At 44.1% G+C, this 288,358-nt stretch overlaps 3 protein-coding genes and 1 pseudogene across 21 annotated transcripts in view; 2 read left to right on the plus strand and 2 right to left on the minus strand.

The window, feature by feature from the left end:
- Positions 1 to 3,782: 3,782 nt before the first annotated feature.
- Positions 3,783 to 23,343, plus strand: SKP1 (S-phase kinase associated protein 1). 3 transcript variants are annotated; one of them, XM_077326835.1, is made up of 6 exons: positions 3,783 to 4,000; positions 7,172 to 7,268; positions 13,475 to 13,548; positions 18,521 to 18,664; positions 21,302 to 21,442; positions 22,924 to 23,343. In XM_077326835.1, the coding sequence occupies exons 2-6, from the start codon at positions 7,172 to 7,174 to the stop codon at positions 22,957 to 22,959; spliced, it is 492 nt and encodes a 163-aa protein (XP_077182950.1). In that variant the 5' UTR covers positions 3,783 to 4,000; the 3' UTR covers positions 22,960 to 23,343. The 3 variants fall into 3 exon arrangements, with proteins under 3 accessions (XP_077182950.1, XP_077182952.1, XP_077182949.1); XM_077326837.1 differs by lacking the exon at positions 3,783 to 4,000 and adding an exon at positions 4,151 to 4,418 and having other exon boundaries at positions 18,521 to 18,631; XM_077326834.1 differs by lacking the exon at positions 3,783 to 4,000 and adding an exon at positions 4,174 to 4,418.
- A 3,512-nt stretch (positions 23,344 to 26,855) lies between these two features.
- On the minus strand, positions 26,856 to 187,099 carry TCF7 (transcription factor 7). 14 transcript variants are annotated; one of them, XM_077326838.1, is made up of 14 exons: positions 186,849 to 187,093; positions 185,961 to 186,228; positions 185,764 to 185,830; positions 184,645 to 184,751; positions 72,193 to 72,325; positions 67,201 to 67,291; positions 60,040 to 60,126; positions 56,717 to 56,827; positions 56,124 to 56,286; positions 52,086 to 52,193; positions 41,161 to 41,250; positions 36,427 to 36,475; positions 33,424 to 33,496; positions 26,856 to 30,096 (listed from the first exon to the last, which is right to left on the minus strand). In XM_077326838.1, the coding sequence occupies exons 2-14, from the start codon at positions 186,183 to 186,185 to the stop codon at positions 29,781 to 29,783; spliced, it is 1,620 nt and encodes a 539-aa protein (XP_077182953.1). In that variant the 5' UTR covers positions 186,186 to 186,228; positions 186,849 to 187,093; the 3' UTR covers positions 26,856 to 29,780. The 14 variants fall into 14 exon arrangements, 13 of the variants coding, with proteins under 13 accessions (XP_077182953.1, XP_077182954.1, XP_077182955.1 ...); XR_013229261.1 differs by having other exon boundaries at positions 29,870 to 30,096; positions 33,424 to 33,608; positions 185,961 to 187,096; XM_077326845.1 differs by having other exon boundaries at positions 29,985 to 30,119; positions 185,961 to 187,094.
- On the plus strand, positions 86,598 to 88,951 carry LOC143833786 (iron-sulfur cluster assembly 1 homolog, mitochondrial pseudogene; annotated as a pseudogene).
- An 88,193-nt stretch (positions 187,100 to 275,292) lies between the features above and the next one.
- Positions 275,293 to 288,358, minus strand: part of LOC143831262 (phosphatidylcholine:ceramide cholinephosphotransferase 2-like) — a 17,628-nt gene continuing 4,562 nt past the window's right edge. For 2 of the 4 annotated variants that reach the window (XM_077324324.1, XM_077324322.1), the window contains exons 2-7: positions 287,468 to 287,596; positions 287,153 to 287,212; positions 282,489 to 282,606; positions 280,056 to 280,203; positions 278,219 to 278,385; positions 275,293 to 275,525 (exon numbers count right to left, since the gene is read on the minus strand). In XM_077324324.1, coding sequence (XP_077180439.1) covers positions 275,349 to 275,525; positions 278,219 to 278,385; positions 280,056 to 280,203; positions 282,489 to 282,606; positions 287,153 to 287,212; positions 287,468 to 287,553 — 756 coding nt within the window. In that variant the 5' untranslated portion in view covers positions 287,554 to 287,596 and the 3' untranslated portion in view covers positions 275,293 to 275,348. Of the gene's footprint in view, positions 275,526 to 278,218; positions 278,386 to 280,055; positions 280,204 to 282,488; positions 282,607 to 287,152; positions 287,597 to 288,358 lie in introns of all 4 variants that reach the window. The other 2 variants (XM_077324321.1, XM_077324320.1) reach the window with 1 other exon arrangement.

The following is a 288,358-nucleotide window of genomic DNA, read 5'->3' on the forward strand; positions in this document are numbered from 1 at the left end:
TGGAGGTTAGTAACCCCTGGGTTGGAAATATTCCTGGAGGTTTGGAGGTGGGACTTCAAAATTGTACAATGCCTCAGAGTCTAGCCTCTAGTAGCCATTTTTGCCTGCAGAGTTGATCATTATAATCTAGAGATGAGCAGCAATCTAGAGACAATGGTAGAGGCTCGTAGACTGCGGTTGGGGTGGAGTGGTGTGGGTGTGTCCCTTCTGGGCTATGGGCTTTAGCCAGTCCTTCCCAGCAACTGTTTGTATTTTGGGGTGCAGCCAAACAGACAGTCCAGTATCAGTCCTGCGTGTCTGGAAAGTGCAGGAAGATCTAAATAATGAATATTTACAGCCTGAAACTGTAAATAGTGAACAAGTAAATGGCTGGAGAGACATGGTAAGTGAAGTGACTTTTTTCAAACCTGGCCTGGTAAATAAACTATGAACTCAAAGGCATGAGTGGCCCAGAACTTCAAGTGGAGTTAGCTTTACAGGAAAGTAGACAGTGAGACTTTGGGGGAAATTAGGTGATCCACTTTTATTAGGCAATGACTTGGCCTTGCGGACATCAACAGGGACTGCAGTTGCCAGCAGTAGGCCTCAGGCTTCAGAAGGGCAGACATCACCAGCCAAGCAACCAAGTAGATTCTGGGGCTACGTGCATTCCTTTTGAAGGGGTGTATGTGAAGGGAAAGAGTTTTCCCTTCAGCCTAACTTCCTGGAAATGAGCTGTACTTCCAGGGGATTCTTAGACCTCACCTGGGGGCTGGCATTCCTAAACCTCAGTGGGATACAATGCTACACAGTTACTCCTCCAAAGCAGCCACTTTTGCCCGGGGAGCTGATCTTTATAGTCTGGAGATGAACAACAATACCAGGAGATCTCCAGGCCCCACCTGGACGTTGGCTGTCCCTGGTATGAACATATTCCTTGAAATCTGGAAGTGGAGCCTCAAAAGTGTGTAATGCCCCTACAGCCACCTAGGACCCCCTAACCTATTTCAGGTCAAGAAAACATTGCAGAGAAGAGGTAAGGTTGCAAGATAGGCTCACATTCTGGAATTCCACACTACCTAGGTGCGCATAAACCTGACTAAGGTCAAGACTGCTGTGCACAGAGAGACCTCCTCTTAGGGTTGCCAGCTTCCCTGTGAGGCTCTCAACCCCACCTTCCTCATGGGAGCCTGCTTATGGGAAGAGGAAGGGAAGGTGATTGGAAACTGCTTTGAGACACCTGAGGCCTGCTGGGTGACTGAGGACCATTCCCAGTTCTTTCAGGCCTCTCACAGCCCACATGCCTCACAGGTTGTCTATTGTGATGAGACAAAGGGAAAATGTGTTTGTAAATCGCTTTGAGACTCCTTTGGGTAGTAAACAGCAGGGTACAAAAATCCAGCTCTTCTTCTAAGGAGCCACCATGAAAGAAACATGTGGGCACATAACATTTTATAAACAGTAAAAAAAGAGACAGAAGGAGCAGGGAGGCCACCTGTGTACTGTACCCTATGGGGATTAGGGCAGGGGGACATTTCGGTGTCTGTGGCCTAATTCACAAAAGAAGGGAAATGACATTGAAAACAGAACTGGAAGGAATTGGTTGCCATGTAATCTCTCACTAAGAAGAGTCTCCTGTCTGATTTTTCCTTCACGTATCTGAAGACATAGCTCTGGAAACCACTATGCCACAATTCCCAAAGGTCAGTCTTCTCCCACACTCAACGAACATTCGAAACCACAGGTTCTCATGCACAAGTCTAATTGCAATAATTTTGGTGGGAAATGATTTAATGGGTTATCCCTATGAGGAGAAATGCGTTATTGTGCAATCTAGCCTAGTCCTTTATCAGTCCTGGACCAGGTAGAAAACATTATCCAGATGACTGGTCACAGGAATATGACTTCATCTTGTCCAGAGTGTGCAAGAATACATCTGTGAACTTTGGTGAGATCCATAAGTAGTGATGTGTGAAGCCACCTGGAAAAAGTTTTGTTTCAAATTTCATTTTCAGAACTTAAGCAGAGGAATTTCATGCAACCCTTTGCATTTCAATCAATTATTTTTGACTTGATCTACTTAAATCTGAGTTTTTCCTCACATTTTATTTATTTATTTTATTTATTTATATTTTAATATAATTAATATAATTTATTTATATTTTTGGCTTTGTATGCAAAAATGATTCCATTGTGACAATTTTATTACAGTTGCCGCTTATTAAATGTTATTGTGTACAATAACTGTAATTATAAATGCTTTATAGAGGCTTGTGATAATAGAATATATATGGGATTTATAAACACACACACTCATATAAAAATATGCTTAATAGGATACCTTAACAAGAACTCATTATACATTTAGGATCAGGACTAAGAAGATCTGAAGGGGGCCAACCATATCTAGCTAGCTACCAGCCATTAAATCCAATGACTTCACTGGTATGGCTACATTATGGCTCATTCACATCTCACCTTTCCCCCCTTCATTATTAAAGCAGACCTCCTAGAACCTTTGGATCACTAGAGTTTGTCTCCATCTCACTGCTGGCTACACAACACACAGTTAATAATTTTGCATAAGGTGATCTGTAGGATTTGAGAATATAAGGAATCATTCCATTATTTCATAGCATTTTAAAAATATTTTAATTTTTGTAACCTACTTTTCTCCTTGAGGGGACTCAAAGCAACTCACAACAGCACAAAGAAAAAATACAGTGTAAACAGACCAAATTCTATGTCTTGTTTTGGCCCAGGTTCAGTAGCTGGATCATCCAAGACCTTTCCAATGAGCCAAGATCCTACAGCCACACTTATAGTAGCTGAAACAGAAAAGGATATACTTGGTGGATAACATTACAGCTGGATGGGATGTTCTTTCCATGTTATATTTCTCCCCCAAAAAAACATTCTGTTGTGTATTTGCAGTCATAGGGCTGCCAACCTCTAGGTGAGGCCTGGAGATCTGTAACAATAACTGATCTCCAGTGACAGAGATCCTGTGGGGGAAAAAACTGCTTTGGAGAGTGGACTCCATACTATTATGCCTCACTGAGGTACTACCCATCCTCAAACCTGCTGAAATTTACCCATATGGAATTGGGAATAATACTTGCAACTGCCAGTGCTAATGAAGTATGTGTGTGTATAAAGCAAGGTCAAGTCATAGCTGACTTCTGGTGATCTCAGCAAAGGGCTTTCAAAACAAGTAAGCAAACATGGCTTGCCACTGCCTGCTAATGAAGTTTAATATAGGAAAAACAGTAAAGCCTTATAACTATTCCTAGGCTACATCCACAAGAGGGCATGAAAATTTATCATGATTGCAGTAGCCAGTGTGGGAATGGCCCACATAAAACCTGTTTGGCATCCCTAGTAGGTGCAGCTGCATGTGAGTGACTGCCGCTCCAAAGATGCTCAAGCAAGCTTTTATGGTTTCCCGGCAACGTACTGAATGCAATGGGATAGGGGGGGGGGTGACAAGCTGGAAATGCCACCCGGGGAGGGGGCTGCAGATGCATCGTTAAGGTCCAGCACGCGGGAAACTACCGGGGGGGGGGGTCGAAGCATCAACCGCAACGCCTCGCGACGCTTATTACGTACATCGCGGTCGCCGCCGTTGCCATGAGACCGTTCCTACTCAGGGCGTCTAAGTGCCTGCCTCAAGGACCTGCGAGCTCGGTGGCAGCCCAGGCCCAGTACCTCCATTTCCCAGAATACCAAGCCCCTTTTCTCTCTCTGGTCGAGCGGGCCGTAGAGGGGGGTGCGTGTCTGCCTTCCTTTGCTCCCCCTGTCCCCTCCCGCCCAGTTTTCGTTCGGGCGCGGCGCGGTCACAGGGTGCCTGCGAGAAGAGCCAGACGGAGGGCATTTCGGGGCCTTCGCGCCGCTTTGGCTCCGCCCCCCAATTCTATAAGAGGCGGCGGCCGTGGCTGGGCCTGAGGTTTTGCGCCGCGGCGTAGTCAGTCGGCGTCGGAGAAGGAGGGGCTAAGAGCCGCCAGCGCGTTGCTGCCTCACGGTGAGGGCGGCCGGGGCCTGCTCGGGGCCTGCTCGGGGCCTGCTCGGCGTTGGACGGGGGAGGAAGGGTCGAGGGCGGGGAGGCCCTTGCAGGTGGCTGCGAAGGGAGCGGCCTCTTCTCTTCCTCGGCTGGTGGGGGTGGGGAGGGAGAAGGTCTCGGGAACGGCTGGGCTTGTTGATGCGCTTTCTCTGTCCAGCAGCTGCGGCTTCCTGAGCCGCTGAGCCACGAAAACAGCCCCCCCTCCCCCTGGCGAGAGAGTTGGGAATTAAATGGCTAAAAAGAGGACGGGCCCCTGTGGAACAATATTTGCACTATAGGACGAGTTCCTGGGAGGGCACGGCCAGCTTGCACAAAAGGATGCAGAGTCGAAACGCCACAGCTGATTTCAATAGTTAACATTTATTGCTAATTTATTATGGTAATGTACAGGATTTTAATGTAAATGTTTTTTTGTACTTAATCTGAATTAATGTAAATTTATACAGGGATTGGGTGTGCTGTTAGATGTGAATTTAGTGTGAGTTCCGGAAAATAGGACAGACTATAAATCCCAGAATATATATAATAAAATAAACCTTATGAAAGCAGCTAGGAAGGGAGGCATTACATGGGGGCTTTGGTTCTCTGACATGATTTGACAGATGTAATTATATAATAGGAGATACTAGATCCTGAAATGAACTTTCTTGGTATCACCTTGGACAGTATGCTTATGATTTACCTTTTGGAATTTCTTTTGCTTATTTCTAAAGATCATTCAGTTCTGTGAGTCATGTATTTCAGTATAATAAAGTGTCATGCTGTTTTTTTGTGTACTATAACTTTTTAAAAGCATGTTACTATGGTGTTCACTATGATACTGGGAGTTGTACTAATGTACTTCTACTGAAAATGTTAATATGGTCGTGGAGGAAGTTGCAGATTGTAAAGGTTGTGCTTCTTTTTAAACTATGTTTATATTGCCCTTAGCTTGAACCTGTTACACTGACCAGATTTGTTATTTTTGAGTTGAGCAAAACTGGCAAGGTGCAATAAGAGCATTGGTAAACTGAGAGGTGGAGGGAGTGGATTGCATCTGTGGTGTGGTAACCACCCTCAAAAGACGTTTCAGCTTGATTCAGATGGAATGCCAAACTGTTTTGACACTGAAGAATAAATCCCCTTTCCTCCAGGCATTGAATGCTAGCCAGTTCTTGGTTATTGGTCATTCATAGCTTGCCATTGCTGAACTGGTGTGGCAAGCTGGTACTTATGTTTGGCCTTCAGATCAGGATTGTGATCTGAGAACAAAGCATGATTTGCATTCTTGATCTTTAGGGCCAATATGAGCTATACTCTGCTGATTCAAGTTTGATGGTAATGACTTACTGGAAATAAGAAAGTAAGTAATGTCATCAGACTGTATGAGGGGCATTGCCTTAGTGAGCCCAAGATTATCTCTTGTAGTCTTAACACTTGACTTAACATTGTACCTGAACTAAGCCCAACTAGTACATGGTGAAATAATTAGAACTGGCAAATTTTCTGTTTCCCTAAATAGAGTGTGATCCAATATATTTACTTTTTACCTTTGTTTTGTAAATGAGTTGAAGTATCTCAATCTTTATGTCCCAAGGAAAACAATCCAGATCAGATATGTATTTGTTTAATCTTTCTCCCCCTTCTCCACTTTTATGTTACAAATCAATTCTCAGTCAATTCCTTGGGATAAACATGTGATAAACATTAATTACAATGGTGACATTGGTATGGTATTGATAACAGCATTTATTTGTTCATACTTGTATGAAACAATAGATCTTCAGAAATTAAGAATTTCCCATGGGAACAGAAAGCACACAGAAATTTCTTCTACATCTCTGTAAGCAGACTGGTTTAAGTGTACAATTAGTAGCAGTTGTGACTCATTTTTACCTTTCCAGTACCAAAATTAAATGGTAACTACATCAATAATATGTATCACTTAGCTTTTGCAGCAATCTGTAATGCTTCTTAAAAGGGGAAAATGGTTGTACATAAGATTTCCTAGGAAAAAATTAAATCATTTTAATAGTAAGCAGGTACAGAGTCTTGCTATATTTTAGCTAAGATCACCATATGTTTTGAGAATTGATCTTGCTTCCAGATGGTTTCCCAAATGGGAATATGTATTTTAAAATTTGTTGAAAATTTATCGGGTGATATCACTATATATGGTCATGTCAACTCACACCACCCCAATGGCCAAAGATGGACCGTTGAAGGGGAGGGACCCCTGGTGAGCATATACAGAGTTATGCTTCACAGCAATATTCTGCACGATTGTACAATTTCTGGGGTTTCTTGAAGACTGAAGAATATTTCAGGGTTTTCTCAGTGGTAAAAAAAATTGAGAAAGGCTGAGTTAATTGTTTGCAAAATTCAGTTGAAGCTGCAATATCATTGAGCTTGTGTATTAAGAATAATGACTTGGGCCTCTTGCATCTTCTTATTTCATAAAGCTGCTTTGAATGGCCATAAGATTAGCTCACTTTGAACTTTAATACTATTGGTTTGTCATCTTTCTTTCAACTTAACAATTTGCTTTTGTAATGCATCAGTTATAAAGGCTAGTAGTCCTTCTGGTGCTAAAAAAATCCCCTGTCCTTGAGTACACTTGAAATTGCAATATCATAGGGTGGAAGCTTGCCTGCTGCCTAGCCTAGATGTCTGGAGTCAGAGCATTGGCTTTGCTGAGTCTCAAGCACTGGCTTTCTAATTCTGTAATGAGTATGTCTTCATTTGAAGGAAGGTAATACTGCAGGTAAGCAATGGGTTATTCAGACTGGTACTGAAATCAGTTTGTTCAGGTAAAGCAATTGCATATACAGTTTATTTTGCAAAGCAGCATCTAAATGAGATTCTGAAATAAGCTATTTGTGATACTTGAAAAACCTTGTCTAGTTTGAGCTTGCACACAGCTGGCAACTGGTGATAAGTAGTGTTACTCATGTAAAGCTAGGGAAGATACATTTGTAATCTGTGAGGTCCAGTATTCAAAGACATAAGTTTATTAGGTGAATTTAAGTAAGCAGTTACCTTTTAAGAGTTGCCCCCATCCTCACCTGCAGCACATAAAAATGGACCTGTGATCAATTATCACATTCTGTCATCAAAAGTACCTAAGGAAATAAACTTTTTTTCTGTTCTCAGATGCCTTCAATTAAACTGCAGAGTTCTGATGGGGAGATATTTGAAGTTGATGTTGAAATTGCAAAGCAGTCTGTAACAATCAAGACTATGTTGGAAGGTAAGAGTAGCATGTAGTTGATAACTTGCAGCCAGCCAGCTAGAGAAGGTGTGCATCATATGGAATATGTTTATTTCTGAGATAATACCATAGTACAGGAATATAGAAAGCTTGGGTTGATAGGTAATCCTATTATTACAATGATTTTGTGACTCCCTTTTAATTGGTTGGCTGTGAAATGTAATGTACTGTGGCATAGTCTTTTTCTGGGCCCTTAAGCTGGTACAGTAATTAAGAAGAAGAAGAGTTGGTTCTTATATGCCGCTTTCCTCTCCCCACAACAGACACCCTGTGAGGTGGGTGAGGCTGAGAGAGCCCTGATATCACTGCTCAGTCAGAAAAGTTTTATCAGTGCCGTGGCGAGCCCAAGGTCACCCAGCTGGTTGCATGTGGGGGAGCGCAGAATCGAACCTGGCATGCCAGATTAGAAGTCCGCACTCCTAACCACTACACCAAACTGGCTCTCCAACGTTATGTCCAAAATTATGATGGCCCCCAACGTTATGTCCAGGAGCGCCGTGGCACATGCAGACACCTTTTCTGGTTATCGCTAAGTATTTTTAGGAAATGAGTGGGGCCAGGTAGGACTTTTGCCCGGCAAGGCTTCTGGCTGACTTTTGGATATTTGCTTAATTGTGCAGATTTTGAAAAACGTTGCTTTGACCACAGTAGTCACCACAACACAAGAATCTACATTTTTACCAAAGCAATGGCAATAATTTTGTCTGTCTCCACCTCCTGCAGCAGTAATTTTGTGCCAGCCATGTTATTCCTAAGTCTACCAAGCCATGTCAGAATTTCAAATGTGCCCACAGGCTCAAAAAGGTTGGGGACTTCTGCGTTAGACTATAAATAAAGTGGGTGGCGATTTCAAGCTGCTGGTAAGAACTTATGGGTATTATTCAATTTCTGCACGAGTTTTAAGAGATTTGTGACACATTTAGTGGGTTTTTATTAGCATTAAAGGGAAATTAGCTGTTTGATTCTCCAGAAATAATGTACTTTGGACTTTCTGTTGCTGATGTCATGCTTCTATCTATGCCCACAAGATTTATCCCTAGGCAGCTCATTTTGTTTCTCCTTTGTTGTTTTAGAGCAGCTGATAGTTGGCTGAAATATAGATAAATCCATCCAATAACGGTGCAACTTACTGACATTTAATAAGTAGCAATTTAGCTAGATCTGTTACCTCAAAATCTTAATCCAGTAAATACATAGATTTTATTCAGTGATCATTCACATTTTCGAGGCCAATGTGAATTGAGATTATATTAAGAACACTTTGAAACTTCTGAAGAAAAAAATTGCTGAACTTAAGTCTGGTTTAATGGGTCTGATTAATTGGCCTTCAATGTGTTAACTAACATGCTCCATCTTGTTGGTGTTACTAATTGGGCCTCTCAGCCTGCTGACCTCTTATCAAGTTCAGCGGGTTAATTGGCTCTTCATGAGCCATATGAGGGGAGGGGGAGAATTAGGAATTTTCCAGAGAGTTCTTGCCAGGATGTATTCTGATTGGTTCATCATTGCCTGATCCAGGTGGTTCCAAAACTATAATTGGCTTAAAGGGGTTGTGCCGTGGAACCCCCCTGGGGTTGTGCTGTGGAAGGGTTTTCCCAAATGGGTGGAAATTAATTTTAATGATTTTTAAAAATCTGTTAAACATGTATCGGGTGATATGACCACTGCAAATGGGGACTGCAGCAAAGAAATTAAAAGACGCTTGCAGGTGGGGAGGAAAGCTATGGAAAATCTAGACAGCATCCTAAAAAGCAGAGCCGTCACCCTGCCAACAAAAGTGTGTCTAGTCAAGCCTGTCGTCTTCCCAGTTGCAATGTATGGCTGTGAAAGTTGGACCATAAGGTAGGCAGAGTATCAAAGAATTGGGGCTGGAGAAGACTCTTGCGAGTCCCTTGGACTGCAAGGCAAACAAACCAGTCAGTCCTAGAGGAGATCAGCCCGGACTGCTCCTTAGAAGGCCAGATCCTGAAGATGAAACTCAAATACTTTGGCCACCTCATGAGAAGGAAGGACTCCTTGGAGAAGAGCCTAATGCTGGGAGCGATTGAGGGCAAAAGAAGAAGGGGACCACAGAGAATGAGGTGGCTGGATGGAGTCACTGAAGCAGTTGGAGTGAGCTTAAATGGACTCCGGGGAATGGTAGAGGACAGGAAGGCCTGGAGGATCATTGTCCATGGGGTCGTAATGGGTCAGACACTACTTTGCACCCAACAACAACAACAATGACCATAAATAGGGTTGGGTGCATCAGCGTCTGAAGCAGCTGCTTGCACCCAAAGTAGCCAGCACTGCCTTGTGGAGGGAGAGGGGAGGTGCAGGTGCCGACTGGCACATCGACGCCCATGCCCCCCCCCCCCCCCGAAAAGCATTGCTGGCTGCTTTGGGCGCGAGTAGCTGCTTCAGATGCCGAAGCACCCAACCCTATTTATGGTCAACCCTGAAACGGTCAAAGATGGATCTGAAGGGGGTGGGAAGGGTAGCAGCAGCTCTAATTTTTTAGAGGGGCATGCTCAGCTCATTATGCAATTGTATGCCAATACAACAGTCATGCTAGTCCTGAACAGAGGTACCATTGCAAAATGCTTAAAAGAATGTTTAAAAATTAGTCAAGATATTTGGACCTATATAAATATGTGTTTGGTGTCGCACTAATTCTTGAGCATTACTGAGTAAAAGACCCCATCAAGGGGTCCAGACTTGACAGTTTTTAACAGGACCAGTGTTTGAGTTAAGAGGAGTCAAGGCCAAGTAGCTTTGGCCCATCCCCTCAGTCTTATTCCTGTACAAGCCTAGACAAGCTCTTCAGTGCCTTCCATTCCAAGTAAACGTCAGCAGAGACTTGTCCCTTTATAACATTGCCTGGTTTTTCACTGATGTACATAAGAGAATGTTTTAGTAACCTCTGTGCCTGTTTGCAGGAGGACATTCTAGTACTTGTCTTTCTGGCATGCAGGGGAGAAAGCTGTGGGTGAGATAGTAGTCTCCTGAGGTCCTGTTGGAGCAACCTTTCTCATCTTGTTTACTGTTCATAAACCCCTGAAACATTCTTTGGGCTTTGATAACCCCCCGAAATTGTGCGACTGTAGAACATGGTTGGGTAGGATAGCTGTGTACATACCCATCTGGGGCACCTCCCCACTCCCTCCATTCCTATTATTGGCCATTTGGGGGGAGGGAACAAGTCAGTGTGGACCTATCATCCGATAAATTTAAAAGATATATAAAAATTAACTCCCAGCCATTCACAAAAGCCTGAGTTAGAGTCTTGGGCAGCCAAGTGTCTACCCATGTTGTGTTACAGGGCCAACATGGTACCTTTTGAATCCCCCCCTCCCCCTCCCGATTTTTATAGGAAGCGGGTGAGGCCTAACTAGGACTTTTGCCCAGCAAGGCTTCTGAATGATGATTGGAGATTTGATTCAGCATTCAGATTTTTTAAAATGTTGCTTTGGTAACAGCTGCTATCACAGGATTTATACAGTGCTACTGAAGTTAGAGCCTCTTGTGGTGCAGAGTGGTAAGGCAGCAACATGCTGTCTGAAGCTGTCTGCCCATGAGGTTGGGAGTTTGATCCCAGCAGCCGGCTCAAGGTTGACTCAGCCTTCCATCCTTCCAAGGTCGGTAAAATGAGTGCCCAGCTTGCTGGGGGGTAAACGGTAATGACTGGGGAAGGCACTGGCAAACCACCCCGTACTGAGTCTGCCATGAAAACGCTAGAGGGCGTCACCCCAAGGGTCAGACATGACCCGGTGCTTGCACAGGGGATACCTTTACCTTTACTGAAGTTAAGCTGTTAAGCAATCATGCTGTGTCTGGCTCCACCTCCTGTGGCAGCCATTTTATTACGGTGCCTACCATTCAGAATTTGTACTTGCAGGTTCAAAAAGACTTCCGTCCTTCCGGTCTGAAACATTGTCTCATAAAGCGCATGTCAGCCAAGGATGGTAGAGAAACTGCTTTGTTACTGTCTGATTGTATTTGTGCTTTCTTGAATCCAGTGGTTTTCTTCCACATTAATGTGCATAGAACTTTGACCACCAGTTTCATATACACATTGGATGTAAAAAGGAATAGAAACTTCCACTGGCCCTTGGACAGTCCTGAACACTAGAACAGTGGTCCCCAACACTGGGCCGCGAAGGCCTTGGCGCCGGGCGCCGGCTCCTTCTTCCCTCCCCCCCGAAGCGAGAAGATCGTCAGGCCACGAGCAAATTGGCCGCCAAAACAGCCGATTAGCTCGCGGCCCGGCAAGCTTCTCGCTTCGGGAGGGGAGGGAAGAGAAGCTTGCCGAGCCGCAAGCTAATCGGCCGCTTTAGCGGCCGATTTGCTCGCGGCCCGGAGGGGCTGGGAGGGGAAGCCGTGGCCGCCGGCATGGCGGCGGCGCAAACGTGCCTGCGCGGACTGGGGCGCAAACGCGCCTGCACGGCATTCTGTGCAGGCGCGTTTGCGCTGGGGCTGTCGCGCTTGTGCGGGCCCCCGGGCCGCCCTCTCCCACCACTTCGCCGCAGTGGTCTGCGGCAATCAGAAGCTTGCGGACCGCTGCACTAGAATGTTCACAGAGAAACAGCTTGCTCTGTCAGAGTTTCTCTCATGGTGGCTACTGCCATAGCAAACAGCACGAAACTTGGCTGAATCCAGTACACTGCTTCTGTGAGGAAATAGGTCTTCCACCCATGGTACATACAGGAGAAGTTCAAGGGGCATTTCAAGTTGCAGCAGGAGAAAGGAGCTGCAAAAGCCATGTTCTGTGGGCCGAAGTTCTTGAAGCAACCAGTTTATTAAGATAGCTGCAAAGGAGGTACAGTGGTGGCTTTTCCTTCACCCTCCCCCATCTTATGCTCTGGGAGGTTGAAGATGGCTTAGAATATGTCCAACTGAAAAATGTTGTTTTGAGTGTATGTGCAAATGAACAAGGTTAAGTTGGGCAGTTAACCAGCGCAATCATATGTCTGCAAACCTCTAATAATAGTCAAGCAGTTTTGCTTTTCTTCACATTGCTAGGCAGACTAGAAATTTGGCTAGTGAATGCATTTTACCTTAGGATGGGTGCTAGGGTAGATTTCTATTTCTTTTAATTCATTTGGTTTTTAACAGATAAATGGAAATTGTGCTTTAGTATTTAATAAAATCTTCAGGAATCAGATTGCCTATAATTAATCAGCATCAAACTGATTCTGGATGACAGCCTTTGCTAGTGGCTGCCACACTAGGAGCTACCCTCACGGCTGCCTCCATCCTGGCATGAAGCCAGGGGAAGGAGATGGAGGTCCTCAATCTCACTCGGAGCCAGATGTGGAAGATGGGCAGTGGAGTCAGCAGGGCCCAGCACCGGGCCTGGCCAGCCACCACCACCTGTCTTTCATGGTGTTCCCTTTCTTGCTTCCTGTTGGGGGCGTGAGTGACAGGCATCATGTCCATATTTACTTCTGTTTCCCTGACCGCAACAGCAGATGTGCTACCACATCAATAATGTGAATCTTTAATGTCCACTTGTTTTGTGTTGGGAATGGATAGATGTCCTTAGATGTGTAATACTTAGTTGTTTCACTGTGAGTAAATTAATGAGTGTAAACTTTTTCCCTGGACTTTTGCTATAAACATAGGGTTGATTGAACAAGTGTTCATCCTTAACACTATTTCGCTCCCTTATATATTTGGGAAACAGTCTCCTGGGAGGATACTGTCCAGGTCCACCCTGATTGGCCCTCCCCCTTCAGCTCCCACCCCTCCTTGACTGCTAGAAGCCTTGTGACTGCGGCCTCCATTGTCGCCCATGAGGAGAGAGGCAGTTAACAGGGCTTTGCAGCCCGCAGGTACGCTCCTGCTGGGAGGGAGCGGAGGGGGGAGTTTGCAGCCTCCCTGCGGGCTGCAAAACCTCGTCACTGCCGGCGGGGAGGGGTCCCCACTCCCTTTAGCCCAGGAAGCGCTCTCGCCGCGGTGATGGCGCTTGCCGGCCCAAAGGGAGAGAAGCTTCCCACTCCCTTTAACCTGCTTTGCGGGCCACAGGGAGCCGCGGCCACCCTGCCGCTCCTTTCAAAGCCCATTTTTAAAATGGGCTTTGATACTAGTTTCTGAATGAATGTTGTAAACTAGCATCTAATTTTCTTTGAAATGAATATAAATTTCCACAAATATTGGATGTGAAAGATTTCTGCTATCTAATTGCTTGACTCTTCTGTTCTTAGATTTAGGAATGGATGATGAAGGTGATGATGATCCTGTTCCTCTTCCAAATGTTAATGCAGCAATATTAAAAAAGGTATGATAGTGAAAACCGTTATGTTTTTGTAATACATGAACAAATATGCTTTTAAATACTTTACCTGGTTGCATGAAGTCCAGCCTATTATGACATTGTAAAGGAAGGCAACTAGTGCTGGGAAAATGCGGTTGCACATCTTGTTTTGATCTAGAATAACCCAAAACATCTCCCAAATAGTGTCTGTTTTTGCTATTGCTGTATAAAATGTACTTTTGTGTTTATTATTTATTCAACTAGTAGAAAGCCTGCTCCAAGGAGAAAAGCAGTGGGCGCTAGCGGTACGGAATTCTTTTGTGGGGGGGAGGCAGTGGTGGCAAGGGGCGGAGAGGTCGCCTGTGGCCAGGCTGCAGCCACCTAGGGAGGGCTGTGTATGTAGGGGCCGGATTCGAGCTCAGACCATCTCAGTGGCCAGGACACACTCCACCCACTGGGACGTTTCACAAATGTATATAGGCACAGTTGGGTGCAGAACAGGTTTGGGCATGCCCAAGGAGACTTACGGATCCCAGTGGATTTCTGAATGCTCTGTGGGACCTAATTCCTCCTGGCGCTTCCCTAAATGAGCTAGTCAGTGGCTGACAGGACTGGATGCTGACTGCTGTTGATATCACCCCCTGACATTCTCTCTGCTTTTGTTCCGAGTGGGCCCCCTGCTATACAGATGAGCTCTGTGAGATGAAACAAGAACTGCGATAAAGCATTGAGAGCATCCTATGGATTGTTTATGAAAAACTGCGAGATGGCAGTGAAATCCGTAAAGTGGGGTTTCTACTACCACAGGGTAGGGTAGTTCAGCCACTCACCACCCAGAAAAAAGGGCACCCAAAGCAATAACGATTTGGAAATTAGCTGTGAGGCATTTTTGAGCTATTTCATGCATAAAGTCTCAACACTCATCCATGACCTTCCCCCAACCTTAGACACAGAAAGAGAACTAGAGGCCCTTTGGCTGGCTTCAAAGGAAATACTAGATGGCTTCAGATAGCTCTTGCTGACTGAAGTGGACAGGATGCTAACTCAAATGAGGCTGACCACATGCTCCCTGGACCCCTGCCCCTCTTGGCTAATCAGAAGGACAGCTAGGAGTATAAGGGCCCCGTCCGGGAGACAGTCAATTGCTGGCTCACAATGGGAGAATTCCTGGTGGTGCTGAAGGAGGCAGTGGTACAGCCATTACTGAAAAAAACATCTCTGGACCTGCGGGAACCTGCCAACTACTGCTCTGTCTCGCAACTCGTGTTTCTAGGAAAGGTAGTGGAAAAGGCGACTTATCAGCATTCCTGAATGAAGCTTTGATTCTGGACCCAGCCCAGTCAGGCTTTCATCTTGACCATGGGGTTGAAACAGTGCTAGTTAATTGTAAAATGTTACTGTGTTTAACATTTTGTTCAAAACTATTGATATTCCCTGTAAAAAGGTAAAGGTAAAGGTATCCCCTGTGCAAGCACCGAGTCATGTCTGACCCTTGGGGTGACGCCCTCTAGCGTTTTCATGGCAGACTCAATATGGGGTGGTTTGCCAGCGCCTTCCCCAATATTCCCTGTATTGATATGTTAAATTTAAAAATGTGTTCTGTGTAATTTACCAGCATCACAACAAACTGTGAGCTACAAACTTTATTGTAAATTGTTCTGAGCCGCAAGGAAGGGCGGTATAGAAATGTAACAAAATAAAAATATGCATATACAATAACCAAATTTGATATTTTAAAATTGAATTAAAATAATTAAACCAATATTGGCCTTTGGTTTAAGAATATGTGTCTATTCCTGGCTAAGAATCTTTGCCAGCTATATGTTCGACAAGAACGGCACATGGAACTTCCGCTACAGTTTTATTGGTTTAAAATCAACATTGCACCTAAGCAGAATTCCAGCTGAGTGACATATTCGTTGAGCACATTCCAAATAGACTGCTGTTGAAAGGTTTGTGACATTCTGTGAAAAAACAATGAATTCAAGTCCATCCGTTTCAAGAAGTAAACAAAGCTTAAGCCTTCACAAAACTGTATAAAGAAGTTCCCTGGTAATACAAACACATGACCTGGAAGTTATACAAACTTCAACCCTCTTAAAGGGCAAATACTGTTTACATTCTCCTTTACATCTCATGTATGCAGTTGCTACGTACAGACAATTTATGATTCTGCCAGGCACCACACAGTTAGCAGCCCAATTTCTTGAACCTCTTACCGTCTCACTTAAGTCAAATGTTGATCTAGATCTCCCACAATCAATGGTACATGGTAAACAAGTGGGTGGGTGGGGCCCAATAGAAGTTATATACTAGCATATCATTGGCCCCAACCAAAATCCTGGTGGAGGAACTCTGTCTTGCAGTGTGTTCAAATATGTTCTCAGAGTTCATTCTACCAGGCAAATGCCAGGATGGGAAATGTTTGGTCTTGGTTGAGGCTAGACATATTTCCTTGGTGCCAGGGACCACCATCTGGTTGGTGTTGGCAGACCATAATGCTCCTTCAGAGGGTATAGATAGAAAGGCGGTCTCTCAGATACACAGCACCTGGACCACAGATAGCCTTATGGGTACCTTATGCTGGATCCAGAATTCAGCTGGGAGCTAGTGCAGCTGTTGGAGCACTGGTAGAATGTTTGCCTTCTTGGATGTTCTCGTAAGAACCTTGACTGCTGTGTTCTGGATCAGTTGCACTTTTCCGGTGCAAGGATAAGGGTAGGCCTACATAGAGCGAATTACAGAAGTCCAGTCTAGAGTTGACTGTCCCATGGATGACTATGGCTGGGTGTTCTGGGGTCAAGTAGGGTGCTAGTAATTTGGTTTGGTTTGTTAAAGATGGAAAAATGCCAGCTGTGCTACTTTTGAGACCTAAACCTCCATAGATAGGGAGGCATCAAAGATCACACCCAGCTCCCTGGCTGAAGAAGCACTAGGCAATTGAATCCCGTCCAGGTAGGATGAGTGTGTTTCCTCGTTTGGTCCTTTCCTATCTAGCCACAGGACCTCCATCTTTGAAAAGCCTCTTTATTGTATGGCATTATTAGAAATGAGGGGAGTAGTTGTTATTCCCATTCTTATGCCATGATGCGTTTGCAGATTCTTTGTAATTTCTCACCTTGTGTAGTCCTAGTACTGGAGTCCAGTGTCTGTCACCAAGCTGTGAAACTGCCCATCTGTTTTCTTTCTGTTGTGCCGGCATACCACTTCTATCCTTGTTCTAATTACAAACCCAATTCTTTATAAACAAGATATGAGAAATGACATGTGCCTGTTTTTATGCAGGGATAAGATATTGTGTTATGATGGCAGAATTAGCATTGTTCTAATGTAAAATTAAGATGAGGGATACCTTTTAAAAGAGAAGTGGGACAGGCATTCCTAGCAGTGGAGCAGTATCAAGTGCAAGACTCTTTCAGCAGAAAGAATTGGTGAAAGCAGATGGTCAGAAAATTTCCTTGCTTGTTTAGATGCAGATACTAGCTATAGATTAAGCCAAAGTTATGAGGGTTAATCCATGTCTCATCAAAATGATTAAATCCATGCACAGTTTGCTTTATTTCCAGTCTTCCTCCTTTGACAGCATAGACATATGCAGTTACTTGAATTAATTAATATTTACCGTATTTGCCGGCGTATAAGACTACCCCCCAACATTTCCACTCAAAATATAGAGTTTGTTACATTACATTACAGTACTATGGGCCACTATGGGCAGCTATGTCTATCCCAACTGAAGTGCACCCAGCGTATAGGACGACCCCCTCCCCCACTTGGAGGCATGTTTTTCAGGGGGGAAAAGTAGTCTTATACGCCAGCAAATACTGTATTTTAGTCACTTAGATCAAAGCAGCACAATTTAATTTGCGCAATGTAGCATTCACATTGATTATTCCATTCTCATTTACTTCCAATCATGCGTGATCCTTTACATCAGTGGTTCTCAATCTTGGGGTTGGGACCCCATTTGGGGTTGCCTGGCCCCTTCCCCGGGTTCACCAGGTTGCCTGCTGCCATGGTGGCAGGTGGCAGCGTGTAGTGGTGGCGGTGGCCAGCGGGCATCGGCAGTGTGTGGAGGTGGGTGGCGGCGGCGGAGTCATGGCAATGGCTGCCTCCACGCCACCTTGATTGTTGTGCGCATTCATGCGCACACGTGTTTCCAGCTCCCCACTGGCTCCTTCTGCAGTTGTCCAGCCTGCCCGGATGGTCACGCCGGCACCTGCCGAGGAATGTGCCAAAACTAGCAAGAAATGGACCCCCCTCCCCCATAGGTCCAAAGTTGCCCGTCTTGACTAACTCTGTCCGGCAAGCCCCGCGTGCTCTGCAGCAGGGCCGCCACGGAATCCCCCCGTGGTTAAAAGAAGGGAGAAAGGAGAGAAGTGGCAAGCCAAGGTAGCAAGATGCACGCCCAAGCCCGGCCTGGAATGGGTCAACGAGAAATGTTGATGCAGTGGCGGTGGCAGCAGCAGCCCCCTCCAGTCACCTCCTGTAGGAGGGTTGTCCATGGCCACGGCTGGAGGAGGCTGGCGGATGCGCCTCCGCAGCACTAGCTGGGAGGTCCTCCAGCAGGGTCCCCGCTGGGCTTTGGCACCAAAATTGGGATCACAGAGAAGAAAAGGTTGAGAACCACTGCTTTACATTAGTGTCTGTCACTTAAAAAGTAATACATGGTTACATACATTGCAAAATTGGAATTCAGAAAGCAAGAACAATAAATATATGAAACATGGTTCACAGCATCTGCAGGCTGTGGGCTTTGAGTTTATGCTGCTGCCGTTTTCCTCCTGAGATGTTAGTAAGTTAATTCTGGCAGCAGCTTATAATTCTAAACAGTTTAATGGCAAGATTGAGAAATGATCAGCAATTGTGCACTTCTGTGGTAAAAAGGGCTTTGGATGCGGAAGTTTGAGCGCTGGTGAAAACTAAACAATTTCTTAGTTGTAAAGATGATACATTTTACTCTGAGGCTCAGAAGTTTACTTCTTTCCTATTTAAGGTGATCCAGTGGTGTACCCACCATAAAGATGACCCACCGCCTCCTGAGGATGATGAAAATAAAGAGAAACGAACAGATGACATCCCTGTTTGGGACCAAGAATTTCTTAAAGTAGATCAAGGAACTCTCTTTGAACTTATCCTGGTGGGTTGGCTTCTTGAATTCCATTTGGATGCCAGGTTTTACAGATACTGAATATAGTTAGATTTGCCTGAGGAGCTAGAGAAAAAAGACTTGCCCCTTTAATAGAGTTTTAATGGGTAGCTTAAGCTTTCATGGCATGGAAGAAAATAAGGCCCCCTGCTCAGCAGTTTCCTGTTAAGCTTCTATTAAAGGGACAGGACTTATTTTTTCCCAGGCAGCATGTAACCCTAAATATAGTAAAATAATAGGGTATTTGAAGGGAATTGCATGTTATGGAATTCATATTATTTAATATTTGCAGGAACATTAGCTTCTTAGTTCTACTAAGTAAAAGCCTATAATATTAGTACTCCAAGGACTAGCTTCATTACTACAGAAAAACATGTTTATAGTATAAGCAGCTTATTTAACCAGGCCAACATTAATGACTAAAACCTAGATTTTTGTAACTGGTAGACTTTGATTAAATGTGGCCTTTTGTATCTATAAATGAAATGAGAGAGCATGAAGTGAGTGGCTAGTGTGGCAGCTATATGTTTCAGTGATAGACCTTTGTATATTTACGTGACAAGTATGTTGTGGTCTCTGATGATGTCAGTGAAGAGTTTTACAGCTGAGGAAAACAAATCTCTGCTTCAATTCTTCACACAATGTGGCACTTCTCTTCTTTATCTTAGAAAGGGGCTTAGGAGTAATTTTTCTCCCCCTTACTGACCAGTAATGGGCCCAAAACAGATGGTCATGAGAGCAGTGTAAAAAATCAATCCTACCCAGTCGGTTCCATGTTTAATCCTCAGACTTTTGTACATGCATATACTCTAGACACATATCTATTTGAACAAGACCTACCTACCAGATTAGTGCAAAGGGACAAATTATAAGAAAGACACCACCTTTCTGCCACCTCTCTGAAGTAACAGGGAATTTAGGTTTTACTCTTGGCTTATGAGGGAACTTCCTGATTGGTGGGAGGTGTGGTCAAAGAAGAGTCTGTGTCTTGAGATCCTATCCAAATAAGGATAGAAAGGATTTTGTATTTTTTCTTTATTAGTGTATTGTTATAGGGCCAAAGCTCACACTGATCTGTAGAAAACGTTTAATGTTAAGCTCTCAACTTAAATCTGAAAATATACCTGTCAGGATGGCTCTTAGAATGGGTCAAGTATAAATTGTTTTGTAGATGTATCTGTACTAAGGATAAGGAGAAGCTATGAAATCCTCTTGTAATTTTTTTTTTTTTGTACATCTTTAAGGCAAAACCCTACTTTCTTTTCCCTACATTAGAGTATTGATACAGGGCCAAAACTCATACTGTTCTACAAGAAATGTTCAATGTTAAACATCTAACTTAAACCTAGAAATATCTGTCAGGATAGCTCTCAGATTGTATCAAGCAGTTAACATGAGGTCTACGATCTCTCAAGTAGGTTGATTATTAACAACTTCTCTTTTGTATATCTAAATAGGCCTTTTTAAAAAAATGTAGTGGAAATGTGGATGGCTCTTAGACTCAGTTTTGGGCAAAAGTTCATATCATTGTGTAGTTAATGTGGGGTCGTATATTTTCAAATGATGAATATATTTTATATTTTATAGTTCTTTGTATTAATAACTCGTATTGCATTTTATATTTCTATCTTTATGAAAATAAAAAAAAACTTGTATATAAAAAAAACAAATAAGGATAGAAAGGAAACTTTTTAGAAGGGAAGGAGAAAGGTATTGGGGGTGATCTTGATTAGGCAATGCAAAGTAGTGCCCAAGACGTATGTGTTGTTTAATGTTGTCATGCACCAATTCTCCTGGTTCTCATGCTTAGCTCTATAAAGCAGTGCACCTAGCTATGAGTAGTCATGGAGCTAAGATGAAGGAGAAATGAGAATGGCTTAGCGAATATAGGGATTTGATGGCAATACTGGTTGTCTTCCTCAGTACTTTTCAAAATGGTCCTTCAAGAAAACCACTTGGTAACCACCATGCTGGTTATATTATAGAACATGAATTTCAGAATTAATAATACCTGCTTGTTCTAAAAAAGGTACTTAATCCATACAGACACCCAAATGGAATGAGAAAGCTTTTTGATTTAAATGTAGATTTAGGCAAATATTAATTTTAAGTGAAGTACTTTTTCTGCTGACATCTAGGGTGTTATAAAGTAACATTGCAGTATAAAAAAGCCCTCACTGTTGTGTAGCTCGAAGCCTAAAAAGCCCTTGAAGCAATTTTTGGTATACAATTATTGAAACAGAATAAAAACCTATAAAATCTCGACTTCAGTAATGCAAACTGTCACTAATCAAGCAGCTCATAAAATCACAATTAAAATCTGCAGCCTAAAAATCAAGCTAAGTTTAAAAGATAAAAGCATCAGTAATTCCAGATGATATAAAATTTTTACACTTGATATTTCTTGCTGGCCCTTTATCTGGCACCTATAACTATGAACGGCATAGGTAGATATATAGAGCTAGTCTCCACCCATCTTTAGCCCACAGATTGGGTCTAAAGAGAGAAAGATCTAAAGATCTATAATGCTGATCATGTATATGAAAGAAATGGTGATCCTTTTAAGTATTTGTTTTTAGGAGTAGGAAAGAAATGAAGACTTTAAATCTGCCCACTTTTTCTTTACAGGCTGCCAATTACTTAGACATCAAAGGTTTGCTTGATGTGACATGCAAAACTGTTGCAAATATGATTAAGGGGAAAACACCAGAAGAAATCCGCAAGACTTTCAATATCAAGAATGACTTCACTGAAGAGGAAGAAGCTCAGGTATGCTGTAGTTTCACCTCTGCCTGTGAGAGGACATAATGCTTTGCTCATTTGCTGGGCTTAAGTAACATTTTTCTTTGGATAAATATCAAAGCAGCTCAGGGTCAGGTTCACATGGACTCAAACTATGTTTCAGAGACCTTAAAGCAATAAGATAGAGAAATAAACCTTTTCTGGATCATAAGGAATTGCTGGGAAGAGATGCTTATAGCTGCCGTTTGCTGGATCCAATCCATTGTAATGGTTCCCACAACACCCCCCCCCCAAGTTTTCCATTGTCTATGGCATTTAGAGCAACTGTTCCGGAATGAAATTAGGCAGCCTGGTCTTCAAGTAAGCTAATTTATGTTTACTTAGCTTCTGTTAACTCGTTATCCAGTTTTGATCAATGCTGCCTTGTTCCCACGCAGTACATCTTGATTAACTCAGAAAGCAGAGTGTAAACCCAGTACCTTGCCTCCATCATTGCTGAGTAGCAAGTATACTCACCAGTGCAGGAGCTTGAGCTTGTAACTGCTGCAGATAGCACAGCGAGGGCACCATGTGACTGGCTGCACCCTCTAGTCCATAATTACCTACAGTCAACAAGGATTATGGGGGGAATCTTAACCATTTCCAAGCAGCAGTTCCTGTGAGCTCTGAATCTTCCCAGCTGCCACCAGCAGAGCTCCTCTGTCTTTGCTTCCCCCACACAATATTGAGGAGCAGTGAAACATGCTGTTCTGAGGGACAAGGAGGCCAATGTGTTGGCAGCTAGAATATCAACCACAGCCCCCTGCTTGGTTACACTGGCAGTTCTGGATGTCTCAGCCAGCTCCAACAAGATCGTGCATTTGCAGGGATGCTTGCAATGCCTTGGGCTTACTGAGAGGCACTGATCTCTGTCTTGTGTTTACAACCAAGGAAGAATATCACTTCATGTTCTCCTAATGGAGAATTGAGGAGGAGAGAAAGAACTTCCCAGACCCATCCAATGAAGCCATCACTGGGCATAATGTCAAATTTCTAGGAATTTTGAAACCAGGAAGAAAAAAAAATTCCCTTTTTCTGTGGGAAAAATTGTTTTTTTGATTGACATATTTACATGCCAATCAAACCTAAACTATTTTACTACTTTAATAAAATGCATAATAGATTATTTAAAATGCATAACACTTTTTAAAAGTATTATCTCAAAATTCCTGGTTTTCCATTGGAAAAATTTGAAAGGAAGGCCGTGGGGAAAATACTTCCCCCAAATGTCACCACTTCCAGGGTTCCCTAAAGCCTGAAAAACAGGCTTCCTTCAGGATCAAAGGTTGAAAAAGGCTGCTCTAATTTGAGATCTGCAGTAGGACTCTCAAATATGTTTATGATTTCCATATTTGGACTGTCAGATGCAGTTATCCTGACCTCAGGTTATAGGAATGGCATTTAGTTTGGGTGACTCTTAAGCTTCAGACTCATCAAGTTCTGTAGATGTATTTTTTTTTTATTTCTAGGTACGCAAAGAGAATCAGTGGTGTGAAGAGAAGTGAAGTCTTGTGCCTGATACTTAACACTGTAAGGATCGGTCCAAATACCAAGTTGCACTGCTCTGTTTATAATTGTTAATATTAGACAAATGCAGCAGCAAATGAAGTTATGCTAGTAGAGTGGTGTTCTCTGCATGTGTAATGTTTGAATATAGATTTAAAATTCTACGGTTGAGTTTTTACCAGTGTAATCTGATGTCCTTACTTTTCCTCTACTCTGAATAAAACTGAACTAAGTGTGGACTTCTTACGGCAATTAGCACTGCAAGCTAGCCTTTCCATGCTCTTAATTGTATCATTGTAACATTAAAATATGTAGGATGTCAGAAATCCAGAATCCTCTGGCATTGTAAATAAAACCACTTGCAAAAGTTTTCTGAAACATAACTCACATGGCCTATTTTCATTCACAGAATATTTAGTAGCTTCTTAGGCTACAAGGTGTTGGGGAATCCAGTTGGAGAACTGGAGATTTATTTCAGACTTTTTCCGTCAGTGAGATCTGCCAGCAAACCCTGCTAACTTTGCCAGTTCTGGTGACATTATGTAGGCAATCATGACACAGGCAGCAGGAACTAGGCACCTGAACACCTCTTGTTGTAGGTCATGTAGAGATGGAGTTCCCACGTGGAAATAGGTACCTATTGCTCGAGTCAGTAAATTATATCCACTATGTGACCAAAAACAGACTTTACCAAAGGTAGCATTTCTCGGTGCAGGTTGGTACCTGCTGCTGGCAAAGCTATGGTATTTTGCTATAGCTCATTGAAGTTTTTTGTAAATCTGTTAAAGTTGAGTCACTGCATTTGACTTTGTTTACAGCAGCACATGTCTTGATTACATGCATGATGTCATGCTGATCGAATGGTCTCCTAAGGGAAAATGCCACTTGCAAATATCTGGGTATTTTCTCCCCCTCTTAGTTCTACGGTTCCTTTATAGGGATTGGGGGTGTGGTGGGGGGAGCTGTAAGATATTTACTTACCCTGTATTGCATTCTCTATCTGTATGGACAGTAGAGTAGAATAAAATCTTAATAAACATAATTCACTCCAGAGATCAGTGGTGATCAGTGTTTAATGAAGAATGAGATAATATGGGTTTTACTATAGTGCTTATAATATATAGAATTCATTTTTAAAGATAATTTCTGAAATGCTATTCATTTGTATAATGAGTGGGATATTTCTATCAGAAAGATGAGTTTCAGAAGGCAATACATGGACTTCTAAACAAATCCAATTTCTGACTTAACCTGGGTGTAGTCTGCACGGAGCATTTATTCCAATCCCAGGTTGATTCAGTCCTTGCCATCTCCACTGAATGCGATTTCCATTTTGATTTTGACTGATTTAAATTTTCCCTCTGCAACAAGCATGATTGATCTGGAGTGACCTTACCTTTATCCTGCAATATCCTAGAGTGGATATAACCCTCAATATTTGAAGAACTGGATTGAGAAAGCATGAGGAGCTCTGCCTGTTTTGAATTTGTTCCTGAACTCCGTGGTAGAGAAGCCCTGATTGGTCAGTTCCTGGTTTCCAGGCTTAAAGGGGAAGCCCTAACTTGCCTTAAAGGGGAAGCTCTAACTGTTCTCAGCAGAATCTCCAGAAGTCTAAACTTCCCCCAGGAGAGATTGCCTCTTGGTTTCTTCTCCCTCCTCTGCTGTCTCCAATCGTCTCCCCCCCCTTTCAAGAAAGAAAGAGGCTCCTGCTGCACTTGGCTCTCCCATCCCATCCTGAGCTTCCCTAACCACATGCAGAACACTTTTCTATTTCAATGGCGGGGAGGAAGGGAAGACCCGAGTTCAAATCGATCTAGATTCAGCAGGGCGCACAACGGAATAAACAAAGCAAATTCAGCCTTGATGGGATTTATCTAAGCTTTCCAATCTTCATCCAGTGACTTCAGTAGAAATGTCATAAATGGTTTCAACTGTACACATGTTGATTTTCATGCTGCGTTTTCCATCCATTCTTTTATCTCTCTAAAAATAGTTGCTTGCCCACTGAGCCAAGCACTGGATTGCATAAAAGAAAGCTCACTACCTTGCCCATTCTGAAAATGGAATCTCCCTTGGGGCATGAGTTGCCTTAAAAGTTATTAACTCTGTGAGTCTATGTAAAGAAAGGAAGGTGCTTGAGTATTTCTGTGGTTTACAGGTCCCTGGTGGTGCTCATGATCTCTGGGGGGGGGTAAGACTGACTAGCAGAGGGAGGCTTAAGGTTCATCTTCTATTACATAGTGAATGAGACTGACTAGATCTACTTGATCTAGGGTAACCTTTCTCAACTTTTTTAGAAGAGTTGATTTTTATACCCTTCCTCTCCCAACAGACAACCTGTGAGGTAGGTATGGCTGAGAGCTCTGACTGCTCTATGAGAACAGCACTATTAGAGCTGTGATGAGCCCAAGGTCACCCAACTGGCTGCATGTGGAGGAGCTGCCACTCTTAACCAGAACTACACCAAGCTGGCTGTTATTGAGAAACCCCTGAAGTAATGTCAGCAGGGCATGCCTCAAAGTCACATGTCACCAGAAGCGATATCACCCAGACACTCCCACCATGTTACATCACATTCAATCACCCCCCTCACTCCCCCAATGCTAGAAATGACCCATCAGCCTACACTGAGCTGGGAACAGGGATGAGGAAGGCATCTGCTGCTCCATTGCCTTCTCCCCCCCCCCCCAACACAATATAAGAGTAGTTACCTCTCTGGACTTTAATGTCTAACACAAGTGCTGAGCCTTGGCCATTAAGGATTTTTATGACCAGGGACCCTCCCTTTTCCACCTCCATGCCCATCATTTTCCATTTTGGGAGGTGGCGGGTGGGTTAACATAACCATATATGGTCATATCACCCAGTAAAAAAAATAAATTAACTCCCACCCAATGGGCAAAAATCTGGGGCTGTCGAGAAACCCCAAGTTTTCATGAAATCCCTGTTGAGAAAGCCTGGTATAGGTGTTACAGCAGTGGTTCTCAACCTGTTCGCTGTGGCCCCAACATAAGTGCTAAAGCCCAGCGGGGACCCAGCCGGAGGAGTTGCCAGCTAGCGCTTCAGAGGTGCTTCCGCTGGCCCCCCACAGGAGATGACTGGAGGGGGGCGAGGTCCCTGCCCGGGGGAGGGGGCTGCTGCCGCCGCTGCCACCACATCCACATTGCTCACTGTCCCGGGCCGGGCGTGGGCCACGCGTCTTGCTCCCTTGGCTCACTGCTTCTCTCTTTTCTCCCTTCTTTTAACTGCAGGGGGGTTTCCGTGGTGACCCTGCTGCAGAGCACGCAGGGCTTGCCGGACGGAGTCTAACGGAATGGGGCCTGCAGGGGGAGGGAGTCGTTTTCTTGCCAGCTCTGAACTAAGCAAAGTATTTTGGCGCATTCCTCGGCAGGCATGACCCTCGGGGCAGGAGCTGCAGAAGGAGCCAGTGGGGCGCTGGAAATGTGTGTATGCATGCGCACAACAATCGAGGTAGCGTGGAGGCAGCCATTGCCGTGGTTCCACCGCCTCTGCTGGCAACAGCCCGCCGACTCCGCCGCCACCACCTGCCTCCACATGCTGCCGCCTGCCACTGTGGTGGCGGGCAACCTGCCGGTATCCCTTGAGTCCTAGCGCCCATTGTATTCCTGGTTGCAATGGGCTTTCTTGCTACTATAGTATAGTATAGTATAGTATAGTATAGTATAGTATAGTATAGTATAGTATAGTATAGTATAGTATAGTATTAGTATAGTATTAGTATAGTATTAGTATAGTATAGTTAGATATTCTTGGATTAAACCACATTTTATGGTCCAGAAATATGCATTAGAGTATGTAACTAAGTGGATGATATATATAAAAGAAAAGATAATGAATTGTCAAAATACAAATAAAGCATATGCAGCAGTTCATCTTATAAGATTATAGTCTCCAGAAACCCATTTTTGAATGGACAATCTGGTAGATTATTTTATTTATAAAGCTGTAAACAACTTTAAAACAAAAAGCAACCCCCCAAAAAAACAAGCTTAAAGTAAAAAAAATTACAACAGATGATAGTTTGAACAAGTGAGAAAACTACTGCAGAACATATATCCCTGCTACATACAAACAGTGGTTATGTGATTTATTGATGATGTGGTACTTCTGTGAGTTTGACATTTAAACAGGATTTAACAAATCGAATATGTAACTAGAATTGAAATTGTCCTGAACAAATTAGAAACTGAGTAAAAAACATGGGCAAAGCTTCATTCAACAAAAAAACATAGATATAAAAGACCATATAGCATTTCTATACTTTTTTTTGGCATTTAAGTGTCAGATTTTCTGATCTGCATGGGATGTTCCTAAGAGCATCTCACTTACCAATCATTCTTTGTAATTGGGTGCTAACTTTTCTAAATATAAGGAAAAAATTGATCCTATTATTATCCTGTAAATCATGGGTGTCTTAGAAATCAGAGGTTCTGTTCCAATTCATTGTGGCCAACCTGTGGCCTTGGGTGGCGATATGCATCATCTGTATTTATATGAAAATCTTGTCCTGGCTGATCAGTTGGGCCTTGATGGGTACTGTGGCATTTATCTAAATACTAACTGGTATCTGCCCTGGCTGCTGTTATACTGAGTTGCATTAATCGTGTCAGTGTGCTTATGAATCATGGAATGAAAGAACCTAGAATGAGTTTTTTCCTGGAACATAGGTGCAGATTCAGTGGCGTTTAGTACTAGAAACTGAAGGTCACAATTATTAGTGCTTCTGAATCTGTAGCTGTACAAAACAGTCTGCTCAGGAAGACCAAAAGGATGTAACAGGTGGCAAACAATAGTTGTGAGCCATAGAAGGTGTAACTGTATTGCAGGAGCACTCTACTGCCATTGAATAAATTTACATAGCCAGTTCACAATTGTTTCATGTAGTAATCTCTGTCATCTTTCCTTTGCAACTACCCTCTTATGAACAGGCACCTGCCATATAATACAAAGGTTTGGGGCAGATGTTGCTTGGTAGTTACTATCAATACATCCAGATATTTTTAACAAAACAGGAAGACATTTCTTGTTTAGGTCAACAGAAATTTAAGCCTGCATCAGTGATACCCACTGTTGTTGAAGAACTGTTACATGTATAAGTTGCTGGCTAGGCTTTCGCATTTCCTATTCTGTCAGTTTTGAGAAAAGGAAAAGCTGGTTGCTGGCTTTTGTCTTCTCATGAGGGGCAAGGTGCACAGAGGCTGCGCCTGGAGCAGACACCACCTGAGAGACTAGGAATCCTCCTCTCTTGCTACAGCCAGCATAAAGAACCATGTTTATAATTTTCTTTCATCTGCATTCTTATGCTTAGACCTAAATGGAGGCGGCAGTCTAGTTTGCCAAAACTAATTTGAGGGGACTTGAGACCTTAATTCAGGATTACTGCAAGAGTACCCTACCCATATTCCAGCATCTCTATTCTTCCATCTTCTACACTGCATTTATCATCCCAATCTTGTAGGTTAGCAGAAAAAGCTGAAGAGTAAGTGGGATGTCAGGATTATATCATTTGTACTAGAAAAGCAACAAATACGGTCCTTGAGTAATGGGTACACAAGTAAAGTAGTTTTAGGTTGCATTTGGAGTTTGGGTAGTAGGAAACCTCCATATAGAAAATACACAGGCAGAGCACAAAAAAGCACAAAATGGGGATGAGGGGGTTTTCTGAGACAAAATTACATCTACTAGAAAGAAACTGAGTTCTGTCATAATCCAAACAATAGCCACTGGAACTGGGTTCAGATCTGTCTTTGCCAAAGGGAGTTGGTAGCCCTTTTTGCTGCCCGGGGAGGGTTAGAAGTGTGTGTAGGGGGGTAAGGCCTGGAGAAGTGTCAGAAGCCAGTCAGCATTTTCAATGTGATGGCCAGTTGTTGGGGATACTTATTACCATTCCCATCAGCAGAAGCAGCATCAATTATGCACAGCAGAAATACTGCAGGATTTAAGCAGAAACACTATATGGTGACATTCCATTTTATAACTGCCATTTCTGAGCAACTCAGCATGTGCTCTCACATCCCTCATCTTTGCAGGTGCAGAATGTTCAGAAAATGCAATATACCTCTGACAAAAGCATAAAATAAGCAACTGAAATTTAAAGCTTTGCAAGAAGGCCAATTTTTTTTTGCAGCATTAGAGAATGGTGAAACAGAAATTCACATCTGACATGTAATGATTGTTTTAGAAAGCAAAAATGCAGGATTCTTGCCAATTAAGGCTTGAGCAGGCAGGGCTTTATTACCCGATAAGCATTCCTGTTTTCCAGTTCCTGTTACAACTGCTGTAAAGGTAATGCACATGTGAAGAATTGGGGCAGAATATATTCCACAATTTCTTGTAAGCCATTCAGACCAGCTACTTCTTTGTTTTCCTTCTCAGAATGTGAACTGGTTATAAAAAACATCCTGCTCCTTTGACATCTTGTAGATATGACAAGAGGCCCTGCAACAATGAGAGCGGTGTGAATAAAAGAGCCAGAACCTGATGCTTAACACATAGAGCACCCAAACTGATGTTCCTATTTTGATTTGATCTGCTGATTAACACAATTGCTGACCAGAATTAAGTTGGAGTTTTCGTTCTCACATTTTCAGACAGACATTGACCTTGATAAAGATGTGCTTCCAGTGCTCCAGTCTTCTCCAGTGACTGAGGTACTGACACAGCTTTTACCTGACTCTGAGAATGCCACTTGATGGTCTGATGGGAAGCTCGGAGTTGCCTCTGGGCAGCTTCCACATGTAGCAAACCACTCGTGAGACCAAAGTGCCTGGTGATGGTTGTTGCTGCTGCTGCTGTTACATTAAGTTCCTATTGACACTACATTGTGTGCGGAAGGTTCACAGGGCACTAGGGATAGGCGAGGCATCGCTGAGCATTTAGAAGAGTATCCGGGTGTGCTCACTGCAGTTTTGAGATGTGTAGATAAAAAAGGGTTGGCTTGGTTTTGATGTGCAGAATCGGTAGGGGCAGCAAGCTTGTCTGAAGTCAAAGCAGAGGATATGCACTGGAGCACATCCAAAGGGGAGGGAGGGGAGTCTATAGCACTTCCATCGGAAGAAACTGGGCTGGCACAGCGTCCTTCTCCTTGTAGGTACCGAATGCACTTCTTTTTCCTCCTAAGAACAGTGAAGAGAGTTATCTGTAAATAAAGGGTGAATTTAAAGGGTCACATTCGTAAAAGGAAATCAATACAGCATTCATTACAGATGTCTTCGGAGCCCAGTGAACAGGGCCAAGCCCCCACAGGGATCTTCTTTTGCCCCCGGTTCTATGCTTGTTTCTCCTCCCTGCAGTATTGCTGGGCTAACTGAAGTGTTCTAGTCCTCAGATTCCTATTATGGAATAAAATTTTATTAGTCTTTAAGGTGCCCCAAGATGCCTCTTTATTCTCCCCCCCTCTCCCGCAACAAATACCTCTTCTCTGTTTAAAATCCCCTGCAATTTCTAGCTTGTTCCAATGGGTGGCAGTGTAAGGGCACAATATTTGAATCCAAGGAGTCAAGCTATTAATGTGGAGGGAGATCTGAAATGTTTAATAGTTTCACGCTTTGATTACTCAAGGCAGAAAGCCATTAGCTATATCCACATGTCAGGATAAGCATTCTACAGTTGTTCTGTAGAAAACAGTAACATGTGACATAGCACTTGGTGGCATGGAAAGTGAGGGCTGTGTGGAAGAAGTGAGTATCAAGAGGATATCAGTGCATTTAAGGTTGCTGAAATGTCAGTATTTTAATAACCTATTGCCAAAAAGTGGCCCACAGATCTTTTAAACCATTTCTCAAAATTGCCTGACTAGAGAGAGCTTTTTTCAAAGGGATATTTAGCATTCCCAAAGTTTCTTAGTCACTTAAACTGCAATCCTAAAAACACCTAGTTTGGAATACGCTCCATTGAATAAAGTTGGACTTACTTCAGAGCAGACATTTAAGATGGTTATCTTTGTGCCAAAAGCAATTGGGCCATGTTGCAGAGATAATGAATGGAAGTTTGAGCATTTCTGCTGCAGAAGATAATATGGTTGTACAATTTCTGGATTGTAAAGCTTTTGAAGATCTATCTTTCCTAATGCTGATGGAAGAATCTTGGGACAAATACCCAGTAAGCATTTTTGAATTTTAAACAGTCTGATATAATATATTTGGAAAGCACTGCCTAAAATTAACACTTAACGTGTCCAGCTAGTAGTTGAAGAGCCAAAGGACATCCCACTTGTGGCTTTTACCCAAGGAAGTCGTCCAGGGTGTTGTGTGTTTTCCCCATAGAACCGGGGTAACCCAACGGTTGCTCCAGATGTCCATGGACTACAATTACCATGATCCCCTGGCTCATAGAAGTAGCTACTGTACACAAGACTTTCCCAGCTGTATGGAATGTGCACAGATCTGAAGGCAGGAAATGGAAACGTGAGATGGCAAGAGCCTACAGGGTTGGGGGGGGGGGTGGTCTCACTGTGGCCTTTGTACTGAAGCCCCCAACACCTGGCACTTCTGTCATATCACGTAAAACTCCCTAACCTACCCTATGAACTTCAGGCATTCATTTCCATTCATGGCTAGCTATGCAGCCACAACTCTTAACAGAGATAGGCAGGGGAGTCAGTGGCCAACAGGATGATAAGGTTAAAACTTGTCATCCCAGCCCTACTGGTGTGAGTCCCACAGAGTTCATGAACATACATGAATTCTAACTACTTTCTGCACAGTATAGGGAAGGGAAGTGTTTGTACAAGAACCAAGTTTCCTAACAGGATTCAAACCAATGTGGCATTCATTTCCTCAGAGAGACCAAGAATGGCAGATTTCAGTGTTTCCATCTGTTCAAGCCTGTGGATTGGAGAGCATCGGGATGGATTTCTTGGCATAGGCTGGAGCCCAGAAAAGTCATGTGAATTTGAAACGGCTGCCTATTGCTACCAGAAATTGAAAATCATTTCCCAATAAGATAGTATTTGTGGAAAAGAAGGAAATAAGTAAGCAAGCAAGTTAAGTGCTAAGGAACATTCCAGCAATTTTGATCAGTCCAGTATGGATCAAAAGCAAAGTGTTAGTTTAAATCCTTATCAACCACTAGTAATGAGTACTAAAAATTGCAAAAGGCCTACTGGACAAGTGCCTCATTGCTGAGAGGAAGGCGGAAGCCTACTTGAGTTCCTTGACCTCATATACTACTTCAAAGAAATCTAGGTGAAATTGTTTAAGTGAACAGTAATGAAAATTAGACCACAGTTGCTGTTCATGGGAGAGACACGTTGGAAAGGCCTTTAAGAGCTTCACCCCGTCTAAGTGAGATTAACTCCTAGTCTGCCTCATCACAGTGAGGGGCAGTATATAAATTAAATTAATAATGTGCACCAGGCATGTCTGAAGGCCATGTGTTCCTTGTCTTCATGACTGCTTTTATTAAAAAGAAGGGTGAAAAGGAAAAAAAAATATTTCTATCCTCACCTTCAGTAAAACAGATGGGAAGAGTTTTGCAGATGCACATCATGGGGTGGGTGGGTGGAAGGCTACTCTGTGGTTTCTGAGGAGGCTTTGAATTTGCCCAGGGTCTCAAGGTCAACATCTCCCACCTGCTGCTCCTTGCCATGACTTTGGACAGCAAGTAGATGCACAACATTCAGAATCTCATGCCATTCAGAAATCCCAGTAAGTGGATCAATAAACTATTATTATATTGTGTGTAGACAATATGTATGCATGGGTGTGGGGAAATGACTGCATTTTCCATGGCAGAAGAATCCTTACACTAAAAGGTCAAGCTTGAGGAAAGCCATGTAGCCCATGTGCTACACAGGAGACGGACCTGCCTGTTTTTCCTTTCATTCAGGCACAACAATAAAAGTTTTATGGCTAGTGATTAGGTAATACCCTTAGCCCTTGCAAATTCCCTATGTCCCCGACCAGCAAGCAGACTTCCCAAAGGAACACTTCGCCAGTGAGTTCAGACTTTGGGAGTTCCTTCTTAAAGTCCTGTTCCAAAGAAGCCACAACTTCCCTCTTTTGCCTTTGGATTTGCAACCAGTAGACCCTGACTCTCCTATGAAATTGGCCTCTGGGCCTATCATTACTGACTCCCAAAGTGAAGACTGATTTTTCAGGCTGTTGTCCAACTGAATTTCAGTGAGTACATCCACAGTTTATCAGTGTCTTTTGGGTTTGGTAGAAAGTAATAAAGATTTAATCCTCATGGTCTATGTATTTGGGATAAGCTATGGATACCCCCTTTCAACCTTGGAAGCATTGAGGAAGTATTAATAACCTGGTGGCGCCAATACAAAAATGGAGGCAGGTCATAAAGAGCAAATCTGAGGGAATGCAGTTAGTAGTGTTAGAAAGAAGAGCAGCTGTAGAAAACGATGCGTGGAAAGTAACGGCACAGAGAGAGGACTGACCCCGTGTGTCAAGGAACAAGCCTGGAAAGCAAAGGTTTCTGATACACACCTGCACGGGCCGCACCAGTCCATTTGTTGGTTGAGGCCAAAGCGAGCTCTGCATTTCTTAGGAGAGGCAGGATCTGAACAAGGAGCATGCGTGGCGGAGAATGGGCAAGGCAGAGGCACAAACAGCAGCAAGAGCAGGAGGAAGAAGAAAAGAGGCAACATCAATGGAGCTGCAGGAGACAAAAACTAGACAGGCCAAATAAAAGCCAGTTCTTCTGCTTGGCTGCATCTCCCCTGGAACAAAGCATGTGTTAGGCAAACACCACAAGGACCTCTCAGGGCGTGGCCGGGAAGGCTGAGGCTGTGTTTAGATTGGTTGTACTTCCTCACTGGCGTTGATCTTTTACCTCAGCTACTTTCCTTTTTTCTGAAGTGTTGAGACCCCCCCCCCCAAATCCACCCATAAAGTCAATTTCACCTTAACGGAAGGGCTGTGTTGGGTTATGTCTGCAGTGTTGCTGAACTGGAGAGCCAGTCGTTGCTTCATGAGGCCTTTTGTGGCCACTGCCTATGCAGTGAAGGCTTAATGGCCACAATCTTATGAATGAGACTTAAAAATAATGAAGAATTGCATTTCAGGTGAACAATACTACTGACCCCAAGCTCCCAAAAGTATCCTGCAAGGCTGGATCCTACTCTTGGTGAGGGTTTGCAATACCTCCACCTCTCTCTCCCTTGTCTCTCCAGGCGTTCCACTCCTAGTGCTTTTCCAACCACTGCTTGATCATTATGTGACCATTGTGCAGGGGGTTGGACTAGATCACCCTGGAGGTCTCTTCCAACTGTATGATTCTGTGACACCCCCCCCCCCCCGTTTCTTAGGGACACATTTCAGATGCATGTGCAATTTTTAAAAACAGCTGCTACATCTATAGAAATGTGAGCTAACACTAAGCAGACTATTTGGGACTGGAGAAATTAGTGCCTAATGATAGCAGCAGGGCTACAGAGAGGGTCTCATTACCCCAAACAAGGAAATATGACATCTGCAATAAGTTTGCCTTTTTCCTTTCTGAGGAGGCTGTGTGAGGCTAGAGCATTTATTTGGGAACCTATCCCACTGAATCCCATGGGACTTACTTCTGAGAAAAGATGTGTGCGGTTTGAGGACTGCAGTATGCAACTGAAAGTTTCTGCCTATGAGCTCCACTTTATTTTCACTTTAGGCAAACAAGGATCCCAAATGTAATTAGTGATTAGGGCTTGCTTTTTTCATGAGAACTGAAGTGATACTATCTGTTCCCTCTTAATAAAACAGTAAAGGGTGTTGGGGTGGGCTGTGTCCTTGATCAAAATTCCCGGATTGGCCCCTTGGCACCAGACTGACAAGCGGAGGGGACAATCGGAAGGCACGAAGCACCTTCCAATTGGGCCCTCACCAGGACAGACCAGCGTTCCAGGGCAATCTGGAGACATGGCTGCCAGTCTGCTCCTGACCACCGCAGGGAGAGGAGGTCAGTAGGGCTGCCAAGAGGAATGAGAACAGAGGCTGCGCCAGCCCTTTTCGCCCCAAGGCTGTCCTAACTGTCATGTCCAACTGCAAATTGCCTCAGAACCCTGACAGAGCTGGCAGGAGGCTGGTGAATGAGACAACTCCTCCCCTTCCTCTTCCCACTGCCCAGCTCTAGCGCCCGTTGTATTCTTGGATACAACGGGCTTTGCCCCTAGTGCTTGTAATAAAAAAGGGGGGAATTCAGCTTCTGCTTCCTGTGTCTTTGAAGAGAAGCAGGCAAGTCAGGACACTAAGCCACATATACAATGTTGAAGGTAAGAGGAAAGGACGATTTCTTCAAAATGCAGTGGGGTGTAATCTGAACAGTAAGTTGCCTCTTAACTCATCTGTCAGTAACATAATAGAAGAGCAGACAGAAGAAACAGTTGCAAAGAGTGGCAAAGCTAGAAGAAATAGATGCTTTGTCTCATGTGACATGAAAGACAGATTAGAGTTTATAGTACCGAGAGTGCCCTGTCTGTAGATGAAACAGAGGCAGCATGAGCATGGATAGGGATTGTCCGAGTCCCATTAAGCCATGGATATAACTCCTAAAGGAAGATGACATCTATTGTTTGGCTGCCTCAATTAATTCGCTAGCAATATAAGCAAACTAACAGGCATAGGGGTGTGCATAAAAGTAAAATACAACCGGTTCTTTTCAGATCCAGATATACTGGACCCCCAGAGATTCAGGATTCCTGGAAAAATCTGAATTCCAATACAGGTATGGTATTCAGATTCAGGGCTTTTTTGGAAATCCCCTTTTTTGGATTTTTTCCCCTCTGGTTCCATTATACACTATGGAACCATTATAGTCAATGGGGAATCTATTTGGGGATATCTAGGTATCTGGTGATGATATTTTTTAAAAATTAAAGGCAGAAAAATTTCAGCATAACCTTACATGTCTCTCCTTAACAGACTCCCCAAGTTTTAAAAAAAGCGGATTAGGGGTCTGATTCTATGAGCTCCCAAAGAAGGTGCCCCCCATCCTCTGTTTCCCCTGGTCCAATCTTTTTGAAACCTGGGAGGGGTGTTTTGAGTAGAGGCACAAGAAGCTATGCTGAAAATATACTGCCTCTACCTTAAAAAAAACCCAGACTGCCCCAGACCCCTGGATCGATTTCCCATTATAGCCTATGGGTATCGTTGACTATAATTACTCCCATTGGCTATAATAATGGAGCCAAAGGCATTTAAAGGTGTTGTAGCCTCTTTAAATGCATTCCTGAAGTGATATCTTCATCCAGAATGCCCTTTAAAGGAGGTGCATTCTCTTTAAATGCCATTTAACTCTGTCCTGTTTTCCCTGGATAATCCTTAATTTTTTTATCCGGCATTAGCTATGCTTGATAGTTGAAAATACACCCCCCCAAATATCCAACTGAAAGAATAACTGATATATACTGGTAAGATATTTTCTGGCTACTTTTCAGCTTTGATAGAGCTAAATGCATACCCCTAGACAGGTATCTGCTAAAGTGCTGGGTATTGCAAGAGTAGATTTACCTGAACTGGAGTCCTGCTGCTTTTCTCTTGTTCTTCTTTTCTTTTTCCCCTAGGATTAGAAAGAGAGAGACACACAAATCATAAGATGAACACATTACTTGGTTTTGCCACTCTGTGGATAACTCTGAAAACAATACCAAAAACTGTTGTTTAGTTGCTGTGGAGGCTTATCTACTGTCCTTGTTTGTCTCTGCTGTGATGATACCCTTTCCCCACAGGGGTAAACCTGTCCCAGGGCTACCACTTGCGAATCCCAGCACAATGGCACACCAGCTAGGCCAGCAGTTCTCAGAATGTTTTGATCTAAGCAATAAGGCAGGTTCAGTTGCTTGTTTCAATTCATGGTCCAGAAGCAACCCTCTTTTAGCCTGTTCTGCAGTGTTTTGTCCAGCTTGCAGACTGCTGACCATCCCACAAGGTTTCCCAAATGACTGGTGATTCCAGACTGGCTACTGAAAGGAGATTCTGAAAATCAGACAATGTGAAAGAAGGAATAGGTAATCTCTGCAGAGGACTATACTGGTACCACCCACCTGCACTTTTCCCACATCAATACAAAGGAATCACCTAGGAATATTTTTATGGAGACATGAGAGGCCTGTTAGCTATTTGTTCATGGTCATCTCAAGCACCAGAAATTTATGTGTTTTAATGCTAAGGATGAAATTAATATTTCCCACATGCAGGCTCCACATGAGACAGAGAACACCTAAGCAGCATATAGAAAACATGCAAACTGTTAGAAATCTCACCTGCACCATGCAAACCTAGCCTATGACTACCCATGCTCCTCTTCACTCCCTGGTCCTTATAACTTCTCATTGCTGCATCATAGCAGGAGCTGAAAACAGCAACACATACGCAGCATCTCAGAGCCCACCACTCTCTTGGAAAGACCTCTGGTATCAGAAATACCTGTCCTAAATTGGTATCGCTGCTTGAATAACATACACATCATCTATTAGGATCACCCATGGATGTGCACCTTCTTGTATCTCAAAATGCCTTTTTTGTGTAGTGAGTGCCCTACAGTGGGCACATGGCCTGACATCACTATGGTGCAGAGGGCTCGACTGGAAGCCTGATTCCAGTTTGCATAATCAACTGTCTGCACATGTTGTGCAAGTATGGATACTTTTTTCTCAGCAAAAAAATGGGGCAACCCCCAGGGGGTTGCAGAATACCAATGCTGGACAGATAATTTATACAAGACTTCTTTGAATTAATTGTAGAATTCCAAGGCTGCTCTTCCTAACAAAGGCATATTTCTCCAATCTGGAACAAGCATCTTGCATGAGCATTTAGTATGACATGATTACGTTAACCTAATCATTTTCTTTGGTATTAAACTGGCAACTCTCTGATCTAGACAACTCAGCCCTTAGCAGTGTCTCCTAATAGCAGACCTCAACTTCCAAAGATGCAGTTGAGAATGCAGAGGTGAAAAAGGAGCTCTGGACTGTGACACAGTCTTGAGTATGGTGGTTTTGGGGCTGTCTGTAAAACTGAAATGTGTAATGCAGTCTGGGATTTTTTAAGTGCAACCAGGGAAGTGCAAGTTATCCCCTATGGCTGGGCTGCCTCTTTATCCAGCACTGCCAAGCCAGTTCCAAGCATTCAGAAGCAATAACTGGTGATCACCTTACTCTGGAGTGGTAGTGGGATCTGCATATCTGAATGCCTACCCCTCCCCAAATTTTGACACAAGGAAAGCCAACATGACATGGAGAAAGGCTTCTCTCACATGCCGATGCCTCTCAAAGAGCTTTTCCCACCCCAAGCTGCTTCTGTGCCCATTCCCTGGCTGCTGCTTTGCCTGTGCCAAGCAGGGGCAGGGGGGGGGGGGCAGAATTTGCAATGGAGAACCTTGGAGACAGGAAAACAAGGAATCCTTTCCCTGCTTGCTCTGTTGCTTCCACAGCTCGCTCTTCCCAGACAGCTTCCCCCAACCCTGGGACTTGGTTTGGGTGGAAAAACAGTGGGGGGCCTCTTCCTGTCCACATCACACCCATCTATGCCTAGCAGCAGCAGCAGCAGCAAGTCATAAAGACGTTCAGAACCTGCAGTTCCCACATGCACGCTTAAGAAGGAAAATATCAGTAGAGGCTAAAGAGTCAAGGGAAGTCCCATTTGCAGCACAACTGGATTCATAAGACAAAAACGGCTGCCAGTACGTCAGCTGAGGGAGAGTCCAAAGCTGGACTTCCATTTCTCATCCTCACTGTTTCCACAAGAGGTCAGCAGCCAACAACAGCCTCCATTTTCCTGTGGACTGTCAATAAAGAAAGAAAAAGTAACTCTTGGAAAACAAGGACCCTAACATAGCGATCCCCAACCTGTGGGCCACGGACCACATGTGGTCCGTCGACTAACTGGAGGTGGGCCACGAAGGACACCTTCTCCCCCCCTTACTTCATCCCCCCCCGGCCCTTTACAACACACTTCGGGTGTCGTTGTCTCCCATCACTCCCAGATGGGACTATCTCGTTGCAGAGAAACAAGCTCAGGGTTCCCATTGATTTGTCATTGTCATGAGTTAAAATTTCCATGAAAATAAAATGTTCCTTATGTTCATTGTTGTGGCGTGTCTGTATCTTATTTTGAAGGGATGTTTAAACTTTACCATAGCGATCAGAGAGCGTTAGGGCAGTGGTTGAGAGTAGAGGAGTACACTACCCCCCCCACCAGGCCTCAGTAAAATTGTCAAGCGTTGAGTGGTCCCCGGTGATGAAAAGGTTGGGGACCACTGCCCTAACACACTGAGTATCAAGAGCTTTGGAGGGCTTCTGGTGCTTTTCTAGTCAGGAGAGGAGAAAACCCTGGAAACTCATTTTTAATTACAGTCAACTCCGTAGCAAAGCCATGGCACCATTCTGTCCCACGTAATGATAGTGATGTTAGGAGATAAGGCATATATATCTTTTAGCACAGCCTCACCTGTAACCCATGATCCTCGCCCGATGCTGGGGGCAAGGAACAGGGGATCACCATTGCCTTCATCCCTTGCTTGTAGCTTTCGGGAATTGAATGTGGCTCTCCAAATATAAAGTATAATAAAGCATTGTTCAAAATAAATGTACTGTCTATTTCAATGATCATTGTGCATGACAAACAATGAAATAGACATTGAATTTATTTTGAACAATACCTTATTATACTTTATTTGGAGAGCCACATTCGATTCTACTTTAGGCTTGCGTTCTCTTTGGATTGTCAGCCTCCGGCTAACTGTAGCTTTCTGGAAGCATCTGAACCAGAATAACCCTGATCCAGCAGGGCTGCCCTTGGGTGATTAAAATTGCAACAGTGCAATCATCAACCAGATGAGTATACAGAGTTCTGTACATTTCTCCTCCTGGCAAACTATAATCCATCCTTTGTGAATGAAGATAAATAAAATGATGTGTGCAGCCTTTCAGTCCCTGTCTGCCAGCATATGTTGGTTCCTGGGAGAGCTGAATGCATTTAAGTCAGTCCTCCTTCATCCAACATTCATCAGCCCTGGCAGGGCTCATGGTAACTGTAGTCCATGGACATCGAAGAGACACCGTTTGGTTACCCTGCCATACGGAATGCCAACATGAGATGTCCTTCATTTATTCTTTTAATTAATTTATTTACCGCCCTACCCAGCAAGCCGGTTCACAGCAGTGCATATGGTATTATCCACAACCACAGTTAAAACACTTCATTAAAATACAATTAAAAATCTGGACAAAATCATTTAAAAGCTGAATGGTAGTTAATTTAACTTCTGGTGTCAAAAACGGAACAGCAGCATCAGCAATCTCTGCCTTCTATTCTTCCAGAACTAGAGCATGGTCTAGGCATCTTCTTTGGTAGGGAGGGCCCAGTAGGTGTTACTGTTTCACTGGCCCCAACCAAAAACCTGGAAGAAGATCTCCATCTTGCAGGTCCTGCAGGGCCTAGATATGTTCCAGGAACTCGTTCCACCAGGTAGGGACCAGGATGGAAAATGTCACAGACTTATCCTTCTCACCGTATATTTGGAAAACCACTCTGCCTTATATGGAGTCAGGTGGTTGGTCTATCCAGGTCAGCCCTCTCTACTCTGACTGACAGCAGTTCTTCAGAGTTCCAGACAGATGTCTTTCACATTCCCTCCTCCTCCTCCTCCTACTTGAGCTTTTAACTGGAGTTGCCGGGAACTTAACCAGGGGCCTTCTGCATGCAAAACCAGATTGAGTTTAAAATGTAACATTTTGATTGCTTTTGGTAAGCCACCTTGCTGCAGGAAGAAAAGCAGGGTATAAATGTTTAAATAAATATTTTGCAAACAATGTTTCCCAAGTCAATCAAAAGGCATTTACCATAGGCAGTTATATTCCTGCTCTGCCTGGGATTCAGAGCCAAAACATAAAAGGAAACAAAAGATGAAGTGGAACAAACTCACAATTTGTGATAGCCAATACAGGAATTATGTCCAGATTATTATTTAATGACCCAGGAATCTGAAAAGTGCTAGCATCTAATGTCCACTCATTTCCAGGGATGCACAGGTCATCCACCTGAAGAAATGATACATCACCCATTGATTGTCCCCACAAATTCAACAAATTCCATAGCCAATGAGCAATTCTATGGCCATGGAAAAGCTCAGGGCTCCTGGAATTCTGCAGCCAACGCTGGGTTAGGTGGACGCAAGAGTGGCAGATGGTTACAGACTCTCACTGCCGTGAATGCAGAACGACATTCGCTGCAGAATTCTCTTACCCTTGCTGCAGAAACTGGCCCCGAAGTGCTGCTGAATTCCAGGGGCCCTGAGTTAAACTTTGTTTGATCACGGGATGAAGAGCCTGAAGACTGAAGAGCAAGGAGTAAAGCGTTAAAGAGCAGCTGCAATAAGCATGGAAAATGCACCAAATCAGTACAATCAGGAAGTATGCCAAAAACCCTGGTGAGAAGTGAATCTATCGTAGCTCGCTGATTAACACAAGTTGCCTGCCACAGAACCAGCTGGAGGAGGAAGGCTGCGAATGGGGCATGGCTGGCAAGTGGTTTGGTTTTGTAGCATTTGGAGTAACATCTTTCCCTGTATTTTATTAAAAGGTACATCAGTCTCACAAAACGATCCTCATTCTTACTGGATCCCTAACTCCCATCTGCCAGTTGCTTCCAGTATTTAAGGAGAACCTCTCAAAGTCCTCCAGTCACTTCCAAGCAGTTATGGCATTCAGGGTGGAGGAAAGTGCTAACAAGTTACAGCCAATTTATGGTGATCGCATAGGGGTTTCCAAAGCAAGAGATATTCAGATGCGGTTCCCCCTTGCCTGCCTCTGTGCAGGAACCCTGGCCTTCCTTGCTGGTCTCCCATCCAAGTACTAACCAAAGCAGAGCCTGCTTAGCTCCCAAGAGATCAAGTGAGATCAGGCAAGCCTGGAAGGGTGTGCAAAAAGCTATGCAGAGCTCCATCTGGCCAAAGGATTCTTAGCCCAAGCATCAGGCTCTTCTGCACCTGTGCTAGGAAGCAGGCCACTTTAACACCTGAGTACTGCAGGACAAGGGTAAAGGGTCATTCAGGTGAGAAATATGAACTCTGCACATTTTAGAAGTCAGCAACAGGTTTTATTTATTAGGTGCACATATGTACTGGTGGAGAACCTGATGTTGAAGACCTCTCTCATTATGTTTTAGAGTGTCCTCTATATTTGGAACCAAGGACTAAATTCATAACTAGAAGAAGAAGAAGAGTTAGTTTTTATATGCCGCTTTTCTCTACCCGAAGGAGTCTCAAAGCAGCTTACAATCGCCTTCCCTTTCCTCTTCCCACAACAGACACCCTGTGAGGTAGGTGAGGCTGAGAGAGCCCTGATATTACTGCTTGGTCAGAAAATTCTATCAGGGCTGTGATGAGCCCAAGGTCACCTAGCTGGCTGCATGTGGAGGGATGGGGAATCAAACCCAGCTCGCCAGAAGCCACCGCTCTTAACCATTACACCAAGCTGGCTCTCATAGACTAGATTGGACAATTTTTTTACACTAATGCAAAGAAATCTGTGTTTCTGCTTTCAGATACTAATTCTTTGATTAATTATAATATGTCATTGTTTGCACTAGGGTTGCACGCTTCGGCGCACTTCGGCAATCATGGAAGCCAGAGGTGGCCAGTGTGGAGGGGCAGTGGTGGCGTGCCAGCTGGTGCCTGTACACAGGCACAGGGCACAGTACACAGTGCTAGCTGGCATGCCGGTGCCAGTCCTCCCCTCTGTGCCACTGCCCTGACTGCCTCAGGGTTCCGTGATTGCTGAAGCAGCCAAAGCGCACCGAAGCATGCCACCCCAGTTTGCACTGGCTGCAAAGAAATGTTGAGCCCAACTTACCCCATCAGAGAATGAATAGTTTTAACCTTTTAGTGCTTGGTATTTATTGGGATCTGATTTATTTCTATACCTTTTTAAATTATACTGTTTTATTGTTTTATCCGATATTGAGTTTTGCTCTCTCTAGAGTAATGGACTTTAGTTATAAACAATAAAATCAACATGACTATTAGCTACACATGACTTGTACACTGGTTTCCACTGAAATCTATAAAGCAGTCTTTCTGAACTTCTCTGCCACTGAGAAACCGCTGAAACATTCTTCAGGCTTCAAGAAACCTCAGAAGTGGCAGGATTGTGCAGAATAGGGTTGGGAAGGATAGCTGTGGACATGCCCACATGGGGCGCTTCTCCTTTCCTCCCCTTCCAGGCCCATTGTTGACCATTTTGGGATGGGGAAATATGGGTCAACGTGACTGTACAACCTTATAAATGTTTATATATTTTAAAAAAATATATAAAAAATTAATAAATTTCTATCCATTCAGGAAACACTTCCAGGGCCATCAAGAAACCCTAGGATTTCACGAAACCTGGTTGAGAAAGCCTGTTCTAAAGCATACGGGCTTCCAGGATTTTTGACATAATTTTAAAAATATAGGATTTTACCATAGACTTTTAATTTCACAAGCTAAGAAAAATAAAAGACATAAAAAAATAAAAGTAATTCAGAACTTCCAATACATTCAGAATTTAATTTCTGGCTAACCATCAAAGTCGTTCCTTCACAGGGCCATTGTACTTGCAGTCATTCATGTGGATTCAGAAACAAAGGTGCAAGGATGTCAAGCATTCGGTAGAGATGCCTACTGAAAGCACTGGAGTGATCAGTGAGCATTTTTTACTTTATTTTATTTTTAACATGGAAAACTTTGAAGATACACAGACTGTTGCACACACAGAGAGAATGGCATGGAAAATCGTGATGTTAGGGAGGTCTGTGATTGTTGACAGATATGTGAATGTTTCAGGATAAAGGGCAATTTTTTTCAAATTAATTCATTCAATGAAATGGGGCAACTTTGGCACCTGAATGGATGCGACAGAACAGGCAGTCTGACACCATGTTGGGAGAATGTAGAACATGATTCATAACCATCCCACATTTATTGGATTCACAGAGGAACTATATTATCTCTCAGTAATTTTGATTGCAATAAGATTATTTAGCAATGACAAATTCTAACGCAATGTCCCCTTACAACCTGGTGACTCCATCTGAAATAGCTCATTTCCATCCTGCCTTAATGAGAAACAAGTCCCAGTTACTCCGCAGGAGTTAGAGCTTTAGGGCCCATTCCTACAACCCAATGCTGTTGTTGGTGAAAAACGCTGTCGATTTACAGCTGACTTATGGTAACCCCATAAGAGTTTTCAAGGCAAGAGGATGCAGAGATGATTTGCCATTGCCTGCCTCAACATCACAACCCTGGTATTACTTGGCTATCTCCATCCAAATACTGGCCAGGATTGACCCCAAGCTTCTGGGATCTGATGGGATCAGGTTAGCCTGAGCTATTCAACTTATGGCTTCAGACCAACATTCTACCTGTTTATTGTGAAGTGTGTCCCACTGAGTTCAAATGTGGTTCACTCTTAGGTAAGTAAGTTGGATCCCTGCTCATGGTGGCTCCATCCCTCAGCAGCCATTTCTGACCCATTTTCCCTCTAATTATGTTTCCTTACAGAGCAGAGCAGTTCACATCCTGAGCAAAATTTAATTGCTGTAATCTTAAAATGGGCAATGGGCTGTGAAAGACCTGTGTGCCTCCAGTTTGCTGCTGAGTGGTTTCCCGGGTTAATGAGTGGATGCTCAGAAGCACGACTTAGAGGGAACATAGTTTCTGACCCCCCAAATTTTGTTTGTGGGGGTCACAGGAACTGCATAGAGAAACAGCCACACAGATTGAGAGGCTGAGGTGGGGAGAGGGAAGGAGGCACAATTGCTCCCTTCTCCTCTTCCAGGGCTGGAAATGGCTGCTAAGAGGAAGGGAGAACTGGGAAGACCTGGAGCTATCAGTGCTTTCTGCCGACAATTTGGGGAATCCAATCATGTGTCTTTAGTATGGCCTTGCACAGCTCCCGCCCATTTCAATGGAGCTTGTGCAGAAGAACTTTCTAGTGGATCTAGTTCAGTGAATCCTTGTTGGTTTCTCTGACAGGGATTAGCACCTATTCAGACAGGTAGCTTTATCTTCATAAAGTGATGAAATTCTTCAGAACATGGTCTATTGTCTACCACAGTAACACCCAGTCATAGATGTATAATGAGCACTGGGAAATGATGTTTTTAAAGCTGAAGAACCTTCACTTACTCCAGGATCTTATTTATTTCTTTAAAACAGACTGTCTTCATGGTCGTAATCAATTACCTCATAAGGTGAACAGAAAAGGTCTCCTAGGGTGCCTGTGGTATTAGCAACAGAGAACTACTGGAACACCATGTGAGAAATGTAGCCATGGCAACACAGGCAAAATAACCACACATTAATTAATGAGTTCTCTTTGCAAATTCTGCCAAGGCATCTAAGGCTTCATTTCAGCATATTCTCCCACTGCTTGCTGTTAGCAGAGAAACATTTTCCAGCCCTGTCATTGCTTCATTCACATGTGACCTAATTGCTCCCTTTATTCCGGAAGGAGTCCCATTAACAAGCTCCCAAGAGCTACTTGAAGAAGTCTGGCCTTACTCTCAGGACTGCTGTTGATGACTGGCAACTTTTTAACACCTTGTGAGCTGAACAACGGTAGAAAACTCCTGGCTGATCCTGAACCAGCCTGGCAAGTCATATGATGGCAAGTTGACCTAAATTCATTCCCCCCCTTTCAGTGACAGAATTTAGCATTCCCTGTGGATGGTGTGGTGGGAGAGTCCCAGGGCAGCTGCTTCCTGGATTTCAGTCTGTCTCCCTAAAGGCATGGCTCCTGATGTCGTCTGCTTTCAAACTTTTCCATAGCCTTCTCAGCAGGGCAGATTAATAGGCCAGGGCACTAAGTTAGACAGATATTACAGGAAACTCTTTAAAGGGCCCCTTTACATGTCACAAAGTCCTTGCATTTGTTGAATGGCGACACAATAATTTTGAAGGTGCTTGCTAAAAGTGCAAGACAGAGGCTTTGACAGTGCCACCCTAAGCAGAGTCACACCCTTTTAAACCTATTGACTTAAATGGGCTTAGAAGGGCGTAACTGCTCAGGATTGCTTTACAAGCTTTGAAAAAAAGGGCACAACCTCCCTAAAACACTGTCAAGAGGCTGCCCCCTGGAGAAAGGGAATGGCAAATGGGAAACTGCTCCTTTCCCCTTTCCCCACTGGCCATTTCCCCCCTCAAAATTGTCCTTCCCCAGCACCTTTTTCCCAAGGAAGAAAATAAGCAGGTGCCAATTTTGAATGGTGAAATGGCCAGCTCCTTCAAACTTGTAGCAATTCCTGCACAGCTGCTGACAAGAGACAGTTGCAAACACCTGCCACGTATCCATCCAGTCTGGTTTTCAAAATCCAAATAAAGTGTGTTTGCAAAACCAGGTGCCATTTGTATACACTCATCAGGGAGTCAGGAGAGCTCTGCATTAACTTTTGAACTAAGTCTCTGCTTGCACTTGACACATGTAGGAAAGTGCTGTTCAGGGCTCGAAGATTCCAAATGTTTTGGCTTACAGGGTCCCCCCAGTGGCAGAAAATGAAAATATAAGAGCAAGAAGCAAAGCAACATTTTGCTTACTTTGGACTGTAAACTTTGGGAAGGTTATTCCACCCAGATACTGCCTCTTCCTCTGAAGGAGGGTTGGTGGGCACATTTGGTGCAAAACATATGTTACAAGCAAGCCAAGGACTAATAAAAAAGCTCAAAGGACACATCCCAGACTGAATCTAGTGGCATGTCTTTTGGAGATGCTAGACATGATGGTGTTAAAAGATAAGCAGTAAGAATTAAGTGTAGCACCGATGAGCATGGATGCATATAGGGAGGCACACTGACAGAGTACACAGCAATGTATCCATGCCCCTAAACTGTGTGCCGTGAAATAATGGAGAAAATGTTGATAGAAGATGTGCTCTCTCTCTCTCTCTCTCTCTCTCTCTCTCTCTCTCTCTCTCTCTCGTAAGAACATGAGGGCACCCAGAGAAACTGTTGGGAAATAAATTCAAATGGGTAGCACAACAAAATCAGAGTCCAGTAGCACCTTTAAGGCCAACAAAGATTTATTCAAGGCATGGGCTTTAGAGTGCAAGCACTCTTCATCAGACTATGAACTCCTTACATCAGTGGTCCCCAACCTTTCTGAGGCTGGGGACCAGCAGGGCATGCGTGAATGCGGCACGCGCGGCCGAAATCGCGCAAAAGTGCTGCGCATGCACGATTCGGCAGTGCATGGCGCATTCACGCATGCGCGGCCCAGCCGCGCATGCGTGATGCGTGGCACGGCCCTGATTCCCTCTCCCCGCCCTCCCGCAGTAAGAAGCTTCCCAGGCCGCAAGCTTGCGGCCTGGGAATTTTTTTACTGCGGGGGGGGGGGGCGGGGAGAGGGAGCCGCGGCCCAGCGCTATGGCCTTCACAGCCCGGCACCGGGCCGCAGCCCGCAGGTTGGGGGCCACTGCCTTACATGACAGGGAATATATAGCAAAAATCAGTTCTGTTACATTAGCAGACTGTGTCACACAACCAAATACAGCCAATGATAATCCTTTGTCAAAACAGCCAATCAATTCCCTGTCATGTAAGGAGTTCATAGTCTGACGAAGAGTGCTTGCACTCGAAAGCTCACGCCCTGAATAAATATTTGTTGGTCTTAAAGGTGCTACTGGACTCTGATTTTGTTGGGAAATAAGTACAGGACAGACAAGAAAAAAATCATTCTTTACTCAACAAGTCATGAAACTGTGGAACTCACTGCCAATGGAAGTGGGGATGGCCATGAACTCAGCTAACTTTAAAGGGGGGTTAGACAGAGTCTTGGAGGAGAGGTCTATCAATGTTTCCTCTATATTGTGACTGAAGCCATGGTGACTCAGCTGTCTCCCTGCATCTAGTCAGACAACTCCGGTCACCAGTAGAGTGAAGAATCAGCATGGACCAAAAGGTACATATGAAACTATATAATTTGGAGCTGTAATCATACCGGATCTAATCATGTCTGTGATGTCCTTCAATTAAGGCAAGTATAAGAAATTAATGCATAAAGAATACTCCGAAACATGTTCATTTACATTAATAATGAAGAGGTTTAACACAGATACAGGTGTGGTAGCTGTGAAGGAGCCCATATTCAAAGCCTCTCCCCTCTCCCCATTTTATATTCCTCTTGAGGGCCTCACTTCTGAAGCCATAAATCTAGTTTAAGCCCATATAAATGAAAAAGAACCCAACCCTCTGCCTATTATCTGGCTGTTTTTCAGCCTATTTAACACTGGAAGCACCTGAAGGAAGAAATTATCCCTTGATGATAGGAAAGGGGTATTACCATGAAACTAATAAATAGGGAAGGTGTGGTTTAAAAAAATCTCCATACTGAAAAGAGATTAACACTAGTCAGAAAACTGGTTGTTGGCATGCTAAAAGTGAAACTTTTCGTATTTAGGGAGCCCTATAGCCGACTCTGCATTTTTATTCAGTTTGGGGAGTTAGGTCTGAAGTACCATAAGCTCTCCTCTGCTTGCAGGATGGATCCTTCCTCCGTCCCTCCTGAAACGCTGCTCTCTGGGATTGGGCGTTCCCTAGGAACAGCACTGGAACAGTACAGTACAGAGGTCAACACGAAGTGGAGAAAGTTGGCAAAAATTCCACACATTCATCTGCAGAAATTCTCTTGCAGTGGCAGAAAATGGGTTTTGGAACAAATTCATTATAACTGTGCTGTTCTTCTATTCTCAGCAACTAGGCATATACAATTATTCTGTTCCCAGAATGGTCCCAGGCTTTCAGAAAAGAGGACAAGATTGTGGTGAAAGAGACACACAAGAAGGTGAAAGAGAAGGACAGACAAAGCTTAAAGACTTGGTTTTCAGGGACTGTTTGGACACATGGAAAGAGGATGACATGGAGGTATCAGAGGCAACAAGGAAGAAACAGGTGAGGTCACGTCAAGGGGATAATATCAGCAGAGCAGACATGAGAAGAAGCCAAACACAGAGAGGAAGGAAGGTATAGATAACAGGGAACCCAAGAGCAAAGAGACTGCAAACAAAGCATAGTATAAATGTAATTAATAAAATAAATAAAATAAGTAACACAGAACTGGAATTTGACAAGGAGACAGTGAAAAATGAAGCAGAGGCAAATAGAAATACAGAGAAAATCAAACCAACAGCTCAAATAAGAACAGGTGAAAAAGAAAAAAGAGAGTAGACACTGGGGGTGGGGGGAGGGGATATATCAAGTTGGAAGAAAACAAAATCAGGAGGTACATTCTAGTGAGATCTGAAAACTGAAAACAACAATGCCTTGAATGACAGAATACAAAGAATGTCACACAGAAGGCAACAATGTTTGTATTTGGAAAGGTGGAAGGAAAGCAACATCACTCAAGTCAGGGGGGAGAAAATACAGACTCACAAGTATCAGGGCAGACTTTAAGCTTAAAATAATAAGACAACCAATCAGAAAAAGCAACAAGACAAAGCTGGAAAAAATACAGAAGAGGGTAACTAAGATGACTAAGATGCTGGAGGCTTTCCTATGTGGAAAGGCTAAAGATTATGCACCTGTTCTGTGGGGGGGGGGGGGGGAAGATCGCTGAAGCAGGGGGGAGAGAACATGGCAAAGGTTCATAAAATGATGCAGGGGGCAGAGAAAGTGAACAGAGGGAACTTCTCCCTCTCCATAATACTAGGACTAGAGGGCATGAAATGAAATTGATAAGCAATAGGCTCAGAACCATCCATAGGAAACACTTCTTTAGCAAGGAGCAATTAAACTGTGGACTTCACTGCCAGCGGATGTAGTGATAGCCATGAGCATGGCAACTTTAAAATGGGGGTTAGGCAGATTCATGGAGGAGAGGCCCATGAGTGGGTACTATCTATAGTAACTAGAAGCAGGAGACCATTGAAACCCAGTGCTAGGGGGCAGCAGCAGAGGACAGCCTTGGCTTCTATGCCCTGTTGGCTTTCTCTTTTCACTGGAACTGGCTGGCCACTGTGCAAAACAGGTTTCTGATCCAGCAGGGCTTTTACTTATGTTATGCTGAAATACCAAAAGAGTTAAGGGACAAAATTATTTAGAAGAGCTGCAGGTAAGCTGCACAGAAATAATGCTGAATATCTGAAGAGTCAGTACAAGAAGAAAGTCATAAAAAGGGCCCAAGATAGTTCCAAAGGGAGCTCTAGTTGAAAGAGGGAAACAATATTCAGGCATCAGAGCAGGTCTCCACCAAATATTAGATAAGGAAATAGTAGAATTTTTTCCACAATAAAATTAGTTACAAAAGGTTGCCCACATGATTTAGCAAGTAAAAAGGCATGCATGGGCTCAACAGAATGGCAAGAATTAAACTAAACCAGAAGAAACACTGACTTAGGACAAGACAATCTTTAAAAAAGAAAGGCAAACTAGAAGACAGTCAAGAGAAGATTTCTTTTAGGTGGAATTGCAGGCTGGCAAGAAAACGGGTAGAAAGCAGAAGGGAGTGAAACTATCAGAACTAGGAAAGGAAGAAAGAGCAAAATACTTGAAAGATCAAGCTCCTAAGTGGAGGGCCTGTTAGAAAAATACTGAGATTAGCAAAAGAAATCAGCAAGTGATGCAGAAGAAGAAAACTGGGAAGAATGTGATTAGAAGCAGGAAAACAAGAAGCAGAAGGAAGCATGGATAACAGACACATCACCCATAAAAATGTATCAAACATGTTTTACACAGTGTATCAGGACACTTTACTGAACCACCTTCTCTCTTTATTGTACCTTCTTCAATTTTTTCATCTGGTGGTTCATCAAAAATAGCTGTCACTAGACACAGATAGAGCCTCTTGTGGCACAGAGTGGTAAGGCAGCAGACATGCTGTCTGAAAGCTCTGCCCACGAGGCTGGGAGTTCAATCCCAGCAGCCGGCTCAAGGTTGACTCAGCCTTCCATCCTTCCGAGGTTGGTAAAATGAGTACCCAGCTTGCTGGGGGGTAAACGGTAATGACTGGGGAAGGCACTGGCAAACCACCCCGTATTAAGTCTGCCATGAAAATGCTGGAGGGCGTCACCCCAAGGGTCAGACATGACCCAGTGCTTGCACAGGGGATACCTTTACCTTTACCTTTTAGACACATATACCCATGGCCACAGCAAAAAAAAAAAAAAAAAAAAAAAAAAGAAAGGAAAAAAGATATAAACAGCAGGGATGCCTAAATTTCTTTAGATTGCACCTAATATAATTTGACAATTGCTGGAACCCCCTGCTGTATTGTTTCCAAAAATATGTATCCTAAAAGACACAGTGATCCAATGCTTAATGCAGTGCTAGGAAGACACAGACCAAGAGAGATAGGTAGTTTGTTATGCTGATGCTTCATAACCACGAGGCATCAGAAGCCTCCACAGCATAAGCTTCTAATCTAAGCAAACCTGAAAGAGCCCTCAGAAACACAGTTCTGGCAATGACATCCTCTCATCTCCATTTATGGTCCTGACTCTATGGCCAGTGACTGGCAACCTGGTAATACTGCTTGCAGAGGGTAGCTGAGAGCGTCCAGGTGGGTGGTCATGTTGGTCTGAAGCAGCAGAACAAAGTCTGAGCCCCGTGGCAACTTGAAGACCAACAAGATTTAATTCTGCATATAAGCTTTCATGTGCATGCACACTTTCAGTTCCGTATTGGACAAGGCACACATGTACATGGAAGTTTATACCTTGAATAATTCTCGGTTGGCCTTAAAGTCGCCACTGGACTCAGACTTTGCTCAGAAGGCAGCTGAGTTAGTTTGTTGCACCAACCACACTCTGTGGCTCTTTGTGGCATGAGCTTCAAGAGCAAAAGAAGAACCCTGCTGGATCAGATCCATGGTCCATTTAGTCCAGCACACAGTTATTCTGGAGCATTTGTGGACTAGAGTCTGCTTGCTTCTTTTTCAACAAGTTCTAAGTCTACCAGAACTTTTAAAAATAGTCCTGAAAGAGCCTTTTTGCTTTTCTTGCTATATTCTTGTTGACTGTTTAGCCCCATACGTGGGAACTTTTTCTTTGTCATCTCTCACTCAAGTATGCATTGACTACAGACACCCAGAATGGTTATCCACAAAAGCTAGACTCTTTGGCTACAGCCCATTTCATCAAAAGAAATATTTCTTAGAAGTGTGACCCAAATGTGATCGTTAGAGACTTTGCGTACTTACATAATTATCTCTTGCAGACCAGCCTGGATACAGTTGCATGTGAAGCTGCCTTTCCTTGCGGGCCAGTTCATAGTACTTGGCTTGTTCCTCCCGTGACAGTGCATGCCACTGCAAGAAACCACAGGACACTGTGAGGCACAATGGCATCCTTCAAGCTTGGGAGTCCAGTCCCAACAAATCACAGATAGTGCAGCCAAGAGAAAGGGGTTCTGTTGACTTACTTTTGTACAAAAATAAAAGCCCTTTTAGATATAAGTAGAGTATAAGAAGCTGCCTTGTAATGTTTGGAACCATTGGTCTGTCTTGTGCATTACTTTCTACTTTGCCCAGCCGCAGCTCTCTGAGACCTCAGGTAGAAGTCTGTCCTTGCGCTAAAGTAGAGATGCCACGGTTGCAATTCTAGATGGTCCGTGTACAAATCACGCATTCCATCCCTTGTACGAAGACAGAATCCCCTATCTGGAATCACTGCTGAAAAACTCCATCAATGGAGGGAAGTAAACTACTGATCAAAATAGTTCTGAAGCACAGTAAAGAATTTTTCCTCTGGCTTTTCTTTTCTTCCCTGAAGACTTTCTCTGAGAAAGCCATGTTGGTCTGAAGCAATAGGAAAGACTCGAGTCCAGTGGTACCTTTAAGACTAAGAAAGTTGAATTTTGGGTGTAAGCTTTGGGATGCATGCACGCTTCCTCACGTACAGCATGAGATCTGTGCGCCTGCAGATGGAAGCTTATACTCAGAATTAAACTTTGTTGGTCTTAAAGGTGCCACTGGACTCAAACTTTGTTCTAGTTTCTCCAGTCATGTGAAATTGCACATTATTGCTTCACTGTCATCTAGCTGTACACTTTTAACCAAGTTTTCTTCAGTATCCATGTGTTCGGAAGAAAGCGTTTCCTGTAAAAACAGAAGACAGTCCTCTCTTAGTTTTAGATTTAAACCCGGAAGCCTAGCCATTGCTGAAGTAAAGCTGTCCAGAGGGAAGGAAAAACCCAACACTAACCTGAACAACATTTCTTTGAGTTTCTAAAGCTCAAGTGAGAGACATTGCTCAGATTTCTTGGGATTAAATTTGGTTGTGTGGCTAAATGGCTTATCCACACAGAGAAAGGACATTTAGATGGCTGCATTATATGATTAATCAAGAGCATGAACCATTTTATATGGGCCAGAAGAATCCCAGCTCAGCCATGATCCTACTCAGTACTGACTCTGTACCAACCTACACATAACCAAATATCAGAGTCAGATCCCAGCTCAGCCATGAACCTATTTGGTGGCTTTGAAAACACCCGTCCAGGTGTATGCAACCCTTTAGGGCTAAGAACTGCTGTTTTTTTATACCTCACTTTTCACTACCCAAAAGAGTCCCAAAGCAGCTTACAAACACTTTTCCCTTTCCTCTCTCCACAACAGACACCCTGCGAGGTAGGTGGGGCTGAGAAAGCTCTAACAGAACTACTCTGTAAGAACAGCCCTAAGAGAACTGCGGATAGCCCAAAATCACCCAGCCGGTTGCATTGGTTCTCCAGATTCAAGTCTGCTGATCTTTAACCACTATACCATGCTGGCTCCCGAGTGTCGATCAAATCCTTCCCCTCACACTGTCTATCTCTGAGGAGTCTGGTGTGTTAGCAAACAAAAGATGGATGACATGAAGGCTATGCTCAGCCAGACATGCTGGGATGAAGCAGAGTCAACATCTGAAGGGCTTACTTTGTACCCAGGAGGCAGCTGCATAGGTCTAGGTAGTGGTGATGGGAATAAACTGTACCCTATTCCACCATCCCCGTTGGTTCAAGAGCTCACCTTGATTTCTTGGGGACAGAGCCAACCCTGTATGCTGCTCAGCAAAGTCATCTGGCAAGCTGCTGTTTGACTGCACCTCCTTTAGACCTTTACACATGCTCACTGCACAAGCAAAGCTTGTAGGCATGAATGTGCTGAGCCATTCTCACCACTGTATGTGCATTCATTCATCTGGACCCTGGATTTTTCAAGGTACTGGGCTCAGGGTACAAAAGTGAAATGGTCCTGCATTCAGACATCCATATAAACACTTGGGCAGGAATACAGCATGAACAGAAGCATGTGTGAAAATGTCTGAGCCTGCATTTCCTATCCATGTGAAGGAAATAACTAGGATCTACCTCAAAGAATCTGAGGACTGTAAGGCACTTTATATTTTAAAAATGATACAGAGATGTTTGTTGGAATTCAGATTTCTGAGCAATCCAGAACCACTTGAGAAACTTGGTGAGGCAGGGAATGTCAAACAATCAGTGTTAGTACAGAAAGTATTGGAACAAATTTAAGAGAAGGCTTACAAAATTTAGTATAGACCATGAAGACCTTTTGGCTATAGGTTGAATGGCTTACTGGCAGACCTGGGACAGGGCTTCACAACTTTTCTCTTTCTCCAAATCAAGTGCCCAGGGGGCTGATTGCAGTTCATTCCGCACAGCTGCCAATGTAGCTAAATCTGAGAGGTATCGAAAAGTGCTGCAATTAACGGCGGCAGGTCTCGGTAACACACACAGCTGTTTTTCTCAGAAAAAAGGCTCTCCCACTAGCACTGTTCTTGTAACACACAAGTTTCTGGTCTCACCAGAATCATAACAAAGGAGACAATATTTTTCCGTGCTTACTCCTGCCCCTGGCCGTCAATCAAACAGAACAGCCAATGAACTGTTGCGTTCATGCTTCCCTTTAAAAAATGTTTTTTAAAAACCCGAAAACACCTGTTCATTCGATGTATCAGAAAGACCTTTTTCGCTGGCGTGGGAGCTGGCGCTTAATCATTTACACATTCTGACAGTTAACCCCCCCCCCCCGGGTGCAGTTTCTGGCCGAAATTACGGGCAGTGTCAAACAAGGGGCTGTATTGTGCTCGGAAACTTTACAGACAATTGCTTGTGGAGGGATTTCAGCTGAAGAAGCATCGCTTATTCGTTGCTTTTGCCAGTTTAAGGGGGGGAAAATGGCGATCGCCATGCCGGAAGCTCGGATGCTTAGGGAGGGACATTCTTGCTACCACTATATTGTGGATTCCCCGAAAAGCACTACAAAGAAAATATTTTTGCGGGAGTGTTGCAGGAATGTTGCAGATCGTGTACGACGTTGTGCATAATGTTAAAAAAATAGTGTTACACAATGGCAAGACTTCAGCAACATTAACGCTATGCAGAATGGACCTGCAATTTGGAATGTGACACAATGCAGTGTGTGTATGGGTGGTCATTAAGCCTTCTTGCCTGCCATTATCCTGACAGGAAACAGTCCCAGGGAGTCACTGTTGGCTCCATGAAGCAAGGTATTGATCCTAACTAAAAAGTAGCAAAAAAACAGGTCTCAGTTTGTAGAGGGCACTGAAGAGGCTAATGATGCATTGGTATTATACTTGGAATCAAAGACTAATAGAGTTGGAAGAGGCCATACAGGCCATCTAACCCAATCCCCTGTTCAACGCAGGATCAGCCTAAAGCATCCAGGATAAGTATCTGTCCAGCTTAAGTTTAAAGATGACAGTGAGGGGGAGCTCACCACCACCTTCGGCAGCCAATTCCACTGCTGAACTACTTCTAGGACTGTAACTCATCACTCCAACATGACAAGGACAGTGGTTTCAAATCCATTCCTTTAGAGGGCCCATTAATGAAATAGTAATCCCTACATACAGCTCTCATTCCCAGCTTCACGGAGAATTCATCCCACGCTTTCTTAGTTGCATGTGTCCCCAACAGCAGCTTAGTAACCCACCCATCATGCTCCTAGGTACATGTCTGGTGAAGTCCCTCAAAGCATGGAATTCCAGTCATGCCCTACCATCTTCCCATCTAACCCAAAGAGCATGATTCTTTTTTCCCTTCAGTTCATTGGATGAAGCCATTTGATTTGGGAAATGATAACAGCGTGCATGTAATAACTCGTACGTGGCTGTCAGAACAGCAAGAGTTCAGTAGCACCTTAAAGACTAACAAACTTTGTGGCAGGGTATGAGCTTTTCTTTGTTCACCATATTCTTGCTTGCATTCTTACCCGTCTTCCTAAAATCTGATTGATGGCTGCGCTTTCTTTCAAGGTGCATTCAGCAATAACCTTTGCCCGCATTTCTTTCATATACAGCATAAAAGCATTCAGAGGCTTCTTAATGGTTGGCTTCTTGGCTTCCTTCTCTCTTTTTGGTTCGGATTGCGATTTCCTTGACCAAAAAAAAAGGGGGGGGAGATGAATTAGGATGAGTTACTTCTGCATGTCTGAAAAAATACTAAAATCCACGAGTGTACATTAAAAAAAATTAAATTAGTATAATATCATCTCCAGCAGCAGCCACCTCCAACTGTGAACCATGGCTGGATAAGATGGCCTGATCCAGCACAGATAGGTCTTACTTTTTAGTGATACTTCCTTAAATGTTGAGTAAAGGGTATCCAAATCCACTACTCTGATTTACAAAACTGTACATGGGAGACTGATTTTGGGAGGGTGGAAGTAGCTGACACGTAAAGGGTTAAGGGTCCTCTTCCCGCCCACCGCATCTTTCCTACTTTCCTGGCCCTGCTCTGCTAATGAGAAGCAACCGCTAGTCTTGGCAGACCCCCACACCTTTATCCCAAGTCTTCAACACTTACATGTTTCGCTCATAATGATCAGTTTCTTGTTTCCCAGAGTGGGACGTGATGCCTGTGTGCGGGATTCCTGTGGCATGCATTCCAGGGCTGAACACCAATGGATGTGTTAGCCTGCAAAATAAATAAAGGATGTGACTGCTCGGACTTTGAAGTCTTCAGCATGTACTGAAGGTGAACCTGGCTTTTAAGAGAACAAGCTCAGCGCCCAGGAAAGCAGCCCCTGGGGTTTAAACTAGCAAGGTATATAGTGGTAATGAGTGGCAGACTCTCATCTGGAGAACAGGGTTTGTTTCCCTGCTCCTCCACATGCAGCCAGCTGGGTGACCTTGCGCTAGTCAGAGTCCTGTTAGAGTTGTTTTGCAGAGCAGTTCTCTCAGCCTCACCAACCTCACAGAGTGTCTGTTGTGGGAAGAGGAAGGGAAAGGTGTTTGTAAGCCACTTTGAGACACCTTCAGGTAGTGAAAAGCAGGGTATAAAAACCTACTCTTCTTCTAAAGCGGAATTCCAAAGATACAAAAAGTGGGGCTGCAATGAATGGAGATCAAGAGATTTAGGAGGTGGGATATTTGGAAATAGGGAATGTTCTGTTGAATCACCACATTCTGGAACTGCATTATTCAATGAAATCAAGTGCCAGATTTGGCAATAGTGACACCATCTCGCTCAGTAATCTGCTCTCCAAACAATAGCTGTTTGAGCACTAGGTGGCACTCTGAGCTGTTGTTTTTCCATAGAGTTGCAACCAAGTGGGAATCATATTTCTCATCTATTCATATTATAGTGGCTTATCCTGACATTTAGTAAGCAAAGCAATTCTTTCTGAACTAAAATCACCCAGTAGCATTCTGATGAAGTTTACAGCAATGTTGAGCTCGTCAAAGCCAAGCATGACTCAGAATTTTCCTCCTCCCAATTCTTGTAGTTAAATAAGGGCTACAAGATTTAATTTGGTGTGTGATTAAGCTTAAGGAGCTGTACTTAACAATTCTCTGCAGGCACATCAGTTTTCAGCTCCAATGAAAACAGAAAGGCTGGCTGGCTGGATGTTTTGTGTTTGCTTTCTCACACAAAGCTCTTCAAAACTGCCTTTTGGCATTGCTGAGCAATTCATATCTTCCAATGAGCAACACTGTAGATTTGTAGCCAAATGTGTTTCAGATTATGACAAGATGTGGATATCGGAAAGTCTCCACTACCCTCCATCCTCAGCGTGATCTAGCCCCTTTATAAACTTTATGTCAGATGTTCAGATCTCTGCTGTTGACACTGTATTGTTAATGCTGCACAATAAACAGAGCTGCCTTCCCCAGCACTCCCTCTCCCTCCTAAGTAGTTTAGAGCACAATGGGATCTCTGAGGGCACATCCACCACTGCCAATGCAGTCACAGATCAAATCCTGATTAACAGGGTAGGCACTCTTCCACAGCTGGGAAAAGCATTTTCAACATGAACACGATGCTGTCCCAGCTTTACGACTGACGCTTGAGACAGCGCAATTGCCCCATGGGAGACAACCAACTCTTCATTAGCTCTGTTGGCACAAAAAGAAATGATGCCTTGATTCCCATCTACTGGCATGGCTTGAAGCTTGATCTCTATCTGTCAAGGTGTGCTTTCTTGTCTACAGAACCTGCCTTGTTCTCCTCAGTTAAGTGAGAATGACAGCGTAAGGAAGGATAGAGCTACTGAGGAGGCCTGCAAACTATGTTTATCTTAAGCCTGAAGACGCTCAGACGGGAGTAAATGCCTGCAGTAGGCAGAACATGAAGGCAATCACGGCAATGCTACATTAATAATGTGCTTTTTCCTTACTCCATCACCCAGGGCAAATCCCAGAACGTCTTCATCAACGGACTCTTCAAAAGCACTCTGCTCAGGAAGACACATAGCAGAAACCAAAGCTGGCAAGGCCAACAAACGGCCTCGTGCATATACTTCCTGTAGGTTGAAGTTCACCTCAGGTGGACCTTCTCAGGTGAACCAGGAAGTCAGCAGAAGTTCATTTTAATGACTGCTTTCACAATTTACAACCAGCCTGTGCACGGGTGGAATAAGTGCATGCTAAATATCTAGGAATCAGTTGTGTGGACCAGGAGGCCAAAGTGAACTTTGCCTTTTCCTTCAAAACCTGGCTAATGTTTTCTAATTTTGCATGAGGCATGGTAGTACACAGTATTCCAGGAGTGACCTGTAGAAATGAGTATTCTAGGCACAGGATTTATTTTGTGGTCCTAGGAATACACAACAACCTTCAGCTGCAAAGTGTCTTATACCTCGATGGGAATAAAGATGGCTGCTTGGAGCCAACTAGGGAATATTTCTTTGGTGCCATGAAGGAGTTAATTTTCAACAACACTGTAAGGCTTCCTCTTTGTATCGGAATGGCATGTGGCCCATTGAAAAAAATGACAACAACACAGTGAGTAAGGACAAGGATCTGGTTATCTGGGCACAAAACCGACTTATGCAGTGTCAAGATCTACCTGGCTCTATAGGGTCGATTCTGATTGGCAGCTCTCTGGAGTCTCAGGCAGACTAGAAGTCTGCCCTAACACCAGCCTCTTGAAATCTTTTGAATTGGAGGCACCAAGGATTAGGCCTGGGACTTACTGTACACATTTCCATTCCCTGAACTTAACAGTTCTCAGTCCTTGTTAAGACAGTGAGTAAGAGAGATGGAAACACTTCTACTAGTTGGACCACCATGACATTTGCTGTATTAAGGGTACTGTGATGCTATCCTGGGAGGGCATGTGGTGCTAGAGACAGACAATAGCATGACTGGATCGTTGCTAAAATATCAGCTGAAAAGGGATCAGTGCTTACAAAGCAAATAATACCTTTCCCCACTTTTAACTCCAGCAAAGAGGTTTCGAAAGCTTTTGTATTATTAAAAAAAAAAAAGGAAACCTGGGACAAATGCAATGTGCATCCATCACAGGAAAGGAAATTTCAGATAAACTCACAGCTATTGTCTGTCTGGAAGCATAAGGAAGAAGCTGAGATATCTGAACATTTGAGAATTCTGTTGGACTGCTCCTATGGAGACTGATTCTATGACATCTTCATAGGCCTTCCCTCTTCCCACCATTGTTAGTTGACCAAGGTGTGGATTGTAGAGCTCTTCCCTTTGGGAGATGGATGTCTGTGGCTTTTTTTCCCTTTAGAAGTTGTCAGTCTAAAATAGCAGAATGCCTTCCCTGCCGCTGTCATGTGAAAGTTTGAGTCTCTCTCTCCCTCTCTGGCTGCTGCAAGCTCGCATGGCGTGAATGGCAAAAGAAGCAGAGCAATTGGTCCTAGCTTAGAGACAGCTCATACTTACCTAGAGAAAGTAGCCCCAGCAGAGAGCGCCGATGTATAGGGCTGTCTAAATCCACATGACGGGAGAGGGTAAACAGGCTGGCTCTGCCTGGGATCAGGAAGAAAGAGTCCATAAAGCATCTACATCTAGGTGTCTTTCCCTGCAAATACCTTTTTTCCACTTGGACTCAAAACTAGCTCGATTTTTTGGCAAAGGAGATGCTCCCTGGTTTCTATCTCAGTATGGGATTATTTAATTGCACACGGGCCTACATTGGGCTGAAATGTTGCCTGTAGCTCCACTAACCCCAAAGACAGTGCCATCCTATCCAGTTTAAACTAACAAAATCAACAGGCTTCGACTGGAGCAGTTCTGCACGGAGCAGTGTTACCACAACTCAACTTGTGTTTATCCATTTTAAACTGTGCCTGGAGCTCCAGAACCAGTTTCAAGCACCACAAACAACTTCCAGATGATCTTGAGGGAGGGGATACATATCCCCATCTGCATATAACGACACATCCAAATAATTAGGATGGGCCACAATGAGCATCTCCCTTTGCTGAATACCCAAGTGCACAACTGTATCATCTGTGCATGAATCTCTCCAGCTCCAATAGGGTACAAGACTTATATGCTTGAAGGATGAACATGGCTTATTCCTAGCTGTATCGGAGCATGAGTCAGACGGTTGGGGAGATTTACGATGGCCAGATGTGGTGCTGTTCACATCACTTGCTCTCTCAGGTACTCCGAACTCTAGAAACTGGTGTAACTTAGCCACTTATCTAAAGTGACAACATCCACTGTCCTTTTTATAAAATTTCTCTAGATTATTGTTACAGGGTAAACGAAGTCTGGTCTTGTACATGCTGAATTTTAACACAAGCTATTTTCATTGTAATGCAAAAATATGATTCAAAAGGAATGTACGTTCTTTGAATACAAGTAGAAAAGACAGGCAACTTTGTTAAACTAATACAAGCATATTTGGTTAGTAGCACAGACTTGTGTGGGATAATAAAAATGCCAACATATGGAAACATGAAGAGGCAAGACCCAAGGATGAGACACGGAACAGCTGTCAAATTATAAATGGTCATAATGAAAGATAAATTTCACTTATTCAGGCTTCCACTGTATGGCTTTGGTTGATACCCTCTGTAATTTATGATTTTTTTAATTTGTTGAGAATTGTACAAATGAGATATATCTGTTATTTCCTCGAGCTACAGCCCTTTGTAATTTATGAATGGGGATTTGTTAGAATCTTTATGTGGTAGACATGTCACAGGTAAGTAAAGGTAAAGGTATCCCCTGTGCAAGCACCGAGTCATGTCTGACCCTTGGGGTGACGCCCTCCAGCGTTTTCATGGCAGACTCAATACGGGGTGGTTTGCCAGTGCCTTCCCCAGTCATTACCGTTTACCCCCCAGCAAGCTGGGTACTCATTTTACCGACCTCGGAAGGATGGAAGGCTAAGTCAACCTTGAACCGGCTGCTGGGATTGAACTCCCAGCCTCATGGGCAGAGCTTTCAGGCTACATTTCTGCTGCCTTACCCCTCTGCGCCACAAGAGGCTCTTATGTCACAGGTAGAGTGGAACAAAAGATGCCTCTAGCCAGTGAGAGAAAAATCAGGGAGGCAGCCATAAAGAACAACAAGTGTTAATGAGCAAATTTCTAATATCCTTACATTACTCAGGCAAATGTGAATGCCTATAGTGACAAAGACAAAATTCTAGAAATGAATGTGCCTTAACCGTTAACTATGGAGCAAGTAAGAAGGAATATGATCCATTTAATAGCAAGTGGTGCCCAAGCCTTACTGAAATGGTTAGGAATATTGATTAAAATGATGAAATTCAACTTGCCCTGAACATTCAATAGCAGCACATTTAATTTCAGAGCAAAGTTCTGAAAAATGAAGATGGTTAAAACAGTGGTCCCCAACCCGCGGGCCGCGGCCCAGTGCCGGGCCGCAAAGGCCTTGGTGCCAGGCCACGGCTCCCTCTCCCCGCCCCCCCCATGCAGCAAAAAACTTCCCAGGCCGCAAGCTTGCGGCCTGGGAAGCTTCTTACTGCGGGAGGGGGGGAGAGGGAATCAGGCCTGTGCCCGCGTACTGCACATGTGCAGCCGAGCCACGCATCCGTGCATGCGTGATGCGCGGGGGTGCAGGCGCGCATGCGCGGCATGCTTGGGCGGGCAGTTGCCCTGCCGGTCCCCAGCCTCAAAAAGGTTGGGGACCATTAAAATGAAGCTGAAGGAGAGGGTCAAGTAGTTCGCCCCTTTTCCAAATGCTGGGAAGTTATTAAAACTAATAATAGAGGTTCAGATAAAACATGTACCATAGCTTAGAATGGTTACAACTGTCCTCAAGAATGCTACTGAGTAGAGGTAAGAAGACTTCCACTGAAAAGGCGGAAGACTTTCTCATACAAGTTAACCTCCCCCCACAAACACTCTAGCAGAACAAACATAGGTTGATAAGGCAAAGGGGGGGGGAATGAAAAAGAAACTACAAAAACAAACCATAACACATTTATTTACATACTTTGGAAGTAGGAGGAGTAGGGAATCACTGCTTTTGAGGACAAAGGTGTGAAAGGAGCTCTTTTGGGTGTCGAACCTTCCAAACTTCCACAAGAGAGAATTGCTGGAAGTTCCTCAATGCAACTTTTGGGAAGTTTGAACTGGCTTTCTTCTCTGATTTATCTAAATTTGGATTCTGGGTCGCGTTAAAATCTCCGATTATAACCAAGTTATTACCTGTCACTTCTGAGTGTCTGTCAAAAATGTTTTTCGTAGAATGTATCTTTCTTATTATTTGGAGCATATATGTTTACAAGAATCAGCTTTTGTCTGTCTGGAAGAGAGATCTTTAAAGATAAAAAACGGCCTTCTAAATCCTGACAAAAAATTTCAGCTTTTATATTTGGATTTAACAGATATGTTGCAACACATCTTTTCTTTACATGTGCCGAGGCAATAAACTCTTGTCCTAATTTCTTTGATTTCAGTACATTTTGATGTTTGTTGTTCACATGCGTTTCTTGTAAGCATATTACATCCGGTCTCAGCTTTTGAAATTGACTAAAAATTTTCTGTCTTTTGTTTGGTATGTTCAAGCCATTAACATTTACTGATATGATTTTTAATGTTTCCATATCTTATATAAGATATAACCTTATTTCTTACCAACTGCACCTGGCAGATCATGTTGTGATTTTGGCTTTTGTATGACTGGTAACTGTTGTGTTTGCTGTGAATCTTTGTCTTGTCTAAGAGAATCTGCCAGTTCCTGTGCTTGTTGAAGCGTCTCTATAGTCTTTCTGCCCGAGGGTAGTAATACTTCCAACACAAACGGTATCCTCCAGAAATATTTTATATTTTTACTTATTAGAATTTGTCTTAAGAAGTGATATTGTGCTCTTTTGCGTAAAGTTTCAGCTGGTAAGTCCTGAAATATCTGTAATTCTTGCTTATCAGTTATAAATGGCTCAGTGTGATTTTTCAATTGAAAGGCATTTTTAGTTTTCTTGCAATCAAAACTGATCAGTATGTCCCTTGGTTGAAGCAAAAATGAATTCATTGCCTTATCTTTACTGCAGCTATCATAAAGAGATATGCACCATGGTAGAAAAAATATACTGTCTACTACAAACTCTTTTAGCCATCAATGTTTTAACTCTGCCATAGAAGTTAAAGACCCATTTTCTGCTTTCATAGATGGTATTATTTCACATTACACTGTGCTAGATGACTTAGTAACAGAATTACAAAATAATAAAGACCTAAGAGAGTGGGATTTCCTCCAGGATACAAAAATTGACAGATCTTTAACTGTGCAGTCCAGGTATGCTCCGTAGTTTAAGACCCTTAAAAAATATTCACAGCAGAGCCCTGTATCTGGGTAATGTAAATGTGAGCTAAGGGTAGCGTTTTCAGCCCTGAGATTTCTGTCAATGCCCTCTTCAGTTCTGACTGGGAGATATGCTCAAATTCCTCTTTTACAACATCTCTGTATCTGTGGGAACCCAGTATTTGAAGATCTGCCACACTATCTATTGGAATGTCTATTTTACACAAACCCAAGGAGGAAATTTCTAAATAAAATTATTCCTGGGGGCATTTTCTTCAGCCCATGATAAATTAAGGTATTTGGTGTCTGATATGGACCCATTTGGGACACAAAGGGTTCCCCCCTTTGCTTTGGCCGCAAGAAAGATTCAAACTGACCTTGTGCCAAATACTGTGGGCTAATGAGCAGAATGTATGGGTCAAGTGTAATTTTTATTCTGGTTAAGTGATAACCGTGACAGATCTGTGTTTGTTTTGAACAATTTTATTGTTATCTGATCTTATGATGGCCTATGGCCTAGTGCAATGAAGTTTGACAAAGTTTGACATACTAAAGGGATACCCAAATCAGAGCCATTTTTTTGTGTTAAAACATCTGAAGAGCTAGGTCGGATAATGGTGATTGGATCCTGCCTTCTGGTGTTTAGCTCCATCAGCAGATCGATTGCTAAATTGAGGGTGCTTCCTACTACTTTCTCCTTCTATTGCAGATGCCCATTTTGCCTCCCCTCCCCTCCCAAGATTTCCTTGGCCTCACAATAGCAGGAATTCAGGAGGCTCAGTAGACTGAAGCAGGATGGAAGAGATGAAGAAGTCCTGTTCTCCCACTTTCATTCCACTGGGGGTGCTTTAGATCCACTCCGGTGAGAAGGAATAAAATTACAGATTTCATAATGAGGAGAAGCAGCAAATTCTCCCAAGGGCCAGCATCAGGACCAGTATTGCACTGGTTATCAAGGGAACGGTGAGGCAGCCAAGTTTGTGGATAACAGAGAATTATTCAGAAGGGTTAAAAACACCGTGTGACACCAAATTGTCTTTTAAAATTAGAACAATGGGTACTGAAATAGCAGAACATATTTAAATAAGTGCAGAATCCTAAACCACACAAATGAATCTGTGGAAAGAGATCTTGTTGCTATAGTAGGTAGTATCATAAAAGTGTTACCTCAGCAAACTTCAGTTCTACTCACATTTAAAATACTACCGCAAGGAACAATGACTACAAGCACAGATAGCTTTAAAAAAAGGCACTAACAAATTAATGGAGGATTAATTAACCCAAAGGGGTCCTAACCCCCAGGTTGAGAACCAGTGCTTTAAGGCAATGGCAATTTGTACAGCTGGTATAGTGGTTAAGAGCAGTGGCTTCTAATGTGCTGAGCTGGATTTTATTCCCTGCTCCTCCATGTGCTGGGTGATCTTGAGCTAGTCACAGAACAGTTTCTCTCAGAGTTCTCTGAGGCTTACCTTCCTCACAGGGTGTCTGTTGTGGAGAGAGGAAGGGAAGGCTATTATAAGCCACTCTGAGACTCCTTTGGACTGTGAAAAGCAGTGTATAAAACACAACTCTTCTTCTACTGGGAAGGTGCTACTGGAAAATAGTGTCTCCCCTCTCCACATCTCCACATGTCCCCATGTCCCTATGTCCTCATGGTGCTTCTGTGCCTCCTCTACAGTTTCCCATCTTCCATGACATTGGTCTCAAATTTGTTTTATTATGATGGTCTTTGGAAGATTGTAGCAAGATCATATGACTTACTCCTGAGTAAACATTCCTAGGGCAGAAGCTTTTTCTGGCCGCCCTGAGCCTATAAGAATGGAGAGGATATCAAGCCATATGATATATGGCTGGAGAGCAGTATTTGGCTTAGTGGGGCCTAAGTTGCGCAGGCCAGTCTTAAGACCTGTAAACATTCACATACACAGCTACCCCTCAGGAGAAAAAAATAAACTCTAGTAAATCCTGATAGCTTTTTCACAGTTGACCAATCTGGAGCAACACTGACTTGAATAAATTCACTCCAGAGCCAAGTGGTAAGTTATTTCCTATCTTTTATTTCCTGGAGTGGAAAGCTGATTTGTGTGTTGTGTCAGCACTGCAACCTCTCCAGGTACTGGCTGAATAGGCACAGGAGCTGGAGAATTCATGGAGAATGCACAACACCTACACATGAAGGACATGTATGCATGTATATTCCCTCTTCAAGTTCTGGAATGTTTGAAAAGCAGTGTCCCGGGTCATAGGGAGGGAACATACATTTTAAGTGATGCTGTTCTTCTCCAGCCATCAAATGCCACATTGCAGGAGTGATGTGGGTTAATAAGAAATTAAGTGGGGCCTCAAAAGAGTCTGCTTTTAATTGAATACTACAAGTAAAGCCCGTTTGTAATAGGAAGAAGGCTGAGAAGAAGGGTGGGCGGGCCCCCTAAGCGACGGGCAGGGTCAGCGTGGGAAGCGCACGGGCGGCTGCTGCTGCACAGACTTCTAAATTCTAATTCTAATTCTAAATTCTAAACTTCTTTTTAAAGCTCAGAAAAAATGTATTTCCATCTCAAGATCAGCTCCTTTGTACATGTAACAAATTCACACTGAAGTAATCATTAACCTTTGATAAGATAGGAGATACAGAACTAGGTATTTTAGTCCCAAAATCTCATAATATACATGTCCTTGCGCTAGGTGAATAGAATCTACATTCTGTGACATATCATGTTCTTCCTCATTAGTATTTCAGAATGGCAGAGCAGAGCTGATATCGAATCAAAGTATATGAAAAGGACATCCCCAAATTTGCCTTGAAACAAGTTCCCACCACCAAATCCTTTTAACAGCACTTTAGGGGAAGAATTCATGGGGAGTGGGGGTGGGAAGGGCTTTCCTCTTCCTCATGTGGCTCTTTCCAATGCAAAATTGCACTGGAGACATTATTCACCGCCATCCCCCCAAGACATTTCAAGTTGAAAACTCTCTCTCTCTCTCTCTTTGTGTGTGTGTCTGTGTGTGTATAGGGGGGAGAGGAGGAACACTCCTGTTTGCCTGCCTTCTCAGGAACTCATTCTACAAAATGGGTGTCCCCAGAGTGAACTTGGGAATGCTGCCTCATCTACTTTGTCTGTAAAAGATTCTTTATCGAGTTCCAACACAACAATCTCTGTTCTAAACAGGAGACAGCAGCAACATCAATAACACTGTGGTATTTAGAAAAAATATACTGGAATGTGTACATGCACTTTCAGATTTTGTAGGGAAAATAGTGGTGCTCCGTTTATACATTTTGGTAATAAATAGTTTACTCAGTGACAGACCTAGGATACTTACCATCCCATTGAAGGAGTTATCTGTCCAACGCCACCAGGAGGGAGGGAATAAAAACCAGGGATATCTGATGTTTGAGCAGGACGGTGAACACCTGATAGAGAATCAAGATATTATTTTAAGTTTAAAACTTTCTAACTGACTTAAGAACATGCAACAGGTAAAAATGTGAGTTGGGAAGAAACCTGGAAACATTGTTGTAATAAAGATAATGTTATAATGCCAAAATGATATAGCTCTTATCATTTTGTTTTAAGCCTAAGAAGGCCCTCCAGTGTATCTGTGTGGACAATGAGCACCATAGGGATTGAAGTAAAGAAAGTGTCAGTGTGGACAGGACCTGAAAAACTCTGCGTCTTCCCATTCACATGGCATCCAGAGGCGGAGTGACTATGAGGTTTACAAACAAATCATATCAACCTAGGCTTGGGAAAGATCATAAAGAATGTGTGTGTGTGTGTGTGTGTATGTAACAAATGAACACTGGACAAATAGACAATCACATCATGTAGATTCTCCTCAAAAAAATGTTTCAGCAAGAGAGCCAAGGCAGGGCAAAGCATCTATGTGAAAACAACCCATCTTAAAGGAGGCGCTGTGCAGTTTCCAGTCTTTATCACAATGGTCCTGCCACTGCAAATGCAAAGCAGCAATTGTTGTGGAAACTCATTCTAATTTTGAGGGGCTTCTCCTCTGTGAGAGATTGCAGTTTTGTGCTACACACTGTATGGTTTTCAGCTAAGGAATATTCTCACCACTTTCTCATCGGAATGAAATGGTAACATGCAAAGGATTTAAATATTTTTTAAAACTAGGAATTCTAAGTACCTTCAGAATTATCACATAGTAATTTTACTCATCAGTTGGAAAGGGAAGGAAAAAACAATGGCTAGTCTTAATTCTTTACCAGCTAATGACCCTGAATTAAGAAGGCTTACTTCTCTTACCCAAGAACCCTTGTAATAATAATTTTTAAAAATCCACAAATATATTTGGGCACATATCCAGTCAGCAAAAATCCCACAGCTACAGATCCTCAGCAGAGAATCATATTGGGGTACTATCAATGGCATCGGCTTCAGTTTTAACGTCAGTGTTTCATTTAGCAGGAGAGTCATCAGACTTCAAGGCAGGTTTGTTTTACAGCCTTAAGTCCCTGAGGTGCACTCACAGAAACTATCCAAGCCCCTCAAAGAGTCATGAAACTCTTTTCCATGGGCAATTTCAAGGACAGTTGGATATAAGGTGCATTATGTTATATCCCCATCCCCAGAAGAAATAAGCAAGACTTGAAACACCCCCACGTCAGACTTGGATATCTGCCCTTAGCTGAATTTCTTGTAAATTATAACATGTTAATGCTTTTCTCTTTTTTGGACTGTAATTTACTTTGAAGATCTGGTGGGTAATTTAGAAACCAAGAGTCTACATGCTGAAAAAAAAGTTTTTAATTTGTAGAAAGTAGGAAAATGAACAATTTCCAAATGACCTGTCTTGGCAGTAGTATGTGCAAAAAGGATTTGGGGTCTTAGTAGACCAGACACTGAACTTGAGTCAGCAGTGGGACTCAGTGGCTAAAAAGGCAAATGGGATTTGGAGCTGCATCACCAGATTGTGTGAGGTGATGGTTCCACTTTTGTCTGCTCTGGTTAGACCTCACTTAGATTACTGTGTTCTGAACTGAGCGCCACAATTGAAGAAGGATGTAGAGAAATTGGAGCATGACCAGTGGAGGGCTATGAAAGTGGTGAGGAGTTTGGAGACCAAGTTGTATGAAGAAAGGTTGAGAGAGCTTGGTCTGTTTAGCCTGTAGAGAAGGCGACTAAGAGGTGATATAATAGCCATCTTAAAATACTTGAAGGGCTGTCATATAGAGGATAGAGCAGAGTGTTTTTCTGTTGCCCTTGAGGGTTGGAACATAAGTTCCTGATAGATGGAGTGGAACAGGCTTCCTTGGGAGATGGTAAGTTCTCCTTCCTTAGCCCCCCCCCTGACACCCCCTCTCATGACTGAATAATCGAACCTACCCAGGGATTTGGCAATGATATTTTTCTGTTAAAATACTGTTCTGGTTGTCATGTTATGTTATGACTAAGGGCAAAGCCCATTGTATCCAGGAATACAACGGGCACTAGAACTTGATAGTGGGAAGAGGAAGGGGAGGAGAAGTCCAACCTGTAAGGGTTGAATGTGTGTGTTGTGTGGGAGGTTGTGGTGGCATGGTGATAAATGAGGGCATGGGTGTGGAGAGATGGGTGTCAAGAACCTGTGGTGTGGAATGTGTGTTGAATGTGGGAGAGGACTGATTTTTGGGAATTGTGGCATAGTGGTTACAGATGAGCTTTCAAGAGCCATGTCTTCAGATACATGAAGGGAACATCAGACTGGGGGATTACTTGGCAACCAATTTTTCCTAGTTCTGCATTCAACATCAATTCCCTTCTTGTGTGAATTAGGCCACAGACACCAAAATGTTCCCTTTCCAGACTACAAGGAATATGTTCAGACCAGGGACATCCAACCTCCAGGTGGGGCCTGGAGATCTCCTGGAATTACTGCTCCAGACTATAAAGATCAACTCCCCAGACAAAAATGGCTGCTTTGGAGGAGTGACTGTATAGCATTGTATCACACTGAAGTTTAGGGATGCCAGCCCCCAGGTGAGGTCTAAGAATCCCCTGGAAGTAAAGCTCATCTCCAGGAAGTCACGCTGAGGGAAAGCTCTTTCCCTTCACATGCATCCCTTCAAAAGGAACGGACGTGGCCCCAGAATCCCCTTGGTTGCCTGGCTGGTGATGTCTGCCCTTCTGAAGCCTGAGTCCTACTGCTGGCAATTGCAGTCCACGTTGATGACCGCAAGGCCAAGTCGTTGCCTAATAAAAGTGGATCACCTAGTTTCCCCAAAGTCTCACTGACTACTTTCCTGTAAAGCTAACTCCACTTGAAATTCTGGACCACTTATGCCTTTGAGGGGTTTTTTTTGGGGGGGGGAGAATCATCTGAGCATGAAATTGGGGTCACCGTGTGTGAGCAGGTAATTGTTAGTTTCCTGCATTCTGCAGGGGATTGGACTAGATGATCCCTCCCAACTCTATGACTCTATTATTCAAAGCTGGAACAAAAATCCTCAGGATTTGCATTGGCATACATTATCCAGGATAAAACTTTGAGAGGGTAAAGATGTAAATGTTTATTGTTTAATCACATTAGCTACATACATTTTCCAACAGCCCCAGTGTTTGGCAGGACCCTTGGCCACACAAGATGTGCCACTTTGCTACTGCTCAGGAGCTTGGTTGGAGGGGGGAGAATTGATAACTGATAATTAGTGCCATGAAATTATCAAAAATATGATAATGATGATGATGTAATTTATTACCCACCACTCCCAGACAGACAGCTAGCAGTGGGTTACAATAAGAACTCCACAACAAAAAAATAAAATCCCCAGCCATTAAAATACAGAGCACACAAAACAATGGCAGCTATCCCATCCCCAAACCCTCCCTATCCCAGACCCCTAAATCCCCTTTAAACCTGTGCCTCAGGGGAAATAAACAGGAAGCTTATGATCATATATTTTAGTTATATAGAAGAGGGCCCAGATCTTAATCGCTCTGGCCTCAACCAAATGCCTGGTGAAAGAGCTCCATCATGCAGCAACTCCAGAATTGACAAAAGGGTCCTCAGCTTTTCTGAGAGCTCATTCCGCCAAGTTGGGGCCAAGATCAAGAAGGTCCTGGCCCTGGTCGAGGCCAGATGCACTCTCTGGGGCCAGGGACCGCCAAATGATTAGCACCTGCAGAGCAAAGAGCCCTGCAGGGGCATAAGGCAACAGGAAGTCCCTCAGATATGTGGGACCCAGACCATGGATGGCCTTAAAGGTCTGAAGCACTCCACTCCAAAAACATTAAGGAGAAACACTGTGAATGGATCACCATTTATACTTTTCAGAATATGCTTGCTCAGTAATGCAAGTTGAGAGTTTATGCAAAGGTCAAAAAAGTAAGGAATCAGAAATGCCCATGGCCCATGTCACATCAGGCTAGTAGGCAGCTCTAGTAGTTTGTTGACATCCTTATCTCATTGTTAGACCTGAAGTGATTGCTTGAGTCTCTTGAGCTAAGAAGTAGGTCTAATCAGTCCCAGTCGACCAAACAGTCTCATACCATATTCTTGATTTATTTCAGTGCCTCATAGACACTGCATGGAAATAAACAGCAGGTGCTCAGGATGACCTTAAGGTTAAGTTACAATTGCCAAAGATAAAATTCCTAATTGGTAAGGCGATAGTGCAACCAAAAGTACAACTAGCAGTGGATCTTGCATGAATCACACCACCATTCGCCTCATTTCTGGCAACTTGCTGGTAATGCAATAAATGTGGGTTTAGAGCCATTTTATAAACATTTTCTAATGCTCACAACTTAACCCAGATATGCTTGATTGACCACCACATCAATCTGTGTAAATTTGGCCTTGTACTTAAGAGGAAATGCATGTATTAGGGCATTTGATTTTTAAGGCAGGCAGATTTGGAAGGGAGTGATTTGAAGTAGAGAAGCATTTGGGCCTGTGATGCTTAACTATTTCCCTGTTCAGAGCTTCTCTACTGCAAATCAGCTCTGGCTCCAACTCACTTTTCTGTCAGGGGGCTCAAATCATATTGTTCCTCATAAATGTGCATTTTGAGCCCCATAAGGGGAAAAGCAACTGGGAAGCATTTGGAATGGAGAAATGTTCATCAGGGAAAGAACTAAGTTCCCCTTTCACCACTTCCCCACCCACAATGTTCCCCCTGAAAAATCTTTCCTAATAAAAAAATTAAACCTTCACAGGTATTGGGGCTCTAATACACATTTGTGTATAGAGAATCCTATTAAGTTATCAGGGATGCATGCTTGATGTATTATGCAAAATGGGCAGGGGGTCTACTCAACAGGTGAATGTCTGTAGTGGACATAATACAAAAGAGGTACAGAGAATTGTGCTTACCTTGTTTCTGGTTGATGTCGGCTGGTAAGTGGGGCGAATGGGAGCCATGGCTGAAATGTTCATTGCTGTATGGGATGAGTGGGGTAAGTGGATGGACACCATGGGAGGGCTGTACTACAGGAACCTTGTTGGACTGAAAAATACAAATTGAGGGGAGAGAAGTTTGAACAATGTTAGCATTTGAGTTTTAATAATCCAGATTAAAAAAAACAACAACAGACAAACATCCTAAAATGCTCCTAACATTAGGTTAGCAAGTTCAAGAGTGGCTAGCCAGGGCCGGATCTGCACTGGGCTTTTTATGCCCAGTCATCCCCAAAACCCTAATCGACACGGTTTTTAATTTCCATTCTGATATCTAGTGCTTTAAATTTTCCCACTGCAACATCTATGATTGATCCATGGTGGCACTACCTTTCCCCTGCAATATCCAAGAGTGGATATAACTTTCTACACTTGAGAAAACCACCCCGAAAGCCCCAGTATTAAGTGTAGATTTCTGCATTTTGCTGGATTAACTTTCTCCCCCTCCTCTGTACCTCCAACACTGATGTAGCGAGGTAGTCTGTCATTGATTGGTCAGGGCATCAGTTCACAGACTGTTCCCGGTTGCCGTTACCTCACAAGACTTATTTTTGCCCTCATTTCTAAAGTGACTGTGCTCCAAGCCCACACTTCTATGTGCCTCGTGCTCCATTCCCCCCCTTTCCCCTTGTTTTGGTTGTAGAGGAGATGGCAGGCAATAAACCCCTCTCCAGCCTTTTGCTCCTTCAGTGCCAGCTGGAGTTTCGTAACCACTGTCCCCTTCCTCCTTGTAGCTTCCCCAATCAAGCGGGAAGGAGACAGCAGCTAGACAATTAAGTGTAGAATGCAACATCTGTTTCAATTCAGGAAAAACAAAGGTGGAAGATCAGGGCTCAGATCGATCTGAATTCAGCAAGATCGACAACAGAAAATAAAAAGTGAGTGCAGAATCAGCCCAGATCAACAACATGTCCACAGACATCACACAAGGGAGAGTGATTCCAAGAGCATAAATACATGAAAGCAAACACTTCAGTACTGATATTGTCTGGCTCGGCTTTTGTTAACAAGATAGCTGGAACGATAATGAATTTCTATAGGCTTATGAAAGGAAGGATTCACAGGAATATGCACTCTGGTGCATCCATGGTCCCTGGTTTGTGTTTATGCAAGTAAATAAATATCGGCAACCACAGGAATTGGCTACAATATCAGTATAAGAGAAGGCATCATGGTGTAGCCAGCAAACATGACCACACAGCATTAAGACTGGATCCATTCTATGCAGGTTACTATACTGCTTAGGAACAACACTTTGTGTCTGTGATGATGTAATATGCTGTGGCAAAGCTGCGGTATTTAATACCGGAACTGTGTTGCATATTAATATAGAAAAACACATGCAACTTGAAGACAACTTTTATATGCACCTTTGACTTTTTTAGTTGCTGTATGGTTGTGCTTGCCAGCCATGCCACAGTGTTTCCTCTTATCCTAATGTTGTGTTTATGACATAATTCTTTCATGTGATCCTCATAATTCTCTCATTGAAATCCTCATTTCAATTGACCCATCAACTTTTCAGCAGCAAATTACTTGAAGACTGTTAACAGAAATAGGGTTGTGTGTGTGTGAAGTGCCATCAAGTTGCAGCCAACATGGCAACCCCATAGGATTTTTGAGGCTAGAGACTAACAGAGGTGGTTTGCCACTGCTTCCCTTTGCATAGCATCCCTGAATTTTCTTGGTGGTCTCCTGTCCAAATGCCGGCCATGCTTAGCTTCTGAGATGGGGTGACCCTGAAAGTCACATCTTCCCTGGAACTGTTGCATGCCTTCCTTTTGCTGTGCAAACTGCTTTCCCCTGAACTTATTACCTGACACTGCTATAATTTCTGAATGCCAACCACACTGCGGACAAACCCAGTCATGGAGGGCCTTCCGTGGAGTGCATTTCTTTCCCGTGTGGGGGTCAGCTCACAGTCCCACGTGATCCGTTTACCCATATGGCTGCAGGACTTCAATAGTGCTAGGAAAGTAAATCTATCTCTGTGTGCAAATGAAAAGCCGCCCAAACTCATGGCTTCAAGGTCTGCATCAGCACAACGTTATGGCCTAGCAGCAAAACAGGAGTCATTACTGTTTCTCACTGGTACTTAAGGCTGATGACAAATATGATAAGAACTATTCAATCAGCAAATGAATTACGAGGTAGGATAAGATCACTTGATTCCAACAGCAAAGTTTCCTGGTAAAACAGGAGTATTGGATAGGCTGCATACTGTGAAGGCTCAGAGATTGTGAAGGTGACAGGTCCAATTAAGGATGCCAGCCTCCAGGTGGGGTCTGGGGAGCCTCTAGAATTAAAGCTCACCTCCAGATTATTGAGATCCGTCCCCCCAAAGAAAATGAATACTTTGGATGGTGGACTCTTTGGCATCGTACCCCTCTGAGATCCTTGTCCTCCCCATGGTCTCACCTCAAACCTCCAGGAGTTTCATTACCTGCATCGGCCAACTGTACCCCAAATCCCCCACTGATGGCCAGGGAGGACCTGCCTTCCCTAGGTTCAGTCCAGAAGAGTGGTCTACAAGTGTAGAAGAAGGTCCATCAATGGATCATGAACCAATTTCACTTTATAAAATCATCCCACGTAGGGCAAATGGGATTAGGGAAATGTAGCTTCCATCTTAGCTAGGAAAATGCTAGAGATGCACAACCTGCTATTGCAGGGTCCCACCTACTCCTTGCTAAAGAATAAGAAGAAAGGACAGCTACCAGATCAGGATGATTTATGACTCTCTCTCTGATGTTACTTTGCCCCAAACAGAAACCGTTGAAAGACTAGCTAAGAGAATACTGGATGGCTTGCTCTCAGAACAAAACACAGAGGGACTTGTCTGTGAGAGAAAAAGAACGGTTGTCTTGTTGTTAGAGACACTCATGCACAAGCCTCCTTGACTGCCTCGAGCATTCCTACCTTTTTGAACTTGCCCGGTTTCGCCCACAGTTGCCTTTAAACTGACACTGACTTCTCCATAGCTGGAAAAATCATGTTTTGTCCCTCAAAATGCAGAAAGTGTTCTTACAGGATACAGATCTGGTGTAACAAGGGCTGTCTACACCAAAGCCTTTATTCAACGTTAAAACCAGAATCTAAAGGCTGTTTCATGCAGAATGCTAATCCTATTTACATGCACCATGTCATGTGTGGCAATCGCTCAGTGTGCATCCTGCTGAATGCACAAGATGGTCACTGCTTCTGAGAACCGAACTTCATGTTCTATGGGATGCTGTTGGGGTTGCCAGGCATAGCAGCTGGCAGGGAATGGGGGGAGGTGGATATTTATCATGCGGGAGCAAGTGTCATTGCCACCTGATGATAGGACTTCCAGGGTGACCCAGAAGCACTGGCATTGTGCCGAGCTGATGTTCTAGCCCTTGCCCAAGAATTCTATAGAAACCACGGAGTTTTGGGGAGAGTGCTAGAGCATCGCCAAGGCACTATGCCCGCACCTCCAAGTAGTGCTGGAAGTAACATCATTGCACAGGGACAGTGATTGCTGCTTGCCCTTTGGCTGGCCAGTTCCTGCCCACTGACTAGCTGAATATCAGTAGGTAGCAGCCAAACTTGCCAAGAGTTTGCCCACCATAATGGGCACCTGGCATTCCTGGACAGTGTTGACCCACATCCTTCTCTCCACCTAGAAACAGAAATCATTAGGTAAAAGAAATTTGTGATGTGAAAGTGATGCAGGAATTCCATGATGCAAAATAACAAAGGCAGGGTAGACCTGTGATCAATCGATAAACAAAGTTAAGCTTTTCCCTATCCCGTGTAGGTGATGGCCAATGAATTAGAGGAGGACAATGTGCATACATCCAGCAAAGTATACACCTGTGTAGGGATGCCAGTTCCCAGGTAGGACCTGAGGATCCCCTGGAATTATAGCTTATCTCCTCATGACAGAGATCAGTTCCCCTGGAGAAAATGGCTGCTTTGGAGGGTGGACACCATAGCATTATACAACACTACAGTCCCTCCCCACCCCAAATCCCTCCCACTCCCAGCTCTACACCCAGTTTCCATGTATTTCCCAAGCCAGAGCTTGAAACCCTACACCTATGCTGTTGTTACTAGGATTACTAGAAGGAGAAGAGTTGGTTTTTATGCCCTGCTTTTCACTGCCAAAAGGAGTCTCAAAACGGCTTACAATCACCTTCCCCTCCTCTCTCCACAACAGACCCTTTGAGGGAGCTGAAGCTGAGAGAACCCTCATGTTACCACTCTGTGAGAGCAGTACTATTAGGGCTGTGACTAGCCCATGGTCACTCAGCTGGCTGCATGTGGAGAAGTGGGGAATCAAACCCAGCTCACAGGATTAGAAGCTGCCTCTCTTAACCACTACACCACACTGGCTACTAGTTCTTGAAATGCAGTAATATGCTACCTGAGTGGAGAGTCTAGAGTCAGGACATGTAAAATGAATGGCTATTGTATCTAGTTCTTTTACCACTAAATAACTCATCCACACATGACACCAGGCAACCAAGACTGCACAATGTAATGCAATATACAACTACAGCACAATCAAAAGCAAGAACTAACTAGATGCAATACTTAAGAGCAGCAGCCTCTAATCTGGATTTGATTCCCCACTCCTCCACATGCAGCCAGCTGGGTGACTTTGGGGTAGTCACAGTCCTGTTAGAACTCTTCTCACAGAGCAGTTCCTCTCAGAACTCTCTTGGCCCCACCCACCTCACTGGGTGTCTATTGTGGGGAGAGGAAGGGAAGGAGATTGCAAACTGCCAGCTTTGGGACTCCTTCAGATAGCGAAAAGCATGGTATAAAAAACCCAACTCTTCTTTTTCTCCTCTTCAGAGGCAGTATTTGGGAAAGTGAGCCCAAGACATCCACTTCAGGTCAAGTAACACATATGCCTTGTAACCAAGGAATAGGCAAATAGGAAATGATTTACAGATGGGCAATAGGGAGGCAGATATTATTGGCCTATTCCCAGTCCCGAGATTACCCAGTAAATTAAGAATTTCTGTTGAACAAAATTAGAAGATGAGCTAGAAAACCACTATCAAAATAAATACAGAGCAAGGGGGAAAAAGAACTGTTGTCATGCTGCTGGAAAAGTATCTGTACACCGCCCGTGGCGCCGCGGGCGCCACGGACTAAATAAAAGAGTAAGCCCTTGGAAGGCGGGCTGTGTCTGGGATGAGGAAGGGTGCCGATTGGCCCCTTCCCCCGGACAGACTATTGGAGGGACCAATCGGCAGGCGCAAAGCGGGTGCTCCCTGCCCGGCGGCCTGACGCGGCCAGAGGCGCAAAGCGCCTCCCGCCGCGTCAGGCCGCCGGCTACTGAGTCCCCGGCAGCCGCACGCTGGCCGGCCGCTGGCCGCCGCCCAGGGAGCGCCCAGCGGCCGGCCAGCGTGCGGCTGCCGGGGACTCCCATCCGTTCTTCCCACGGACCTCCAAAAATGGCCGCCGCCGCTGCCAGCCAGCCGCCAACGACGAAAGCCATCCGCCAGCCAGCCGCTGCCGCCGCAAGCCAGCCTTCGCCGCCGCCAGCCACCCGCTGCCGCCGCCAGCCAGCCCTCGCCGCCGCCAGCCAGCCCCCGATGCTGCCGAAAATGGCCGCCGCCGCCAGCCACCCGCTGCCCCCGCCAGCCAGCCCTCGCCAGCGCCAGCCAGCCCCCAATGCCGCCGAAAATGGCCGCCGCCGCCAGCCAGCCGCTGCCCCCGCCAGCCAGCCGCAGCCGCAGCCAGCCAGCCAGCCACCGACGACGACAATGGCCGAAAATGGCCGGAAATATCCCCCGCCGCTGCCATCAGCCAGCCGCTGACGCCGAAAATGGCCGCCGCCGAACATCGCCGACCTCCGCAAATGGCCGCCGCCGCCTCCAGCTAGCCGCCACCGCCGCCGCCTCCACCCAGCCCAGGATGCCCCGCCGCCGCCGCCGCCCGCCAGCCCTCAACGACGCCTCCGGTAAGGTTCGCTCCTTTTCTTCTTGCTGCCCTTTCTGCTTGCTACCCTTCCCTTCCCATTCTAGCGCCCATTGTATTGGAATTACAATGGGCTCTTTTCCTAGTTTAAAACTAATTCTCTTATACCTAAGACTCCAGTTCCTGTACTGAATGCTGGCTTGTTTGACCCTGCTGTGGATTTTCCAGAATTAAGTTCCTACCAGAAAGCACTCAAGCCGCGTCTGCACCTGAACAGATGAAGCTACCGAATCAGCCCATTCGTTCACCAAGTTCGGCATTGCCTAATTAGCTAAAAGTCTTTGCATCACGTAGGACCAAATTCTAGATGTGCTAGGAATGGAACCTCAAAAGACACAATAAAAGAAAACCATTATTATTATTATTATCACTATTATTATTATTATTATTATTATTATTATTATTATTATTATTATTATCATCATCATAATTATTATTATTATTAGATTTATTTCCCGCCACTCCCTTACGGCTCGTGGTGGGTAACAATATCCCAAAATCCCCATTAAAACCCCATTAAAACAATAATAACGTTACCAATATTACCGGCATGTCAAGAACTGCAGCTCAACTTCCCCCCCCTCCCTCCCACTACTAGCAGGTGGAGAGGAGGTCCTGATGATGTTTTGCTTCGGGTCCAGAACCTGAGTCCCCGGGGGAGGCATAGATCTATTATCAGCCCTGGCCTCAACCATAAACCTGGCGGAAGAGCTCCGTCTTGCAGGCCCTGCAGAACGTTGAAAGATCCCGCAGGGCCCGCAGCTCTCCCGGGAACTCATTCCACCAGGTCGGGGCCAGGACTGAAAAGGCCCTGGCCCTGGTCGAGGCCAGGCGTGCTTCCCTAGGGCCGGGAACGACCAGCAAATTTTCACCCGCAGAGCGTAAGGCCCTGCGAGGGGCATAGGGCGATAGGCGGTCCCTCAGGTAAGTGGGTCCCAACTCGCGTAAAGCCTTGAAGGTTAGAACCAGAACCTTGAACTGGATCCGGGCAACAATTGGCAACCAGTGCAGCTGCCTCAGCACTGGCTGGATGTGGGCCCTCCAAGGTGTGCCAGTGAGGACCCTTGCAGCTGCATTTTGCACTAGCTGAAGTTTCCGGATCAAGGACAAGGGAAGGCCCGTGTAGAGCGAGTTACAGAAATCTATTCTGGAGGTGATAGTTGCATGGATCACTGTGGCTAAGTGTTCAGGGGACAGGTAGGGTGCTAGTAGTCAGACCTGGTGAAGGTGGAAAAACGCCTGGCCCGCTACTTTTTTGACCTGCGTCTCCAAAGTCAGGGAGGCGTCAATGGTCATACCCAAGTTCCTGGCCTGGGATGTGATGGTGAGTTACCTGCCAGGGTGGGTAAGCGCGCTTCCTGATCCCGCCCCCTACGTCCCAGCCACAGGACCTCTGTCTTGGAGGGGTTGAGTTTCAGGCGACTCTGCTCAAACCATTCTGTCACTGCTTCCAAACATCTGGCGAATGGTATCGGCGGGGAGTCTGGGCGGCCGTCCATGAGGAGGTAGAGCTGGGTGTCATCAGCGTACTGGTGGCAACCCAGTCCAAAACTCCATACCAGCTGGGCCAGAGGGCGCATAAAGATGTTGAATAATGTGGGGGAGAGGACTGCGCCCTGGGGGACCCCGCAAGGGAGTCCATGGGGTTACTAGGGTTGCCAACTCTGGTTGGAAAATACCTGGAGATTTTTTGGGGGGGGGAAGGTGCTGAGGGAGGGACCTCAGTGGAGTATAATGTTCTGGAGTCCAGCCTCCATTGTTGCCATTTTCTCCAGGGGAACTGATCTCTTCTGTCTGGAGATAAGCTATGATGATTCCAGGTCCCACTCTGGGATTGGCCTCCCATTCTGCCTTGAGAGCCCTAAGTGGCGTCAAGTTAGTCACAAGTGGGGTGACCCACCAGCCACAGGAGAAGCAATTTGCCCAGAACTGTTCTCAGATCATTTCTGGGGGGTTCTTCCTCCATAGTATTCATGGGCAGTCAGGGTCTGTGCAAGCAAAACAAAAATATGTGTACTGCAAATGGGGGGGGGGGGGGGAAGGGGGAGAAAAGCCTTCCCCCTATTCCACCCCCAGGCCAGAAGGCGGAGAGATGGGGCAGGGAGTGGGAAAATAGCCATTTCAACATCTCTATCTGCAAATGGTGCTGTCCTTTCAACTCTTGACAGCCCACAAATGCTGCAACGGTCTAGTCTCAGTGTAGAACAGAAGTCTCAGCATCACAACATTTCCCTTGTAAAATTAATTACTAGATTATGGATTGCTGTGATTTGGTGTTTATGAAGTCTACCCTACATTAATGCTTATTAATCCCTGGGAATACTTCCCCTAACTATTAGGGGAAATATGCAAGAGTCCTGGGGCACTTGAAAGTCCCTCACATTTCTATTCCAGCCTAAGCATTCACAGACCAGGTCTACTTTGTCAGAGGTGTGACAGGAATCTTCATAGTTAGGAAGTGGCTCTTTTCAAGTGCATATGTGTGTGTGTGTGTGGGGGGGGGCAAGATTTAAAGCCCCTCCCACCTGAAATGAATGAGAGAATGAGAGAGCTGTGAGCCAGCTTGGTGTAGTGGTTAAGAACAGCAGCCTCTAATTTGGAGAGCTGGATTTGATTCCCCACTCTTCCACATGCAGCCAGTTGGGTGACCTTAAGCCAGTCACAGTTCTCTCAGAGCTCTCTCCACCTCACATACCTCACATGATGTCTGACATGGGGAGAGTAAGGGTAGGCAATTGTAAGCTGCTTTGGGACTCCTTTGGGTAGTGAAAATTGGAGCATAAAATACACAAAGTGAGTACAGGCGCAGAACAATGCTACATAATTACCCTAAGACTCCTAAGGGTAGCTGGGAAGCTCTGCCCAAGGAATTCTCACCACTTGAGGAAGTGGGAAGGTTGTAACTGAATATATAAGCAGCCTTTGGGTTGGAAACATACTTTTAATTCCTAAGGAAACCAACTGTGAAACTACTCATTTATACCCTGCCTTTCTCCTCAATGGGGACCCAAGACGGCTTACATCTTTTCCCTCTCCTTTTTCTCCTCACAACAACCCTTTGAAGCAAGTTAGAGTGAGAGAGTGTGGATGGCCCAGTGAAATTCCATAGCATGAAGGAGGATTTGACCCTGGCTCTCCCAGGCACTTTTAATAACTACGCCATGCTGGCTCTATGCCACAGAGTTTGCAATGCCTGCACCCCATTTATTGCAAATCTTGCAATTGTAGAGATTTCATGTTTAAAAAAATGCTTACAGCTATAAGAATAACAATAAAAACAAAAAACCCGCATGTGATCCCTAGGCTACTATACCTGTCTGGCTCAGAGATCCAGAATATACAAGTCAAATAGAAAAGTGGACTCATTTGTCTCTTCACAAATTCTCACTCTTTACAAATCGGCCTCAAAGCGCCAGCTGTATCCCCTCCTGTTTCTTCTTGGTTGGCGGAGCTGACTGTGCCTTAATTTACTAAGGCTTTGATCCAAGGAAAATTTTCCTGTGGACTTCAGTGTGAATTAGCGTTGGCGCTTTCAGGCAGCATATAGAGGTTAAGTGCTTGGCACCTTTCCAAACAGCTTGTGGATACACACCTGCAATCTCATTTCTGTGTTTTTTTATATAACCAGACACATAATTTCTTTTTTTTTTTAAGGAGATAAGCAGGTACCACCACAGTCAATCAAAAAAAAAATGCACCCATTCTAACCACAGGGTTCAAATGACATAACAGACATTAGGTGTTCAAGTTTTGCGGTGAATTTCGGTCAAAGCAGGGTCTGTGTAGGGGGGTGTAAATGTCTCTGTGCTGGGAAAACAACTGTAAGTCTGAGAAATGTGCCAGTGTTTGTAAACTTTAGGTTTGGGTTCTCAAAAGATTTAGAGTTTTTTTTAAAGCTGGGGGCAAGGATTTCAGACACACAACCACCTCCTGTCAGGGGAAGGATAAGTATATGGGGAAACACACTTTCATTAGAAAAGGCTTAGTTCAGGGAGAAATGATTCCACCTCCTTGGTTCACATCACGTGTAATTATGCCTCATGTAGTTCTACACATTGGCTACCATTCTATGTGAACTTAAGCAACATGGACTTCAATTGGATTTACTTACATAAGACAGCATTATTGGAATGACTACAGAATCATGATTCCACATAATAATTCTCAGAACACATGTTCATAACATACTCGCTACCTGATTGACCCTCAGGGATGTCACTTGGCTCCAGGAGGACCATTCAGGCAGGGGATGCCCCGCTCCCGACCACCTTAGCCTCTCTAATTAGTTCTCAGGGATGTCACTTATCCCCAGAGGTAGGGGGTCCCCACCAATCAGGTAGGGGACACCCTGCCTCTGATTGCTTTTGCCTCCTCCTACCAACCGCAGAAAAAGCCAGCAGTCAGGTGAGCAGGTCTAACTGGGTGGCTGGATGGGAGGGAGAGGCTGGGCCTGCAGGCCAGCCCCAGGGAGGCCACTGCCTTGGCGGTGGCAACCTGGGTAAAGGTGGGGGAAGGAAGGCCTCTAAGCCTAAACAGCCTTGCCACCTGCCTGGCCAGGTTTTGCCAGCAGCTGCCTGGGTCTGGGGGGTGGGGGTGGGGGTGGGGGTGAGGGTGGGGGTGGGCCAGGAAGGGGTGGGGGTGAGGGTGGGGGTGGACAGGTGGCAGCAGGGCTGTTTGGGCCAGGAGGCCTTCCTGTTCTGTCCGCCCTCCCCCCACACTTGTATTTTTTTATACAATGGGCTTTTTTGCTAGGAGAAAATAATCACAAGTGAAAACAAGAGCTTGAACTGTAGAAATCAGTTACAATTGGGATTTGGTGTGCAAAATTTACATATACTAGACAAGGCCCTCCAGGATTTAATGAAGAAAACACACGTACACAGAGATGGAGAATATGAAGCTAAGGCCAGCTGAGACACACATGGTGTAGTGTTTAAGAGTATCGGACTCTAATATGGAGAGCCGGGTTTGATTCCCCACTCCCCCACGTGCAGGCAGTTGGGTGACCTTGGGCAAGTCACAGAGCTCTCTCAGCCTCACCTCAAAGGGTGTCTGTTGTGGGGAAAGGAAGGGAAGGGGATTGTAAGCTGCTTTGAGACTTCTTCAGGTAGTTAAAAAGTTGGGTACAAAAAGTCAGCTCTTCTTCTTGTATAAATGTGGCAAGGCAAAGCTGAAGCCTCAGGTGATAAGTTGAGGGGACAGCTGCTTCTGTCTGTTTTATTACCTAATCCCACCCATCACTCTTTGCCTCTGTCTGCATCTTGTTGCACCACTGCCCATGAGCAGGAACAACTAATGTTCCTCCCAGCATTGTTCAAACATCCGTATGTCAAGCCAGGCATGCCTACTAGGACTCCCTCAGCTCCACAGCCCCACTAGGTCTATGGCATTTCAACATGACTGGAATGAGGAGGCAAAAACATTTGCTGCTCCAGCTCCAGGTGGAGACAGAAAGGGCCAGACTAGATGTTACAGTGCCCATGTGTCCAGTCTGTGGGTGCCAATGCCCAGTCCTGATCACACCCACCTTTTGGCAGGACTAGGCAATCTTGTCCCTTGCCAAGCCCTGTGGAGTGCCAAAACACCCCCCCTCCCCATGGCTGTTGAAAAAGCACATGAGAGGGAAGCAAGATTGCCTGATCCAGATGTACTGTGGGCCTTGCATCCTTTAAAAAATGGCCAAGTTCAGCTCTCAAATGGCATCAGCATCCATGAATCTGTGGACATCACAGAAGTGGGCAGGAATAGGTTGGTGGGAGCCATCACCTTTGATAGCACCCACACAGATATCCTTAAGTGGATCATTTCACTAAATTATGTCCTTCAGGGTTTCCAATGTGGTGGAAACTTACAGCCTTTAATTTCCATTTTAAAATCCCCATTCAACAAACAGGTGATCAAAGACTTTTATAAATGTTAACTGTACAGAATGGCAGCCCTATCTCTAGGCGTTGCATCCAGGAAATGCTTGAGGACTGCAATATCAGAAGTTTGCCAAAAAACCCTGATTTCCTTCCTTGCCTGGAATGCTGTTTAAGCATCTAGCACAGCATGTTATGGAACTACTCGGATTTCAGGTCCTTATGCATAAATGTCTGCTGATATATTTTTAGTTAAACGCTATTATTTTCATACATATCCTGGAAATGCTGAGCCCCTCAGGGCTCCCACAGCTATTTCAACAATACAAAGCAATTTAAAACAATAGCTGAACACACAAACTTTCAGCATAATGGAACAAGCCAGCAAGCTGAAAGACAAAAATGCATCACTAATCCAACAAACCATACACCTTCTCGAAATGAAGCTTAATTTCCTGATGTTTGCATCTTTGACTTGTAGGATCCCACAAAGTTTCATCTTGTCCCCTATGCTCTTTAACTTCTACACAAACTTGCTGTGTGAGGTCATCTGGAGATCTACGTTGGGTTGGGTTGTGACCAGTATGTGGATGATACTGAGTTTTGCCTTGCACTTCTGGCTGATCCCAGGAAATCTGCAGAAGCCCTGAACCAGTGCCTGGAAGCACTTTTAGGCCCATTATGCACGGCCACCGAAACGGTGATTTCGGGTCACATGGAAAATGTGGAGGGGGAAGAAGCGAAGCAAACTGCTTATGCATGGGACGGGACGCAACGGCGGCAAAACCCAGAGTAACCGATTCTGCACGCGGTGACCCCGGCACAGCTTCTGGTTGCGCCCCGGTCACCCGGAAGCTGCGCTTTCTTCCGCTTTTCGCTAATGCGGCCTTTTCGGTGGCATGCACCGAATTTGTGGCCAGTTGCCGAATGTGTGTTATCCCCCCTGTGCATAATGGGCCTTACAGTGGCTGCAAGCTGATAAACCAATTTAATCTTGACAAGACAGAAATGCTACTGGTGAGCAGAAGGTCTAACCTGAGATTTAAGGTCACTTGTTTTGGATAGGGTTGAAGTCCCCTTGAAGGATCAGGGCTGTACTTTAGGGCTACTCTTGAACCCAAGCCTACTACTTGTTAAGCAGGTGGCAGATATGGCTTGGAGTGTCTTTTCCCCCACTTCTACTGGTTAGCCAGCTGTAGTCTTTCCTGAGCAGAAAACATCTGACCGCATGACCTGGTTATATCTAGGTTAGATTACTGCAATGCACTCTGTATGGAGTTGCCCTCAAAAGGTGCTTGGAAACTTCAATTGGTGTGGAATGCTACAGTCAGTGTGGCTGGACTGGGTTGTAGCTACTGTGTCATTCCAGTCTTGGTCCATCTAAACAGGCTCCTGATTTGCTTCACACCAACATACCTGAAGGACCACCTACTTTATTTAGAACCTATTGGACCACTGCGGTCTTCATCCAAGATCCTGCTTCAGCAACCCAGGAGAGGGCATTTTTGGTTAAGGCACAAAACCTCTATAACTTCTCAGGGAGACTTGTCTGTCCCATTTGGTTGCCACCAGAGATTCAGGGTTTTTAATTTGTTTTGTTTGGTGTTCCCTCAGTGATCTCTCCTTCCTGCCCACTTCCTTGATTGTATGGGGTTTTAATGTTTTTATTTGTGTATTTTAATTCTATATGTAATTGCTGTAATGATGTGGAGCTGATTTTAATATTTTATTATGTATATTTTTATTTATTTTTGTATTTATATACCACACTCCCCTGTGGCTCAGGGCGGTTTACATAAAAACGTAGAAAACAGTACATGGAACTTAGTTTTTCAGAACAATTAAAATATTAACATTAAAACTATAACAGAGGTAACGGACTATAACAATGCAAACAGGTCCAGAGCAGAATGTATGAGTGGATTTCTGGGAGGGAGGGAGCAGGGGCCCTGTAGATGTTGCTCGTTCGCTCAGTCTCAACCAAACACCTGGTGGAAGAGCTCCCTTTTGCAGGCCCTGCAGAGAAGGCTCTGGCCCTGGCTGAGGCCAGGCAGGCTTCTTTAGGGCCAGGGAGCATTAGCCGGTTGGTGGTGGTGGTGGAGCGTAAAGCGCTTTTAACTTGTTAGCTGCCTTGTTGGCCCGTTTGAGAACATAAGGGTAGGGTATACATTCTGTAAATAAATAATACCTCAGTTGACATAATATGCTGTTCTGAAAACAAATTTCATTATGTTCTAAGAACAGTAAATTAGCAAGTTTTTATTCACTGCAAAAACATCTGTACTAGGGCCACTGACTCTGCAATATGCAATGGCTGTTTTCTGAAACAGAATTCATTCTTTCCTTTTTAAAAATCCATTTTCTGTATATCTATAGACCTATTGAGAGAAAAGAAGCTGTAAGTACAAATTTGATCTCCACTGACTACCAACCTTTTAGTTCTAAAGAACAGAAAACCTCTGACAATGGAGTTTCTCCCCATAAATCTGTGTTTTAAATCTAATGAAGGTAACAGCAAGGCAGTCATTCTGATGGCCTCTATAAAGTTACTGTGTGTCAGCCCGATTTAGTATATAAATCATTTTCATCCACATGTATCAAAAGCAAATATTGGATAGCAAATGCATATGATCACTGTAGCTAACAGGGAAAACCTTTGCACTGATCCAAGGCTGCTCTTGGATTGCATATTGTTCCAGGTCTTGATAAAGACTGGACAAAGACATTATTAAAACTCTTCGCCTTAGATAAAGCAGGAAGCTAGATCTGTAGGTATGCTGCCAGTGGAATGATTGTTTTCATAGAGCAGAAAGGAAGACAATTTAGCACCTGCTGCAGTTACATCTTTGGAGTAAGCAAACTGATTCATTTTACAGCCCCATTTACCTATAGTGTACACAGCAAGGACAATTTCACTCCACTGACATACAAGGGAGGAAAATTTAATGTGCTCCACAACAATAATACTGTCTAAGTGACTATATCACTTTTGGTATATTTCCAGCCTCATCTCATGTTCTATAATACATGGAAGCTTAGCAGCCTCCTAGTGGCAATCTTTGGTCAGCAGCGAGGACGGTGTGGAAAACCCCACTGAGTTTTGATATGATTAGTTCTGCACTCTCACCAACCAAAGACTGTACACAAATTTGCTGCTGCTCAGTAAACCATCCTTGTGGTTCTTAGCACTCAGGCTAATAACCTAAAGCAGTGGTGAGTTAGATCAGTCACCACCTTCAAAAACTTTCCTACTTGGGTAGCCTTAAAACAGCTATGTCTGTCAGCCCCATTTCTCATGCAAGAACAGAATCATTTTCATAGTGGAGGCAGAAAAGAAACACTCGGAGGACCTGAATGCCTACTTAGAGTTGTGTTTGGGTTTGAAAACAGGATGGCAAGCAACAAAAACAAGAAGATGAGGGTTACATATCTGAGTCCTGAACCTGCAGAGATCAAGAAGGGTATGCAAAGAAAAAAAGCCATAACACAAGTCACCCCATATGCCCCTTAGGGGCAGAAAATGTCCTGGTTGCAGCTCCCACTGCCCACCAGCGCTTCAGTGACTGGTGGGAAGAATTTTTTAAAAAATCACTGTTGGGCACTTGTGTTATGTCACTTCCAGGGAAAACCCAGAAGTGACATCAATTCTGCCTAGGAAACACTAGATTCCTCCATGGAATCAGTAGATTCATCCATGGTATCCATGCCAATCTCAGAGGACAGGGCTGAGTAGAGGAAGCCGGAAAGAAGCGATTGGAGCCACCACTGCCTCACCACTGGTCAGAGCTACACACTAGGCCATGAGTAAGAGGGAGATGCAAACTACCACAGCGGCCATGATCCTGACCCCCCTCTACTGTGAATAAGATAAAACAGCTCTTTAAAGACAAACCTGACCATGTAGGAGTTAAAGTTGGTGTCTTAATGAACTCTCTTGTACCCTAGAACAGGGGTCGTCAACCCCCTGTCTGCGGCCTGGTACCGGGCCGCGAAGGCCTCGGTGCCAGGCCGCAGGCAACCGCACCTGCCTCTCCCCCCCCTGCTGCAAGAAGCTTGCCAGGCCCTGAGTAAAGCGGCTGCCAAAGCGGCGAAAATGTGCTGGCGAAAATGTGCATGCACGGTTATTCTGCGCATGCGCGTTAGTGCCACCTGCTGGCGAAAACGTGCATGTGCGCGGCCGGGCCAGCAGCTTTCCCTCAACCCTGGAGGCGGTCCTCAACCGGAAAAAGGCTGGGGGCCGCTACCCTAGAATAGCGATCCCCAATCTTTTTCCAGTTGAGGACCGCCTCTCTAGGGTCAAGGGAAAGCTGCTGGCCCGGCCGCGTGCATGTGCGTTTTCGCCAGCAGGTGGCGCTAACTCGCATGCGCGGCATCTCCGCGCGTGCGCGTTAGCATCTGCTGGCATGCCGGAGGCTGCGCCTGCCTCTTCCCCCCACTCTCACAGCAAGAAGCTAGCCGGGCCGCGAGTGAAGCGGCCACTTTGGCGGTCGCTTCACTAGGGGCCTGGCGAGCTTCTCGCAGCGGGGGGGGGGGGAAGAGGCAGGTACGGTTGCTGGCGGCCTGGCACCGAGGCCGCAGACCGGGGGTTGGCGACTCCTGCCCTAGAAAATACCACAATGAAGGGGAATTCTGACAAAGAAGTAGTAGAGGATGGTGTCAGGGTGTTTATTGAAAAGAAAGCACAGCTGACCCTGCTAGGAACGGAAATGAACTATATAGAAAACAAACTGTCCAGTGAGTTTGTCTTCAATAATCCAAACATCAAAGGAACGTGTGGTTGCGGAAAAAGTTTCAACATTGGAAACCTCAGGACTAATCCCATGATTTTAACACCACCAAACTGCTTTCTGAAGTAATCACTTGGGACAGTTTCATATCTTTAGGCTTTGTGTAATATGGCTGCCTTTCCAAGAATATAAAAACACTGCATTTTGAAAATTTAAAAACCCAGAAAGTCTATTGTTTCACCTACCTTTTCACACAGTTCTGTTCATGGCTTCACATAAGTAAGTCCCAGTATGTTCAGTGGTGTCTGCTCTAAATTTAGGGCTGCAATCTTAGACTCACTTTAGATGTCATGTCAAACCACAGTTTTACACCATGGATGAAACTTGAGCTAACTCGCACTAGTCCTTCTTGGAAGGAGTAGCACACAGACAGACAAGATCCTGCTTTCTTTTCCCTTGAAATCCATCTGATTGCTCCATGTATATTTCTTCAAATAAATCTCCATTAAGGAATGCTGTTTTGATATCCATATGCTCAACATGCATTTTCCTTGATGCCTCAATACTTAGAAGAGTCCTGATGGTGGTATACTTAACAGTAAGTGCAAAGGTTTCAGAAAAATCAGCTCCAAGCTGTGGGGAAAACCTTTTGCCACTAAACAGGCTTTGCATTTTTCCACATTCCCACCAGCATTTTGTTTTACCTTAAACAGCCATTTGCAACCAATGGCTTTCAGCCCAATGTTATTGACAAATTACTTATTGCAGGGTAATTGCAAAGCAAGATTTAATACTGAAAACAAACCACGGTTTGTAATCTTAGTTTTCAGGGCAAGATCCAACCCTTGCTTGCTAGATGGGATGCAATACCAAGCTTTGGTTTATCACAAACCAAGAAAATAACTAAATGTGTTTGGGTCACACAAGGGGAGAGAGGAGGCAAGATCATGCAAATGAACCTGAGGCACCATTCATTTCCCTATTACCATATCATGTTACTGTTTGCATCCAGATCAAACCTATGGCACTGATGGGATCGAATCTGTGTCACCGATGCCTTGAGCTCGGAATGTACACTACCATAAAAATGTACACTACAGTATAGCAAATAGGATTTAAAAATTAAAACCTTAAAATCTTAAGCAGTCACATCTCACAGTTGCATGAGTTTATAAAAACATTAAGGATAAATTCAAAGGGTAGCCGTGTTGGTCTGGAGTAGCACAACAAAATCAGAGTCCAGTGGCACCTTTAAGACCAACAAAGATTTATTCAAGGTGAGAGCTTTCGAGTGCAGGCACTCTTCCTCAGACTAAGAACTGACCATCATAACAGTAGGAATATAGAAGCAAAAGTTAATCCTATTACATTAGTAAACTGTGGTTAGATGCTGTGACACTCGAAAGCTCACACCTTGAATAAATCTTTGTTGGTCTTAAAGGTGCTACTGGACTCTGGTTTTGTAAAAACTTTAAGGTAAGCCATGCATAGTGCTTACCATTGGTAATCAGTTGCAATTGGCCAAACCAAATGGCCCATGTGGAACCAAGGTCAGGTAAACATTAAAGCCATTGCACTTAAATCAGTAGCCTATATCTACTTACCACAATTTAGTACAAAATTATATAGAGAGATGAAGGTCATATGTAAAAGAGATTTAACTTTTGGGTTGCTTATGTGCATTTCGCAGAATATGGCAAGTGCCACTTCATTCGCTCCCTTCAGCCCGCTATCGCTATCATGCTACAATCATCGGCTACTCATTTCAGTGCTTCTTGGTCTAGCTCACTTTTCTCACTTTTGCTGCAGTCAGATTGTTTCAGCCCACCAACATAACAACAAAGGAAATAAGGGAAAGTTAATGCCACCTACGCTTTGGGTTTTATTATTGCTGGCTCCTGCCCACACTGCCCTGCCTGAATTTGTGATGCTATTTGCATATGACCACATTAGCAACAGATATAAGCAATTACTCTGACAATGAGTACATGATTAGAATGATAAGCTCTATTATACACAACTGAGTCTTCGTATGATGTACAGATTGAGCCCATGCGTTGCTGTGTCAGCAAATATAGATCTGGTACACAACAACAGTTAGACCTACATTCAGTGCCACTGGCAAAACACATATGACAAGCCAGTTTCTCCCTCCATAATGCAGCATAGCTTGCATACCATTGTGCTATATCATACAAGGCTATTTCAAAGCAAAGAAAATGGCTTGGGGGGGAGAGCAGGAGAGAAGAGATAATTTGTTAATAATTATATATAATTATATAATTAATAATTATATAATTAAAAAAATAAATTGATACATTAGTGATACTCTCGTTCATACTTTCTCAACCAGGGTTTCTTGACAGTCCTGGAAGGGTCCCCAAAATGGTTGAGTGTTAGTTAATTTTTAATATATTTTAAAAATTTGTTAAACATTTATCAGGTGATGGGACAATATATGGACCCCCCTCCCAAAATGACCAAGGATGGGCCTGGAGGGGGTGGGAATGGGAGGGGCCTTGGGTGGACGTGTACATAGCTATGCTTCCCAACCACACTCTGCATGATCGTGCCACTTCTGCAGTTTCTTGATGCCTGAAGGATTTCTCATTGGTAAAAAACTTCAGAAAGGCTGCTCTAGTTATATGATACATTTTGGGCCTAACCACATATTTCAGAATCCTTGCTTCATGTTTGGGTCCATCACAATGACTTTCTGTCACATGTAAGCTGCTTCAAGTGGGTAGCTATGCTGGTTTGAAGCAGCAGAACAAAGTTAGACTCCAGTAACATCTTTAAGTCAAAATTTTATTGAAGGTAAAAAGCTTTCACGTGCATGCACACTTTGTCTGATGCAGTAAAACAAGAAGTCCTTAACCCTTACTTATTGATAGAATGGGGTTAGTTGCCAAGAAGGGCAGGTTAGAGTCAAGATGCATAAGTCACTGGGCAATTATAGGTGAGATTGGATTAAAGTGGTTGGTAAGATCTGTGAATAGCAGTAAATTATCATACAAATATAAGAATTAACCCACAGATGTGAAAACTGAATTTGAGTGACACTTCCAAGATGAATAAAGTTCAATTTTGGATATAAGTAAGAACTGAGGAACTCCACATGTGTAGATGCACACGTCTTCAATAAACTGGAACTTATTTCCTCAAATGTTACATATAAGTAGAGAGTAGAGGAGGTTAGAGAGCCTCTTGTGACGCAGGGTGGTAAGGCAGCAGAAATGCTGTCTGAAGCTGTCTGCCCATGAGGCTGGGAGTTCAATCCCAGCAGCCGGCTCAAGGTTGACTCAGCCTTCCATCCTTCCGAGGTCGGTAAAATGAGTACCCAGCTTGCTGGGGGGTAAACGGTAATGACTGGGGAAGGCACTGGCAAACCACCCCATATTGAGTCTCCCATGAAAACGCTAGAGGGCGTAACCCCAAGGGTCAGACATGACCCGGTGCTTGCACAGGGGATACCTTTACCTTTTTAGAGGAGGTTAATTGCCAGGAAGGGCTAATTAGAGTCAAGCCAATTGAGCAATAAATATATCCAAGATTGGAATAACACATTTGGTAAGACCTGTGCATAGCAGCAAATTTTCATACAGTTAATAAAAGAGTTAACAATATATGCGAGAACAAAGTTGAATTCTGGGTATATGAGAATTGAGTGACTTAGCTTGTGTAGTGAGATAAGAAACCGATATCTCTGTTAAGCCCAAGGGGTTCCATTGTCCTGAATACTGTAATAACTTGTAAATCAGCAATCCTACTTTTCAGTCTGTTTCTGAAATTCCTAGCTACTTTGAGGTTCCACATTGAGTGCCCTGAGGCTGAAATGTTCTCCAGGTTTTTCAGTTTTGTGATTCTTTATGTCAGATTTGTATCCATTTATCCTTTGGTTTGATCTGCTTGCCCTATGTAGAGAATGAAAGGGCATTGTTGGCATTTAATGGCGTATACAATGTTGGAAGATGGGGAAGTGAATAAGCCTGATATGGTGTAGTCCAGTGACTGTGTTGTTTAGGTGTATCTGGCTGAGAGCTTCAAACTTCCACCTGGGACTGCCAGGATGCCAACTATGGCAGGCATTCTTCATCCTCTGATCTCAACCGATGCGCTAAATAGCAGCAAGAACAGCCATATTTGATACTTTTGCAAAAAAAAAAATGGGTGTAAGCCAATGGAAAGTAGGGTTGCAACTGATCATCAGAATTACAAGTGACCACCAGACTACAGAGATCAGTTCCCCTGGAGAAAATGGTGCTTTCAAGGGTAAACTCTATGGCAATGTACCCAAATGAGGTTCTTCCCTAAACCCAACTCTCCCCAGACTCTAAATCTCCAGGAATTTCTCAGCTTGGTGTTAGGGTTCCTACTGGAAGAGCACACAGTTTGCACGCTGAAGGTCTCAGGTTCGAGTTCCTGGCATTTTCAGTGAAAGGATCACTGGCAGGAGGTATTAGGAAAGACCTACCTCACTTGAGTCACTGGCAATCAGAGTACAGTCTACTGTGCTAGATGAACCAGAGGTCTGGTTTAGACAATTTCACATTATATTCACATATAATACTACAATCACATGCTCCTCTTTGCAACCCTTCTGAAGTTGCTGTTAACATTCTCTTAATGCAAGTAGGGCCTGATAGCACAATCAAGCAAGCATCTACTGTAAAATTCACTTTTTAAGGATGATGATGTGTCATATTTTTAACTGTACAGAAAGGACTGAGCAGCCTGTTATTCTTTGTCTTCTTTTTCTGCTTTGCAGACATCTCTCTCCCTTGAGAGGAAGATGTAGGTGGTTCAGTAGGGACCGTTGGATGTGGAAACAAAGGTCAAGAGGTTCGTCAGAGGCTATTTGCATGCAAGGAGATAAGACCAGAATAGATTAAATCTGTTATGGGACAAAGAAACTGAGCCCAATAAACTTTTGACCCTACTGAAAAATATAACTTTACAGTTACTCTTAGATGAAAAAATCACCTCCCTAGTTATTGTCTTAACCACATAGAAAGCCCCACCACTCTCTGACCAGTATTTGTTGGATCAGTAATTCCACAGCTGCATTGTTCACCCAAAAGACCATTTTGTTTTTATTTTTAAAGCAACATGTTCAGTATTAAACAATGTATACATGTTCCCAGAATAAATGTGATAGTCTATGTAATCTAATTGTCTATTTAAAAATTCTCTTATCTGGCCTCCAGAGGTACTAGCTAGATCATATATATCTAAGCTAGGCAAGGACATTTACAACTTAAGCATCTTTACACTTCAATAATACCTATTTAAGCATTTATAAATTACATAATAATGAAATGATGTCCAGGCTACAAAATTAGCAACTTTTTAATTAGTTTTTCTGGTGATGTGAAAAAATAAGTTTTTAAGCTTTTTATAGGCACAATACTGTGGGTTTACAAAGTTGGAAAAATATGGCACAGTATGTAGGAAAATGAGCCCAGGTAAGAATGGCAAAGAGCAAGAATTAAACAAATTCGGTACAGAACTAAGAATTTTGCTCTTTCTAGTCTTGTTGATAAAAATGTGCATGCTGTTCAAAGGGAGAAATTTCTGGAAAAGATTCAAAAGGACTATTATCTAAATCTCTGCTAATTCTGCCGATAGCCTGAAATGACTGGGTTCTCCCAAAAAAGAATGCCTCAGTGCCAGCCCAGAGAAAAAGACCTGCTCTTTCTCTGAACACTGGTTGCCCCACTCCATGTACACAAAGTAGCACATTTAATGGGAAACAACTAGAGGAAATCTTGAAATGACTGAATAGAGTTTATTCATCAAAAGCTTACTTATGACATCTCCTTCACTGCACTTATCCCTTCTCATTACAAACAATAACACAACCCTGAAAGTATGGAAGGGAAACAAGATACCTCTGATGTGATTCATGGGGGTTTCGATTTGTCTGACATCAGAGGGGGTGAAACTGGATTGTTTCACACCAAGCAAGCATAGTTCCTCTTAATCTGACATTGTTGCATGACTATCGATGGCACATTCCTCTGCAAAGAAAATGCCTTTGGGCCACTAGGCTAACTTGGGAGGAGGGAAGTGGGGAAATCACTAAATGGTCTGTTACAGAAATCCCAGGAGCAAGCCTCAGTTCTGCCTATTGGGTATCTAGGGTCCTTCTATCTCTTGAATCATACATTCATTTCACCAGGAACAGAAGCATGTACTGCTGTATTGCAGACCACTTAGTTTCTGCTACTATATTTGACATGCTAAAACTGGAATACATAACTCAGAAGCTTTGTAACTACGCTGAAGCCAGTTTTTCACTTGTGATATTCAGTCCCCCTCCCCCCAGTTGTCTGTACAAGGATGGATGGCAAGCCACGATCTGGAGATGCTGTATGGATTATTCAAAAGCTAAACATTTAAACCATGGCTTCTCCACTGCACTGCTTTTGATGTCTCTGTGGCTATTTATTTATTTATCATATGGCATGTCTATAGTATAGCTAGAAAATCCTGGGATTGTCTGGCAGCTGGGCAAGAAATATTTGGAGCTGGTTTGCCACTGCCTGCCTCTGTGTCATGACCCCAAATGTGCCTTGGAAGTATCCCATCCAAATTCTAGCCATTGAATAGGGTTACTGAGAGAGTAAAACTGGGAAAGGAAAACAATGTGCGCTGCCTGAGTTGCTTGGAGGAAAAAGACAAATGTACTAGATCAGGTTGTCTTAACCCAGGAGTTCCTTGATGACCCTGGAAAGGTTTCCCAAATCGGTGGGAGGTAATTATATATATATGTATAAAGTTTGTTAAACATTTATTGGATGATATGACCAAACATGGTCATGTCAACCCGTCTCCTCAAAATGGCCAATGATGGGCCTGAATGGGGTGGAGGGGCCTCAGGTGGGCATGTACAAAGCTATGCTTCCCAACCATATTCTGCACGATCACACCACTTCTTGGATTTCTTCAAGCCTGAAGAATGTTTCAGGGATTTCTCAAATGTTAATAAGTTGAGAAAGCCTGTATTAGATAGGTGATAAATTATTGTGACATCTGGAGATCATCAAACCAGATGACTCAGGGGATGACTTAGCCTGTTGGCCAAACCAAACTCGCTCTCCAGATCTACAATTACCATAAGCCCCTGCCAGCCATGGAACTCATGGTAATTGTAGTCCATGAACATCTGGAGAGTCACAGTTTGTGTATCCCTGCTCTAGGGAGTCCTCTGCCCTGCTGCCTGGAATGATTCCTGGTTCATTGAGGAGCTTGCAGGCATGAGTGGTCAAACAGACAGCTGAAGCACAAGTAGAGGAAACCTGAAAGGGAAGCGACTGAGCACAGGTGAGAAAACATTACTGTGCCTACTCTGTGATTGTGATGGCAGTAATTGTGTCAGACAATGATGTCTAGTGCAGCTTTTCCAGGCTGCGAAGGGGCTCTTATCCCAGGCTCCAAAACTTGTTGACCAGGAAAACATAGGCTTGCTGTGAGGCTTCTTGGAAGCATTTTCTCAGATGGAATAGCTTTCATTCACTATGATTTAGATTCGACATTGGACAGTTCAATCTCACAATGCCATTTGAGTGCAGGCTGGTCCTAGTTGTATGGATGGCTTTCATTTGGTGAGGCCTGATGAAGGGGACAAGCAGCTGAGAAGTACGTGGCTCACCATGTCTAAACTTGACTCTTGTCCTTCATGGCTATTGGTTTCAAGCCAGGTTGCAGTGGCCAAAGGGATCCAAGAGGTAATAAATGCCTCATTACAAGAGTTTTAATTGCCTTGAAAGAGGTGATCATGCAACTCCTCCTAAAGAAGGCTTCCCTGGATGCCACTGATCCACATGATTGTTGCCTACACAGCAACAAGTAGTCTTGGAGGAGAGTGATTATCTAGACCCATTTCAATCAGGATTCAGGTTTTGGTGTGTGACAGAAAAGACCTTGGTCACCTTGATGACTAACATTCATTGGGAGAGTTTGTCTGTTGATTCTCCTGGACTTCTCTGGCATTCAGTAACATCAACCATGATATCCTTCTGGAAAGGCTGCTTGAGTTGGTAGTGAGGGATGTTGTGCTTTAGACCCATTATGCACGGTCTCCATTACAGCAAGTGGGGGTTGGATGGAAGATGCAGCAGAGGAAGGTGTGCAGCAAGCCGTGTACGAATGGCACAGTGGCAACGCCCAGAGCAGCCAGTGGCGATGGCTGAAGAGACGGCAATGCGGAGCAAACAGGATGGGAGCACAGCGAGGGGCTTCCTGGACCTGGCCTGTCAAGCTGGCTGTTCCCCCCTGGATCCCCCTCTCCTGTTGGACATCCTCCACCCAGCCCGAGGCTCCTGCCTCTGCATCCTGGATTCCACGGCCACCTTTCGATCCTTGTTCCCTTCATTCCCATGCACTGACTGCAGCTGCGCAGCACACTGCTGGCGGTGCCTGCCGGACCCGGTGCCCGCCTCCAGGGTAGCGCTGACTGGGCACCTGCGGCCCTACCCGATTATGCACGCTATCTCTCTCGCGCTGCGTCTGGTTGAGCCCTGGCCGGGCGTCAGGCTTCGTTTTCTTCTGTGTTTCCCTAACACGGCTTTTTCGGCGGCCTTCATCGAACCTGCACTCGAGCACTGCCAGCGGTGTGCATTATCGGGGATTTCCGCCAGCGTCGTTCCAGCTCTGAGGCGGATCTTCCCATCCGTGCATAATGGGTCTTAGTTGTTCTGTTCTTATTTTGCTGGCCTATTCCAGAAGGTGGCACTGGAAGGTGGCATTTGTCTTACATGGTCCTGTAGGGATCCATCTCCTTCTTCATGCTGTTTAACATCTATATGAAATAGTTGTGACAGTTCAACAGGTAACCGGGAGTAAAGTGCCACCAGTATGCAGATGATGCCCAGCTCTGTCATTAACACCTGAGTCAGGTGGGTCTGTGGAAGTCCTGGACACATGCCTGGAGATGGTAACAGGATGGATAAGGGCCATTAAACTGAAGTTCAATCTAGAGAAGACTGGGGTGTGGCTGGTCAGTTATAAAGCACCTTGAGGTCTGAGATGTCAGCCCGTCCTGGAGGGGGCTCCATTCCCCTTGAAGGAACATGTTCATAGCTTGGGAGTACTGCTGGATCCTGGCATAAACTGGAGGCCCAGAGCTGTTCTGTGTCATGTAGAGCCTTTTATCCAGTTAGTTATGGTTGTCCCTCAAAAAATGTGGTCTGTCCAATGATCCTTGGTCTGAATATAATAGGCTTTATGTGGAGCTGCCTTTGGAAATGGTCTGGAAACTCCAGCTCTTCCAAAATGCTACAGCTGAGCTATTGACAGGACTGGGAAACAAGTCTAGGGCTGAAAGATCTGCACAGGCTGCAGCCCTGACCTGGATAGCCCAAGCAAGCATGATCATGTCAGATCTTGAAAACTCAGCAGGGCTGACCCTAGCTAGTACTTAGATGGGAGACCACCTAGGATTTGGGTTGCAGTTCCTCCAAGGAACATGATGCGGGAGCCAGGAAATGGCAAACCATCCCCGAACGTCCCTTGCTTGACTGCCAGACAATCCTTGGATCTCCTGGCTACACCCACCATATGATTGATTAATGAATGAATGAATGAATGAATGAATGAATAATCTTACCCATGGCATGTGGGAAAAGGCATGAGAAACAATGTGCAGTTGCATCTTCACATTTTGGCATGTGATAAAACCTCATTCAAGCCCATTTACAATCTGTTTCCAAGGCGGATGTTGGAACACTTCAGAAAACTGACTCTAAACCATGAAATCAACAACCAGCCAAGAACATGTTGTTGTTGTTCTTAGGTGTGAAGTCGTGTCCGACCCATCGCGACCCCATGGACAATGATTCTCCAGGCCTTCCTGTCCTCTACCATTCCCCTGGAGAAGGATATGGCAAACCACTCCAGTATTTTTGCCATGAAAACCCAATGGACAAGTTCAACAAGCCAAGAACATAACTGAACTAAAGCAACCCCCCTCCCATTTATTTGAATCAACTCTTACTTCAAAACACAATGACTTAAATATTCCAGTGACAACAATGACACATTAACACTCCCATTTCCAAACTTCATCAGTTTTCAAGAACGTTTCATTTTGAATCTGCACATCCGAATTTAGAGATATCATTTTTTCCATACTCTGGATTTACATATTTACTTGAGCTGTATACTTTTCTGTAAAGCTCATAACCGGTTATCCCTCAACCCAAAAAAGTGTTATTAATTATGCAGAAATCCCCAGGCATCTATGAGAATCCACCCAGTCTTCAAGGCCTCGTTTCTACACTGGCTGATGCATTTCTCATTTCAGTTGTTGTCACTGTTAAGTTCCTTTGTACTTGTTCTGTTTCCATCAAATTAATCAGCTCTGACAATGAGCAAACATGGGAAGCATTAATTAAAAAATAATGACTCATCCAGTTTCTTTCAGATCAGGTAAGGGCTCTTATTTGTGCATAACACATTTGACTACATATGACACGTTTTGCATGGCAGGCAAGGCACTGAGTGAAAAACAATAATTTATCCTGTGCTTAGTAAATGTTGGAATGCTCATTTAATAGTAAAGACTTGCTCTGTACTTTGCATGTCTTCTAGAAAAACTTCCATAGTCTAACTCAGTGCAACATCAGCTAAAGATAACTCTTTTAAGCATCATTATGGAACACGGGTAAGCTGAAAGACATATCGTGAAAGAAGACAAATAACATATATGGGCCAGACTCAAAGTGATCAGGGTTTCTCCTAAGGCCTGTAGATACTTGTTACATTTCCATTTGGAAGATATCACCTTAGTCTTACCATTCCCATTCATGCTCAAGTCTTGGGTCTTGGAATTACTGTCCAATATATTGTGGCCTAGAGAAAAGAAAAGTCCTGTCCCTTTAACAGACTTAATCGGATGGCATTTACCAAGTGATATTTTTGTTACTATCATACTATGAAAAATGGCAGCTGTTCTGTTCCAGGCAGTAAGACTCTATTAAAGGGAGAGGACCCCCCCCCCCCTTGTCCTGTTGGCAACTCTAGGGATAACATCTTCTTAAATCTAAGAGAGTAACAAGCAGAAGGGGAATCCACCTCCCTCCAAAAAAAAAAAAGAAAAACCAAATTCAGCTAATTTAAGATCAACCATACTCAAATAATAGGCACAATAATTTCTGGGTACAAGTTGCCACATGAAATGAGTGGGAACTGCTGGAGAGTGCTGTCGTACATCTCAATGCCCTTGTGCAGGACAAGTTCACTTTAGACTGTGCATTAATTTCCCAGCCACTTCCTTGGGAATGGACTCTACTTCAGATCAGCTGACTTAGATAAAAAGCCCAAACCCCATTTACGCAACCAACTACTGCCCTATACTAAAACAGTAATAGTGGGGCTACTTTTTCTGTTTAGTGGTAAATGGCAGTTTTCCTGAATAGTAAACAAAAGTAGAGTTCATATACAGTAACAATTAATGGTTCACTGAGGTCTGAGGACACCATATCTCATATAAAAACCAGAGGTGGTCTATCATTATTGTTAAGTGGTTGAATGCATGGCGGCAGTACCTTTGGCTAAACTCCTACAAGCCACAAGAAATACAACTGCAGCCAATGACAACTTTACTACCTGCCCTGCACAGTCCAGGCAAGCACAATCCCATCAGATTTCAGAAGCTAAGCAGGGCTGGCCTTGGCTAGCACTCGGAAGGGTGACTTCCAAGGAATACTAGGGCTATGATGCAGGGGCAGGCAATGGCAAACCACCTCCAAATATCTCTTGCCTGTCTGTCAGGCAATTATAGAATCTCCTGACTATATTACATGCATAAAGTAAAGGTAAAGGTATCCCCTGTGCAAGCACCGAGTCATGTCTGACCCTTGGGGTGAAGCCCTCTAGCTTTTTCATGGCAGACTCAATACGGGGTGGTTTGCCATTCCCTTCCCCAATTACATGCATACCACATGATAAATAATAATAAAATAATAACTTTAAACTATTAGTTTGCTGGATACATGCTGGCAACAATGATGGTACAGAACTGTAGCCCCAAAGCTCTGGAACTCTCTTCCCAGAGAGGGTCGCATGTCCCCTTCAATGTGCTGTTTTCTGGTAAAAACCTTTCTGTATTATTTGGTACCCCCTTAGTGATTCCTCCTTTTAACCAATGTTTCAATTGTTGCTTTTATATTGTTATGTATTGTAGTTCTGTTTTTAATTGTTTTAATGATGTGTGTGTATTTTTTTTGGGGGGGGGGTTAATGGTTTTAAAATGTGCATTTATTAAATAGGTTTAATTTGGTAGCCACTTTGGTGGCCCTTGTCAGGCAGTGGAAGATCTTCCTCCTCTGTACTCCGATTACATCATTCCCCAGATATATGTGGCAGTTGTTGGCAGGCTTAAGTGGGGGGGGGGGGATTGAGGGGTGTGTGGGGGAGGGGATTTTTACTGTTATTTTATAATTTACTGAATTGTATTTTATTGAATATTGGGAGCCACCATGGGCTAGCTGGCTAGGAGCGGTGGCAGAAAAATAAAATAAATAGTACAGTGGAAAACACATTGTATATTTGGTACAAGCTCCATCACAAGCACTCCAAATGTGTTCAATGTGTATTTAAAGACTTTTCTCAACTGTTACACAGTGTTAATGGCAACACAGATATGCTGTAGAATCCACATGTATTGGGCCATAGAATTAAGAGTCACCTGGGCAACAATTTTTAGATGTGCCTGCACTTGAAGTACAGCATCTTGAAAATAGGGTGGCCAATCACTGTGTGACTGTGTCTGTGTGTGGCATGGGGAGGGGGGGGAGATGCCCTGTCTCTTTAAGAGAGGCTTAATTGGATGTTATTTACTTCCATGCCAGAAGAAGTTTCTGCTTCCCATTCCCACCCATTGAGGAAGCAAAGCCAATCGAGTCCTGTGTTATTCAATGGGCTTCCTCCCAGGAAACTGCTTTTAGGACTGCAGCAGGGGCCTCTGTTAAAGGGACAGTTATTGTTCTTTTCCCTTCCAGGCCTGCTGTCAACCCTATTTGAAACAAGAAAAGAAAATGTTAAAAACAATGGGCACTATGCAAGAAATAAGAATAGTGGAGGAAAGAGTCTGTTTCAAACAACTGTCATCATGGCTCTGCCAATAATATAAGGCTAATCTGTGCTAACCCACTTTCCGCCAGTTTCTGTAACAAACTCTCTCTCTCTCTCTCTCTCTCTCTCTCTCCAGGGTACAGAGGAAAGGATAATCCCCTTTAGAGTCAAATGAATCTTTTGCTGACACCCTGCAGCAGAGAGACCGATAGGCTCTCCCCTTGTTTCTCACTTTCAAAGACGACATGTTTACAAAGGCTGCCACCATTACTAATCCCAGATGACACCACAGGTCTGCCTGGAAGAAGTCATCATTTCCTTGAGATGCAGAATTAGTTTCTTTCACTGTCTAATGCCACCTTTCTTCCCCACTGAAAGCAAGATTTATTGTGCCAAGGAAAATAAACACTTTAATTAAAATGTAAAGTGTCTTTTGGTGCTGAATTTCTAAAAAGCCGGTTCCAAAATGATAAATCCCATTTTTTCCTCTATTCTGCATCTCTCTGATCTCTTGATGAGAATGGCTGAATTAAAAACCTGTGCTCAGTGGATTTGCATAAAATTAGACAACCAAGGAAATTAATAGGAAATTGAATATATTCTGCCTCTCTTGTATGTGATGTTTTCCCCCCGATTAGGGCAAGACAGATTTGCATTATTATTTTTTAAAATCTGTATTCACAGTATTCCTTACCCTAACTATCAGGACTGCAGCAAGATAGAGTAAAACAAACATGCACATGTTGAAGGATTCCTGCAGTGAAAAGCAAATGCCAATATTATACAGATTACAGAAAGTTCCTAAATAATTCACTCATGACTTGATTTTGGAGATCCCTTAAATTGGGGGTCATCAACCCTCGTTCTGCAGCATGGTGCTGGGCCACGAGAGCCTCGGAATTGGGCCGCGGCTCCCTCTCCCCGCCCCCCCCCCGCATCGAGAAGCTCGCCAGGCCGTGAGCAAATTGGCTGCTGAAGCGGCCGATTAGCTCACCGCCCAGAAAGCTTCTTGCTGTGTGTGTGTGTGTGGGGGAAGCGTGGCCACCGGCAGGCCGGCGGCGCATATGCGCATGTGTGGGGCAGTGCATGTGCAGAGCCGCCACGCACGCACATTTGCGCACCCCGACAGGAGCGCATGCACAAAACTGCCACACATGTGCGTTTGCAGCCCTGCCAGGTGCAAATGCACGCATGCGACAGGTCCGCACATGCGCGTTTGCGTGAGGCTGCCGTGCATGCATGGGGGCCCAGGTCACCCTCTCCTCCTAACCCTTGGCAATGGCCTGCAATCTCAAAAAAGTTGCAGACCGCTGCCTTAAATGCTGTCTCGGTTAAACTTGTTTGTTCTCTGCAGGTACCACAAGGGGCACCATTGTGAATACCTTATAGTTCAAGTAGATGCAGAGATTGTTTTTTCTTGCATGGGTCCACTTCTAATAAACATAGGGACTGTTCCCTGGTACTCCCCAAAAGTAGTGGAGGGAAGATTATAAGAAGTTTGGTTATCATATACTGATGCAGAGATTGAAAGTTGGGGATATAAATCATTGTTAGCATTAGCTCAAAGTAAGGGTGCAAATTTAGGAAGGGAAGCGAGGAAGAAAGCCCTACTCCAGGGCTGATTCAGACATAGTGCCAACCATAGTGCCAACCAAGCCTGGGAAAGTCTTGGGCTTCTTTGCCAGAGAGTAGAGAGGAAAAAGTGGGAGTGCACCAGGAACTAATTAATTACTTCCTTTGAGCTGGCAAATGATGGTTTGCACTTGCTCTACAAATCAGAATTGCAAATTACAGTCTCTGCCCTGAGGAATTTACAATCTGCATTTTAACAGGAAGGGAGGACAGATAGAGCAGAAAGGTATTGGAGAATATATATGTGGATGCAGTTACACATATTTAGGCTTAGTTTCTACAGCTGGGGGCCAGAGGAATAACAGGTCTAGTCCAGTTAGAAATTAACCAGTATATACATTTAGATAGTAGTAAATGAAAATTAATAAATGAAAATGCAATTTTCAATGTTGTTACAAAAACAGTTTTGGTTCTTATATATTTTATCCTGTGGCTTTCAGTTGTCAAGTGAGGTTGTGTATTAAGGCAGAGGGGATCAGAATTCAGACTGGCACATTAGAGGCAGCTTCATGTTTATCTGCAATACAGCAGTCATCCAAACTGACCTTTTTTGTTGAACATTTTTAGAAATGATGCTATATCAAAAGGTAAGGGCTAATGAGCAGCGGGGCCCAGAAGCCAGCAGACACAGGGGAGCTACATTCGCCATAAATCCCCCCCCCCAGCAGCCAGAGTGGACCTGTCAACCCTGGGGGGGGGGATTTATGCCTTGGAGAGTTGATTCCAACTGAGGTCTCTGCCCTCCCCCGGCAGTAACTTAGCCTGGGTTTGGCAACCCCACCCCCATCCACTTCCAGCAGCCAGAGGGGACCTGTCAACTGAGGTCTCTGCCCTAGCCTGGATCTGAATCAACTCTCCAAGGCATAAATTTTCCCCAGGGGAAACAATCCCTCTAGTCTGGAGATGAATGACTGAAAAGTACAGATAACCTATGCCTCTGTGAACAAATGAAATTGTGTTGCAATGCTTAATTCTGTGTTTAAAAAAAGGGCTGGGGGCGATGGGCTTTACATGGCTAGGCAAAGCTGATTGGTTGTCCAGTTGATTGGCAAGGCAAGTTTGGGGGCGGCAAGGCAAGTTTGTGGCGTTCTCATTGCTCCTCGGCAAGAACCGGAAGTAGCTGAGGAATGCTGGAGAAGAAACGATAGCGCTAGGAGAACGCAGATTTTGGCAAGGTGTGAAATGACGATGAGACGCCACAACAAATAGCGATAGAATATTCAGTGCTGGTTCACGAAACCCTGGTTAAGAAAGCCTGCTCTAATTGGAGGCTCCTCAGCAAGGCATCTCTACACAACACCCAAGACCAAGGGAAGGGAGAACCTGTGTTCTGGAGAGCTGGTGCCAGCCCTAACTCATTATTAGTAAGGCCTAAACTTCAGACTTAGCTTAAAATGGGTTCACAGCTCTCCTAAACTGGGAGAAATAATTAAAACTGCTATATTTGTTAATCATGTTGTCATTTTAGCTCTTTTTAATTTTTAAATGGGTTTCAGAAGATTTTGTCCATTTAGAAGACAACTTAAAAAAACTGTATACAAGATTAATGTGTTGTGATTATTACCACATGTATATTGTTGTGTGTGAGCTAAACTAGGGGCAATTCCGCACATTAAAAAAAATAGCATTACGCCAGTGAAATGGCATAGTGCTAAAAATGATCGCACCTTCAGGCATTCCTCACCTTCTGGCTCTCTTGCTTTCGTCTACTGCCTTCTTGCGCTCCTTACACTCCACATGCCTGCTTGAAACACGCTTTACACATGACTCTCTTCCGCCTGTCAATCAAACCAGGTAGCCAATCCCCTTTCTCCATGCATTAAAGGGCGCGTGGTGCCAGCTAATTTTTTAAAAGTAAAACTTCTTCATTGAAACACCTATGCATCTGATCATAGATGCATAGTATTTTTTTATAATGCCACCACTTGAAACACCTATGCATCTGATCATAGATGCATAGTATTTTTTTATAATGCCACCACTTATGGAATCACAAGTCTGTAATCTTTAAAAAATTAATCTTGCTCCTGATTTTTTTTTTGGAAGGGGGACTTTAGAGAGGCATGCTTTGTGTTTAAACTGTGGGTTGCTGTCCTCTAGTTCATGCTTTTTAGCTGGGGAAATCCACTTTATGCAATTCCCCAACTAGTGCTTTTAAATGGAGGATGTAGCTAGAGGTTTGCTGCTTGGACTCTGGATGTTGGCGATGTAGTGCAAAACACCAAAAATATGGCGCCTTCATAAAGTAAGCATTTCACTATATTTATCTGGTGTGGAATGGCCCTAGATGTTACCTTTTAAAATGTGTTTTCATGCATTTTTGTTCTTTGCAACCACACAGCAATAGTGTGGAACTGCTTCGACAAAGGAGAGCACAAATAGTCTTGGAACAGCTAGAGTTGGGAACTACCTGGAACCTTGGGGATGGAGCCAGGAGTGGGTGGGATTTGGAACAAGAAGGGACCTCAATGGAGTATAATGCTACATAATCTACCCTGCAAAGCAGCCATTTTCTCAAAGGGAACTGACACCTGTGCCCTGGAGATGAGCTGTTAAACTGGGGGATTCCCAGGTCCTACCTGGGGACTGGCAACCCTAGGAACAGCACTGCAAGGGGAGGAAGGTCTCCCTCCACCAGCAGTTTTCTTCTGTGAACACCATGCTGGGAAGAGTGCTTTTGACAATTTTGTGGCTCTGTGTGGAATGTTCATACATATGGATCAACAAAGTTGGCAACAAAACGTTCTCTGAGTGGTTCTGGGAGAGACAAGAACCTTTCCTCCCTGCACCCCATGGCACTACACTGACTCTTTCCAGGGCCTCTCTTTTTTAAAGAAGCAGTGCTCTCCCAGCTTCTGTGTGGCTGTAGGGTACAGGTGAAAAGGTGTGAAAAAAAAGGTTAAGTCTAGCTTGGCTCTTTTGTTATGTGCGATTAAATCACTTTGCACTTATGGAAACTCTATGAGTTAATGACCTCCAGTACAGCCTATCACCCCCCCCCCCCCTGGTTTTTAGTTATTTTCCTAAAAGGCTAAAATGTGCTGGAACCTGGAATATTTTTTCTGTGGACCTTTAATGAATGATTTGCATCAGCATTTAATGTAATCATCCTCTTTTGAAGCCGCAGCAATTAAGATATTACACAAATAAGACAGAAAGGTGGTTTCCACATGGGGACAGGCCCGTGTGGTTTTGCTGCTGCCAGTATGGCTGGTGATACACAGCAGTGGAATGGGGCTTCCACACAGCTGTTTCCCCCGTCCTGTTTCCCTGCCCTAATCCCCCAGCAGCCCCTCTCCCAGCCACTGGGGCTTTTTCATTTTTTAAAAACAATGTGTAACAGGCTCTGTGATTTCCCAACTTTCATTTTAAAAAGCAAGTCTTCAGCCCATTCTGTTGTGCTGATATACCTTTCCCTTTATTTCTTTGTAACAAAAAGGATTTAAAAAAATGAATGCTGGGAATTCACAGAACCTATTAAATGTGTTGTAATAACGATATATTGACACAGCAGTATGAAATTGCTGACTGACCCAAACCCAAGTCCTCCTGGTGATGTGGGGAAGAAAAGACAGCTGCAGGGACATGAAAATGCCAAGTGTGTGGGAAATCCCAGACTTTTCTATCTATCCCTAGCAGTACTCTAGGCTTCACAGTCAGTGTTGAGAAACATCAGAAAGAAGCCAAGGAAACCACTGGAGATATATGAATGCACCATGATGCTGTGAAAAAGCAAGAAAACAACTGGTTTCTTAGTGGCATTGAACTCAGGGCAGATAACCAATGCAGAAATGTCCAAAGAAATGAAAATATGTTCTAATTATATAGATAGTAAAAGTAAATATGTAGATGTTTCTCTCTCATCTTCACTACATTTTTACAGTTTCATCCTCACAGTAAACCTTCACAATTCCATTATTTTTCTTAATCTCAGATTTTGAACATCCATGCTTATTTGTGCACCTGAAGAGGCACTTAAGTATTACTCACCAGAAAATTAATTCATTTAAGCAGGTATTCTAATAAAGTCACACTGACTTACTACTCTCAAGTAATGAGGTAACATGTACCTAAAATTTTAAACCTAATTGGGACTGCCCTTGTGTTATTAAACATAATTGACCAAAGAAATGCTGAACAATGAAACTGAGCTAACATAAAACATCAATTACATGTGAGAAATGCTTCCACTCCACCCCTCTCTATTTCCAAACTCCCTCATTTGGAACCTTTGCCAGTTTCCTGTCTTTCTGTATGTTTCACTGCAAGTCATAAGCAAGTCAGTTGTCACAACCCTCAGTTTCTAGGCCAAGATTCAGAACACAAAAACACCAATACTTCCGATACAAATACAAGTTTATTTCCTGAAAAGATTTTGAGTCCTGCCATGCCCATTTGAGGCAGTCATCAATCAGTGCATTAAACACTAGAAAGACTTGACCAGGGGTGGGCATTTGGGGCTCATGGGAATTGTAGCCCATGGACATCTGGAGGGCCACAGTTTGCCCACCCCTGGACTAGACAAATCTAATCATTCATGTGCCAACATATTAAACTATATGCATCACATTTAAAAGAATCTGAGTGTCCCCAAAGATCTCTAAAGTTTTCTTTCATTGTGTTTTGAAGAGCCCATTCCACAGCTGTGGGACTAGAGCCCGCCTTTCAACCTTTTGACCATGGAGAAGCCCCTGAAATAATTTTTCAGGCTTCAAGGAAACTCAGAAGTGATGTCAGTTGACTACGCCACCCTACCACAGAAGTGACATGTCACCATGACATCACCTCCTGCATTAACAGGCAGGCTCAAGGAGAACTGAGGGAGGGGGGGAGAGACAGGAGGCAGGCAAAGAATTCACTCACGCTTGGGAGGGGGGAAGCAATGGAAGCATCCAGTTCCCTAGCTTGTGGCTGAATCCATCAGGTCAGGAGGGGGAAGGCCCCTGGTTGGGAATCCCTGATTCAGACCAACCCTGCTTAGTGAAGATAAGCCTAACAGAAGCTGAAGGCTTAAAGGAGTGCAAGGTCTATTCAGAAGTTGTAGTGACTAAGAAGTTATAATCCATGCTGATTCTTCTAATGAACTGTCATGGGCTTTTTCTCCAGATCTTTATTTTGATCTTTCTTGTTGTGCTCGGTTAGCATTATCCTTCATTTTCGGAAGGGAAAATGAAGGTAAGAGAAACGGCTTGCCATCAGGCACTGCTGGGGCTATTCTTTACTACTGACAGTAATAAAAGTACCTACAATATGACTGACTGATTCAGTCAAGGTGGAGCCCGGCATTCTCCTAGAATGACAATAGCAGATCCTCAGAAGGAGATGGCAGCTGTGAAGGGCAGGCTCAACAGCATCACTTTCCTGCTGAGGTCACCCTCCTCCCCAAACTCTGTCCTCGCCCGGCAACGCTCCCAGATTTCCAGAAGTTTCCCAGGACAGAGTCGATAGCCCTATGCTGACTAGGTGGCGGAAAATACAGCAACGGTAAACTTTTTTTTTTTGTTGGAAACAGCACTGAGGACTTTCAATGACTCAGAAAATGAAACTCATAATCTTCTGTCTTACAAGGGGATGTGTTAACTGGACCCTTCAACCTGGCGGATCACCTATTAGTGACCAAGCCATGCCAAAGCTAAAGGGAAGTTTGGAATAAGAAGGGTTGGGTTTTATACCCCGCCTTTCACTTTCTGAAGGAGTCTCAACACAGCTTGCAAACACATTTCCCTTCCTCACCCCACAACAGACACCCTGTGAGATTGGTGGAGCTGAGAGAGCCCTGAAAGAACTGTCCTGCAAGAACAGCTCCAACAGGACTGCGATTAGCCCAAGATCACCCAGCTGGCTCTCCAGATTAGAGGCCACTGCTTTTAACCACTAGACCACACTAGCTCATAACAATCTAGCTGGAGATGTTTAGTTATTCCAGCTTAATGTACCTGGTAACCAGGGCAGTATGGGTCATTTGAATAGTCTGTAAATCTGTCACAGCATAAAAATATGAGCCATAGCAACAGAAAAGAGTTTCATTTGCGCCATATGCTGATTTACTTTGCCATTGTTAGAATTTATTAACAAACCAGCCACTTTATTGATTAGAACTGGTGCATATTTAGAATAATCACATGGTACAGTCGTGTTGGTGCTGTGCTGTTTCCAAGAGGAAGTCTATGTGAGGGGAATTACATGCTCAAATGCTGCATCAACTGAATAACATTCTGGCTGGTGTTCACAAAAATGGTGAAAGCCTCTGCCAAGAAAAATAAGTCCTCTCTTGGATTCTCCATCTTTCCTCCATCATAGCCATTCTGTTCTAATGGAATTTCTGCTACCGTTGTTAGTCTCAGCAAGGTCTTTTCTCAGAGGCAAAAACAATGACAAAGGCTAAACCCAAGAAATAAACTGGAATTATTTCAAATGTGTGCACACACTCACACTCTGAGCATTTTATGAAGCCTTTCTTGTTTAATCCTCTCAAGTGTTGCAACATCTCTAAGGAACTTAAATAGTCAATCCATCACTGTAGGAATTATACTGGATTTCCATTTTCTTACAAATGTGTATCAATTTTTTTTGGTGTTTGCAAGCACTAAAACTAATGACCTGTGTTGTCTGAAGAAAGTCTCAGTTATCAGGATGTTTAAAGAAATGTGTATTTATGATGCCTGTTTACATAGACTATGCTCCTGGACAGTATAAAGTCTGTGAACTTTTAAAAAGCTCAACATTTGTAATGTTTGTAATGTTTTCAATACCTTGGATTTCAATACTTTGGTCATATAGTTCTGCAGAAACAACATAGCCTGGAGAGCTCATCTTACTCTTGAACAAGGGAAAAAATCTTAAGAATATATGTGCCTATGGAGAGCAGACCTGTTAGGTGAAGTGCTTATTCTATGGCTTTCCATAGTAAGAAAATAAAAAAATCATGTATAGGGGGAGGGATGGGATTGTGCTTTCTACCACACTCTCTTCTCTGCATGTACAGCCTAGCGTTGGCACCATGCTTGCCCATGCAATCTGGAACTCTGCTTTTAAGGAATCACAACTGCAGGAATGGAGCCAATATATAGCTATGCACATAGGATTTGTGCTGATGTTTGGCTGAATGTATGCAAGAAGAGAGAAGGGGTGGAAAGGCTAATAAACCAATGCAGGGAAACCAGGCTCTCTCTCTCCCCCTTCCCCCGAAGTACACTTTGAGATCTTAGGTCTTCACGCCAAAGATTCACAAACATTTCTTTTACCAAAGCTAACCCAGGAACAGATGCTTTTTGCAATTTATCCATTGATGGACTCTAAATGTTTCAGTGTTCCTCCTACTTAAAATATTCCCTATGAATACCCGATTATTTTGTCAGTTAAAACAGGGGTAGTCAACCTGTGGTCCTCCAGATGGACTACAATTCCCATGAGCCCCTACCACCGAATGCTGGCAGGGGCTCATGGGAATTGTAGTCCATGGACATCTGGAAGACCACAGGTTGACTACCCCGGAGTTAAAAGACGTGCCTAGTGCCTTCTTCACAACATGCAGGTGTTGTACATGTAAAAAGAACAGGAGAGCATTTAAACATTCAACCCTCCCTTCTTCCAGCCTGAAGTTATATAAATCAAATGCTTACACACAAATGGCTATAAAACAAAGCAATTGTAAACATTTTGTCTATAAACCTATGTCTGCACATTTATCTGTTTTGGCTAACTAAGGATACACTTCATATATTTATTTACAAACTGTATACTTTGCCTTTTGGTCCTGATCCAGACCACAAAGGCCTTGTATCAAGTTGACCCTGTATCAAATAACTGTACCTCAGTGGTTACCAATGCATGTCTTCATGCAGGCTTTAAACACAGATCCCCATTACTGAATTATTGGTCCCTATAAGAGCTACCTTTTCCCAAAGGATCTGCTATCTCTCAGACATACAGACCAAGGGGAAAATACCTCCTGCCACATGTGAATTTGTTGCCAGAGGACTTATGGTCACATGAAAGAGTGTACTGTGCTTTTATCATACTACTTGGTAATAACAGCTGATCCTGGGACTAGAAAGGTCCCATTGTTCTAGTCCAGGAGTGGCCAAACTGTGGCTACCTGGGTGTTAAAAGCTGATCCTGGGACAAGAAACGTCTCATTGTTCTAGTCCAGGAGTGGCCAAACTGTGACTCTCCAGATGTCCATGGACTACAATTACCATGCACCGGGAGCATGGTAATTGTAGTCTATGGACATTTGGAGAACCACAGTTTGGTCACCCCCACTCGAGTCCGTGAAAGGTTATGGTGCAATAAACTATCTGTTAGTCTTTAAGGTACCACATGAGCTAAACATGATCAGTGAAGTTATGTAATGACAAACCAGTATCTAAATAGAGTCAGCATTATAATCTTTAAACCGCCATGAGCCGGCAGGGTCTGGGAGCAGCAGTAAATAAAAGCAAAGACAAACAAACGGATTAAATAAATAACTATTCTAATCAATTAATGGAGACTATTTTTCAAATTATTTATAATGGAGAAGCAGACTTACAATTTCTTAAATAAACCAAAGGAGTAAAATACTGACAACATGATTTTTAAGGCATCATTAAAAAATCATGGAACATAAATCAAACAAGGTAATAAATACCAAACATTAACAACCACAATGCAGATATCAGAATCACTGCACTTAGGAGCTCATGAAAGCTCTGTTACTTTGAGAGTCTGGTAGATGGGCAAACCATCACAGAAAAAAACCTTTCTTCAAAAACAAATAGCCTAATCTCTAACAGTTTCAGGTGGGTAGCTGTGTTGGTCTGAATTAGCAGAACAAAGTTTGAGACCAGTGATGCCTAAAAGACCAACAAAGTTTTATTCAAGGTGTGAGCCTTCATGTGCATGCACACTTCTTCAGACTATGAAATGGAAATCACTAGACTACATATATAAAGACAGAGACAAGGGCAAGGGCCTCCACAAATAATCCTAGTTGCTCTCATGGTTATATGAGAACAAGCAGTCCTTAAAATAGGGTTGACCAATCCTAAAATGGAAAGCTGGCTTAACAAGTTCAAACTGTGTTCCACCACAACTTTACCACGAAAAACAAGATATGCTTCAAATCTAGTTCTGCGATGGCTAATTGCTGCACAATCTGGAATATTAAACATATACAACATTGATTTTAGTGTTACTCCAGGTAACTGTAATTTTACTGATAACGTACACACCACAGTCTATGGATAACTTGCTTTTACAATAACATTCACAATTCAGAAAACTGGCATTGTGATGTTGTAACCTTCCAAGTGAACTTGACTTCTGCTTGAAATGGATTTGTATATTTGGCCCTGTCTACCCTATGCTGTCGTATTTCTTTCATTCATCATAACAGGACTTTCATAGGTGAGCTCAGCTGAAATTCTTGTGTAGCAGCAACACCTGATAGGCTGTGTCACAAATGCACCCTTGGTCTGTGTGTTCTTACATATGTGTTTTGTGTTTTCATGTATGTAAAAGCATGTTCCCTTTTTGTGTGCTACCACCCCAAGTAACAAAACCTAGTCTGTCCTGTAACCAGTACCTTGTGGTAAGTGGTAAGGCTCCCTCTGAGGAAGTAACAAAGGAAATAGCCTACCAGCTACTTTAGCTGCCCAACATACATGCATACTCTTAGCTTTGTTAGACTGGGAAGAAACTTTGTTACAAAAGATTATGCTAAAGCACACACTTGGAAAATAGCTGATGTCTAAAGGCTACAGATTAAGGAAAACATTAAAAATGGAAGATTGACTAAATTATTTTATTTTGACATTTATACCCCACCATTCCTTGGAGGCTCAGTGCAAACAAATCAAAAATACAGAAGGGTTAAAATTAATATTAACTTTTAAAAAGTTAATAATCAGTGTTACAATACAAGGCAGTTACCTCTGATGACCTGCCTGGTTGTTATGGAGTAAATATACCTCCAGGCCCGCTACTGTGCCTTTGGGTCCTAGTGAGAGTGTCACAACATTCTGACAAAGTGTCTAAACAAAGGAAGATTCCACCCTTTAAACCTTCTTGCCTGCTTCGGTGGGAAACCTTTCCCAATCCAGAGTTGGGGAACCTGCCCCTCATGGGAGATACCCCGAAACTTTCTTAAATCAGGTTAAATGTTACACAGCTCACATCTCCATACTCCAAATCAAGTTTTATAATATCCATCCTGCCACCCAGCGGAAAAGCAAACGGTCATCTCTAAGCTGAAAGGCATCTGCTCCACTCTCCAACCTTCTGGCATGTTTTATTGCCTTATTTCTTGTGAAAGTAAATGGTTATCATGGTCTCAGGGAACTTCCAATGTGCTTCACAGCATCTTATAACTCTGAGCCCACAACAGATTGCTCCATACTTTGGTTTGTGTACATTTGGTTGTTATCTGAATCTCTTTATTAACCCTCACACTCAAGTTCTGCCACATACCATGCTTCACCTTCACTGGCATCCAATTGCAAAGCTGCATGTCTTTCCCTGGTATCTCTGCCCAATACAGTTATGACTTTGTAAAAATGTGTTAATGGTTAAAACAAAATGTTAAATAAAACTTAAAACCGTTTGAAGGCAAGAGTTCAAAAGGAATGCATTTATACATGAGCATGAGAAACCAATTCACATGAATAGCAACTTTTAATTACCCTTTTCAGATCAAACCAGATGCAATCCAGGAAGACATGTGATTGGGCCTCTAGACAGTTTTTTTAAAAATAGCAATGGGGGGGGGGCGTATTTCAAACTAGGAGTCTGGCATAAGGGTGGCATCCTCCTCTACTCTTTGCCCCAACCTCAAAGGCACGCTGCAGATATTGGTTACATATGACTGTCATTTATAAAGTTAAAATAAATCCCTAGACAAACCCACACCAGATACCTGACCGTGTTTCTTCCAGCATCTTGTCCATTCTCTCAGTTACTCCTTTACTGCTTGTGGCCAGTTGTTACATTACCATATAAATACAAACTACTGTGAGTACTCCTTTATATAATAGAGTTACCTCAGGTCAGAGAGGGAACCACATGCTAAACCAGATTTGAGTGCACTGGTCATCCTGTGAATCAGGACTCACATATGTCAATCCATACTATGTAGTCAAGTCTCCATTGTGGGAGCCTCATACTCAGCAATATCTATGGAAGCATTTCCACTTTCAAGACCTGGACTTCAATGGCTCAATGGTTCCATTTGTGTATTGAGGAGGTGTATATTGAGGCTGAACCCAACCTACTCTCTTCCTCATCCACAAAATGCAAGCAATGCTGACAGAGCAGAAAATATGCATTTCCAAACATATATTTTTATGTGGAGAGTGCAATGTACTGTAGTATGTAAGGATTGTGACCCAGTGGAGTGTGCAGCAGTACTGAAATAGGGCCTCTAGAGACGTGCATATGGACACCAGTTGGACTTTTTGCAATGATATGGAGTCTCCATTTTTAGTTTTAATTGTGGAATGAGAGTTTTCTTATGTTTTTTTTCCTTTTAATGCATTTTTAAAACAACAAAAAAGAATTAAGGTCTCTATCCCTGATAAGCCCTTTTCTAAAACATTCCATTCATATGATTGCAGACAAACCTCTCTACAGCAGAAGGGACAACAGCTGAGTAGTTGTGTTCCCAATGGATGTCTGCCTACATCCCGAGGTCTAAAGGATCACGTATAAAACAGTTCAGAATGTGCTTAAAAATAAGTTTAATATGAACAAAAGCAGAGGACACACAAATAACTTGCTCCTACCCCAGGCAGGAGTTTGGATAAAAGTTAATTATACTATCTTTGAGGATCTTGATGCTTCACAATGGGAATACCCTAGGAATTAGGAGGTATTTAGAACAGATGCATTACAAGATTCTATGGGTGTATGCCATGAATGGAAAACTCAGCAGCCAAAACTACTAACCACAAGACCAAATAATCAAACCAGCATTTCTCAGCCCACACCTTCAAATTGTTCTCCATCATTGGGATAAAGCACACCAGACTGCAATAACGGAGACAGGGTTATCTTCCTCATCAGTGGTGCAAAGCCTTCCTCAAACCTTGCCAAGAGCCTCTGGTTCTACCTACTTTGAATATTAATTTAAAGAGTCTTCTAGTAAGTTGAAAATACCAATTTCTTTACCTGTAATTAGTAGCATTTTAAAAAAGAGCTAATATGTAAGGGAGCATTGTTGGTAAAATTAGGCTTGCCAACCTTCAGGTAGGGTCTGGAGTTCTCAGAATTACAACCGATCTCCAGACTACAGAGATCAGTTCCCTTGGAGAAAATGGCAGCTTTACAGCATTACATCCCTGCTGAGCTTCCTCCCAAAATTCTGACCTCCCTAGGCATCACCCAAAATCTTTAGGAGTTTGCCAAATGGGGCCTGGCAATAAGGGGTGTCAGCCTTCAGGTGAGACCTGTGGATCACCCAGAATTACACATTATCTCCAGACTACAGAAATCAGTTCTCCTGGAGAAAATGGATGCTGAAATATACAAATTCATGCAAGTTGTTGTGTCCAAACTGACAAAATTGCACTGTCTGTTCCCAAGCAGAAATGGAACTGTACACACCAGCCAAATGCCATACTTCCAGGAGCTGCCTGGATTCCTTGGATTTATTTATGCATTCAATTTTTATGACTGCCCCACTTGGCATAGCAGTCTTGGAGCAGTTTACAACAATTTGGTCCCAGTAAGAATTATAAGCCAAGTAATAATATTTAAAACCATTAAAATGATCCCTCCTCACTGTAGATCATTGTGGACCTGCAGGGGCTGACTAACCACTGCCTTCTCTCCCCATTCAAAAATAGCAATGTATATCTGCAGGACAATAGAGCTTCTATCGGTGTTATTAATTCCATCAACCCTGAAACCTTTTCTTTCCCTCTTGCCCCCAAATTATGTAATAACTAACAACTAAATTATGTAATAACTAACACTTAGCCAGTATTTTGTCCTGCAATCCAGGGGACATCAAGAAAGCAATTACTCTTTAATTGAATTCAGTAATACATTCACTCATGGTTTTATCTCTTTTCCTGGGAAATTCATTAAGGATCCATCCAGGGCAATCATAGGTATTGTTCCTGTTTTGCAAAACCTCTAGAGCAGGGATGGCCAAACTCCAGATGTCCATGGATTACAATTCCCATGAATGCTGGCAGGGGCTCTTGGGAATTGTAGTCCATAGACATCTGGAGAGCCACAGTTTGGCCACTCCTGCTCTAGAGTTTCACCCAAGGTTTGTCTTAAACTCGACAAGACCACCACATGCCTTCCAGTTTTTTAAAAATTATATATACGTAATCACCTCAAGTACATTGTATCCTGAAGGTACACATTTCTTATTTAAGCTAAACACCAGCACCCATTTCTGTCTGTGCATTCTTGGAGCCAATGCACACACCCCTACATGCTTGTAGGCTACATTTTCTTTTTCCACTGGCCATTTCTTCCACAGACTTCTTCATGTCAAGATGGTAACTATAATTCCTGAGGATTCGTCCCCCCCTCCCCCGCACCTGGAGAAATCAGTGAGCTGCAGTGGGAGGAGAAAGAGAAGAAGGTTCTGTGCCACTAATATAGTCAGGACTCAACTCAATAGAAGGATGCTCATGTTCTCCCACTGCTCTCAATCTTTCACAAAATCCATGTGTTCCATAAGAAAGACAGTTAATTAACCAACTTTTTAATATTTACAATTGGAGATTACCAATATTTCCCCCAGAAATTCAAAGGTGCAACCTGATATCAACTTCACCCAATGCCAATTTAAGTCTGCAGGGCATCCTACATAGGATGCAGACACAAGGCCTCAAGAGCCAGACCTGAAGCCATCATCTTCCCTTCCCCCACTTAAAAAAATATCCCGTCTGCTTAAGAGTTCTGAAGAACACTGCTTTTTGCAATTTGCAATTTGCAATTCTAGTTGGTTGTGTGTAGATTATACAGGGTTTTTCTTTGGACCAATAGGACTATTTGAAATTACTACACAAAATGAGTTATGTTTTTTGCTAAATTGTCATATGATACAATATTACATTTTCTTTGCTTCATTTTTTGAAGAGACACACTGTGAATTGAATAGATGGTGTGTTGTACCCTCACCCACTTTTTTTTTGCTCCTCTAAACACGTGGAAAATTGTGACCTGACACGTATGTACATCCCTGTTTTATCCCAGCACAGCCCAAATTTACATGCTTTTGCAGGCATAAACTGCGATCTGGATAATGCTAAAGCAATCACATTATCAGATTCCCCACATGTCCAGAACAGAAAACAAATGGCATCTTCAGAATACCCTAAAATGGCAGAGTGAGGGTTTATCTCAACTTTTTCAGCACATAGCAGCCAAAGATTACAATGACAAACATCATGCCAGCAATGCAACTTAGTTTTGGTTTGCTTTGATTTTTGTATTCCACTTTGTCAATATTTATACAGTAAGCTCCTTTAGGGCTAAGATCTGTCATTGTACTTAAAACTCTCTGAAGTCTGATATGCTTTTATTATGTAACTAGTAATCAAGCCAGATGTAATAAAAATACAGCGGTTGCTAGGCAAGGGAGCCCCCGGCAGTCGCGCGCAGCGGGGGCTCCCTTGGGCGGCGGCCTGATGCGGCGAGAGGCGCAAAGCGCCTCTCACCGCGTCAGGCTGCGGGGCAGGGAGGGAATCGGCTGGGTCTGTCCAGAGGAAGGGGCCAATCGGCACCCTTCCTCATCCCAGACAGAGCCCGCCCTAACTCCTCCCACTAAGCCCTTACGGCTTTATTTAGTCTGCGGCGCCGCTGTGTTAAGATAAATCAAATGTTATGAACGATCCTTACTAAATTGTATAATGGAAAAAATTGTCCATGTAGAAATTGTTTTCTTTGACTGCAACATAGAGTTGTTGAACCTCCATAACTGTAAATGGCATCTAATTTGGTATGGCCACTAATCTCCAGAGCATTCAAGAGCTGAACGCTTTGTCCAGTAAATCAGTATCAAACTCCTTTAAAAGCTGTTCAAAACTTTGCATATGTCTGCACTAAAACAACATCTCAGTTCTGCTTAGAGTACATGATGTGATTTATGTCATACAGAAAAAAAAAACACAAGAAGATGGGTATTCAGCATACATGCACAGACATGCAAACCCACCACCCGTATATATAGATGTACACAAATACACAAACACACACCATTTGCAAGAACGGAAAATAATTACCAGGTCACGAATCTCAATGATTTTGAAAAGTATAGCTAAAGGCTCCCTGCATTTGGAATTCTTCATTTTCAATGGTCAAATGCTGATTTACATGACTGCTTCTATGTGGAAAAGCTGCTAAGCAAGCAATCATTTTTCTTCAGGAAACAGTCATCTGAAATGTGTGCTTCCACAAAGAATCCTGTTTGAAAAGTGATGGCAAGAGTTACATTGGGAGAGATGGAATGGCATGTTGGTTCAAGCATCAGGCCTGGGACAACTGGGTTTCAATTTCCACTCTGCCATGGAAAGTCTCTCGGTAACTTTGAGCCCACCACAATTTCTCAGTCTAACCAACTCACAGAGTTGCTGTTGTGAAGAAAGTGGGGGGGGGGGGAATGGGATAAACTGCTTTAGGTCTCTAAGAGGGGAATAAGACCAGGATGGAAATGAAATATTGTCTGGGGTTGCAGATGGACCACCTGTTGTCTTTCGCTTTCTGGTAGTTCTGGGTGGGATGAGAGAACAGCACCACAGCAGATGCCTAGCTTCTCAGTGCCATTCCTGGACAACAGCAATGCTGGGAGGCTGGTCTGCAGTGGAATCACAGTGGAGCCATTGGTAGGAAGGCCTCTGAAGAGCAGACACTTCCTTCAGATGACTGACAAAAGTGCCTGGCAGCAGCTGGGAAATGGAACGGATGGGCAAGTCAGTCCATCAGATCTATTCCAAGCCTCACAAAGGATGGCTGTGCTCCCTTGAGAATAGAAGAAGCCCCACTGGGCAGGCATGCCTTAGAGCAGTGGTCCCCAACCTTTTTTATCACAGGGAACCGATCAACATTTGACAATTTTACTGAGGCCCATGGAGGGGGGGTAGTCTTTTGCTGAGGGACATCGCTGCCGCCTGAGCACCTGCTCCACTTGCTTTCTCGCTGGCGCCCCTGACTTCTTGCTGCCCGCAGCAGCTGCACAGTGCCATGCCGAGGAGGAGGCCCAGCCATGGCGGCTGCTGGAAAGCACCAAAGGTGAGCTGGTGGCAGAGTGACAGGGCAGCCCTCAAGGCAGCAGCCATGGAGGAGGACGAGCCGTGGCCTGGTACCGACTGATCCAGGGACTGGTACTGGGCTCCGGACTGGGGGTTGGGGACCACTGCCTTAAAGCCTCCTCCAAAGGCATGCCGTAGAGCCTCACAGGGATGGAGCAATGAGGAGGTGGATTGGCTGGGCTTTCTGAGTGAAGAAGGTCAGCCTCAGAGGAAGCAGGAGGCCTTGTTCACAACCCTAACCCAAGGGCCTTAGACTCATGAAGAACGAATGAACGAAAGAACAAGAGTTGTTTTTTATATCCTGCTTTTAAATACCTGAAGGAGTCTCAACACAGCTTACAATCACCCCACAACATATCTGACAGGACTGCTCTGTTAAAATATCCCTAACACGACTGACTAGCCCAAGGTCACCCAGCTGGCTACATGTTGAGGAGTGCGGAATCAAACCCAGCTCTCCAGATTAGAGACTGCTGCTCTTAACCACTACACCATGCTGGCTCTGTAGTTCAGTTAATAACGGCACTTCTAAAACCAACCAAGTTTTATTCTGGATATAAGCGTGGGTGTATCTGCACTTGAAAGCTTCTACTCAGAATAAACTTTGTTGGTCTTAAAGATGCCATTGAACTTTGCTTCAGATCAACACGGCTACCCATCTGGATATAGAGTTTTGTTAGGACAGACTCTGAAATCCAGGTATAAATTATGAACTTTCAACCCACCATTTGGAATTATTATTATTAATTAAGTTTCTATATTGCCCTCCAAGAATGGCTCTTGGAATTTCTGCATGAAAATTACTAGCTTTGGATACTTCAGACAGAATTGGCACCTCTATAGTAATGGAAGAGCCTCTTGTGGCGCAGAGTGGTAAGGCAGCAGACATGCAGTCTGAAGCTCCCACCATGAGGCTGGGAGTTCGATCCCAGCAGCTGGCTCAAGGTTGACTCAACTTTCCATCCTTCTGAGGTCGGTAAAATGAGTCCCCAGCTTGCTGGGGGGTAAACGGTAATGACTGGGGAAGGCACTGGCAAACCACCCCGTATTGAGTCTGCCATGAAAACGCTGGAGGGCGTCACCCCAAGGGTCAGACATGACCGGGTGCTTTACCTTTTATAATAATGGAAGAATATTTTTTTTTATTGCCTTCTTGAGGCCCTCCTTCAGCTGTAGTGCTGGCTGTAGCTGGGTACCACTGGAGGAAGGTAACGGTTGAATAAAAAGCTGTCTCATCCTCACAGCAGCCCCTTACTTTTCCTCAGCAGAAACACATGCTGCTAAAGGTCCTGGATAGTCAGGTAGTCTTCAGTACAAGCCAACCCTGATTGAAAGGAAAGGGTGGTTTCTAAAAGAAAACTTAAGTGTCCTCAGATGTAACTATAACAAGACCATGATAAAAGACCTGGCAACTCTCCTGTAATTCCATCTTTCTACCTGCTTGTTTCTCAGCGAAAAGAAAGGTGGTGGATGGCATAGGAGCACATACATTTTTTGCATTGACTAATAAGGAGTGCAGTTTGGCAGGTAAAGTGAGATTTAATCAAGGCTCATACTCGTGGCTCATGGGAGGGAAACACCTGCATTAGACCAACCACCAGCTGGGGTATATGTTGTAATACTTGGGCATTTGAATAGCTGAAAGGGAAATGGAGGAGTCATGAACATCGTACCTAGGACTGCAAGACAGGAGCCAAAAAGAGCCTGAGCTATGTAGTGCAGTTCAATCTCACGCAAGATGCACAAAAGAATGTTTTGAAAACTGGTGCTGAATAAAATCTCTCTCTTTTTCTTTATAATTTATTAAAATCAATGGTTTTGGTCACAAAACTTAGTATTAACCAACAGAACAAAGTCTGAGTCCAGTGGCACCTTTCAGACCAAAGAAGTTTTATTCTAGGTACTAGCAAGAAAGCCCATGAATGCAATGGTCGCTAGGACCCAGAGGACACTTTTGCAACAGGAGCCATAGGAAGTAATCAGGGGTCATTTGTATCAGGGAATCAGGGCTCGTTTGCAGTTTAGGGCAGCGCTCTCTCTCTCTCTCTCTCTCTCCCTCCCTCCCTTGCAGCAAGAGTCATAGCAGGTAATCAGGGCTTATTTGCAGTTTGGCAGGGCTTTCTGTGCCTCTGTCTCTCTCTCTCAAGTGTCTGAGAACAAAGTAGTAGCATCCAGGGAAGGAAGGCGGGAGCTGTAGGGGCAGGGCCAATCAGCAAACCTGGCCATACCCTGATTGGCCCTATTCCAGCTTGGACACCCCTGACACATTCCACCCCACAGGCTGTTTCACAAATATTAAGAAGAACAATGGATAAGGATAAGCAATACTTAATCAGATACAGTGAAATAGAATTTATTCAACCATTACATATAGGAACAGGGGTGGGAGTGCTGGTTGCCAGGAAGAAAATCTTTTTTTTTTGGTCCACTTTTCACTACCCAAGGTAGTTCCAAAGTGGCTTACAATCACCATTTCCTTTCTCTTCCCACCACAGACACTCTGTGAGGTAGGGGAGGCTGAGAAAACTCTAAGAGATCTGTTCTACAAGAATAGGTCTGTGAAATGTGACTAGTCCAAGGTCACCCAGCTGGCTGCATGTGGAGGAGTGGGGAATCAAACTGGGTTCTCCAGATTAGAGTCTGCCGCTCTGAACCACTATACCAAGCTGGTTAGGAAGGACTGGATAGAGTCAAGCTGCAACCCCACCTTCCTATATGTAATGGTTGAGGAAATTCTGTTTCATGGTATCTGAGGAAGCATGCTTACACATGAAAGCTTCTACCTTGAACAAAGCTTTGTTGGTCTTAAAGCTGCCATTGGACTCAAGCTTTGTTTGCTTCAGACCAACATGACTGCCCACTTGAATCCATATTAACAAATGACTTTACTAAAATATATTCCACATATGGAAGCAAGTGCAGCTGTTATGCATTGTTTGTTGAAATTAAAGTTGGGGGGCTGATTTATTTGATCTTTTTAAATAGTTTGCTCTCTTTATCTGGCACCAAACAACTGCAAATTTTAATGGGCACTATGAAGAATGAAAGAATCAAGCTGGGGCTATTTTTGCTGCCCAAACTAATTATATAGAAAATGGTTTGAAATATACGGTATTTAGATTGAGTTCTTATAGTCAGATATGTTGAACCAGCAAGAGTGATCTGTGGGCTGTTGCATACAGATTGGCTTTCGGGATGTGGTCCTGCATGTTGAGAAAGGGGGAGAGAGTGCCCGTCTTAAGTGAGCTGTACTTGTTTAAAATAGGGGCAATGCATCCTTGTCAATTTTACTGAAGCTCTCAGCAACTTTCAGTAGAATTTCCCATAATATCTTTCTGGACTGCCACACTGGGATGGGATTGAAAGGTACTCTGTGGTTCTGCTGGAGGCATTGTGCAGAATAAGATGTCTGGATAAGGCTCCTGCTCCCTTTGGGTTCTTCTATTCAGCCCCTACGCGAAACAGCTGGCGGAGGTTGTGGTGCAATGTCATGAAACCTGTGAGGACAAATGCCCAGACTTTTTTTTTTTAGCACTTCCTAAGAATGCAGTAAGAGCCTCTTGTGGCGTAGGGTGGTAAGGCAGCCGACATGCTGTCTGAATCTCTGACTATGAGGCTGGGAGTTTGATCCCAGCAGCCAGCTCAAGGTTGATGCAGCCTTCCATCCTTCCAAGGTCGGTAAAATGCTGGGGGGGGGGGGTAAAACGGTAAAGACTGGGGAAGGGAATGGCAAACCACCCTGTATTGAGTCTGCCAAGAAAACACTAGAGGGCATCACCCCAAGGGTCATACATGACTCGGTGCTTGCACAGAGGATACCTTTACCTTTAAGAATCCAGTGGATTTGTGGATCCAGTGTGGTGGGAATGGTGTGCTGGTGAGCAAACCAAAGCCTAAAGAAGACTAGACAGAGCTGGCGTTAGTTGAACATCTAGACATCCCACAATATGTTGTCCAAAATGTATTTAAATATTCTGATCATGCAGAATATGGTTGGGAAGCAAAGCTATATAAACATATGATTGCAGTAAAGGGAATTTAGGTTCTGAACTGCAAACCGGCCATATAGATTACTACAGTCTGCTTACTGCAACCCAAACGTTCATGAATTTGTCTAATGAAAGTTAAAATAAAGCTTTAAATATTAAATATAATTTTTAATATTCCACTGTAGTTCAAAATGGTTGTATCCTGTTTCTTGGCAGATGTCAATCTCTCTAGTGCTGTCTAATACTGTATGCAAGCTCCTGAATGCAGTTAAGACACTGAAAAAATAGCATGACAAAATCTACTCCACAAATATCCACCAATCTTTGGATAATTTTAGATACAAATCAGTTGTGTGGACTCAGTCCTTGGCTCATCAGCTTACTCCTAGGAATTGGCCCTTGGCCTATAATGACTCAATTTAATCTCTACTTATTTCATCACTGTTAATTGTGTGGCTAGTATGTAATTGAAATGGTGTTAATATTAAAGGATGATGTATGTGATGTATAATTTATTAGGGTTCACACTGTAAAACATCATAAACAATGAGCGTCCTTTTCACTTATTGCTTAACATATTTATGTTTGACATACATACTTAGTAGCTAGCTGACATTGTAATTCAGTCTTTATTTCCTGGTTCAAGACAAAATATAGCTGACCATCACAATAAGAATTTACTGGACATTGAACAACAGTATGAATGTTGTTCCATGTGTAAGGTAAAGGTACAGGTATCCCCTGTGCAAGCACTGGGTCATGTCTGACCCTTGGGGCGACACCCTCTAGCATTTTCATGCCTGACTCAATATGGGGTGGTTTGCCAGTGCCTTCCCCAGTCATTACCGTTTAGTCCCCAGCAAGCTGGGTACTCATTTACCGACCTCGGAAGGATAGAAGGCTGAGTCAACCTTGAGCCGGCTGCTGGGATTGAACTCCCAGCCTCATGGGCAGACAGCTTCAGACAGAATTTCTGCTGCCTTACCACCCTGCGCCTGTGTAGTTGCCAATATACTTATTTGATTAACTACTACTAAAGTTCACTGGAAATAATGGAAAGAGTCTTGAAGCCTGATGCTCTCTCTATTTACTCAGAAGTAAGTGCCACTATGTTCAGTAAGCGTGCATAGGTTTGCAGCCTTAATCATTACAATTGTAAGTGCTTTTTACTTCCAGTTGAGCTTACTTTAGGGTTGCCAGCCTCTAGGTGAAGCCTGGAGATCTCCCAGAATTACAGTTTGTCACTGTCTAACAGGGACCAGTTCCCTGGGAGAAAATGGCTGCTTTGGAAGGTGGACCCTGTGGTGTTATATCTTATTGGGGTTCCTCCCCTTGCCAATCCTACACCTTCTACAGGCTCCACACTCAAAACTTCCAGGAATTTTCTAGGCCAGAGCTGGAAACCCTAGTTTAGTTGCAATGAAGTTTTGCAGGATGATGGACACTTAGTATTTTAGAAAGTCAGTTTTGGGCAGCACCACTTAGGTGAAATGCTGTGAAATTCTGCTTCTGAAACTGGGAGATGAGATGGAGCTATAATCATACCACATAAAAACTGCTAAGTCCTTCTGATGATGGGCTGTTCTGATTGGCCTTCACTGGAGAACATGCCCTGATAGGGTAATGGCAGCCCCCAACTGAGGGCCAATCAGAGGTTCGTTCCTGCCTCCCTGCTGCTGCTGCTGCTCCATGCTACTTCCAGTGAGGAGGGAGGAAAACCAGGAGGTAAGCCTGGGACCTGGGAACAGCCATCTAGCCATGCTACGCCATGGCCGCCCCTCACTCCTCAGCCTCCTGGCTGCTGAGAAGGCAGAGAAGACCATTGGGCTGCACTCCATGATAGCCATGCCACACACCCAAACCTCCTTGCTATGAGGAGAGCTTGGGAGGCAGGGAAGGCCATCCAGCCACACTCTGTAGTGACTGTGCTGCACACCCAAGCCTTCTGACCACAAGGAGAGCTTGGGGGTTGTCCAGCCCAGCTCACTGCCTGGCCCTCTCTGCAGGAGCAAGAGTGCAAGGATGGCAGGCAAAGGGAATCAGGGGTCCTGCAGAGCGCGGTGGCCCAGCAAGCAAGCATGGCCACCCTGCTCTATGGGGGCACTTCTGCCCTTCTATGGCCTGTTATAAAAATGGGCTTTGATACTAGTATGATATAAGAGAATTTCAGGCAATGAACCTATTCCATGAAAGCATGAACTTTGCCTTGCTTTCATTGCTTGTGGCAGCCTGTAGCCATTTGGAAAATAGGGGTGATGCAGAGACAGTCAGAAACCACTTTTCATTTGAGAATTACTTTACTTTCAAAGAATGTAGGTGAGCCAGGTTATGGTGCATGCTAATGGACAGAGTGGCAGCCCATAGAAATGAGCACATTGATGTACTTGCAAATGATCATACTTTACTTCTTTTCCTTATTTACTGCTAGTTTACAACTTATCAGTACATTACAAAAATTTGCACTAATTTTTCATACTGCCAAGAGGCTTTGTAAAAACACATTTTTGTGGTACTCAAGTTATCATATCCTGGATGGGGGTCACTGGTTGCTTCATAGAAGCTTTCCTACCTAAAACCAGCCATGTATTATTATTACTGTTACTATTATGGTACTAGTAAAAAAGCCTGCTGCATCTGCAAATGCAGCAGGTGCTAGTGGGGGAATGGGTTGGGGAGGTGGGAGGTGCGTGGGGAGGTGGGCTTCAGGAGGCGTAGAGTGTCCTCCCTTTGCCGGCCCTTACCATTGCTGGTGAAGGTGGCAGTTGGCCTGGGTGCTGCTGCTGTTGCCCATGTTCCACTGCTGCCACTGGGGCTCACCTGCAGCTGGCACAGCCTCTGTGCAGCCAGGTTGGCACCTCTGCTGGCACGATGGACCAAGCAGGCGGGGGGGGGGGGCGGCGCGGCCACCAGTGATGGGCAGTTGGCGGTGCTTGGGCTGCTGGCCTAGTGAACCAGCGGACTGGTCTAGGTGGTGCGGTCCACAGTGCTCTACCACCAGGGAGCATCTGGTGTTGAAGCAGCCATTGCGCCTCGCTGCCAGCTCCTAGGGATGGGCGCTCCATGGACCAGTCCAATCCGGGTGCACCCAGCTTTGCTGGGCACGCCTGGATTGGCTCGTGCTGTCGGAAGTGGTGTCCGGACACCAGATGTGTCCTGGGCACTGACACGGATAGCGCTCCACCCTTAGTGCCTTTTCAGAAATATTAAAGGCACTAATGGTTAATGATTCCCAACCCAGGGACTGTGGACTCCTTGGGGGGGGGACTGTGGCCTTTCCCCTCTTGCCGTAATGGAGTTGTCCTCCTAAGCATGAGGTCTCTCATGGTTTCTGTGCCTGGGAAGGGGCAGAGCTTGCACACCTATTTCCACCTTAAACTGCCTTCTCTCCCTTCCCCTCATGCTACTTGAATCTGTCTGTTAAAGCAGATGATGATGTCATTTCCAGGAGCATGGGTGTGGCAGAGAGGCATGGTCAGCTGACCAATTCCAGGGCACATTGAAGCCTGAAAGATTGTTTCAGAGACTTCTCAATGGTCAAAAGATTGAAAAAGGTCGATCTAATCTCTATTCTTTTATGATATTGCTTAATAGGGAAGAGCCATGTATTCTGCATTATCAGCAAAATAATGGAATTTAGGATATGCTCTCTATCTATCTATCTATCTATCTATCTATCTATCTATCTATCTATCTATCTATCTATCTATCTATCTATCTATCTATCTATCTATCTATCTATCTATCTATCTATCTATCTATCTCAACAAGTTTTGGTCTGTGAAGATGGTTGCTACTGCTTGCAGTATAGCAACTGTACTCAGCAAATGCATTCATCTTGTTGAATCATTGTTTCACTCTGTGAAATAGGAAATATATATGGAAATGGGCAAAAACTTACCAAAAAATGTTCCAGCTCAGGAGATAAAAAAGAAAGCTCATGGTTCCAATTAAAGATTTTTGTGCTCCTTGACCAAACACATGATTGATGTATTTTAATCAAGGTCCCAAACAATTTATATAAAATTCTGAGCTATAACACTATGCTACATATCTTAACGACGAATAGAAGCGCTTGTAATTCAGATAGATTGAGTGTCTTTTATAAAGGTTTCCATGTGACCACTTGGATTATTTATTTTAATTTGATTTTTTAATTAAGTTTATATACCACCCTCCCCTGAGGCTCAGGATGGCTTACAGTGAATTTCATGATATAATAAAAAGAACATCATAATTAGAACATATAATAATTGAGAACATGTAATATTTCTAACAGCAAAGCTCATAACAATAGAATGTTTAACATTTAACATTTAATTATAACTTTCTGATTTTGCAGCTCGCTATTTTGTGTTTTCCAGTGCTGTGGTTCGACACCATTATTATTATAATATTAATGAAATTATGTAAATGTGGGTGAACTGTAGTCTTTAGTCATGGTGGTTTAAATACCAATGGTGTCAAAAGTTACGTGCCTACATCTATTGTGGTAACTTTTGATTGTCTGCAAGTCAAAGGAACCATTAGTAAGTATATTTGTGAGACAATACCCACTTCAGACTTGAAATAACCACAAACATACATGTGGTTCAATAGAACTCAGAACCCTAAGCTCCAAGAAAACAAAAATGGATGGAGCAAAGTACACAAAGTTTTAAGTATCTCAGGCCCAAGATGCTGATCTTTGATGCCAGCTCTGGGAGTCTGGGTTCGTATGATTCTGTATTTTAAAAATTCTATAGCCATTTTATTTTATTTATTAATTAGATTACTTAGCCACCCTCCCCTAAGATAGCACTTTCATATTGCAGAGAAGAATTCTAGTTGCCTTCTTGTCTTTCATACAGTGTACTATGTATAGGGGCATTTTCTCATAGGAAAAAGAAGTTATGCAAACCCCACACCTGCAGTGATTCAGACCAGATGTAGAGTTACCACCACATTGAGTGGTAGGCCGAAGTGAGAATGGAGACTCAGTTGCTAAGGGTTTGGATAGATTTTGCATTTCAAGTTTGTAACAAACAGGTATTGTACTTTGTAAAATATTAGCTCTGACTAGATGAGAAAATATTGTGATTCATGGGGCCATTCCGCACCGGGATCCATGTAGCAAATTGTTTGCTGAACGAAAAATCGCCATTTTAAATAGTGGTATTTGGCGTAACGCATACCTGCCTTTGTAGTGGAATCCAGTTGCGTTTCTATCGTTTCCCACAGGGTTCCGGTCTCTGCAAAAATCGCTAGCCAGGAAGCGCTATTGCTAAGCTGTGTCCCACCCCTGGCTGTCAAGCTCCCAAACAGCCCCTTTCCCTTTAAGGAAGGTTTTTTAAAAAAAAAAACACACCGTTGCAACGAATATGCATTGATTCGTTGCAACGGAGAGACCCATCGAGCTAGCAGGTGGTGTTTGAGCTGCTGTTTCATCGTTGCCACGCTCCCCCCGAGTGAAAAAAAAATCCCCCCCCATGGGCGCGATTTTCGGCCGAAAACAGTGTGAAAAATAAAGTGAAAATAAACCAGCAAACGGACCTCTGCGATGCTTGTGCTTGGTGACTTTAAACAGAGGGGCTGCAGCCAGGGAAGCCTCGCTGGGTAAACGAAGGCTCGCTGGTGCGTTGATCTCCGCTCGCTCGGAGAAAAAAAAATGGCGATCTTCGCCGGAAGATCAGAGGAGAGAGCCAGGGGAAGGGACTTTGCAGAAACCGCAACAACGGTAACGCACAGAACTTTCCCGCTAGTGTTGCAGATTGGTTGCAGGAGTGTAGCGCTTTCTGGAGGGTGAATCCACTTTTTGGGATTTCCCTGAAAGTGCTACAACGAAGTGCTTTTTGCAGATCGGTTTCAGGAGTGTTGCAGATTGTCAACGACGTTGTGCATAATGTCAAAACTGTAGCGATTTCAATTAGTAACCATTGTGCTATTTTGGACGAATGCGGAACGGCCCATGGTTTCAACCATATGGATTTGGGCAAGTAATTTGATTAAATCTATGAAATTTGCCATGTGGTATTCTCCCATAACACCGCAACTAATGGTAAGCCGAACAGGTTGCTCCACTACCTATCGTTGTCTTATGGGCTATCATCAATATATACTATTTACACATTGTTTTGGTTCCTGTAAATGTAGTGTACATTTATTCCTGCTGTGGTTATGACTGTAAAGGCATACTCTGTGGTGGTGCTTTTAGCACAAGGCAACATGTACATTACCAAACAACCATGCTTTGAATAACCAATTCATGTGTTTATGGCATTTTTAGTTGCAGTTTCTTATATGTTACATTTTTATCCCACCCTTCTTCCTATGAACTTGGGATGGTGCTCACTGATCTCCCCACCATTTTACGCTCACATTGGGCAAGGTAAATGATTGGCCTGATTTCGTCCAGTGAACTTCAGGGCTATGTTGGGTGATCTGAATCTCCCTCCTCCCTCCAATATCCTTGTCCATCCCCCAACTGCTATACTGTTCTGCCACTTTACAGCAAACTGGCTAACACACAAGAGCAACAGGGTTGTTCCCCTCTGCTGTAGCTCCCTAGGGCAAAAAGTGGCCAGTTTTGATTGTCTGTATCCAAGAATGAATTAGGGATCTCAATGGTTTACCAACCAGTTAGCTTACTCATGAGTGTTTTGGCTAAACTGGCAGAGGCAGTATTGAATCTGGTATTGAACACTCCAGAACTGATAGTCTTGGGGACTAACATGCTCATAGAGATAGTTCAAAGTGAGTCAAATACTTAAAATAGACATATGCAGGGAGGTGCTCCAAGGTTGGTACAGGTGTTCTGATAAGGGATCTGGTGTTGAGGCACACTCATATTACTTTTTGTTGCAGGCACTGCTACCTTTTTCCTGTTCCCATTACAAGGGTAGAGGACCAGGTTGGATGGGCCACACCTGAAGATTAGCAGATAGGTTGGTTTTTGAAAATGCACTGTGGGATTTTTAAGGCTTTGGTGGTGACTCTGACAAAGCCTTGGAATGCTTGGTTAGATGAGGCAATACAAACAGCAGCTCCATTATAGGGGAACTCTAGCTTCTTGGTTTACCAGCTGACAGAGCTGAAAAGGGTTGGAAGACAAATAAGCATAATTCAAGGAGGCCACAGAGACCGTCTGTAGGCCTGTTTGGTGGTGGTGATGGCAGCAAAGGTGCTCCACCATCATTATGTCTGAGTGTAATCCTTTAAAATGGTTCATAAGCATCTATATCTGACAACCTTGTTGAAAATAACTTGACCGTGATATGAGATACTTTTGTAAGATTCTTTACTGATACAGTCTCTTATGTTCAGCCTGTCCTGGATACTAGGTTGAAGGGAGATCCTGTTCCAGAGGTGACAGAAGCATCTACTTGCCAGAGTTCTATTAATAGTTTTGGGAAGATCACTCTGACCAGTATGGTGGGAATTGTGAAGCTCACCACCTGCAGGCTTGATCTTTGCCCTCACTAGTTAGTTATATTATGCCACAAGAAGGTTAAACTTCTTTGTATTTAGGATAGAGAACCGTTAGCCTACATTGATGAGCAATGTTCTGCAATTAATGAGGCGAGGCAGGCACACAAAGAACACATAATCAGGAAACAGCAGAGGAATGAAAAGATGCTAAAATGCACTGGGATGTCCAATCCTTGCACTCAAAGCATGGGATCACTTCTAGTTCTATCAGAAAGTTTTCATCAACGGGAAAGATAATTTCTCCATTTGCCAGCCTTCTTGTAACAGCTGAGAATAGGAAACAGCTACATTCCATCCAATGACTGATCTAAACACAGTCTGAAACATCTTTGCATGTAATGCTCTGGTATCTACATATCTTAATGCAATCTCTCTATATCCATAAGTGCGTGCACGTGCACGCGCACACACACACACACTTTAATTCTGCAGGAATAGTGTCTCCTGAAGAGTCTTCTCTAGTTTTAGAACTAGGTAGCAGAAGCAAGTTAATTTTAAGAAAATTGTTTTGAGCCTCCTAGCTGCCAGTGTTATTAATTATACAGGGCAGGGTACAAAGCTGCCAATCAAGGTCAGTGAACCATTGTCCTGGCTGCTGCCAGACTATCACGCGGTTTGTGCTTTGAAGAACTTACAGTTACAAAGAGGAAAAGCTTGTGCACCAGGAGAGAGAAACCTCCACAAGCCAGTAGATCAGAATATGGTGAATGAGGACAATTATAAAGGTGCCAGTATGACCTTGTTCTTTTTAAAGCTACAACAAGAAGCCTGCACAATTATCTCCTTCTCCCTTGGTCCACCCTAAATCTATCCTATATAATTTCCATAAATTTTAACTTCCTACTTTAACACCACTCTCTCATTATTCTTATGAAAAATATAATATGTCAAAATATATCAAAGACCAGGTTAGCATGGGTTTTATTTCTATGGCTATGTTGACAGATGTGCAGTATGATCTAACCATGTTTTTTTTTGTCCCAGAGAATTCAACAGGGCTTACTACTATCAATTAAATGCATATAGGATCTCAACTTTCAACTAGATTAATAATGGCCATTCTTTTCTCCCAGAGAAACTAGGAATTGCAGCTCTGAGAGGAGGGCTATTCCATCATCTCAGTACCTTCAAAGTACAGCTTTGCAAAGTAGAAAAGTAAGTACTGGAAGCCCTCATCCTCAGTATTTTGTGTGTTTGTATACCTATTTTGTTTTCCCACCAAATCATAGCCTCTGAAGCAGCTCACAATCAAAATTATACTTATGTCACAATAAAAACCTCATTAACAATGAGACAGGAAGAGACAGAAATACAGCAACGCAATATTAGAGGTCCACAGTTAATTTAAAAAGGACATGGGCATTTAAAGGACATGGGTATTTATAAAAAGGGGTTTTCATCTCCTGCAAACAGCAAGGGGGGGAAAGCAGAGCCCTGTCCCTGCCTACTTCTTTTCCTCATTGAGTAATTTGTGCAATTCAATTCAACCACAGCAACAACCTTTATTGGCATAAAGAATAGTCATCAAATATAAAATAGGGCAAATCAGAATACAGTCAATTAGTTCTTAAGTTCTCCCAGCTTAATTGCCAGTTGTAAAAATTTAGCCACTATATCAATTATATCTGGATCCTGAGTAGAGAGGAGAAACTGTACCTTGCATTTATCAGAATAGCTGATAAATTTAATTGGAAGTGCATTAAGAACAAATGGCACCGTATATGGGGCAATAAAAGAAGACGTGCTATATGGCGGTGGTCCCCAACCACCGGGCCATGACCTGGTGCCGGGCCACGGCTTCCTCTAACCGCCCCCCCAGTAAGAAACTTCCCAGGCCGCAAAAGTGGCCGATTAGCTTGTGGCCCGGCAAGCTTCTTTTTGTGGGGGGGAGAGGGAAGCAGGGCTGCGCATGCGCGTTTGCGCCATGCGTGGCCACAAACGCGCATACACGGCACCCCATGCATGCACGCATGTGCGCATGCATGGGAGTGCTGTGCACGTGCGTTTGCGGCCACACATGCACGGCCCACGTGCACGGCCTGCATGCACGGCCGGGCAATCGCCCTCTCCGCCACTGTCGGTCTGCAGCCTCAAGAAGGTTGCGAACCACTGCTGTATGGTTTCTACAGAACCTTGTTTACATGGGCAGTGACTCTGTGTGTAAGGAACCTTCTGAAATCTCCCAGTCATAACTGCTGATGGAAGGATGTTAAACCTGGCAAACATAAAGGTCCTGTGTTACTGGGGATTGACAAGGTGAGAAAATAAAATAAAATGCTAATTTATCACAGGATTGTGGGATACCTATGATAACTGGAGAGCACATTTTTCATGCTGCTTCATTCAGAGCTTGAAGCGCAATCCTTATCCATGGTTCCTCTATATATTTGTTAAACAGCCTGGGATGTGGAACATGGAGTGCCTGCTAAGGAGGGCCTTTTGGCTTGCTAGGCTGGCCCTGCTAACAAGGGCCTCCTGACCTGCTGACTGCCTGCTATGGAGCTCTGTCCTGGGCCTGCTAACAATCTGCCCCGCACCCTCCCGCCCCATTTGATCTGGCTGCAAGCTGTGGCCCAAAGCCACCTCATGCTGCCTGGCCAGGGGCCAGGGGAGGGGACCCTTTCAAGGCCTGTTCTTAGGGCTTTGAAGCTAGTATCTAATATTCTAGGTTTTATAATCTTATATATCGATGTTACATATGCTAAGGCCAGAGATTCCATAGAGATGCCAAGTAGGGTTGTGCGCTTCGGTGTCTGAAGTTGCCATTCCAGGCTGAAGCAGCCAGTGCTGCAGTGCGGGGGTGGGGGGAGGGGTGGTGCTGGCACACCAGTCGGCACACACACACAGGTGCAGAGCTCTGCGCATGCATGCAAAGCACACAACCCTAATGCCAAGCATTTGGATTTTTCACTCAATATAAATAAACCAGTTGGAAGTCCGTTGTTCTCAGAACATTAGAAAAGTAAAACTAAAGGGTTCAGAATTAAAGACTAAATGCAGCCAAAACTTAATGGTAAGCAGCCTTGGAATTCAATTCCAAATGCAGGGTTACCAGCCTCTGGAAGGTGTTTGGAGAGCTCCCAGAATGACAACTAATCTCCAGGCCACAGAGATGAGTTCACCTGGAGAAAATGGCCACTTGGGAAGGTACACTCTATGGTATTATACCCAGTGAGGTCCCTCCCGTGCCTAAACCCTGCCATCCTCAGGCTCCACCCCAAAATCTCCATGTACTTCCTAACTTGCAACCCTAGCCAAGGGACATCATGGTGGCTACAAGTGGATTAGAATTACTTGTGTCCATCAACGGCTAAGTAGCTACAGAGACCAAAGGGAACCCCATATTAAGAATTATTAAGCCTTTGAATACCAATGTCCAGGAGGTAATGCTAGGGAAGGGCCTTGGCCTCAGTGCCCTATTTGTTGGCCCTCCAGGTCAACATGCGGATCACTGTATGAACAGAATGCAGGAGCACCAACAAGGTTCAGCTGGTGTTCTGATGTCGACAGAGAGCGCCAGAAGAAAGGTGTCATCATGAAGGCAGCCTCTGATTGGGCGAGCACTCATTCCAGCTGGTGAATGTATTTGCAGCTAGGTGTCTGCAGTGGATTTCAACATACAGAGAAGACAGAGGTTGGTATTTAGGGGCACTTAAAATACAGACGCCAATACCAAAATGGCTACTGATTGCTACTTCATGACAATGTCTTATTGAAATCAACAAGAACAGTTAATGTAGTTCTCTATGTAGTGAAGCAGCTTCCTTTTAAATTTATAGGAACATAACTCAGATCCGCAGTATGTGCTAGGGATGCCAGACCTGAGATAGGACCCTAGAATACTCCACAGAAGTCCCCCACAGAATCATAGAGTTGGAAGGAACCTCCAGGGTCATCTAGTCCAACACCCTGCAGAATGCAGGAAAGCGCAGGAAATCCCTGCCTCAAATCCAGCCCATTCACAGCTCCACCTCCAAAGTCTCTAGGTATTTCCCAATCCAGAACTGGCAACTCTAAGGGCAATTCCACACAATGGGCCATTTCGCTAAGTCTAAGCGCTATTGAAAAGCGCTGGAAGCAAAAGCGGCAGGTCTCGGTAACGCACACAGCCAGTTCAATCGAAAAAAAGGCTCTCCCACTAGCGCTGCTATCATAACGCACAAGTTTCTGGCCTCGCCGAAATCGCAATAAATAAGGCGATATTTTTCCGCGCTTCCTCCCTCCCCTGGCCGTTAATCAAAGAGAGCAGCCAATTAACTGTTGTGTTCATGTTTCCCTTTTAAAATGTTTTTTTAAAAACACAAAAAGACCAATAGCAACGCGTATTCGTTCATTCGATGTATCAGAAAGACTTTTTTTGCTGGCTTAGGAGCTGGCGCTTATTCATTTACACGTTCTGAAATTTAAAAAAAAATCCCCCCCCGTGCTATTTCTGGCCGAAATTAATGCAGTGTTGAACAGGGGGCTGTATTGTGCTCAGAAACTTCACGGACAATTGCTTGTGGAGGCATTTCAGCCATAGAAGCATCGCTGATTCATTGCTTTGGCCGGTTTAAAGGGAAAAAAATGGCAATCAGGACACCGGAAGCTCGGGTGCGAGATATTAGGAAGAGACATGCTTGCTACCGCTGTTTTGAGAACACACATGACTTTTTCAGATGTGTTGCAGGTTGTTCTCAAGAGTCAAGTGGTTTTTTTTAGGGGGAATCCACTTTTATGGATTACCTGAAAATTGCTACAACGAAGCGATTTTTGCGGGAGTGTTGCAGATTGTGTACGATGTCGTGAATAAATAAATAAATAGCGTTACACAATGGTAACACTTTGGCAACATTAGCGCTGTGCGGAATGGCCCTCAATATGTCCAAAATATTAGCTCGCCAAGATCTCTGAACATTTCTTTCTTACTGGAGCATTTTATTTTTAAAGAAGATTACAATGCTGATTTCAATGTCAATACTTTATCATGAAAGATATCAAAGCTGAGGTTTGTGATAAAACGATTACAACCAAAAAGGAGAAATACACTATTATATACATTTTTGGCCTTAATCACAGTATTCAGAATAGACTCAAAAATCTGAAGTTGTAGGGGAGCATGCAAACAACCTCTAACCAGAATAAAGACTTCATACAGAAAACGGGAAAGCTGAAGCGGTTACTAAGAATTTATAGCACAGAACAACAGGTTGACTAACATGGGAAGATGACAGTTTAAAACCTTAACTGTGCATTTCCTGTCATACTTTAGAAAGAAACCAGCATATTCAACTCATGTTTTATTTAGAAGAAAGGTCTATTAACACTTTATGATAAAAAGCTAACTTTCTTATATCCTTATGATTGACAAGCTGCAGGCAGATCACAGATTAGCATCGGGGGTAGGTGGGGAGGGAGAATAAGCAGAGACAACAGTAGGGTATGATAGCTGCTGAGCAAAAGTTACCAGTTATTAGCTGATGTAGGAAATGACCATTGTTACATGTGGTTTCAACTGTTTCACCCAAAGGAGACCACATAAGTTTCAGATGCAGAGGCTTTTCCAAGAGGGTGCCACAAGTTTTCACCACTGAGCAATACTCCAGCACATGACTTTTCAGGAACAACAGAGAAATGCAACACACATGAAACAGATGACAGAGATGGTTTTCTTACTGTTGGTTTTCACCCACCCTTGTAAAATCAGCCTAACTGTACATTCCTTTCCCCACCTTGTTTTAACTTTTCCTCACTCCTGTTTTGTCCTATTTCAATCTGTACCTTTTCATCCTAATTTATAAGCCACCTTCCTCATTGAGTTTCAAGGCAGATTACACAGATCAACTAAATACAATCAACAGGATGGTACATTCAAGAACAAATGTAATACAATCAGGACTGTAAAATTCTGAGACCAAGCCAAAACTGAGGGTAAGTATTAACATGATGTGTTTAATGATACAGAAATTACCAAATAGGATAATACATAACACAACAGAAAGTGCTAAGAATACACATTCCGCTTCTTTAAAGCATTGTTTGGAACCATTCTGTTATAGAGTATCTCCATCACCTCTGCAAAAAAGCTGTCCAGTTCTGCGTGGTTTGTGGAAATCTCGGATGGGTGAGAACTTTTCTGGCCTTTTCAGGCAGGCCGTTCCATAAGGTGGCAGGCACCACAGAAAATGCAAGTTTATAGGCAGCTGTAGGTTTTGCTCACTTGCAGGGTGACACCTAAAGATAAAGTTGCTATCTCGCAACCTTATGATGTTTTCTATTTAAGACCTAATTTTAATTTATATGAAGGCTGACAACACATTTTTACCATATACAATGTGGTCTCATCTGAAATAGGATTCACTACAATAAGGGGTTGCATTGGGGGAAGATGTTTAGACGATTAGCAATACATGTGACAAAAAATGGACACTTGTGCAAGAAGCTGATCATGAAGCAAGCCCCTAAATCAATGGAAATTTGACTTCTTAGCAGTTTTTCTAGATATTTTCAAGATAATTCTTCTGATGCGATTCTAAAAATCAATTTTTCTTTTTGAAATGGTCCTCTAGTAGTGAGGAACTATTGCTGTCAAATCACAGTTGACTTATGGAAACCCCATGGGGTTTTCAAAGTCTGAAACTCAGCCCCTCCAAGATGGAGGTTCTTTGGCTGGGGAGAAGGGGACAGGATCAGGAAGCGCGTCTCCCATGCCTGGGTAATGTGCAACTTACATCTGCACCAGTGGCCAGGAACTTGGTCGTGACCTTCGATGCCTCTTTATCTGTAGAGGCTCAGGTCACAAAGGTAGCCCAGATGGCATTTCTCCATCTGTGCCAAGCTTGGCTACTAGCGCTCTACCTGTCCTCAAAACACTTGACCGCAGTGATCCATGCAATGGTCACTTCCAGATTAGACTTCTGTACCTCGTTCTATGCGGGCCTACTTTTGTCCCTGACTCGGAAACTACAATTGGTACAGAATGCAGCTGCTTGGGTCCTCACTAAGTCATCTTGGAGGACCCATGTCCAGACATTGCTGAGGGAGCTGCATTAGTTGCTGGTTCATTTCCAAATCAAGTTCAAGGCATTGGTCTTGTCCTTTAAGGCTATACATGGCTTGGGTCCTGTCTAACTGTGGGACTGCTTATCTCCTTATGCCTCCTGCAAGACATTGCGCTCTGTTGAGGATCCAAGGTCCCTGGGAAGCACGCCTGGCCTTGACTAGGGCCAGGGCCCTTTGAGTCCTGGCCCCTACCTGGTGGAATGAGCTCCCAGAAGAGCTTAGGGCCCTGTCAGAGCTCTCTGCATTCCATAGGACCTGCAAAACAGAGCTCTTCCACCAGGCTTTTGGTTGAGGCAGAGCTGATCATTGGGTGAATAAGATCGGGTTCTCCCCCGTCGTTGTGACATCTGGATCCCCTGGGGCATACCATCACCCCGCTCTTTAACAGATGGACACTGCTGGGAACAGAGTAGTTGATGAATACGGGTCTAGATAGGGATTGTTATGCCGGCCATCTTGCTTTTTTAAATTGGGATAATTGGATTTTTGTATTGTATTCATCAGCAACAAAATTGAGGTAGTCTGGTCTATCCAGGTCAGGATGGAACATGATATAAGCCAACATTAAATACAACTTCCACCCACTGTAAAAAATGAGGTTTTGAAAGTCTTATGAGTTTTAGCATATGGAGGAAAGCCAGAGATTCCCAATTGTAATTCATCCACCAGTAACATGTCTAGGGAAGCCACCTCCTGATGGCAGCTGGAGTTCTCCCAGAATTACAAATGATGTCCAAACTCCAGAGATCAATTCCCTCAGAGAAAAATGTCAGTTTTAGATTCTATGGGATTATACCCCACTTAGGTCCTTCCCCTCCCCAAACACCACTCCAAAAAATCTCTAGGAATTTCCCAATCCAAATTTGCCAACCCTAAATATGGCTGCAAGACGTGGATGACAGAAGATTTAGCACAAAGAACTATGATAATTTCTGTATATAGGGCTGGCAACAACAGATGAAGCCTTAATGAATGCAAAGTTCTGATGTTTGTTCCCCTTAGTAAGTCTGTTGCTCCTGCCTTTAAAAAAATCTCAATCACTGCTACTAGACTTTGTGGAATAGGCTAAGTGGATTGCTATTTAGAAAAGCCAGTGCAGAAGATCAAATCTCATACTGTCAGATGCCTCTGTAATAACTTCATTGATACTCTGCTCCTAATTTTAAAACAATGGCTGGACAGATACTTATCATGGGTGTTTTAGGCTAATCCTGCATTGAGCAGGGGGTTGGAATAGGTTGTCTGTATGGCCCCTTCTAATGCTATGATTCTAAATCAGCAAAAAGGCTCAATCTGATTTATAATGGGCACAATCTGGTGCTTGGAGAAACTTTTGTAGGGTATAAAAGCTTGGCATCTCAACACATATTCAGTTGGCTCACCACACCAGACCATTACAGGAAATGGGAAACATCTACATTTTTTTCATATGCCTATATAGTCTTTCGGATCCTTTCAGTAAAGGAAAGCCACTGTGAGCTTGTCTTCCTTACAAAGCACTGGAAGGAATACCAAAGGCCTTCCACTCCCCACAGTATCTTTCATCCAGTGTCCATATTTATAATTCCTGTTCTCTGATAGCAATTCCTGGCCCTATCTTGGCCTTCTAAGAAATGCCTTCTTAAAACATTTCATGTGAGATGTTAGATTGTCAGTCTTCAAAGTTCACTTCCTTCCCCAGTCTCTAGAGGAGGATGCAATCCTCAGCCCACTTATGATGGAGTAAATCCCACTGGGCCCAATAGTACTTACTTCATAGATTAGGGCCCTCAGGGATTTTGGAGAGTTTCAGAGGGTCTATAAGACAGAGCTGTTCCATGAGGCCTATGTTTGAGGCCAGGAATAACATCATAAAATACTTGCAATGTTTTTAATGATCAGTTATATTATTGTTTTAAGTTTCTTGTCACCCACCCTGAACCAACCAGGGAAGGGCGGATTACAAATAAAAATTCTGAGTAAACAGGCTTAGAATTGCTTTGCATAGTGCAAATTCTTGTGGGGAACTGGCTATATCTTACTTGTATATGAACAGGAATGATAAAATATCATGCAACACACTGCAGATGCTGAGGTATAGTTTGAATTGTGAGCAATCTACTATAGGGTTTGGGAGTACAGTTAGGGGGCTTACCTGGGGTACAGCCCCCCTTACTGGGGTTTGGGTGTTAAGTGAACTCAGGGCTCTGAGCCACCCTGTCTGTCTGTTCATACCTTGCAGGGGGGCTTAGCCACTGGGTGTGTCAGCTGAGGACCCACACACCCTCCTCCTCATTGTGAACAACCCTGTGTGGGGTGTGGGTGAGAATGGGCACCAAAGGTGCTTGTTGTGGATGGAAGGCTCCCCCCCCCCCACCTCCCACTGTCTGGGAACCCAACCTGCATCACTCTCAGAGCCTATCCATAGCAGGATGTCCCCATAGCCTCTTTCCCTTTGACCTATTCCTGGGGTGCAATGAGGGAAGGTTTGGGACCTCAGCGCAAGAGTTAAGATCCTCTGCTTGGCAGAAGCAGAGGATGGGTGGCTCAGAGCCCTGAGTCCATCAGACATCATCTCAGTTGGGGATACAAATTCACAAATCCCAAAGAGGGATGAGTGGGTCCTCAGCCAAGGAACTCCATAGGAAAGCCCCTATGTTTGGTGTGAGCAGAAGGACAGATGCCTCAGCACCCTGAAGCACAAAACACCCAACCTAATTGTTCACACTGAGAAATAATTTTCCCACTAATTCAGCAGCTCTCTTCCCACTTTGCCTTCTCTCTCTGGTCCACTATTCGACTAACAGTAATCCTCCCAGATGGACTCTGGAGAATGGTAGAGGACAGGAAAGCCTGGAGGATCATTGTCCATGAGGTCGCAACTAACAACAATCCTCCCAGCTCCCTTCCCTCTAACCATGAAAATTACTAACAGTGAGCTGGGTGGATATATACAGTTCTGCTCCCATAGAACAGATTGGGAGTTCTCTTATTGGCAGCCAGCACTGCCTGACAAGTTTGGGAGGGCCAGTATTGATGTTTCCAAGGCGGCAGAAGTACACTCCCTCCCACTGAGCTATTAATTGATCAACACCAGTATGTCTGTCAAAAACGCCACTGGCCCGCCCCATCTCAAAGCGCCAAACCTCAAGAAATGATGTGGAGGGTCGTGGGAGGCTTATGCAGGTGAGTTTGCACAAGCCTTGTCTCACAAATCACAGACTATTTTTGTGACATTTTAAGTTTTGCGCTCAAGGTCGGGTCCATCCTTACACACAACCTTGAAGCTGGCTTTTAAATTACATTATTCTACAATAGTCTAGGCTAGAACAATCTTCTCAAAGCTCAGAAGCAGGATTGGCCTTGGATGGGAGATTACCAAAGAACAGCAAGGTCACAAAGCAGAGGCAGGCAATGGCAAATTACATCTGAATGTCTCTTGCCTTGAAAACCCCACAAGGTGGACATAAGTAAGCTGTGATAGGATGGCAAAAAAAAAAATCAACAAATACAATTTACCTCAGAGTTATGCTTGCTATCCTCCCGGTGGGGGCTGGAGCTCTCCCAGAATTAAAAACTGATCACTAGCCTACAGAGATCAATTCCCTGGAGAAAACGGCATCTGGGATCATATCCCGGCTGAGCTCCTCACACCCCTCTGCCATCTCCAGGAATGTCCAAACCTGGAGTTACCAACCATACTTGGAACTGAGCCATCAGCAAAGTATTAAAGAAGGTAATGGTATTTAGACAGTTCTGTATCTGAAATGAGTGGTGCTACAGGCATACTTCTATTTTAACTCATGAAATATTCAAAGACTAGAATCAAAGCCCATTTTATATCACAATAAAATGGGCGCTAGAAGGGCTGTCGCTCCCCCCGGGAGACTCAGAAAGGGTTCTGTGTGGGTGGGGAGGCAGGCAGAAGACAGGCATGGACTGGGCTGTTGGGGCAGAGGTTCTGGGGCAGCCTAGTGGGGGCGAACTCACTGTGGGCAGGCTCCTCGCATGTCTTCGTGGGCAGCGGCGGGTAGAAGGAGGTGAGGAGTGGATCGGACAGCCATTTTGTCCCATGCTGGCTGCGAGGACCGCGTGCTGTGCTGGGGCCGGAGTGGTGCAGCGCGGCGGGGTAGCGGCGCGTAGAAGGAGGTGAGGAGTGGATCAGGCAGCCATTGTGTCCCGGGCTGGCAGCGAAGTCCCCGTGCTGTGCTGACGCCGGAGCGGCACAGCGGGGTAGGTCTGCTGTGCACGGCAATGTAGAGGCCGGGCGGCGATGTTTTGGCACGGCGGTAGTTTTGGAGCGTCTGGGTGGTGGCCTCGTGGTCTGGGCGGCCATGTTGCCGCGTGCTGGTTGGGTGCCGTGGCGGCAAAGTAGGCAGAGAGGCCGGTCACCGTGAAAGGTCCCCTGAAGGCCTGGGAGAGGGCCGGGGACAGCGGAAGCGGCGAGCGCGGTGGGTGGCCGGGGCGAAGGCGTTTGATAGCGCGGCGAGGTTGGTGGGTGGTGTCGGCAGCAGCAGCGAAGGGCGGCAACGGGGGAAGTGGGCAGTTGGGGAAGGGCAGTCACTGGGCGGAAAGAAAGAGCTGTTTTCTGAGCCCAGCGGCATGGGGCAAGCCTCCTCCCTGGCAGCCATCTGGCTAGGATGGCAGCTCGGGAGGACTGGAGAGTTCTCGGCACGGCGTTTGGGAGACGGGCCAAGTGGCTAATAGGGAGGCGCGCTTCGCCACTTGGCCCTCGAGTGCCACTCGGAGGAGTGAATCAGGAGCCACTTTGCGGCTCCTGAATAGCTCCTCCAAGTTTTTATCCCAGACAGAGCCCGCCCTAACTCCTCCCCGACAGCCCTTACTCAGTTATCCATGGGATGGATTAAAGATATGGTCCAGAAGCATTGACATGAGGGAGCAAAAGAAATAGTCTTCCTGTTGGGATTCCCTGGGGGGGGGGTACACTATGCTCAGAGTTCCTTGGCATTTGACATCCCCATTCCAAAAAAAAAAACAGTTTCTGAACAGCAGATATAAAGATATAAATGATTTAAACAAACAACTATTGTGTTTTCCTCTCAAATTGCTATGTAATGTGATGTGGCGAGGTGCTCAGAATTCTCTGTTGGAGAATTCCTCACAGAATGTGAAGTTTAAAATGCTATCTACATCAAACCAGTCTGGCTTGTTGTTTTAGATACAGCTCCTTTGGTAGCATAATACGTTTTTTAAAATGGCATTCTTGAGTACATATGAGCAGCTAGAATCACCACATTTATCCCTGCTGTAACCTCATATTCTACGCTAGCAATTTGCCATCTTTTTTTTTTCTGGTGCATACAGGTGTGATTGTGGTTACTACTGTTAGATGACAGTTTACCTCAGCCTGCCTTCTGTATACTGATGTCACTGACTGTTGCACGCTCTCTCTGTGTGTTTCTTCAGAGAATCAGATAACAGCAGTGCCTTGGTTAGAGCAAGTACCCTACCAGAATATGAAAAATTGCATGTGTACTGGGGGCTGTTTGCATCAAGTATTCTTCGCAAACCACACACATGAGATGCTGTTGTCAGAACAAAGCCTTATCTCTACTACTGAAGATAATTACAGTGAATTTCTCAGGCCTTTCAAACCTCACAGATGAATGATTTTGCTGAAGAGAAGAGTGAGCATTCATAAGCTGCTGCTATATTAGCACATGCGCAGCATTCTGGAGCTTTGATCTTACTGTAGTTTTGTGTTTACTTCCTGTGACTTTCTGATGGCTAAACATGAGCCCGATGTGTGCACAGATAGGTCTGGTGAACAATTGAAGTGACATTAGTTAGCCAAAACATCACAGTGAAAAGACTCTTATGGAGGAGCAGTATGCTGTAAAAATACACTACATGCATAGTTTCCTAAAAGCTTACCGGAAGCGATGAGGTGTTTTGTTGCAAAAACGGAAGGGTGGCACAATGTATTCAACTGTGTGCACTTTGATATGTAGAAAAATATGAATTAAAACATGCTCTTATGTTCTCTTATGTTCAATGAAACTTTGCTATGTCCATTGTTTTATTTCTATCATCTAACCATCCCATAACAGCATAGAGCATTTATACTAGCTAGAAGTAATGCTCTACCTTCTGCTGTTCTATATGGGAGATTTCAACAGATCCTGTATTCAGCTAGGTTGTGCCCATGTGGACAATGCTGTATAGAATCAATTACACACGTTTTTTTTCCATTGTCCATTTTATTTCTTGATCCGAGCTAAATTTCTTAATTCACTGCTTTAGAAAAGAGAACTGCAGTTGGATGAATTTAAGATTCAGTTTCTTTTGATGTCCCAGAACCCTGATATAATTGAACCAGTTGCAAAGTTTTTATATGTTGCCATTTGAGATTGTGAATGTATTTTGTCACACTCTAGAGCATGATATTAGCCTTTGTTTACTCTGTATTGCAGTGGATCCTTCTGCACATTTCTTCCTTATATTGTATTTTTAATATGCTATTAAAGGCTTTGTTGATGTTTTATGTCCACTGTTTCCAAAGCAGGAGAGAAATATACATTCACAACTATTCCAACATTGGAAGAGGAGGAAGAGTTGGCTTTTATACCCTACTTTACTTTAAGGAGCCTCAAAGCAGCTTACAATTCCCTTCCTTTCCCCTCTCCAGAACAGACACCCTGTGTGGGAGGTGGGGTTGAGTCACTCAGCAGGCTTCATGCGGAGGAATGGGGAAGCAAACCCGGTTCTGCGGTGTCCATGCTAGAGCCCGCCGCTCTTAGCCACTACATCATGCTGACTACAGAAATATTCCTCAGGGCAGCCTGCAGTACTTGACAGCGTTGCCCATCTTGTCAAGAGGTGATTCACACAATCCTCTCGACAGACAGCAATTTCTAGTGGCAACTTTCAGCTCCCACATCATCACTGGTGGAATGAAAACTGGGCTGTTGTGAGCAAAGATGGCTGCATGAATCATCCCAAGCCAAGCAATAAAATTCGTAACAGTCAGTAAAGTTTTTCATGATGATGTTTTGATCCCTAAAATGTTTTCCCCTGCAACAACTCTTTTGAGGTTCACGAAGCAGCCTCATACTGAACCAGGCCACTGATCTATTAAGAGCATTACTGTCTACTCAGATTGACAATGACTCTCTAAGGCAGCCTTTTTCATTTTTTTTTACCACTGAGAAACATTCTTCAGGCTTTGAGAAAACCCAGAAGTGAATCATAGAGTTAGAAGGTACCTCCAAGTTCATCTAGTCCAGCCCCCTGCAGAATGTAGGAAATTCACAACTACCAGCCCACCCACAGTGAGGCCAATTCCATGTCCAGATGATGCCCCCCCCCAAAAAAACCAGAATCCCTGGTCAGTCTGGCCTGGAGGAAATTCACCCCAAAGTGGCAATCAGCATTTCCCTGGGCATGCAAGAAAGGGCCACAAGAGCCAAGCTAAGACACAATCCCATCTGCCCACCCCCTTGCAATCTGCCTAAGTTCACAGAATCAGCAGTGGCATGATCATGCAGAATATGGTTGGGAAGCAAAGCTATATAAACACCCACCCTGGGCCCCTCCCCTTCCCACCCCCTCCAGGCCCATCATTGGCCATGGGGGGGAGCAGGTCAACATGACCATATATAGTCATATCACCTGATAAATGTTTAACAAATTTAAAAAATATATGCAAAATTAATTAACTCCCACCCATTTGGGAAACCCTTCCAGGGCCATTAAGAAACCCCAGGGTTTTACGAAACTCTGATTGAGAAAGCCTGCTCTAGTGTCTCAAGTCAAGGCCCTTCACATCACTTGCTGCCTAGTCCTTTGTTCGGAAATACTAGGCACTGAACACAGAACGTTCTGCATGCAAAGGAGAAGCTCCAACATCCATCCAGAACCTCACTTGCTGCTTGGAGGACACACTGTACATTATCACGTTATTCTATTATATGTATAGACATCAGTCTACAGTACTAGTTCTAGTTCTTGTTATCTGATGAATGGAGGAATCACTCTTGAAAACTTACACCCTGGTAATCTTGCTGGTCTGTAAGGTGCTACTAGACAAAACTCGAACTCTTCAACTGCAGACCAACACAACTAGCCTCCGAAACAGTTCTTATCCCTGTGACCCTGAATAGAAAGAAGCCTGGACTGGCCTACTGTGAAAGTGGAAACAAATCAAGCTGCTGATGAGGAGATAGAGAAGCAAGTTTTATCCCTTGGTATATTTTGTTTTCTTTTTAAACATGTTATATGTATGTGCTTAGCTGATTTTTAATCACTGCCAAACAGAATGAGCGCAGAAAGGATGAGGAGAAGAAGAGTTGGCTTTTATACCCTGCTTTTCATGACCCAAACAAATCTTCTCTCCCTACAACATACATCCTGTGAGGAAGGTAAGGCTGAGAGAGCTGTAAGTAGTTCAAGGTCACTCAGCTGGCTGCATTTGGAGGAGTGTGGAATCAAATCTAGTTCTCCAGATTAGAGGCTGCTGCTCTTAACTGCTACATCACGTTAGCCAGATCAGCAACCTCAGTTTTAGCAACCTGGGGACCCCATTTTAACATTTTCTGTAGGCCTCCAAGCTCCCCCCACTGGTGGCCTGCCTCTCTCCTCAATACAATACAGTGAATCATACCAGTTACAGTTTAAAATTTAAGGAAAATGGTTGGATTTTATGTACATAACCTTCAGAATCAGGCCTCAAAGATAGCTCATTCCATATAGCCACAAGCTAAACAGCCCTGACCCAAGTTTTAATCAAAATTATCTGTTGATTTGCACCTGAGATAGCAAAACCTCCTTATTCTTTTACAACTTCTAGTCATAAAACAGCCAAACAGTATAAGAGTTGCCAAAAACCTCAATAATAAAACTAGGGCTTATCTGCACACCATAAATTTAGCGTCATGCTTACCATCTCCGCATGACGTCGCCAACCTCCTGTGTCTGGCCAGCAAACTGCTCACTACATCTTCCATTTTAAAGCGCCAGTTGAGGAATCCCAGAAAGTGGATTCACCAACCTGAAAAGTGCTATCCCCGGGCAGACAACCAGCAGGCCACCAGCACAAGAAATGTATGGAGGCGAAGAAGCGTTACATCTGCCTCCCATGTCCCACCCTCACACCCAACTCCCTCCCCCCTCTTCCCAGGATGGGAAGTTCTTTTTAAAAATGGAGATCCGCCTGGATCAATGAATAGGCGGACACGCTCCTCAGCTGTGATTGCCTATGCCTCTAGGATAGGCATTTAAACAAATAAGTCTATTTAATTTTTTTTTCGGCGGTCACCAGAAGTTCATATGTCAATCAGCAATGCCGGGAGGGGATTGGTTGGTGGCAGTGGTAGGCAGGCCAAAGCGTAACAAGACTAAAGCGCCTTGCTCTTTCTTATCACATTTCCGGCAGCGAGTGAGGAGTGCAAGACGTGCAAAAAACTCCCAGGAACATTCGAGGCAGCTCGAGAGGTATGGAGTGCTGGTGAGTTGCGATGATCTCTCGTGCTTTGCCATACAGCAGGCTTCATGCAATAATGCTCAATGGGTGGAAAAGCCCCTAGAGTTCCTAGCAAGTTCTAGGACAGACGGATGTCATTTCTGTGCTTTCCCTGGAAGTGTTGTCATGAAATCTTCCAACAATGATTCCCCCCTCCGCATTTTTCTTCTGCAGCCACAGGAACAGCAGAGGGAAAGGGGGGGGGGGAGGCTCTCTTGTTCCCAGCAGGAAAATGGCAAGCCTGGTGGGAAGGGGTCTGATCCCAGGAAAACATCAGAGATGCTCGTAGAAATAAAGCAGTGGCACTCCCAATTCTTGCCTGAAATCGCCATTAGCTATCATTATCTATGGCTGAAAAGTGACGTATCTTTCTGAATAGTGAAATTATTTGTAGGGTAAGAGAATGAAAACCAGCAGAATTTTGTCTCTCTAAAGTAACTATGATGACTGTGTATTAGGCCTACACGTCTTTGGTGCCACTCAGGCTGAAAAATGAGATCATAGCAACAAATTAACACATTGTTTTCTGAGGGGCTTTTGAAGTTAGGTGGCTATGAGTGGTGGCAGCACTTTTCAGAAGAGAGGGATGTTGATTCCATCCCCTTCTGCTAGAGATAGAGACCCGGGGACCCCTTGGAATTATAGCTCATCTCCAGGCTAAAGAGATCGGTTCCACTGGATAAAATGGCTACTTTAGAGGGAGGACTCCATAGTATTATACTCCACTAAGGTCACTCTCTGCCCCAAATCCAGCCCACTCCTGGCTCCAGTCCCAAGTCTCCAGGTACTTCTCAAAACAGAGCTGGCAACCCTAGCTGGAGATCCCCCTCCCTATTCTTAGGAAAAAAAATGGTTTTTTTTTGGGGGGGGGTCTGTTTTCACGTCAGCTGGATGGGAAGGAGAAAGACACACTCTCTGTCCTTACAAAGGCCTTACAGACTGCCTGGAGTACCATATCAGAACCCAGTTTGCAAAATCTTGTAGCAGTTAGATGAAATTGAATTTAAGACAAAGCTACAACAGATTGTACTCTGGAAATCAAAATATGTTTATTTTGATGATATGATGCTGTTCTTGATCATCTAGCATGTAAATGAGAAAATGTACTCTGAGATGGGGGTCTAAGGAAGACAGGAAAAATTACAGGAGATGATCCAGTCTAGAGCAAATGCCAACATTGCTTTAAAAATGGCCTGAGAGCAACAATTAATTTAGTAACTGAAACCCGCCCATCCAGCCATGTCCAGTGTTTTCATTTGCCTATTGCTACAGTAGGCAAGTGAGCTGGCAGTAGTGTAGTTGCTATTAAAACCAAAAACTGGCAGAGAACTTGCAAACTTGGCAAAATCGCTCCTCTGCCACCCATGATCACAAGATTAAGAAGAGTTTAAGCATTTGCTAATTACCAGTGCATGAGTCTGAAAGGATTAATACAACAGAGCTCACTGGTCAAAATCTATGAGCTTTCCACTCCACAAGTCATGGCAAAGATGGTTTTTAAAAAGTTAACTGTTATGAAGAGGAATACAAGATTTTAAAATCTGAAGCATGTGGCAGGCACTGCTTGTTACTCAAATGACAAATATGGACTATGCAGCCACTGACTTAAGCACTGCTTGTGAAAATACCCTCGGACTGCAGTCATGTACACCCTTGGGAATAAGCCCAGAACTCACTTGGATTTACTGCTCATGAAACATGCATAGGGTTGGGCTGCAAGTCTTGACCTTGATGCATGCTGCTCCTTGCTATGCTCCCTATAAATAGCACCTCTGGGTTGCCATCCAATAAATGGTGAGAGCTTTTGGTAGCACAGCTGTATGGAGAGACTGCCAGCACGGCTACATGTTACAGCATGGGGAATGGTTCTTTGCCAGTCCCCTGGAATGCTCCCCCACCGAGGAAAGATGCAATTAAATGACTCAGGAGTCTTGTGGGATTGTAAGGTTTGTTTTTTATTCTAGCATAAGCTTTCATAGTTTGGAATCCTTCAATTCCAATTGCTAAAACAAATCCATTGTAAATAATATTGGGGAGATGGAAGTAAATCCAAGCTTATAATGGCATCTGTAATATAGGCTTTTGTATCAAATTAATTATCAAATTAATATCACATACAGTGAAAGTGGCCCACTCATTTCCAAACTTGCACCTGCCTTACACAGGGTTAAGGAATCCAGTTTATGGTGGTTCTTGCCTGTCTTGCATAATATGGCATCTACCCCTTGCTTAGGTCCAGTGTAATCACTACAGGCCACTGGCCCATGTGGACTTTCTCCAGTGACCCTAATGGCCAATCTACTCCTGTCTGACAATGACCAATGGATCTATACAAACCAGAAGTTTTTCCTCTATGAGTCCTCCACACTATTCTCATGAATGGAAGGAAAAACAGCACAAGCTGCTGCTGCAAGGATTTGATTGTGCACTCATCACATTCCATCTCTGTCACAAATACAAAGTCATCATCATGTGGTAGCTGCAGCTTTGAAAGAGCAATCCAAAAACAAAACCCCACAAGAGAACTGATGAAGAGAGTTTTGACATTCAAAAGCCTAAACCTCAAAATCTTGTTCCTTCTCTAAGGTGTCTACTGGACTGGAATCTAGCTATGCCCTGAAAATGTGCATTTTTAAAATGTATTATACAATGTATTAGTGAATAAGCCCACTGCAAGCTGAAAGGCAGTGGGCACTAATGGAGCATGGGAAGGGAAGGCTGGAGAGGCGAAGGGCGGAGAGGCAGAGGGAGGCAGGGGCAGCAAGAGGAAGCAGGAAGCAGGCTCCTGTGGCCCCATGCAACTTTGTAGATGGGAGGTAGCATAGGGAGAACTTGGCAGGCTCCCGGCTGGATCGTTGTGGGTGGGCGCTCATCAGGTGGCCTGGAGGCAGTGTGGAAAGGCTGGTTGGCTGCGGGTAACAGCAGGTGGCGTGGGCAGGGCGGCAGCAGACGGGCCAGGGCCCGAGGCAGCTTGTGACCATATGGCTTTATTTATGTGATGAAGGAGAGGATTCATCCACCATGCAGAACTTTCTGGTCAAGGAAGAGTCCGAACTAATGCCAGAGAACATTATAATCAGGGTTACCAGCTGCAGGTTGGAAAATACTTGGAGATTTTGGAGGTTGAGATGGGGAGGGAAGGGGAGGGTTTGTGGCTGATGGATTTCAATGCCATAGAGTCCACACTCTAAAGTGGGCCATTTTCTCCAAGTGAACTCATCCGTCACCTGGAAATCAGGAGATCTCCAGCAACCACCTGGAGATTGGCAATCCTAATTATAACATCAGTGAGCACCACTATGTGGGTATCTCTCATCCAATCAGTAACTTTCCTGTCAGAAGGTGCCAATCAGCCATGTAATTTCAGCCTCCTTTCTGGCTGTGGATTCATACATACTCCTCAGCAGTATTAAGTAACAGCTTCCATTCTACAGTAGGATGTGTCTGGGTATGTGTTTGAAAGGTGCCTATGTCCCATAGATATCATTTAGATTTAATTCCTTGTATTAAGAATAAATGTCCTTGCATCATATACAGAGAAAATATGTAACAGGCAGCTAGGAAAGAGAAGGAGAAGGAGCCAGGTAGTGAGCTGCTGAAGTGGTGAGTGCTGCTTCTTTATGTTCTTACAGTCTATGAGGGTATATAACTTGCAGGAGAGTGGGGGCTGTTTGAGTAAGTAAGTGTTGCTTTAGTCTGTTCATTGCCTGGGTGGTAAGTGACTGCAGCTGAATGGTTTAGGTGGTTGATTGTTGTGCAAAGAGAGGAGGGAGTGTTTGCTTGGGGCTGACTGCTGATTCAGCCCTCTGCTGGGTGGACCTTTGCACTATAAAATGCTCCTGCTCACCACAGTGCAAACTCTATGGCTCTTCACCTGGGGTCAAGCTGGAAGTTTCTGTAAGAACTCAGGAAAGTGCATGAAGATACAAACTACTTCTGCAATGGACCAAAAAAAGAAGGGTTGGATCCTATATGCCACTTCTCTCTATCAGAAGAAGTCTCAAAGTGTCTTACAGTCGCCTTCCCTTTCCTCTCCCCACAACAGACACCCTGTGAGGCAGGTGAGAGCTTTTGGTGGAGGAGGGAAAGGCATCTCACTAAATAGGGGAGTACACAAAACAGAAGGACAACACATGGAGGAAAGTTACCAACAGGTGTTGAAAAATAAGGAAATGTTCTGCCCCTTTGAATCTCAATAATAGATTCCAGGATCTGCTGTAGATATTGACAGGACCACATGAGCAAGGACTATTTCTCCAGTTTCCCCAAAGCTCAAAAGATTTTTCAGGGCCCCTGCAGATGAGGACTAGCTTGTCTCCTCCCCAATGTAGGAAGGGCTGGGTGCTGGTAGTTAGGGATTTCCTACTGAGAGGGGTAGAGGCCAAAGTATGTCAACCAGAATTGTTGTCTCAAGAGGAATACTATCTACGTGGTGCATTCATCAAAGATGCCACAGAAAAGCTGGAAAGGCTCGTAAAGCCCATGGATCATTATCCCTTCCTCTTCATTCAAGTGCAGCCTGGAGCATGGAGAGCCAGTTTGGTGTAGTGGTTAGGAGTGCGAACTTCTAATCTGGCATGCTGGGTTTGATTCTGCACTCCCCCACATGCAGCCAGCTGGGTGACCTTGGGCTCGCCATGACCAAGCAGTGATATCAGGGCTCTCTCAGCATCACCCACCTCACAGGGTGTCTGTGGTGGGGAGAGGAAAGGGAAGGCGACTGTTAGTAGGCTTGTGCGATTCAGCCGCTTTGGTGGCCGTTCCCTCCGGGCGCAGCCAGCACCGCGCTGCGGGGTGGGGGGGAGGGTGGTGCCGGCAGCAGCGTGACAGTGGGCGCAACCACGCAGGTGCGGAATTCCGCTGTCACGCTGCTGCTGGCACCGCCCTCCCCTCCGCGCAGCGCAGCACTGGCTGCACCTGGAGGGAACGGCCGCTTCGGCTGCCGAATCGCACAAGCCTAACTGTAAGCCATTTTGAGTCTCCTTCGGGTAGAGAAAAGTGGCATATAAGAACCAACTCTTCTTCTTCATATTAAAGGACACTATGTTATTCTGGGGGGAAAGGTGAAGGACCTGGGAGCGCAGATTGTGTTTTTGTCAGTTCTTCCTGTTAATGACCATGGCTTACAAAGGGAAAGAAAAATAATGTAGATAAATGACAGGCTGTGTCATTGGTGTCGTTATGAAAGGTTTGGATTTTTGGACCATGGCTTAAGCTATTGTAATGAGGATTTTCTTTTAGGAGATGGTTTGTACCTCACAAGGGTAGAGGAAAAATATGTTTATGAAGACCCTTGGTAAGGAGGGCTTTAAATGGGGGGAATGATACATAAATTCAAAACCTAGTTTGACAACAATAAACATAGATGGGAACTCTGCAGATTTACAGGGAATGGCACATATGCAGGAAACCATTAATGTACAGGTAATTTCAAAAACTAAAATCCTGGGGCACACAAATGTAGGATTACGATGTCTCTACTCTACACTAATGTGCAGAGTATGAGAAACAAGCCAGAAGAACTAGAAGTCCTAATAGAGGAGTGGAACTATGACCTAATAGGCATTACAGAAACTTCATAGGATAACACTCATGACTGAAATATTGGGATTGAGGGGTACAACTTATTTTAAAAGGACAAATAAAAAGGGGGGAGGAGTAGCAGTATATGTTAAGAATATGTATACTTATGAGTAAGTACATGTATTTGAGCATGGAAGTTCAGTTGAGATTCTTTGGATAAAAATAAAAGAAGTTGGAAATAATCTTGGTATTATTGTGGGGGTCTGCTATAGAACATTAGGCCAGGCAGAAGACTTGGCTGAGATGCTCCTAGACAAGACTGCAAAGTTCTCAAAAGAGGCAGGACACAGTGATCATGAGTGATTTCAATGACCCAGATATCTGTTCGAAGACCAACTCTGCTAAAAATGAGAAGTCCAATAAGTTCTTGTCTTGCTGACAACTTCATTTTGCAGAAGGTGGTGTGGGCAACTAGGGGGTCCGCAATTTTAGACTTGATTCTCACCAATAGGGAGGAATTGATTGATGAGGTGAAAGCAGTGGGCAGAATTGGTTTTAGGGACCATGTGATTTTGGAATTTACAATCTTGGGGATGAGAAAAACTATACATAGTCTGACATATAGGCTGGATTTCAGGAAGCAAATGTTAACAAAGTTATGTTAGGTAGAATCCAATAAGACAACAAATGAGGGAACAAAGTAACACAACCTGTGTGTACAGATTAGGAACCTAAAAGGTAGAATTCAATAAAACAACAAATGAGGGAACAAAGTAACGCAACCTGTGTGCACAAGTTAGGAACCTAAACGGTTGAGCAGCAACAGAATGGGTGTAAATATAAAGAATTAAAATGCAAATATTTATAACACTTAAAAATATATACCACACTCTATTGCACAAATCCAAAACATTTTGACACACAGATAAATGACCAAATAACCAAATGCGTTTCAACCACCATTGGGGTCCCCTTTAGTGGTCTTATATTTAAATGCACTCATGTGATGTAATGGGGACAATAATGCGGTAAACAATATGAAAGGAGAGGCTCCAACACTATTGAAAAGTATCCAAATATATCTTTTGTAGTCCTCCAATTAAAATATTTATTCTTCAAAATGCCACCTTTGTAGAAGCCCTCTCTGTGCCTGTGTGTGTTCTCATGTGTAAGGGCATGATAGAACCATTGCAGGAACAAGATAGTGAAATTGTAAGAGGTTATGAAGAGAGGGTTGAACTGAGTTCCTACTTCTCAGTCTTCTCTTGTGAAGGAAACCATTCTCAATGTGGCAAAATCATATTATATGATGAGGAATGGGAGTTGCAGCTTAGGATCACTGTATGGGGAGTCTATAAAACCTAGTTTCTTTAAATGAAAGTAAGCACTGTGAGTCATATGAATTGCATCCAAGGGTACTAAAGGAACTTATGGATGTACTTTCTGAACCTCTGTCCATTATTTTTGACAAATCTTGCAGACTAGGTGAAGTGCCAGAAGATTGGAGGTGGGCAAATTTTGTCCCCATCTTTAAAAAGGGGGGAAAGGAGGATCCAGGTAACTACCAACCCATCAGCTTGATGTCTATAGCCGAGAGCATTTTAGAACAAATCATCAAACAATTGGTCCTTGAGCAGCTAGAGCGGATGACTGTAATTACTAAGAGTCAGCACAGCTTTCTCAAGAACAAGTCATATCAGACTAACCTTATCTCTTTTTTTTGATAGTTATTACCTTGCTGGATCAGGGGAACACTGTGGATATAATTTATCTTGATTTCAGCAAAGCTTTTGATAAGGTATCACATGATATTCTTGTTGACAAGTTTGTAAAATGTGGTAAGGATCCTGTTAGGTGGATTGAGAATTACTTGACAGACCGCCCTCAAAGGTTACCTGTTAATGGTTCATCATCTTGGAGAGGAGTGACAAGTGTCCCAGGGATCTGTGCTGGGCCCTGTGTTGTTCAACATATTCATAAATGATTTAGATGAAGGAATAGAGAGGGACATTATTAAATTTGTAGATGATGCTAAACTGGGAGGGGTAGCAAACACAGCAGAAGACAGAATCAGGATAAAGGATGAACTTGACAGGCTAGAAACTGGGCTAAAATGAATTTTTATAGTGAAAAATGTCAAGTTCTGCATTTAGGTCGGAAAAATCAAATGCATCATTATAGGATGGGGGTGACCTGTCTTGGCAGTAGTATGAGCAAAAAGAATCTAGGCATCTTAATAGATCATACACTGAACATGAATCAGCAGCATGACTCAGTAGGTAAAAAGGCAAATGGGATTTTGGCCGGTATCAAAAGAAGTATAGTGTCTAGTTTGCATGAGGTGATAGTTCTGCTTTACTCTGTTCACTTAGAGTACTGTGTTCAGTTTTGGGCGCCACAATTAAAGAAAGATGTAGACAAAATGAAGCACGTCCAGAGGAGGGCAAGGAAAATAGTGAGGGGTTTGGAGACCAAGTTGTATGAGGAAAGGTTGAAAGAGCTTGGTCTGTTTAGCCTGGAGAGAAGATAACTAAGAGGTGATATGATAGACATCAAGTACTTGAAAGGCTGTCATATAGAGGATGGAGCAGAGTTGTTTTCTGTTGCCCCAGAGGGTTGAACCAGAACAAGTGGGATGAAATTTAAAAATTTTTTTGGCTAAACATCTGGAAGAAGTTCCTGATAGAGCAGTTCCTCAGTGGAACAGGCTTCCTCAGGAGTTAGTAGGTTCTCCTTCCTTGGAAATTTTAAAGCAGAGGCTAGATAGCCATCTGACATAAATGCTGATTCTCTGAAGTTAGGCAGATTGTAAGGGGGTGGGCTGAAGGGATTGCATCTGAGCTTGGCTCTTGTGGACCTTTTTTGCATGCCCAGGGAAATGCTGATTGCTGCTTTGGAGTTGGGAGGCAAATTTCCTCCAGGTCAGACTGGCTTAGGATTCTGTTTCTTTTTTTTGGGGGGGGGGCATCATCTGGGCATGGAATTGGGGTCACTGGTGGGTAGGTAGTTGTGAATTTTCTGCATTGTACAGGTGATTGGGCCAGATGACCCAGGAGGTCCCTTCCAACTCTATGATTCTATGAAATGCCTATGCATCTAATCATTGATGCGTAGTGCTTTTTTATTGTCACCCCTTATGAAATCACGAGTCTTGATACTTTAAAATCTTGTTCCTATTTTGGGGGGGACAAGAGAGGCATGCTTTGTGTGACAACTTTAGGGAAAAATAATGTTTGGCTTTGCCTGTATGCCTTGTTGGCTTGTACGCCTATTCATTGCTGCAGGCAGTTCACTTAAGAAAAAAAAATCCCATCCCTGGGAGAAAGAGGGAGGTGGGTGTGAAGGCAGTACATTGGAGGCAGGGGTAGCGCTTCTTTGCTTCCACACATTTCTTTTGCTGGTGGCTGGCTGTTTGATCCACTTTATGCGATTCTCCAACTAGCACTTTAAAATGGAGGATGTAGCCAGCCATTTGTTGCCTGGATGTTGGTGACATCATGTGGAGCAGCCACAATATGACTATCTAAGGTAAGGATTTTGCTACATTTAGTGGGTGTCAGTGGGCATTCAACAATGTATTTGAGGAAAAGAGGACAGTAGGTTTGCCTGCACCAGTTTGGAAAATACCTTGAGGTCTTGGAGATGGGGAAGGTGAGGTCTGGGGAGGGGAAGGACCTCAGCAAGTTACAATTCCCATTTTATGTTTCATAATAATCACTGTGAACTTTGCTAGAAAAATATTCCACTGTCTGGAAGATTCCCTCTTACATGGAGAAATGTGTACACACACACTTATTCATCCACACAAATTGCCTACTTAAAAATAATCTACAAACCTGTTTAATAAAAGCTGACTGCCTTTGCTTCCACAGAATTGCTTCTGTCCTCAAACCCAGCTTTTGGCAAGAAAATAATAAGCCAGATCTTCCCCTCCCATGCCAAGGCTCCTAAAGCACCACAGGGTTTAACTCCCAGAGTTACCACCCTGTTTTCTGTTTGGGGAGCAAGGGAAAGGGGAAAAAATGGAACTCATCATGTCCCTTGGAGGCTAAATGTCTGTGGGAATATCTGGTTTCAGACACTAGTCTCAAGGGCATATGAACAGAACAGGGTACCAACTCCTCAGAGATTTTGTTTGGAATTGCCTCTTCTGGCAAGATGGTTAGTAGCAGGTAGAGTCACCAACTTTGTCTAGCAGGGCTCATTGCCATTTACAGTTACATGCTGGGGAAAAGCCTTTCTTCATTATTGTTTCTTATGATACACCTTTTAAAGACACAGAGGCCTTGACAGAATAAAAGGTGGCAGCACTACTAGCAGTTAACCTCCAGTGCTTTCCTTAAGCATTGAGGAAGGACATTTCTACAGGAAATTACTCCCTCTCAATCCATATGACAGCTAAGGCTTTAGATCAAATCCTCAGATTGTACCAATCCTCCTTTCCTGTAAATTCTGGTCTTTTCCTGCTGTTTAATATAAACAGTAATTTGAGGGCATAATTGCATCCAGGACTTTATGAAATGTTACAAAAAAGGGGTGGGGGACATGACTGGGCTTGGGTCTAAAAGGAAAATAAGAGTTATATTTTAAGTTAGAAGTGAAACAGTTTATCCCACTAGCATTTCAGATGGCTTCAGTGGGGTCAGAAGCAAGATCTGAAAAGGACAATAAGTGCTGAGTTGGTTCCATTTGCTACATCACCTCTTAGGGCCCAGGAGAAGAATAAAACCCAAGAGATGCCAGGCCATGTAGAGAGTGTGAGAACTGGTAGGTGGCATGGCCACACTCAACAGAGGATTGCCATATTGCCCTGTTTTACTCGGAATCTGGGTATGTCATTCAATGTCCATTTGGCCCATTAGCTGGACTCCATTTAAGTGGAATATTTCTAGATCTGGAGACAGATAGCGAAACATATTGATAGTTTTCAGCCTAATTCATGCAAGGGGAACAGGCTGATTCCATTTTCCCACCTGTAATTGACAGATATGGGAAGAAAGAGGGAATGCTTAGCTTTCCTATTGTGAGACGCTGATGTGCTTCTGAATACATTTTAATTGAGGGCTTGTAGCTTTGTCTGTTTTCTGCTTCTTGGGTTTTAACTGCTTTACACAAGTAAGTAATTTTAGGGGGGGGAAGTATATCATAGCTTCTTGAGACTTTGCAATAATTCAATTTTTTAAAATTCACAATAATGTAATAAAAGGCATCTTTTGTTAAGAAAGGACCATGTTGATTTCCAACTCCCTTTTCTCTAGCTCTGTAAGACAGATAAAATTGTAAAAAAAATGTTTTGCATATTTTCAAAATAGAAAATTTTAGATGGTATACTAGGAAGTCAATAAGAGCCAAACTGAATGGTATTACCTGGTGGACAGAGGGCTTGCAATCAGTCCACTCTTAAGTTCCTGAAACCATCTCAAAATACTTTAAAAGGTTCTCTTTCTTATAGCTGTATACTGAACACTGTAAGAAAGAGTTTTATTCCTAGTACTTAATACTCTTTAGCATAACCTTTGATTGGATATGCCAATAGAAATTTGCAATGCTTAAGGTGAAATGGATGGGATTTACTTCAGAGTTAGTTAGGATCTGACTTGTGCTGACCCTTCATTTCTATAACGGCTAAAGTTTACAGCCTAAGAGATGTTTCAACTGTCAAGGTGAACTCTTGACAGCAGAAACTTCTCTTAGTTTGTCAAGAGTTCAAACAAGGACTTACACAGGAATTTCTTCTTGCACGTTAATTCAACAGATGCAGAGCCACATTATCGTTGGAGCTACAGAAGCAGAGAACACAGGGTACAGCACCTCGTTCCCTCTTTCTGCATCCCAGAGAAGCTTTGCTATTGTCTCAGACAAAGCCGGAACAAATCCTAGCAATAGCAAAAGGATCAGGCAGGGAGCATCTTCTCTTATCCCTCCCCCAATTTTTGTACGGTAGTCACCAGGAGGAGATGCAAAGCAACTGATAACACAATAATTAATGTGCCCAATTTGCATAATAAGCAAATTAAGTGTAGAGAACGTGAATATGGCATCCCTCATCTAGCATCCTCTACTTACAGACTGAAGACTACATGACTGACACACTTGATCTTTTAAGGATGTGCCAACTCAAATGCCTGTCGCAGCCAACTGAACTTAGTTACTTCAGGTTTTCAGAATCCAGCGTCACTTGGATAGTTCTCTCCTAACATTCTCTCATTGACTGTTTATGCACTAGGAACTTTACTGCCCCCAACTCCCATGCAGGAGCACAAATTGGAGGCAGATAAAGTGCACTGGGCCAAATGCTCCCCCATGTAGGTGCAGGAAGAGGTGGGGCAACCTGCCATGACTAAAACTCCAGCCTGCAGCCTGGCATGAAACCTCTAGTGCATAAACGGTCATTGTGAGCCTTTCAGCACTGTGTGTACTTGGAATAGTCACTTGACAGTATCTCTCTTTGCCTCAGATTTTGCCTCAACCTATCAATAGGCAAGACTGCCTGCTAGCTATTGCTAACAAACTATTTCTCAACAGGGATTACTGTTTTAACTTGAAATCAAGGTTCCAAGATAAATGCATCTCTTCAGTACAACAAAGGATTTGAATTACAGAGAAAGAGGTATAGTGTGTGTGTGTGTGTGTGTGTACACACGCACACACACACACAATGAAACTTTTGTTATGGAACACTGAAAACTAATGACGATGAGACACATAGGTTTCTGGCACCTTCTCTCATCATTTGTGCAAGAAATCAAATGAAATATACCTGTAGCATGTCAAGGTACAAATCACTATATGTGTGATTCCTTCCAGCTCTGGTGTAATTCTTTTCCATTTCCACTGAATTTTCTGTGGTCAAATTGCCAGTGAATCTGGAGTCTACCAATGCCATATTTTCCCTTATAGAGACTGTATCTTTAACTGCTGTGTGACAGGCAGTAATACAAGCAATATAGCTTTCTGTAATAGTGCATTTTGATGCCAGAATTTCTGCCTGTCATACCATGGTTAAAAGCACAGAACCTGTTAAAAAGGTGTCATTGTAAGTTACTAATGTACATCTGATATGTTTTTCAAGAAATTTTAAGGTAGCAGAAATTTTAAGGTGTTAAATATTATTGATTGTATATGACATTGTGTTATTAATGTAACTTACGATGTCATACGATCAATAATATTAAACACCTTAAAATTTCTGCTACCTTAAAATTTCTTGAAAAACATACCAGATGTATAATTCTCTACCATATTTGTCCACCTTTATGCTCTTGAAGGCTCCCATTGTTAGATGTTATATAAATGCAAAGGTGCTAAAGACTTGGGTGTAGTCTGTACGGGGCTTTTTACCCACTCCCAGATCAAATAAAATTCCTGCAGTCTACACTGAATTTGATTTTGGGTGCTTTAAATTTTCCCTCTGCAATAAACATGGTTGGTTCATGGTATTCCTACCTTCCCCCACAATATCATGGAATGGATATAAGCCTCGATATTTCAAAAATTGCCATGAGTAAATGTGCAGATTTTTGCTTTTTTTTAAATAACTCACTGCTCCATGCCTTGGAGCAAAGCAGTCTTCCCTGATTGGCCAGGGCATCATTTCAAAGACTTCCTGGTTCCCGATTGCAAGGCTTCCCTTTTAAGTGACTGCGCTCCAGAAGCCCTAACTTCTCTCAGCAGAGATTTGCCTCTTGTGATTTCCCTCTCCTCTGCTGTCTCCAATCCTCTCCCTCCCCCCCTTCAAGAAAAGAGTGAGACTCCTGCTACAATTGGCACCCCTCTCTGTTCTGAGCTTCCTCAATCAAGTGCAGAACACTTTCTGTTTCAATTGGGGAGGGGGGGGAATAGAAGAAGACCAGAGTTCAAATTGATCAGAATTCAACAGGATCCACAATAGAAAAAACAAAGTAATTGCAGAATCAGCCTTGCTGTCTTAGACTAATAACCTAAATTTATCTGCTGCTGCTACTCCTTTTTACCTCAGTCCTGCTCCTGCTTTCTTTCATCTTCTCTTTCTTTTTCTATGTTCAGCCTTCTTTCTTTTTTATAGCTTTTGTGTTTGTATTCTTATATCATACTGCCTTATTTGGTTTCTTTTCCTCTGATGGATAATTCATGGTAGGGAAGAGGCAAGTGACCCGCTTCTATTATTGGATTCTGTTTTGAATAAAACAATATAATACATTTTTTTAAAGCAGCAATGAGAGCAGGCTGAGTGGATGAAAGGGAATCTGTGAAGGGACAGAATCTTTTCGGTCTCATCATACCTGGTTGAAAATGTAGAAGGAAGGAGCACTAAAACTTTCTGCTCTGTCTTCTCATTTTTGAACGGTAATGTGGCGGCCGGTAAATATAAACTGTGGAAAGGAGATTTCGCTATGGATCCTGGACTGACCACTATTACTCTTCATTTTTGAGTCTGATGTGGAATAGGCTAATGACTTGACAGAATAACACTAGTAAAAACTGTTAGTAAAAATTATTATTATTATTATTATTTAATTTCTAGACCGCCCTTCTCCCAATAGGTCTCAGGGCGGTTTACAACATAAATAGTTAAAACACAATAAAATCCCCATAAAAACCCCAATTAAAAGTTACATATAACATAACATATAGCGGCGGTGGTCACAATTCTGATCTTAGTTCAGCCTGGTGGAGAGAATAATGTTCAGAAGAGGGTGGCACCAATACAATAGATCTAACCATGATCTCGGTGTTAGAGATCTCAATATTGGAGGGGATCCTCTGATGGGTTAGTGGGAGAGCTGCCCTGGCCTCAACCATATGCCTGGCGGAAGAGCTCCGTCTTACAGGCCCTGCGGAAAGCTGGTAGATCCTGCAGGGCCCTTAGCTCTTCTGGGAGCTCGTTCTGGGAGCTCGTTCCACCAGGTTGGGGCCAGGACTGAAAAGGCCCTGGCCCGGGTCGAGGCCAGGCGCACATCCCGTGGGCCCGGGACAACCAGTAAATTCATACCCGCAGAGCGGATAATACTGCCTCTCCTCACTATCAGAGGCCCTAGTAACAAGCAAACACTTACGAGAGCAGTACAAGGCAGGATCAGGTCAAGCATAAGAACTGTACTAATAGTTTCACAGCAAAAGACAATGTACAAAAATCCCTGTGCAAAAGAACAACACCACAGAATCCTGTTGAAGACATACTCTGTGCAGAACTAGTTCTGTACACAACAGTAATTAAAACTACAACTCTCAGTTGAGTATCTGAATTTCAGACTGTCCGGGTTACCTTTACACAAAGTGAATGTTTTGTGAAATTGTATCATTTGAGTTTTTCTTGTTTTTAAACAAGAAACACATTAAACAATCAAAACACTGAATATATTTTTGTGATTTAATTTTATGGCACCCAATTCTTCCATGTTGTGAAGGCCTAGTATGAACTGAGAGACACGATTAAAATGTTAGCAGCAGAATAATGTGTTATAAAACAACGCTGGAAATGAACATGTAGCAAAGACTGAAATTAAAACTTGAAAGGAGAATTAAAAACAAACAAACAAGCCCAGCCAACCACAGCAAATCACTTAGTGACACATTCCCCAAAGACTCTGTGTACTGTACTCTTGGAACCACATCATTTGAACTGAACTGAATGAAGCTCCAGGCGTAATGGTATTTATGTCTGCTACTAGAAACAAGGTACTTCTTGGATTCCATACCCATTTTGTTTGCTATCTGTCAAATCTTTTTTGTACTATCGGTATCACCATCCCACAAGGAAATCTCATTTTAAAGATATAAAGTGTTTTATTGAAGGCTGTGGCTTCTGTAGTCTATTTGATACATACGCATAAGTTATTTGGATGTTGTTGTTTGGGATTTTGTGTGTGTGGGTGTTGGAGGTATAATTTCAACTCTAATTATAAAAGAGCAACTGCAAGTCAGCAGTTAAATCAGAATAAATTATAAAGATTTAGTTACTAAAAATGTCTGAAAGAATGAAGAACCTCTATGAGAGGCAATTTCAGAGCAAAGCAGGTTTGATCAGGTTCTTCCAGGCCACAGGAACCAGAAAGTAGGGGGCATGTGGCAAAAGTCCCCTCCCTACACAGCCACTTGCAAAACAGCATGTGTCCCATACAGAATTTACAGAAAGCCTTCATGCAATATACAATTTCCCATCTACCATATTCCTGTTTGGTATCTGGGCTTTTAATAAGCCAGCAAGCTTTGTATCTCCCAAATGTCAAGGCAGCAAAAGCATGTCTTTGCATCCCTGATGAAATGGAAACATTTCATAAACCTCACGGGGGGGGTGCAATTGAAAAGGAATGCTTTTGAATAAGGAATCATTATGAAGGAGGAAATAATATCAAAAAAGAAAGAGCACAGGCTGATACTTTTAAGCATTGAGGTTGGCAGTCATGCTGCTGGCAGAGATTTCAAAAAAGAAAGCACTAGCATTAGCATTTCCTTTTTAAAACTAGCAAAAGAGATGGGAATAAAGCTAGGACTGGGGAAGGATTCATGACTGTATTGGGGTGTTTATGGGATGGGCAACAGGAATAACAGATATGAAATTCCTGTTGCTGTGTATACTCAACACACAGGGTTGGTTACATGGACTACACACAGCTATTTCATGATCACTGAAATTACTACTAACTTGCATGCTCTGTGAATAGCTATTTTTAGGAATAGGCCTTTCATGTGGTGGGATGATGTGGATTTTACAAGAGCATTTATAATGTGTTTCATATGGTGTAGAGTCCTGGTGAAATTGCTGTATACGAGAGGAAGTTTTAAACAGGGCCGGCTCCCCCTTTCTCTTTGCTTTTTCATTTTATGCTATTTGTTTCACTATAGACAGACTTTTCTTAATTTTGTTTTCTCCAGTTCACTTCACACCTAAATAACAGCAACAGGACAAAAGTCCTGAGAAGCTTGATTACAAAAAGCAAGATTCTTAAAAGCAATTCAGCAACTGGGAATTTGTTAAAAGGTCTTAAGCAGAGTTACAACCTTCCAAGCTCCCTGACTTCAGTGGATTTAGGACTGCAGAAGGCAGGATTTCAGAAAGCAGGAGTTTATTCTTCCATTTCCATAAGGAAGAGGCAACTGACAAAACCAACAGCGCAGAAGAAGAAAGGAAGAGGATAGTGGTTGCTTGCAACCCATTCCCCTCTGTACGGGTATGCCGTATACGCTCTTGAATGTCTGCATAGCCATCACATTGGATCTGGTAGAGATAATCAAGGTTTTCCACTGGCTTGATGAGTTTAAATATTCTTATAATATTTCCACCATCTCATCAGTGCATTTAACTACTCATGTAAATTGGTGTACTTGTATATTGCAGGGACGAAAATCAAATCTATGTAGCATTCATCGATCTACATAAGGCTTTTGACTCTGTTAATAGATCTTTATTGTGGGAGAAGCTAAATAAATTAGGGATAGAACATCGTCTCTTATTTTTGCTTTGAAAATTGCATTAATCAAATACCTGTCAGATTAGATGAGATGCACAGAGCACTCTTTCTCATAAAATTCCTATGTCCAAGGGTGCCATGCAGGGACACATTTTGGTTCTCAGCTTGTTCAACTTGTTTCTATTCAACCTTCCTTTGTAGCTGACTACACCAGATGGTCACGTTCCTAAATTTAATCCCATTCTGTCGCGGTTCTCTCTGTCTTGACAGTCAGGCTTAAATGATCTTTTTGTAAGCTAGCTTCCTACTGTGACCAAAATTCCGTTTTTTATCAATTTTGATAAGACCAAAATTCTGGTTTTCTCTAAATCATGGACATGCCATTTCTTGGAAAATCGAAGGAAGATAAATCAAACAGGTTAAATTCTTTAGCTATCTAGGGATTCTTTTCCAGTATAACTTGAAGTGGTCCACCAGAAAGGGTATCATGTCCCAGCGGCTATCCAGATCTTTAAAGCCACTGTGATGTCACACCTACTCTATGGGATCCCTTTGTAGATCCAATCATTTAATAAAGAGGCTGAGCATTTATCTGCCTCTTTCTTATGCCGGACCTTTGGTGTTCCCAACTCTGTACCCTTTTTTTCCTTATGTGCTAAATTAGGACTCCATTCTATTGAATCTCACACATGGATTGCTACTATCAAATATTGGCTCCAGATACAATTTAATGTTCCACCAAATAGCCTGGTTACTTCTTTATTTGTGGACCTGTATATTCCGAAATGGTCCCAACTGAGAACTTCCAAATCAAATATTTTGGCATTGACCTAGACTCCCTAGTCAGTTCTGACAATGATTATATATTCTAAGTAATCCAAAGAAGAATTTGGGATATAAAAGGCCAGTTGATCTATGCAGGCACAGGTGGGATGTGCTCTCCTTGTTCCATGAGACTTTCTTATCCATCAAACTTCATGGTCTGCTACTTTTCTTATTTATTTATTTGATAATTTAATTTATATACTGCCACTCCCAGAATCACTGGCTTATGGTGGTTAACAACATATATACGATAAAGCATCAGTTCATAAAACATCAATACAAGTTAAAACATGCTAACATCATAAGATTACACAATAATCCCCATATTAACCAGAATCATTTATAAATACTAAACTCTCCCCAATTTCTGATGCAGTTTAGTCCAGTGGTCCCCAACCTGCGGGCCACGGCCCGGCACCGGGCCGCAAAGGCCATGGCGCCGGGCCGCAGCTCCCTCTCCCCGCCCCCCCCGCAGTAAAAAACTTCCCAGGCCGCAAGCTTGCGGCCCGGGAAGCTACTTACTGCGGGAGGTGCGGCCCGATCCGCGGGCGTGGCTCGCGGGTGCGGCCCGATCAGCGGGCGTGGCTCGCGGGCGCGGCCCGTTCCGCGGGCGCGGCTCGCGGGCGCGGCTCGATGCGTGGGCGCGGCCAGAAGCGTGGGCGGGGCCCGCGCGGGCACGGTCCCCGCGGGCGCGGCCCGATGCCCTGCCGGTCCCCAGCCTAATAAAGGTTGGGGACCACTGGTTTAGTCAATGGCTGGAAATAACTGGAGATAAAAGAAACCAAGGGCTGGCTCAGTCATCACTCACTGTGCCTGGCCTCAACCGAACACCTGGCAGAAGAACTCCATCTTGTAGGACCTGCAGGACCCAGAGAGTTCCGACAGGGCCTGCAGCCCTTCCGGGAACTCATTCCACCAGGTAGGAGCCAGGACTGAAAAGGCCCAGTCCGTGGTCAAGGCCAGGCACACTTCCTGGCCCCAGGACCATCAGCAAATTCGTACCCACACTTTTGAATTAATTTCATCCCATTCGTTCTGGTCTGTCCCTCTGGGACAAGAGAGAACAATCTGCTCCATTCTCCATACGGCACCCTTTTAAATACTTGAAGATGGTTATCAGATCCCCTCTCAGTTGTCTCCTCTCCTGGCTAAACAGACCAAACTTCCCCAGCCTTTCTTCATATGTCTTGGTCTCCAAACCCCTCACCATCTTTGTTGCCTTCCTCTGGACACGTTCCAGTTTGTCAACATCCCTCTTCAATTGGGGTGCCCAAAACTGAACAAGCGAGGCTGAACCAGAGCAGAGTAAAGTGGTACCATCACCTCCCATGATCTGGACATGATACTCTATACAGATACTTATCCTGGATGCTTTAGGCCAGTGGTCCCCAACCTTTATTAGGCTGGGGACCGGCAGGGCAATGGGTCGCGTCCGCGCGGGCCACGCCCATGCTTCGGGCCATGCCCGCGGGCCGCACCCACGGATCGGGCCGCACCCGCGAGCCGCGCCCAGCCGCGCCCGCGGGCCGCACCCACGGATCGGGCCGCGCCCGCGGATCGGGCGCGGCCTGCACGGGCGCGGCCCGGCCCTGATTCCCTCCCCGCCCTCCCGCAGTAAGTAGCTTCCCGGGCCGCAAGCTTGCAGCCTGGGAAGTTTTTTACTGCGGGGGGGGGGCGGGGAGAGGGAGCCGCGGCCCGGCGCCATGGCCTTTGCGGCCCGGCGCCGGGCTGCGGCCCGCAGGTTGGGGACCGCTGCTTTAGGCTGATCCTGCATTGAGCAGGGGATTCGACTATATGACCTGTATGTCCCCTTCTAATTCTATGATTCTATAAGCTATTCAGAGATCTTCTAAAGCATTTCAGTATTTAGTGATGCTGTTGTTGTATGTTGTATTGTACTCAAATGACTGTACAACTTATCCTTCAGAGGAAGAAAAAACAAATTGTGGTCCATAGCAACCTGGCACCAGAATACAAGTAATTACATTGAAAATAAAGAGGGCTTACATTGGATTGCCAGCTCTGAGTTGGGAAATACCTGAAGATTTTAGGGGTAGAGCATGAGGAGGACAGGGTTTGGGGATAGGAAGGACTTCAACAGTCCATACAGGCCACATTCCAAAGCAGCCATCTTCTATTGGTTGGAAATCAGTTATAACTTGGTGATCTCCAGCTATCTCCTAGAAGTTGTCCACCCTAGGCTTACAAAAGGTAACTCAGAAAATGATCTTTTTGTAAGCTAGCTTCCAGAATTCCGTTTTTTATCAATTTTGATAAGACCAAAATTCTGGTTTCAGAAAAGGAGACGAACATGGCAGTCTACCTGCTAATGGCATTCTTTGCCATAAGGACATTCTTCTTAAGAAGTTAATAGGATTAGTCAATTTTGTGAGCATAAGATTTATCAGTGGCTAGTAGCCATGATGATCATGGTGTCTCCCCTGCCAGGTAAGTATTGACTCCCAGTAAATTTACTGTTTTTTTATGTATAGATATATATGATGCTAACAGTTTTAATAGTTTTATATGATATTAATGATTTAATAGTTTATCTTTTGTTGTACAAATGATGGCTGTGTAATTTTAGATATGTCTACATGCTGATCTTGGGTCGTAATAAAGCAATTGATTGATAGTAGCCATGATGGCTCAATGGAACCTTCAGGTTCAGAACAATATTCTAAAATGCTGCTTATGCAGGGTGTGTGTGTTATATCAAATTATTGGGAAGATTTTCAGCCCTGCTGATTGGGCTAGCCACAGTGGGAAATAGAATTGTGGACTATAAGAATCTTTAATCTGATCCAGCAGTACTTTTCTTAAATTCACATTCTATATTGCCTTGCTATAAAACCTTCTGGCAAACTTTCCATATAAAATCACAACCTAATTTTTGACAGCCATCTGCTTAACTGGTGACATAACAACTTCACACAAGACATACCACTAAGTTTGGAACATTTCACAGATATTCCTATTTATTATACACTGAAGATTTCCATATTACCATTATAAATCAGAGGTTATTAATTGTTGGCAGATTTCAAGGAATATAGGGCCAGGGGTTCATACAGTGAATTTCCTTCCATTAATAAGCTGTCTCTGAAATACTATGGTCATTTCAAACAGTGCTGCTTTGTCTCCCTGCCCCTTTTCACCATGTGATCTTCCTTGGAGTTTTTAAAAATGTTCTGAGTTGAGCACTATAGAACTAAACCAGTATAGTACTGGGATGCTTTGAGTCCTTTGACAGGAACAGCACAGGAGCACGTGATTCAGAAGTATTCGGCAGAACTACCCCAGGTTGGTCACCTTAGCAAGAAAGAATTAAAATACAGCCAATTGAGCTTGGTTTCATTTCAGAGCTGGAAATTCCATGTATTGCATAGGGGCTTTGCTGTTGAAAACACCTCTGGTAAAACGAGGGCGTACCAGAACCTTGTCCAGCATTGTTGGGTGGATATATTTGTGCAGTATTACTAGTTGGAAACAATTTTATCTCAATGATTTTCATTACAAATCAATATTTAAACAGGAAATAAACAAGACTTTTATCTGTTCCTCTTAAATAAAACAGTAAGGCCACTAGAGGCCGTACCTGTCCGGGACTCCTCCATGCCCGCCCACACACTCACCTCCAGACCACCCCATGCGACGCAGTGAGGAACGCCTGCGTTCCCATGATGAGACGGGCCCAGGTACCACGGTGGGGAGGGCCTGGGAACAGAAGGGAGGGGCTGGGGGGGGAGAAACCCTCGCTGTGGGGACAGGGCCACCCTGCTCCTTTCCCTGCGCTGAAGACCGAGGCTCGGGGGGGGGGGGGTTGGGGGTGGTGCCAGGGTCCCACGCACCGCTGGAAGAGCTCCAAGGGGGCCTGTGACAGGAGACAACATGCTAATGCCCATTGTATTGCGATATACAATGGGCTTTAAATCTAGTTATTGTATAAACAGATATTGACCATGCATGGATCATTGGTTATTTTCTGTTACAAATTGACTCCATGTGCTATTGTGGCTCCTTATTTTCTTATTATCAATGGAATCAAGGCATCTCAATAATGCTGCTATAGCACTGAGTGCTATACTGGTTTCGCATTATAGCACATAATAATATGACTTTTTTTTTAAGTTCAAGAAGATTACATGGTGAAAAAGTGCGGGGGGGAGTGACATTGTAGGAAGTGTTATGGACATTTTAAGCAACACTCCACAGCAATTCAGAAGCACAACGAATGAGCAGAAAATGAAAGAAAGCCATTTCCCTCAAAACTGTCTCAACCATGCTTTGGTAACCTGACACAAGTGGACTTGCATGAAGAGCTAAGTAAATTCTGCTGGCAGCCAGTTACTAAAATGGGTCTGTCTGAAATGACTGAAAAAATGCATTAGCAACCAATTACTAAAATGGAATATAAGGCAGTTTGAAAATGGCCTATTATTATTGTGACTCGTCCTCCTAGCACAGATGATGAAGCAAACTTCCTATCCTATCACAGGATTGACTGCAATAATACAGCATCTAAGAGCTCATAATAAGGAAGTCCTGTGGTCAAGCATTTTACTCAGAAGCCTAGTTCATTGTGTAAACTTGATCTTAGTCCTGTTGGCACTAAGAAGGCTATGACCAAAAAATCCAATGGCCAAATGCAACTTACATAAACACACTCAAGAGAATCCTTGGGATACTTTTCTGGGAATAAGCCTCACTCAATATACCTGAGGAAGATTCTAAGGAGACCTGCTTTGTCAACAAGGAGCCATATACCCTTTTATTAAAATATATACAGGCAATTCACATTTTAAAAATAAATTAGGAAAATTTGGAGCAGGCATGTTCTCTGTATTGGCCACAAATTCAGTTTACTGTATTACAGGGAATGATGAGCAACAGAAAAAGCACAACAGGCACTATGCTTCTGAACTGCATGCTTGTATCTGACAAAAACCCACTAAAGCTAATTAAGATTCATGAAGTAGGATTGACAGGGGCCCTAAATGTTCCACCAGACTGCTTTATCCCTCTGACAGGATTTCAAAGGCGGAACCTGTTGCTCATATTTGGTACCCCAGAATGTCGGGGTGGGGAGGCAAGAGGAGCAACAGATTGTTCTTCTAAGCTGGAGTAAAAAAAAAACTGGCCAGCAGAGACTGGGTTTTGCACCCATCTTCACCTTCTGCTTCTCAATTTAGAAGAGATCTGAGATATCTGTCCTTTAGGGCAGGGGTAGTCAACCTGTGGTCCTCCAGATGTCCATGGACTACAATTCCCATGAGCATTTGCTGGCCGGGGCTCATGGGAATTGTAGTCCGTGAACATCTGGAGGACAACAGGTTGACTACCCCTGCTTTAGGGGAAAGCAGCAATTGGGGCTGTGCGACATTCCTTATAATGTTCAGTTTGCCCCTCAGTGAATGATATCCATCTACCATCTGTATAGATTCAAATGGGTGGCTGTGTTGGTCTGAAGTAGCACAATAAAATCAGAGTCCAGTAGCACCTTTAAGACCAACAAAAATTTATTCAAGGCATGAGCTTTCGAGTGCAAGCACTCTTCATCAGTGCTTGCCCTTGAAAGCTCATGCCTTGAATAAATCTTTGATAAAGGTGCTACTGGACTCTGATTTTATTGTACCATCTATATAGATAAGTAGCTTGTACCCTAACTTAGGCTAGAGATGTTCTTCCAGCCTAAGGAGCCTTCTAACATCCCCAATGGCTCTTTTGTCGGGGGAAATATTTAAATTTATCTCAGAGGAGTACAGGATTCTGTACATACTGTTACAAAGCCTGCATCTCAGGTAAGCAGGGCAGATACCTTGAAAGGACTGTTACTATAGCACAAATGGGTCAGAGTCAGAACTCTAACTGAATTAATCTACCTTGATTGGAACATTTTTCTGAGCCACATAAATGTGAGAAATCAGAGAAGCATCTACTAATAATTCTGTCCAGGCTTTGACTACCGAGAGATATGGTATGGCTTTTGCCTCTTTCTCTGCTAACATGTAGTACAGTGCAATGCATGTGAAGATGTCCTTGCTCTAATCCTTTCTGCACATCACTGCACAACAGGGGAACACACAGTATGATGGCATATGACATTTCCCCCCCTGCCAAACAGTAACAGGTAGGGGGCAGGAAGCAGAACAGACGTGAACAGCAGCAGTTCTGCATTCCTTGGAATATCCTATTCTGTCCTAACCTGAGAACAAGAACTGAAAACAGAGAGTAAAACCTCACTTTAAAATAAGAAAATCAATCCTTATGTAAAATGCAGCCAGCAAAATCCTTCCTCTTCAAAACATTGTTTTGAAGAACTTTTTCTCAGTCCCTCCCCCCCCCCCCAATATCTGTTGAGTTCTTTTCAAGCTAGAGCCATTAAACGAAGCAAAAATGTTGCCATTTCCCAGACACATCATGTACTCGTTTAGTTCAGATATCGCTTTGTTCTTCAAAGGGAAAGTTTCTAGGATGTTAATCTGTAACAGGGAGAAGCTTTGTGGGATTCAGTTTTGTTTCCTGTATTTTGAAAAAAACAAAAATCTGAAACAAGTGATTTGATACCTTTCAACAAGCAACACTAACTTTCAGAGACTTGCACAAGTAGTTATCCATTATCTCAAGCACCAACTGATGAACAACAATTGATGCTGCTTGCCATGCAGGGGAAGCATGATGTGTAAGCATAGAACACAAAGGAGTTTCATGCATGCATCTATTCCTTTACATAGGCCATACTGTTTTATACAGAATGAAAATGTTTCTATTAGGGCTACTCTGCTTCAGGCTAGGGTGTTTCGATTAGATAAACTGTCCATCCCTAGTTCTGAGATTCCAATTCAATGGATCTTCCAAACCTCTGCCCCGATGCACTTCTGCTATAAATGTAACACATTTAACAAACCACAACCATGGCTTCTTATCACCATCAAGGATTTTATATAAATAAATGTATGGATCAATTTTTAAATTTCACATTAATACACCTGCTCTTCAAAGGTAAACCAGATTAAATCCATAATTCCATATTAAATATGATCAGTGGTGTGCCAGTGTGTTCCACAATCAGATGTACAACTCTGATACTCAGTAAACAGCCCTTTCACATATGCAGAAAACCGTCACTTGGTATGTGGAAGCTTTGCTAGTCCAAGCATATTTACATGGAAATATTATTCTTGCTGTTATGTCTGAACTACAAATTATGGTTTGATTTCCACCAGCTAAAGTAGGAATTGTAGACCAGGGAAGGCAGGGAGGAGAAGGCAAACCAGAGTTTGCAGCCCAGAAACAATGAAGAGTCTCAAAGCATCTTACCTCCCCTTCCTGTCCCCTCTCCCCTGTGAGAGAGCTCTGAGAACTGTGACTAGCCCAAGGACACCCAGCTGGCTGTATGGAAGAAGAGTGGGAATTATACCCAGTTCTCCAGATTAGAGGCCACCACTCTCAAGCACTAGACTATGCTGGCTCATGACAAGCTGAACTGGGACAAGTGTAAACGGTTTGGCTATGCATATGGTGAAAAAGAAGGGGGAAGGAACACGGGAACTCCCTACGCTCTTCAGCAGTATGCCAAACTGTGACTTGTTGGCACTTCTCATCTATGTCACTGAACACTCTAGAAAAGCATTCAGCAAACGACTGCAGCTTAATAGACGGAATACTCGTTTTGTGTCAGGAAGGCCTACACCAAAGTCCTTAACCCTCCAGTTACTAAACATTCTGGGTCATATGGCAAAGTAACAATCTCTGCAAATAATTTACCTCACAGGGCTTTCCTATGGATGAAATGGCATAGCCCTATGCATGTTATTCTGAACTCCTTGAAAATAATCACTGGATAACAAACCCTGTTTTAAAGCAACAGCAGGGAGACTGAGAATGCATCACTTTAGACATTTGGCTGTATACTAGGTTCTGCATCAGATGTGTAACAAATTATAGGACTCATGCCTTCATTACCTGAGGTATGCATAATATATTATAGTTCTTTTCATATTGTTTCACATCCTATGAATTCTTATCATTTTAAAGATAGGAGACTGAGGCTGGGAGAAAGTAATTTGCCCAAGGATATTTATTTATTTATTGTATTTCTATACCTCTCTCCCGCAAGGCTCAGGGCGGTTAACACAAAATGCTCAGTGAGCTGAGATACTAAAGAAATGCAATAAGAACATCATTACCCTAGACTTTAATTATGTTCTGTGCAATGCACAGTCATTTTGTTTCATGTACAGGCTCATGCCACTGTTGCTATTGTAAAGGTAGTCCTTAAATTCAATTTTCTCATTATATAAATGCTTTAAATATCTTCACAGGGCTTTTGGATAAGTGAGGTTGCCAATGCAATAAGATGCTTCAACTTGAATGGGGGTATGGAGGCTGCAGGGAAGATTGGGATGAATCAAAATGATTTGTTTACCATTGTGAATATAATTCACCATTAAATTAACAAGAAACAAAGTGAAATGAAGAAAGAAATACTGTGATATATTATAGAGAATAATTTTCAAAACTCATTGCAAGAAGGTTGCTGGATTCAAAAGGACTAATTCATGGAGGCTGGTCCTTTGACTGAGAAAGTAAATCCCATTGACTGCAATGAAACTAACAAAGAACTTCCAGACCAGCCATTAGGTGACGAATATACAGTGACTCAACTGAAAGCCTGTTGCATCCAGGAATGCAGCAGGCGCTAGCGGCAGGCCCCCCATGACAGCATTGCTGCCACCTTGCCTGGTGCTCCTGCTGGCTGCGGGGCCATTGGCCCCGGAGCTGGTCGCGTGCTGCGCCACACCTGAGCGGCCAGTACCGGTGTGAGGCGGGGCGATGGACCCGCAGCTGGCTGGGCTGCCATTGACATTGGCAGCTGGGCCAATGGCCCTGCTGCCACTCAGCCTGCCATATGCGCAGGTCCATCAGCGGCTGAGGTAGCACCCTCCTCGGCAGCTAGCCAGCATCTGGAGGCGGGCGCTCCAGGAGCTGGCGCAATCCAGGAGCGACCAGCTTTGCTGGCCATGCCCAGATTGGCTCATGCAGGCCAGACACTGGACATGTCCCATACAGCGCTCCGCCCATAGTGGCTCTTAGGAAATGTTAGGAGTCACTAACTAATAGTTAGGATGACAGTCAAGAACAGGGCACACTAAGCCAAGATATGAAACTGAATGGAGTTCTGTATGGACACAGTAAGACATCTTGGAGTAGAAACAGATGGAGTAGATATAGAGGTAGTAGATACCAGCTTGGGTTCCTCAATGTCTAAAGAACCAGCATGTCATTGATCCTTGTAAGGACACTGTGGAAATATTTGTTTAGAAAAAGTTCCATGTTGCCTCTCCAGAAAACCTACTTCAGGTGGCTTGCAAAGTAAAACATAATAAGAACATAATACCTTAATAAACTAATAAAAATCCAGCCAAAGCATAAAACATTGAGCAGTTTAACAAGAGTTTAAAAATATGTTTGTTTTGTTTGGCATTCTCTTCCCTCCTTTCTGACCAATGTTTTAATTGCTGTTTTAATGTATTTGTACATATTCTAACTCTGTGTCTAATATGCTTCAATCATGTGTTTGTGGGGGAACTGATTTCAATGATCTTAAAATGTGATTTTATCATGTATGTTTTAAATTGTTAGCCACCTTGGAGGCCCCTATGAGAGCAGGAAAGTGAGATATACATTTTGCAAATAAATACAACAAATTAAAAAAAAAGTTCTTCACAGTTCAATAAAGGGGGAGGGGAGACATGTAGATGCTTCATAGAATAAAATTAGGCACACATTTATTACATCTTAATATTTGAAATGGCCTTCAGATTTTTTTTTCAGAGGTGGAAGAAATAACCTTTTGTTTTGTAAGTATATGTTCAGACCTTTGTTGACATAAAACTGTAGAATCCACACTAGGTTGCACAGAGCAAGAATCTATCCTTGCCTCATAAATGTTTATGTTAAACCCATGAAACTGTATGCAATTGACCTCAGCTTGTCAAGCCAAAGGGAGTCCTTTTGTTTATTGAGGTTGGGCAAGACCAGCTGACAAACACCTATGGTAAACCCTAGCTCATTTCCGTAGCTCACACACCCAGTTCCAAAATTAAGAAACATACAAGTGCTTCTTCAAGCCTTTTGCCTGCTGTAGATTACCAACCTGCTACAAGATACAACAACGTTCAGAAAACTCCCTCAGGTCTTGACTTAATTATATTACCAGAGCAAGGAGAATAGTTTAATCTGATTGAAGTTTCAACATGTCTGACCTTCAAGATTTAGAATCATCTAAAAGATAAATCTACCTGCTCAAGAGTCACAACAATATGATTTTAAAATTATTGATATCATTTTTTAGGATGTACTTTTATGACTCAGTAATTTATACTGAGGTAAAAAAATATCATCAGAGGGTGCTGCCTTTCACACAGGTGTGCAACAGGTATGGCTTTCACATGTCTTCATTAGATAGTACTTTCAAAGAAAAAAAAGCATGCTGGATGAGGTTTTATCAACTAACAGAAAGATTACATCATGTCTGGATACACTGTGGCCTGGTATAAAGGACAACCGAGCAATTTATAACATGGTAGAAGATTATAAACAAAAAAAGTCTAGGTGAAATCAGGGGTAGCGTCTAGATCTTTATCCTGAATTCTTACCCAGTGTAGCTCAACTATTTGCCACCACTGACCTGTTGGTTTATACCACTCCAGACTGAAACGGTACTCTTTTTTTAAAACCTATCCTTCGGGGAAAGGGGTATACAAATGCCACATCTGCATATTTTTCAGCAAATGTTTAAACATGCAGCCAAGTCACATCTACACCAAAGAGGACATGGAGACCTTCTTAGCCATTAAAATAAAGCAAGGTACTTCTCATAAAGAGATATATTTATATACAGAATAACTGTTCAGACTCAGAGATTACAGACCACCAAACTCTGGCAAACGAGGAATTATTGCAGGTGAAAATGTGTGTGTGGGGGGGTTGGGGGGTGGGGGAGGTGGAAACCTGATAGCCTCTTGTCTAATTTGTCACTTCAGCTACTTCAGTTGTTACTGAGTCCTTAAGAACTGTAAATAAGAAAAGAAAGAAAATGGCTCCTGGAAAATACAGAGTTGCTGCCAAATACAATTTACAATAAATAAGACCCTGGTATATAACAAGTAATATAAGTGTGCAGACAAAAGAACTGGAAGTGAATTAGGAGAAAAGAGCAAGGGCCCAGTAGCATCTTAAAGACTAACAACATTTGTAGCAGAGTATGAGCTTTTGTGAGCTTTCAGTGATTCACAAACGCTCATACCTTGCTACAAAGTTTGTTAGTCTTTAAGGTTCTATGCTCTTTTCTATGATACAGACAGACTAACATCCTGACCTATCTTTGTAGGAGTAAATTACTGAAAGTGACAAAAATAGATAGGAAGAGAGGAACATTAATAAATCCATCACACTAAACATAGCGCTGCAAATGCATCCTTCCTTCACGTAAAAAGGAGAAAATTTAGAATGTATATACATAAGTACAGAAACAAGCAAATATCAAAGCAAGACCAGCCTTCCCCTCTACACTATGGCAAGTATTTTCCTTGCAGCCTAGATGCTCTAAAATTGCTAATTCTACCTATGTGGACACAAAGACTGCCTCAGACAATATGGCTCCCACACAGAAGCCTCTTGAAATTCACTGTGTGGCAAGCCATTTCATGTGTACCATGTTGACACAAGGATTAGCCCACACAAAACATCTTGCTACAGGGACCAGCAACATGCTGGGTTTGTCAGGGATACCCTTGGTGTTGCTGACCTCCACTCTATAAGTGCACTTTTGCAAGAATGCAGTCATCAAGACTATGGATATGGGTAATCACTCACAATACTCACAAAGGTCAAAATAGTATGAAGTTGTGTTGGTCATTATCAATGACATCTTCCAAAGGACCTGTACAATACATATCACAATAATACCCCCAAGTCACCTTTTGAGAGAAAGGATTCTTCCTCAAAACACCTTTGATCCTCCCTCCTTGTTCTTTCTACTCATTACCATGATATAGACAAGTCTAGATTTCAGACATGGCTCCTATATGCAACACCCCCCCACACACACACACACATACACACACTGCTTTAAAAAGGAAAAAGGAAGATTGGACATTGTTATTATAAGAATAGTACAAAAGAAAACAATGGCAGCATGCCCTTAGAATGTACTGTCCCTCTTTTTCGCAGTTTAATATTAAATAGATCCATGGCCCTAAACGTTGTTTGGAATACTTACCCCCATCCTGAAAACCAGAATGATGCCTTGCCATCCTTAAGGGATAAAAAGGATGTTTCTTTGGTGTATATGTTTGTTTTGAGTGCTGGGGGAATGGACAGTGACAGCCTCAATGAGTATATCATAATGGCTTGTGGGATAGGTGTGCCCTCTCTGAGTAGTATTAAAACATGAATGCCCTTGATCTTCCTTAAAATATTATTATAACTGAAGTATTTTTGACACAATAACAAAATACATGACAGAATACCTTGACAGTTTGAAAAAAGCAGCTTTTGAGGTGGCGGTGGGGAGTAAGACAAGGAAGGATTACAAAATTAATCCTTGCCTCCTACATATGTTTACATGAAACCCTGACAAGAAATAAGCTACTTGCTCATATGCAGATTCACAAGGGTAATGCATAATAATCCCATTTCAGGGGGGGAAAACAGAGGGTGAAAATGCATTTCAGATTTTAATACTAAATACTGTTGTTAAGAAATAAAGTAAATAAATAAAAATAATAATGGGGCAGAGTCAGAGGGTATTTTGGGAACGGGATTCAGACATGAGGCACCACAGATGAAGGGCTGCCAACTCAGGGTCGGAAAATTCCTGCTGATATAGGAATGGAGTTTGGGAGGGAAGAATGCCATAACAACAACCTTCTAATGTCATAATTTGCCCCAGGGGGACTCATCTCTGGAGACTGGAGACAAGCTGTAATTCTCAGAGAACTCCAGCCCACATCTAGAGGTTGGCAACCACACAGATCAGCGAGTCACTCAAGCCTATTATACTTGTTGATGCTTGCACTCCCTTCTTGATAGTTTGAAGGTGTTCCCATAGGAACACATCAAGTTTTCCAGAAAATCATGCCAGAGATGGAACGAGCACTCGGGAAACTTAAGCTTGGTCTCAATCAGGAATCATTGAGAAGAAACACATTAAAGTAATCCCTTCAAAGTCCCTGTCATCTCTCAAAAAAGCCAAATTGCTCTGCTTGCTAAAGCTATGTCTTCAGCTGGGCACTGTTTGCATTCACCCATGCATCGACAATGATGATGATGATGATGTCATCCGTTCAGTCATGCCCAACCCTCGGCGATTCTATAGGAAAGTCTTCACCATGAATACCTGTCTCTTACTGCTCCTTTTAATTGGTTCATGGTCATCCTTGTATCGGCTTTGATTGTGTCAACAATAAACTGAAGCAAACTTGAAGATTCCAAGGTGAAGGAAAGGACATTAAGTTACCAATTGGATAGTCGGAGATGTAGAAATACTTTGTCAAGGGTAAGATACGTTTGTTTTAAACACATGTTTACCTAAAGCTTATTTCTCTGCAATGTCTACAAAGTGTATGGAATCATTTAAGTCTGAGCCAAATCTGTTCAACCTTGGTAAAGCACCTTAACATCAAACCTACATACTGACCAGCAAGTTCAAAAATAGGATATAGGCAGTGAGAAAAAGTGGATTGGGATGATCTGAGGACCAACTGTTTCAGGATAGCTTGACATAAGGTCGCCGTAATTTCATTTGTATAACAGACTTTCTATTTTCTGATGCCTTTTGGTTGACCTGTGGCGATAGTTGGTTTGGTTGACCTGTGGCGATAGTTGGCAAGTCAAGTATGCAAGGCTTCCTGTGACAGCAGAGGTCCTGATGCAGGTAGACTGCTGGGCTGTCATTGGGTCAAGAGCACAGATAACTCTGAGCTAAATAAATTGCAAGTATTGAAGTACATCACGCAACGGGCTTTTGAAATATTCTTTTCACTTGAAGGTAACTTGCTGGCACTGTCTTGTGGTCCCATGCCAGGCAAGAACAAACCACACTAGATGCCTCTTAAGTAGGGTAAGATTGCCAAGGGATCCGGAGTTGTAGAAATATTACAGGAGTTGTAGAAGCAACTGAATAGCTAGCATGCATATCTAACTGTTTATGGCTTTTGTTGAATAAACAACAGGAAGCAATAAATGCTGGTAGACTTACTTTGTGTTAGTCTTAAATGCACCTGGCACTGGATACTCACCTAGGAAATGCCAACAACCAGTTGCAGAACAGTAGAATCAATTGTACTTCTTATGACTACTGTCTTAGAGGTTTCACTAATGAAGTAATCCATTTTCTCTTCTATAGGTTTGTAACATGAGCAGATCAGTGTCTACGTTTTCCATTATAACTTAATCACTCGAGTATTTTGTACTATTGGTCTGTTCTATTTTTTACCAAGGTAGTCATGTCTTCTTTTAGGGACCAAGCTTTAAAAAATCTACACAAAAGCAAGTCCCATTTTATACAGTCAGGCTTACTTCCAAGAAAGTGTTCTTAGAACTGCTGCCTTAGTTTGTTATTCCTGCTATTTCACTGCAAACAAAGTTTAAAAAATTTAAGAACCAGGGAGCGATTCTTTACAATTTTTTCTTTCTAACAATTTTGTAGAAGCTGTATTTTAGCAGCTGGTACTTTAGTCCAAGCTAGTCCCATCTCATCAGACCTCAGAAGCTAAGAAGGGTCTGCAAGGGTTAGTATTTGGACAGGAGATCACCAAGGAAGGCCACGACCATGATGCAGAGGCAAGCAATGGCAAATGCTTTTGAAAGTCTCTTGCCTTGGAAGCCCTGCAGAGCTGCCGTAAGTCAGATACGATCTGATAGCAAAGAGAGAACTTTTACATTTATTTTCTATGTAAAGTAAAATAAACCTGTAATTACCAAATTACTTACTTGTCCTATATTGATAATATTTGTGGTTTTTAGTGAGGTTTATTTCAGGTACCAAGAGGGGGTACCAGATCCTTCAATATTTTTCTTGCATGAATTTTGGCCTGCTCCTAAAGAGACCAGAAATCATTCTGGAACAAACCAAAGTGCAAGGGAGCATCCTTAATACTTCAGCTTATTGTGATGAGGACTTGGACCAAGGGAGCCAGTGGAACAATAATGCTCCCAGCCGGTGGCAATTGAATTTTTAAAAGCAATTCTCCATTTTCACTTTTTCTAAATTTCATTTTAGTTTTTGTCTATGAGCTGAACCAGATCCTTTGGGACAACGTAAAATGTCAAGCTGTAAACTGTCCATTGTACCTTTCATAGAATCACAGAATGATAGTTGGGTCATCTAGTCCAAGCGCCTGCACTATGCAGGACACTCACAATCCTATCACTCATCCACTGTAACCTGCCACCCCCCCCCCAAGCCTTCACAGAATCAGCCTCTCTGTCAGATGGCTATTCAGCCTCTATTTAAAATTTTCCAAATTTTCAATAATTTAAACATTAAACTATCACCTAGAACATGTGCTCAGCATGGTTCTGTCATCAAATGTCATCTTCATTTATATGTGATTGCAGGTGAGTTAACAGATGGCTTCCATACTGTAAAGCTGGACCTTCCCTGAACAAGTAGTATGTTAAGCAATTCCATTAAAAAAACCCTCTTATCAATCAGATCATACCTTTCAGCTAAAACCAGACTCTGCTGCTTTGCTTTACAGGCCTTCACCCTGATCTAGAGAAACTAATGTAATGTTGGAGAAGTCCAATGTAAGTCCAATTTTTTTTTTGCAGAATGGTTAACCCCACCCCAAAGCCCAGTACTACATGAACAATACACCTGCAGGGATCAGCACAGTCAATTTCCCAAGTCCCAGTCACTTGTTAAAGGAGATAGAAAAGGATAGAGAAGCTATGTTGGTCTCCAGCCAAATGCCCCCTTCCTCCTTGTCCACTTGGTAAGTGCTAAATACTATAGGTTTGGGACAACGCTAGGCACCTCTTGGGCAAGCTGAAATGTGCGTTTGTATCTGAGTGCTAAGGATTCTTTTGCTTATGGGTCTTTGCTCCAATCACTCTATATAATCCACATTTGCAAAATGTATTTCAAATGCCATATTGTTTCCCATAATCATGCCTAGTTGATAAGAAAAGTCACCCACACCTCCGCTGGGATAAAGCACCGAGTTCCTCTCTTCATAATCTGCCAAAAGCTTATGGTATTATTTTCATTCACAGACATCGCCCATTGTTCTTATAAACTCGCAGCGGTAATTTCCTTTGTTGGGGAATAAGTTTTTTCCCCATTAATAGCAGTATTCATTTTGTTTCACAATGAAAATTACCTTGATCATTGGAGAATGGAACTGTTCTAAGCCCTTTTTAGAAAAAAGTGTATTGCATGTTTGTTTACAGCTTCATCTCGAACAGGAAATTGTAGAGTTGGAAACAAGTGCTAAAAAGGTAATCAAAATAACCAAGGAGTTGGGACACCTTCCCACTAAACATGGCCAAAAACATTTAGGGTTTTTACAACCTAGAAACAAAATGACTTAACAGGGAAGAGGATTTTTAAAATTATGCATGGAGAAAGCAGAGAGACTGTGACAACAAAATTAGCCTCTTTCTAGAACTAAGGGCCACCCAATTAAATTGTTGGGTATTAAATCCAGGACAAGCAAAAGAAAATATGTCTTCATATTAACACTGGAATTCACTTCCCTAAGTTGTGGTTAAGGTCAGTGCTTTAAAAGGCTTTAAAGGACAAATTTTTGGAGGATAGATCTAATACTAGCTATGACAGCTAAACATTAACTTCACTTTAGTACATGCTTCTGAATGGAGGGAGCAGAACTGTTGCTTTCCTTACATGCGGGATTCCTGACTGGATAATTTCAGGGGGGAAATGGTAGACCAAGTGGACTTCGGTATGATCCATTAGGATTCTTTGTATTGTCAGCCTGGGGCATATCAAGGTTTAGTTATTTATTTTTTGCCCAGCCCGTTTTACATGGGGGGGGGGGGGTATTCTGTAGGCAATTTTTCTACAAGCTTATTTCATCAGCACCTAACTGTCGACATTTTCCCTTCATAGCTTTGAAATGCCTCTTCATCTAAAACATGAGTGCATCTTACAAGTGCCTCTGCCATCAGCTGCCCAAGTAATTCTTTCTCCTTTTATAATTTCAATACCAGGCATTGCCAATATATCCAAATAACCCAAACAAAAATATACAGACCTTGTGGAAAACAATCAAATTTTGATCCAAGTATTTTGTCTATATGTACAGATGTAAAACATACAGCACCACAAATGGCTAAGAATCCTTACACATCTGCCCTTTAGGAGTTGCATGAAGACTTATTATATAGGAGAAAGGCAGCAAAATGAGAACACAATCCTTACTGGCAGTTCACTGTGACTGAAACTAAACACATTCCACAGCAATATAATTCCATGTCTGCAAAGGAAAATTATATTTGACTTATATACATCAAAAGTTTATAAAATAAAAATTTTAAAAATTGTACTAAGAGGCCAACTAAAAGAAAGCAGAAAGAGAAAAGGCAATTTATATTAAATGCATTTGTTCTTTTCACATCAATAGACTAAGCACAGGATTCATACTATAGTAACAAGTGAACCAGCAGTTAGATAGATCCAAGTGGGTAGCTGTGTTAGTCTGAAGCAGAAGAACAAAGTTTGAGTGTAGGGGTGCCTTTAAGACCAACAAAGTTTTATACAAAGTATAAGCCTTCAAGTGCATGCACACTTCCTCAGACACAATTACACCATGAATAAGACTCTGTTGGTCTTAAAGGTGCCACTGGACTCAACAACTGTAAACACCTTCCTGCCGCCTGCAGACTGAAAACGCAGAAAACCCGAACACTTTTACAGGTTGATGATTCTCTGTGATGTTCACAGAACTACTTCCAAATCAGCATGCTCCAGCAAGAGCTTAGGATCATAGTCTGATGCTTGAATATTGCCAGAATTCGGGAGGATGCAGACAGGCCAAGAAAACTCCAAGCTTCTTCCTTGTCAAATTCCCTTTCAGCATACCCCATAAACCACTTTTTGCAGCACTAGATTATTTCAGTTTTTGTTTTCTATGCACAAATGCCAACTTAATGGGGGGGGGGGAATCAGATCTGCTTTAAGAGAATATTAAGAGACAGGTTCAAAATGTGGGCACTGTCTTGTGAACTTGTAACCTATCTCTTCACTATTCATAGTACAAAGTGCAATTACAAATAGCAGAAATGGGAAAAGATTCCCTTTCCTCCCTCCTCCATCGCACCAATATGAATCTGGTTTAAATATAGCCAGCTTCCCAAAATTCCTAGTTCTACCCATATAAAAAAATGGGTGATATTAGTTTTCCTTAATAAAGGCTAACGTTACAGTCTGTGCATCTCACCCCAAAGAACTGAGGTTACATTGAGTACGTGCATGCAAAAATTTTACATTTGCAAAGCTAACTGCAATGTAATTGTTCTCCAGTACAGTTGCACATGAAGGAGCAAATTCTTCCATATAAATCCTCACCCAACAAAAAAAGTTTTCCTTTTGACAATCTCAAAAGCAACCTCTGATGCAAAAGCAACAAGTACACGAGGAGACTAGAGCTACAATTCTAGACACACTTAGGCTGCAATCGAAATGGTTCTTTCCAGAGATGAAGTCCTACTGAGTAACACTGAACTGACTTCTGAGTAGACATGCTTAGGATTATTCTCTTACTCTAGGGAGTCACTCCTAAAGAACTCTGTGGACTTGACTTCTGAATAACCATGCTTACAATTGTCCTGCAGAGCCCTGGCATTTATGCCACTCCAGGCCCCGTGCCTGTACACACCTGAGTGAAAATAAATCTCTTAACACCCCAATCCTAAGCATATGTAGTCCCGTCAACCAGTCCCCTTAATTTTAGTGGCCCTTGCTGGCAATGGCAAAGAATGCTTCAGCTCAGACACAACAAACAGACAAACGATGAGCCTCTGGGATGAACACAAGATGAAATATTAAAGAAATAGATGGTTCTAAAAAGAGCATGCCATTATAAATATGACTGCATGAAACATTAGAAAACTCTGTGATACAAGGGAAGGAACTCACCAAAGGTGACATAGATCCATTTGGCAGGTAAGGGTCAGACAGCATAAGGAGAGGGTAGCCAGAATAAGCAGACCCTTTGTACATTCCTGGATCCTGGTGCTTTAAGCCTGTTGGAATGAAAATTCGTCATTAAGAACTTTGACAGCGGCTTTCACACACTACTTGTCCAGTTGCCTAAAAGGGTGCATCATCTCTATGCAGCTGATTGTTTGGTTCCGTGCCTCTTTCTCAGAAACTCTTCCACACAAAATTAATGAAGAGGTGAAGTGCAAGCAGGCACCACAATCCCCCCAGCCCCTCCTCCCTGTATGCAACCCTGGTCTCCCAGTCAGGTACCAGCCAGGTCCAGACCTGCATCAGGAGCCTTTTAGACCACCTCTGCTTTCCTTAACAATCTGATGTGCATTTTTCTACCCCGGTATAAAGCACTCCATTAAGCACCCTTCAATATGGGGTGGGGGGAGGGGAGGAGATTGTTGATGCCCACAAAGTTTCAATGGGAGTGACTTGTTAAGTTTCCTCTGTGGAGGTTGGGGCAGGCCAACAAGTCCCCTGCAATTCTTCCTTCCCTTCTTTGGTTTAGCCAGAAGAGACTGAGGATTTCTCTCATGAATGCCAGTGCTTAGGCTGCCACTCCACTCACAGAGGGTCAAGTTGAGGGTGAAAAGGGACATTTGGCAGCTAGGAAGGAAGAAGAGCTTTTTTGTACTCCACTTTTTACTACCCAAAGGTGTCTCAAAGCGGCTTACAATTGCCTACCTTTGCTCTTCCCCTGTAAGGCTGAGAGAGCTGTGACTGGCCCAGAAGGCCTCATGTGTCTCACAATTGCCTACCTCTACAACCTCTCTCTACAACTGGAACCTTGTGAGGTAGGTGGGGCTGAGAGAGCTCTGAGAGAACTGTGACTGGCCCAAGGTCACCCAGCACACCTTATGCATCTCAAAGTGGCGTAAAATCACCTCCCCTTCCTCTCCCCACAACAGACTCCCTGTGAGGCAGATTGGGCTGAGAGAGCTCTGCAAGAACCTTGTCTGGCCCAAGGTCACCCAGCTGGTTGCATGTGGAGAAGGCTGGGGACTGAAGCGCGGGCAGGGCGAATGAAGGGCTCCTGCAACTGACCGTCTTCCATGGGGTCTGGCAGTTTCTCTTGGTAGACTCTCTGAGGGTCTTGCAGCCGCCTGATCGCCTGTGCGGAGGGGGAGGAGAGGGGGGGAGGGAGAAAGGAAAGTGTTTAGTTCACTGTCCCGCCCGGCGAAGAGGACGCGAGTCGGGCGCGGGAGGCTCTCTGGAGCGCTGCGGGGCTGGGTCCTTCTCACCTCGCCGTGGACTCCTGCCGTGGCCCCCGCCGCGCTCGACGCCTGGCCGCTGCTCCCGCCGGGGCTTTCGGACTCGTTCACCAGGGACGACTTGAGATCGGCCAGGTCGCCCTCGGTAAAGACGCTGGCCGGCAGCTTCTCCTCTTGCTCGCCCTCGTCCTTGAAGGCGATCATCTCGTCCGTGGCCCCCAGATCGTCGCCGCCGCCGCCGTTGAGCTGGGGCATTTTCTTCCGAGTCCCGCGAAGAGCGAGCGAACTTCTCCGAGGGCTGCTCGGCCGGGTAGGGAAGCAGGGGGGAGATCGGGATGGATGGGATTTCTTTTCGAAGGGCAGCTCGAGCTGAGGACTGACCTCCACGCCTCCCGAGGAGGAACCCTCTTTGATGTCGGAGCCGGTCTGGCAGCCCACGAGGGGGGGGGAGACAATCGGAAGGAGCGAGGCAGCCAGCGATCAATCAATTCAATTCACCCCCGCCGCCGCCGCCCTCCCCTCCCCTTCCCGCCCGCCCCAGGAAAGTTTGACTAAGTGGCAGCCTGGCGAGAGAGGAGCGCCGCCGCGCCAGAGGGCTCTGCTGGGAAAGGCACGGAGCGCCCGAGTGAGCGAAGGCTCGGGAGTGCGCGAGCCAAGGAGAGCACGAGAGAGCCCCCGCCGAAGGCTGGCGACATCAAAGCAGCCGCCGGCTGATTGACAGCGGCGGGGCGGGGTCGGAGGAGTCTTTCCCAGCGACGCGCTCCAACCTTAAAGAGACAGTGCGCCCTTTTCCCCGGCGCCTGGAGGGCAGCCCATCGCAAGGCGCCGGGACCCGGCTCTCTCCTCCGGGGGCCAGAAAGCAACGCCTCCCCGCCCGCCGGGCAGCGACGCTTCGAACAAGGCGGCAAAAGGGCAGACCTGGAGCACCGCGGACGGCGCCGCGCGTCGATGGTTCAGCCGCTCGCTGGCGCTCTCTTGATCGGCAGGGCCATTGAAGTCGCCGCGGACTGGGCTCGGAAGCCGCGCCGAGAGATCCTGCGAAGGGGCGACTATTAAATCCACGCAAGGAGCCCTGGACCCGCCCAGTGACTGTCGCTGGCCTCCGCGGTTTGTCCTCAAGCAAAGGTTGATTCTTCCATTGTGACCGTTCCCCAAAGCGCCTCCTGCAAAGGTGATGACGAGAGCCAGACTTAAGAGCTGTGCGAAGGTTCACCCCCCCCCCCCCGCTCCTCGCTGTCCCTTCAGATGCCTATCAGAGCTTGCAGTGCCACGGGCTTCCAGCCTGACATGTCACGGCGAGGCTGCGATGCATGGGCTTGGGAGTCAACTGCGCTGAACACGGTGTGCTCCAAGGAAAGGTACACAGACCCGGGCCTTTCGGTGGTTCTGTTGACAGTTTTAGGGTGACTGGACCAAAATTGCAGCCTTTTGACGCATGAGATTAAAAACAAACAATCGCACCTTGTTTCCTGCTGCTGTTCCAATCCTGCACACGGAGCCTTTTACGTAGAAGGCGCAATAATTCCAATGGAACTTACTTGCAAGTGAGGATAGCGGCTGCGTTGCCTTTATTTATTTATTTTTAAAGGAATAGACAGAACTGCATATGTATTTTTTAATTAAGCAGGGAATTTCAACTAATCCCAAACCAGTCAAGCAACACCAAAGACTAGTGCAAGACGCCAATTTTCTGATGATATTAATTACTTGCTCTTTCTCTCTCCCCTCCCCACATTGTCTGTAGAACTCAACAGATTCAAATGCAGTAAATTAAAATTCAGTGGGACTCATAGGATCTGGTAGGTTATGCCCTGGATTTTTCAATCTGAGTGGCACTAAAAGTGTGTGAGGGGCAATTTTTTGGTCAGTAAATCACGGGGATTCAAAAAAAAAAGCAAGTCTGCATACAGCTTCATTATTTAGGAGATCAGGAAGCATGCTGAAAGATTTCCAATGGCGTTTCAGGTGATGCTCAACAGTTTCTCCTCCTTTCAAGCATTTGCTTCTGAATTCGTTTGTGCTGCGGAGTGCGCGCGATCCCTTGAGACACACATACGTAAAATGGTTTTCAGAAAATTGTTAGTTTCCCTCGCTTGCCCGGAGGGTCAGGAAACATGGAATTAACATCTTCCCAGCCAGTTCCCAAGAGACGAGACACTCCCCCGTTCCGACTGTCGCGGAGAGACTGCAAGCGGGCCGGGGAACAAAACCGGGGAAAGCTCTCAAGATTCCTCCGTCTGGATCACTTCTGTGGCCAGGCGAGATCAGCGCTCCGGAAGCCGTCCCCATTCTGGAAACGACTCCACGTAAATGGGTCTTTATAGCTCAGCGTACCACGTAATTGTCACTTTCAACACCTCAATTACCTTCAGCACCACCGCTCTGCGAAAGGTCGCGTTCTACCGCGGAAAAGATTTATTTCAGGCAGCTAAACACGCACACACACACCAGAGCAAAACTCTTCTGGTACAGGAAAATGGGTCTTTCCACTTGGTTCGAGGCACTGGGCATGTTCAGAATATTGGAAGGCAGAGGGGGAGCCTTTGGTAAGAAGGGAGGAAGATCATCCTGTTGATGTTGTTTTTAATGCGTTGGAATTGCCACCCTCTTAATCTCCGAGAAAGGAAAAGTAGCTACCAGTTTGCATTCAGTTGCAGTTTTGGAGAACTGGCTTCTTTAATTCGCAGAGCCCAGCGAACACCCCAGAAAGACTGCTCCCCTAGGCTACATAGGGTGATTCCTACCATTAGCCAATTCCCCTTCTTGCCTTGTGTCAGTTTCAGTCTGGGGCTGTAAAGAGAAAAGCGGAATATATATACACATACACATGCATCAGGGCATATAGTTGCTACCAACCCCTCTCCCCTCTTGCTTTGCATGTGGGGGGAAAAAAGAGTCCTCTGAGATTTACAGCCCTCCCAAATGGAGATAAAACCTTGGCAATGAGTTGGAAACCTGTTGTAATCTGTGATCCAGGAAACAAAGAGACTCATTAATGCAGAGTCTTTGGTGAGCCTTTGATGTTAGCTAGCATAGCATTCACTCTCAGTTCCATTTGCATTTAAACATTCATAAACGGCATCTCTGCTTCCTTTGCCTTAAGCAATTTCGGAGTAAAGTATAGCTTCTATTTAAAGAAACCCACTGTGGTGAGGCTTAGAATACAAATATCACATAATCTTCCAACAGAGCAAATATTTTATCTTGCATTACTAGTGGACACGCAGCTAATAGAAGACCCTAAGTGCAAAGATAAAGCCAACTCTTATTCAGGCTGAGACAAAGGATAATGTATCCCATATAACCCCTCTAAAGGTTTTTTGATCAACATTTAATAGGAGTTTGGGGATCTAAAACATGCTGTGCAGTTCATGGAAATGGTACCTTTAAAGATGGGTCCCTAACATGGAGCACCCATGGACAGCCCCCCTCCCATTCCTTTGTCTTGAATTACAAAATGTTTATCCCAATTCAAGATACAGGAAAAGAGACTTCTTGGCAAGCAAAATTGAAAATAAAAACAAGCATGTGGTGTTCAAAAACCTTGAATTCCCAAGCCACTTTCTCCAATGAAAAAAAAAAGTTGGACTGAGGACTTCAGTCTCTGTTTGCTGATAGTAAACATGAATCATGAAAGTGATCCCAAAGGTTTCTGAAACCTAACCAAGAAGACCACCCCATCCTTTGGGTACAGAAAAGCCAGTGGATGGGAACCGGAGGGGGAGTTGAAAAGGTTAAAAGAAAGTTAAGAGGAGCTGCTGAAGGCAAAGGCAGTGCAGGTCTCAGGAGGAAGGGGATGAAATGATGGAATATACACGAAGTTGCCTCTTAGTCCATCAAGGCCAGTATCATCTACTTAGATTGGCAACCAGAGATTCAGGTAGAGGCCTTTCACATCACCTACTACATGGCTCTTTTAACTGGAGATCCCAGGGATTGAACCTGGGACCTTCTGCATGTAAAACAGATGCTCTTCTACTAAGTCACAGCCCCTCCACTGGGGGGTTTGTTGTAATAGAAGAATGCTGGCCTAGAGACAATTAACTTTTCCCCTGTCCTGAGTGTACGAAGGCTTAGGTTGCTCTAAGATAGGAAGCCCAACCACAAATTTAGAAGTAAGTTTCACAAAGCACAATGGGACCTAAATCCAAAGAAGTGTGTGTAAGGCTGTAGCTTTAGTCAATTGTACTTATTTATTTTGTTATATTTATATACCACCCTCCCCTGAGGCACCGTCTTGCAGGAAAGCAACCAATAAACAAGAAACAAAACTAATGACATGATTATTTGGAATGCACACATGCTAGGTTGAACAAAGGTGGCATCAAGCTGGGTGACTGTGGGCCATTCTCAGTTCTCACAGAGCTCTCAGCCTCACTTCCCTGACAGGATGACTGTTATGGGGAGAGAAATGCAAGGCAATTTTAAACTGCTTAGAGACACCTGAGGCCTGCTGGGTGACTGTGATCCATTCCTAGTTCTCTCAGAGTTCTCAGCCCCAATTTCCTGACAGGATGACTGTTATGTTGAGAGAAAGGGAAGGTGATTTTAAACTGCTTAGAGACAACTGAGGCCTGCTGGGCGACTGTGGACCTTTCCCAGTACTGATGCCTGGAAATAGTGATGAGGTGGCTCAAGCAGTGTCATCTGAAGCTCAACTCTTCAAAGATGGAAGTCCTATGGCTGGACAGGAAGGGTCCAGATGAGAAAGCGTGCCTACCCAACTTGGACGGAGTGCAACTATCAGTAGCTCACTGTGCCATAAATCTGGGTGTGATCCTTGATGCTTCCCTTTCCATGGAGGCATAGGTCATGAGAGTATAGCAGGCTTTCTACCACCTATGCCAAGCCAAGCTACTAGCACCCTTCTTGGCCCCAGAACACCTAGCCACAGTGATCCATGCAATGGTCACCTCTCTTCTAGACTTCTGCAACTCACTCTACACAGGCCTTCCCTTACCTTTGATCCAGAAACTGCAACTAGTTCAGAATGCTGCAGTCAGTATCCTCACAAATACACCCTGGAGGGCATACATCCAGCCAGCACTCCAACAACTCCACTGGCTCCTGGTTGAATTCCCGATCAAACTTAAAGTTTTGGTAATCACCCTCAAGGCCATACGTGGTCTGGGCCCAGTGTACCTGAGAGACCTCCCTGCCTATAACCCCAAAAGAGCCCTACGATCTGCCACCACCAACTGGCTGAGGATTCCTGGCCCTGAACCAGGGCTAGAGCTTTCTCTGTCTTGGCTCCCACCTGGTGGAATGAGCTCCCTGAAGAGATCAGGGCCTTACTGAACAACAATTCTAAAGGGCCCGTAAAAGGCAGCTCCTCCACTTGGCATTTGGTTGAGGCTGCCAGACCAAACAACCTCCACTGGTCCCCCAGACACCCCCACAATGATCTGAATCCAAATCAACCACCCTATGGATTTATGTTAGAAGATAAAAGTTATCATTGTGTTATAAACCATTGTAAACTTGCTGTTAACTTTGGACCCACTGTTATGATTATTGTTATTATTGTACCATGATTCAATGTATACCCTCCACATTTTATGTAAACCACCCTGAGCCTCATGGGAGGATGGTATAGACATATAAATAAACAAATAAATAGATAAATTCCTTTTCATACGAAGATGAAGCAAGCTAGAGAATCACCAAAAAAAGACCAAAGCGAGGAGAGGTAACAATAGTGGCATCCTACAGGGAGTAAACAATGAAAAATTATAACTATCCCAATATTTTACACAGATCAGTATAGTGAAAATAATGAGAATGTGTGTAGGATGTATTCATGGAACACATCTATTAGCACTGCCAAGGGCGGTGAAAGGATGTATTGGACCTGGGATAAAGAAGCATGGCAGTGAATGGCCACATGGTTCTGCCTCTTCTGCCATCAGGTGGCACTAGAGGGGGCAGGAGTAGCCAGTGCCACCCTAAACAAGGAGCTTGTCCCCCCCGTTGCCCCCTTTCACCTCCCCCCCAATTGCTGGGCACATGTCATTACTTTAAGCAAGGGCAAGTTTCAAATGCACAAGAGCATCCACATGATTTTGATGTAGGCTTTGGTGGTTCACCTGCAGTTCTGAGGCCAACAAAAGCTTTTCACAGAGACTATGGACATCTGCTTCAAGATGCCAGCAGTTCCATTGGCAATCTTGAAAAGGGGAAAGGGAAATTGCTAAAGGTGGGGTAGATTAAAGCCAGTGTTGATTTTTCTGAACCCTCCTTGGTATCAGCGCGTTCACCCACCCTAGGGGGGACGCAACTGACCATCGCGCCCCAGGCCAGGAATTTGGGGGTGACCTTGGATGCCTTGTTGAAATTGGAGGCCCAGGTCAAGAAGGTAGCTGGCCAGGTGTTTTTCCACCTTCACCAGGCAAAGCTACTAGTGCCTACCTGTCCCCTGAACATCTGGCCACAGTGGTCCATGCGACAGTTACCTTCAGAATAGATTTCTGTAACTCACTCTACGCGGGCCTGCCCTTAGGCTTGATCTGGAAGTTACAGCTGGTGCAAAATGCAGCTGCTAGGGTCCTCACTGGGGCATCTTGGAGGACCCATGTCCAGCCAGTGCTGAGGCAGCTGCATTGGTTGCCGGTTGCTGCCTGGATCCGGTTTAAAGTGCTGGTTCTTATCTTCAAGGCCCTCCGCGGTCTGGGACCCACATACCTTAGGGACCGCCTGTTGCCCTATGTCCCCTGCAGATGCTTTACGCTCTGTGGGGTCTAATTTGTTGGTCATTCCTGGCCCCCGGGAAGTGCACCCGGCCTCGACCAGGGCCAGGGCCTTCTCGGTCCTGGTTCCCACCTGGTGGAATGCTCCCGGAAGAGCTGCGGGCCTTGCAGGAGCTTTTGGCATTCCACAGGGCCTGTAAGACAGAGTTCTTCTGCCAGGTCTATAGTTGAGGCCTGCACACAAGAGTACATCTGCCCCCCTCCACCTTGCCCCGCTTTTGAAATCTAGCGGGGCCATTCAGCAGACTGAGGTCATCAGCCCCCCTCCATCCTGAGGTTAGTGTTGGGAAGGGGATTATTTTTCCCCCATTTTTACTGCCATGCTTGGATTGTTTTATGTAGTTTAATTATTGGTTTTGATAAGTTTTTATTGGGGTTTTTAGGCATTGGGATTTTATGTATTGGGGTTTTATTGTGAGGTGCTTCGAACCCTTGTGGGAGTGGCGGGATAGAAATGTAAAGATATAAATAAATAAATAAATAAATAAATTCTAATTTAATTAATTTCAACAGATAAATTTAAAGTTCTGCATTTAGATAGGAGCAATCAAATGCATAATTATGAGATGGGGCAGACTTATCTTGGCAGTAGTACATGCAAAAAGGATCTAGGGGTTGTAGTAGACCATATGCTGAACATGATTCAGGAGTGTGATGCACTAGCTAAAAATGCAAATGTGATTTAGGGTTTCATCAACAGAAGTACAATGTCCAGTTCATGTAAAGTGATGGTATATCACTTTGCTCTGGTTAGAGCTCAGTTGGAATACAGAGTTAAGTTTTGAGCACTAAGAGGGATATAGACAAGCTTAAATGTGTCCAGAGGAAGGCAATGAAGATGGTGTTGGAATATGTAAGATCTGCAGTATGCATGATCCAACAGAATATAAAAAGTGTCCTACAGAGGGCACTGGAGAAGATATAAATTTAGCAAAGATAGGAAAGGAACTTCCTGACGTCCAACTTTTTGAATGCACTTCCTCCTTGCTTGTCTTCAGGACAGCAGTTGAACAACAGAAGAATGACTGTAGACAACAACTTGGTAGATAGGTCTTCTCTCTTTCTATACGTAACTATTTTATTCTTTAAGAAACCTGGTGCTCTGCTTTCTCTGCAGATGTTGCAACAGATGCTGAGGGGTCTGGAGACCAAGTCCTACAAGGAAAGATTGAAGGAGCTGGGTATGTTTAGCCTGCAGAGGAGACATGTGAGAGGTGCGATTATAGCAATCCAAGTATCATTTAGAGCAGTGGTCTGCAACCTTTTTCATGTTGTGGACTGCTGCCAAGGGGTGGGGGGAGAGGGCGACCCAGGGCCCATGCAAACATGCATGTGTGGACCTGCCACCCATGTGTGTTTGCGCTCCAGGTGGGGCACAAATGTACATGCGCGGCACCTCTGCGCATGTGCACATGCACGCACGCACAGATCTGCCACATGCGCATTTGCACCCCATTGGGCGCAAACGCGCATGTGTGGCAGGTCCATGCATGCGCATTTGCGCTGCCAGCATGCCAGCGGCCGCACTTCCCTCTCCCCCTCCCACAGCAAGAAATTTGCTGGGCCACAAGCTAATTGGCCGCTTTGGCAGCCGATTTGCTCGTGGCCTGGCGAGCTTCTCAGTGCAGGGGGGGGGCGGGGAGAGGGAGCCACTGCCTGCTGCAGAGGCTCTCGTGGCCCAGCACCAGGCCACAGACCGGGGTTTGGGGACCACTGATATAGAGGATAGACTAGAGTTGTTTACTATAGCCCCAGAAGGTTGGACCAGAACCAGTGGATGGAAACGTTCTGACATTCAGAACAGTAGAACAGGCTTCCTCACGAGGTGGTGGTCTCTCCCTCTTTGGAAGTTTTAAAGCAGAGGGTAGATGGCCATCTGACAGCAGTGCTCATGATTCTGTCACCTTAGGCAGATCATGAGAGGGAGGGCAGAAAGAGATGTCAGTGTTTGGTTACTGTGGCCCTTTCTCACATGCCAGGGTAATTGATGATCACCACATTGGGGTCCAGTAGGAATTTTCCTCCAGGCCAGATTCACCTATGGATTTTGGAGGTTTTTTATTTTCCTCTGGGCATACAGCAGGAGTCACTGGGGGAGTGAAGAAGGAATTTCTTGTGAATTTGTGAATTTCCTGCATAGTGCAGAGGGTTTGACTAGATCAGGGGTACCTGTGGTCCTCCTGTGGTCCTCCAGATATAATAAATCCATTTTGGTCCCTCAATCCTTGGCATTCTCACCTAGAGGAAAATGGCTTGATGAAAGTCTTAATCTACAATGCATCTTTCTTAAAACAAATTGTACACTCTCTGCAGTTCTAGACTGTAATCCTTTATTCAAAGTTATGCAGACCTAATTCCTATTAATTTCACTGAGACATAAATAAGCAAAACAGGACTCTCAAGATTGCAGCCTTAGTATTTCCAGATAGAAATATATAATAGGATGAATTGCATTCCTAGTGGAAATTATAAGGTGGACGCTAATCAGTTATAAGAGAGACCTAAAGAACTGATCAATCACAGGTTTGCTAAAAACTTTTTGGGGAAAGGAAGTAGGAAGCTGTGACAAAAGAGATCAGGCCCGACTGCCCATTCATTTATAGAAGTATTTTAAGGGTGATAAAGACTAAACATAAATTATGTGTTGAAAGCCTTTCATCTTATTGCAGCTTAACATTCTTTAGCTTTTTATATTTGTATATAAATATTTTTTCCTTGAAGCACTGTCGGCTTAACTGGAGGTAAAATGGTATTCTATTTCATTTATTGGAATGTCCTAATATGATTTCCCCTAGTTAATCATGTCTATTCCTAAATATAAGTTTCCTTTTTCCCTTTCTTTCAAGTCATTTTCAAATGAAAGGGTCTGCATCACTCTTTGACCTTCTGTTATATATCAGACCCTTGAAATGCAGCATTTCTCCAAAGCAGCAGATGGATTTAGTAAATTACAGTCTGCAGAGGAAATGGTACCAGAAGCCAAGATAGGATAGAGTGTAGGGTGAAGTGACACTGGTGGGTTTTTTCTTTTTTTCTTTTTTGGAAACTGCATTCCTTTTGCTGGAGTATGCTGGTTCATTCATTTCCTGTGAAAAACAGAATAGAACCCTCATTATCAGCTTCAGTTTTCCGAACTTCTTAAGTGGGTATTTCCCTAAATATATTCCTTTTCAAAACGTGCCACTGATGGATGGATATGCAGAACTGTTGTGGAAAGGATTCCCGTGAAGGTAGGATACCGGAACTCAATTGCTACATCTGTATATCTGATGTCCAGTCTGCCCTGTCCTTCACCCCTGTGCTCCTGGAGCCCATGAATTAATTGGATAGGAAAATAATACTGCAACAATTCCCACATTGTGTACTGGAGTTCACTAATGAGCCCATGGGTCACACAGCCTGCAGTTCTGAGTAGAGTGAGCCAGCTAATGCAGGACTAGCCCAGGATGTGCCATATAGTGCCCTTTTTCTTCCCCCCATTCACATTTTAAAATTGCACCTTTGTATTTTGTAGGCCACTTGTGGCTCCCACAAAGGAAGAGGAGGAGAAGAAGAAGAAGAAGAAGAGTTGGTTCTTATATGGCACTTTTCTCTACCCGAAGGAGGCTCAACACGGCTTACAGTCACCTTCCCATTCCTCTCCCCACAACAGACACCCTGTGGGGAGGGTGAGGCTGAGAGAACGCTGCTTGGTCAGAACAGTTTTATCAGTGCCGTGGCGAGCCCAAGGTCACCCAGCTGGTTGCATGTGGGGGAGTGCAGAATCGAACCTGGCATACCAGATTAGAAGTCCACACTCCTAACCACTACACCAAACTGGCTCTCCAGGAAAGAAGTCAGTTTAAAAATACATGTAAATAAATACATTTACGACAACAGCCACCACAGGATGGTGTCTGCTGTGCATCTCTGCATGCTTTACTGCTTTGGTTTTGCTTCCTTCCCATTTGCCCCTGCAAGCAGATCTCTGTGCTGTGTGTTCTGCCAGTTGCCAACAAGCCTGGAGAAAAGTGTCCCGTTCATTAAAATGTGGGAATGAGCAGTTGGAGGTTTTCATTGTACATAAAATAACCTGGAAAATAATATCCTATTTTGTTCTTTTAAAGTGACAGGATTGTTCTTTCTTTCTCCGGGCAGCTGGCAGTCCTAAGTGTGTGAGAAAGGAGAGAGTATCAGTAGATATGGGAAAGGAGATAATTTTAATGGAGATTCAAAGCTAATTCCAAATTATTTTGAAGGGAAAGTACTTCCCTGATCTTTTTAAGGCACATCCGTTTTGTCTGTTCCCCTCTACCTCATTTTACAAATCTTCCTGTCTTTCTTCTTTCCTTTCCTTTCTCATCCTTCCTTCCTGTCTGTTTGTGCCTTTCTGGTATCCTGGTTGGACTAGTATCTGAGAGACTTCGATTTGAATCCTCCCTCTATCACACACTTTGGTTGGTGACCTTGGCCTATTCTTCACTCTCTCTTTCTTAATCTAATCTTGCACACAGGGTTGTCTTGAAGATGAAAATAGAAGAGGAAGGAATGGTAATGTAAACTGATCTGGGTACCTGATGGGAAGAAAAGTGGGGTATAAATATTTAAAGAAAGAAAGAAAATTCTCATTGACCATTTCCAGTTTGGTGTAGTGGTTAGGAGTGCGGAATTCTAATCTGGCATGCTGGGTTCGATTCTGCGCTCCCCCACTTGCAGCCAGCTGGGTGACCTTGGGCTCACCACAGCACTGATAAAACTGTTCTGACCGGGCAGTGATATCAGCGCTCTCTCAGCCTCACCCACCCCACAGGGTGTCTGCTGTGGGGAAAGGAAGGGGAACGTGACTGTAAGCTGCTTTGCTTGCTCCGGTAGAGACCTTCTTCTTCTTCTTCTTCTTCTTCTTCTTCTTCTTCTTCTTCTTCTTCTTCTTCTTCTTCTTCTTCTTCTTCTTCTTCTTCTTCTTCTTCTTCTTCTTCTTTCCTGTTCTCGGTTGTTTTCAAAATAGAGATGCCAGGTGGAATCTGGGGATCTGAAATTATAGCTTATCTCCAGGTGACAGAGATCAGTTCCCTTGGAGAAAATGGCTGCTATGAAGGGTAGACTCCATTGCATTATACTTCACTGGGGTCCCTGTTCTCCTCAAGCTCTATTTCCAAATCTCCAGGAGTTTCTCAATCTGGATCTGGCAACCCTACCCCGCATCCCTACCAGTTGTTTCAAAGTTTCAAAAAGACCTGAATCCCAGAACAGGCCTTTGATACTCCTTCCTGTCCTTGCACAGTAGTAAAAGAAGCTTAGACTCACCCTTGGACCTACCACAAAAGTCTATGGCTATGCTTTTAGTGTTAGCTTGCATATTGGCTGTCTGCAGATGTCATATGGTTGGATCCTTGGATCAAGGCAAGTGTCCCACTGAGACAGAAAAGCACCTCTGAATCTGTGGCTTCCAACTTTATGATAAGATGACAATGTTTTGAGAAATATGTAGGCCTCAAGCTATTTATGGCTTACAAATTAATACAAATTAGGTGCTTGCTTGTGCAAAGAGGCAAGTGTTGAAAGCTCTTTAGGGCTCGTGCTTCTGTAGCAATCCTGGAGGGGTTGAGCAACCTCCTCAGCAAGTAATGTATTTGTTCAATAAACTAGGGACTTGATCTAAGAAGGGGTGGGAAATAATAATAGGTTTCTGAGCGGTGAATCTGTAACAGGAGTGTTTTGCTTGCCAGTGAAGTTCTAGAAATGCTTTTATTTTGGCTCTTCATATCAGGTCTCCCTTCTCACAGTCAGCATTCATCCATCTCTATTTTGGATTTCAGTCCGACAATAGAACTTTCTTGTCCCAGCGTCCACAGTTTCTATTGATTGCCTTTTAGTTTTCACAGGCCTGTTTGTGGCTACAGTTCTTTCCCAGAACACTTCTTTGTTTTTTCCCCTCTCTTGTCCCTCACTTTCCCCTCACTCCCTCAGGAAAAGGCAACAGTTTAATAAGTCTGGGGCTGTTAGGAGACCTAGTACATAATCTCAGAATTACCATTGCATACTTGAATTGTGCTATACATTGTCAAGTGCAGATAAATATTTACACTAAATGACTAGTATAATCTTATGTCTACTAAGACGTCTTTGCACTCTGTGATGGCATCCTGTTGGAATACGCAAGGTTTGTAGTGTACATGATTTAATGGCATAAAAATATCCTACAGGGTGCATCAGATAACAAGAAAACCTGGGTTTTGTACCCTACTTTTTACTAAGGCTTTTCAAAGTGGTTTACAATTGCCTACCCTTCACTCCCCATAACAGACATCATATGAAGTAGGTGAGGCTGAGAGAGCTGAGAGAACTATGACTGGCCTGAGGTCACCTAGCTGACTACAGGTAGAAGAGTGGAGAATCAAACCTGGTTCTCCAGATTAAAGGTCACCACTTGTAACCACTATACCAGGGTTGGCCAAACTTTGGCTCTCCAGATGTCCATGGACTACAGTTACCAGCACCATGGTGGCAGGGGCTCATGGTAATTGTAGTCTATGGACATCTGTAGAGCCATGGTTTGACCACCTCTGTACTATACCAAGCTAGCTCTTAGAGATATGCAGGAGTGGTTTAAGGATTCAAAGATTACATAACACCAGAGCCTGTTTAAGGATTCATGGGGCCCTAGCAGAGTACAATTATGGCAGAAGCAGCCAGACTGGGGGTGAAGGGGCCGTCCACAGTGGAAAGGGGTGTCTGAGGGTCCATAGCACATGCTACATTTGCTACATGGATAAGCCAGCTCTGGAGATATGTAGTTATATTTAGATTAAGAACTTCCTGGTGGATCCTACTACTGCTAGGTTGATAACTGGTTGACAGATGGCACCCCAAGGGTACTTGTTAATGGTTCATCATTCTCTTAGAAAGGAGTAACAAGTCGAGTGCCTCAGGGATCTGTCCTGGGTCCTGTGTTCAGCATATTTATAAATGATTTGGGTGAAGGAATAGAGGGGATTCTTATTAAATTTGCAGATGATACTAAACTGGGAGGGGTAGCAAACATAGAAGAAGGCAGAATAGGGATACAGGATGATCTTGACAGGTTGGAAAACTGGACTAAAATGAATTAAATAAATTTAAATATTGATAAACGTAACGTTCTATATTAAGGTAGGAGAAATCAAATGCATCATTATAGGATGGGGGAGACCTGTCGGCAGCAGTATATGCAAAAAGTATCTAGGTGTCTTAGTAGACCATACACTGAATATGAGTCAGTAGTATGAATTGGTGGCTAAAAAGGCAGATGTGATTCTGGGCTGTATCAAAAGAACTATAGTCATGCAAGATGATGGTACCTATTTACTCTGCTCTGGTTAGACCTGACTTAGCATATTGTGTTCAGTTTTGCGCACAACAATTGAAGAAAGATGTAGACAAACTAAAGTGCATCCAGAGGAGGGAATAGGACATATGAAGAAAGGTTGAGAGAGCTTAGTCTGTTTAGCCCGGAGAGAAGATGTCTAAGCACTTTATGACAGCCATCTTCAAGTATTTGAAGGGCTGTCACATGGAGAAGGGTTGTTTTCTATTGCCCCAGAGGGTAGGACCAGAACCAATGGTATAACATTAATTAAGAATGGCCACTCCCCAATAAGTTTAAATGGCTGAATCAACCTTTTTCAAATTGCTGAATCACTATTCGGTGTGATTCATCAATACAAACAAGCAACTTTTTAAACTTTAAAGGGAAAGAGAAATGGGGAGATGGTGGTTTGAGGTAGAGGTATGAGATTTGCAACATAGCTGCAGGAGCCTCTCCTCAAAAGAATCCCCAAGTTGCACAAAAATTGGACCAGGGGAGCCAATTCTAAGGGAACCCAAAATAAGTGACCCCATCTAGTCACCATTATTTCCTATGATGGAGATTTACAAACAGACCAGAGAACCTATTTTTATCATAGGAAATAATGGTGGTTAAATGGAGGCACCCTCTTTGGGTGCCCCATGAAATAGACACCTGGGTCCAATCTTTTTGTAATGGGCTTCTTTTTTAAGGAGAGGCTCCTGCAGCCACACTGCAAGTTTGGAACCTTTACCCCAGATTCCCATCTCCCCAGAGCTTGAAAAAGACAAAAGGGCTATATTCCCATAGATTTTAATTGGCACCATTGGTTTCAGCGGCACCAAATTGATTCAGATTCGGGTGAGTCAATTTTACTGAATAAAACAAAACAAAACAAAACAAAACAAAAACTATGGGTGATTTGGATGAATCAGATTTGGCCTGAAGCTATTTGGACTGAATTCGAACAATCTTATATTTTTTTTCTTGCATATCCTTACAGTTGCAATCCAGTAATGAGAACAAGTACTCTGAAAGAAAGGTGGAAGTCATTTCTCTCTCCATGAGTTACCACAACCCTCCTCCACACAAGGTTGGGGGACACAAGGTTGGCTCATTCTTATAATAACCTCATAAGATCACTGGCTGTTAGATGAGGGAATCAGGGTGGAAGAAAGTGACTTGCTTGAAGCTATAATGAGCTGATGGCAGAAGTCATTGCAGACCTGCACCTCTCTAACCCATGCACCTAGGGTTGCCAGCTCTGGATTGGGAAATACCTGGATACTTTGTGGATGAAGACAGAAGTGGGCAGGCTTTGAGGTGTGAAGGGACCTCAGTGGAGTATAATGCTGTGGAGACAACCCTTCAAAGCAGCCATTTTCTCCAAGGAAACTGATTTCTATCACCTGGAAATGAGCAGTAAAACCAAGGGATCCCCAGGTCCCACCTGGGGACTGGCATCCCAAGATGCACCACTGGTAAAACTAATGAACAATTAATGTTTTTTTGCAAATAGGATGTTTTCTACATGGAAAACAGGAAGTCCACATGATGCTATGCTTATTCCAAGCCCAACTTGTGGTGTTCCCAAGGGTTTCCCTTTTAAACCTGAGAAACTCTTAAACCCGTTTTTTTCTGGTTTAAAGAGGAACCTTTGGAGTGGCCAGAAGGTCCCTGTGGACACTCTCTCTAAGGCTATTATGCCTGGGTAGGGGTCAGAGTTACAAACAGGGTGGCCAGCTCCATATTGGGAAATACTGGGAAATTTTGGGGGTGGCGTCTATCACAGTCCCACAGGCCTGTAAAATGGAGCTCTTCTGCTAGGTCCTGAGTTGAGGCCAGAGCCAAGATCAACATGGCCCCTCTTCAGGCTGGGCATTTACAGCTTTGCACCCCACCCTAGGTTAGTCTGCTCAGGAGGTAGAGGTTATTTTGGCTGCCAATCCTGGAGGGTTTTTAGGGTTTCTATTGGGGTTTTATTGATTTATGAAGTTTTTATTATTGTAAGCCACCCCGAGTCTCTGGAGAATGGTGGGATATAAATACAAACAAAGAAATTAAAAAATGTCAGTGTAATACATGTGATGATGTGGCACATTTTCATTGATTCTTCAAAATCTCCAAGTAGCCCTGACCTGGACAGCCCAGGCAAGTCCATTCCCATTAGATGTCAGAAACAAAGCAGGGCCAACCCTGGCTGTTATTTGGGTGGGAGACCTCCAAGGATTTGGGTAGTAGTTCCTGCAGAGGCAGGAAATGGCAAACCACTTCTGAATGTCCCTTGCTTGGTTGTCAGACGATCCTTGGATCACCTGGCAACACTATACAGGCAAAACAGTAAATAATAAATCTCCATTTATTCTTTCTTCAGGTTCAGCAGTTCAATTTTTTTTTATGTTTTTTTATGGATTTTTCCCCCTTAAGAAGTTTGTCACAACTGGTGCCAATAGTCGCATTCATGCTAGGCTCTCATCATTAGCATATGTTAAAATACTCAGTTTTGCAAATATTAGTCACATTAATAAATGTTTATAACTTCTTCTTTGGTTCAAAAGAATGTTACCAGATTCTGAGCTACCTACATCAGTAAGTTGAATCCTACAGTGTAAGATATGCACATTCCCTTTTTGTGTATAACATAGATTCTGGACTGCAAACATCTGTTTTATTAAATTGCATAGTTCACAATCATGTAACAGACCTCTGTGACTGTTGTTGCATGATTAAGGGAGACTCATGGGATGGGCTGGAGTACAGAATTTCATTTGCAGGGACTACTTCATCAACCATTGTAATCTATCTTCTACCAAAAGGAAGTTCTGATGATCCTCTAGGCTTGTCTCAACAGTTTTTTTTTTTCATTTGCAGATCACTGCTTTTTCACTGCTGTTACTCACTTTAGGAGTCCTTCTTGCTCTATGTTTTGTGGTAGTCCAGTCCTCCCTATTTCTCACAAAAATATTTGAAGAACACTGGCGTTTAAGGGTTTTCTCCATTCCAGATCTCTGATAACATCTGGCTTCACTGGGAAAAAACTTCAAAGACTTGGGTTTCTAAGCAGGGCAGATACTGATAAGGGTCCACCTTGAGCCCCTACAGTATCTGGCCCCTCTGTATTGTCAGCCTTATGTGCATAGATGTGTTCTTAAGTCAAAGCCATACACAATTAGATTATTGTATTTTCTTTAAATCAGTTCTCTCTGATCTCCTTCTAGCTTTGTTGTTTCCATACTGGTCTTCTTCTACCTCCCTAGACAGACATATCCCTTATTTGGGGACTTTCATTTCTAGGAGTGCCTGATTCATAATAATATAAGCATGCTCAGGTAATATCAGCCATACATACCAGTCTGACATACTGAGGGGCCAGTTACTGGAGGCTCTCAAAGTGTAATATCTATCCTGCTTAGAAACCCAAATTTTTTACAATATTTAGCTATCATTGCCCCACTGACCTTGCCCATTTCAGGGATTTTGGTACCTATGATTTTTTGGGAAGATATTCTGTTCCTTCATTTTGTTCAAGTCTGTCATGTAGATATGTTAAGAAACAGAGTGTTCTGAGGAGTCTCATTAACTCAACTAGACCCTTCAGGAACAATCGTTAAGGATTATTTAAAATATAGAACAGAAATGCTGTTGTTATACAAACAATAGGACATTCAGTCTCACTCTCAGCAAACTGGGACTGTTTCTGCACTAGCAATATCATTTAGATTTGCATTTTTAAAGGGTCGACTTTTTCATCAATTTCCACACTAAAATGTGGAAATTCTTCTGCTTCTTCAGGTGCAGATCTGAGTTGCCTCCTCACATGCCCCACAGCAAAGGAATCCCCAGAAAACCCAATCTCATCTTTTCAAGCATGGTCTAATTCAGGGCTGCTTAGTATGGAAACAGGAGCGTTCAGGTTGTTTTCTGCATCTGCCATTTTGAGTAGTTTGGCCACACACCTTTCCTTATTGCCATCCTTCCCCCTCCCCCTCATGACGGAAAGGCACCCTAGTGCTCTCCTTCCATCTGATGTGTATCTCGAGAACATAATTCAGAGAATGCCCAAAACAAGTGGTACCTGCTTGCACCTTTCTTTTAATTGTGCCCTTCATTTCCCCATTCAGTGTCCTCAATTGTCTCCCCATCTTCCCCCAGATGTGGGCTCAATCTTCAGTTTGTTTCCTGGCTAAGGAAGGTTTCAGAAGAGCTCTGGTAGATAGCCTAATTCTTTATCTATTCCAAATATCTTTAAAATTCAATCTCAGTTTTACCTTTCATCTCAGCTCTCCTCCACTTACTTTTAGGGAAAAAAGGGAGAATGAGAGCATAGTTGCTTAGCCAAGGCTATGGCTGACTGCAATGAGACAGAAAATTATTTTTAATATAGATGATTACCAATGGATACTGGCTAAATCCCTAATAAGCTCCCAGTCTTATTACTTCTTGTATATCCAGTGTTTTCTCCTCTTTCAGGTCTGGGTTCAAGAGAAGGAAACAAGCCCATTTCCAACCAAAACTGGGTCCCTCCCCCAGGATGGTCTCAATTCCTGCAACAGACCCAGTAGATTACAATATATGGACAGATGTTTGCTTGCAGGGTATCTGATCAGTGTTCTCTGCAAGAAAATATGTGTGTGTGTTTAGCATGGACAAAGCAGTCCTCTAAACTGGCCTCACATTTTATTGAAGTATAGTTTGTGATTCCATAGGCCCTAGAAGATTTCTCTACTGTCATTTTATCCTAAACTATCTAATGCTACGGAGAAGCACTGGCATACATTGGACCTGAGAAGGGCACAGAAAATTTACATTAGGTTGACAGGTATTTCAATCTGTTAGGGTTCCTTTTCATTTCCTCACAGCCTTCCATCTAAAGACACGGCTTCCAATCATTTCCCCATTCAGTAGGGGAAATGATTGGAAGTAGAGTGCAGAAACAGTATGCATCAGATTAGCCCAGCAGTTCTCAACCTTACTTTTCTGCGACTCCAACTCAGCGGTGGCTAGTGCGGCAGTGGCAGCGTGCATGTGCACGTGCAGGCACGCAACAACTGAGGCGGCATGGAGGCTCCACTGCCTCCGCCTAACTCCGTTGGCCGCCAGCTGCCGCCTCCACCTGCTGCTGCCATGACCCACCTCCGCATGCTGCTGCCACTGCTACCACCACCTCAGTGGGCAACCTGGAGACCCCAGGGAAGGGGCCAAGCGACCCCAAATGGGGTCGCGACCCCAAGGTTGAGAACCACTGGATTAGTCTGACAGGCAAAGAAGCTTCCAGTTCCCTGGGGAATTACAGATCATTCCATTCACAGCTCAGCTGCTAAAGCAGCCCTTGATGCCAATACTTCAGTGGATGATATAAGTAAAGCTGCAAAGGGAGCCTCAGGTTTCACATTGGTTCCTCATTTAACAATCAACAACCTTGGCTATTGCACTTTTTGGTTGTGGGGTGTTGCAACAAGTAGAACAATTAGAGTAACCAGCCATACTCACCCTATGAGTGAACCACTTTTGTAAATCCCATGATGAGGTGCCCTCCTCATCAGAGTGAGAACGAGAAATTGGACTTACTTTGAAGTTTCCTTTAGCTCTGAGGATGGGAGGGCATGTTACCCCACCCTTAACCACCAGCAACAAGGCCAACCACTTGCCCAATAAACCCATGTCCATCGTGGCTCCGAAAAAACAACAGATATAAGAATAGGATCCCCCCTCCGGGAAACAGTCAACCTCTCCCTTTCAACAGGAGAATTCCTGAAAGGATTAAAAGAGGCAGTGGTGTGCCCATGGGTCAAAAAACCATCCTTGACCCTGCAGGAGCCTGACAACTATGGCCCCGTCTTGCATTTATTATTTATTATTATTATGTATTAAATTTCTAGCCTGCCACTCCCAAAAGGCTTGTGGCGGGTTACAACAATGCATAAAAATCCCCGATAAAATTACTCCTAAAACTATCTAAAAACTATGCAATAAAATACATAGTCTGCACCATTTCCCTCACTGAAAATGACTCCATCCTCTGGATGTATTCAGCCTTAGAGAAATTTGGCACAATCTGCTGCGCATCGACCATTGTGGGACCTGATCTCTCATCTCCATACTCAAGCATACTTAGGCCTCATACTTATGCATATAAAATGGATGGCATGTTTTTTTTTTCAAGCTATGGGCTTGTTCCTTGGTATAGTATCTGTAAAGATGGTGGCAAAGGTGGTAGCAGCTTGAGTGCTCTGCTTTCAAGTTGGCATTTTGTTTAAAACACGCCTGGAAAGATCCCAAAACCTAATTGTAACTGAGTGGTAAAGTTGGGGGCCATTATGGGAGAAGGACAGGACTTGCTGTCAACCCAGTTCTTGGTTTTAATCTAATTTTTGGCTGCGGAGCCCAGACTGTCAGGAGGGGTGAGATGGATCTGGGAGGCTGCCTGGGTGTGGCAGGGCTGTGTGAAACATTCTGCGGAGCTCAGAACTGGCGGTACAGGGAAGCTGAGCTATGCCGGCAAGCTGCCCATCCCAGACCTTAGTCTGCTGACCTTGGGGACCCCCCTTTTGGACACAAGAAACATCAACCTGGCTCACCAGAGAAGTGCTGGTGTGTTGCCTACAGAATTTCAGCTGGTGAGCTACGTTTCTTCTGGGGTGAGATAGAATAGCCACCCTTTGTAACTTGCCGGCCTCCCGGGACTACTGAGGAACCTGGGGGAGGGGAAGAAAGCTGCAGCTGGGAACTGGCACATGGCAGAATCGCAGAGTGGAGGCCCTAGTATGATTGAGGGGCTGTCCTGGGAAGTGGGGGCACAGGCATAGGAGCGAAGCCCTGCCAGAGCCAGCAGGATGACTACTGCTGGATTATTGTGTCCTTTAGACACAAGGCTACTGCAAGGTGAGTGGATGTGCAGAGGCTAGAACATTGAGCTCTGGCACCCTGAGCAAGAGAGAACACTGGAGCGGGAGAGAGCCACAGAAGGGAGCTCTCACTGGACAGAAGGAGGTAGCAAGGGAGAGAGAGTGACTTTTCTCCAGAAGATGTCTGAGAGCGCCTGGTATGATGAAAAGCCACCTACTGAGGACACCTGTTGGTGATTGGAGGCTATAACATCAAATTAATTTGATGCCACCTGTTAACATCATCTGGTGGCAATTGTGGGGTATATCATTCTGGGACTGCTTGAATTGCTGTTTCAATGCAGAACATCTCACCACTGCTGCACACAAGACTCACTGTTTCATCTGGAGCTGACTGGGGTTTAACTAGGGGATTAGTTAGTGGTCAGACAGTAAAGAACCTTGGAGAGCATCTAGGATAGGGGGATCTGGGGAAGCTCTTGGGTGGCCAGGGGAAATTTTGTGTGCTGGTTAGGCTTGTGTGAGAGAATGTGGAGAGGGAGGGATAGTTGGTACAGCCAGTACTAGGGCTAGGACGATTAGTCAGCTCCATATGGGGAGAACACTGGGGGAGGAGGGGGCCCATGAAGGGACCCTGCCCAGGGTGGGGATCCTACTGATTTGGGGCCAAGGAAGATATAATGGTGGGAGAGGGTTTGACAAGAGAAGGTCCCTGGGATCATTTCTCAAGGCATGTATTGATGAGATTTCTTCCAGTGCCCTCTCCAACTTCGCCTTAAGCAGGTGAGAGGAAGAAGAAAGTGAGCCAGTTAGATTGAGTGTGGAGGAAAACTCATGATGAAGCTGCAAGAACATCTTAGCGCATCCTTTTGAAGGTGTATGAGATGGCGATGAAAGTTCAGTTTTATCCATGGAAGTTGCATCTGCGAGTTCTCACCTGGCACAATTATTTAGGGTAGTTCAGACTCTTACTTGCCCTTGAGGAATGGTGTTAAAATAGTAGTAAATTGAACTTGGGCTGAGAGGCATTAGCGAGGTTTTTCATGAATAGTCTTGTCGATATGCCTTCTTCGTCCTGGCCCCAACCTGGTGGAATGAGCTCCCAGAAGAGCTGAGGGCACTGATGGGAGCTATCATGGTTTTGTGGGGCTTGCAAGATGGAGTTCTTCCTTCAGACTAAGGAAAATCTGTGTCCCTCTGCTAGAGACCCCTAGAGGTCCTCTGTATGCCAGACTGTCTAGGCAGGGGATGCCTTTCCTGAGCTGTCTGGGACAGATCTGGCTCTTGTGGTGATATTAACCATCACATGTGGAAGCAACAACTTAGTGGTAAGGAGAAACTTTAATTATTTTCAGGTTACAGAGCAAATGCCACCTGTTGGAACAGGGCAGAGACCAAAACAAAACAAAAAAACCCCACCACCAACTGTTTGTTTCTTGGAACAGCTAGTTCAGAAACCCACACACAAAGATGCACCTGTTCATTCAGTACTGCATGTAGCACAGGAGCTAGTACAACAGGTACTACAAAAATAAAGCCTGATAGCTGGCCAATATAAAGTGTAGTCCAAAGCAGAGTTATACCATTCAGATGTCAATAGAAATAAATGAGTTTAAAAGGGTATAACTTTGTTTTGGATTGCACTGACAGTGACCATAACACAACCCAAATCAACATCCTTGTAAGATCATCCTAGTGACATTGAGTATGGGAGAAGTCCCGTCTCCATTATGATTTATGATAGAAGAAGAAGAAGAGTTGGTTCTTATATGCCGCTTTTCTCTACCCAAAGGAGGCTCAAAGCGGCTTACAGTTGCCTTCCCTTTCCTCTCCCCACAACAGACACCCTGTGGGGTAGGTGAGGCTGAGAGAGCCCTGATATCACTGCCCAGTCAGAGCAGTTTTATCAGTGCTGTGGTGAGCCCAAGGTCACCCAACTGGCTGCATGTGAAGGAGTGCAGAATCGAACCTGGCATGCCAGATTAGAAGTCCACACTCCTAACCACTACACCAAACTGGCTCTCCATAAATATGAGAATGTTTGTTAGTACAAAAAACGCACAAAATGCAGCCTCAGTGAAAGAGACTCTGAAAGTATACCAGTGTGAGACAAACTAACACAAAGGAAGTGGTACCCTTTAAAAATCAAATGACAGAAAAAGAGGAAGTTATACATTATGCTGCATGTAAAAAGAGAGATAGTAGTGAACTGGTAATGGAAATATAATTCACCCATTAACATACTACTTTAGGAACAGAATGTATTTTTCTTGATTATTCAATACAAAACACACTCTTAACTATAATTTGTGCTTAATCCTTGATTAAGATATCCCTAAACGGCATTAATATTAATCTTTATACGGATGAGAAAGGGGGATTTGAAGTTGACTCCTGTCATTCCTGTCTCACTCACATCAAAGGTGGAAGGATTTGTGTCTGCCTGTCTACACCAATGATATGGCATTTCCATGAAGAGTAAGGTGGAGTTAGGGAGGTATGAGCTTACCTTCATCCCTGTTTCCATAGAGACAAAACTTTGTTAGCTATTAGGAACATCACAATGAAGGGTCCTGCGTTAATATGACAATGTAATTCAATACATTTTCTATGGCTGTTTGTTTCAAACATACTTTAGAATAGTCCATATTTGTTGAAGGAAAATATGTGATAGGGATGCACTGCTTAAAAGTAAAATGAAACCTTACCTCAATAAAGTATCCAGGGTAGGAACAGTGATAGGAAGGGAAGTAAGAAAAATAATATCTACCTTGTCATTCTATGGGTTTTTTTAAAAAAAAAACTTTATTCATTACACAAATTGAGTACTGAGTTACTTGTGACTCTTCTTTTGATGGGAATAATATTTCTACTGGTATGCAAAAAAAGAGAAAAGCTTGGACATAACCCATGGGAGGTGACATTTAAACCCATGGGAGGTGACATTTAAAGCATTAAAATATACTTTATAGAGAGCTAACAAACAGCATATACAAAAAAGTAAGACTATTCAGGATAAGAAGTATCTTAGAATCATAGAATCAAAGAGTTGGAAGGGATCTCATGGGTCATCTAGTCCAACCCCCTGCACTATGCAGGACACTCACATCCCAATTGCTCATCTACTGTAACCTGCCACCCCCATGAACCTTCACAGTATCAGCCTTTACAGATTCAAAAACAAAATAGTTTTGTTCAGCTCAACCTGGTTCCCTTCTTGGACACACCCTGCCCTTCTTGCTCAGTTCTTCTGCAAAGATTTATAATCTAGTCTCCTTCTGACATGCTTGTTTCAGTTCTTTTCTGGCTTCCGGTTCCTCTTGTTTATGGAGCTTAGATGTGGTACTCCTTCCTGTATCTTGAAAAATCAATGAGGGTATCCCTAAGTTTCCTTCTGTCTTTTTAAATTTCATTTATCTTACAAGACCTTCCTCTTCAGTTTTGATTTTTTGATATGCTGAATAAACTCTCCTTGAAACTGTTCAACCCAGTCCCCCTCAGAAGGTAACCAACCATTTAAAATATTAAACATTATGAGAAACAAAAACAAATTGGTGGAAGCAGTTCCATTTTTTCGTAATGCTGAACGGAATTTGGATTTGCCAATCTGATATGAATGCTAAGTTTTAGCACATAACACTTGTACAATGAAGCATGGAATTATCAAGCCTTTTTCATGGAACCGTATAAAACCCCAAATGGAGTGAAACCATCTAGAATGGGCATTAAATAAATATTACTGCAAAACACAATGGAATGTCCTAAAGATACTTCCAATATTGGCTTGCCCTTTTAACATGGACTCAAGATGGATTACACAGAGTGAGTCAATACAACCAACAGGAGGGGCATTCAATAAACAATGCAATTGGAGTAGGGTTGCAGAGCCAACCTGAAGTCTACAAATGGAACTGAAGCAAAGCGTATTAACTGCAAAATACCATAGTTGTATCCTCGTTTCAACAAGCTATACAAAGTAAGATAGACCACAGTCCCTAACAACTGAATCAGTTAGAACAGCATAAGTGTATTGCCTGCTTGGTGGAGTAAATGTGGTAGAACATCTGCTTTGCATGCAGAAATTTCTGTCTCTAGCATTTCCAGTTTAAAAGGGTCAGGTGACGTGAAAGACTTCTCTCTGAGACCCAGGAGAGCCGCTCTCAGTCTAAGTGGATGATGCTGACTTGGATGGTCCAATAGTCTAGTTCTAGATGAGGCAGCTTCCTGGGTGTTCATGAGTTCAGCTTTGAACAATCACAGATTTGATGTGGCACTACAAACCTTAAGTTGTCAAGAAGAGCGGATTCCAGTGGAGGTGAATACAGCTGATAAGTGCAGTGGCTGCCAACCGAGAGCTAGAAAGCATTGGATTCCAGTCTCATGAGAGCTGCTCACTCACTAAGGGGCCAAAGGAAAGATATGTGCCTCATCCCTTCAGCCCCTCCCATCCCAATAATATAAGCTGAGAATGCTGGTCTTCTTCACAGCACAGTTGTATGATTTCCTGAGCTATTTATGTGAAGGCTTTTCGGACTTGCTAAGTTTTCTTTTGGGGGCCTAATGCAATATCCGTCAATGGATTGATATAATAAACTCAACATCGTAACGTGGCAATTACCCTAAATGCATATATTAAACAAAATGTTTTCACTTAGTTTGAAAAAGTTTCTCTCTTCCCCCCTCCCCTTTCCTGGATCTAACAACATCTGTCAGCTGAGCTATATGAAGGAAAACCCCAAATTGTCTGAGCCATTAATCTTTTAACATAATGTCAAGCCGTTCTCTGGTTACTTGCATTTTCTATTCTTTTAACCATAATCACATTGGAAATAATTTCCTGCCCTCCAGCTTTAACTATATCTTTGATATATAAACCAGCAATAATACCAGCAGCTCAAATGGAAGAGTGCATTCAGCAGTCTTTGAATCAGTTGTACTCTTGGCAGAATAGGAGGGAGGGAGGGAGGGAGGGAGGGGGAGAGAGAGCAGGGAGGGGGAGAATCGTGTTTATTTAGACCAGGGGTAGTCAACCTGTGGTCCTCCAGATGTCCATGGACTACAATTCCCATGAGCCCCTGCCAGCAAATGCTGGTTTGACTACCCCTGATTTAGATCGAGGGTGTCCAAACTGTGATTCTCCAAATGTCCACAGACTACAATTACCATGAGCTCCTGCCAGCAGCTCTCCAGATGTCCATGGACTGAGCCTTTGCCAGCACTGGCAGGGGCTCGTGGTAATTGTAGTCCATGAACATCTGGAGAGCCACAATTGGGTGACCCCTGATTTAGACCATTTCTTTGCACACTCCCCAGGCACTTTTACTAGGCTTGTATGTTTTCCTTCTGCAAAGACCTCAGCAGCCTAAACTATTTACTTGGGGTCTCATTTCTATCTAGCATGTGTTTGACTGTCCATTTCTCCTAGGAACTCGAGGAAATGTTCTCCCTTTCTCATGGTATCCTTACAACACCCTGTGAGGTACTTTAGGCTGGAAAAGAGGCCCTGTCTCACAACCCAGGAAGTTTCACTGCAGAGTTGGGAAATGAAAGACAAGTCTGCCAGATCTTAACCTAGCTCCCAGATCACCTTGACCTTTATTTCCTGATGTTTACTTGCATGTTATGCTACCCAATCATGGACATATATGTATGTAAAACCACAATGAGAGAGGGCAGAGGTAAGGAGCAGCAATGATTTGGAATTTTAACACCTTAGTCTTGCACACATGAATTGAAAGCATGAGGGTATGTGGCTAAGTGGGATTGCAAGCACAGTTCCCAGTCTCAATCTCTACATCAGGCTTTCTCAACAGGGGTTTCATGAAACCCTAGGGTTTCTCAACGACCCCAGAAAAAATTCCCCAATTGGGTGGGAGTTAATCAATTTTTTATATTTTCATTTTTTTTAAAGTATCGTGTGATGTGATCATTTACACTGACGTCAGCCTGCCCCTCCTCCTTAAATGGTCAATGATGGGCCTGGAGGGGGTGGAAAGGGAAGGGGCCCCAGTCATAGAAATCCTTGCTGGCTGAGACTCATTGCACATGGTAGCAACTGAAAACCAGAGAGGCAAGTGTTCTCATTTCAACTTAACTGGTTTAGGGGTGGCAGCAGGGGGTAATGGAACAGTGGATGCCTGCCCAAGCCCTGTTCCCAGCCCAGCCAAGTGGGCTGCTGGGCCGTTTTGGGCATTGGGAGGCCAGGGGAGGTGGTGAGTGAAGTCACATGCAGTAGGAGTGTCTGGGTGATGTCATTTCTGGTGGCATGTGACTTCCAGGGGCAGAAAGGTGTGGCCTAGACCTAAGTGTGACCTGCTGACATCACTTCTGGGGTTTCTCGAAGCCTGAAGAATGATTCAGGGGGTTCTCAATGGTAAAAAGGTTGAGAAAAGCTGCTCTACATGCTCAGGACCAGCTGTTCTCAATGGGGCCACATGGCTCCCTGGGGGACCCTGGCACATTTGTAAGGAGCCACAAACATGAGAAGGGGAGCTGAAAGGGTTTATTGGGGGTATGGCTGGTAAGTGAACTGATAAAATACCCTTTTTGTCACCTATTATGTCACTAAGTGCTAGAAAGTCCAAATTTTGACAAGGGGGGGGGGAGAAATCATGTAATCTGTTTCTTTGTTAGTGATTGAATTAATGCATTCAAGGGGGAAAAGATCGACACACATGCTTCTCTTGTTGAAATGTTCTAGAAATCTGTCTCATATATAAGACAAGGTATGGCAAGTATAGCTAATTCCCTCTTAACTTAGGCCTTTTTAAAGTCTAGCTCAATGAGCACGTAGCCAGCCTACTATATTTGGAGGATGGGGCTAGAACATGAGAACAGCTCCCAAAGGGGCTATGGCAAAAAAAGGTTAGGAATGGCTGTTCAGAACAATGTCTATCGACCTCTTACTTGTCTAGAACAACTTGTGCACAAAGCTCTCTCCATGCTTTCCCGGGATCCCAACCACCGAGGACAAATTCTGCCCATGGACAAAGTGTACATACTTGGGCTGTATACAGATGGGCATTCAAACACATGGTGATTGGGAAGGGAAGGGTGAAACCATGTGCACAGCTCTGCTGTTCCCTAGGCATTCAAGCAGTGTGTCGTTAGTACTGTTCTGTTTTGGAGGGAAGGTTCATGTGAAGATCTCTCCAATCACTGCCTCACAACTGCCCTGCTACCTGACACAGTGCCACAGATACCCTGTCCAAAAGATGTTAATAGATCTCCTGTAATATTTAATGCCCCTTCTGCATTGCCCTAACCCAAGTCAACAGAGAAGGACCTGTAATTAGAAGAAGAAGAAGAGTTGGTTCTTATATGCTGCTTTTCTCTACTCGAAGGAGGTTCAAAGCGGCTTACAGTCCCTTTCCTCTCCCTACAACAGACACCCTGTGGGGTAGGTGAGGCTGAGAGAGTGCTGATATCACTGCTCGGTTAGAACAGTTTTCTCAGTGCTGTGACAAGCCCAAGGTCACCCAGCTAGCTGCATGTGGAGGAGTGCAGATTCAAACCCGGCTTGCCAGATTAGAAGTCTGCACTCCTAACTACTACACCAAGCTGGCTTATTCACATTATATAGACAGTAGCTTGTCTAAGTCCATCCTGTTGGGGATGAAGGGTGTGTAAACATCCATATGCCAATCTGTGAGTCCTCCCATGTAAATTCATAGCCACCTTGGTGACCCTTATAAAGACAGAAAAGCAGGGGATAAATTTAGTCAAATCAAATAAATAAAGAAATAGTACAATATTTTTCAATTAATTTATCAGTTTATTTTCTTTCTTCATGTTCCCACATAAAGTTTGTTACTCATCAAGACCATTTGTATATAACTGTACAGTACCATTAAGCATGCTATGAACTCTTACATTTTCCAATAATCCCATTTCAGTGTCAGGAATATCATAACTCTACAAGATTTTCCAAGATCCTTGCTTGATATCTTGCTACAATGAGACACATTTTCATCATGCCACTAAGGCTTTAGCAAAATCCATCTCCTGTGGCTTTATGGAACCTTTTAAACTTGCTTATACTGTCAAGTGCAATTTGTGGAGCCTGAAGAGGGCATGGTTTGGGAAGGGGAGGGACCTCAATGTGGTACAATGCCACAGAGTCCTGCCTCTAAAGCATCCATTTTCTCCGGGGGAACTGATCTCTGTTGCCTGGAAGATGAGCTGTAATTCCAGGGATCCCCAGGCCCCACCTGGAGGCTGGCATCCCAACTATTCATTGATCATGTGCAGCATTTTTACCACTGTAAAATGATTATAATTTTGTAGCATGAAGCCACTTAGAGTCAGTCTTGGAAATATAAAAGTAATTAGTCTTTCAGAAGTTGCAAGAGTGACATCATGCGTGCAAACCATGCCTTTGCCTTTGGCTAAAAATACACAGAGTCTTTTGTTCCTCCTGTCTCTAGGATCACTCCAAACTGCAGAAGGCCACTGAGTCATGCTTGTGGATTGATTCTACAACACAATATGAAGTGGCTAAGCATCTCATCCTAAACACATCAGTTACAAATTTAATTTAACGAATATGGTCAAAGGCTAGATACTCAGACTTTTCAAGGATGTAAATTATAGTTGTTTGAGTCAATTGAATGCCGTCTCCAAAAGCTATTTCTGAAAATAGCCTGGTCTTCTTTGCCATCTGTTATGAAACACTAACCTGGCAGATTATAGACTGCCTCCCTTTGTAAAAATGGGCCAGCTTGGTAGTTATATTAATGTATGGAAGCTGTAGTTGTGCCAACCTTCAAGTTCATTCCAACTGTGTCTTTTAGAGATCTTAAATGATAGAATAAAATGTGGCATGGAATGTTCACAGGGACAGACAAGCCACTATTTAAAAGTATGAAAAGTGGTATATACAACAAACCATGATGGACAGAAGGATAATAGGGTAGAAGAAGGAGAAGAAGAAGAGTTGGTTTTTATACCCTGCTGTTCTCTCCCTTAAGGAATCTCAAAGCAATTTACAATCTCCTTCCCTTCCTCTTCCCACAACAGACACCCTGACAAGTAAGTGGGGCTGAGAGAGTTCTGAGAGAACTGTGACTGGCCCAAGGTCACCCAGCAGGCTTCATATGGAGAAGTAGGGAATCAAACCCAGTTCTCCAGATCAGAGTCTACTACTCTTAACTGCTATACCATTCTGGCTCTAATCCACCAAATTATATATTTATTTACTTAAATAATTTTGATGCAGCACATATCTTAATTGAAGGCAATTTATGTCCCCCCCCATGACAAAATAACCAAATTCATAACTATGACAAAGTACAATATGAGAAGTAGGGCAATCCCTGTGTGATCCTAGACCTAACAGCTATAGATCTTACCTGGTAGGTAGCACGGCCAGTAGAACCTGCTGGCTGGGTCATAACAGGTAAGAGGGCATGAGGTTTTTTAGGTGTGAAGGGACCAAGCTATGAAAGATTTTAAAGATCTTGAAATGAACCTTGCAGGTCCCCATGGACTAGTCAGTCTGGGAATTAGGGTGCAACAGTGTCCATCCATGATGATTCACAAATAGTTTTAGTGGGGTTGTTCTGGTGGTAGACCTGAGATAAATGGCAATCAGTGGTGGTAACTAGGCAGGTAAAGTCTTTTTGCAAACTTCTGTAAGTAGCTTGTATAAGCATGAGGCAAAATAAACCTTGGGAAGTATCCAGGCCAGACAGGATTTCTTGTAGTAGAGTTGGCAGAGAGAGAAGGGTTCAGAGGAGCTGGCACATTTATTTTATCATATCTGAGAAAGAGATCATCATCATCATCATCGTCATCATCATCATCATCATCATCATCATCATCTTTATTTTTCTACCCTTCCCTTCCCTTAAGGCTCAGGGTGGTAACGTCAATCACAAATACATTAACATTTAAAACCATAATCTACATTAAAACAATTCCAGCTAACCCTCCTGCCACTCATTAATAATATCAAAGATACAGCACATTTGATATTCTATTATTTTTATCAAGAGAATATCCTTATTTGGGAGATACATCTTCCTATGATGTTCCAGTGGATTTTGAGTTCTTCCGAGTTCTTCTTCTAGACAGAAGACCTCCATCTTGACTGCATTCCGCTTCAGCTGACTCCAATTGAGTCCAGGCACTTGGACAGATTGTCTGGGGTGTTGACCGATGACTGCCCATTAACAGAAATAGCTGGGTGTCATCACCATATTGGTGACAGTCCAGTCTGAAACTCTGGATCAGCTAGGTGAGAGGATGCACGTAGATGTTGAATAACTTTGGTGAGAGTATTGCTCCCTGTGAGACCCCACAATCTTGGGCCTGCTGCTGGGAGAGCTTCCCCCGCTTGTGCCACCATCTGTCCCTGATTGCGTAGGGAGGGCTGCAGCCACTGAAGGACTGTGCCTGCATCCCCATATCAGTTAGGTGGTAGGCTATGATCTACCGTGTTGAATGTTGCTGTCAGGTCTAGTAAAAACAGTGTCAGGGTGATCAGAGCCATCCCTAACCCATGGCCAGGCTGGAAGCCAGACTAAAAAGTGTCAAGTGCTGGGCCCATTTCCGCACGACTTTAATATAGCACTAGTCTTACATTGTTGCACTAGTCTTACATTAGAGCCTCTTGTGGCGCAGAGTGGTAAGGCAGCCGTCTGACAGCTTTGCCCATGAGGCTGGGAGTTCAATCCCAGCAGCCGGCTCAAGGTTGACTCAGCCTTCCATCCTTCCGAGGTCGGTAAAATGAGTACCCAGCTTGCTGGGGGGTAAACGGTAATGACTGGGGAAGGCACTGGCAAACCACCCCGTATTGAGTCTGCCAAGAAAATGCTAGAGGGCGTCACCCCAAGGGTCAGACATGACTCGGTGCTTGCACAGGGGATACCTTTACCTTTACCTTTAGTCTTACATTTTGTTTTTGCCACTAAAACTGCGTTCCGCATGACGTCGTGAGCAATCTGCAACACTCCTGCAACACTAGCGCCAAAATCGCTTAGTTGTAGCGATTTTTGGGAAATTGGGAAAAGTGGATTCACCCTCAGAAGATCGCTACACTCTTGCCAACAACTTGCAACACTTGCGAAAAAGACCTGTGCGTTCTCAATGTAGCGGTTGCAACAAAGTCCCTCCCCCTGGCTTTTTCCTCCGAACTTCCGGCGAAATGATCGCCATTTTTTCCCCCTCAGAGCGGGGAAAGCAATGAACCAGCGAGGCTTCATTCACCCAGTCCTTCCACATAAGTGCTTTAAAGCTCCCCTAAGTCCCCAAGCACAACACAGCCCCCTGTTCGCCAGTTCCCTTTAATTTCAGCCAAAAATCGCGCCCGTGCAGGGGGGATTTTTTTCCCACTCAGGGGAGCGTGGTAATGATGAATCACCAGTTCACACACCAGCTAGATGGGTCTCTCTGTTGCAACGAATCAACGCATATTCATTGCAACGTGTGTGTGTGTTTTTTTAAACTGTGCTTAAAGGGAAAGGGGCTTTTTAACAACCGCCCATTGGCTGTTCCATTTGATTGATGGCCAGGGGCTGGAACAAGCGCAGAAAAAAATCACTTTCTTTCTAGCGATTCCTGCGAGACCGGAAACCTATGGGGAACGAATGAAACGCTACTGGATTCCACTACAAATGAAGGTATGTGGAAAGCCGAGATTCCACTATTTAAAATAGCGTTTCCACTTTGTGAAAGCAATTGGCAACATTGGTCCTTGTGTGGAATGGCCCCTGGTGTATTTTCGAAGAAATTTTGCAGTTGTCCTGCAACTGCTTGTTCAACCACCTCGCCCAGGAATGCCAAATGTATTGGCTAGGATGGAAGGATCCAGGACTTGTTTTTTAAGAAGAGGCCTGACCATGGCCTATTTTGGTTTCTCCAGGAATGTTCCTGAAGCTAGGCACAAATTGATAATATCCCAGAGAAGGACATGGATTTCCTCACCACTGACTTTCACCACTCATGAGGGACATGGGTCTAGAGTACACATGGTTAGCCAGACAGCTGCTAAAGCCTTGTCCACATCAGCCAAAGAGAGCATTCTGAAGTGGTCCAAAATGGGACCAGATGGCCAAGGAGCCTCTTGTTCTCTGGCTGCATCAAGGTCCTGGTGGAACATCAAAGTTTTATCCACAAAGAAGCTCACAAAAGCCTCATATCTAATGTCCAGTTGGGTGTTTTGGGATGATCTAGTCCAACTCTCTGCTCAATGCAGGATCAGCCTAAAGCAGCCATGAAAATTATCTGTCCAGCTACTGCTTAAAGACCGCCACTGAGGTGGAGCTCACCATCTCCTTAGGCAGCCAATTCCACTGCTGAACTACCTGTGAAAATTTGTATCCTGGTATCTAGTCTATTGTACATGTAGTTTAAAGCCATTACTGTGAGTTCTATACTCTGCTGCCAATAGGAACCACTCCCTGCCCTCCTCCAAGTGACGACCTTTCAAATGCTTAAAGACAGCAATCATGCCCCCTTTCAACCTCCTCTTCTCCAGGCCGAACATTCCCAAGTCTCTCAGCCTTTCCTCATAGGATTTGGTCCCCAGTTGCTGGACCATCATCACTGCACCCTCTCAATTTTGTCAACATCCTTTTTGAAGTGAGGCCTCCAGAACTGCACACAGTACTCCAGGTGCGATTGGACCAATGGGGTATATTAAGTCTGCGGGTTCAGTGAACACAGACTCCAATTCTTCAAAACAGCTCTTTTTATTTAGCAACTCCAGCAACAAACTTCAAATACCGAACTGAGAAAAATAGGCAAACACATGTAGTTTTATAGCTTTCAGGCAGCCAGCTGCTGCCTCTGATTGGCCCTAAGCAGAGCAATCCGATTGGCCATAAACAGAGCAATCTGATTGTCTTTAAGCAGAGCAATCTGGTTGGACCTTAACAGGTTCCTTTGATTGGTTGGTTCCTTGGCTGGCAGAAGCCCTCATTTGCATCAGTGGCCAAATGCCCACAGACATACCAGGGTATACAGTGGGATTATGACATCTTGCAATTTTGATGTGATGCCTCTGTTGATATAGCCCAATATCTTCTGAGATCTCACAAGAATGGGCTGCCTAGTTCAGGACAAGGTTTGCCTGCTGGTTGAGAATGTTTAGACCTACTAGGATTATATTGTGTGTGAAAATTTTAAACACATTGAACTGAGTCCTCCCAAAACTTATAAGAATTATGGACTAGCATTGTGTTCATTAAACAGTCCAGGTTCTGTAGGCCCATCTTTTAAAAGTTCATATTATGTTGAGACACACAGTACACTGCATTCTAAAAAGACAACTCCCCCCCCCCCCCAAAACCCACACCCTTCTCCCATCACAAATAGGAAAGCTTCTACTTGGTGGTTTTTAATGAAAATGCCATTTCATAGCTCTAATGGCCAACAGCTGGAAAATGAATACTTTTCTTCTTCATCATACAAAGATTTATTTGGAATAGTATTGGGTTGTGGCTCTACTGGGTAACTTTGCTGATGATCTGATTTAAAAAGTCATTTAATTTTTTTCTAAGACCACAGTGGTTGCCATAGAAATATATTTGCAGCAAAACAAGGAATAATTAGTATACATTTGTTCCTTCATATCCCCTAATTTCTTCCATCCAGGGTCTTACAACATATAATTAAAGGGATTATTCAGCTTTTGATTCTCCCCCCCCTCCCAATTCATTTAAAGGCCAAACGCTTGTGTAGGCAGTGCATAAGTCATATTTGGTAATCAGTACAATCTGTTTGTCGGACAAAAACAGCATATTTTTTCATCAAAAGCTAACAAATAAGTAATGGTGAATCGTAGGTTCTATTTGTAAGGATGATGTTCATAAACAATGGACTGAAGTAAGAATACACAGATTATTATGGGATGATCAGTCTCTGAGAAGCTTTCCCACGAGAGTATCTGCTTACTTCTGGGTTGACTGATTGCTGGAGATTCATATGTGTGACAGAACAAGAATACTTAGAAAAGCACATGGAAGATCCACAAGCAGTTGCAAGGGGCATCTCATTTTCCCCTCCCCCACTATTTCCTTTCCTTGAAAGCCCCATGCCTCTGCCCTTTTCTTGCTTCCTTTCCTCTTTCCCAGCCACCAAACAATCTAATTTTTCCTTCCCCTCATCATAACTCTATTTATTATTTTACATTTACCCCATCTTTCTTCACAATGGAAACTCAAAGCATCTTACATCTTTCTCTTATCCTCCATTTTATCCTCACAACAACCTTGTGAGGTAAATTAGGATGAGAATGTGTAACTGTCCCAAGGTCACCCAGCAAGCTTCCATGGCAGAGCGGGGAGTCAAACCTCGGTCTCCAAGATCCTAGTCTGAAACTCTAACCACTACACTACACTGGCTTTCATGGGGGACACAGCTGAAATGTAGCAAGCAGTCAGTCCTAGATGACTCATGCAAGCCAGTGGTAGAAGTTGCTTGATGGTTGATGGCAGGCCTGGCTGCAGTGATTCCTCCCTCACAGGCTTAAAGAGCCATGGAAAAGGCCATGCTACCTGTCCCTGCAATTTACTGACACAAACCAATGCCTGCTGAATGTTGGCAATAGTATTGTGGTTGTCTAACAATGATCACTAAGGGTATTCATTTCTTAAAGCTGCAGGTTACATTTTCTAAATATGCTTCTATTATTACTTTAAAAAACACAATGCATTTTTTCTAAACATTTCAGATTTTTCTGGAAACCTGGGGTGTATTTCAGCATTATATACAGATCTTTCTTATCTGTTCATGGCTCTAGTCTTGAGATTTAAAGTGCCACAGTTCTGGCCATGTTAAGTATTAGAGCTATTGATGTTGGGGATAGCTCCATAAGATTCCAATTGCCTATTAGCTCCAAAGCATATTGTGCCAATTGGATGTGTTACTGACAGAGACAGAAATTAGATATTTTAGTTGGAAAGAGCTCTGAACATTCTGTATGGTGGCAACGTCTACTTATAAAGAACCAGGTTTTGAAACTATAAAACAAAATCCTGCACTGATATATTTTTTTTCTGCAGAGCTTGGATTGGTGTTTTCTCCCTCACTAGGAACTTCAGTGTCAATGTACAAAAGGAAGTAACAACTATGTATACAGATGACAAGGTGGAATAAGTATGTAGCTGTTTGTTGGATTTAGATATTTATATCTCACTTTTCTCCCCAATGGGGATGCAAAGCAGTTTATCGTATCAGTCTTCCCTCTGTGTTACCTCTACAGCAACAATCCCATCAGTAGATGAGAGAATGGTGGACCCAATGTCACCCAACAAGCTTTTATGGCAGAGTGGGAATATGAATTTGAGTCTCTTAGATTATTCTCTGATACCAACCACTACAACATGCTGATTGCACCTGGATGAGTTTTTTTCTGGATATTCCAATCAATTTTGATAAATAAATAGTTCTGGTTACACGTAGAAATGTCTCAGCTAGTTCCCTAACCATAAAAAACAAGTAGAGGCTTGATTTGTGAAATGAGCCCATTTCACATTTGATTTCCTATAAATGAGTAGGTTCTAATTTTCCATTGTGTATACAGGATCCTTAACTTACAGTACAGTCCTAAGGAGTTATACCCAGAAGTTAATGGGGTTAGAAAGGCATGACTCTGCTTAGGATTTCACCAGGAACTTGCTCAAGGCCACGCACAGAATTTACGGCCGGGATTTCAGCCCTAGCTGCCAGTTCCACCATTGTATTATTTGCATCGACTCTTACTATGCCGCTGCCACATGTGTCTGGTTATGTTTGCAAAGATTAATGGGATATGCTACATGTTCCTTTTTGTGGTTGTCAGTGAAACATATTTAGGGTCTCTTTTCAGTTTATGGGGAGTTTTGGCCCGGAAGTACATTGCCCAGCATGGGTCTGCCGAATATAACTCAGAGCTTCCACTGTATGAAGGGCCAACAGGCTGGTTGAAATATATATTTAGGAGTCTTTTTATAGCAAACTACTTATACTAATGCACAGAGGATAAAACAACTTGTAAACCACTAAGTACAAGCAATAAAAAAGTGACCACTGAGCATTTCACTGCTGAAAATAGACAAGCATAGTGTTGCATTTCAAATGCTTTGCAGAGTGGATGTGATTCCAAATGTTAACAGATGCGTTACACATCTAAGAAGAGCCAAATCTAATTTACTGACATTTATTTATGATGAGATTGTGAATGAAGAAAATGGTCCCCATGTAGCTTGTGCAATTTATACAAGTTGAGTTGCAACCTAAAATTTTCAGGTATAAAATAGCACTTCAAAAAAATGTAATGTATAGGTGCTATATTGGATTGCCAGTTAGGAGACCCACCTTGTCAGCTCAGCAGCGTCATCATTGTAGTAGTTTTAGTAGTAGTATAGGTTTAATGATGAAGCCATAAACCATAAAAAACAAAGGGCATGAACCAGCAGTATATATCATTTGCATTGTATTAAAATATGAACTTCCAGAAGTACAGGAAGGATTTCAAAGAGGCAGAGGAACTAGAGATCAAATTGCTAACATATGCTGGATCATGGAGAAAGCTAGGGAATTCCAGAAGAACATCTACTTCTGCTTCATTGACTAAAGCCTTTGATTGTGTGGAGCACAACAAATTGTGGCAAGTTCTTAAAGAGATGAGAATACCAGAGCATCTTATTTGTCTCTTGAGAAACTTATATGCAGGTCAAGAAGCAACAGTGAGAACTGAACATGAAATCACTGATTGGTTCAAAATTGAGAAAGGAGTTTGGCAAGTCTGTATACTGTCACCTTGCCTATTTAACTTGTATGCGGAGCACATCATGAGAAAGGCAAGATTAGAGGAGTCACAAATTGGGATCAAGATTGCAGGGAGAAATATCAACAACCTCAGATATGCAGATGATACCACTCTAATGGCAGAAAGTGAAGAGAAACTAAAGAGCCTGTTGATGCGGGTGAAGGAGGAGAGTGCAAAAGTTGGCTTGAAACTCAACATCAAGAAAACAAAGATCATAGTATCTGGCCCTCTCAATTCCTGGAAAATAGATGGGGAAGAAATTGAGATAGTGACAGATTTTATTTTCCTGGGCTCCAAGATGACTGCAGATGGGGACTGCAGCGAAGAAATTAAAAGACGCTTGCTCCTGGGGAGGAAAGCTCTGGCAAATCTAGACAGCATTCTAAAAAGCAGAGACATCACCCTGCCAACAAAAGTGCGTTTAGTCAAGGCTATGGTATTTCCAGTTGCAATATATGGCTGTGAAAGTTGGACCATAAGGAAGGCCCAGCGTCAAAGAATTGAGGCTTTTGAACTCTGGTGCTGGAGAAGACTCTTGCGAGTCCCTTGGACTGCAAGGCGAACAAACCAGTCAGTCCTAGAGGAGATCAGCCCTGGCTGCTCTTTAGAAGGCTAGATCCTGAAGATGAAACTCAAATACTTTGGCCACCTCATGAGAAGGAAGGACTCCCTGGAGAAGAGCCTAATGCTGGGAGCGACTGAGGGCAAAAGAAGAAGGGGACGACAGAGAATGAGGTGGCTGGATGGAGTCACTGAAGCAGTCGGTGCAAACTTAAATGGACTCCGGGGAATGGTAGAGGACAGGAAGGCCTGGGGGATCATTGTCCATGGGGTCGCGATGGGTCGGACACGACTTCACACCTAACAACAACAAAATATGAGATTTAAAATCAAAAGTTGAATTTAAAATTAAGTTAAAATACAGACAGTTAGTGTAAGCTCAGCAGAGGCCCCCAAATATCTCCTCCCTTGGACTTTATATATGCATTTGCCAACCAACTACAAAACAGTATTTTGGGTGTGTTTTGATAGGATGGATATGTGGTTTCCCCCCAATACATCATGCAAATCTAGGTCTCAAATGCTAGAAGTTTCAGACTTCAGCACTCCATATTTCACTAGTAAAATTCTGGCTCTAATGAAAGACAGACAGACAACTTTCAGCCAGGTTTCTATATGCAGTTGGGCAGCAAGCCTCCATCTGAGATAAGTAACAACACGCACATTAGCCAAAACACTTACATAGGGTAACAGGATTTTGCTTACCACGGGTAAGAGAAAAGTCCATTTTTGAATACTTAGGGCATCCTTAACAGAGGTACGCTCTTCTGAATCTACTGAAGTCAACAGTCTTAGAACTGTGTAACTGCGATCTCAGTAAGTCATTCATGGTTCAGTATGTTACTAGAGCTTCATTAATTGCTGACATGAATGAGCAAATTAGTCAGTGAAATCCAGTTCTCAGATACCAGCAATATCTTTTTACCCATTCTATATATGCCAGGAGTCTATGTGTCTGTATGTATCAGATAGTAAGCTGGAATCTGCAGCTAGACTATTTTGCTAATTTCCGTTCAGCAAGTCCAATAAATCCCTTTCAATTTTTAAAGGAAATCTAACCTGTCAGTTTTAATGCAAGCAAACTTAAATGTGGGCAAAAATAAAGATTCTGGACAATTCTTCCCCTCCCACAAAAAAAAAAAAACCCAGTCAAATACATGATTAGTTTGCTGAAACCAAAAGCAATTTAGCTTTTCATTGAAACTTCCAGCAAGAGCAGATTTCACGTTGGAAAGCGGACGTGAAATTCCATGGTGATTTGACACAGAGCTGTGATTTCATAAGGCACTTTAAAGTTTACGAGCCATATAATAGGTCATGAGGATAAGGTCAAAATTAGTTAAAAAATGCACTGCCATATAAAGCATTGAAAGAAAACACCATCGGGAGTGTTATGTGTACATCAAGACCCATGTATGGCCTTGAGCATGAACTTGAACTAAATGTTTGCCCAACATGAAGTTTTAAAAGAGAAATTAACCAGAATTTTTCAGAGCGATAATAAATTCATTATTGAACATTGCCATTTGGGAAAAGTCCATGCCTATCATGGGAGAGGCTACTAATTAATCTACTTCTATATCACAAATTTCTGTTGCACAATAGAGAGAACTCTTCATACCATTAAGGGTGCTTGTAGAGTTGAGTCTGGTGGCCTAATCCAAACCATGTTTACTTGCAAGAAAGCTCCCTCAATTCCAAGATCTGACTTCCATGTAAGAACACTGAAGAATGCAGGTTTTTGGTCTCCTCAGTCTCTCATTAGACAGGATGAGACAACCTTCTTCAGGCAGCAGATTTTAGGGCTTCCCTTATTTGAGTTTTCTGTCACAGGCACCGAAGGGTCTTGAGCTGTCTCTAGATCATCTCCAACAAATTATCCCAGCTGCAAACTGGTATTTAATCTCTTTCATCTGGGGCGACAAAAATTGTTGACATAGTATTAGCAATATTGCTTCCTCATGTGGCATGCTAGACTATGACACCCAGTCCTTTTTTCCACATTGGCACATGTGGTCAAATAATCAAATAATCAAAACTCAAGATTTCAATTACATCTTTTTAGTCAGGAGGACTAAAATTGATGATGTTCCCATCATTTGTTTATTTCATATTCATTTGATCTTATTTGCCTAGCAGGAGGGCATATTTTGCCTACAAAGAAGGATGCAACACAAATATAAGGTAAAGGTAAAGGTATCCCCTGCGCAAGCACCGAGTCATGTCTGAACCTTGGGGTGACGCCCTCTAGCATTTTCATGGCAGACTCAATACAGGGTAGCCTTGCCAGTGCCTTCCCCAGTCATTACCTTACCGTTTTACCCCCCAGCAAGCTGGGTACTCATTTTACCAACCTTGGAAGGAAGGCTGAATCAACCTTGAGCAGGCTGCTCGGATCGAACTCCCAACCTCATGGACAGACAGCTTCAGACAGCATTTCTGCCGCTTACCACTCTGCGCCACAAGAGGCTCTAACACAAATATAACTTTGGAATAAAATAGGTGACAGCTTTATTGCAACTCTGACCAGGAGCAGTGGCGTGGCATGAAGAGAGATCCAACTAAATGGTCAGCAAACTGTTGTACACCCTGGTCCCCAGGGGTATCCTGGAGCACCCACCCAGGCAACAGCTACCCTTGCCACCTGGAACCCCCTGGGAAGATGGCTTGACCGGGGACCCAATGGGCACAAGCCTCTGTCTGGTTCCCCAAGCCACCTGGCAATGCAAGCTTGCCTTCCCAGCTGGGTTGGTGCCCTGCTTACATATGTGCCATCTCTTATGGAGGCCCCTAAATGGAAAAGTCTGATATGCAGAATGGACTCCCCCAAAAGGATCCTGCCACACCAGAACCACCACAGAACAAGGGCAATCAAGGTCCTGTTCCTGCCAACACTCCTAAAGATGCAGCCATTCTAAAATTGCAGCACCCCCTCCCCCCATGCAGCCAAAGATTACAACCCATTTGGACAGGTGCACATTGTCATTGTGATATAGCAGTTCCATTTGGTGTGATATGACCAGATGCCAGGTGACCAAGGCGCCCAACCCATGACCATCCTAGAAATGGCCTTAGTAACTTTCCACCTGGCCAGATCAATTCTGCTTAGGACAACAACACCCCTCCACACCCGACATTCAAGAAAATCAGACCAAATGATCTGTGCTCTTGGGAGATGGAAGCATAACATGGCCAAATCTTCAAATATGATGTGAAACAGCTGGAGGCTCTAAGTACAAGTTAAGTCATTTTCCTTAACTATATAACAATGGCAGATGGTGTCCCGGAGTGGAAGACTTTACTCACTATGATGTGCAAAAGAATGGGCCATTTCATGCCTTGATGACCTGACCAGTGGATGTGGATATGGTCCCTGAGCATGAGATGCATCTCCCAGCCTGACTTGGCAGCATAATGACTGGATCTTTGTAAACAGACTGGAAAGATTTAAGATATTAATAACTAAAACAGGGGTGCACAAAAGTCTTATAACCTCCACTGCCCCAGGGACTTTATTTGGCAAAGGGAAGCACCACTATGAAAAGCTTGTGTGGTGGCTCCTATGTGGAAAGAATGCATTCCAGAGTGCTCTGCCTCAAAGCCAATTTGAACCAGACAAGTTCGAAGGTTGGCTATCAATTGATAATAGGAAAGGCAGGTGCTGTCAACATGCATAAGCATGCATTCTGCCATGCTGCTTACCAGACAAGAAAGCTGGAGACCAAGTTAAAACAAACGCCCCAATGCTCTGTTGATCTGTTTTCAACGTGTGTAATTGGACATGAAACTCAAAGTCTGTCAAGGCTATGTCATTCCTGACTAAAGCCACTGCCCCTTTTTCAATTTGTGAGGCTGCCAAAATCTTTCTGCTCCTAAATGCTCCCTAGAAGGCTAACGTAAAAGCAGCCCACACTAGTGCTTCTTTATATGGAGAAAAACTGATCTCATGGAATTGCAGCAGCATTCTTTTAGCAGTGGCTGTGTTATCAGCCACCTGGAATCTTGGGTGTGAGGGGCCATTCTTCTCCAAGCCTCCACTGCTCGCCTAGCCAAGAAGGAAGTACCCAAGTCCCAGTGGTCTGAAGCTTCACTATAAAATGACAGGCTGGCTAGATGCACCCGCATCAACTTGGGCAAGATGCCAGTAGCCTGTAGGTGTGCTAGGTGTTGCAAAACTATGAGTTCATCTGTGGACAGAGGGACTAGACGGCCAGCAGAGCAGGCAAATCTGCAAAAGGATGTCCTTGCCCGCTCATAAGCCTGTTGAGTGGAGACTAACACAGATCCCATCACTCTTTGCAGAATTAATCATTGCGAAGATTCCACAGTTCTTCTGGAAAGGCCTCTTGGTCTTTATTTGGTCTTTATTTGTGCCATATTTGTAACATCTCTTCCTGGAAGCAAAATAGTGCATCCTTCACTTTGTTGCAAACTCATACTATATGATTTGCTGAAAAACTAATGATATACTCGACGCAGGTGGGAACTAGCTTACACACTAGCTTCATCACCTTTTTGGAGTTTGTTTGTTTACAATATGGACTACTGCTTGGTTGTTGCAGCAGAACAGCCCCCCTTTATTTGTGAACAGATCTTACCATGAAACCATTGCTACCAAGATTGGAAAGAATTCTAAAAATGTTAAATCCCTGATTAAGACCCCATCTCTTTGGCAAACAGCAGGCATACCAGCTGTTCATATAGAAAACCCCAAAACCAAGGCTCCCACCTGCAGCTGAATGAACTTGCAGATCACTACCCAGGGACAGCTGTGTCTGCCAAATGGCAACTCCATTGAACTTGTGTAAGAACTCCTGCCAAATAGCCAGATTCCTTTTGTGACCCTAATATGGTCATGTGGGGCTCTAACACCAGCAGTAGATCTGGCCAACCATTCACAAAAGGCTCTACCTGGAGACACAACTTTACATGTAAAGTTTAGGTGGCCTAACAGGGACTGCAGCTTCCTTAGTGCGAATTTTTCTTTGCTGACCCTGGCCGACAGGAGACCCTTAAATGCTGTAAGCCCATCTTGAGGCAGGCAAGAGGTGCCTGGTACAGAGTCCAGCTAAATTTCCAGGTACGTGAGCTGTGCACTTGGGCCCTCTGTCTTCTCTTGGGCTACTGGAACACCTAATTCCTCCATCAAAGCTTGGAATGCTGTCAGCTGCTCAGCGCATGTCTGAGACCCTGTGGGGCCTACAAAAAGGAAGTCATCTAGTAATGTGTGATGTGTAGGAATTCTCCTTTTGTTTTCACAGCCCACCCTAAAAAGGTGCTGAATGCTTCAAAGGCCATGCGAGCTACTTTGCACCCTATTGGCATGGCCTTACCCACATACCATTGATCACTGAATTTAAAGCCCAGCAAGCAGAAGTTGTTGGGTGAATGAAAAGCAGGTGGAATGCTGATTGGAATTCACATTTTACCATGAGTGCCCTGTGGCCACATGACTGCACTGTGTCCACTACATGATCAAAAGGTGCATATTTAACTGAACAAACTACAGATAAAATGGCATTGTTGATTGACATACCATTCGGGTGCCAAAACTGATCTACCAAAACTGGATCAAAACTGACGCACCACCTTCTTGAGAATGACCCCAAGTGGGGACATCCTCAAACTGGGCAGTAGGTGTGCCAAAAAGAGGTTCATCACCTGGCCTGCCTCACACTCCTTCCTGATTTTTTAATTTCACTATGTCTAGCATGTCCCTTGCAGATTTTAAGTTGGTCCAATTGGCCTGTAAATGTAATACCCGTCAGCCTGTAAATGGAATATGAAAACCTTCTGTGAAACCTGTGGCCAAGTAGGCAGCTGCATCCTTGTTGGGATAAAGTGGTAATATGGGCAACAAAGCAGCCAGCCTGGCGGGTGTGGGTGCCAGGCAACTGAAATCTGTAATGGCTGAATAAGTGGTCTTTGTGGCAGCTGCGGACCCTCAGGATCCCGACTCGCCTTCTTTCTTGGAGGAGGCCTGGGCGCCATGAAGCGGGGGACTGGTAGCTGCCAGCCTTTGTGCAAGCTAGCTTAGTATGCAAGCCACCACATGTTTCATACACATGGTCAAAGCAACATTGCTTACGCTTGCATCTCCTCCTGTTGAAATCCCAGCAGATAAGGCTTCTCCCTTTTTTCTTCTCTTTCACTTTTCTTCTCCCTCCAACTCTCTTTTCAGATTCCCACTAGTACCTAATGCCAGGACCTACCTTATCCAACTAGGTGGCCTGATAGAATCATAGAGTTGGAAGGGGCCATACAGGCCATCTAGTCCAACACCCTGCTCAACACGGGATCAGCCCTAAGCATCCTAAAGCATCCAAGAAAAGTGTGTATCCAACCTTTGCTTGAAGACTGCCAGTGTGGGGAAGCTCACCACCTCCTTAGGCAGTCTATTCCACTGCTGTCTGTCCATGTCAACCCGCCACCCAGACACTATCTCTTGGCTACTGCTATCTCTAGATGTACCTAAACCCTTTGACCTGTGGGAAAAAACAGATGTAAAATAGGCGCTGAGCCTTTCTGCTTTCTCTGCATCCTCCGTTAGAGATTGCCCATCCGCACCCAACAGTGGGCCTATTGCCTCCTTTACTTTAGGTTTGCTCCTCACATAACTGAAAAATCTTTTCTTGTTACAGTGGGCTTCCCTGGCCAATCTTAGCTCACTCTCAGCTTTGGCCTTTCTGATGATTGATCTACAATGCCTAGTAGCCTGTAGGTACTCTTCTTTAGAGCTCTGTCCTTCCCTCCATTTCCTGAACATTTCCCTTTTCTTTCTTAGTTCCTCTTGAAGTTCTCTGTTCATCCAAATAGGCTTCTTAGAGCTCCTGCAGTGTTTTCGTCTTACTGGGATAGTCATTGATTTGAGTAGCGCCCACCTTTCACATGCTCCATTCCCTTCCAGCATTCTCGTCCATGGTATGACACTCATCATGTCTCTGAGTTTATTAAAGTTTGCCCTACGAAAATCCAACATCCGCGTCTGGCTACAAGCTTCCTTGCCTCCCCATCTCAAAACGAATTCTATAAGGACATGGTCACTTCTCCCTAGGGTCCCATCTCCTTCACCTCATCCACCAACTCTTGCCTGTTGGTCAGTATTACGTCCAGTATCGCTGAACCTCTTGTGGCTTCATCTACCATTTGATAAATGAAATTGTCAGCCAGGCAGGTCAGAAAGTTGCATGACTGATGACGCTTTGCAGAGTTTGTTTCACATCTGGGAAATTGAAGTCACCCATGATGACAAGGTCCTGCCGCTTAGATATTTTCTCAAGCTGCTCACAAAGTGCAGCATCCACATTCTCTCATTGGTCAGCCGGTCAGTAGCAGACACCAACCACCACACTGTTTCTTTTCCCCTCGCTTATTTTCACCCAGATGCTTTCCACTGTAGATATGCTCTCCTTCACTAGAATTTCCTGACAGGTAAGCCCTTTCCTCACATATAGTGACACTCCTCCACCTCTTCGATCTATTCTGTTTTTTCTGAACACTTCATATCCATCCACTATTACATTCCACTCATGAGAATCATTCCACCAAGTTTCTGTGATGCCTACTAGATCTTACCTTTCCATCGGCATGAGAAGTTCCAGCTCTTCCTTCTTATTGCCCATGCTTCGGGTGTTAGTATAAAGGTATCTGAATCTTTTTACTTTTGGTTCCCTATGAGCTGGCCGTCCTGGTTGGGTTACGCCCGATCGATCTCCTTCCTTACACTCCCTATGTTGAACGTCTCCTTTCCTTTGTGGCTTCAGTTTAAAGCTCTCCTGATGAATCTCCCCAGGTTCCTGCCAAACACATTCTTCCCCAACTTCAATAAGTGCAGTCCATCAGGTGCTAGTAGGCCTTCCTCAAGAAAGCCTTCCATGGTCCCAGAAACCAAATCTCTCTTGCCGGCACCAATTACGCAGCCACTGATTCACCTCCATTATCTTCCTCTCCCGACGCATTCCTCTTCCCTTGACAGGCAAGATTGAAGAGAATACCACTTGTGCCCCCATTTGCTTGAGCTTCCTCCCTAGATCTTGATAGTCTGTTTTAATAGGAGCAATGGTATTCATGGACATGTCATTCGTTCCCACATGGACCACCACAAATGAGTAGCGATCTGTAGATTTGAGGAGTTTGGGCAGCCGTTCTGAAACATCTTTAATTTTCGCCCCTGGCAAGCAACACACCTCTCGGGTTATGGGGTCGGGCCCAGCCACATGGCGATCCATTCCTCTTAGCAGGGAGTCTCCAATTACCAGTACTCTCCTTTTTTTTTCTTCTCAACTCCATTTCCTTCTGTCCCTGTGGCCTCTTCCCTTTGTCTTGGACTTTGTTTTGGGACCTCTTCCCTTGTTGACCCTTGCAACTCCTCTGCAAGGGCCTGAAATCTATTCTGGAGCTCAAAAGGCCCGGAGAACCGTCTCGCTCTATGCCGTTGAGTCTTTTTCCTAACTGTCTGCAGAGGCTCTGTAACGAGGTCAATCCCCTTATCCTCTTCAGGACTGGTTGTATCCTCTTTATTCCGAGTTGCACAGCTCCGGTCTATGAACTCCTCCCCTTTCTTAATTTGGGTCAGGGTAATAATCCTCTCTTCTAACCCCTAATCCTTTTCTCCAAACGTTTTACCAGTTTACACTTGGGGCAGATGTAGTCCATCTTGTCTTCAGGGAGGAAGGCAATCATGTTACACTCACTGCAGATGATGAGATGAGTGTCCTGGAGATACATTGTAACTTCTAGGCTGTGCAACTCCTAGGGAAATATAATCTACTGATTCTAATTGCTAGGCCAAGAACCCCAGGCTAAGAGCCGCAGGCCAAGAGCCCTTTGTCTCTCGCCCTTCGGTTCACAGCTCTGGCGAGGAGCAGCCCTTTTTAATCCTCCCAGCAATCACCTCATTTAGCACCACAATAGCCTCACCTGGTCAGCAGCAGCAGCAGCACTTCCCAGCAGCTCTCTCCATGTGCTCTCAGTTGTCTGAGCCAAAATCATGTTCTACCTTGTCATGAAATTGTGGGAAGCAAGCTCCCAAAAATTAAGGTGGCCTCGTCCCTTGCATACAGACATGAGAGAGGTGCTGGCTATGATGTCTCTTTGGATAGGCTCTTAAAAGACATATATTCAGTGTAACCTCAAAGCCAGTTTTGGAAGGTGCGCTTGCAGGCAACAGCACCTTTTCCCTTCTTATCTGAACGCCCCCCAGTGTTTCCCCAACCTCCTTTGACTGTATGAGGGCAATGATGTCCTTGTAAAAACTCTCCAGTGCTCTCTCCCACAGCTTACAAGGTAAATGGATACTTGTTGGGGCATCTGACCTGCCAGTTCATCCACACCACAGCCTTGTGGGATAGATCGAGATAGAGCATTCATCTGTCTGGAGCAGCAGAAAAGAGCGAGATCGGCATGGTGGGACAAGAGGCAGAACTGAACTGAGAAACCCTGGGGGGGGGGGACAATTTATATACAATCATGAACAATGGATCTTCATGCCATTGGTCAGTTTTGGTTTAATTTCTGTGAAAGAACACTTGCATAATTTTATGGTTGGGGGTTCCCACAACATGAGGAATTGTATTAAAGAGTCACGGCATTAGGAAGGCTGAGAACCACTGGCCGCTGTATTCATGGTTTGTGCCTTTGTCAACTCCCTGATGCCGAATGTCCTGTTAAAACGCAGTAATGATGTATGTCTGTAGATACTTTGATGCTGGTCAATGACCGTAATAAAATAAAATTAAAAAAAAAAGAACCACTGGCCTAAATAGTGAAGGAGGCTGTTGGCTTGAATGACTTGAAAACAAACTCCCAGCCTGGGGGATGCTGCTAGGCTGCTGCTATGGCACCCTCTGTGTCTTTGGGAATTATTTTAGTTCATTTTTATTTTATTTTATTTATTTTTAGATAATTTTTAGTAGATTCCAAAATTATTTATTTATAGTTTGATTTATGTAGATACCACCGCTCTCAGACTGGCCATCTCAGGGCAGCTGGATGGAGCTGCCCGCCAGGAAAAAAATGGTTGAGTGCCCTGCCATGAGAGTTGATGACCTTGTGCGGTTGTGATCAGCATGCAACAAGGCCTCAGGGTGATCTTGGGCCACAGAGGAATCTGCCCCAGCCATCCTGCCGCCTCGAGATCTTGCCCCTTTCCTGGCCACCACAAACATTGTTTACATTTCCCGGCAAACAAAAATGACACTGCCATTCTGGTTTACACAGTCCACAAACCCCTCCAAAATTCACTGAGATTATGTAATGAATTGGAAGGAAGTGGGTACTTTGAGCACAAAGCCATCCCTGTCATGCTCATAACTACTGCTGCTGTAGTAGTTATTCTCAGCACAATTCTAAAAACAGTTTCCTGGAAGTAAGCCCCACTGAATCGATCGGAGTAGGATTCTGTTTAGGATTGTTCTCTCTGTTCCATAACACAGTGGTCCCCAACCTTTCTGAGGGGACCGGCAGGGCATCGGGGTGCGGCCCGCGGCCTGCGCGGGCCACGCCCATGCATCAGGCCGCGCCCGGGTGCCGCGCCCGGGAGCCGCGCCCGGGTGCCGCGCCCGGGTGCCGTGCCCGGGTGCCGTGCCCGGGTGCCACGCCCACGCAGCGGGCCGCGCCCGGGTGCCGCGCCCGGGTGCCGCGCCCGGGTGCCGCGCCCGGGTGCCGCGCCCGGGTGCCGCGCCCGGGTGCCGCGCCCGGGTGCCGCGCCCGGGTGCCGCGCCCACGTATCGGGCCGCGCCCCGCGTGCCGCACCCGGGGGGCGCGCCCACGCACCGGGCCATGCCCGCATGGGCGCGGCCGGCCCTGATTCCCTCTCCCCGCCCTCCCACAGTAAGAAGATTCCCGGGCCGCAAGCTTGCAGCCTGGTAAGTTTTTTACTGCGGTGGGGGGGGGGGCGGGGAGAGGGAGCCGTGGCCCGGCGCCATGGCCTTCGCAGCCCGGCACCGGGCCGCGGCCCGCAGGTTGGGGACCACTGCCATAACAGACCCAGCTTTCCTGCCCCTATTATCTGAGAAACTGAAATCAGATAACAGGCACCAGAATATACTGTTAGACCAGAAAATACATAAAATACATAAAACTTCATAAAATCAATTCATGGTTAATGTTAAAAGTTAAAACAATTGCCTGCAGCTGGCCTATTTGGTCTTAATAACTCACTTAATAACAGGGAACTGGCTGGAGGAGTTGGGGAGAGAGGAGGGGACATGAGAGGCAGGAGATCCAGTAAATAAAGTTCTAATTCTGGTTGGCCTCAACTGTAGGTCCAGTGGAAGAGCTCTGTCTTGCAGGCCCTGCGGAACTTGGAAAGTCCTGTCAAGGCCATTCTCGGGGAGCTAATTCTACCAGGCAAGAGTCAGGGACGAAAAGACCCTGGTTCTGATTGAGGCCAAACATATTTCTTTAGGGCTAGGGATCCTCAGCTGGCTGGTATCACTTGAGCACAATGTTCTCTGGAGAACGTATTTCCCTGAATAGAAGTGAGGGAAGGAGGCTCTCAGCAATTAGTGAGTGGGAAAGAACAGCATGTGAACATGGGCTTTCCATTTAGCTGTGACCAAACAAGAAAACCGAAAAGGCGAGAATGTTACAAAAAAAAACAAAAAACAATAAACCTAACCAACCAGTAGTTAGGAACCAAAAGGTTAGGTGATTACAAAATATAAATATACAAATTACATTAACATTTATTGTGCATGACTTATAAAGTTAAAAAGTAAAAACATGGACAGAATCCATAGGGTAATCACTAAAATCACAAAATATGCACCATACAATAATAGACCTACAATGATAGACCCAAAATGTTTCAGCCCCAAAATGAGTCTTCCTCAGAGGTCTAATCCTGAACACATATGTGATACAGTAGAAAATGCAGCCATTGAGATTTAAAAAATCAATTTATTCTCTATGAATAACATTTGCTTTCATATGTGCACAGAAGTTACTGATGCAGACCAGAATTTTTTAGCAGCCATGGAAAAGGAGACTTACGTTTGATGAATGGACATCTATCAGTTTTATTTTTATTTTTTTAAAAAATAATTTTATTATTTATTATTATATAAAGCATTTACAGAAAGGTAAAAGAGAAAAAAGTGACCAGCTGATAAGTAATTATTACATAGTCTATACATCGTCTATACGTATACCATACATAGTATAGTGTGATATTATCTCAAGAAATATATAGTCAGTACCTATTGCATATTAGTCCTAACCTGTTACTGCTGTCTTTCTTAAGAAAGTCCAGGTAATCACTCCACTGTTCATCATATTCTTCCGGTGGTTTCTTCTTAACCATGTTAGTGAGTCTTGCCATTTTTGCTAAGTCCGCTAATTTGTCAAGCCATGTAGAAATAATTGGGGTCTCAGTCGCCTTCCAGTGCTTCGCCCACACCAACCGTACCTCCGTAGTTGCATGGAAGAAGAGGATTCTAGAAGAACTTGGTAAAGCACTTGGGTGGAAACATAGCAACATAGATTCAGGCTTTTAAATAATCTTCCAAGCTTTCAGTAATTTCCTTCCTCAGGTCTGTTTTCCTAAATTCTTCCGGCACGCCTTTAATTTTTACGTTCCTAGCTTTGGATTCTACTTCCAGGAATGCTGATGATTCCACTCCTTTTGTCAGTTGCTCGAGCTGTGAAATTGAAGTTGAAACAACCAGAGGGAAGTGCAGGGTTTCATATAGCTGGGCGTCTCAAGCTTAGAATTTTACTTTCGATATAGCTGCCGTTGGGGCCTCGGACACAAACTGCGGAGATCCGGAGAACTTATTCTCCACGGATCTGTAGGACCCTCTGGATGCCGTTCCCAGCTCCCGGGGCAACCACGAGCAAGGTTTGTGCACCTTGCTCAAGTCTGACAGGGGCTTCTGCTCCTGCCCCTCAGTTTGGTTTGAGAGCCCGTTAAAAAATGGGCTGACATGGCGCCATCTTCCAATTGCTCCCAGTTTTATTTTTATTGAGCTTGTTAGGCCTCTGATAGTGCATATTTTATTTTTTTGTGATTAATCTATGGGCTCTGTCCATCATTTTAACTTTATAAGTTGAGTACAATAAATGTAATTTAATTTGTATGTTTATACTTTGTGGACACCTAAACTTTTGTGACCAAGGAAGCCCTCCTCTCTCACATATATGCTTTGGCATTGTGTCAGGTGAAGAGGTTACATGGAAATTTTACTGAGTTTCATCTGACTGTGGGAGGCATATGTCATTTTTAATGTTTCTGTGTTTAACTGCTAGCAAACATACAGTGGAAGATAGGGATCTTCAATATACCTATGCTTGAATAGATTTGCATAGATTTACAACTAGATAGGGACAATGGAAACATTTGCAGGTTTTTTTTTAGTTTCACTTAGCAGCTTGGCTACTGAGTACATATTGTTGTAACAATAGGAATAATTTTCTTCCTTTGGAGATAGGTGTCCGTTCCCCCCACCCCACCCCCCACAAAAAAGAGAGAGAAATATCTGAGAGGGTAAAAACCTTGCACATTTTGTATTCAATTCTATCCAATGCCTTTGCCACATGAATTTCAGTCACAATCTGCTTCTTTTTCTTAATGCTCATGGTTGGAGTTATGGAATTTCATCCTCCTAGTGCCATCCAATAATAGTGGCACTCTACTCTGGGGCAAGGAGTCTCTCTATATGCAGAATGCTTTTTTAAACTCTTGCACCTGAAGAGCACTTCTTCTGAGAATGGGAAATGCCCGTTCTATTGGAACAGACCTGCAGACTCCAACTTATAAGGTTTTTAAATTCCTGAATCATTTCATAGTAATACAACCCTATTACTTTTTGCTCTGAAAATAGTGGTGCTTCCTTCTGCTATAAGATGCTTTTACACTATTAAACACAGCAAAAAGTTTAGTTTTATTCAGTACAATGGTGCACACTCTTAAAATTATGACCTTTAACAATCATTAGATCTCTTGAGTCCTAAACAGTCATGGAACAGCATTCCTACAGTATGGTAAAGCAATGGACCCTTATTCCGTCTTGATCTCTAAGATCAACACAGAAGAACTTTGTATCATTCATGCATCAGGTAACTGCTAAGGAGTGCAGAGAAACATTTTGGGTAGCCCTTAGAATCATAGAATCATAGAGTTGGAAGGGGCCATACAGGCCATCTAGTCCAACCCCCTGCTCAACGCAGGATCAGCCCAAAGCATCCAAAGCATCCAAAAGCATCCAAGAAAAGTGTGTATCCAACCTTTGCTTGAAGACTGTCAGTGAGGGGGAGCTCACCACCTCCTTAGGCAGCCTATTCCACTGCTAAACTATTCTGACTGTGAAAATGTTCCCCCTGTTATCTAGCGTATATCGTTGTAGTTTAAACCCATTACTGCGTGTCCTCTCCTCTGCAGCCAATGGGAACAGCATCCTGCCCTCCTCCAAATGACAGTCATTCAAATACTTAAAGAGGGCTATCATGTCCCCTCTCAACCTCCTTTTCTCCAGGCTGAACATTCCCAAGTCCCTCAACCTATCTTCATAGGGCTTGGTCCCTTAGCCCCAGATAATCCTCATCGCTCTCCTCTGTACCCTTTCAATTTTATCTACGTCCTTCTTGAAGTGAGGCTCCAGAACTGCACACAGTACTCCAGGTGTGGTCTGACCAGTGCCATATACAATGGGACTATGACATCTTGTGATTTTGATGTGATGCCCCTGTTGATACAGCCCAAAATGGCATTTGCCTTTTTTACCGCTGCATCACACTGCCTGCTCATGTTTAGTTTACAATCCACAAGTACCCAAGGTCTCGTTCACACACAATGTTACCTAGAAGAGTATCCCCCATCCAGTAGGCATGCTTTTCATTTTTCTGACCCAGATGCAGAACTTTACACTTATCTTTATTAAATTGCATCTTGTTCTCATTTGCCCATTTTTCCATTGTGTTCAGATCTCGTTGAACTCTGTCTCTATCTTCTGGAGTATTTGCCAGTCCTCCCAATTTGGTGTCATCTGCAAACTTGATGAGTAGTCCCTCCACTCCCTCATCTAGATCATTAATAAATATGTTAAAAAGTGCCGGACCGAGCCCTGGGCCCTGAGGTAGCCCTCTACTCACCTCCCTCCAGTCTGATGAAACACCATTGACAACAACTCTTTGAGTGTGGTTCTCTAACCAATTACCTATCTACCTAACTATCTGAAAATCCAGATTGCAGTCCTTCAATTTATCCATCAGAACATCATGGGGGACCTTATCAAAAGCTTTACTAAAGCTTTACTAAGCTTTACTGTAAACGACATCAACCGAATTTCCACGATGCAGCAAACCTGTCACTTGGTCAAAAAAGGAAACCAGGTTGGTCTGACAGGACCTGTTGGAGACAAATCCATGCTGACTTCCTTGAATCACCAAATTGTCCTCCAGATGTTTGCAGATCGCTCCCTTTAATATCTGCTCCATTATCTTATCCACAACAGAGGTCAGACTCACTGGTCTGTAGTTTCCCGGGTCATCCGTCCTCCCTTTTTTGAAGATCGGAATAACGTTTGCTCTCTTCCAGTCCTCCAGGACATCTCCAGTCCTTAAAGAGGTCCCAAAGATGATGGACAAGGATTGTGCAAGTTCTCCGGAAAGTTCTTTGAGTACTCTCGGGTGCATTTCATCCAGCCCAGGGGATTTGAACTCATCCAGTGCAGCTAAATGCCTCTCGACAACCTCTCTATCCATGTTAACCTGCCACCCAGACACTATCTCTTGGCTACGGCCATCTTTAGATGTGCCTAAACCCTTTGACCTGTGGGAAAAAACAGATGTAAAATAGGCACTGAGCCTTTCTGCTTTCTCTGCATCCTCCGTTAGAGTTTGTCCATCTGCACCCAGCAGTGGGCCTATTGCCTCCTTTACTTTACGTTTGCTCCTCACATAACTGAAAAATCTTTTCTTGTTACAGTGGGCTTCCCTGGCCAATCTTAGCTCACACTCAACTTTGGCCTTTCTGATGATTGATCTACAGTGCCTGGTAACCTGTACGTACTCTTCTTTAGAGCTCTGTCCTTCTCTCCGTTTCCTGAACATTTCCCTTTTCTTTCTTAGTTCCTCTTGAAGTTCTCTGTTCATCCAAATAGGCTTCTTAGAGCTCCTGCAGTGTTTTCGTCTTACTGGGATAGTCATTGATTTGAGTAGCGCCCACCTTTCACATGCTCCATTCCCTTCCAGCATTCTCGTCCATGGTATGACACTCATTATGTCTCTGAGTTTATTAAAGTTTGCCCTATGAAAATCCAACATCCACGTCTGGCTACAAGCTTCCTTGCCTCCCCATCTAAAAACGAACTCTATGAGGACATGGTCACTTCCCCCTAGGGTCCCCACCTCCTTCACCTCATCCACCAACTCTTGCCTGTTGGTCAGTATTAAGTCCAGTATGGCTGAACCTCTTGTGGGGTCATCTACCATTTGATAAATGAAATTGTCAGCCAGGCAGGTCAGAAAGTTAAATGCATGATTCTTCTTGCCAACAGATTGGCTGAAGTCTGTGCATCTTTTTTACTCAAGTCATTTTTACTCAAATTTTCTTTTGCTGACCAGGGATAAGAACAGATAGAACATCATGAAGGTTTCATAATTAAAACAGAGTGCTATGATTAACAAATTCTTTCTTGATCCATAGCGGTATTTATCGGGCTGGGTATAATAACGACCATGTTTACCCACTGACTTCTCCGTTGCCACAGCGGAGGCACAAGCCCATAGGTAGGATGTGATGCCTCAATACACTGTTCTGGCAGGCCTCTAAAATGAAGCTTGCTGAGGTGCATCTTGTACACACTCAGCCTCTTCCCTGCCAGCAGCCCTGCAGGAAGCTTGCTCCCTGCCGTGGTGAGACAAGAGGTAGGCCCAGAAGGCCTGGGCCCCATGGTAATCGCTCCCCAGCCACATTGACTGGCAGCCAGTGTGAATGTGGCTTCTTCACACACACAGACATCAACTTTTTAAAAAGGCAGCATTTTGCAGGGATCAGCTTGGGGAGGAAGGAGAGACTGAGCAATCTCTTGGGGGGGGGGGTGGAGATGCAAATTTCCACTCCCGAAATGTTTATAAACAAAGGTCAAATGGTCCCTGACAAAGAATAAGGCTCTACTGGGGGGAGGGTATCAGATCCTGCCCAAAATCCTGCTCACTCCTGGCTCCAACACCAAAGTGTCCAGGTATTTCCCAACCCAGAGCTGGCAAACCTAGACTGGATTGTTGTCAGTATTCAAAGATACTCTCACTAGCTATATTGCACACATACTTTGAGTGATTTTTGACCAAGTGTTCTGAATCCTGCCACCTGAATTACTGAACAATGGGCAACAATACGTTGGGAATACTCTGATTTTTGAATCCCTCCTGCAGGTGAAATCGATGGCATGCCTGCCCTTATCTTTTACTGTTGCTTTGCCCATCTCTTCCAGAGGTGTAAGGAAAATTTCCACATCTGTTATGATGAATGAAAAGATCTCTGCTCCATGTAATGTTAACACATTTCAGTTATTTCATTTCAATATATAATGTGTTGCTTTGCTATAAATAAATAATATCATAACTGCAAATAGCTTGCAACATCTTCTCTTTGCTGGATTTCACCAGGGTTGCTTGGTGGTCAGGTGGGGGGGGGGTCGACAGCTGTCCTCCAGGCAGGAGGACCTCCCAGAGAGTCAGGGTGGCTGGGTCTTGACAGAGGCTTCTGATAGGCTCTACAACAATTATCCAATTGTATTGTCTATTGAATATCCTGTCAATTGTATTGACTCACACTATGCAATCCTCTGTGAGTCCAATTGAGAAAGTTCAGCTATAATGAACAGAAATAATAAAGTATAAGATGAGCCAAGGTAGTCTTTTTCTAAGATATAATAGCTGAATATTGTGAAATACAAATGACACAAGTATTACTGAACCGCTAGTGGGATACAGGGGACAGCCCTCAAATGGCTGATCTCCTTCCTCTGGGGTCGCGGACAGAGGGTAACAATAGGACAGAGAGTATCTAGCCATCACCAGCTCACATGTGGAGTCCCACAAGGAACAGTTCTCTCTCCTATCCTATTTAATATCTTCATGTGTCCTTTTGGTCAGCTGGTGTGGAGCTTTGGGCTGGGTTGCCACCAATACACATATGACACTCAGCTCTTCCTCCTGATGGGATGACCAACTTGACTTCCCCCCAGAAGCATTAGCCAGCTGCCTGAAATCAGGGACAAAATGGCTCAAGCAGAGTTGTCTGAAGCTCACCCCTGCAAAGACGGAGGTCCTGTGGCTGGGCAGGAAGGGACCATGGGAGGAAATGCATCTGCCCACCCTGGATGGAATGCAGCTCATAACGGCTCACTCCACCAGGAACGTGGGCATGATCCTGAATGCTTCCCTTACAAAGGTAGCACGGCTGACATTTTACCATCTCCACCAAGCCAAACTACTAGTGCCCTACTTTTCCTGGAACACCAAGCCACAGTGATCCATGCGACAATCACCTCTAGACTGGACTTCTGCAACTCACTCTACGCAGGCCTACCCTTATCCTTGATCCGGAAACTACAACTGGTACAGAACACCGTGGCCAGGATTCTCACTAATATACCATGGCGATCCCACATCCGGCCAGTACTCCAACAACTCAGCTGGCTCCCAGTTGAATTCTGGATTGAGGTCCCAAGTTTTGGTAATCATCTTTAGGGCCATACGTTGTCTGGGCCAAGTGTATCTGAGAGACTGCCTCCCTGCCTATACCCCCCAAAAGAGCCTTATGCTCTGCCATCTCCAACTGGCTGCGGATCCCTGGCCCCGGAGAAGCACATTGGACCTCAACAAGGGCCAGAGCCTTTTTGGTTCTGGCCCCTACCTGCTGGATTGAGCTCCCTGAAGAGATCCGAGCCCTGTCCTAATTCTCACAGTTTCATAGGGGCTGCAAAAGAGAGCTCCTCTACCAGGCATTTGCTTGAGGCTGACCAGCCCCAAAACACCACTGCTACCCCATCCCCTCCCATGACCGAAGAATCTGACCAATCCAAAGCTGTGTCAATGTACCTGTTCCTGTTTAAATATTGTTCTGGTTGACATTTATTTATTTATTGTATTTATATACTGCCCTCCCTGAAGGCTCAGGGTGGTTTACAGGTAACAGGAAAAAGATACAGATAACATATGGTAACAACAGGTGATAAGAACAATAATATTATAACATTATAACAACAATAACAATTAACATGATAATAACAATAACATGAGAGAATAACAGAACTGCAAAGGAGCCTCAGCTCAACTCTTACTGAGACCCAGTGCATTGTGTAGATTCACAACAGTCATAGTAGGAGGAGGGGGGCTTGGGGGCCAATTGGAAGTGATGGCTTGAGTCGACCTCAACCAAATGCCTGGCAGATGAGCTCCCTTTTGCAGGCCCTGCGGAACTATTTAGGTTCCGTCAGGGCCCTGATCTCTTCTGGGAGCTCATTCCATCAGGTGGGGGCCAGAATGGAGAAAGCTCTGGCCCTGGTTGAGGTCAAGCGAGCTTCCCTGGGGCCCGGGACCACCAGGAGGTTGGAGGTAGTAGAGTGCAAGGCTCTTTGAGGGGTATAGGTGGAGAGGTGATCCCTCAGGTATACTGGGCCCATACCTTGTATGACCTTAAAGGTGATAACCAAAAGCCTGATCTGGAATTCAACCAGGAGCCAGCACAGCTGCTGGTGGATGGGCTGGATGTAGGACCTCCGAGACGTTGCTGTGAGGACCCTGGCAGCCACGTTCTGGACCAGTTGCAGTTTCCAGATCAAGGATAAGGGCAGACCAGTGTGGAACAAGTTACAGAAGTCCAGCCTAGAGGTGACCGTCACATGGATCACTGTGGCTAGGTATTCCGGGGGCAAGTAGGGCACTAGTAGTTTGGCTAGGCAAAGGTGGTAGAATGCCAGCTGTGCTACTGTCATGATCTGAGTGTCCATTAAGAGGGAGACATCAAGTATCACTCCCAGGTTCCAGGCGGAGTGGTCCACTGTTAGCTGCACTCCATCCAGATTGGGTAGGTGCGCTGCATCACTTGGGCCTTTCGTCCCCAGCCACAGGACCTCCATCTTTGAAGGGTTGAGCTTCAGATGACTCTGCTTGAGCCACCCCATCACTGCTTCTAGGCAGCTGGCTAAAGTTCCTGGGGGAGAGTCAGGGCGGCTATCCATCAGGAGGAAGAGCTGGGTGTCATCAGCATATTGGTGACAGCCCAGCCCAAACCTCTGCACAAGTTGGGCATGAGGGTGCATAAAGATGATAAATAGAGTTGGAGAGAGAATTGCTCCCTGGGGACTCCACAAGCCAGTTAGTGACGGCTTGACGAGCTCTCTCCTAATGCTACTCTTTGTCCGCGATCCTGGAGAAAGGAGATCAGCCACCGGAGGGCACTCCCTCTGACCCTGGCATCGGTGAGGTAGTGAGCTAAAAGCTCATGATCTACTGTGTCGAACGCTTCTGAGAGATCTAATAATATAAGCAGCGCCGACCCGCCCCGGTCCAGCTGGCGACGGAGGTTATCCATCAGGGTGACTAACACAGCGAGCGAACCACTGCTTCTTTTAGTCTGTCTGGGAATTCTGCTGTTGAAAGGGAGAGGTTGATTATCTCCAGGAGGGGGGCTACTACTCTTTTGTTGGATGTTTTTAGCAGCCATGATGGACATGGATCTAGAGACAAGTTATGTTATGATTGTTATATTTGTTATATTTGTTGCAATCTTCTGTGTAATTACCCCATGATGTTATATGTAAACCATCCAGAGCCATATGGAAGTGTGATATAAAAATATAAATAAATAAACTAACTCCCACCCATTTGGAAAAAGCTTCCAGGGCTGTCAAGCAACCCCAGGTTTTCATGAAACCCTGGTTGAGAAAGCCTGCCCTAATATTTGAAGAAGTATTACTACAGCCTAGAGGTGATGCATACAGTGTCAACAAGACACATAATACATTATCAGTCATACTTCCCCCACCCCAAATCTGTGCTGAATGATGCTTATAATCTACATTTCTGCAGTGAGACAGACAAAAGAGAAGAAAGAAACAAGGATAAGAAGAGACTACCATGTTCAAATTCAGTTACTCAGACATAGACTTTATTTCAGTCAGGGATGAGAACTGAGGGCAATTCCACACAACTGGCCATTTTGCTAAGTCTGAGCACTATTGAAAAGCGCTGGAAGCAAAAGCGGCAGGTCTCAGTAACGCACACAGCCAGTTCAATCGAAAAAAAGGCTCTCCCACTAGCGTTGCTATTGTAACACACAAGTTTCCGGTCTCGCCGAAATCGCAACAAAGGAGGTGATATTTTTCCGCACTTCCTCCCTCCCCTGGCCGTCAATCAAAGAGAGCAGCCAATTAACTATTGTGTTCGTGTTTCCCTTTAAAAACGTTTTTTTAAAAACACAAAAAGACCAGTAGCAACGTATATTTGTTCATTCGATGTATCAGAAAGACCTTTTTTTGCTGGCTTAGGAGCTGGTGCTTATTTGTTTACACGTTCGGAAATTAAAAAAAAAAATCCGCCCCCAGTGCTATTTCTGGCCGAAATTAGTGCAGTGTCGAACAGGGGGCTGTATTGTGCTCAGAATTTTTATGGACTATTGCTTGTGGAGGCATTTCAGCCATAGAAGCATCACTGATTCATTGCTTTGGCCTGTATAAGGGGGAAAAATGGCGATCGGGACACCGGAAGCTCTGGTGTGAGAGATTAGGGAGGGACATGCTTGCTACCGCTGTTTTGAGAATGCACATGTCTTTTGCGGATGGGTTGCAGGTTGTTCTCAGGAGTCAAGCGTTTTTTTTTAGGGGGAATCCACTTTTATGGACTCCCCGAAAATCGCTACAACGAAGCGATTTTTGCGGGAGTGTTGCAGGAGTGTTGCAGATTGTGTACGACATTGTGAATAACACAAAATAAATAGCGTTACACAATGGTAACACTTTGGCAACATTAGCGCTGTGCGGAATGGCCCTAAGTAATCTCTTAGGTAAACTGAGCAACAAGAGTTCTGAGGAGGAATTTAGTATGGGGGAGAGGAATTCTATGGAGATGCTGAGGATGGTGTTTCTGGGTATGCATCAGCAATAAGAAATTTACAATCTCTCCTGCACTATAGGTCAATTCATCCAGTCCTAATTAGAACAAAAATAAAACTGGAGTTGATTTTAACCTTCTTGATAATTTTTTTTGAATTGGAAGGGAACCTGTCAGATAGCTTTGTTTTAAAAATGTCAATTTTTGATTCACGCAAAAATAGCCTGTCTTTTTCCTGATGAAATTTGTGCAAGAGTTAGGCTATTTTATATACTCGTTATATATTATATATATATGTTGGCCTTTAACGTTTGACGTTTGTTTCAGTACATCAGGAATATCATCTACCACATTTTACAGCTCGTGAGACACGTCATCTAGAATGGTTTTGATCTCCAGTAACCTGTTCACAAATGAGCATATTTCATAATGGATCCTGACTCCTGATAAGAATCTCTGAGAGAGTTTTTAAAAAAATAAAATGCTGCAAACAGTTCAAAGCTGCTTGGCACACAACAAATGTGAGAAACCCACAACCACAGGTGGCCTTTAAAGCAAACCCAAGATTTGACGTTACTCACATCTTCCAAGAGCTGTCAGAGTTCAAACAGGAAACCTGCTTTTTCCTCAAATGTCAACAACATTATTTTCTGAGTGTTCAGAGTTAAATTCAGTTAAACAAGGTGGAAACCCTGCCATTTTTTCAGGACTATCAAACACAAGCACTGTGGTTTCAAGCATCTCTTAGGTCTCTTACATCCTTCAGTAGGAATAAATGTATTTGCCCTGGGCAAATATTCATAGCCTCAAACCAGAAAAAATATATATAAAATACAGATTTCAGAATATCCTGTTTTCCGTTTGGAGTATATGGACTCTCCAGTGGATGTCAGAAAATGGGTAGAGCTTTGTGATTCTACTATAGCTCTTCAGCTTAGCTGAAACAGATCATACAGACATTTTAGTTTCCATTTCCAGTCACAGAAACAGAAATTTCATCCTTACTGTGGGGATCTTCAAAGCTGGCTTTTAATTGTTAGAGTAGTGTAATAGATGGTTTAGACACAAATTGGCACACAAAAAAGAACCTCCTCAAAAGTCGTGCAGTTTTCTCATCATTGCTGTGGCTGCTGATACAACACAATGACAATGGGGCTTCCACACAGCAGGTAACCCTGTAGTTTAACCCCTCCCCCCCAGTGATTTAACACATCTTCATATAACTTTATAATTGTACCAATGATATCAGTTTTTCTAAACTGTCAGTTTTCAGTTTTAAAAAAAAGTAAGTTTCTGCCTCCTTTCCTTGCACACTGATGTCTTTTTCGTATATATCCTCAATGGAAGGGGCTGAGATGTTCTTTAAAAAAGGAATATGAAAAATCAGAGAATCTGGTACACATACTGGTATAGAGATTCACACTATTCACGTGCTGATTTTTTAAAAGAAAAAAGCCACAGTGACAGGGAGATGAAACAGCTCTTCCCCCCCCATCTTTAGTTTTTTTAAATTTTAGAAAGAAAAGGAATATACAAACAGAAAAGGAAAAATTACATATCAAATTAAGAAGTGTTATACATTGTGTAATATAATGAAAAAATAGATTAGAAAGCAACAACATTCTCCATCTTCTTCACATCTAAATGTTAACAAAATTCACTCTGTCTCCTCCTCATATAAATCTTAACAATAGTTAATATTTCACAAAAGGTTACTGCTTTATTTACCACTAAATACTCTTCACAGAATCATAGAGTTGGAAGGTATCTCCAGGGTCATCTAGTCCAACCCGCTGCAGAATGCAGGAAATTCAAAACTACATTATTACATTATTATTACAACTTATTCCATCAAACATCTTATGAAATGGTGCTTGACAGGAAAATGATTGCTTTGTAGATGGGACCATTAGAACTTGAACTTTCTCACCTATGCAGCTGGGGAAAGCCTAGGAACCACATGAATGTACCAGCATGTTGCATGTAAACAGGACAATCCACCCCCACTTCTCAACAGCATTGAACCTGGGGCAAATAACTCAGGTGGAAACATTCAAGGTGTATTTCATTATTTATAAGATTCCTAATGCACCCTTTGAGAGCTAACAACAAAAGATAACATTGATATTAAGTGGAAAACCAATTAATTAAAATCCAAAGCAACAATGGAAAGTAAAGTAAGGTCCTAATAGTACAATAGTCTCAAGTGTTTTCGTGCTATAGAACAGGAGTGGCCAAACTGTTGCTCTCCTGATGTCCATGGACTACAATTACCATGAGACCCTGCCAGCATGGGCACGGACAACTGGAGAGCCACAGTTTGGCCACCCCAGCTATAGAATGTTGCAAGGAGCAGTTCCATCCTCAGGTCTGCATTAGGTTCTAAGATAAAACCCATGTTCTACACCCATGAGACATGAAGGCAAATGCCACAGGATCTTGAGGGAAGGGACAGAAATGGGAGGGATTATACAAGGATGAACTTTTTAGCTGAGTCAGGAATGGACTATAACAAATCATGGACACTAGGGAGGGATTTACTTCCAAGTATGGTATTTGTTTAACCTCCTTCAGTGTGGACTGTGTGTGGTTCTGGCACAAGGCTTTAGGGAACCTGTGTTGTGCAGTACAAGGCAACATCTGTGCAACCCACCTGTCTTGACAATTAATTGGCATTGAACTGAATTGACTCAAGGCATTCATTCTCAAAGTGCTACTGCGTGGTGGTAAAATAAAGAACAGCTGACAATGGTTAACATTCACTGAATGGGTATAAAGAGAGAGAAATTAGCTGATGGGGAAACTTCTTGATTGGGAAAACTTTCCTTGATGATTTATGAATGGCAGATTAAAAATTGCATTGTGAAAAGGACACACAGGCAGTTCCATTGCTATCCTCTTGCTTTGTATGTATGTCATTCCAAATATGTTTTTGTGGTGTGCACAATCAAGAGGCAGACCATATGGTAAATCCTTGTCACAGTATTTTTTTAAAAGCCCTTCATTGAGCTCAATGGAACAGCTGGCTTTTGTAAGAACAGCTGGTCAACATTAAGACTACTAGTGATGCTCATAAGGGGTGTACATGCAGGAGAATGGAGATCACATGGTCCACGCACGTCAGCTGAGAGATGCAGAAATCAAGAAGGATTTTTCTCTTGAGACTGGTTAAATAGTTACTTGTAAGGAAATGTTTTTTTAAATCAAAATTATTGGTTAAAATGATGTTGCCACCCACCCTGAGCTGTATCCCAGTCATAAAGATCTGTAGACTGTAACAAAGAAGAAGAAGAAGAAGAAGAAGAAGAAGAAGAAGAAGAAGAAGAAGAGAGCTGTTTTTTAATACTCCACATTTCACTACCCAAAGGAGTCCCAAAGCACCTACCAACACCTTTCCCTTCCTCTCTCCACAACAGACACCCAGTGAGGCAGGTGGAGCTGAGAGAGCTCAGAGAGAACTGTGACTGGCCCAAGGTCCCCCTGCTGGCTGTATGTAGAAGAGTGAGGAATCAAACCTGGTTCTCCAGATTATAGTCTGCCACACTCTAACTACTAGACCACACTGATGCACTGTCATATCTCTAGGGGCGTGCTGTACCTAGCAAGAGGAGCATGCATGTGTTGTTGTGCAACATGTCTGCTGCAATCCTAGGTTTGGGATAGGCTTGGGATGAAATGTCAGTGAATAGAGAAACATTTAACAGTCAAAGATGGATAGGAAGCAGATGATGAAATTTGCCATGGGCCTTGTGGTCTGCCTGTGGAGCTGAAGGTTATACTGCCTTAGGGGGGAAACATGACTGTGATTCAGGGCTTTTAAAATAATAGCTCATGCTTATCTTGCTCAGCACACAGGTCACAAGATCTTGCTAGGGCTCCTCTGCAATGATCCATCTGCCCTTTGTAATGTCTTGATGTTATGCAGCAACATCAAGCAGGCTGAGGCAGTTGATACTGAACTGCTAACCAGATTGCTTTACTATCATGATACAGGCTTGCTTTGAGTATTGCATCCCTCCCGACAGCTTTCTTAATTTAATGAAACGATACCTTAATATTGCATCCAAATAATGATTTTATATAAAATTATTTCTGCATTTTGCTCTGTACATCAGGCACACTGGTATTTCATGAGTCTACAAATAAGGTCAAGTTTTGCACATGCCATAGTGACATTCACTGGTTTTAGCCTTAGAATTTTTGAGCTATTGGAGGGAGAAAAAACCCAAATCAATTTCATGTTGCCTGGTACCAGTTTGATGCACATCACATTTCTCAAAAGCAATCAGAATAGCAGCAACATTCAGGGTATAATTCATTCAATAGCTCATTCGGCCCACTTAGTCTGATGGCTCTTTACACAAAAATCAGCTACTTCATAATTGAAACAAGAGCTAACCTAATAATAAATGCATCTAGTACTTGGTTTGTAGAAATAATGGGGTTCCTATTTGCAGAAGAAACTATACTAGGAGCCCCACCCCCAATCATGGAATCATTGCATGACCTGGCTTTCATCCATCCATCCATCCATCCATCCATCCATCCATCCATCCATCCATCCATCCATCCATCCATCCATCCATCCATCCATCCATCCATCTACCACCCTCCCCAGAGACTCAGGGCAGTTTACAGAAAACGTAGAAACAATACAAGGAAGTTTCCCCATAAAATATAGATAAACATGACATTAATACTATCCTTATCCATTGTTCCTCTTAATATTTGTGAAACAGCCCTAGGGGTGGAGAGTGTCCTGGCTGTCCAAGATGGAATAGGGGCAATCAGGGTGTGGCCAGAAAAGCTATCATGATACAGGCTTGCTTTGAGTATTGCATCCCTCCCGACAGCTTTCTTAATTTCATGAAACGACACACACAGAGACACAGAGAGCCCTGCCAAACCTCAAGCCAGCTCTGATTACCTGCTATGGCTCCTACTGTGAGGGAGAGAGACAGACAGACAGAAACAAACTGCAAATGACCCTTGCTTCCCTGCTAGGAAGGAGCCCTGATTACCTTCTATGGCTCCTGCTGCGAGAGAGATCTGTGCCTGTCGGTGTCCCCTGAGTCCTAGTGCTTATTGCATTCCTGGTTGCAATGGGCTTTCTTGATAGTTAACTGATAATTGTAACAATGGTAACAATTCAACAGGTCCAGGAGCAGAACGCATTGATGGATTTCTGGGAGGGAGGGAGCAGGGGCCTGTAGATGTTGTTGGTTTCATTTGGTCTCAACTAAATGCCTGGTGGAAGAGCTCCCTTTTACAGGCCTTGTGGAACTCTTTTAGCTTTGTCAGGGCCCTGATCTCCTCCGGGAGCTCATTTTACAGAGAATGTTCTGGACCTGTTGAGGCCAGGCAGGCTTCTTTAGGGCCAGGGATAATTAGATGGTTGGTAGTGGCAGAGCATGAAGCTCTTTGAGGGGCATAAGCAGGGAGGCGGTCCCTTAGGTACACTGGGCCGTGACCGCATATGGCCAATTGGGCCCTCCAAGTGCCAGTCCACCGCCAAGGGACTTAAAAGGTAATTTCCAGAACCTTTAGCCTGATCTGGAATTCATAGAATCATAGAATCATAGAGTTGGAAGGGGCCATACAGGCCAGCTAGTCCAACCCCCTGCTCAACGCAGGATCAGGCCAAAGCATCCTAAAGCATCCAAGAAAAGTATGTATCCAACTTTTTCTTGAAGACTGCCAGTGAGGGGGAGCTCACCACCTCCTTAGGCAGCCTATTTCACTACTGAACTACTCTGACTGTGAAATTTTTTCCCCTGATATCGTTGTACTTGTAGTTTAAACCCATTACTGTGTTGCCATAAAGTGGCAACCTAGGAAGGCAGGTGCCACAATTTCCCCTTCGTCATTGTTTGAGTGCTGAAACTATAATAACAGGAAGTCATGAAAAATGTAGCTTCTGATCCATGTTACCCCCAGGTAAAGCTGTCAGTCCCTAGCAGTGCTTCATGGGTGGGACTCTATGTCTCAGTGTGTTTTGCACGCTGAATATCTCAAGTTCGATCTTCTGGTTAAAAGGATCAGGAAGCAGGTGAGGTGGAAGACCTGTCCAAAACCTTGGATAATTATTGTCCACCTGAGTAACCAATGACAGACCAATGGTCTGATGCAGGCACTTTAATATTTCAAGGATTGTTGTTTTTTCACATGTTCAACATGAAACATGTACTGCCAAATGAAGTGAACTGCTACTGATAAGGACATTCAGATGTCAGTTTCTTCATATAGCTACATCACTGGAAAGGAATCCAGATGGGTAGTTCATGGTAGTTTGTAGCAGCAAAACAAATTTTTTCCCAGCAGAAGCTTTTATTGGTCTGAACTGGCTTCATCAGATGCATAGCTGAGATTCGTATGATGAAGAGCAGCAGATTTATCCACTGCCTGAGCTCCAGCTCACAATAACTTCTGTCTGAATGCATTCCTTAGGGTGCCACTGGACAACCGCTTTGGCTGGAAAAGGCTTCCTGACATGGGGAATACACCAACTATCTGAATGAGCCCACAAATAAATATTAACCTCACAGATTAGTTCTTGCATTAAATAATGGCAGGCACTGACAGGGCTCATACCCTGGGCAAATACTGCTTGGAAGAAGTATGCTTCCATTTAATTAGACTGAAATTTCAGCATCTATTTGAAAGAGAAATCTCTGTTGGGACTGGGTGGATTAATATGATGCAGCCAAGTTAAAAGCTCTACTTGTGGAAACATTTGGTTGGTGGTCCTTTGGCTTTGTTTTGTCAGCTCTCGTTGAACATCTGTTTCAAAGAAGAATTAAGTGCAGAAGTGGCTAGGAACCAAATCATTTTCATGAGGTCATAGTTAAATCATTTCGGCTCTTTGTGTATGAAAGCATTATGAGGCTGTACTAAGAGAGGAAAGAGGGAAGCAACTTGTGGTGGCAAAGTCTGAAGTGATTCCAGCCCTGGCTGCAATGCTGTCAGCTGCAGGGCTCCAAAATTAATCTGTCAGTTCTGTTACAGTATTCTTTGGGGAAGGGCCCACAGAGTGTGAGGTCCAGTTAAACATTACAGGGAAACTGTCTTCAGTAGAATATTTGGGTGGCAAGAAACCCTTATTTATTTGTGCTAAGGTTAGAACAGCCCTGCCGTGGATAGGCTAGCCTAGCCTGATCTCCTCAGCTCTTGGAAGCTAAGCTGGGCTGGCCCTGGTAAGCATTTAGATAGAAGACCTCCAAGAAATACCAGCATCTCCATGCGGAGGAAGGAAATGACAAACCGACACTGAATGTCTTTCGCCCGGAACATCCTATGGGGTGCCATGGGTCATCTGCAACTTGATAGCAAAAAAACCAACCAACCAACCAAACAAACCCCCCTGCATATTCAAGGTCTAATTTTTTCCCCTTTAAGCCATTTTTTGATTGCATTAAAAACAATTGTGATACATCCCCCCACTATAAGTAGATACAATTGTTCACACAGTTCTTTGGACCCAGTTATGAACCCTGGTGTGATATTTCTACATGATCTGGCTATTGTGGACCACTGAGTGGAAATGTCCATATGTGTGGGCAGGTCTGTTCTCCTGTTCATCATTTCTTGGCAGGACTGCTTGGCAATCAAGCTTTGCCCTTTCCCCATTAAGAGCAGCTCTTTCAAATCAGCATAGCAAGGAATATCTTGTGTGAAAAGATAGCATCTGGGAGCTTTCACATATGCTAAATAATATAGCTTCAATTCAGCAGCTGTTTGCAAATAGGTTTTGCCATATTACACAGTAAAATCCAGTGGAAAAATGCATTGAAAGTGTGTTATTTAGTATCTATGAAATTCCCCCCCCCCCCTAACTTTCCCCTTTTTGTGAACATACTAAGCTCTGCCAATGTCCTTTAGATTCTTGAATAAGAAGTAGCAATTTTGGTGGAGTAATCGCCCCGCTGTGGACTATTGTTTACAGCCATTGGCAGGCAAGAGGCCACTAGTGGGAAAGAAGCCGTGACTCCAAGTTTCATTGGCGTTTAAATGGCCACAGCTTTATTGAATACCCAACAGAGGGTTGGAGGCAACAAGGGAATGAACCTGACCTACGCAGTCCGCTGACTGCGGCGCCTGAATGCAAAACCCACAAGGAGCCCATCAGATTTCCCCGCTGAGAATACGGGTCTCCCATGTGGATCTGCCTATTCATGGGAGATGACCCGTGTTGGAGGTCCAAAGGGCGCAAACCTCTTTGGTTACCTCCAGGGTCCTCTGGTCATGAACGAGCTACCCAAGCCTACCCTGCAAGGTCTGCTTGCGGCTCATTACCACCACCTCCTTAAGGAAGCCCCATTCACCATGGGGAGGCCGATCGCACACCGGCTCCCCTCCAACAGATTCATTCTCTTGTGCCAACATATGATGTGACAAAATACACATAATAATTCAACAAACAGAATAAAGGGAGGGAGGGTGGGTAGCTTGCCCTGGCGGCCGGCAAAGAGGTGGGAAGGAGGCGAGCGACGTCCTAAAAGGACGGTCCAAGCCCCGCCTCCTGCCGAGCACGCTGCAGATGCAGCATGCTGTCCGGAGCCCGCAGGTGGCCGCCAGAGCCGACACTCCTTCCCCGGCCCTCTACCCACCAAACAGCCACACGGGTAAGTCCGTGCCACTCATTGTTTCCCATGACTGTTGTTGCTTTAGCTCTGGTTTTCCGCTGGCTGTTGCTTGTTCTTACTCTTTCCACCCAGTCAGGGACCATACAATGATGTGATGACTTCACAATACTTTGCAGCCAATCAGATTTAACTCCATAATTATATCACCAATGGCAGAAAGGGCAACTAAGAGTGAGGACAAGTGAGGATCATTTTTGTGAAAAAGCAGACATTTGTAAGGCCAGATATAATTTAAAAGCAGGAGGCATTTTTATATGCCAAACAGTAATAAAAATGAATACTTTTGACTTGGCTTGAAGTACAACACAGTTTTGTGTTGGTTGATTTAGTGTGTATCTGAACTTTTCAGCGTCCCCCTTCTTTCCTGTCTGCATACAGAAAGATGAAGCTTTGTTGAATCCCATCAACAGAACTGGGGATTATCTGTCTATCCTGCAGTAATTATGATTCATCACTTCAGTGTAGTTCAATGTTATATCAGGACAAGCTGCGAGTTAGTACATCTCTAATCTGCAGCTTCAGAAGGTTATAAACAGCAGGTCACATCATGCATATGGATTATTTAGGAATCTGGATATTGTAGTTTCCTTTCAAGCTAAGCTCATTCTCATGTTTAGCTGGTGTTTAGATAAGAAAACTAGGGTAACAAGACAGACAGCCATATGTAAATTACCCCTTACTTTCATCCTTCATTATTTGATCTGCAATGCCAAATGTCCAAAGAAGAAGAAAAAAAGGGGGCTTCTTTCAAATGTGGGTTGTTGGGTTTTTTTTGCTATGCAGTTGTTTATGAGTCTTTGTGTGCGGTTGTGTTATGAATGTATGGCTGCAGTCCTAATCACAAAAGCAGCCTCACACAAGCCATGCTTACTCTAAAGCCCAGTAAATGCAAAGGGACTTAAACCCAAGGAAGCATGCACAGCTATGCCATTCAACATTTATTTACAGGTAAGGATCAGGCAGCCCAGCCCTAAAGACTCTGGTGCTGGTGCATGGTTGACACTGACATGTTGTGGGTGCTGCTAGTCAATATTCAGGCTCTGCCCCAGAGTTAGGGGAAAGAAGTGAAAAAAATCTGTTCAAAAATGTGAGAGCCTTCCTGAATCAGACCAACAGTCCATTTAATCCAGCGTCCTGTCTTATGCAGTGCCAACCAGTTGTTGCAGAGGGCCAAGAAAAAGGGCATAAAAGTAGAGGCCTTTACCCAATGTTATCTGCTACAACAGGGGCCATTTCGCACGGCTTCAAAGTAGCAGGATGGTTGCAAATTGGAAACGCTACAAATTTGCCATAACCCACGACGTCGTACACAATCTGCAACAGTCCTGCAACCGACCCGCAAAAAGCGCTTCGTTGTAGCGCTTCTAGGGGAATCCAGAAAAGTGGATTCACCCTCCGGATAGCGATACACTCCTGCAACCAATCTGCAACAGTAGCGCCACAGACTTGTGCGTTACCATTGTTGCGGTTTCTTCAAAGTCCCTCCTCCCGAGCCTTTCCTCCTAACTTCCGGCGAACTGTCCGCCATCTTTTTTCTCCGAGCGAGCGGGGATCTACGAGGCAACGAGACAGCGACTGGCTTTCAAGCATGATCACTTTCTGAAATTCTGCCCGGACACCACAATAGTTTTCCAAAAGCACAGTGGCACACACCGTCACGTTCCAAACATTTGCCCATAGCTTAAAACCCCGTCTACCTTAGGCCAGTACTAGCGGAGTCAACGTACGGGGATCATTTTTAAAAACTTTCCTCTGAGCGTGCCAACGAACGTTCACCGCTCGCAGTCTCCAGTTTAGCTTAGAGGGGTTCAATAGAAATGATTCTAGCATGAGGGGCGGTTTATGTGTAGTGGGTCTTTGTGTGGTTCCGGGTGCGTGGTTGTGCTTGGGTGCGGACAACCCCTTCCATCGGCGGCTAGACCTCCGGCAAGCGGAGTCGCCGTCCGCCGTTCATTTTAAAAAACTGTCCGCTGAGCGTGACAACGAACGTTCGCCAGTTACATGTCATTGATTTATGCTTTGGTTGGTGAATATTATTGGGGAACTGTCGCGTACCACTGCAATTGCTCTCGGTTTTACACCGGCATGCGTTTTTGTAATGGCGGACATCTCACTAAAATGGCTCCCGCTGCATGTTCAAACTGCTCTTCCCGCGTGTGGACGAATCAGCGCATGCGAGAAGTCAAACAAAAGGCGCTAATCTGGCCATTAGGAGCAGATCCTGTTCCCGCGCGAGGAGTTTTGAACATGACATGTGACCTAATGTGGCCAATGCGCGTGTCCCCTACTGCCCTCTACCAATCAGGAGCCGGCTAGTCCCTTTGTCTTTGTGTGCGGGAAGGTATATGATCCGTTGCACCCTGCACCTCGCACCACCATTTTGCTCAGCTACTAGCGAAAGCACCATGGAATCCTCTTCTCAAGCCTCGTCCGTCCCTGCAACCGGCCGTGGCCCAACTTGGAGGGACGCGGAGATCAGGGACCTGATCGCGATTTTCTCGGAGGAGAAAATCCAGGACGCCTTCCAGTCCTCTCACAGGAATAGGGAGGTCTTCGAGCAAGTGGCCATAAAGATGCGTGCCCTGGGCCACAACAGGACCGGCCTTGAATGCCGGTCGAAGACCAAAACGATGCGGGCGGAGTACATGAGAGCCGTGAACCATAACAAGGGTTCCGGCAACGAAAAGGTGACCTGCCCCTACTTCGAGGAGCAGCGCCAGCTGTACGGAGACGGGGAAGGAGCCGGCAGGCCGAAGCGCGTCGGGAGGAGCCTTAAGGTGGTTCGGAAGCCGGCTGCCCCGGTCGAGGAACCACCCGCTGAGGAGGATCCCGGCGAGGGCACCTCGTCCAGCTTTCGGCCTCCACCCCCCGTCCAGCAACGACCAGCGGAATTGGTCACGGTGGACCTGATGGCCATCGCTCCTGGGGAGCCGGAGGAGGTTCCTGAGCAAACGCCCCTTGCCTCCGGTAAGTAATTTTCTTTTTATTTTATATTTTATTGTTTTTATATTGAGCAAATGTGTGTTCTGACGTTTGGGGATCGTTTTCTCGTGTGTTCGTTGCTACGCATAATATGATAGGATGTTTGTGGATTGCTTTGGGTGGCTTTTTAAAACGGTTGTGTTTAACCAACAACCCAAACAGTTTTGCAGCATGCCTCAGCCATAGGCCTTCTGCAGCGCTCTAGCCACTACTTTGGGACCTTGATGTGTGGTTCAGGTTGTGTGCTTGCTCCTTTTTCACTATTGTATGCCTTGTGTTCGTTGCAACGCATGCTATGCTTGGATGTTTGTGGATTGCTTTGGGTGGCTTTTTAAAACGGTTGTGTTTAAACAACAACCCAAACAGTTTTGCTGCATGCCTCAGCCATAGGCCTTCTGCAGTGCTCTAGCCACTTCTTTGGGAGCTTGCTGTGTGGTTCAGGTTGTATGCTTGCTCCTTTTTCACTATTTTCTGCTCTTGTCCACAGAGACACAGATGCCTGGGACGGTGGTCCTCGAGTCCCCTGCAGCAGTAGCAGAGGACAGTGATTCTGGGGCGTCCACAAATGTTGGTAAGTATCAGTTGCAATAAGGGGGGGGGGGTTTAACTGCTTTGTGCTTTTCTGTTTGTGCAGGGCAGCAGCACTGCCAAGAGACAGAAGATAGTCCCTCAACGTTGCTGCTTTAGGGTTTGAAGCTAGCTTTGCCACACTTTGGTCCTAAATCATGTTCTTTTTTCCCTTTTTTCAGATTTTATACCCGGGACACAGGAGGAGGAGGAGCGTGGGGTGGCTGGACCTCCTGCCCTGCGCAGGAGGATACAGATACAAGATGGTGAGCGTGCATGAACTGTTCCTTTCGAGCCATGGCTGCAGGGCAATGTCTGTGTGCAATAACTGTGTGCTTCCTTTTCATTTTTGTGCTCCCCTGGCATTGTTCTGAGTCTTGGTTTAACATGTAACCAAGAAAGGCCACCATGGGCAAACAAACAATAACCATGTGCTCCCCTGGCATTGTTCTGAGTCTTGGTTTAACAATATGTAACCAAGAAAGGCCACCATGTGCACCAGGGTGGGTTTTGACTGTCTCGTTGTTACTAACAGTTCTGTTTCTCTTTTTTTGCCAACAGAGGTCCTTTCTGAAGACGACGAGCCAGCTGGCTCACCACCCAGGGGCGCTCTCCCGGCTGAGGAGAGGCTGGCCAGGGAACGCGGCAGGCTGCGGCGCGTCTCCGTCCTGACTAGTGTGGGAGAAAGGATCCTGGAGCACTGCCAGGAGGAGTCCAGGCGTGCCGCTGCTGCAGACCAGGCGATGCTCTCCCTTGTGGCCCAGGAGGGCAAAAAATTCCGTGCCATCCTTAGAGACTCGAACAACTCACTACGCGAAAGCGTGGAGGAAGTTCGAATGATAAGGAGGCTGATGGAGAGGGCGGTCGCAGTTATGGAGGCGGCCCCCCCTCCTCAGATTACAGTGCACGCCCCCCCCAACCCACACCCCCCCCACCACCTCCAGCACCCACCCCACCCCCCCCACCACCTCCAGCACCCACCCCACCCACCCCCTCTCAGAATGCCGCGACCCAAACGAGAAGGAGGACTGTTCTCGGGAAGAGAGTCGTTAAACCCGCGGACAAGTTCTCCCCCTCCTAGTTTGGGCCATTTTGTCTGTTTATCTGTGTTTGCTGTTGTCTGTTCAATAAAGTTTATGTTTTTGACTCTGTCTCTGTGTACCCTCTCTAGTGATTGTGCCTATTCTGGCACCGTTGTGTGGGTTGGAGGTTGGAGGGTGTTTTAAAGGTTAAAGGTGTTTTAGGAGTTTGGGGTGAAAGGTGTGCGAGTGTAAGGAGTCACACTGGAGTCTTTTTCAGGAAATTTACAACAACATTTTATTTTCAGAAACAGTTCAACAGGGGAAAAAAACAAGGGAATGTAACTTGGACCCCCCCCACCACCACCCCCACCCTCCAAGAAAGCCAACTTTTTTTTAACAAATTCAAATATTTAACAGGGATAGAAAAATGGGCAAAGTAACTGGGAACCCCCCCAACACCCCCCACCCCAAAACACAAAAAGAAAACAAAACTTAGGTCCCACCGCTCCCCTCCCCAGCCCCTTCCAGCTCCCTCACTCTCCTGCACAACCGTCCCATGGTCCCCCGCACTTTGCGGCGGAAGAGGTCTTCGTCCTCCTTCTTCTTAACTGTGTGGGGAGGGAGAAAAAGTACACATTAGTGCCAGACATATTTTCCAATTTTTTTAGTTTACATGCATACACTTTTTGGTGGCCTTAGCCACAGTGTGAGAAGAGTTGGGCAGTGGGGAACATAACCTACGTTCTTCCGCCTCCCTCTGCTGCCTTTGCTGCTCTAACTCCCCTTTCAGGTCTGCCACTTCAGCCTCTAAGGCAGCCACCCTGGCCTCCATGGCACGCAGCCTTGCCTCCATAGTTTCTGCTATAGAAATCAAACAAAGAATTTAATAGCACTTAAAATGGAGGCATCACAGCAGGCTCCCATATTGCTCCATGGGGGAACACACACATGGGTCTCCCGCACAGACATAAAACTCTCACCTGCAGCCTGTCCTGAGGTGGAAGGTCCCTCTTCCTCCCCCTCCTCAAGCTCAGGTGCTTTTGCCATCTTGGATGGTGATTGTGTGGCTGGGCAAAGAAAAAGAGAAATCATAATTAAAAGCACACAAACCAGAGATGAAACACAGCTGGTAGACACACCACAGTTAGAGTCAAAGCGCATAACCAAAGTGGTTCTACACAGTACTGGAGGGCTAAGTCAGAGGGGGTTGACAGCATCTAAGTACTTTCTCGAATTTCATTGGGGACAGTAGGGGAAAGAGGCAGCTAGTCATGCCATGCATGTTTAAGGGCAAAACACAACGAGGGCAGCACTTACCCATATGCCTCCTCATTTCCAGGGGGGGCTTCCCAGCCTTCTCCCATATTTTCACCATCTGGTCGTGGAAGACCGTCCTCCCGCTTGGCTGCGGGACCCCCCCCCCCACTGCTCCAGACTGTTGAGGAAGTCCAGCTTCACTCGCTTAAATTTTGTCCGGACCTGCTCCCAGGTGCGGACATAGCCCCTCTCCCTCAGCTTTGATGCCAACACCAGGTAAGCACCCTTGGTGTGGCAGTGGGTGCTGGCCATAAGGCGGCCAACACTTTTCGATTGGAGCACCAGCTCCAGAAGTGCCTCAGCCTCGGCGCGCTGCCAGAAGGAGCCCTTCCGTGGCTTCGGCATCTTCGGAATGACGGTTAGGGAACGAACGTGCGTTGCTCCGATCGACAACCCCTATTTTAAATGTATCAAAGCTGCCCACCAATAAAATTATTCCTTGGAACATAAGTGGATTGATCCTCCGGTTTGACAGGGGTCGCCAATACTTCCTGGCTACCCGCCTCCCCGAACTTTCCCCGTTCAGCGCTTCCGTATTGTGTGTGTCAATTTCAGTGGGGAGTTAGCATTTAGGGCTGTCAAAGTGCTTTTGGACCAGAGAATCCCCGTTTTTTTGCTGGCAAAGTACACAAACCGCACAAGACAAGGTTAAACAAAGAACACCAAACTTTATTCAACAACAGAGTGGGAAAAACAATTAAACACGCCTCCTGTTTCTGTAGATGTGGGTGGCTATGGCGTCCCGAACCTTGCACCCCTCAGCATAGATCCTTTTTCTCCTTGCTTCAGGGATGTCTTGAGTGTCCTCAAGGACCACAGGATCAGGTTCATCCACTGGGAAGGGGATGTTATGTCCCTTGTCCTCGCATATGTTGTGCAAAATGACACACGCGATGATCAGCGGAGTCACATTGTCTATATGCACATGGAGTCGGGACATCAGGCAACGGAACCGGGACTTCAGACGTCCAAAGGCACGCTCCACTACATTCCTTGCCCGGGAGTGACTGAGGTTGTAGTGGCTCTGCACGTCTGTCCTTGGCCGCTTGTAGGGAGTCATGAGCCAGCGTCGTAATGGGTAGGCTCCGTCACCGAGCACCAACGCCGGCACACGCACGCCCTCAATGGTGGCGGTGGGGTTTCCTGGAACAAAGACCCCTTCGTCCATGGCTTTCCTGAGGTTGGATTCCCTGAAAACAAGGGCATCATGCCTCCTGCCACTCCACCCCACCTCGGCATCGATAAACCGGCCGGAGAAGTCCACAGTTCCTTGCAGGAGAACAGAACAAAAGTCCTTCCTGTTACCGTACTCCTTTATGCTTCCCCCGGGGGCACGGATAGGGATGTGGCTTCCATCGACGGCCGCAAAACAATGCGGGAATCCAAGCCTGGCAAACCCGTCCATACTCTGGAATAAGGGAAAGAAAAGAATATAAGCCATGGCATGTCAGTGTGGGGTGTATCGCGTCTTCGTTGCTGACCTGTCAAACAAGAAAAAAATTTTAAAGGGCAAAGGGGATCGAATGACACTCACCGCTCCAAGCCGGTCTCCGAGGCACACGACTTTGCTGAACAATTCCGCCTCCATGGCGAGGCAGAACTCCTTAAGGATATCGCCAACCGTAGTGACTCCGAGTCCGAATTGCTGGGCTACTGTCCGGAAGTACTGAGGGGTTGCCAAGTACCACAATGCGACCGCCACCCTTTTTTCCACTGGCACGGGGCGCCGCATGCCAGTGACTTGCCTCTCCATGCGTCCACGTAGAGCCTCCACGAGTTCAAAAAATGTCCCCCTAGACATTCTAAAGTTGGCAATCCAGTGGTCATCATCCCAGCGAGCCCACACAAAATTTTCCCACCAGTCAGAGGATCTTTCGTCCGCCCAGAACCGGGGGGGGAACCGGACCTCTGCCAGAGCTTGCCAGTGCCTCTTTGCCGCCATGGTTGCCCGTTGAGAACGTCTTGTGCTGCTGGTCATCGCTCTGGCAATACGTTCTCGGTATTCCTCTGAAGCAGCCCTCCTATGCTGCACAGTGGTGCGGATACGCTGGACCAACGCAATCATCCGAGCCAACAATTGAACAATAATCCTCTCCATTTCAACGTTAACCTGTGCTGCGGGCAGTAGGCTACGCAAACAAAGAGAGGCCGACCGCATGTCTGCCCAGGTGCATATAAGCAGGTAACCTGTGGGCGTGTACTGTGGGCGGGGATTAACCTTTCAAACATATCAATGCATCAACCTCTGGTTCATAGAAAACAATAGAAAACACGTTCCAAGGGCGCCAATGATTTGACGATAACGCGTTGCTACGGGTTTCCCAAGGTTTTTTAAAAAAAAAGGGGACCCCGACAAGTCCGGCTTTAGGGTCGAGGTCAAAGGTGTGCCCGCAGTTTGATTGACGGGCACGGGAGGCCAGAAGCGCTAAAAAGGGACCTCCTTTGTAGCGAAAAGATGGAGAACCGGAAGCCTGTGGGTTACGAAAGTGACGAGAAGTGAAAGTGCTAAATTCCGCAAAAACCGCAGCTGTGCGTTACGGGCACAGCTAGTTACATTTCGCTAGTTGAAGTAGCGATTTCGCTAACAGCAACCAAATAGCAACTTTGAGCTCTGTGCGAAATGGCCCTAGATATTCAGAGGGCCATTCCGCACATCGAAAAAAATAGCATTATGCCAGTGCAATGGTGTAATGCTAGAAAAATAGTGCATCTGGCCATTCCTCACCTCCTATCTCTCTTGCTTTCCTCTGTTGCCTGTCATGAACAGGGCAGAGTTCAGCAAGTAAAGTCCTCTCAAAGAAAGCATCCAAGATCTCCAGGTGAAATCCAAAGAAAAGCTTTATTGAGTAGGCAATACAAAAGACTGAAGGCAGCCAAGAAGCATTGAGAAAACTTCTTGGCAGAGACAACTGACAGGCACATCGGTTACATATATAGGACCCATACTATAGGGGAGGGGGACATTGGAATTATGCCAGATTACAAGTCCGCACTCCTAACCACCAAACTGGTGAAGGCTAGGTGGCTAAGGATCATTAGTCAGTTGGTGCTGGTGGAGCGTAAAGCTCTTTGAGGGGCATAAGCAGTACGATGGTCCCTCGGGCACGCTGGGCCCTGACCATGTATGGCCTTAAAGATAATTACCAGAACCTTTAGCCTGATCCAGAATTAAACTGGCAACCACCATAGTTGATGGAGAATGGGCTGAATGTAGGCCCTCCAAGGTATTGCTGTGAGGACACTGGCGGCTGCGTTTTGGACCAGCTGTAGTTTCTGGATGAAGGCTAAGGGCAGGCCTGTGTACAGCGAGTTACAGAAGTCCAGTCTAGAGGTGACCGTCACATGGATCATTGTGGCTAGGTTTTCTGGGGTCAGGGAGGGCGCTAGTAGTTTGGCTTGGTGGAGGTGGTAGAATGCCAGCCACGCTACTTTTTTGACCTTGCCACAAAAAGCCATCTATTCTCATGGTTTTCCCCATGTGCACTGGCAGAGAATTCTACCACTGAATGACTTGTAAAGAAGCATTACCTTGTGTTCATCCTATTTCTCACCAACTCCATTGGGTGTCCCAAAGTTCTAGAGTAGTAGGAGAATAAAAATTCTCTGTATCTGCTCTGTCTGCTCCATACATGATTTTATAATCCTTATCTTCTATTTTTATAATTCAGTTTCTGCATTGTTATAAGATGTCTGATTAATGTGGTTTTTTTTTTGCCTTTGTCTTCTAATTCTGCATTCCTAGTCCTACTGCATTGGTAATTGAATATTTGATGTATGATGTCTGATCTGTTTTTGTATTTTTTATTTTATCTTGATTTTCAGTGAGACTGTTTCCACAGTAGTTATTTGCTGGCACATTCTCACTGCATTGAATTCTGTATGCAGGCCTCAAATTTGCACCTGGCATTGTACATTGGTGGTTTTCTTCAGCACCATCCAGAAGTCCATTTGCAGCTTGCATTTTGCACTTCCATTGGGACAGTGTGCAGTCCTGCCTCCTGCCTTACCTGCCTTCCCTTTTTATAAATTGGAACATGTGCAGTAATGCAATCATGTCCTAATGCGATCAAAACAGGGGAGTGCCCTCTTTTAACCCCCTGTTTGTTCTCGCCTCTTGTTCTCATCACGACTCTCCCTCCCCCTCCAGTAGGAAGGTGCACACATGCTCCCCTATTTCATCTGCTCTAAGTCTCCCTCCCTCCTATATCTTCTATGGAACAGGGCCAATCCACATGCGGCTTGGAAACAATGGTGCCTGCTTGCACCTTTCATTTCATTCAAACTTTCTGTCCCCTGAATTGTTCCCCTCTTCCCCCAGTGTACTGAATGTTATTTGGGAAAAAATCATTGGTTATTGCATTATAGTGCAAGACAATTTTTGTAAACAGTGGTGGGAGGCTGCTGCTGGGGACCCTTGGCAGCAGCCCATTGTACAGAGGCATGGGGAAGCTCATTGCCTTCCTTCCAAAGTGCCCCCATTGAATGTTAAATCATGCTGCAGAGGGAGACAGGGGAGGTGCTTGTATGTATGTTGTGCTTGTGCTACTGCAGAATCACATTGTAATGTGATCATGAACAAAATAAAAAAGTACATCTGGGAGGGGAGGAGGGAGATGTCAGGCAGAGACATAGAGCATTGGCCAGATCTGAAACACCATCATTTGAGATGAGAAACAGTGGAGGAAGCCGAGGTGACTCTTTCGAGGTTCTACTTCAGGCAACTGCGAATTCCCTCCAATGCGATGGGAGAGGGGGCTGGTTTCAGCTGCATTCCCAAACCATGCAGCAAACAGTGAGCGCAATCAGCACTGAGCTGAATCATGAGATTTTAGTGTGGAATGCATGTAATTCCACAGAGCATTAAGATGGCCATTGCACCATTTATTCGGGTGTGAAAAGGGTCTGAGAAAGGTGGGCTATACAAGTAAAGGTGGGCTATACAAGTAAATAAATAAATCAGAACAGTCTAGGAGAGGAGTACATAAATGCTGCCTGGACATTTTTGTGGTCCTAGGTGCAATTCTAGGCATACTCAAGTAAGTCTCACAACATTCAGTGGTGTTTATTTACAGCTAAGATTACACCTTGAATCTCTCAGACAGTAGGGATCAAAAATGGCAGTGATAGTTTCCTCCATTGCTTAGGAAATCAGTATGCTAATGACCTGGTCTATATGATTTGTGAACCATGAAGAAAATGGAGCCCACCAGCCATGTATTGAGTTGGGACTCTGAGCACCTTATCCCAGCCCTGATGTTTTGTGAGAAGAACAGAACTTGTGAGAGGCCTGGGAACCCAGTGGAGCATGTACAATTGTCCATGTATGTTTCACAAAATGCGGAACAGAAACCAATGATGGGTCATTCAGCCCCCTGCTTGTGACAGAAGAGGATGGAGGCTAAGGGATATAGATTAGAGTTCCAGTGGCATCCCTCTACTCTCTCTGGCTGAGACCAGAAAAGGAGGGGCAACATGCAGTTGGGTGGCAGGGATGTGGCCAAACACTTGATCACTCTTGAACCCCTACAGATATTAGACAACTTGACAGTCTACTTTTTATTTTTTGGGGGGGCGGAGAGACATTTTCATGTCAATTTAGAGACAAAAACATTCAGGAGGTTTATCACCTGACCTACATGGATGGTAAGTGAACTCTCCTCATATCTGTCTTGAAATGGAATTGTGCCCTGATTAGCCTGTTCAAGCCTTATCCCAGTTTGTAACTAGGCCCTTTGTTGTCCCACCATTGTCTTCATTACTGAACATATCCTTGTAACAGGAGATGGGTGGCGGAATGAGAATTCCAGTCTGAAGACTGGGATGATTCTGAAAGCGTGAATTTGTAAATATAGTGGTTCCAACAATCTCACCACAGATAATTTCCCAAAGAGTTGTTATGGTACTTTGCACCATTAAAAGCACCAATGGATTTTAAAGAGGGCCTGCAGTGTGGGTGTCCATGGGCAACTTGTGACTACATCAGTTGCATTTGTCCACTGATAAATCTTCTAATTCTATCCCTGAATAATATGAATATGAATATGTAAAACCAACTCCAGACAGCAAAGAAAATATTCTGCGGCTTTCAGTTTCCTTTTTTAAAACTCAAGAGATCTTTTACCTTAGCCAGCTGTCTTACCAGTAACTAAAAGATCTGCGTACAGGAGGAAGAAAGTAAATGCAAGAGTGGAGTTGTATGTGGGGGGAGATTATAGAAAAACAAAGGCAACCACATCTGAAAAACACAAGTGTCACCCAGATAGAAGAAAGCAAACAAAACAGTTTCAGGCCAATTAGCTGTTGGCTGCTGCTCTTACTGAAATGGAAAACAAACTGCTTCCCTGACACAGTTTTTCAGCCTCACAAGGAAGGAAAAAGTATCCAAGCTGTACAATTTCATTTATAGGGTTGCCAACAACCTGAAGAAAAATCATTTTGTCCCTTGAATACAGGTCAATGTGTGGAAATAGCCAGATGACAACTTTCCATGGAGGTGCTCCAATACATAGTTAATAACAACTCATTAAGCTTCTATTAAAGGGACAGGAGGGTGTTGTCCCAGGATGTTGACAATCCCAGCTTTGAACAACAAAGCAACACCAACTTGGATTATTACTACTTTAATATTATTTATTGAATTTATATACACCCTCCCGAGTTCTGACGATACACCGAGAACTTGTCAGTCATGAGAAATGGGGAACTTTGGTCTTTCCTGGAAAAGAGTTTGCTGACATGGACTAATTAGGACCATCACATTAATTTAGTTTTGTTTGATGTTTCTTTGAAAATAATTTACAAAACATTTTTATACACATACAGTTCACTCATCTTATTCTTTCCCCCTAATTTGTCTGTCACCACTCACATATGGCTCTCCTGCTTTAATCTTTAAATGCTAAAATGCAGGGGAATGACTGAAAGATTTGGTATGTGAGGCAACATTTGGGGAGTGGGTGTGTGTGAGCCAGGTGGGAAGCAATACATGTCCCTTTTCTGCCACCTCTGACATGCTTAGCTCACACAGGATAAATGTCAGCACACCTCAGAGACCTTTGAAACTACACAGCCCTCCTCCCCCATTTTGAATTGGGACAAGGGGAAGAGAATATAAACCTCAGGGGCTTCTGGAGTACACTGAATCTAGCAGAATGTGACTAGTATCTTATAATGACTACACCTCATTTCACATTCCCTTTTGCTTTATGGTCCTTACCAGTAGTGCCTCTCTTGGTTCTGAGTTTTCAGACCTGCCAATTGTTGTGGCTGCCCCTAAGCATCCCTGGGGGCAAGTGTAATATATAATAACTAGTAGCAAGGTTGTAGTTGAAAATACAACTGGGCGCTAGCATGGTGTGAGGGTGGAGTGTAATGCTTTGAAGTCTTGGGTTTGAAAGAAGGAAGGGAGGGAGGGAGGGAGGGAGGGAGGGGGAAAAGAAAGGAAGGAAAGGGGAGGAAATAAGGAAGGAAGGAAGGAAGGAAGAAGGAAGGAAGGAGGGAAGGAGGGAAGGAGGGAAGGGATGGGAGAAAGGAAGAAGAAAGAATGGAAGAAAACGGGATGGGAGGAAGGAATGAAGGATGAAGAAAGAAGGGGGGAGAAAGAGATGAAAGGCATGCAGGCAGCCCCCCCCCCCCAGCACAGAGGCCTGTCTGTGTGAGGAGTGCGAAGACACTCTTCGAGGGCTGCCCAGGTGCAGGCAGGCAGCCCCTTCCCTCACCACAATCAGAGCGCAGAGGCCTGCCTGCACCTGGGCAACTTTCAGGGTGCACCAACGCAGTCCTGGAAGGCTGCTGGGTGCAGGCAGGCAGCCCCTCCCCCTCCCCCTTCCTGCACCCGGGCAACTTCACAAAGAGCGTGAAGAGAAAAGTGTCTGTTACCCAAATTGGGTGTCTCCTAAATTTAAATGGGGGAATTAGCAGATTACTTTGGAAACGTAGTGAGAGGTAAGTAACTATACGATCTCCACAAAGGTTATTCCCTTAGAAAGTCAACTGGAGAGTTGTTTTATTAAGAATTTTATTTTATTAAGAATTTAAAGGAGAATAACAGACACACTCACACACAAGTTCATGAAACTTATACACAAGAAATGAAGGAAAAGCAGAGTTGAATGGGAATAGTTATGAGGAAGTGGGAGGAGCTATAGTTACCATTACGACATGAAGAAGTCCAAGGAGACAGGAGCAAAATGAGAGGAAGCAGGTCCACAGAAAGGTATATGTGTGCAGAGAATCCTAGAGAACACATACATAGACTGGTCCAGGTGTCCAGTTTTTATATGAAATTTGTATCCTCAGGCTGGAGTTTGGTGACCTGGCCTCTAAACCAATGTACTTGATGAGATTGTGTATATATAATAAAGAAACCAGAAGGCATGTAATAGGTTTGTTTGGAGTAAGGATAAAAAGCAGGGTGAACTGATGAGTTCTCAGGGGTTAGACAATACCTATGAAGGCTCTACCAGAGTAAAGCTAAAGATGTTTATGTTTTCTTATGACACCTTAATTACAGGATGGGAGAGAAGGGTGGAGTATGCTTTTAGTGGAAGCCTGGTAACTGGCTGGCATCCATGAGAGTTGCTTGCGTGCAGACTGTGTGCCTTTAGTGTATAGATGCAGTTGCTATCTATTCCAAAGTCCATTTCTGCCAGACTGCACATTACTATAGGATCTCTGGAGTTACTGTGGCAGGTCATTTATGTTTTGTCTGACTGCAAAATGTTCTTCAAGAGAGTTCTGACTACTAACATATCTGCCATAGAACTTGGGAACGTCTGGGCAGGGAAGATGACAGTGGATCAGTGGCCTGACTCTGAAAAAAGCACCTTATTGAGCAATATGTTTAGGTCAAAAGGAAGTAGTTATTTAATCAATGGGTAATGAAACTGTGGAAATGACCACTATCAGAGTCTGCGAGCATAGATAGCTTTAAAAGAGTGAAAGTTCATTTATGGCTATTAAGGGGCTAGATGGACCGCTAAATTGATTTGGCAGGCAGTACTTTTGTTCTTAAGATGAATTGTCAGCAACTAATCACTGATGTTCTTCCATGCTACTGTGCTATGTTGAACCAATTATGACATCAGCTATGCTATGGTTATTCATGATTCTCAAACCAAATTACCTTAGCAACAAAAGAATAAGGACCTGGGACAAATTTTAAAGTAGCAAATGTTACACTCATTTTTAAAAAGAAATTCAGAGAGAAGGCAGGACATTACAGGCCAATCAGCCTAATGTCTGTCCCAGGCAAATTACTAGAAACTGTTACACACATTGTGGGACAAAGCTTGCTGGGGGAAAATCCGCATGGCTTCTGCAAAGTGAAATCCTGCCTCACCAACCGTTTGAAGTTCTTTGAGAATGTGAGCAAGCATGTAGACAATGGTAGCCTGGTAGAATACCTCACCAAAGACTCCTGAGTAAGTTAGCAGACATGGGATAAGAGGAGGGTATTATGAATTAAAAAGTGGTTAAATGACAGGAAGGAAAGAGTGGAAATCAATTGACCGTTCTCAAAATGGAGTGAAGTAAGCAGGATGAATCCACAAGGTTTGGCATTAGGGCTGGTACTAATTAATTTATTAATAAATGATCTGGAACTAGGGTGAGTAGTATAGTGGCCAAGTTTACAGATGATACAAAATTATTCAGGATGGTGAAAACCAAAGCTGACCATGAAGAGCTCTACAAACAGGGTGAGTGGGCAACAATGTGGCAGATGATGTTAAATGTTAAACCTCCAAATTCAGAGACACTAAGCCTCTGAATCCCGGAACCAGGAGGCAAAATCCTGTTGTTGGCCCTCCAGAGGAACTTGTTGGCCACTGTTATGAAACAGTATGCTGGATTAGAAGGACTTTGGTTCAAACTAAATGGACTATTGGTTCAGTCCGGAGAAGAGGAGGTTGAGAGGGAACATGACTGCAATCTTTAAGTATTTGAAAGGTTGTCACTTAGAGGAGAGCAGGGAGTGGTTCCTATTGGCAGCAGAGGATAGGACTTGCAGTAATGGGTTTAAATTATATATGGAACAGTATCAGCTAGATATCGGGGGGGCAATTCACAGTGAGAGTAGTTCAGCAGTGGAATCTGCTGCCTAAGGAGGTGATGAGCTCCCCCGCACTGGCAGTCTTCAAGCACTGACTGAACAGATATTTATGCTGGGTGCTTTAGGCTGATCCGTCATTGAGCAGGGAGTTGGACTAGATGGCCGGTATAGCCCTTTCCAACTCTATGATTGCATAAGGAATCTGCCCCTGGACAGTTTCCGATTGTTGGTGGGTTTTAGAGCCTCCTCCACATGATGTCATCAGCATCCCCTGCCTGTCCAGGGGCTGGCTCGAGTTTTGGCCCAATTTGCCTTGCAATGAGGATAATCACCAAATCACAATATGCCACCTCCTATTGAACTTCCCATTGGGGAGCATCCAGGCCAATACCCTTTTGGAGGGGGAAATACATGATAGTCTCCCTAGCATTGTCCTGGCCTCGCACCTGCCTCTCTCTCCCCATTTCCAGATCGGGATTAAAAAAAAATATTGTGATATATGTGGAACAATGGATATGCACATCTGCATGCCCATGAACTGGCAAGAAATAAATTTATTATAATATTACACTGGTACACAAAATGCACATCTATACATTTTGGTGTAAATAAAATTAATTTACAGGCATTTTCTCATTAAACGGGCACATGTGTATAGTGGGAGCAAGCAGCAGCAACCTGAGAGACACATTTATTCATTTTTACTTTGTTGGGAGTCAAGGAACAAGTAGAAGGGTGGTAATTTCATGTGGGAGACCTCTCGCCATTTGCCGGGCACCAGTGCTATGGGTATTTCTTCCATGCTTTGAACACATAATGCTTCCCCCCACTTTGATGGCCATGGCTACATGTATGCACTATTATGAAATAGCAGCGGCCATGTGCTCCATAAAGGAGAGAAATAATGATGGGAATATAGAGAAAACCAACACGGGTTCCTTGGGATCCAGTCACATTTTCCAGCAAGGCTCTCAACCTAATCAGGACTCTAGAATCCCCTTGGATGGAGAGAGGTGGGAACAGAAAGCCTACACGCTCAGCTTGCTGCCATTTTCTGCAAGCACCTGCCTAGCCAAAGTGGAGTCCAGCTCAGGCTTCCTCCCTTCCCTTTACCTCACATGCTTCCTCTGTCCCCTCTACTGCTGGCACTAGGGGACCAACATGGAGAGACATTGAGGTGAGAGACCTCCTGGCCATCTTCGCAGATGAGAAGGTCCAGGAGGCTCTCAATGCCTTGCAGTGCAACCAGGAGGCATTCAAGGATGTGGCCACACAGATGTGGGCTCTTGGCCACAACTGTTTGGGGCTCGAGTGCAGGACCAAAACCAAAAGCCCGCGCCAGGAGTACTTTCACTGTATCCACCACATGGGCCAAGAAGGAACTTTGGAAATGGCCGTGACCACCCCTTCCTGCCTGTGTTCCCCCCTCCCTTCCCTGCAAGACAAGGTAGGGAAAACCAGAGAATCACACATGGTTCATAAACAACACCAACTTAAAAATAAATAAATAAATAAATAAATAAATAAATAAATAAATAAATAAATAAATAAATAAATAAAGATAGATAGATAGATAGATAGATAGAAAGAAAGAAAGAAAGAAAGAAAGAAAGAAAGAAAGAAAGAAAGAAAGAAAGAAAGAAAGAAAGAAAGAAAGGTAAACTCTTATCTTCCTCAAGACTGCCTATAGAGGAATCTGGCTATAGCATCTCGAACCCTCTGTCGCTCCCTGTAAATCCTTTTTTTAGTTTGGTATGTGGTTGGCCCCTCCTCATTCATGACTATTGCTCCTCACTGTGCACTGGTATCTCATGCCCCTTCCCCTGTGGGGCAGATGTTGTGGAGAATCACGCATGCAATGACCAGATGGGTGACATTGTCCATGAGTACATGCAACCATGCAAGAAGGCACCTCCAGCATGCCTTTAGTCTTCCAACGGCATACTCTACCACATTCCTTGCACAGAAAAGCCTCATGTTGTAATGACTCTATTGGTCGGTGTGTGGCCACTTGTAGGGGGTCATGAGTCACTTCCTCATGGCTATTGTCCATCAGCCAAGATCAGGGTTGGCACCTTAACCCCCTCTATTGTGACTGTCAGGTTCCCTGGAAAATAGACCCCAGCATCCATGGCACTGCACAGGTGGGATTCTTAGGAGATGAAGGCATTGTGTCTTCGGCCACTCCAGCATACCGCTGCATCTGTGAACCATCCAGTGTGGTCCATGGTCCCTTTCAGAAGCACGGAGCAGAAGGACTTCCTGTTTGGGGCATGTATGGGGATGTGGCAACTGTCCACAGCGCCAATGCAATGGCAGAATCCTAAGTGGCCAAACCCTTCCATGTTCTGCAAGAGACAAACACTCAGAATATACTGTTGAGCCCAAAGCAACCCACACCCCGAACCCCTCCAGTCTTCCCTGCAGATGCCCAATGGGGCATTGCAGCACATGTGTGTTGCTGCATGGCTTTTTTTTTGGGGGGGGGAAGGAAATTTACAAGCACGCCAAAACCCCAGCCTACTTACCTTCCCAATCTCTTTGCCCAAGCAGACCACCTTGCAGCACAATCTCTCCCACAGTTGACATGGCCAGTCTGAACTGCTGGGAGACCACTGTGTAGCAAATGGTGTTGGGCAGGTACCAGAGAGCCACAGCCATCCTCTTCTTCATCATAATGGGCAAGTGCATGTTGGTGGTCTGGCACTGCAGCCTGCCTCGGAGTGTGGAGACCAGCTCCTCAAAGGTGCCTCTCATCATCCTGAAGTTAAGCACCCATTTGTTGTTGCTCCATATTGACTGGATACCATTCATTGCTTCTCCTGTCCACCCACATCTCTTTTGGGAAGTGCAGCTCCATGTGAGCGAACCACGTGTGCTGGGCAGCTCTCCTTGATATAGGGACTGGCAGTGCCAGGAACACTTGGAGAAAAGTTGATGTGGGGTCCCCAGGTGCCTTCGATGGATCATCCTCCTAAAGAAATGAGCCATGTCCTCCCTGATGTGAATGAGGGTGGCAGAGATCAGTTGGATGAGGGCTGCCACCTGAGTCAGCATGACCATAATAATGAGATTCTCCATTCTCAACTGCCTGAAATGGCCACTCTCAAAGATCAAGGGAAAATGGTGGAAAAGTGTGCTGCTTGGAGCGTTTATAGAGGTCACATGGTGATGTGATTGGGGTATGGATTGGTGCTTGCCCAACTATCGAGCACCAAAATGAATGTGGAACATGAGAAAGTGAATCACTATAATAAATCAGAGAATGTTTCAATGCTGTGGTGTTAACACATAGCTATGCATAATTCTCCTTTAAATAAAATTAATTTCGGTACTCAGGGGAACATTTGAGTCCCCCAAATTACTGCTGAGAGGGGATTGGTTGCCTCCAATGACGGACAAGCTGAGGGGCAGGAACTAAAGTTCGTGTTGCTCTCTCTTCAGCCTTCTCTGCTGCCTCGTACCGGGGGGAAGGGGGGCAAAAGGCACAATGAAGTGGCAGGAAAATGCAGGAGGGGTCTCCCATATGAGGTTCATAATCCTGCATTTGCAAGCAGGAGGCCACGTGCGTTTTACATCTCTGTGTGGAAATTATGATTCTATGACCTGATCCTGCAGAGCTCTTCTTATGTTCTGATGGTTCAGTAGTTGCAAACCATTTTTAACACCCATTGCTAAAGTGGACACTGGAGACTGGGAACAGTGATCAGTTCCTTTGTCTTTTCCACATTGAGTTTAAAAAGAAACTCAAGGTATCACAGTGCTAATTTTTAGAAGCTGCCATTTGTCATATGGGGACAAATGAGCACATACCACTATATTTAACTTATGGTAGGAGAAAATACATTGTAGTAATTTATATCAGAGTTGTATGTTTACTGACAAAATTCGTGCCCAGTAGCCTGCTTTGAAATACCTTCCTCCCCTGAGACCACTATTTTTACCCCTTTACCTATGTAATATCTAGACCGTGAATCTTAATATACTGACGTTGAGCACACACCTCCTTCCCTTTAATCATACCTGTCCAAAGGATTCAGTACCCTTCATGTTTCAAGACACACAGTGTCTGTACATAGACTGTGGCAGTCCCACCCATCTTTAACATGTGTGGGAGGTTAAGAGAGTTGAGCATGGCACTTCGTGGATATTCATGTTACTCTGCAGTGAATCTTTTTCATAGTTGGCATACTCCCACCTTTTCAGTTTAGGGTTAACCTGTGAACACAGACATCTCCTGTGAAGATGTGCTCAACCAGCTTGAGAAAATTCAGATGCAAATTGCATTAGAACTCAGCACTGATACTCATCATGAGTCTGCAATTATTAATCAAGTCTTTATGTCAAAGGTGAAAATTGGCACATGATATACAGAAGATAAGGCAAAATAGACACAAGGAAGGAAAAATATGCAAAAATCAAACATTTGAAAGGAGAGAGTGATGTCTGTTTTCAGCTATCTTGTAAACTGCTGCAAAACCACACTGACAGCACATTTTTGTCTTGAACAAGAAAAATAATCTTTTAACAATGGTATTTTTAATTCAAATGTTCATTAGGCCTCAGGCTTCATTTAGACTTCATATGGACTTGGCTTTGTTTTCCGTTTTCTCAGTTGACACACTGAACAAGATATTGGCCAGGAGTAAGAACCGGGAATTGTTCCTAGGACATTCTTCTCCAAGAAAACAAATATCCCAAACCACCAGACCTTGGAAAGGTAGTTCTGAGGAGATGCTTTTTTCTGCCACTAGTGAAAGGGATAAGCACATTCTATTAGTGTATAGCACTGATAAAATCCTCAACAGATTTAGTTCAAATATTAAAATTATAAAACCATTTTTTTTAAACATCCAAATGACTAAGTTGCATATTGCTATGTACCTGGATTCTCATTCTTCTGTAATTTTAAAGAGAGAAGACCTTTGGGGGGGAAAACTGTAGAACATTTCAGATAAAGAAATGTATTTCTGCCACACAGACCGCCTTCTGCCTAATGTCTCAAGTGGATATGCTGGACACGTTGGGGGATCTACAGAGAATGCCTATTCTGCAACAGCTGCATCCATTTCCTTGGCTTGGAATTCCCAACATTTTGTGATTAGCCCCACATATTTTGGCTGTTTGTAACTTTTAGCACACACTTATCTGTCAAATGGAAGCACAGTTTATGTATCTGATGAAGAGCACTCTAACTCACAAAAGCTTAAGGTGGCACACATTTTGTCAGTCTTAATGTGTCACTAGAGTCCTGTTTAATTGCTTGGCAACAGATGGACATATCTGTCCCTCTGAAGTTCTAATGCAAGGCCCTACAAGGCATGAGTGCATGAGCTCCGTGGATGCACTTTGTCCCCGTCCCCAAATGCATCTCATGAGAAAATCCCGAAGCATCTTCAGAAAACACAAGAGCAGGTGGTGCAGGCATTTGGAGCAAACTTGCTCTTTATTGTTGTGGAGAATTATTCATTACTGTTCTTGTGTCTCTTTGGACTCTTTGCAAGCAGCCGTCCAATGGGTGTAGAATCCAGAATGGGTTCCATTCAAGTTGGAAAGCCAACCATTTGCTGGGCTTACAGTGCAACTTGACAGCTTCTTTCAGTGTTTCTGATTCTTTTCAATGTATGTGTGGATTCTTTTGCAGCTCTCTTTCTGTTTGATTTGGAGTTTAGTAGACAAGGATCAGTTTATACTTCCTGCTCTAGACCAGCCCAGTGTACTTCAACATGAAACTCACACGGGAAGGGGACTGAGATCATCCTCCACTGTCTATATGGCTGTGCTCTAGCAAAAGGAAGGAGGAGGCTTCTCACAATGCAAAACCCTCCTCCCTCATCATTGTCGGTGTCCTATAAGCCATGTAGTCTGCATGATGTTGGGCAGAGTATAAAGGCGAAATACAGGCAGAATACAAGGCAGATGGATGCTGGAGCAAGTGGCCATAGTGGGCTCATTAAGTGTGGCATCAGGAAGGAACATGGGGAATTGCCTGCTAAGAAGACTGGCACATGTGGCAATCAAACAGCATGAACAGCCTGTTGCAAGTGATGGTGTCAAATCTCAGTTTTGTCTGGTTAGATCTACTAGTACAGCCTTTCTCAACTTTTTTGCCATTGAGAAACCCTCAAAACATTATTCAGCTTTTGAGAAACCCCAGAAGTGGCATGATCATGTAGAATGGGGGTCATCAACCCCCAGTCTGCGGCCCGCTACCAGGCCACGAAGGCCTCGGTGACGGGCCGCCATGCCTGCCTCTTCCCCCCCCCCGCAGAGAGAAGCTCACCAGGCCACGAGAGAAGTGGCCGCCAAAGCGGCTGCTTCACTCATGGCCCAGCTAGTTTTCTGCTATGAGGGGGGAAGAGGCAGGCGTGGCCGCCAGCACTCCGGTGGCACAAACGCACATGCGCGGAGCTCCCGCACATGCGTGTTAGTGCCCTCTGGTGCTGAAAACGCACATGTGCGGCAGCTCCGTGCATGTGCATTTTCACCACCAGGGGGCGCTAACGTGCATGCGCGGCACCCAGGCCGCCGGCTCTTCGCCACCCCCGGAGGCGGTCCTCAACCTTAAAAAGGTTGGGGACCGCTAATGTAGAATATGGTTGGGAAGCATAGCTTCCTGGGGGCCCTCCCCTTCCCACCCCCTCCAGGCCCATCACTGACCATTTGGGGAGGAAGGTTTACATGACCATATATAGTCACATCACCCAATAATAAAAAAAAATATTAAAAATATATTAAAATCAACTGACTTCCACCCATTCAGGAAACCCTGAATTCTTGCATGGGATAGGTCTTGGGTATTCTATAGGTGCTATCTCTGCCTAGTGAGCAGTAGTGGCAAAGGGGTGATGTGGCTAGAGAGTCTGTGGTTCCTTTCTATGTATCTACCTGGCAGAAGAGCCTGCTTCTGCAGAGTTCCTTGGATTGAGTTTGTCCAAGGGCTGTTATTCTTCAAGTGCAAGGTATTGTGCTTCTTGTTTCCTCTTTTGGTGTGTTCCATGAATGGGTGGAGTGAGGTGATGCCAGGGAGGTGTGCCAATCTTGACAGTGGTTGGCTGTTTCTCTTTATGACTGGTTCATGGGCCCCAGTGGCATGCTGCACCTTGATTGATTGGTAGGTTTAACAGGGTTGCTACAGGCTCTGGTGAAATGCTATCTGCTCCCTGGAACTGAGTCTTTTTTTTGCACATTTCTCACATGTTGGCAGGGTATAGATTGCTGACTAGCTTTGTCTACATAAGTATTATTTATATGGGTCCAATGACTGAATAAACTTGACTGACTGACTTGACTAGCTTTGTTGGCACCTAGTAAAAAATGGTACTGTTGTCACTTTTTCAACTGACTTTACCATTAAGTTCAACTGACTTTACCATTAGGTTGTTTCATGTATGCATTTGATTACAATGTAATCCTTATCGCAGAAAGTATTTCGTGACTTACTTGATGATTCGCCAAGGCATGATACCACCAGAACAGCCTAGTTGTCATGAAATAGGAAACAATGACATCTACTAAGTTATAGGCATGCAAAAAGGTGGCTGATACTAATCCTAGGACACACAAGGACCAGCACAATGCATGATAGGCCCAGAATTTTCTTGGTGAATCTGAAAAAGAATGAAAAGTCTTGGAATGTGGTATATGAATAATTGTTCTGAAGAAGAGTAGGTTTTATACCCCCATTTTCCTCTATCCTAAGAAGCCTCAAAGTGGCTTACAATTCCCTTCTTCTTCCCAGAACAGGGAGGTTGGTGGGCTTGAGAGAGTTCTCAGAGAACTGTGACTGGCTGGAGGTCACCCAGCAGGCTTTATGTGGAGAAGAGGGGAATCGAACTCAGTTGTCCAGATTAGACTCCATCACTCTGAACCACTATACCAAGCTGGCAACCCACAGCTGAAGTCTAGTACAGTTCTACATCGTCTAGAATGTACTTTGTAACTAGGGCCATGATTCTCTTTAAAAATCCTTATCCTTGACACCTCTTCCACGCTCTCTATGTTGTCTGAGGCAGTATTTCTCAAAACTGTGACATAGAGACCTCAAGGGTCTGCAGGAATAGTCCAGGGAGGTAACTACTCTTATGTAAAGATAGAGGATGAACCTATCTCATGCCCATCCAGATCTGAATGGGTCTGTCTCAGTTCTCTAACCATCTCTGAAGGCATGGGTACCTGGACAAGGGCTCAGAAGAAGATAGGGAAATTGTTATAAGAGCAAATGGTCTTTTAGATAATCTTGTCCCAGACTGTATGGAACAAAACATGTAATTGTGTCCCCAGAAATAATCTGTCAAAGTTTTTATTTACTGATTCCCAAGTATACCCTATATTCCTTATCAGGGTCACCAAGGTGACCGACAGATTAAAAACAGACATAATAAAAAGACATCTTAAATACCATTAAAACCAAAGAAAAACACATTGTTAAAACAATTAAAACAGAACCTAAAATACACAAAAAACCCTTAAAAACAGTAAATTAAACCATTGGGCAGGAAGGAACTTTCAGCAAAGGTGAGATATGCTTATTTGGGCAGTTTTCTTTTAACAGTCAGTCAGCATATTCTAGACCAGACTTAATTTCTCAATACTTCTCAAAAGCAGACCCAATAACTTCAGTACAGCATCTGTTTGTTTCATCTTTTGTTTTGGAGTGATGGGTTGCAGACCCAGATAATGATCCCATGGTTGAGTCAAAATGTGTGGCAATAATGTGATCAGAACAAAAGTATGTCACTGAATAAGGTAGAAGATGTCTCACTGATGTTACTGACATGTTTACTTTCAGCATCTGAACCCCAGAATTATTAATTAGCAGGACTGACAAAGGAAGAGTCACTACAACATTCTCGGGATAGCAATAAAATATACATGCTTGTGTATGCGCGCACACACCGTTTAACCCTCCCCTCATGCCATTTTCTCAGCATTAACTGGCCTCCAGGAACAGCTGTTGATTGCTTAGTAGAAACAAACAATATGTAATTTTATTCCTCACCCCCCAGGGAATGGTAAAGGTAGTGAAAGAGTAAGGTAAAGGATTAACTTCTTCCCCTAAACTTTGGTCCTAATCTAAACTGAGATCCTGAGAACTGCTGTCTCTTTAAAACAACAACAACAGCAACAACAACAACAAAACAGCCTCAGGGGATCCATTTACTGATTTCCATTTACTGATCACATAAAATTAAGGCCAGTTTTAGCTTTTGTTGTTTACTTAGCAGTAAATGACAGGAAACTCCCACTTGTATGTCAATCAGGCTTCAACTGTACTTACAGGTCTTAATAAACAAGTAGGTGAGAATGAGATTAGCAGTGTGACCATATATAGAGACACCACAGAAAACAGCAGGTCTCTGAAGTAATCCACCTGTGGATGTTATTTTCAGTGTCTGTCTCAGAAAAAGTTCCCAGTCTCCATAAAACTACAAAGAAGAACAAAAGACATTAATTGAGGAGTAGGAGAAGACATTTTTGTCCTTTCAAAATTCATTGCTCTGATGAAATAATGAAAACACATCATTTTCATATTAATCTGTTGTAGGCACACCAAGACAGCTTATTTAAACTAAATTTCAGTTTATAATATACTAGGGAGAAAGCCCACGGGAGGGCGCAGGAGAAGGCGTGCTTGGTGGTGGCCTGGCCCGGTCTCAGGCGCAGGTGGGTGCCTGCCTGGGCCGCGGGCCGTAGCAGCGCCGGCAGAAAGGCTGGCCATGGCCCAGGATGGAGCGGTAGACGTGCAAGACGGCGGGAGAAGGCCGTGGTGGGCGGCGTTCGGGCAGGTGGCTGTCCCGGCCAGGGCGGCGAAGGTAGGCATGTCCCCGGGGCAGCGGGCTATGCTCAGCGGAGTTCTGGGGGTGGGGGTGCGGAAGATGGTGGGGGCTTGTAGGGTGGACCCACAGAGGGGGTGGAGCACAGCAACAATGGTTGGGGGTGGGGAGAAGGGTGGCTGGGTGGGCGGTTGTGGATGTAGGCTGGTGGGAAGGAGCAGCAGAGTGGCGGCGTCTCAGTGGGGTGAGGGTGGGGGGGCTGAAGAGCGCGGCGGGTGGAGGTGGTGGGTTTTGGAGGGGTTGCGGCAGGCGGGTGCTTACCTGGGGCGTCCGGCCGTGGAGTTTGGTTCAGGAGGGGCGCAAGATGCCCCTCTCCGGGCAGTGGCGGGTAGCGGCTGCGACCTGTAGCTGGGCACGGTCGTCTTCGCTTTGTGGGGGAAGGCATTTTGGGAGGCTGGGGAAGCCTCCCTCGCACCCCGGGCAAGTTGGGTGGCTGGGCGGGGGGAAAGAAGCAGGGCCGCCCGTCTTTGACATGGTGGCCCTGCTCCTTTCCCCCTGGCAAAGCCTATGATGGAGCGGGAGCGCTGAGGGGACGACGTGTGCCTCACTGGAGTGCTGAGCTGAGGATGGGCCAAGTAGCCAATGGGGAGCCGCGGGCCCCTGAATGACACTTGGAGGGGTGAATCAGGAGCCGCTTCATGGCTCCTGATTCACCCCTCCGAGTTTTTATCATGGACAGCGCCCATCCCTTTCTCCTCCCAACTTGCCCTTAGCACTTTATTAATACCGCTCTGCAGGAGCGGTTACAGATGTTGTCTTAGTGCAGTTCTCCCAAAGCACAACCATACGTTTCTAAATGACAGCACGGTTCTTTCAAAGAATGATTTATTAATTTCAAGACATTAAACAGCTTTTGGAAGGAGCTTGAACATTTTGGGGTGATTCCACGGCCCTTGACAACTTGCCTATTGGACTCTCTCCTATATTCCACTTTCCTAACTTGCTGTTCCACAGTGTCCTTGGAACCTCATTCATTGTCAGCCTTGCTACATTTACGCAGCCCTGCCTCTTAAATTCTGTTCTGACTTTTTGAGAAACACATACCAATACTATATTCCAATACCCATCTCAATTCTGCTGAGATTCCACCTACCTTTGTTACTATCCCATCCTGCCAGATCTAAGTACTGAACCATTAATTTGGGAAAGCAGTACAGAGACATATTGTGACTCGTAGGTCACTGTAGCAGAACAAGTGAAATATGTGCAACTAATCCATTTGCTCTCCCAACTGAGGAGGCAGAGTGGGGGGAGGGGGAGAAACGGGGGACAAGGGTCATGTCTCCTGACATATTTAATTTTATTTTAAAAGAAGCTAGATTACGGCAGGGCTGGTGTAAGCCCATGCACCATTTCCTGGTCAAAATCCCCTCTCAAAGCTGCTTTTAGCCTTAGTAGAGAAAAAGAATGACTTGGATTGAACATTTCAGAGGATGGAAGGATTTCAATCAGCAGAACATTAATTTCTTGCCCCCCACCTCCCACTAGTGTTGAAGATTTTGGGGGTGGAGCCTGGAGAGGGGAGAGTTTGGGCAGGGGAAGGGCCTCAGTGAGATATAATGCAATAGAGTTTTCCCTCCAAAGGAGCCATTTTCTCCAGGGGAACTGATTTTGGTTGTCTGGAGATCAATTGTAATGGTGAAAGATCTCCAGGTACACATGGAGGCTGATGACCCTTCTTCCTACTGCAGCCTCAAATGTCTCCACACTGCTGTTCCTGGGTGAAATGAGTCCTCCAGGAACTGCATCAGGGGAGCTGCAGTTCTGACATGGGAGGAATAATTGATGATAATATGAAGAACCCATTTGTTTTTCATATGGCATTGCATATTTAGTTATAAAATAGCCTACCACAATCTATGCCCCTAAAATATTACCTTTTCTTCATAAGCAATCTCAGATGAGGGGATGGGCAAAACCATGACATACATGATCAAAGACTGGTATAAATTAAGAGTACCTATAATGAACAAAAACCGACGTCCAATAATTGACCTGCAAGACATAGAAGAGGGTAAGCAACATTGTGTCCAACCATCTGCACTGAGGTCTAGATTAGGAGGAATTGTCTACAAAAATCACGTCACCAGTGGAAGTGCCGTTCCACTGTCAGAAAACTGCAGCTGGGTATAGCCCATTGTGTTTTTGCCAATACATAGTCAGATAGAATTTAAAAATCTATTAAATATTTTAAAAATATGAATAGCCAGCTACTGAGAACAAACTATTTTGTCTGCTCTATGGCTTTGATTTGTAAAATAAGATATAGAATATGGTTAGTGTGACCTAGTTGCTTTGTTTTTGGGAAGATGTCCGGTAATTGGGAGATATTGTTTGTTTTTATAACTATGTTGAATATGATAATATTTTATTACTTTGTTTCATCATGGGGATTCATCTAGATATTTTTGTATACAGCAAAATGGTAAATTCTGTTTGCCAAATGATAGCAACCACAGCCATCATTTTGTGAAAACTGCTATCTCTAGTTTTGTCTCAGCCCTTCTGAATAGTAGCACAGACAGGCTCCAGTTACCATGGGCCACCAATTGATGTTCTGAAGGTAGCTATTACTTTGAAAGCTGAAAAGGAATGCATCTTAGAACTCACTTGTAATTTGATTTAAGGTTGAAAAAAAATTCCCCCCTTCTTTAAACTTTTCTCTTCATTGTGGGTCTCAGTCTCCCCCTACTGATGTTTGTGAGTATAGTCATGTTTTTTGGTACTGAGTCAGTATTACTGACTGATAGTATTAGTGATAGTATTACTGACTGAAGGATTATAACTGGGGACAATTCTGTCTGTCTGTCATTTATAATCTTCCAATTTCCCTTTGATGCAAAGTGAATTACACATAGTGAGTCCATACAACCAATTGATGGGACATTCAATAAACAATACAATAGGATTAGGGTTGTAGAACCACTCAGAAATCTGAAAACAGAACTGAACTAGAGTTAAACCAACTTAGAGTAAAGTGTAGTGTAGTATATTCTACCATTCCTCATAATTTATTGAAGTAACTTTATCAGTCATTTAGTACACTGCAGTTATGTTACCTGAGTAGGAGAATCCTCAAATAATTCTGTTTTGCATAGTCTTTGGAATGCCAGGAGAGCAGGAGCCTTCCTGAACTCCTCAGGTAAGTCATTTCACATGGTATGGATAACAGTGGAGAAGCAGTACACAAGCAGTTGTTGATTTTGCCCAATTGTAGGTTAGCACCTGCAGAAGACTTTCCCTAAGACACCTTGCTTAAAATGATATCTAGGGTTTTATATAGTTAGATGGTGTATTAATATTAATGAAACCTATATGGCTCCCCCATCTTATTTTCTGACCAAATGGAATAATCATTGGCATTGGTGGAAAGCTGGGAAATTAATCTTAGAAGCCATCAACATTTATTTCTACAACTGAATGATTTACGGGGGATACCCCAGGCAAACCTGATTTTGTCAGATCTTGAAAGCTAAGCAGGGCTGACCCTGGCTAGTATTTGGATGGAAGACCACCAAGAACACTCGGGGTCATAATAGGGAGACAAGAAATGGCATAGAATCATAGAATCATAGAGTTGGAAGGGGCCATACAGGCCATCTAGTCCAACCCCCTGCTCAACGCAGGATCAGCCCTAAGCATCCTAAAGCATCCAAGAAAAGTGTGTATCCAACCTTTGCTTGAAGACTGCCAGTGAGGGGGAGCTCACCACCTCCTTAGGCAGCCTATTCCACTGCTGAATTACTCTGACTGTGAAATTTTTTTTCCTGATATCTAGCCTATATCGTTGTACTTGTAGTTTAAACCCATTACTGCGTGTCCTCTCCTCTGCAGCCAACAGAAACAGCATCCTGCCCTCCTCCAAGTGACAACCTTTCAAATACTTAAAGAGGGCTATCATGTCTCCTCTCAACCTCCTTTTCTCCAGGTTGAAAATTCCCAAGTCCCTCAACCTATCTTCATAGGGCTTGGTCCCTTGGCCCCAGATCATCTTTGTCGCTCTCCTCTGTACCCTTTCAATTTTATCTACGTCCTTCTTGAAGTGAGGCCTCCAGAACTGCACACAGTACTCCAGGTGTGGTGTGACCAGTGCCGTATACAATGGGATTATGACATCTTGTGATTTTGATGTGATGCCTCTGTTGATACAGCCCCAAATGGCATTTGCCTTTTTTACCGCTGCATCACACTGCCTGCTCATGTTTAGTTTACAATCCACAAGTACCCCAAGGTCTCGTTCACACAGTGTTACCTAGAAGCATATCCCCCATCCAGTAGGCATGCTTTTCATTTTTCTGACCCAGATGCAGAACGTTATCTTTATTAAATTGCATCTTGTTCTCATTTGCCCATTTTTCCATTGTGTTCAGATCTCGTTGAACTCTGTCTCTATCTTCCGGAGTATTTGACAGTCCTCCCAATTTGGAGTCATCTGCAAACTTGATGAGTAGTCCCTCCACCCCCTTATCTAAAGGTAAAGGTATCCCCTGTGCAAGCACCAAGTCATGTCTGACCCTTGGGGTGACGCCCTCCAGCGTTTTCATGGCAGACTCAATACGGGGTGGTTTGCCAGTGCCTTCCCCAGTCATTACCGTTTACCCCCCAGCAAGCTGGGTACTCATTTTACCAACCTCGGAAGGATGGAAGGCTGAGTCAACCTTGAGCCGGCTGCTGGGATTGAACTCCCAGCCTTATGGGCAAAGCTTTCAGACGGCTGCCTTACCACTCTGCGCCACAAGAGGCTCTTACCCCCTTATCTAGATAATTAATAAATATGTTTAAAAGTACCGGGCCAAGCACCGAGCCCTGAGGTACCCCGCTACTCACCTCTCTCCAGTCTGATGAAACACCATTGACAACAACTCTTTGAGTGCGGTTCTCTAACCAATTCCCTATCCACTTAACTATCTGAAAATCCAGATTGCAGTCCTTCAATTTATCCATCAGAACATCATGGGGAACCTTGTCAATAGCTTTACTAAAATCCAAGTAAACAACATCAACTGAATTTCCCCGATCCAGCAAACCTGTTACTTGGTCAAAAAAGGAAACTAGGTTGGTCTGGCAGGACCTGTTGGAGACAAATCCATGCTGACTTTTTTGGCAAATCACCTCTGGATGACCCTTGCCTGGCAGCTGGATAATCCTTAGAACTCCTGGCTGCACCACATAGACTATACAATAAATAAAATAAATAAATATTTGTTTTCCAAATCTTAAGTATTTTCATAGAATTGGGTAACTGTTGCACAGGAAGTTGCCTTCCACTGACTCAGGTCATTGATTCATCTAGTTCAGGATTGTCTACTTTGAGTAACTGGAAGGGTAAAGGTTTTCCTGAGGCTGGATATCTAACATATTTTATCTAAAGATGCAGAGGATGAATCTGGGACCTTTTTCTCATATGCTCTGTTACAAGCTACTCTGATTATGTTCATTTCCACAAAATCATGCATCAGGAGGCTAGGAAGCTCCAAACTAAGTAATCAGATGAACCAGTTTATACTAGTGAAAATTATGATTAAAGTGTTTCTCAAGAATGTCCATGCAACATGCACCCTAAAGCTATCTGCTACATTTCTCTTTATTAATCCAGTTCTTACACAAGCAGCCCAGGATAAGAAGATACATAGATTCTCCTATATGTTGTGGATATTTGTACAATTTCACAGACTATCTGTTATTTCTGGATTTTTCTATAGTCATATTTGATATGTACATGTTTACATGTTTGCATAATTCATTGGGGGGTGTGCTGAATGAATTAAATGAAGCAACAGGCTAGCAAAATGGTCCTGGTACAGGGACCAACATCAAGACTGCATGCAGAGGACCCCATATGCTGCAAAGTGTTTCTGACTCTGTATATTTGAAGTCATCCAGTACTAGGGAATAGGTTGACCCCACATCAGTGGTGGCCACAAATGCACCAGTGTCTCTTCCACAAAGGTATGAGTGGCAAACATGCACTTTAGAGAGGAAGTAAAGTTATACATCTCAGAAAAATGCCACACGAGGGAAGAAATAAACCTATACATGCCTGATTAATTTCTTGAAGGTTCCCTGATAGCAATCCATATCAAAATTATATTTTGTCAATGAGAACAGTGGCTAAGAATCTAACCTGCTCCTACCTGCATGCTTGTCATAATGGAATATGATAATGAAAGAATGGGTAGATAAAGCATAGATGCTAGAATCTGGTAGAAAATCTGGTTGGAAAGTTATTTGAGAATGTCTATGTGGCAGGACTGGGGATCTTGCTTGTAGGACAGGCTGACCTATTATTACTCAATGGGAAAATAGCTATCCTAATATCATTATCAGCTCCTGGTGTCCTGCATTACACATGGAGGATGACCACAGTCTCAATACCAGAACAAATGATTCTCAAGGTAGGGCTTAGTGCCATATGCACATGTGCTTCTGAACTGGTGAATGCAGGTTTAGGTTTTTTTAAAGAGCATGGTTCCCAAACATACCTCTACATAAGAACCTAGTATTCTTTAATATTGAAGCCTATTTCCAATGAAATTCTTACCTGTATCGGAGTAAAAACCACTGAAGAAGCCAAAGAGCTATCAGTAGGATGCTTGTGACTCTGGAAATGGTAAAAGCCCAATTAGCATGTCTAATGTACACGGGGAAGAAAGATGCAGTTGGGCAGGCAGCATGCTTAGCTGAGTGGTTGAGCCACTTGTTGAGCCAAAGGATTACAGAAGATGAGAGCAGCACACAGCAGCCCGCATAGATGAACATTGTGAGGGTCTTATGCCACTCAGATGGGTACCTGACCCCTACATCTATCACATGTATCTTAACCTCTTTGTGCCTCTTCTGCATGTCTGGTTCTCACTTTCTGGATGAGGAAACACAGGCTGGAGGATCAAGACGAGGCAGGATTCTTGTGTCCCTTGGGAGCTGGATTAGTTTTCTGATCATAGGAAAGGATCCAATCTATTCCGGTTTTGATTCTGAACCAACACTGCAAAACACACACACACACACACACACACACACAAACAACAACCCAAATCAGGGCTAGCGTGCTCATTAGACAGACTAGGAAGGGATTGTATCTCTGTGAGTAATATCACTGTCCTAACATTTAATAATAATGTCAATAGTAAGATTAGACAACATATTGGCCAATTACTCCTCTAATCACACACTAGACTGTGTATGGGGGAGAAACCACGAATACTCCTGATTTTCCCATTCATTCAGTATATCTGCCACATCTTCAAAACCACCAGGCTATTGTATGGTTTGAAAGTTGTAACATTCCCATATTATCCCACATGCATAGGCTCAGATCATGTTGTGGAATATTGGATTGTAGCTGGAAGGTAGACCAGGGCAAAGTCTGCACTTACTTCCTTTATTCCATTGTCAATCCTGTTGAATTCAGATTGCTTTGAACTCGGGTCTTCTTCTCTCCCCCCCCCATTGAAACAGGAAAGTCTTCTGCATGTGGTTAGGGAGGCTCAGAAGGGTGGGGGAGAGGAGCCAGGCAGGGAGCCTCTTTCTTTTCTTGGAGGGGTGGGGGAGAGGATCGAAAAAGGCAGAGAAAGGAGAAAAAATCCAGGACCGACAAAAGTTGAGAGAAATTAGGGGCTTCTCCTTTAAGGCAAACGTGTCACATGACTAGGTGTATCCTATCAGATGTTCTCTACCACGGAGCTTTCTTTCCCAAATGGATATTGGGGATTAAAAGCAGTCTGAGATATTGTACAATAAAGGTAGG

This window comes from Paroedura picta, chromosome 3, assembly GCF_049243985.1.
Source record: "Paroedura picta isolate Pp20150507F chromosome 3, Ppicta_v3.0, whole genome shotgun sequence".
In the NCBI taxonomy this organism is placed as follows: domain Eukaryota; kingdom Metazoa; phylum Chordata; class Lepidosauria; order Squamata; family Gekkonidae; genus Paroedura; species Paroedura picta.

Bases quoted from the DNA above. Each gene is read 5' to 3' on its own strand.
- TCF7 (XM_077326838.1), bottom strand. From the start codon at position 186,185: ATGCCCCAGCTCAACGGCGGCGGCGGCGACGATCTGGGGGCCACGGAC. The intron at 60,127-67,200 runs GTAAGTATCCTA...TCCTGATCCCAG, and splicing joins ATAACTCCTTCAATGGGATG to GCAGAGCCAGCCTGTTTACC. The intron at 41,251-52,085 runs GTAAGTACGCAA...CTTGCTCTTCAG, and splicing joins GGTCTGCAAGAGATAATTAT to TCTTCAGGCTCTTCATCCCG.
- SKP1 (XM_077326834.1), top strand. The intron at 7,269-13,474 runs GTAAGAGTAGCA...TTCTGTTCTTAG, and splicing joins AATCAAGACTATGTTGGAAG to ATTTAGGAATGGATGATGAA. The intron at 18,665-21,301 runs GTGGGTTGGCTT...TTTTCTTTACAG, and splicing joins CTCTCTTTGAACTTATCCTG to GCTGCCAATTACTTAGACAT.